This window comes from Pinus tabuliformis, chromosome 3_2 (genome assembly GCF_031772625.1).
Source record: "Pinus tabuliformis cultivar Carrire ecotype Pingquan chromosome 3_2, CPIR1, whole genome shotgun sequence".
NCBI lineage: Eukaryota > Viridiplantae > Streptophyta > Pinopsida > Pinales > Pinaceae > Pinus > Pinus tabuliformis.
Window position 1 is genome coordinate 795,895,203 of NC_142302.1, and position 288,358 is coordinate 796,183,560.

A 288,358-nucleotide genomic window follows, 5' to 3' on the forward strand; every position below is an offset into this window, starting at 1 on the left:
ACTCTTGAAGCTAAGGGATGCAGACATGGCGGCCTTAAGAAAGAAAATCAAGCTCCCAGCTACCATCCATCCACAAACAGACGAGGTTGCCCAGCAAAGGCAGGAAAAGGATGCTACAGACCTAATGATATCCCTGTACAAGGAGCTAGTTCGGACTCAAGACAAGCTAGGAGAATCAGAAGCTGCAAAGGCAGCACTACAAGCAGCATTAAAGCAAAGAGAAGAGGGCCAAACCTCCCAGCCTCCTCCTGTGATAATCAATCTTGAGGAAGCCCCTCCAACAACTACTCCTCCTCCTCAACAGACAGGGCCTACAGCACCATCTACAGCAACAACTACACCAACAACAGAGCAGACTCCTACTCTGGATATGCAGAAGCTGCAGGCTGAGATCCAAGTTCTTGAATCCCAAATGAAAGAGCTTGATGAAGTCAAAAAATCTTTGGCTAAGGTGAATGAAAAATTTGACAAAAGCAAGCAGAATGAGGCAGCAAAGGAAAGAGAGATAAAAGCTCTAAAAAAGAGAATAGCTGAACTAGAAAAAGAGCTTGCACTAGAAAAAGTAACAGCAGAACTAAAAGCAGTCCTCTGGGGTAACATTGGGCGGTCCATCACCAATCAGTGGCAGTATATTGAGACTATGGATGAGCAAATAGTACTCATTACCAAGGCAAACAGGGAAGTACAGAGAGCTAGAGCAAGCTTGGGCCACATGCCAGATGCTGCCAGCAGAATGATCACTATTTTGAATAACAAAACTAGCTCTCAACTAGCTACCATGGGAATTACTAACAGGACTGAAACAATTTCAGTAGCTAAAAGAGTCCTGACACTGAGAAACCTAGTTGGAACGCTGGAGAGGAGAACACAGGATATGCAGACCGAGATCAACAAATTTTTGGACAGATTTGTGGCATTACAAAACAGAGGCCTCCCCAGCATATTAAGCAGTGTAGGAAGGCTGCTTACCCTGGAAAATTACATCAAAAGGGTTGATGCGCATGCTGCAGCACAAATTGCAAAACAGCCCAGTACCTCAGCAGAAACCGGGCCAGCATCAGGGCAGAATTTGTATGATAGGGTGGATAACCTGTTTTTTATTATGAATGAAATTGATCACCTGTTTGATACACCACCAAATTTCTTTAAGTATACAGAAGCAGATGAAACTTTGGGGGCAATCATAAGACACCAATTTCCCACACAGGAAGAATGGAGGAATTTGACACAGGTAATCTTATCAGGCCCGAACCTGTAGGAATAGTTTTTCTCCAGTTTATGAACAGTCATGCACAGACAGAATTTTGGTGGATAAAATCTACAAGAAAGAGACAGATGCTGAGCCAACTCAGCAGGGCTATTTACTCACCACAACAGCAATCACCATCACAAGGTAGCAGACCCAAAATACAGCGCACAAGCCATAAAGTCGGGCTCCCCAGCATTTAATCAAAGTATCTCAACCGACTCAGCAGCTCTCAAAGGCTAAAATATCTTCTGACAGAACATCAAGACGCCTTTATTTTGTATTCAATGCTGTAATAAATTTCTGATAATAATATCTCAAAAGTTGGTGAGAATATTAAGTCTGAGATAACTTAGAACTCAGATATTTTGTAAACAATCGCAAGTATATATTCACCCCTTGCAGAAGCTTAAGGGGTTGTTGTTATTTTCATTTTGGGGACTTCACTTGCTGTAAAATTCTGAGAGCAATAATACAAAGGGTGAATGGAATTTCCGAAGCTTGATGTACCTTGATGCGTTGTGATGAATGGTGAAGGTTGCAGGATTCCAGAGTGTTTCATAAAACAATAAGTCTTTCTTAAATCTCTGTATTACATGTTTTCGAGTCTTTTGTTCTCTTTTATTGTTTAAATGTTTTACACTTAATAGCGAAGAAGAAGAATAGTTCCAGGATTTAATCACTGATTACCCTGAACTCAATCTAAGCTATTATCCATGTTTTCTTCAGATACAGTAGAAGAAGTGTAATTCTTAGTTGCTGCACTTTAAAACTATATCTTTTACAGTGATAGATATTCCCAGGGATTCAAGTTTGCCCCTGAGACATCTATCCATTTCTCATAACTAGTTTGGTGGAAATACTTAAACACTCTGGTGAAAATTCTCAAATGCTTTCACTGCTTGTTTTACCTGTTCCTGTTATAAATCAAAAATTTGTTCTATGAAGTATCCAAATGGCCCTGTAAGTTTTACCAATTCACCTCAAGGTTTCTAGACACCTAGTACTATAGACTCCATTGCCCAATGATCTTTGACTCTTTGAATACTACATCACAAGACCTGAAAGAAATTCTTCAACCAAAACACAAAGAAAACCTGCGCATAATACCTAGCCTAAAACCCTATTATAAACAGATACAAATCATAAAGAGAGAGCCCTCTCTGATCACAGTTTGGCTAGAAGCAGTGATCAAAAGATTGGTTAGTGGTTACCCAGGCCGTATTCCCTTGGGAGTCATAGGGAACAACCTGGGTGATAACACTCCTACCGCAAGATACAGCTACTTGTTTGTTTTACTGTCTTGAAGAGTTAGTTACTCCCTACTCCAAGACATTAGCCTAAGCTATGTTGGTGTATCAGAGCCCAAGAAATAAAAATATTACTAGATAGATTTTACTTTAAGCATTATTTTTATTGGTTTTTGTTTAAGTCAAGAGGTGTGGAGATGAAACTCGTGGTGTGAAGAATTGACTCAAAATCACTAAAAAATGCACTTAAGATGATTAAGCAATCGTTTCCCTTCAATGAACTTCTAGCTAGAAAAGAGTTTGAGAATGCAAATGCTTGTAAACACAAATCTTTCTTAACAAACAAATTAAAAGAAGAGCTTTTTGTCTTTTACAATGCACTCAAAATGAGACAACTAGTTATTTTCACAAAAATTTCCCTTTTCTTTCAAAACACTCAAATACTACAAAAAACTAACTTTTTCCAAAAGAGATTTTTTTAATTTTTTATAAAACACTCAAAACTATGGAACTAACTAATCTTGAGGTCTATAAACTATAAAAAACTATTTGAAGTCAAAGCTTACAAGATGTCTTTTTCAAGGATGTTTTACTTAGCTATAAACAAACTAAGGACTGATTTGTCTAGAATCACAAATCAGTCAAAAAACAACCAATTTTTATTTTCTTTTCTAAAAATGAAATCCCAACTTTTAACACAAGCTCTTTCGAAGTTTCGCAAAGAGAAAACACAAAGTGGATTCCTCAATAAAGGTAGATTTTGCAAATGGTCAGACTCATAAGAAGGCCAATAAAAACCAAGGTGATCTGAGGCTTCTACAGCTTCTAAACTCAGAGCTACTACAATACCAAAATGAAAACCAAGCCTGGCAACCAAAACTTCTAGGAATTTCACCTAAAACCCTAACACCAATGGAATTAACCTAAGAAAAGCTTCTGACAAGTTATATGCAGGTCTGGACAGGGGATAATAACATCTAAACAAAAGCTAAGCTGACTAACAGAGAAAATCTTAGGTTTTCCAAAATTTTGATAGGGTCCGCAGGCCCACAGTTCACACAGGTGCGGTACTACTCTGTGCTGAAAGCAAAAGTGCGGATAGGTCTGCACTGTGTCACAAGCCGAGGGTGCGGTCCTCTCCCAAAGTTATGAAAAACAAAAAATAATTACTAAATCTACCCAATTCCACACACAACAAGCCAAAAATAGAAACAAAAACACAGTTTCTCATGTCAAAGTAAAAACAAGGAAAAAATCAAGTCCCCAGTGGAGTCGCCATTTTGTCACACGGAATGAGTCGATCTTGTGGACAAGATAGACCTTCCTAGAATCTAACAATATCTAGTGACAAGCAAGCCAATCAAAAACTATCTTTCTCTAAATATGCAATTATAAACAAAGGCAAACAAGTGTTTTAGGCCTACCTTGGGTCCAATGCAATTTTGTGGAAGCCTCACTCCTTTGATCCAAATGAGCTCCCTTGTTGCGAATCTGCAAACAAGAAAACAAATTAAATAGCACCTGAAAAGCAAATATCATAAAGCATACTTAACATGATGATCAAGGAATTCATGAAACAAATGACATAAGACAATTTGTTGAGAAAATTGAATCTGATTGTATTAATTGAAATCAAAGAAGAACTTTACAACCTGTGCCTTGATGCTGTACAAGCTCCTCCCAAGGTCCAACAAGAAGTCTCCTCTACTTTGACAAGTTTCACTCTCTTCCCAATGAAGCCAAAAAGGTATGTGATCTCTCCTCTCAAGCTTAACTAGGAAGTCTCAATTCCACCAGCATTTACCCTCAAAAACGTTCAACTTCTAACCTCTCTAGCAACCATCCCAATGCCTTAATTTATAGTGCGATGGAGGGAAGTTACTAGGTCCTCCTTCAAAGGGATAAAGCCCTCCTTCAAAGGGATAGCTCCTCTCATCAAGGGATTAGATCCTTCTCTTTTGGGATGCATGAACCACCTAAGAGTGACCAATCCACGTCAAAATTCCTTCTAGAATCATCTAGAATTAACCCAAAGTGAGTTTTTTAGAATAAACTTGTGCCTTTTTTACTTTCACAGGGGTCCGCACCCACTCCTTTAGGGACAGAGCGGGCAAGTCCGCAGGTATTGTGAACAGGGGGTGCGGGACCACAGGCAATAGTGAGAGAAACTGCGGAACCAAAGCTTTGTTGATTTTCAATGTCTTTCTCTCATTTTCAAAGATTGACTTGAAGAGCTGAGGTCTAAGACTTTCTTAGGAGGACAATACAAGTGATGATAGACCCATACTGACTGCAAATAGTCATGGTGACGATATTTTTGTGTAACACACCTCAAAGGAGGTTTTCACCCAGGGATCTTTTTATTCACTCTGAGGTTTCCTCAATGAGGTTTTCAACCCAAGAGTTGGTATTAGATGCCTCATATAGGTTTTCATCTAGGCCCCTTATTGTTTTTCCTCTTTTTTTTTTCACAATAATAAAAAATATCTTCAAGAATGGTGTGACCTGGAAGCTAAGACACTTCTAATCACATTTAACTTCTTACTAATGGTACTGATGAACTCTTCCCTGGACAGAGGTCTTTTATATGCTTTCAATCCATATCCATTGATAAGCAAGGGAATATATTCCTCATCAATGGTCCTAATTTAAGCAACCCCATTGTCCTGGAACTTTTCTATAAGGTATGGGCCCAACCACCTGGTCATCAATTTTCCTTTGAAGTCCTTTAACTTGGAGTCATACATCATAGCCCAATCCCCTTCTTGAAAAACCTTGTCCTTGATATTTGTTGGTGTCCCAAATTGCCCTATTTTTACCCCATTTCTATAAGCATTAACCTCTATTTTATCTCAACTTAAACCTCTCTTTCCTGCACCAGTCCAAGTTAACTACCTATTCCTACATATGCTTTGTATTTTACATTAAGATTTATTAAAGTGATTTATCAATCATTTTTACACATATTTCATGCCTATTAAGTACCTCTTGTGACTTATGATAATTTCCTAGAAGTAATTGATGAACTTAGTGTTAATTATGAGTTAGTATGATCAGTGTAGGCACATTCCTGCACCACCATGATGATTGGTCCGAGATTTCCATGCACTGAATCCTTCCACGAGGACGTTTTGATCCATAACTCTGAGTTCGCTGATCAACTGAGGATGGATATCGGTGGCGCACTATCAGGGATGTTTTCCAAGGATGGTCTACAACCAGCAAAGTACATGTTCCATTATAACTATTAGCTGATTTTGTAATGTTCATTTGTTAGTCTATTCAACTGAAAGGCTTGAATAAGAAAATGACTATAATTAGTGGAAGATTGCTAAGGCCGAAAGGATGTATAAAATATAGATTATAGGTAGAACTTGTTAGCGATCCTTAGACTGTAATTTCATTTTTTGTGTAAGCTGGTATTTCCCTCAACTCTGGGGCTAGATTCACATTGCTATGTACATTTGCTGATCAAGTAATACAAGGAATCCACCATGTTATTCATGCACTGTGTTTAATTTATCTTTGATTCGCACTTGAGTGTTGAATCTATTCGTTTCTTAAAAGGGAAACGAGATGGTTGGCTAGGGCCCAACCAACCCAACTTGTTTACCCTTATGCTTTCATTATTTGGAATGACTGTGTGGATATTTTCCTTTGCAGTTACGAGGTGTGAGAAAATTTATATTTATTTCTGAAGTTATGATTTAAATCTATTTTGGAGTTAAGTGTGAAATGGATCTATGGCTTGGGAGTTAATTGAGTTATTTATTTTTTGTAATTCCTTTCTCTCATTTATTTACTCACAATCCTTATCTCGATTTGCTTCTGCTTGGATCATGCAGGAAGCCCTTTTCCTGTACCAGTGCATGTGATTTCCCGCACTTCGGTTCAGTAATTTATTTTACAGCAAACATTACATTTCTTTCCCTGATTATCATTTCAGTTATTCTTGCAAGCAAATGGGTTGTTAATTTCAGTAATTGTCTTCAGCATTAAAAGTATATTTCTAAAGGATCTGAGAACAATTGTGTGAATTTATCATAGACACGTTATAATTTCATTTTATGCTTTATGACCAAGGAACAAAAATACTTTAAGTGGATTTTCGACGTTAGATGATACATGTAAGATCATTTAGACTACTGCATTGATTACTTCGAGTTGTTTTCATTTCATGAAGTTTACTTCCTTTGCAAGATTTAATTAATTAAAGCATTTCTTTTCCATATATAATTTATCTCATAATTTCATTTGCAATTGCAATTTTTTTTCATCATGTCATTCAATATTTTCGAAATTAAATTGGAAACTTGGTGAAGGAAACTCTGCCTCAGTGCAAGAGCTGGTCTCTTGTCACAGAAATGGAGTTCGCAAAGCCATAAATCTTCAGCAAGGGAGGTAAAATATATTTTTACACAGAGGCACTATTACAATTTTTTAATGTGCAACCGTCTTCTTTGAGTATTTTCAAACCTCGTTGTTGAATCAACGTGTCCCTGAAGTGTTGGTGAACACGAAGAGATAGAGGAAGCTGAAAATCCGGGAAGCCGAAGGACAAGCTAGCGTAGAGGAAACCAAAAATCCGAGAAGCCAAAGGACCAGCCAGTGCAGAGGAAGCCAAAGCTATGAAGAAGAGGGAAGCCAAAGGACAAACCAGCACAGAGGAAGCTAAAGTGAGCATTGAGGAAGCCAAAGAGCCAACAAAATGCAGAGACCAAGAGTCAGAGGCATCAATAAGACATAAAACAGGAAAAACAAGGAAAGGGTTTTTGTGTACGTATAATCAGAGTGAGAGGAAGCCGAAGTTCTGGCAAAGGTAGAAGAGGCAGGAGAAGCAGGTGAATAGGAGTGAAGCAGAAGCTCAGTAGGCTTGGGAGTAGAGAACTACATCAAAATAGTTTATACTAGGTTAGGGTCGGAGCCTCAAAACTGAAAGGATTAGAATCCTTGGGAGTTGGTGCTCCTAAGTGTAGAACTATTGCTTCGGCAAAACAGAGTTGGTGCTCTAGAGGTTGGAGCCTCACAAAAGTCCAAGTTGGTGCTTGGCAACTGATTGCAACCATTTATATATTATATTTCATTTCACTTTTTGTGTTAATAAAAGCATTTATTCCAACTATCTATTTTTGTATTCCATATATAAATTTTTTCATGATAAAAAGAACAATTAAAAAGAAATATTGATTCACCCCCCCCAGTATTTCCAACAGGATTAAGAATAGGAAAAGTTCATGCCACTTTTGGAATTACCTGTGTTTCGTCTCTAAGTTTACAAAACCCTAGGGTTCACAATTAAGTGTTGAGGAGTTTGCTTAAGTGCAATCCCTACACCCAACAATATTCTTGTCATACCAAACCTTTCTCTGTACTTGAATAATTTTAGTGTGTAGGAGGGATTGCATCCTGAATTCATTCAAACCATTGAACTAGAGAAGCCTCTCTTGTTTTACCTTTCTAACATCCAAATCCAAATATGCTTCCATTATCAAATTTTGTACTCAAACTCAATGGAGAGTAGAGCCTTCTTTCCATAGGCCATGTCATAAGGGGTGAAGCTAGTGGTTGTCTTCCAGGTTGTATTATATGCCCAAGTGGCCTCCACTAGTATATCAACCCAATATTTTATGCTTCTTACCATAATCTTGGTGAGGATGCCTTCCAATGCTTTGTTAGTGACCTCTACTTGCCCATTGACCTAAGGATGATAGGAAATTGACTTCCTGTGTTTTATATTATGTTGCCTCAACAAATTCTCCATCATATGTGATGTGAATTAAGCTCCCTCATCGATGATTAGTTGTCTAGGGCACCCAAACTTGTAAAATAAATTATCCCTTAAAAACTTAGCCACTTTCTTCTTTGTTTCTACCTTGACAACCTTGGTCTCAACCACTTTTGTCAAATAATCAATGCATACAATTATGTACTTTTTCTGCCCTAATAGTGGATCAATGGGCCCAATGAAATCCATGCCCCACTTGTCAAATGTCTCTAGATCCACCTAAGGCTGCAAGGGAATTTAGTCATGGGAGTAGGTTTCCCCATTCTCTAGCACTGATCACATTGACTGGTGTATCTTCTTGCATCATGGTGGAGAGTGGGCCGGTAGTAGCCAACTTGCATTACTTTGAAAGCTGTCCTCTTGGCTACAAAGTGACCTCCCCAATGCCCATCATGATATGCGAGAAGGATGTCAAAGACTTCCTCCTTCTTGACACATCTCCTCAAAATTTTATTTGGGCCTAACTTGAAGAGATTACCCCCAATCCAAGTGAATGGGGTGATCTTCCTTAAAAATTATGCTCTTTCTTGGATAACAAATTTGGAGGGAACTGTGAAGCAACTACGTAGTTGGCTATATTAGAAAACCATGGGGAGAGAACTGAAATAGAAAATAAATTCTCACATGGAAGCTGATCATAAACCATTCCTTCCTCACCTACAAGCAAAGCAAGTCTATACAAAAGATCTTATCTACATTTTCTCTACATGGCTTATCAATGATAGTTAAATCAAAATGTTGTAATAAAATAAACCATCTAATAAGTATAGCATTCACATCAGGTTAGTTCATTAAGTATTTGATGGTAGCATGGTCAGTATGCACAAATTTTTGATAACCAATGATGTAGTGATTCTGGATTTTAGGCATCTGTGGTTCATTTCGTTTGAGTTTTGTCTCAGAGTATCCATAGTAGAAACCATATTTGTCAACATTTCGAATCCCAACAGGGATCCATCATCAGGACACCAGCTAGGATTTCATTTTTGGTCTCAATGTAGTTTAATTTACCTTTGGACAAATTTTTGCTAATGAAGTAAATGGAATAATGTTGGCTTGAGGGGTCTTGACCGAGGTTCAGAGTTAGTTGCAACAACCAACAAAGCCCTAACTGTTGGTCCTTTCGGTAAAAACTCATGTAGCGTAGGTTGTAGTATCACCCGGAGTAGTATTGGGAGACGAACGAACCAAGTTTCTACATCCAGAGGTATATGTGATGGGTTTCTATTACTTCTAGGGCTTTATCCTAACCTTCTTGAACCCTAACCCTTAAAATGTAGAAATCAGAGTAACTTATAGAAAATGGAATCTAATCCTTCACGAAATACTTTAAACATTCATAACATCAAGTAAACTTGTAAATCTATCACTTTCATGCATCAATTAAGTGTTTCTTCATATAAATATAGAAAACAGAGCGAATAATCATAAATTGCCTAAGTAAATATAAAGGCACAGATACATAATTATTGCTCAAAAATAGTCTTTCTTAGATATAATCCTTCTGTTACAGACTTTTTTTCCCTGAGCACACAACTGCAAGGGCCCACACACTTAGCTTACGAACTTACCAAGGTCTCCACACACATAGCAACATGAGCCTTCCCCTTCACATAAGTATAGAAAATAGACTTATCTGCCTTATACTACTTTCCCATACAATGATTTTCAATGACTCATTGACTTCCTATGACTCACTATGAATTCTTTATATAGCTTCTTTAATTAGAATTCCATGGTTCGCAAACCATGGGCAGGTCACAAAACATCCTATCCTATAACAAAATAAGGGACTAAAGCCCCTTTTGAATCTTATGACCTTCGTGCTCCACTTGCTCAAAATGCAGAGACTTTATACGTATAACAAAATTATTTACAAAATTTACCCCTGGAGACGCTATCCCAACACATAAGGAAACTTGTCATATTTCTATCCTAGAGCTGCTCCTATATCTTTTTCAGATGCATCAACATGGATGTGTAAAGGAATAGCCCAATTTAAGCCTCTAACTATGGGTGTAGTAGTCAACTTGTCCTTCAAGATTTCTTGGGCTTGTTGGCAACTTTCTGACTAGAAAATTTCAGAGTCCTTGGTCAGCAGTCCAAACAATGGTGAGGCTAGTTTGTTGAAGTCTTTTATAAATCTCCTACAGTATCCATCTAAGCCCAAGAAACTCCTGACATCCCTCTGCTTTTGAGGAGCAGGGATCCTTTTATGATAGCAATCTTATTTGGGTCCACTTATAGTCCTTCCTGGGATATTGAGTGACCTAGAAGAGTCCTTGCATTCATCAAGAAATCATACTTCTCATGGCTAAGGGATAGGTTCATCTCAATGCACTTATTTAATACTTTACCCAAGTTAGAGATAGCCTCCAGGAAATCACACCCATAGGGTGTGAAATCATCCATATAGATTTCCACATAGTCATGGATTAGATCAAAAAAGATGCTTAGAACTGCCCTTTGAAAAGTGGCAGGGGCATTACATAATCCAAAAGGAGGGACCCTATAAGAAAAGGTACCCAAGGGAAAAGTGAATGTGGTTTTATCTTGGTCCTCTGGGCTGGTCTCGATTTGATTGTAACCACTAAATCCATCTAGGAAAGAGAAGAACTTCTTATTTGCAATACCATCCAAGACTTCATCAATGAAAGGGAGAGGGAAATGGTTTTTTTAGTGGCTTTGTTTAACTCTCAGTAATCCACATAGATCCTCCATTTTCCATTCTTCATTGGGATTAGAAAAAGAGGAGACACCCACTCACTATGAAAATTTCTAAACAGAAATTATATTACTGCAACAACTTATTTATTTTACCTACTTATTATCCAATAAGTTATTTAAAAAATTCCTTTAGTAAATATGAAAATAAATTCTACTGCATATATCACACCATTATACAGAAACAAATACATGCACAAGAATCAAACACATAAACACAGTTATTTTGGGACAATTGTCCCTGGAAAAACCCAATGTGGGAAAACCAGTGCAGTAGAGGAGGATTTTATTAATCTTCAACAACAATCACTTTTACAGAAAAAAAAAATTGCATAAACACTGGGAGAAACACTTGAGGCTTTTCCCCAAGACTTTTTGACACCCTAGAGGACTTCCTTTCCCTATTGCATCAGCCCTGCATCATTCTGCTTGGCTCTGCACTGCTCTGTCCTTCACTGCATCATCCATTGCATCTCCTAGATCTGTGTCTCCCTTTGTGCTATCTCTCAGAGTCCTTGTATCACCTCTTCTATCCTTCCTGACTATTGCTAATCACCTCCTCTTCCTCCACCCTGCAACTCTCCCTCTGAAATTGATTATCCCTCTCTCTGATAAAATCGATTTTCCTTGGGATACTGAGTATTTGCTGGTGTGTCTCCAGATGAACCTCAAGTCTTTTCTTATACTTTTCCTGTTGATGAATCAACGACTGAGATTAAATCCCTAATTAATGCCTAATATTAAAATAGACTTGATCCTCATCTCTTAGAAGCTTCTAATCCTTATCTTTATTAATACCCCTTAATATTTTTATTTTCCTAAGTTTAGACTTAGGAACCCATTAAAGATATTAATTATTCTAATAAATCCTTATCTGAATGGAATTTCCCAAAATGATTTAGGGGTTTTGGAGATATCATGTGCTTTAGCCTCTCCACCAACTTTCATGGCTAGATCACATCCGATGCTACCAAAAATCAACACTCCCTCTTAGCGAGGAATGTACTCTAGTAATGCTCTACCACTGAACATCACATTGATCCTTTCGCACTGGTATCGATGTTGATGATGGGCCTACTACCCTACATCTTTTGCACTACTACTTCCTGTAGTACATCCCATGGCTCTTCCGCTACCATTGTTACATCTATACAATAGCTCCCTCTGCATCCATGTTGTTGCTATCCCTTCCTCCCAACATTGCATTTGCACTGCAACTCTTTCTCAAATGCTGCATCATGCTACCCACAGCACTGTTAACTGCTCAACTTCAACACCTAACACTTATCCATTTATGGTACAGAAATAGATTCTTTACCATCCCCATCTTATCCTTGAGATAAATGAACTTTTATCTTCCAAGGGCCTTGGTAAGGATGTCTGCCACCTGTTCTCCTGTAGGATTGTAGCTCAACTGTATAACTCCTCATTGGACACAATCTCTGACAAAGTGACACCGAATATCAATGTACTTCGACTGATCATGAAATACAGGATTCTAAGAGAGCTTGATGCAACTCTGATTATCACACATGATCCTAGTCACCTCCATCCTTCTTTTGAATAGGTTCACAAGCAATTTTCTAAGCCATATGGCTTCACACAAAGTTGTGCTAGTGGCCATATATCCAGTTTCTGCTGAGCTCAGAGCTATGGATTTATGTTTCCTACTGCACCAGGAGGTCATACCCGATTCAATGTTGAAACAGTACCTAGAGGTACTTTTTCGATCTACTAAAATTACAACCCAATCTACATCAGTAAACCCACTCAGTCTGATATCATTACTTCTGGTGTACAATAGTCAATATTCGATTGTTCCTTGTATATATCTGAGAATATATTTGGCTACTGCCCAATGCACCCTCTTAGGTTCCACCATGAACTAACTGAAGGTGTTGACAACATAATAAATGTTTGGTCTGGTATTGACCAAATACATCAGGGACCCTATGAGCTACTTCTATAAGGTGGTATCAACATCTTTGTCTTCTGATGCATCAATTTTCTTCCAATTGGTGATCATTGGAGTAGCCATAAGCCTACAGTCCTACATCATGAATCTCTTCAAGATTTCTATAGCATGTCTTCCTTTTCCAAGGAAGATCTCACCCTTATTCTGACACACTTTCAACCCCAGGAAATAATGCATATGCCCCAAATCTTTCATGTCGAATTCTGTGGCTAGATTCTTCTTGTAGTCCTCGATGAGCTTGGATGATCTGGTCAAGAAGAGATCATCCACATATAATACTAGGACTAAAGGCTCATTCTCTACAATCATATAGTAGAGAATAGGATTTGCATCATGCTTGACGAACCCCATTTTCTACAAGTAGCCATCAATTCAACCATACCATGCTCTAGGTTCCTTTTTGAGCCCATACAAGGCTTTCTTCAACCTCCATACATGAGATTTCTTCTCATGTGTCTCAAAGCCCTCTGGCTACTTAGTGTACACTTCCTCTTCTATGATCTTGTTCAAGAATTCCATTTTGACATCCATCTAATGAATCTCCCACCCCATCTCTGCTGCAAGAGATATCACGGTTCTAATAGATGTATACCTAGCTACTAGGGTGAAGGTCTCTTCGTATTCTATTCCTTCCTTCTGAGCATGCCCCTTAGCCACAAACTTGGCTTTGAATTTTTCCACACTATCGTTTGCAGCATTTTTGATCTTGTAGATCCACCTCGAACCTATCACTAATATGTCTTGAGGCCTAGGCACTACTTCCTAGACATCATTCACCATTATAGATTGTATTTCTCCACCATCACATCCATCCAAACTTGATGCTGAGTGGCCTCCTGAAAACTGGAAGGATTCCAACCTAAGCTACTAAGATCTATCTGGCTATATTCACTCCCTTTTACTATTCATGGGTGCACCAATGAATTTTTTTGCATCCCGTAGAATCTGTCAGAGTTCTTGTCTCATTCTTCCTCTGGTAGTAGGTGCATCTGTTAGCTCTTCATCTTCCTATGGTTCCTCCTATTCTGAAGGAGAATTTTTGGTACTGGCTTCTGCTGGTTGAATTGGTTTAACCAACAACTCATATTTTGACTAATCCTTAGAAGGTGTTTCTCGAGATTTTTTGAAGGCCCTATCTTCCATGAACTTCAAATCTCACAAAACTACTACCATCCTTCTCCCTGGTAGATAGATTCTATATGCCTTAACATTCTCCCATAAGATATCCTTTCTCTGCAGTTTGATCTAACTTCTTCCTCTTCTCCTTGGGTATATGGAAAAATGCTAAACTCCCAAATATCATGAAATGACTAACTTCAGGTGTCTTCCAGGTGAAGACCTGCTATGGAGTAATCTTACCCAATTCCCTATGAGAAGTTCTATTATGGACATAGACTATCATGCTGCATGCTTCTGCCCACATGAATTTTGGCATATCCTGATCATACATCATAGCCCTAGCTACTTCCACAATAGTCCTGTTCTTCCTTTCTGCTACTCCATCTTGCTCTGGGTTGTAGAGAGCTTTCTAATCTCTTATGATTCCCTCCCTAGCTTAAAAATATATGAAATCCTTGTCGACATACTCTCCACCATTATCTAAGTGCAACACTTTTATTTTCTTTCCTATCAGATTCTTCACTAGAGCCTTGAACTCTTTGAATTGACAAAAAACCTCATCCTTGGTTTTCAGAAAATAGATCCAAGTCTTCCTGGAATGGTCATCGATTAAGGTGACAAAGTATTTGACACCACTAAGAGATTTTTTGGACATCATTCCATAGATATAGACGTGTATCAATCCTAGTACACTCTTGGCCTTATTTTTACTTCTAGGAAATGTTGCTTTGGCATACTTGCCTAGAGCACACCCTTTGCACACATCATCTCATTCTATACTAAGATCTGGAACTCCTATTATAATTTTCTTGAGAATTCTCAAGGCCCCATGGTGCAAATACCCCATCCTTTTGTTCCATAGTTCATTGAAATCCTTGTCTCCATTATTGCCTATCAATGCCATTGGTGATTCTATTTGGAACATGTACAACATGTTACTTATGATTCCGATATGTGCCTTCTTTTTCCAACTCGGGTGTTTGACGTATTCTCTCCTTAATGAAGAAAACATTATAGCCCTTGCTTTGAAGTTGAGATACAAAAATTAAGTTCATCCCTAGTCCTAACACATGCAACACATTGGTAGCTCAGAACCTCTCTCCTATTTCTATTTGAAAAACTATAGTACCCTTCCTTACTAGAGTACACTTTTCCTTATTCCCCATGGTGATCTGAAAATTCCTTATTTCCTCTTGATAATCTAAGAAAAATTCTTGGATTCCTGTCATATGCATGGAGGCTCCACTGTCTATATACCATACCCATGATGATGCAGAGCTTGCTACGCAAGCAACTTCTTCTTCTAATCTGGAAGTCAACATAGAGAGATCGAAATTTCTATCTCTTATGCATTGTTCTAAAAATATGCATGACTCTCTTGATGTGGATGCTTCTACACCATGTTCTTGACCCATAATTGATTTTCCCTTGATGTCTCTAAATATTTCCTTTGGTACCATGTGAAAATTTCTAAACAGAAATTCTATTACTGTAACAATTGATTTATTTTACTTACTTATTACCCAATAAGTTATTTATGAAATTCCTTCAATAAATATTAAAATAAATTCTTCTGCAGATATCACACCATTATACAGAAACAAATACATGCACAAGAATCAAACACATCAACATAGTTATTTTTGGACAATTATCCATGGAAAAACCCAACGCGTGAAAATCGGTGTAGCAGATGAGGGTTTTATTAATATTCAACAACAATCACTTTTATAGAAAAATTTTGCATAGAAACTGGGAGAAAAAACTTGAGACTTTTCTCTAAGACTTTCTGACACCTTGGAGGACTTCCTTTCCCTGTTGTGTCAGCCCTGCATCACTCTACTTGGCTTTGCGCTGCTCTGTCCTTCACTATGTCATCCACTACGTCTCTAAGATCCATGTCTTCCTTTGCATTGTCTCTCAGAGTCCCTATCTCACCACTTCTATCCTTCTTGACTGTTGTTAATCACCCCCTCTTACTCCACACTGCAAATCTCCCTCTGAAATTGATTTTCCTTCTCTGATAAAATCGATTTTCCTTGGGATACTAAGTATCTGTTGGTGTGTGTCCAAATGACCCTCAAGTCTTCTCTTATAATTTTCTATTGATGAATCAATGACCGAGATTAAATCCATAATCAATAGCTAAGATTAAAATAGACTTGATCCTCATTTCTTAGAAGCTTCTCATCCTTATCTTTATTAATACCCATTAATATTTTTATTTTCCTAAGTTTAGACTTAGGAACCCAATAAAAATATTAATTATTTTAATAACTCCTTATCTGGATGGAATTTCCCAAAATGATTCTTGTCTTTTGGAGATCTCATGTGCTCTAGACACTTCATAAAGTTTCATGGCTATAGCACATATGAGGTTACCACAAATCAACACTTAGTACCTAAGATGGGGTAAATGAACCTTGCATCCAAAAATTATACAATTATTCTTTGACTATGTCTTTAAGGGCTAGGTTCATTCTCCTTTAAGGTTGGCACACTAGTCTATAGCCTTCCTTGATGTAGATGTTGTGAGTACACACCAAATAGTGCACTCCCTTCATTTCCTTATAGCTACAAGCAAAAGAATCCAAGTTCTCTCTCAACATGTTGCACAACTTCTCTTCCTGAGAGACGGGGATTGATTTTAAATGTCTTAGATGGAACAAATTCTACCATTTTGATATGAGAAAGACTTGGGTTAGCTAGGCACAAATCAATCCAAGGGTTATCTTCAGATTTCTTCACCAGCTTATCAAGAGTCATGGCGTTGGGGGGTTGGTTTTGGAGGACTTGAGAAATTAGGTCATCTTCATCAGGTTCCCCCCTATGATAATAGTATATATGGTACTTATTGGGTAGGATGTGGTATGGTATACTTCATATTCCTCCTTCTCTTCCAACCATAAGGGTAAGTCATGCTCTAGGGATGGTTGAACAAGAGGGTACAAGAACAACTGTTTGGACAAATGCCCATTATTAATGGTCATGTTCCCAACCCTGCAACTTATGTAAGCATTAGCAGTGGCTAGCCAAGGCCTTCCAAGGATTAGAGGATAACCATTGAATTTGCTCTTGGGTTGGAGAACTAAGCAGCTAGTAGGGTACTCCCAAGAATCAATAAAGACTATCATATCCTCAACAACTCCCTCACGAGCTACTGTGGATTTGTCTGCAAGCTACAATATTGTTGTGGTCTTCTTCAATGATCCTTGGAGATTCAATTTGAGTATGGCCTCCTTAGTTATCACATTGATGGCATCCCTAAGATCAATCAAGGTGTGGGGGGCAATGATTCCATCAACTTGCACATCTACCACACTTCCAGGGTCTATATACTTTGGGAAAATCACTCTTCCTAGCATTAAGTTAGATAGTTGTCCAATTACATTAATGGTAAGGGTGTCTTTCTTTCTCCTCCCAGGACGTTAGAAGCATTTATCCTTGACTAGATTGTTGTAGATGGGGACATCCTTGATGTCTTGGAGGAGTGGGATTTTAAAACACAAGTTTTTCAATTCTCCTAGAAGTTCAGTCTTTTCTAGGGTGTGCTGACTAGGGTGGATCAATCTTTGAGGAAAAGGAAATTGATTAGCTTTAGGAACACTCTCTTGTTTTTCCTCTTCAAGCTCCTCAGGTGGAGATGGAGGTTGGTTATCTGGAAGCAGCCTTCCAGACGTGAGGTTGATTTCTTGAATTTCCATAGCATAGGCAGGGTAGGATGTGTATCCACTATAGAGCTATTGTGCATCTTTGTTGTTCAAGTTAAAATTTCTTCGAGCAAGCATCTGAGGTTTCTTAGGTGGAGTAGTATGAATGGGTTGTGGTTGAGATGGAGGTGCAGGCAGTAAGGCTGGAGATTGGTTGAATGGGGGCCTCCACCTCTATGATGGGGTATTCCACTTAGGATGTGGGGGAGCATATGGCTGAAATGACTGATTGGTAGGATGGGAAGGGTATTGAGGTGCATAATACCAGGGAGAAGGTGTGGACCATGAAGGGTGAGCAAGAGAACACCAAGGTGCAAGCGATGAATTATGATTGGGATTGTAATATGATTAGCATTCCCCTTGCATGCCCTGATGGTATGGTCGAGGTCCTTGAGGCTTCTTTTGGTTGATATAATAGAGTTGTTTAGACCCACCTTCAGTTCCTTGATATACAACTTTCAATCTAGGCAGAGAAGGACACATATATGTGGAGTGGTTTTGATCACAAACTAAGCAGACCTATACAACATTCAATGGACATTCATTTTTAGGGTGCCTTCTGGTGCATCTATGACAAAATGAAACTAAGCCTCTCTCTGCTTCCTCCTAATTCCTCTTGATCTGCATGGCATCCATTTGCAGAGAAAGGATATGCAACATTTCACTTTTAAAGTCTTCCAACATGTTTCCAATTTCACTCTTGATAGATGTGTTGGACGAAGAGGAATTGGCCAAATATTTACTGGCCCTACTTTTATTTTTGGCAGCCTTAGAATGATTTTTGAAAACTATCTTGATATCATCATAAGATAGTTGATATATGTCCCATCTAGACAACATGTTTAGGGTTTCTGGTATATCTTCCCTGATCCCTCTAAGAAGGACTAACTTGAGTGATTTAGGATCAAGGGTGCATCTAGCCCTTTTATAAATATGTTGCAATCTTTCCTCATAATACTCCAAGGATTCATCATGTCCCAAGGTCATTATGAAGATTTTCACTTTGGTGTCCTTGGACTGATAATAGTTTGTATACTTGTCATTGAAGGATTTATGCATTCGAGCCCAGGTAGTGATGTTGTCCTTAAGTGAACCCATGAACCAGCACAAGATTGCATCCTTAAGGGTGGATGGGAACAACTTAACCTTATGGTCATCAGAGGTATAATCATAAGTTCTGTAGATGAAAACAAAGCTAAAAAAAAGGCATCTGGATCTTCTGAGGTTAAGCCATGGAAGTGAGGAAGGGAAGAGGGGCCTATGTTTTTCATCCTAACATCTCGGGAAACTAACCCTCATTTCTATTTTCAACCTTATTTCTGTGTGTGGAATGGTTTATTCATCTTCCCCAATAGGCTATTCAAATGTCTCTAGTTGCTCACCTAATGGGTCCTCTAACTCCCCTGCAGCCAGAGAGGGAAGCTGATAGCCACCAAAGAAGAGTGAAGGTTGACTGTCTGATGGTGTGGGGGTATTTGGAAAAAATTTCCCTAAATTGTCTCTACTCCTACAAGGTATGAAATATCTTTTTTCATTTTATGTGTTTTTCATAATTAATTGAAAAATAGAAAGGAAAGTAGAATAACATCGACCTACTGAATGAAATTTAGAAAGAAAAGAAGAAATTATATCTACCTAGACACCTCCCCGGCAATGGCACCAAAACGTGATGAGCCTCAATATCGCAGCAAGGATGCTGCAACTCCTAGGGCTACCAAATTTACTTTATCAACTCAGGGTTTCGTACAAACTTGGAGATGATAGTGCTATATACAAAACAGATGCAACATTCTACTCATTTCACTTCTCGACTGGGGTGCTAGACCACTAGGGTTCCAGAGAAGTCTTATATTGACTAGAAGGAGTCTTACTACTAACAATGAATGCAAAGCTAGTTCTTATGTAAGAAAGTAAATCCTTTCCTATTTAGGAAGTGGAATTTGTTGAATGGTAAATGCTATGAAATGCCATAAATCATCTAGCTAGGAAATAACACAAATTACTTGTAGAAAAGAAGTATGCTAACCTTGCAATTTATGTTATATCTATTATGAATGCTTGAAATGGAAAGTTGTTTTATCATCCTAGGACTCATATACATGAACTAACTCTCTCAGTTTACATTTGTAGAAAATTTATCTTTTAATTGCTAAATTCATAAATGTAAATGTTATGCTATTTTATCTGATCTTGTAGAGGGAAAAGGAATGGGAAGGTTGGTCTAAGTGGCATTGATGGGCATGGAATCCAAGATCAGGGCATAACCTACTCTTATAATACCATCTTTGGTAAAAAGGGGTCAAACATGCTACTACAGTAGATCCTGTAGCTGCTACGGGAAACTGCTACAGGATGTCCTGGTTTTCTATAGGAAGTTAGCTGAAGGGCTTAGGGGGGAAATAAAAGTGAGATGAGGTGTTGAATAGATGTATGATGGTGATAGAAGGTGTAGGGAAGGTGAACATTACCCAAGACTAAGCCCAACACTCCAATGAGGTTGGATTGGCCTAAGGTGGCTACAAAACAGAGGTTTGCATTATGTGTTGGAATGCCTTGGCAGAAGGAGGAGACCTAGGTGAAGTTTGTTGGATGAGTTCATCCCTTTTGATAAAAGTCCCTGCAAAAAAACCTATTTTTCTTTTCATTTATGCATCACTACATGTCAACATCGAAAAGATTAATTGAATTTGAGAAAGTTGATCTATCTATTTTTAAGGACTAGATCTATGAAATGGAATGCCTTTTAAGCTACAAAAATCTTAAGGAAACAAGATAACACTTGCAGGTTCTTCCAAGAAATCATAAATAGTAATCTGGCTAAGAATGAACCCTAAACTATGTAATGACCAAAAGACAAACTCTGTTTTTGGCGTTGTGAGAGTGGGGCCCTCTAATCATGATCCCATGAAGGAGATGCGATAGAGGCCGCTGTCACAATATTTTCTAAAGTACTTTCCTTCACTGCTACACCATAGATCTACCTCTTCAAACCAATGGAAAATAGCTTAAGAAATAATTAAAATACTTGTTAAGCTAAACAAATAATAAATAACTTCAACAACTAACTATAATTTTAATCTAGGGATACAACTATAAAAAGAGGAACATCTGCTGCTATGGTTGGGCCCTAACCCAAGAGCTTGAACCCTCTAAGTCAACTCGGTGCTGGATCAAGGTAGAATGTTTCATTATCATCAAAATGTCAAACACAACATAATAATAACCGTCACACTGTTTTATCCCAAAATAGCCTCTTGGCTACAAAAAAATTCGAATCCTAATAAGTCCTATGGCTCTCATAGTTATACAAAACAAGAGCTCCCAACAACTCCCTAGAAAATAGGGAGACTTGTATCCCTAACTCGAGAATGAATATATCTTAACTTTCACTGGCTTGGCTGGCTATGGACTTGGCTTGCTTGGTTGTTAGTAACTCTAAGTTGATGAGATATGGTGGAGGAATATTTGAATGATTTTAGGAGTTAAGAAGGGAGACCAATCTCCTAAAATATATCTTTCTTCCCCACTTCAAGTTCCTGCGCTTAAGTCAACCCAAAATTGCTCCAATTCCTATATTTAATACATATTAGGCCACATGACATAGTAACTCACCTTCACCTTTCTCACTAAGAAAAATATAACAAAATATGTAAATAAATGCGAGAAAAGTCAATTTTAATAAGCTTGAGAGTGGCATTGTGATGCATATAGTTTTCCTATTGATGAGCCTCACCATCACCCCGCTACTGAAATATTTTCTCATCCTCTAAGAAACTTATTCTATGTCCATATCTTTAATACCTCTTGTGGCCTCTCTGACATCCTAGGTCTCTTTTCATGGAGTTTCCTCTTGAGGTTAGAACCCTGCATTCTTCTCTATCTCTTCCCACTGCTTTCTTTCGTTTTTTCGCTTCCTACCTTCTAACAGACGCAATAGTAAGGGTGGACTGAGTTTTAGTCCAATCTAATTGATATTCAGTCTCTTCATGGCATTCTTATATGGGGGGTCCTTTCCAATGCATTCTCAACCTCTGAGGGGTGTGGTACTCTATGATTCTTAGATAGTGTGGTGGGTTGCTCCATCTCCTTTGCCATGCTTACTAGTTTTCACTCCCTAACAATCTTAAAGTGTTCTCAAAATGGGATATGGCCTGCTCTTATGTAGCCAGGTATCTTGGTGTAAGTTGGGCATCGTTGGAAATGAAGTTGTGGTTACTAATGATAGCCATGGAATGTATTTGCTCTGCTATGATGTAAAGGGTCTCTCTTTCCTCTTTTTAAGCTATTATCTTGACTTCCTCAACCCTGGCCTTCTCATGACACATCCATGATGCAAGGGCCATCAGCTGTAAGTCTCCCAACTTTGCATTGGGGTCCCACACATTCAAATCTGTCAAGGCAAATTTGTGTAGGTAAAATTCAAATATTTTGGCCTTGTCTTCTAGGGTGCTCTTGTCACATAGTTCTATGAATTGTCTATAGTCTTGGAATGGTATGGTCCCTTGTTTTGCTAATGTCTTAATTTGAAATTGTAGCCATTAATCCTTGAGGTACAGTGCATATGATTTGGATGGCATCCTACACTAAAGTTCCTCCATGGAGAGGCTTGCCATGGTGGCCAATTCGCTCTCTTTTTCTTGCAACTACCTCCTCATCCATGTGTTTTCTACCTGTAATTGAGATCTCATGATGTGTTTTTTGTCTCTCAACTCACTCAACTCCCTTCCCATCTCTAGGAGTTTTTCTTCCATATGGCCCACATCTTCTACTTTATTTGACTTGGAAATTTGCATCCAATGATGTGTTCTTTCCCTTTATTCTTCAAGCTCAAAGAAGAGAGGTATTGCAAATTTCTATGGTATTACTCTGCCTCCCCCAATGAACTTGTAGTAAGAACTCAGATTTGGCTGTGGGATAAGCTCTTGCAAGTCTAGAAAATATCCCTCAAAAGCTTTTGGGGAAGCTAACCCCATTAGGGGAATTTTAAGCTTTTGGAAATAATAAAATATGATTAGATTACATCATCAAAATTTAGAGGGAACAAAAAAAAAACTATGTTTTCAACTTATCTCCCTATGCATTTACTCAAATTTCGAGTGGTAACACTCATTGGATGCGTAATTTGATTCCTCATATAAGGAGTACCCATGTTGCATACTTTTGATGGAACTTGCTACATGAAAAATGAGAAATACATGAAAAACGTGATTGTATTCATGTTTTTTCATGTATTTCTCATTTTTTGTGTAGCAAGTTCCATCAAAAATATGCAACATGGGTACTCCTTGGATGGGGAATTAAATTTTGCATCCAACAAGTACTCCCGCTCAAAATTTAAGCAAAAAATTAGGGAGATAGCTTGAAAATACATGTTTAAAATGTAGTTTTATTATTTTATTATTTTTTAATATTTTTACTTTTTTACCCAAAAATGGTGAATCATCTCCCATGGTTGAAATCATCATCTTGAATCCTATTGGTTCTTATAATATTTATTTTGGTTGTACATTTTTCTTAGGAGGCCCATTTTAGACCTCAAAAGTTCTCTAATGCTCCTGCACCTGTGGTGTTTCTTCCCTTCCTTCTCTCTCCCCTTGCTCTCCTTTATGTAGTTTTGTTTGTGTTTCTTATAGATTTCTGAGTTTCCTGTAGCTTCCTGTAGTTATGTTTCCTATCGGGTGGCAAAAACAAGGTTCGACTCTCTGATGGATTCTTAGTTGGTCCCAGTCTCTTTGATTTTGAAATGAGCAACAAGTGCATGAAAGTTTAGAATTTTATGTTATTTATGGTCGAGCTTTGGAGCATTGTGCTGGCTGGCAGTGGTACGAGATTTCCTCATTAGGACCGTTGGGCCATCGCTAGTGATCATGCACTTCCCCCTCATAATTATCACCCAGTCTCACAAAAATGAATTGACCACCTTTTTAACTAATGCCCATTGATTTGACACTCTAACATGGCATGTTGACTAGGAGTTCACTTTTTGATCATGAGCTGAAGGTGGCCAAGTTAACTAGCCACCTTCATCTTATAAAAAAAAAAAAAATTCAACATTTATACATTTTCATCATATTGTACTCAGGGAAGAGTTGGATGAGTGGCCATACATGTGCCTACCTTTTCTTATCGATTCATTCTTGGTGGATTGGCCTACTATGCTGCTACTAAGGTAAGTGTTCATTTTTTTCATTCTTTTTCATTTCCTCTAGGTTATGCAGCTCACTGCCTGTTGTTCCATGTGTGCGGGTGCTTGGTACATCCTTGCTGTTGTTGTTGTTGTGGAGCTCTAACTGGGAGAAAGAAGGTCTTCAGAGATGCTAGTGCTCCCCTTTGTTCTAGTTGTGAAGGAGAATGTAGGCCCAGGTTGGATGTAGTTATGGCATAGGCTACTGCAGAAGATCCTGTAGCTTCTACAAGAAACCCTAAAACTGCCTTTTTCTTCCTTTTTTAAGTGATTTTTCTCCAAGGGAGGATAGGTAGTTGTGTAGGAGTTAGAGAATGATGATGAAGGCTCAAAGGGAGTGGTGAATGACTAAGGCAAGGGAGGACATGTCCTATAGGCCTCTTTCTTTATTTTTTTTTTTTTTTTTTTCATTTCTTGTGTTTTTTTTTAATGAAAAAGAGATAGGTATGGATATGATGGCTTGGAACATTGATTATGGGTGAGGTATGATGAGGTGTAGGGTCCCAAATCAACCTAGAATAAGAATAAATAGTGATTTTCCTATTAGGACTCCTTTCCTGTTGCATTTTAGGACATCCTGTAGTGCTATAGGATGTTCTTGTAGCAGCTATAAGACATCTTGTAGCAATCTAGAAAATGCTAAAAAACATGATTTTTGATGCCTTAAAAATGGGGACATGGTGGAATGAATGAGAAGAAGTGGATGGAGGCAAAAATGAGATGAATCTTGGCATGCTATCTTTGTATCTCTGAGTATCTTATTGCCTTCAAAAACCTGTAAATCACAAAATTTATTAGTGGGCAGGTTTGATTCCCTGCAATGGAATTTTTTATTTTTTTTCTTCTCTTTTTTCCTTTGTTTTTTTTGAAAGACACATAGAAATCCCCAGAAGAGGTTTTTAGTCTACCTTCCTACCCTAGTTGCCTCAAAGGAGGTTTTCACTCAAGGATATTTTTATTTTTCTTTTTTTCACTCCTGGGCTACCTCAAGGAGGTTTTCAACCCAAGAGTTAGCCTCAAATGCCTCATAGAGGTTTTCATCTATGCCCCTTATTGTTTTTTCTTTTTTCTTTTTTTTTTCACAAAAATAAAAACAGTCTTCAAGAATGGTGTGACCGAGAAGCTGAGACACTTCCAATCAAATTTACCTCCTTACTAATGGTACTAATGAAATCTTCCTTGGAAAAAGGTCTTTTATAGGCTATCAATCTGTATCCATTGACAAGCAAGGGAATACCTTCCTCGTCAATGGTCCTAATTTGAACAACCCCATTGTCATGGAACTTCCCTAATAGATATGGGACCAAACACCTTGTCATCAATTTTACTTTGAAGTCCTTGAACCTGGAGTCATACAACAGAGCCCAATCCCCTTCCTGAAAAACCTTGTCCTTTTCAGTCATAGTGTAGTTTATTTCAGCCATGGACAAATTTTTGCTAGTGAAGTAAATTACATAAGGAAACTTGTCATCTATCTAGCCTAGAGATGCTCATATAGTTTTTTCATATGCATCAACATGGATGTGGAAAGGAAGATCCCAATTTGGGTCTCTATGTATGGGTGTAGTAGTCAACTTGTTCTTGAAGATTTCTAGGGCCTCTTGGCAACTTTTTGACAAACAAAATTTAGAGTCCTTGGTTAGCAATCCAAACAATGGTGAGGCTAATTTACTGAAGTCTTTGATAAATCTTCTATAATTTCCAGCTAAGCCTAAGAAAATCTTGACATCCCTCTGCTTTTAAGGAGTAGGGACCCTTTTTATGATAGCAATTTTTTTTGGGTCCACTTGTAGTCCTTCCTGGGATATTGAGTGACCTAGAACAATCCATGTATTCATCAAGAACTCACACTTCTTAGGATTAAGGGATAGGTTCATTTCAATTCACTTAATTAATACTTTTCGCAAGTTAGAGGGAGCCTCCAGGAAGTCACACCCATAGGGAGTGAAATCATCCATATAGATTTCTACAGAGTCATGGACCAACTCAACAAAGATGCCTAGAATTTCCCTTTTAAAAGTGGTAGGAGCATTACATAATCCAAAAGGAAGGATCCTATAAGAAAAGGTACCCAAGGACAAGTGAATGTGGTTTTATCTTTGTCCTCTGGGATGACATGGATTTGATTGTAACCACTGAATCCATATAGGAAAGAGAATAACTTATTCCCTGCAAGACCATCTAATACTTGAGTAGTGAAAGGGAGAGGGAAAAGGTCTTTTTTAGTGGCTTTGTAAATGAACCCTGCATCCAACAAATTCTATAGTTCTTATTTGACTATGTCTTTGAGGGTTGGGTTCATTCTCCTTTGAGGTTGGTGCACTGGTTTGCAACCTTCCTTGATGTAGATGTGGTGAGTACACACTAAAGGGTGCACTCCCTTCATTTCCTTATAGATCTAGGAAAAAGCATCCAAGTTCTCTCTCATCACGTTGCACAACTTCTCTTCTTGATCAGATGAGAAAGGGGTTGAATTTCGATGTTTTAGATGGACCAAATCCTACCATTTTGATATGAGCAGGACTTGAGTTAGCTAGGCACAAATCAGTCCAAGGGTTATCTTCATATCTTTTCCCCAACTCATCAAGAGGAATGGTGTTGGGGGGCTGGTTCTAGAGGATTTGATCAATTAGGTCATCTTCATCAGTGATCCAGGTGCATCTTCAGACAAGTACCAGTGGAATGGTGAAAGGCTTAAAACTAAAAGTGGAAAAATCTAGATAAAGTTAGCAATGGATCAAAGTGCTCATCATTCTGATTCCAACCATGCAAACAACACTAAAATCAGAGTCCAGATGATGAAGTTAGAACAAGTCAAAGTTTGAGTTTGACTTGTCTAGGTAGCAGAGAGAAGATGACAATGAAAATTTTCAACGAATGAGGGAGCGCCACATGGCAGGTTGCCACTAGGCCCTACATATTTCATATTGACAAAAATGAGGAGCGACTTAAGGAGAATCGCTCTCTGGCGTTTCCAGCTGCGATTGTGATATCACATATCACACGTTGGAGGAGGAACAAAAATGTTAAGAATTAGCCTCGACAAAGACTCGGTTGTGATGCGATATTATCGCATATTGAAATCGCAAAATAGGGACGGTGTTATGAAAGGCTTCAACAGAAAGCGCTAATTTCAATTTCACGATAAGCATTGATTTTGATATTGCGATGGGGGTTGGACTCGAAATGTTATATATTGTGATTTACAAATCTTGGCGGGTCTACCATAAGTAGAGCACTAGAACTGGGTTGATACGCTGATGGGTTCCACGTTGATTACGATTTGCAGGGAGGATATGGATGTGATATTTTGTATGGTGTGTTCTATAAATCCGACGAGTCTATATATTGCAGGATGCTTGTGTCTTAGCTTGCACTATCCACCAATAAGTTGTAAAATCAGAAAAGCATGCCACGAAGACTCATGCGCAGTTGAGATGGGTTTACTTTGCTGGAAAGGGGCTTCACTATTGTGGTAATGTTGTTGTCGTGAATCCTTCTGGCCCAATTCCGTCTGCTAACTTGGGTTATTATGTTAGAAATGCCCCAATTTTGAGGGATGTCACCATGCTTATATATACAACTGTTGGTGTCAGGGAGAGAGTGGATAGGACTGGCCGAATATTTAGAATCTATTGCACACAAGAGACCCTGAACTTGGTAGTAGGGAGGTTCCAAGAAGGTTGTAGAAAGCCCGATTATCCAAATTGGGAGATTGGATAAGTGTTTTTGCACTCATTTTTGCTAGGAGTTTAGCGGTACTATATGTTTCCGAAGCTGGGCTCTCCATTCTCTACCCATATTTTAGTTTGGAGGTATCACGATTGTCATTTCTTTTTGCTTGTACTTTTAATCTCTTTTATGCCACTAATAGAAAGAAGGACTCCTCACTATTGAGTAGGGCTCAGAGACATAGTTTGAATTAGACGAAATCTATAATAAAATCATTATGTCATGGTTTTTGTGTTCTTCTGATTATTTCCACATTGTTTATGTGCTTTTGAGTTCCATGGTTAATTAAATCTGTTATATGTAATTCTGATGCATCTGTAAGTAAAAGATATTGGATCAAGTTCGGTATCAGAGTAGATATTTGTAGATGCAAATTGCATGAGTTTATGCTAACTTGGAATAAGCCACGAAAAGGAGAAGGAGTTCTTAATTCCTTTGATGTTGAAGCAGGACGTGCACAACAAAGAAGAAACATGGCCAATGAAGAAGCTGATTCGGACGAGGAACAAAATTTCTGAAAAGTATTCTATAATATGGTAGGAAAAGTGGACCATCTGTTTGAAGAGTATGAGAAGGAACTTGGGCATGAGAAGAAGGATGCCAATGACCATGGATCAGGAAATCAAGAAGGTGGTGGAGAAGATCCTCTTCCCTCTCCTTCTTCCAGTGACAGTTCCCATCATGCTCAACGAAATTCTAAGAAGACCTCTAAGAAACTATTCTTCAAGTTAGACATAAAGTTCGATCTGCCCATGTACAATGGAGAATGTAGTGCAGAAAAGTTCAATAATTGGATCATACAGATAGAGGTTTACCGTTGAATCCAATAGATGGAAGAAGATGAGGTGAAAGTCCATTTAGCATATCTTCAGTTGAGCGGAACTACTTTTGTTTGGTGGGAGAGAGAGTTACAGAAGGGCAACATGAAGTCATGTAACCTTCTATCCTCTAGGTCTAGTTTCATTTATGCATTAAAGGACCAATTCTACCCTCTGGGTTATAAGAAAAGGTCACTTATGGACTAGAAATATTTAAGGAAAGTAAGGGCCAGAATGTACAAAGCTTCATGGAAGAATTTCAGAAACAAGCATTGAATCTGGGCATCTCATTAGATGCACCCGAAACTATAAATACGTATATATGTGTGCTACATAGTTACATCAGACACTCATTATTACTGGTCAATCCTATTACAATTGATATGGCCAATGTTAAAGCTATTCATCTTGAAAGTTGAGGCAAGAATGATTGAGATTACCAAACCAAGAAGATGCCATTCAACCTCAACTTGGAAAATTCTAGAAGAAACGAAAAGGGAAGGATAAGAAGATTGTCGCAACCAAGAAAGGGGATGGAGAAACACCATCTTGCACTTGTTGCAAGAAAGATGCTCATGATGAGGACAATTTTTGGAAGCTACATCCAGAGTTGAGACCGAAGAGATTCGGCAGAATGGGGAAGCAGAAGACAGTGGAAACAGCGTAGGACCTTGGATCAGATTCCGGTGACGAGAAATTGATCACAACTATGGCTACATGAGGTACTCTTTCTAATAATGATAGTTCTGATTCATTTGCAAGCACTAGTTATTTGAATGAGCCTGTAAGTCGTGATCGAAAGAGAATTTAGTTATTCCATATTAGAGTTGTCATAAAGCATACAAAGGTGGAAACTCTTTTTGATTCAAGTTCCCAAGAAAACTTAATCTTAGAGTCCTTAGTGAAAATGTTGGGCCTTGAAAATAAACCTCATCCGAGTCCATACCTGCTTGGTTGGGTAAGCGATAAATCCAAATTGTAGGTCACCAAGCAATGTAGGGCCATATTTGTAATTGCTTCTAAATTAGTTGATGAGGTAGAGTTAGATGCAGTACCTTTAGATATCTGTGGAATCATCTTGGGAGGCCCATATTTATATGATAGAAAGGCCATTTTCTTTTGGCATGAAAACAAAAACCACCTCACAAAGGATGGGGTAAAGTGCATAGTCAGAGCTCATCATACAAAAGTTAGTGCTAGCCTTGTCAGTGCATGATAGATTAAAAGACTGGTTAATTCCAATAAAGGGTGCATGCTCATGGTAGTGAGGTCAAAAGAAGCCGAGACAGATGACACTTTCAAACGTTGTGATCTTCATCATAAGAAGGAATTATTTGAAATTGTTTTTTACTATGATGAATTAGTTCAAGAAGCGATAGGGTTTCCCCCTCAATAGGAAATCCAAGATGAGATCCGTTTGCAACAGGATGCTCCTTTACCAAATGTTGACATGTACAGAATGGATTCTATCGAGATGGAAGAGATCAAGAAATAGGTACAAGAAATGTTAAATCAGGGAGTCGTTAGACCGATATCTTCTCCTTATGGCTCATCGATTGTGTTGGTGCCCAAGAAATAGGACACATGGAGAATGTGCACAGATTACAGGGAACTAAACAAGATCATGGTGAAGAATCGATACCCTCTCCCTCATATTGATGAATTGTTAGATCAATAGAAAAATGTTTTTTATTTTACAAAGCTAGATTTGCATAGTGGTTATCACTAGGTTAGAGTTGAAGAGCAGGATGTCTAAAAAATCACGTTCAAAACCAAGCAGGGGGTGTTCCAATGGATGGTGGCGCCATTCGGACTGTGCAATGCTCCAACCATGTTTATGTGGGTAATAAATGATTTATTTATGCCTTTTCTTGATCATTTTGTTCTTGTGTATCTGGATGATATTCTTTTGTACAATAGGACATGGGAGGAACAAATGTGTCACATAAAGAAAGCGCTTGATCTTTTGAAGAAGGAGAAACCATGTTTGAAACTGTCAAAGTGTGAGTTTGGGAAGATTGCTCTGATTTATTTAGGCCATATTATTGGCAATGGACAATTAAGGATAGACCACTCTAAAGTGGAGGTGACAATGAATTGGCCCGACCCCATGAATGTTACAGAAGTCTGAATTCTTTTGGGCGTGATGCAATATTGGATAAGGTTCATTGTGAACTTATCTGTTATCACAACCCCCTTGCACGCCTTGACTAATGTGAAGTAGGCCTTTTAGTGGGGAGAAAAACAAAAGAAATCCTCAACACACTGAAAGAGAAGATCAGCATAGCACTAGTGCTAGCCTTACCATACCTTCAACAACCTTTTGAAATTGAAACAGATGCCAACAGATATGCCATGGGCGAAGTATTGATGCAGGAAAGAAAGCATATAGGTTAGGACTCGGAGACTTTCTCCCAGGTTGTTGTGAATTATCCTACATATGGCAGGGCGTTGTATGCCTTGGTCCAGATTATAAAGAAGTGGAAACACTATATGATCGGAAAGGGGACCACCATCCACACGTATCATTAGCCCTTGTAGTATCTTCAGTCATATACCAAGCTTTAGCAATCCCATCACTTCAGATGGATGGGTTTCCTCTAGAAATTTCATTTGGTAATAAGATATAAGAAGGGTGACAACAACAAAGTAGAAAATATGCTTTCTCTCCCTCCTATTTCTGTATATATAGTTTTGCAAAATGTTTCTTTGTCGTTAGAAATTTATGCTAAACATAATGCTAACGATAGTGATTTTAAAGAAATCTATGCAAAACTAACCCATGGATCGCAAGTGGAAAATTATTACTTTCAGGGAAATCTATTGTACCACCTTGGAAAACCATGTATACCTGGTGATGAAAGGGTTCATGTAATCCAAGAGGCGCATACCTCTCTAGTGTTTGGTCATTTTGGAATTGAGAAAAATCTATGTCATTTGCAGAGGTTTTGTTTTTGGCCTCATATGAAAAAAATTATGACTCACTTTGTAAAGGGTTGTGTGTTGTGTTCTACTTCAAGGACCTCTAGTAGAAAAATTGGGCTCTACACACCACTCCTTATTCTGAGTCAACCATGGGAAAGTATGCCCATGGACTTTGTAGGAGGTTTGAATATGTATAGGATAGGTCACGACTATTTGTATGTCGTTTTGGATAGATTTAGTAAAATGTGTATTTTAATGACTTTTAAAAAGTAGGTCACTATTGAGCAGATTGATTTTATTTTCTTTTAGCATGTTTGGGCCCATTTCAGGTTGCCCACATCTATTGTGCCAGATCGAGACTCTCGATTTCTTGGGGAGTTTTGGATAAGCTTGTGGAGAATGATGGACACCAAGATGAAAATAAGTATGACATTTCATCCACATATCGATGGACAGACAGAGGTTTTCAACTACATTGTGTTACACTTGTTGTGAGGCTATTGTGGGAAACATCCCAAGTTGTGGGATAAACAAATACCTTACATGTAGCATGCATACAATCGAGCAACACATTCATCTACATAAAGCTCACTGTTTGACACATGTTTTGGCTATCTACCTAGAGATCCCTTGGACATGGTGTTTGGGAAAGAGGAGGATAGAAATGGATGAGATGATAGGGACAAAGCATAGAAGTTCATTCAACAGATACAGGTGATTCATCAGGTAGTGCAGGAGCAGTCGGAGAAGGGTCAAGCTCATTATAAAGCTCGACATGATAATCAGTAAGTTGACCATCAGTTTCAAGTTGGGGACAATGTATGGCTCCATATCAGCAAATATAGAATGAAGTGAGAAAGGAAGAAATTGAGACCCATTAGATATGGTCCCTTCACTGTATTGGAAATATTGGAGACAATGTTTTTCATCTTGACTTGCCTGCTTATATGCAAATGTAATATGTGGTAAATGTGGAAAACCTGAAGCTTTATGAACCTCCATTGATTATGGATATCGAGGATGTTGCAATGATTCCTATAGTGGATGATTTTGCTCCAGAGTATCTAGATAAGTTTCCCTAAGATATCGTACTTAACAGGAGGACCAAAACCTCAAAATGGGGAGATGTGGAGTACATCCATGTTGTCTTCAAAGGAATGCATCCAAGCAAAGCTAGATTGATTAAGAAGAAAAAAGTGAGGGAGAAATTTCCTCACTTGCCAATTAACTGAAAAGTATTTTGGTGGTCCAAATGCTCTTAGTGGGGAGGATTGATCCAGGTGGATCTTCAGAAAGGTACCAGTGGCATAGTGAAAGGCTCAAAAATTAAAGTGGCAGAATCTGGATAATCTTAGCAACAGATCAAACTTCTCGTCATCTTGATTCCAACGGTGCAAACGAAGATCAAATCCGAGTCCAGATGAGGAAGTTAGAATAAGTCAAAGTTTGAGTTTGACCTGTCTAGGTAACAAGGAGAAGGTGACATGGAAAAGTGTCAGCGAATGAGGAAGTGCCACGTGGAAGGTTTCCATTTGGCCCCACATATCGCATATCAACAAAAAGGAGGAGTGGCTTAAGGACAATCAGCCCCTGCTGTTGTCAGGTGCGATTTCAATATTGCATATCACAGGCTGGAGGTGGAACAAAAAGGTTAAGAATCAGCCCTAGCAAAGACTCGGTTGCGATGCGATATTATCACATATCACAATCGCATAACAGGGATGGTGTTACAAAAGGCCCTGGTGAAAAGCACCGATTGTGATATTACGATGGGGGATCGGACTCGAAATGTTATATATTGTGATTTATAAATCTCGGCAAGTCTGCCATATCACAGAGCACTAGAGCTGGGTTGATATGTCGATGGGTTCCACGCTAATTACGATTTGCGGGGAGGATCCAGACGTGATATTTTGTATGGTGTGTTCTATAAATCCATTGGGTCTGTATATCGCAGGATGCTTGTGTCTTGGGTTAGACTGTCCGCCAATAAGTTGGAAACGCCAAAAAACGTGCCACCAAGACTCATGCATAGTTGAGATGGGTTTTCCTTGTTGGAAAGGGGCTTCACTATTGCGGTAAGGTTGTTTCCATGAATCCTTCTGGCCCAATTCCGCCTACTAACTTGGGTTCTTATGTTAGAATTGCTCCGATTTTGAGGGATGCCGCCATGCTTATATATATGATTGTTTGTGTCGAGATAAAGCGGAAAGGACTAGCTGAATACTCATAATATATTACACACTACAGGACCTAACCATGGTAGCAGGTCAGAACCTTGCCTTTAGCAGTAGGGAGGTTCCGAGAAGGTTACGGAAGGCCCGATTAGCCAAATTGGGAGTTTGGATAGGCATTTTTGCACTATTTTTTGTGAGGAATTCAGTGGTACTGTCTGTTTCTGAGGCTGAGCTCTCCATTCTCTGCCCATCTTTGAAGTTGGAGGTATCAGGTTGTCATTTCTTGTTGCTTATACTTTTTATCTCTCTTATGCAACTAATAGAAAGAAGGCCTCCCCACTATTGAGCAAGGCTTGAAGATGTAGTCTAAATTAGACAAACTCAGTAATCAAATCACTGTGTCATGGTTTTTGTGTTCTTATGATTATTTCCACATAGTTTATGTGCTTTTAAGTTCCATGGTTAATTAACTCTATTATATGTAATTCTGATGCATTTGTAGGTAAACGATCTTGGATCAATCATGTTTTCCCCCCTTTGATAATAGTATCTAGGGTACAAAGTGGCTAGGATGTGGTATGGTATACTTCATCTTGCTCCTCCTCTCCAACCATAAGGGTAAGTCATGCTCTAGGGATGATTGAGAAGGAGGGTACAAGACCAAATGTTTGGAAAAATGCCCATTATTAATGGTCATGTTCCTAGCCCTGCAACTTATGTAAGCATCAATAGTAGCTAGGAATCGCCTTCTAAAGATGAGAGGATAACCATTGAATTTGGTCTAGGGTGTGTTGATAGCACTGGACCCACCAACGTTCAAGGGATCACCCTAGTATGAAGTCCCAAGTAGACCTCACACCATTTGGTGTGGGAGTCCCATCCAATATGATGGTCCAATTGCCATGATCCTAAATGTTTACCTTAGCTCTTGCTTGTCAGCATAGGAGAGTGGTCTTCTTCGTCCTCGAGTAGTGAGGTTCGTGTGCCTCCTGATTGATAGTGTTACTTGTGTCAAGGTTCTTTCACCGAATAAAGAAAGGGTGGGAGTGAGTCCCAAGTTGGATGGTGTTATATGGAATTTGCATCTACGGATAAACAAATTTTCCCTAGGTGGGTGACTACACCTAGAACAACAAAAAGAAAGTAGTTTAACGTTTTCTTATAGAAGATAGATGAGATGGAGGAACATACTTATAGTCTTTCGCTTCCTAGATCTCTTTTGAATCGCTCCTGTCGCTCCCACTTGAACTAAATCCGCTCAAAGGTTACTTGTATCAAGAGAAACAGAAACAAGAAATGATCAATGCATACATGATCTATCTAGCATAAAACAATGGAATCGAAGACATTGAAACACATAATCATCATAGATATGAACAATAATATGAGAAAATGAATAAAATCTTTATTAATGTAGAAGGAAGAGTATCACCCAATACAGTTCGATCCTGTGCCACTCCTCCATCTTCAATCCAACCCTCACCACATCAAAAGCACACCACTCTAGCATCATAACATTGCTTGACATGAACTCAATTCTCAAACCAATAGAATTTCCTTACCAAATTCAGATTCTAGCCCCCTTGATCACTATGATGAGTGCTCAATTTCTAGGAAATGGAGGTGGTTTTGTCATAAATGAGGGTATTGAATGGCATTCCAAAATTGAAGTTAATTTCGATGGAGCAAGGGATGAGAGGATACAAGGTTAATGGATCCTTAGCCTATTTAATTTTGAGCTCATAAGAGGATATAGGAGATGGGATCCTTCTAGAATCATCTAGAATGAAGGAATATTCCCAGAACCCTATGCAAATTTCACTCAATCTCGCCCAACACATGTCAAAGGGGGCCTACGTGCATTGCAGTGTAGGTCACAGTGGGTCTGCCTGATCTGCAATGCAGTTACCCTTGACCAAGGTTTTGATAGTGTCCCAAGGAGGCATTTCAGGCCAGGAAACTTACATAGATGGAAGCATTCAATGAGATGACTTGTCTAGGTCATGTAACAACTAAATTAGGGTTTTATGAGCCCTAATGGTACTGATCTGAATGTCAAGAGTGATGTGCCCAAATAGACCTGTAACAGTTGCCCCCTCAAGCATGAAGTCAAAAATGATAATGTCAAGTGATATGCTTTACGATGTGATAGAGAGGAACTGAAGAGGATTGTGACCTGCATCATTTATAATACATAACATCATGATATTTTGAATTTTTCATGAATTACTGAGTGAAGGCATACCCATACTCAACATATAGACTTTTCATTACATCTACATAGATAGTCATCTATAGATATAGACCCATGATAGGATGACCATCTGTGTAAAGCCATTATATAGATGATTTAGTACTCTTTTGAAATCACAGCCTAAATGCATGAAATTAGATTTTGGGTCTTCTATCTCATCCAAGTGTTCACTCAAGTATCGGTCTAACCATGTGAATATGTGATTAGAAGTCGAACATGGGAAGACACCATCTGATTACCAGCTAATGATGTAAGTCGTTAACAGACGTGAGAGAGATCACCGATAATGATAATGATTCTCAAGGTACTGCAGTACATTCTACATGGTGTGAATAAATGTTTTGATGTCGAACACCATATAAAGTCTTTTAGTCGAAGGCCAGTGATGTTGTTATGGAACTAGCTCACAAAAAGATAGAAAAGAGAGATCAATGCCTTAGAATTCAGTCTCTTCAAGGGGCAACCTCCTTTACATTACACAAATGAAAATTTCTTGGATGATACAAATGAAAAGACCTCCTTTCTATATATAGGAGTCTAAGGGGTCATAACATAATCAGAGCCGACATAACATTAATAATGCAAGGGCACAATAATAACAATAGTGGGCTTCTATGGGGCATAATAGTAACAATATGGGCACTACATGGCTACATCAATATAATAAGTGGGTTGTACTAATAACAATAAGGGGTTACACTAGTAGTATAGGGGCCTAACATGCCCCTCTCCTTCAAAAAGCGTTGTCCTCAACGCTTGAGTAGTTCTTGATGCTTATGTATAAAATTCTTTTCCTCCCATGTGGAATCTTCAGCTGGTAAGTTCTTCCACTTGATGAGATACTCTGAAATTGATCGATTTCGTAGCTATCGGGTTCTTGTTTTTGTGACTGCTCCAAGTTCCAATATGATTTTTCCTTTCTCTTCAATTTCTGGCAATATTGTTTGAATTGGGATCTTTTGCAACTTTTGAATAAGTGACCATACTTCTTCATCCTTCTTCCATTGATCCCTTGCTTGGTTTATCCAATCTAGTTGGATAATAGAAATAGCACAAAATAATGCTTCCACATCCTCATCCTTGAAGAGTCCCCATTCGGTAAGGTTGCCATTTTTTTAGTGCATGTAGTATTGCCAGCATTTCCTTCTCATAAATAGCTTGCTTGAGATGTAGCAGTAAAAATACCCAATCACCTACATCAAAACATTTTTCACTATGATGTTGATCTACCTGTTGTTTCGTTTGATTTTGCACCGAAGTGGCATTATCCTTTAAAATTTGGAGAACTTGTTGTTGACACTCGATGTGATCTTTCACTGCTTGAAACTTTTTCTTCTTGATATGTCCTTCTATCTCCAGAGTTTGAGGAGTGGTAATTTCTTCCAATCCTTTACAAGATATGGTCGGATTCATTTCTTGATGCTCGATGTGATATTTCAGTTCTTGAACATTTTTCTTCTTGATATGTCCTTCTATCTTGATAGTTTGAGGAGTGGTAATTTCGACCAATGAATTACAAGATATGTTTGGATTCATTTCTTCTTTCTCGATGTGATCTTTCACTTATTGCACCTTCTTCTTCTTGATATGTCCTTCTATCTTGAGAGTTTGAGGAGTGGTAATTCTTGCCAATGCTTTACAAGATATGGTTTGGTTCATTTCTTCTTTCTCTGGGGTGGGGTCCTGGCATATATCTTCTTCTTTTGATGTTTCTTGATCCTTTTCTTCCTCCTCTTCATATTCTATGTAGAATAATTTCTTCTCAGCACACTTATGACCTTTAGTGCATTTGCTATCACAATTGTAACAAAGCCCTTTTTCTCTTTTTTCTTACAATTGTTGTGGTGTAACCCTTGTAGGTTGTGGAAGGCTAGGAGAAACAACACTTCCATATTTATAGTTGTGAGGGGTATGCTTCCTGGTTTCCATAATTTTTCTTTCCACTATGTCACAAAGCCCTTTTACTCTTTCCAATTGTTGTGGTGCTGCTCTAAAGAAGGTATTGCTCTTTGTATCCTCGTAATGTGCTATCATTTCCTCTGTGAAAATTGACCACGTAACAAGTTGTTTACGAGAACAAAGCCCTTCATACCATAAAAATTGATCCGGTTCTAAATATGAAGATGCAATACATACCTTTTGTAATAGTGGTACACCATGTAGATCAAAATATTTCTCCATCTAAAGTATCCAATTTATCGGATCCTTGCCATCAAACTTCCTCATGTTGCTTTTTCTTGATTTTAGGAGCTCGATCTTGAAACGAATGTAACTCTATAATTGCAGATATTTAAGTTCTGAAATTGTGACCTGTAGTAGTCCTCTATGTACTCTTTCCAATGCCACCAGTCTGATCCAAATTGGATTCTCCAAGAAAGAGTTATGCACAATCTCCCAAAATGACCTGATTATAGACCTTTCTAGAAGATCAAACTTGTATGAAGTTCCACGTGTCATTGTTTCGACCTTTGGCACTAAAAAACTATATACGTGAATCTATAGTCCGTCCTCTTTCTGTACCTTCTTACAAAATTTCAATCCGATGCTCAGAGAGAAAGTTATGACGATTTTCCTCAAGTCACCTGTTTGGAATTTAATTCAGGAGTCTTCAAAAGACCAACTTCCTTAGATCATATCTCTGTAAATATAGCGCAAAAGGCTCTAAAATTCGGACACGAGGTTCAGTACAATTTCTTCTCAAATGGGTTTTTTTTTAAGCTTCTAAAACATCGCAGAAACAAAGTTATAGCGAAAATGCCATGATGACCTATTTGGAGCAGCGAAATCCTAGAATCCAAAGATCTGATACCAACTGTTATGGAACCAGCTCACAAAAAGATAGAAAAGAGAGATCAATGCCTTATAATTCAACCTCTTGGAAGGGGAAACTTCCTTTGCATTACACAAATGAACAATTCTTGGATGATACAAATTAAAAGACCTTCTTTCTATATATAGGAGTCTAAGGGGTCATAACATAATCAGAGCCAACATAACAATAATAATGTAAGGGCACAATAATAACAATAGTGGGCTTCTATGGGGCACAATGGTAACAATATGAGCACTACATGGGTACATCAATATAATAAGTGGGTTGTACTAATAACAATAAGGGGTTACACTAGTAGTATAGGGGCCTAACAGATGTCAACCTGTCGCCAGAAGTGAGAAACTTGCCATTAATGTATGCAAGCCTCAAGGTACTGGAAGGGTGTTTATAAGTCAACTTCTTGGATAATGTGTTGATGTCGACAAGAAGTGACTCGTCGCAGGAGGACCTTGATGTATCCCACATCAACGACACGAAACAAGTGTAATGATTTTGGAGATGGAATGTGATTGACGACATAAGGTTCAGGAATGGAGGTCACAAAAATGAAGGTTTATTAGTATTGCAAAGGATGAGTTTTATTGAGTGACTTCTCTTGAACATGTCAGCGACACTGCATGAATTGGAAGTGTTGACCCAAAACCAAAGTGATGGATGGTATGATAGAACATAGGTATGATAACCATCAAGCAGATAACCCAACCCAAATAGTCATAGAGATGAAGTGAAAGTGTCATGTTCAAGAGCGACTTGCTACCATAAATTGATTTAGACCTTTTCCCATTTGGCTAGTCATTTTTGACCAATACCTCTTTTTTTTTAACAATATTGAGGAGGATAACATATTATTGTAGTATAATTCCACACTTCGGGTGAATCCATCACTATGTGATGTTTTAATGAGTCTAGCGAAGGTGAAACTCAGTCTTGTCATGATGGACAAGTTTGTCGCTATTTGATATTTTAACGAGTTTAAAGACAATGAGAACTCAGTCCTTTTAATGTTTAGAGAGTTTGAAAATGGACAAAAAGACTACTCCACAAGTTCGTTTTCATAAATTTGTCTCTCAAGTCTGACAAAGTGTAAAATAATACAAGAGAGAACCTATTGACCATGTTCGACCAATGTATTCCTTTTTCTTAAATAATTTATCTCAGTCTAGAAAAGGGTTAAACTTGTACTGAGAAGATGTCATTTCCAATCCATTTACGAGCTGAAAAGGATGAACACTCGATAATCTTTTCATGTTTCAAGAGTATGATAAGAGCTTAAAGAGGACTCCACTTAGAGGAACAAGTGGTGTCTAGGATAAAAACTAGTTCTGGTGATGTTGGAACTTCTCAAAACATGTTGATTTATGTGAAGAGGTTGGCTAATAATACCACTCATTGCAACTATTCCTCAAAAGGGGTAAAAAACCAAGTGAGAGCGTATTATCGGCCAAGCAGATAGTGACAATGGAAGGAGAAACACTAAGGGTCATCTGACGGAAGAGGCTGATAGAAAAGAAATCACGAGGGTTAAAATGGAGATGGGTTCATTTTTACAAAAGCTTGAATGATAGGGAACTATGCTTGGATTCAGTTTCATGCTTACACAAGCTTAAAATGAAAAACTATGCTTGGATTCAGTTTCATGTTTACACAAGCTTGAAACAAAAAATTATGCTCGGATTTAGTTTCATGTTTACAAAAGCTTGAAACGAAAAAATATGCTTGAGATTGGTTTACATGCCCCTATCATGATGACTCGATTCTAGGTGCATGCCCCCCAAGATTCATTGCATTCACCTAAGTAGACTACTCGTGGCTATGAGGTGGATGGAATGAAGGTTCATATACGATATTAAGTGAAAGACTCAACTGGGATTTTACGAGGTCTAATCAAAAACTCAAATTGGAACTTCTCTCTAGGGGACCTTGTTTCATTTTTTAATGAGCTTGACACAATACAAGGAACTCTGCTCAGATTCCTTGTTTCATTTTTTAACAAGCTTGACACAAGACAAGGAACTATGCTTTGGGACCTATTTCATGTTTTAATGAGGTTGACACAGTAAAAGAACTATCCTCATATTCCTTGTTTCATGTTTTAATGAGCTTGACACAAGACAAGGAATTATGCTCATACCCTTTGTTTTGTTTTTTAACAAGGTTGACACAAGACCAGGAACTATCCTCATGCCTTTTGTTTGATTTTTTAACGAGGTTGACAGAAGACTAGGAACTATCCTCATATTCCTTGTTTCATTTTTTAATGAGCTTGACACAAGACAAGGAACTATTCTCATACCCTTTGTTTCATTTTTTAATGAGGTTGACACAAGACCAGGAACTATCCTCATGCCCTTTGTTTCATTTTTTAACGAGGTTGAAACAATACCAAGGACTATCCTCATATTCCTTGTTTCCTTTTTTAATGAGATTGACATAAGACAAGGAACTATGCTCATAGACCTATTTCATTTTTTTAATGAGGTTGACGTAGTGAAAGAACTATCCTCATATTCCGTGTTTCATTTTTTAACGAGCTTGACGCAAGGCAAGGAACTATGCTCATTTTATTTGTTTCATTTTTTAATGAGGTTAACACAAGACCAGGAACTATCCTCATGCCCTTTGTTTCATTTTTTAATGAGGTTGACAAAAGACCAGGAACTATCCTCATATTCCTTGTTCATGACCCATAAGAGGTCATGACTTCCACGAGGTTCTCATCAGATGGGAGAACAATTCTCTACAAGCGATAAATAACAAGGACTCCATTAGAGAGATCTTGTTCCAATGCCCCCAACACATAATGCACAACATCATGGAATCGATTGTCAGATGATGTAGGCATGGAATGGGTTGCCACATAATTGACCCGTGGCGGGGAAGATACCATTGGGACAAAAGGACCATTTAAGGAAGATGGTTGTCTGGAAGCCATATTTGGATCGGGAAATGAAAGGTCATCAACAGTGACAATTATACCTTCATGCGGGAAATACATCACATGAAAGAGTGTCGAAGCAATAACTCCCATGTCATAAACATAGTCACGCCCAAGAAGTAAATTGTAATCTAAAGGGCTTGGGACTACTATCACATTGAGATAAACAATTTTTCCTCCCAAAGTAATAGGCAACTGAGGAAGGACTCCTAATGGTTGATTGGATTCCTAATCAGTAGAGGAAAGGATAGTCATAGATGCACCTTCATCTATAATAGTGCTAGATAAAATCATATTATAAACCTATACTATGATCTGGAAAGGCACATAAGAAGGAAGATGACATCCTGCTAGTCAATTCCAATCAAAGGAAGTGACGAGACCACTTGGATGGGGTACCGTAAGAATGGGTAAAAACCCCCTTGAGTTACGAGAAGGGGAGAGTTCCCTCCAACCTCATTGGAATCTGAATAAATTAAAAGAACCTGAGTGGCATCATACTCACTCTCTACAGGAAAGGTATGATTAACTAAAGGTGAAATTGGGTTAGCTGTTTCCTCATCCTATGATTTTTTAGGTATAGACTCATGGTATTCACATTCAGAGAGAGTGGGTTTGACTAGCGGTTGATTTGGGTAAGTCTCTTCCTCAACTAGTGAAGGATTAAGGGAGAGTCTCCTGTAACCAAATGAAAGTCTTTGCGAAGAAGCTGGATGGTTATACAACACTTTTTGGGCTTCATCCAGATAGGGACAAAGGTGAATGGGGTGATTCCCTTCACATAACCTATAGGGAAACTTAATTGTACCCTTCTTTCCATGAACTATACTACCACTAGTTGATGGTGTGTCACCAGCATGATCTCCAGAAGTTGATGACACATGATGATGTGAATGAGAAGACCATTATTCTAAGATTTGAGGAATACCAAAATATTTTCGAAGAAGATGATATCCCATACAAAGCTTGCAAGAATATCAAAGTTTGTGAGGCTTATCGAATGGTTTCTTAACAGAAGTTGCATTCAAAGTAATGGTTTCTTGGTTGCCCCCCCACTGAATTTTCTTCCTCTTCTTATTCTTCCATTTAATCTTCTTCTTATCCACCTGGTTACTAGTGTCAATACTTTCACCAAGCGAAGAGGAAGAAGGGGAGGAAGAAACAACCGACGAAGAAGGTAAAGGGTCAACTTTAGGTTGATTTTTTCCAGGTGGAGGAGTACTCGATTGCGGAGAAATCAAAACATTTTGAACCAAGGGTGATCTAGGTGGATATTGGTGGCCACCCACTAATTCCACTTGGATCCCCTCTAGTGCTTCTTACAATTTTTTCAGTTTCCTTAATTATAGCACAATTTACTATTTTTAGCAGTTTTTTGGGTCCTAAACTTCCGGAGCCGTTTTGAGGCCCTGAACGACATTTTTTGGGAAATCTACCACCAATGATTTTTTTGATAAAAATCATCATTTTCGTCGTAGTCCTCGGAGAGATCTTTCCAACGGGCTATCGTGCACGTCAAACAGAGATAGTACGACCAATTCGCGACCCCGGGAAGTTGATGTACCAACTTACCCAAAAACGGGGCCCACAATTTGACGTTTCATCTTCTAGGGTTAGGTTTTGGAATGTGAAGGGTTTTCCATTGTTTCTCAACAATAAATAGACCTTCGAGCCTCATTGTAAGACAATTCAGAGGCATGTAGCCACCACATCTCTTCTCAAAGATAAACTACCATCGCCCTAGCTGGTTTATTTCCATTTCTGTTGTAAGCATATTTCAGTATTTTACAGTAATGAATTGAGGTATTATTTCCGCTGCATATCTGTCTTTATGGTTATCTTTGTATTTTATTGCATTCCTGTTTAAATCCAGATCAGTGGTATCAGAGCGGTCTGCTTTTCTTCTCTGTTTTTCTCTGCATGTCCCCAATGAGGTCGGGATATAAGGAGTTAGGGCTTGAACTAGTCGAACCTTTGCAAGACCAACCTCGCAAATCCCGACGGCCTCCCATGGCGGATGAAAAGAAAGACGAGGGGTTAGGAGATCGTATCAAAATCTTGCTCGAAGAAGCCCTCGAGCGACAAAGGAATGCCTGATGGACAACTTTGCCCAAATCCTTCAGCGGCTACCTAGGGGCGACGCATCAGCTTCCAATGGCAACTCTAGAAACGCCACACCATTTAAGGTACAAGTTAATTTTGAAATCCCCATATTCGAGGGTCAGATAGACGCAGATGCCATCGATAAATGGTTAAATGTGCTAGAGGGTTATTTTTCTGTTCATGATTTTTCCAGTCGGGAAAAGATTATTTTCACTCTTCTCAAAGCAGCCCCCCACGTCAAGGATTGGTGGGAAACCTACTGCGAACAGAAGGATGAAAGTACAGGCTCACTAATTTCAGTCGCACCGACTTGGGATTCATTCCGAGATGCCATCAAGGAGCAGTACTACCCTGTCAGAAGCTACGAGGATCAATACATAAAGTGGACCACGCTACGGCAGGGAAGGGACCAAGACGTACCAGAGTTTACCAATATTTTCCATACCCTTCGCACAGAGTTGGGTATCAAGGATACAGAGCAGCATTTGGTACTCAAATACCGTGGCTACCCGCACAAGTACATCCAAGAAGAAATAGAATTCCTGAACATCTCCTCGCTCGGCACGACATACCAATATGCCTTCAAGGTCGAGAAAAAGTTTAAACAGAAGAAGCGAGACTTTGGGTTTGTGAATCTGAAACAAGGGAAAGGTGTCCCCAAACTGCAGAACAAAGGACAAAGCTAAGGCGGGGTGGCCCAAGACAACCCGCCAAAGCTGCAAGCAAAGAATAGCGCCACGAAGACGAAAAAGGACATCGGAAAGTGGTGTGAGTTCCATAAGAGCTCCACTCACAACACAAGTGAGTGTCAGGCCAAGCAGTCACTGGTGGCCGAGCTAAATGTTTTAGAATCAGATGCATGTTCTGACTCTGAGTCAGAACCCGATAAGGGGAATGACAGAGAGAAGCAGATTATCGATGCGGAGCCCAACGCCACTGTTGCCACCATGAAGATCCAGAAGGAGGAACCTGAAGATCCAAAGGAGGAGGAACGTCTCTTCCACTCCTAGATGTGGGTAAAGGGCTCCCCGCTATAGTTCATTGTCGATAGCGGGAGCCAAAAGAACCTCATTTCGGTAGAGGTCGTGAAACAGCTGGGCTTACCGACCACAACACATCCACAACCATACACCATTGGGTGGCTGTACCAAGGACGGGATCTTCGCGTGAGCCAACAATGTTGCCTTCCATACAACATCAAGCCCTTCACGGATGAGGTATTGTGTGACATTGCTCCCCTTGAATTTTGTGATGTGTTATTAGGACAACCATACTTGTGGAAGTGACATGCTATGTATGAGTCAAGGCCCTGTGCTGTTATTGTTACTTTGGGAAATAAGTTGTACAGGATACCAGAGGTAGCACCGCCTACCGCCATCTCTTTGGTTACCGCAAAACAATGCAGTAAGCTCATTTCCAAAATCGGGAAGTTTGTTTTCCTGATGATACGCCCTCAAGAAAATAAGAAGACGGTGGCCACGACCTCCAGACAGGGCTCCTCTGCACGAAAACTACAGATGGACAAGGTCGTGGAGGAGTATGAGGACATCTTCACCTCCCCCGCAAGGGTTCCTCTGCACTGTCAGGTCAAGCACTCCATTGATCTGACCCCAGGTTCGCCGCTGCCCAATGGACCAATCTATCGGCGCTCTGTTCTAGAGAACGATGAAATCAAGAGGCAAATTTAGGAGCTGCTGAAAAAAGGTCACATCCGTCCGAGTTCATCGCCCTGTGGGATCCCGATTGTGCTAGTACAAAAGAAGGATGGGACTTGGAGACTCTGTATTGACTATCGGGCACTGAACAAGATCATTGTCCATAATAGGTACCTAATCCCATGGATTGATGACCTCCTGGACCAACTAAAGGGGGCAAAATATTTCAGCAAGATCGATTTGAAGTCAAGATATCACCAGGTACTAACCGAACCCTCTGATGTGTGAAAGGCTGCCTTCAAAGCCAAGGAGGGTCTTTTCAAATGGTTGGTTATGCCTTTTGGATTAACAAATGCTCCTGCAACCTTCATGAGGCTAATGGATGACATCTTATGGCCATTCACCAACTCATTTGTAGTGGTATACTTGGATGACATCTTGATCTTTATGAAGACTTGGGAAGAGCACCTCCACCACATTCGACAGGTTCTCCAAACACTGCGACAACACAAGTTATGTGCCAATTTGGAGAAATGCACTTTTGGCATGACCCAGGTTCAGTATCTGGGATACATTATTGATGAAAGGGGGGTGCATGTGGATCCATCCAAGATCCAAGTCATTCGGGATTGGCCATCTCCAACCACTCTGACAGAGCTTCGCAGCTTTCTAGGCCTTGCCAACTTCTACCGCAGGTTCGTGTTGGGATTTTCTCACATCACTTGGCCCTTGAGTCAGGTCACCAAGGGAGGAGCGAAAGCAAAAAAAATTTGGTCTGACTCTCAATAGAATTCATTCACAGAGTTGAAAGATCGACTCTGCACAGCACCAGTTCTTGCATTACCAGACTTGCAACAACGATTTGAGGTCAAGACAGATGCCTCTGACTATGCTATTGGGGCAGTCCTTACTCAACACGAGCATCCAGTGGCATATCACATTGAGACACTTTCAGACATAGTCCGGAAGTATCCCACTTATGACAAAGAGATGTATTCCATTGTGCAGGCCTGCCGACAATGGAAGCATTACATTTTTGGGAAGAAAACGGCCATCCACACGGACCACCGACCCCTGCAGTTCATACAAACCCAAGGGAAATTACAGAATGATTGCCATCAAAAGTGGTCCACATACTTGCAATAGTTCCATTTGAATATCAAGTATAAGAAGGGAAACAACAATAATGTTGCAGATTGCCTCAGTAGACCACCGATCATGGCGTTAACCACCGTGCTCAACTCTTGTAGGCACGAGACTTCTGATTGGCCACTACTCTACAAAAGCGACCGGGAATTCGGCCACACATACCAGATTTTCACCTCCAGGATGACCTGTTATGCCACCTGGGTCACCTTTGTGTTCCTTCAAGCGAGCGTGCTAAGATGATCTGGGAAGCACACTACAGTCGGGCCGTTGGGAATTTTGGGGTCGAAAAAACCGTGGCAGTACTGCAGAAATATTTCTATTGGCCGAATCTTCGACAGGATGTCGGGAAATACATCAGATCATGTACTGCTTGCGCCATTGCCAAACCGACCATCAAGAAGCAAGGCCTCTATATCCCACTGCTTACCCCTAGTCGACCTTGGGAATCCATCTCCATGGATTACATGTCAGACCTCGACAGGTTCTCGAAGATGGCCATTATGGCGGCCTACAAGAAGAATATCATAGCAGAATCCACTGCTAAACTCTTCTTTGAATGAGTATGGGTACACTTTGGGATCCCAAAGTCTATCATTTCAGATCGGGACAGCATGTTCCTCAGTACATTTTGGTCTAGCCTCTGGTCGATGCTGGACACCAAACTCACTAAGTCCACAACCTTCCATCCTCAAACTAATGGCCAGACTGAGGCCATCAACAGGATGATCGTACACATTCTGCGCATGTACAACTCAAAGCATCCACGCACATGGGACGAGAGCCTCCCCTATGTTCAACACAGCTACAACCGGGCTCTCCACAGCTCTACTGGCCAAAACCCTTTCCAGGTTGGATTGGGATTCCAGCCACTATGTCCCATCGATGTGGCCATGCCATTTGCAGCTACTCACGCAGATTCTACTCATGTCCAGCCCGAAACAGATAAGGCAAACAACTTCATTGAGCACATCCAACATATTCGCCAGCAGTTCCATGACATTTTGGAGAAATCAAATGCCAAGTACAAGCAGTGACATGATCAACATCGGGTGCCACACCAGTTTCAAGTGGGCGACAAAGTCTGGTTGCATTTGCAAAAGGAATGCCTTACCAGAGCCTATCGAAAACTCAGACCACTCTAATATGGCCCTTACACCATTACCAAGGCTATGGGAGACAATGCATTTGAGCTTAGCATTCCCCCATTCCTTGGCCTGCACCCGGTGTTCAATGTCGACTGCCTTCGACCATACTTTCCACCATTAGTAGACACGTCCGACATGGCAGAACAACTCACACCCACAAAGTGAAATCCAGCTTGCATGGAACAAGTTGCAACTGATCGGGCCATGGACACAGAGATCAAGAACACTCGCCAGCAGAATATCCAATTGTATCGAGTTGTCAAAGCAGGACAACTCCTTCACCAGGGAAAGTGACTCACCAGGGACCAAGTGCAGCAGAAGTTCCCTCATCTCATGGAGGAACTCAACGCAATGGGGACCATTGCTTCATAAGGGGGGAGGAATGATCCAGGTGGATATTGGTGGCCACTCGCTAATTCCACTTGGATCCCCTCTAGTGCTTCTTACATTTTTTTGAGTTTCCTTAATTATAGCACAGTTTACTATTTTTAGCAGTTTTTCGGGTCCTAAACTTCCGGAGCCGTTTTGAGGCCCTAAACGACATTTTTTGGGAAATCTACCGCAGCGACGTTTCTAATAAAAATCGTATTTTTTGTCATAGTCCTCGGATAGATATTTCCAACGGGCTATCATGCACATCAAACGGAGATAGTATGACCAATTCGCGACCCCGGGAAGTTGATGTACCAACTTACCCAAAAACGGGGTCCACAATTTGGCATTTCATCTTCTAGGGTTAGGTTTTGGAATGTGAAGGGTTTTCCATTGTTTCTCAACAATAAATAGGCCTTCGAGCCTCATTGTAAGACAGTTCAGAGGCATGTAGCCACCACATCTCTTCTCAGAGATAAGCTACCATCGCCCTAGCTGGTTTATTTCCATTTCTGTTTGTAAGCATATTTCAGTATTTTACAGTAATGAATTGAGGTATTATTTCCACTGCATATCTGTCTTTATGGTTATCTTTGTATTTTATTGCGTTCCTGTTTAAATCTGGATCAAAGGGGGTTGAAAACAACCATTCTGGCAAGCCAATGGTAAATCCCGAAGGGGATAATGTAGCCATATATGGACCACCACTATTTCCAAATAGAGGAAAATGACTAGGATTCCCATCAAAAGGAATTCCTTGATCGATGGACTCCTGAGTTTTTGCCATATATCTCAAACTAATATCAACTAAGGAGTGATGTGGAGGATGTTATCCACGATCAATTAATTTTATTCTAATCAAAATAACATAACAAAACAAAAGAGGGATAATCAAGGCAAAAGGATTACCAAGTAACTGTGAACTACAATATACTGCCTCAGTAAACCAAGGACTTAACATATGTGCAGGAAATCTCCCCGAATGTTGTGTTCGGTGTATCATAGTGTACAAGGCAGTCAACTCAGTTACCTAAGTATGGATAGAAACCTAATGTAGTCCTCTCATATATACCTGAAAGTACGTGGAGGCCCAATCTGTGTTAGCATTGTCTAATGTGAAACCGCACAGAGAGCATTCGTTTATACTTTTTGTACTATAACACCGCCCTATATACCTAAAGATACGTGGCCGAGCTACCATATACTTATGTACATGGAATGAGGTATCACACTCAGAATGTATTGCAGACAATTAATGACAACTACTATGTTTTACGATGCTAGAACACGTCTCTAACCTAGAACCTCTAAATTTTATGCGTTAAGTTACAATGCTCCATTAGGTTAATTGAGATAACTTTTAAGTTGATATTCTTAAGAAGTTTCCTTTCAAGGTTCACCACATGATGTATGTATGCAATTACCGAATGAAACTATCATGAGAAACATTATTTCATTCAATTAAGAATGAAAACCGTAGCTAGTAAGGGATAGAGCAATCAGATCTTTGAACAAAGAACATAGAGCGCATCTAATGCAACTTTCCCTATACTATTCCTACAAGCACACACAAACCTCTAAATTCATAATGCCAATTTTTCTTTTCATTTCCTTTAATGTTTAGATGAACAAAATAAAACTAAGTGCACATACAATCAATCAATTCTTTTCGCAATAAATAAAGACTTTACGACAATTTCTTTTTCAAAGAAGTGAATACTTTACAACACTTCCTTTTCAAAAAAGACTAATCGATGTAAGCTAACCTTGATAATGATAAAGAAATCATTTAAGAAACACTAAGAAATGAAGGCCTAAGTAGGGCTAGGAGGAGAAATACAACTTGATTTCAAAACCAAAAGAATCATTGATCTTTCAGCAAACAAAAATAGAAGCAACTTTGGAAAAATCAATCCAAAGGTGATTTTTTTAGCCTAAGAGGAATCAACGTAGGCCAGAGTGGGAGACAATGCATTTTGATGCACTGTCTCTAAGGCAGGGGCTGCTATGCAGTGCACTGTGTCAAGACCAACACTGTGCTGGTGCCAGTGAGTCAAATCAAGAGACATTCAAGCACAATTTTTTACTAAAAACACTTCAAAAATACTTAAATAAGATTAATAAAGTCAAGAAAAGTCTACTAGGGTGTAATATGATGAGGGTAAGTGTTATATGGAATTTTCATCTACAGATAAACACATTTTCCCGAGGTGGGTGACTACACCTAAAACAATAGAAAGAAAGTAGTTTAACCTATTCTTATAGAAGATAGATGAGATGGAGGAACTTACTTGTAGTCTTTCGCTTCCTTGATATCTTTTGAATCGCTCCTATTTCTCCCACTTGAAATAAATCCATTCAAAAGGTACATGTATCAAGAGAAACAAAAACAAGAAACAATCAAAGCATACATGATCTATCTACTATAAAGAAATGGAATCAAAGACATTGAAACACATAATCATCACAAATATGAACAATCACATGAGAAAAGGAATAAGCTATTTATTAATATAGAAGGAAGAGCATCACCCAATATAGTTTGATCCTATGCCACTTATCCATCTTCAATCCAACCCTCACCACATCAAAAGCACACTACTCCAGCAGCATAACATTTCTTAACATAAACTCAATTCTCAAACCAACACAATTTCCTTACAAACTTCAGATTCTAGCCCCCTTGATCACTATGATGAGTGCTCAATTTATAGGAAATGGATGAGGTTTTTTCATAAATGAGGGTATTGAATGGGCTTCCAAACTTGGAGTTAGTTTCCATGGAGCAAGGGATGAGAGGTTAGGAGGTTAATGGATCCTTATCCTATCCAATTTCGAGCTCATGGGAGGAGATAAGAGATGGGATCCTTCTAGAATCATCTAGAATGAAGGAATATTTCGAGAATCGTATGAAAATTTCCCTCAATCTCCCCTAGCGCAGGTCAAACAGGGCCTAAGTGCATTGCAGTGCAGGCCACAGTGGTCCTACCTGCTCTGCAATGCAGTTACCCCTGACCAAGGTTGTACTGGTGTCCCAAGGAGGCATTTTAACAATGATTTGGGCCAGGAAACTTTGATAGAATGAAGCATTCAATGTGATGAATTGTCTACAACATGTAACAACTGAATTAGGGTTTTATGAGCCCTAATGGTACTAATTTGAATGTCTGGAGTCATGCCCAAATAGCCCTGTAACATTTAGTTAAGCTATGGTATGTTCTATGCTTAGAGCAGTTTACTTCTTTTTATTATTATTATCCACAAATTAGAAATCACATGTACATTAAGTAAAGTGCATATAGAACATTAAACAATTGACATAAAACAAGCCAAGACAAGAGGCACAAGATGTGGTAGCTAGCTAGGGACAAACCCCAATATGGGGAAACCCTTTGATCAAATCTTCTTTTATCTTCAATAATTCATTAGAGAGAAATAGTACAAAAATCTAATTTTCATTAGCAGTAGAAAACCGTAGATTATCCCTGAACTAGGGCAGACAATATCTTGCAAACCGACCATTAGATTGCCTTGATTCATTCACCAAAATGTATGACCTTCTGAGGAGAGTCAGTTCCACATACAACATAATTCTGAGAGAGATTCTGATGGTCAATGCTATAGTTGCAGCCATAAATTCTGCATCCTTCCTTCCACAAGTGTGAGAGAAGAGTCCCTTTCTGCGTAGTAGGAGAAGAGCCTCTTTTTTGCGCTGGAGAGAGAGAGATGCGATGAGATGTGAGTCACCAGATGAGGAAAATACCTCCTATATTTATATACAAATGTTGATGATGAATAGATGCGTCTGTTGGGCTTCTGAGCCTACATGATTTGCTGGTCAGCTTGATAATTATTCCATAATAAAAATAAATTCATATCTCCATAAATACTTATCAGAATCAGATGATCTTTAGATCAATCCTACACCTCTCGACGAGCGAAATCTAGGAAAGATATTATCAGCCATGAATAAGGTGACCCACATGGAGTTTGGCCCTAGTTGCCAATTTTAACACTCCCTCTCAACTAGGGAGAACTTCATTAGTAATTCATCTTTCTATCGCTACTATCCATCCATTAAATGCACTTCCCTATACAACTTGACCCCTACTCTGCTTTGCTCTATTTTGCCTTGTGTTGATCTACTCTGCTTTGCTTGAATTATGAAGAAGAAGAAGTGATCGAGGATGTATCATACCATCCTCCACTGACTCAAAGTCAATCTTAGAGTGTGTACCACTAGTCCCAAACTAGTCCTCAACTAACCCGAAGTTAGTATCATAGTGGGTACAACTCCTACTACTGGTCCCAAATGAGTACCATTGATCCCAGATCAATGAAGGTCATCCTAGCATAGGGAGTGTGGTAGATATAACGATGCACCCATCAGTAGTACTATGGTCCCTATCCTCATTTCATTTCTCATTGATCAGATGAGAGGTAATTCCCATGAGTCCTAGACTGCATTGGTAAGATGCCTCGATAGGAGAACAAATCATCCTGTCCAGTGGATGCCACATAGAACTAATCATCCTGGCCCACAGGAGAACGAATCATCCTGTTCCACAATCGCCATGGAGAGCACATCATCCATGCATCATAGGAGAACTAATCATCCTGCTACACAATCTTCATGGAGAACACATCACCCAGACCTCACAGGAGAACTAATCATCCCGCTACATAATCATCATGGAGAACACATCATCCATATCTCACAGGAGAACTAATCATTCTGCTACATAATTGTCATGGAGAACACATCATCCAAACCTCACAGGAGAACTAATCATCCTACTACATAACCGTCATGGAGAACACATCATCTAGACCTCATAGGAGAACTAATCATCTTGCTACGTATTCGCCATGGGGTGTCACAAGGAAAGCTTTGATTCTTTTACCCTATACACGTACACCACCAGGGGATGGTAGTCACCATGTGGTCATATTTCACTCTAAGAAGTACCCTGTGCCCCCCCTGAAGCTCTAAAAGCTCCATACATCATACAAGACCCTCATCAGAGGGTTTCTGAACAACAACAAGTGATTCTTAGAAAGTAAAAAATTTGACCTTTCCTAGGGGCTTTGTCAGAATGTCGGCAACCTGTTCATCTATACCGATATGTTGGAGCCTTATAGCTCCCTGTTGCACCATATCTCGAATATAGTGGTACCTGATATTGATATGCTTTGAGCGATCATGAAATACGAGATTCTCTAATAAATGAATCCCACTTTGGTTATCACACAGGATCATGGTGGTATCCAATGTAAATCCAAACAGCTCACTGAAGAGCTTTCATAACCAGTCTGCCTCATAGGTGGCCATAATAGCAGCAATATGCTCTGCCTCGGCGGTGCTCAAAGCCATTGACTTCTACTTCCTGCTCATACAGGATATCGAAGCAGATCCCAAGAAAAAATAGCACCAAGAAGTGCTCTTACGATCCACCACACTACCTGTCCAATCAACATCAGTGTATCCAAGTAGTCTCACATCTCCGGCAATGTATCTTAACCCATATCTGGATGACTGTGAAGCATATATCTGGATGGGAGTTCACTAAGAACATTAATGCTCTGACGAGTTGATGATACTCGGTGGCATTTCGTAAAATAGGTCCAGCAGTGCTACCGTTTAAATTCTTAAAGTCAAGCTCCATCGGGGTAGTAACAAGCTTGCAGTCCACCATACTGAATCTTTCCAATATCTTCACCACATATTTTCCTTGAGATAGGAAAATTTCCCTTGGCTTTTGCCAGACTTCAAGTCCTAGGAAATAGTGCATCAGTCCTAGGCCCTTCATTTCAAATTCAGAGGCCAACTCCCTCTTACATTTGTGAATGGGAGGGTCTGCACCTGTTAGAAAGAGGTCATCCACATACAACACTAGTATGAGAGGTTTGTCATATTCAACATTAAAGTAAAGGTGAGGATCGACTTCACTCCTAGTGAATCCCAGCTTCATCAAGTAGCTATCGATCCTCTCATACCATGCTCAGGGTGCTTGCTTCAGCCAATAGAGAGCCTTATTCAACCTACATACATGATATTTTCAAGCAAAAATCTCAAATCCTTCAGGTTGCTCCACATAGACCTCTTCTTTGATCGAAACATGTAAGAACATAGTCTTGACATCCAATTGATGTAGGTTCCATCCTTGTGAAGCCGCAAGGGATATGATTGAGGGATGGTGGTATATCTGGCAACAGGTGCAAATATCTCGTCATAGTCTATACCTTCCTTCTGGGAGAAGCCATGAGCGACAAAATGAGCCTTATACCTTTCCATACTTTCATCTACTGCATGCTTTATCTTGTAAATCCATTTAGAAGTGACAACTATCTTGTCCTGGGGTCTGGGAACTACTTTCCAAACATCATTCTTCATAATAGACTCATATTATTTGATCCTAGCATCCTTTCATACTTGATTCTTGATGACATCTGAGAATGATGAAGGCTCATTTTGTATGATCGTGCTCATGATGGTCAGGTATCACTTATACCTGTTAGGTTTCTTACTTTCACAGAAGGTTCTTCAAGGTGCAGTGTGTCCTTCCGCATCATTGAGTAGCCCCATAAGCCAAGAGGGCCTCTTCCTAGAAGAGGAAGGCTTAGGTTGATCAATATGATCCATGGGTTCATCCACATCGGGCATTTTTACATCATTTTTTTTCTTTTGGTTCCCTAGTGTCAACTTCTTGAGAGCCCCTTAAGGTAGGAAGATTTGTTCACCTTGCCGAGAGCCATATCTTCGTTACAGGTGACATCATGACTAATCACGACTTCCCTTTGACTGACTACATAGATTATATAGCCCTTAGTATTTTCACCATAGCCCACAAAGATTCCTTTCTTTCCAGGTGCACCCAATTTATTCCTCTTCTCTTTCGGCATATGAAAATATACAAGGCTTTCAAAAATTCTAAAATGAGATACGTTACGTTTCTTACCGATGAACATTTCTTTAGGAGTCTTGGAACCCAATGCTTGATGAGGGCATCGATTTTGTACATATACGACAGTGCTTGCAGCTTCGGCCCATAGAAACTTCAGAAGTCTTTGATCATGGAGCATGGCACAGATAGCTTCCACAATCATTTGGTTCTTCATTTCCGCCACACCACTCTGTTCAAGAGTATATGGTGTAGTAGTCTCCCTCTTAATGCCAACCTCATATATGTCTGAGTGAACCAACTGTAATATATCGAAGGTCTTTCTTTGGCTTGATGGGAATGGTCCCCTTTTGAGCTTTCCTTTGGCACATCCTAGACATACACCTTCTTTCTCTACTTAGAATTCGGGCATCCCTGTCACCATTTGTCTTACATCGGGTAGAGATTTTTTATAATGAAGGTGGGCAAACCTCCGATGCTAAATTTCAGACTGAAGAGATGTGTCACAAGACATGACACCTAGCAGACTTCCACCGACCTGATATAATGAGTCAACTCGAAACCCAAGAGTGAAGGCATCTTTAACATTGTTTTTCCATACACGTACCTTGCCATCGCTGAAGGTCACCTTGTTGTTAGAAAATTATATATTACAGAGCAATGGAACACATAGAATATTTCATAAATATAAACACAGAAAATGCATAAAACTAGAGAGACACAGATATACGTGGTTCACCCAGTTTGGACTACATCCACCCCTAACAGCTAGTCCTGCCTTTTCATTATCCAACAAAATGAAGAGACACAACCTAGATAAAATCCACTGTAATATCCTCTATTTTCTCTCACAATCTCACCTCTTTGTTTCTCGCTCAAAGAATACAGATCTATTACACAACCTCAATACAATGCCCTCATACAAAGAGAGGGGTTGCCTTTTAGGGAAAAAACCCTAAATTAAACATAAGTTCTACCGTTAGATCATCTGCTTAATGAATGGCTCAGATTGACTAGAAATTACTATAATTTTACAAGGCAATTGTACATCTGTTTTTAGCTTCGGGGGTGTTGGCCCCGAAACTCTCGTCAGGGGACTGCTGGCCCCCAAACCCCCCCGCCGGGGGGGATGGGCCCCCCCGAACCCCCGCGGGGGGGACAAGTCCCTCCTGCACCCACCTGTGTGGAGGGGTGTACAAACTTCCTAGGGTATACATCCGGATGAAACAAATATCTCTAAATAATCATGCTCCACACCCAACAATCTCCCACTTGGAGAATGATTGTAGCAACTCCACTACTGCTTCATTTGTTGGACAATGACTCCTCTTTGGACCTGGTTGTTTCTCATCCTCATTTTCATCCTTGAAGACCAACTGAAACTGAGCATATTCTTAGTTTCTCCCTGGTTACAACTTTTGTTAGCATATCTGCAAGATTCTGGCTAGTGTGTATCTTTTCTAGCTTCAACTCTCCATCTTCCAACACTGATCGTATGAAATGGTACTTGAGTTGTATGTGTTTAGTCCTGGAATGAAATGTTGAGTTCTTTGCAAGATAAATGGCACGTTGGTTATCACTGTATAACATGCCCATATCATGCTCCTTACCCAATTCACCCGTAAACCTTTGTAGCCAAATCATTTCTTTACTAGCCTCTGTAGCAACAACATACTTTGCTTATGTTATTGAAAGTGCAACAATACTTTTGATTTTTTGAACCCAACTGACAGTTGTTCCACCTACAGTAAATACATATCCTGTAGTGCTCCTCTTGTTATCTTTGTCACCTACCATATCTGCATCAACATATCCCTATAGAGAAATGTTTGAACCACCAAAGCATAATGCTTGATTTGTGGTACCTTTCAAATATCTGAGAATCCATTTCACTACCATCCAATGTTCCTTTCCTGGATTGTTCATGTACCTGCTTACAACTCCCACTGCATGTGCAATATCAGGCCTTGTGCAGACTGTTTCATACATTAAGCTTCCAACTGCTGATGCATATGGAACTTTAGACATATAATCCATGTCTTCTTGGGTCTTTGGGCACATTTCCTTACTAAGTTTGAAATGGTTAGCAAAAGGTGTACTAACTGGTTTTGCATTGTGCGTATTAAATCTTTTCAACACCTTTTGCATGTACTCATTCCAAGACAATGTTAATTTGTGATTTTTCCTGTCTCTAGTTATTCTCATACCAAGGATTTGTTTTGTAGCTCCCAAATCCTTCATTGCAAATGAATTTTCCAATTTTCTTTTGAGCACATTTATTTCCTGCATGTTAGACCCTACAACAAGCATGCCATCTACATATAATAACAATATAATATAGCTCCCATCATTTTGCTTTTTCAGATAAACACAATGATCAGAGTGACATCTAGTATAACCTTATTTAGACATAAACTTGTCAAATTTTAGATACCATTGCCTTGGAGCCTATTTTAAGCCATACAAACTCTTCTTCAACCTGCACACTAGTTTCTCCTTCCCTTTTACCTCATATCCTTGTGGCTGCTGCATATATATCTCTTCCTCCAAATCCCCATGGAGAAAGGTTGTCTTTACATCTAACTACTCAAGATGCAAATCTTCAACTACTACTAGACTTAAAATAGCTCTGATTGAAGTCATTTTAACAACAGGAGAAAATATTTCATCAAAATCAATACCTTTCTTTTGTGCAAACCCCTTCACCACAAGTTTAGCTTTGTACCTTTGTTTTCCTCCATCTTCTTCCTTCAGTCTGTAAACCCATTTATTCTTCATTGTAGCTTTTCCTCCAGGCAACCTGACTAAGTCCCAAGTCAGGTTGTGCATTAAGGAGTCCATCTCTTCTTCCATGTCTAGCTCCCACTTCTTCCTGCTTTCAATCTACATTGCTTCTTCATAACATTCGAGTTCACCAGAATCAGTCAACAATAAATAATATAATGAAGGAGAGTATTGTTCAGGGGGTATATTTATCCTGGTAGATCTTCTAACACCACTTTCAGGTGTTTGGGGTGCCTGTTGTTGTTGTGGTGGTTGTTGTTGTTGTGGTTGTTGATTATTATTATTTTCAGGCACCTTTACTTTTTCAGTGATCTCATCAAGAACTATGTATTCCTTGTTTTCCTTTTCATGTTTCTTTTCCTGCAACTGATTCTTATACAAGACCTTTTCATTGAATATTACATCTCTATTCCTAATGATTTTGTGATTTTTGTAATCATATAAGCGATAACCAAAATCATTAACACCATATCCAATAAAGGTACATTTCTTTGACTTTGCCTCAAGCTTTGTTCTATTTTCTTTATTAATATGGACAAAGGCCTCACAACCAAAAGGATTTAAAAGGGAGTAGTTTACCCTTTTACCTGTCCATGCTTCCTCTGGAACACCACCATCTAAGGAACTTGAAGGCCCTCTGTTTATTAGATAAACAATAGTATCTACAACATCTGCCTAAAATTGTAAAGGCAATCCTGCATGCAATCTCATGCACCTTGCACGCTCCATGATTGTTCTATTCATCCTTTCTGACACACCATTTTCTTGTGGTGTTCTTGGAACTGTCTCCTCTTTGCGAATTCCATGCTATCAATAGTACCTATCAAACTCTTTGCTGTAATATTCACCTCCATTGTCTGATCTGAGACACTTCAATTTCTTTCCTGTCTCAATATCAACCAAAGCTTTCCATTTCTTGAAAGTATCAAATACATCAGATTTATTCTTAATACAATAAATCTAAGTTTTTCTAGTTGCATCATCAATAAAAGTAACATAATAACGAGAGCCACCGAGAGATGATACTTGAGCAGGTCCCCATACATCTGTATGCACAAGCTCTAATTTTTCGCTCTTCTTTTCTTTCCCAACTCTGAGAAATCTGACTCTCTTCTGTTTTCCATAAATGCAATTCTCGCATAAGTCCAAATCAACATTCTTCAAACCTGGCAACAAATTCCTTGAGTGAATAATCTTCATCCCCTTTTCACTCATGTGTCTGAGCCTATGATGCCATAATGTTGCATTTGCTCCTTTGGAAGTTAAAGCATTAACAGAGTTAGAAATACCATTGCATAAATACAATGTACTAACCTTTTCGCCTTTTGCTATTACTAGGGCTCCTTTGGTGACCTTCCAAGATTTATTTGTGAAAGTTGTCAAACAACCTTCACCACCTAAATGCCCTGTTGAAATCAGATTTTTCTTCAGATCTGGAACATGCCTTACCTCCTTTAGTAGCCATTGGTTTCCATTCTGTTGTTTTACAAGAACCTTACCCATTCCAACAATTTTACAGGGTTTATCATCACCCAAACGGACTTGTCCAAAATCTCCTTGAACATAGTCATGAAAATATTTCTTATCAGGTGTGGCATGGAATGAGGCCCCTCAATCTACCACCCAGGAATCAGTAATATATTTGAAAGAAAGAATCAAAGCATCTTGTAACACCTCACCTATCACATTGGCTTCATGATTGTTTTCTTGATGTGCATCTCCTTCTTTTCCCTTCCAAGATCTACAGTCTTCCTTTAGGTGTCCTTTCTTTATGCATTTCCAGCATACTATCCCCGATCTAGACTTGGATATGCCTTTCCTTGATTTACTGCGATATCTTGAGCTCTTTCCTCTTTCCATTTTTCTTCCCCTAGACTCTGCACTTAAAGCATTACCTAATGTCTCACCCGAGCTTTTTCGTCGCATTTCCTCGCTAAGGATAGCACCAACAACCTCATCAAACTTTAAAGTACTAGATGCAGAAATAGAGTTACTAATGGCCATTACTAAACCATTCCAACTTTCTGGAAATGAGCACAAGAATAACATGGCTCTAACTTCATCATCAAATTTTACCCCTACAGAACTTAACTGACTTGTAACAGTATTAAAATAATTTAAATGGTCTGCAATAGATCCACCTTCTGACATCTTCATATTAAATAACCGTTTCATAAGAAATACCTTGTTTGAGGCCGAGGGTTTTTCATATAGTTTCGCCAACGCCTTAATCAAACCCTTTGTCATTGTTTCCTTCAAAATGTTGAAGGTGACCGATGCTACGAGGCACAACCGTACTATTCCGAGTGCCTTTCTATCGAGAAGGTTCCATTCTTCATCTATCATACCCATCAACATCTTTGTTTTTCCGCCCAATGGTAGGTACATATCTTTCTGATACAGATAATCTTCCATCTGTATCTTCCACAGCGAGAAGTTTTGGCCATTAAATTTCTCGACCCTAAACTTACCATCTTCCACCATTGCTCCCACTCGAACGGGGAACCCTTCTTTCCTGTGAGTTTATCAACCAAATAGACCTTTGGCTCTAATACTAGTTGTTAAAAAATTATATATTGTAGAGCAATGAAACACATAGAATATTGCATAACTATAAACATAGAAAACGCATAAAACCAGAGAGACACAGATATATGTGGTTCACCCAGTTTGGGCTATGTCCACCCCGAACAGCTAGTCCTTCCATTCTATTATCCAACAAAATGAAGAGATACAACCTACACCATATCTACTGTAATATCCTTTGTTTTCTCTCACAGACTCACCTCTTTATTTCTCGATCGGAGAATACACATCTATTACATAGCCTCAATACAATGCCCTCATACAAAGAGAGGGGTTTCCTTCTAAGGAAAAAACCCTAAACTAAACATAAGTTCTATCGTTAGATCATCTGCCTAATGAACGACCCAGATTGACTAGAAATTACTATACTTTTACAAGGAAAATTTACATCTATTTTTAGCTTCAGGGGCGTTGCCCCCGAAACCCCCACCGGGGGACTATTGGCCCTTGGATCCTCCAGCCGGGGGGGATGGGCCCCCTCGAACTCCCGCAGGGGGGACAAGTCCCCCCCACACCCCCCCCCGCATGGAGGGGTGTACAAACTTCTTGGGGTATACATTCGACTGAAATAAAGACCTCTAAATAATCATTCTCCACACCCAACACTTGTACCCTTTTTCTTCCATTGTCGAGATAGAAACCAGGTTCTTTTTTAGGTCAGGTATAGATAATACATCTTGCAAGTGGATTGTATTACCGTGATTCAATTTAAGAGAGACATTGCCTACACCTTTCACAGGATATTTCATATTATCTCCAAAGACAATTTCCAGGTTAGTTTCTTTCTCTATTAGATTATGGAGAACTTCTTTGTAACCAGTGAAGTGCCTTGAGGCACCACTATCAATAAGCCAATTTCCTAGCAAGTTCGGAGGATCAGAGGTAGATAGCGTAGCTGGTAGATAATATTCATCCTATTTATTGTCAATAGTTGTTGATTCATACCTGGAATTTCTAGCCTTCCTGAATGGTTGTCCTCTTCCTTGATTTACAGCACTCTGTTTACCTCTTCTATTAGATTTTCCATTCCTTTGATTGCCATGAGAGGGATTTTGATTGTTGTTCTGGTGAGAGTTCCTTCTATCAGGGCATTCCCTTGCATAGTGACCTGCTTTATCACAAATGTAAAATCATCCTTTTATTCCACCCTTAGGTCCAACATTTCTTTTTGATTTAGTCCCGGAATTATTCCTTTTCTTAGATTGAGAAGAAAAGGCAGCAGGAGGACCTTTAGGCATGGGCATTTCTTGCTCTTCTATCCTTGTTTCTTCTTGAATGAATCTTGCCATTAATTCCTCGAAACCAGGAATTACGTTATTTTTTAGAAGAGTAGTCCTGAACACATACCATTCGGATGGTAATCCTCCAAAGGTTGAGAGTGCCATTTCCCTATCAGTAATAATTTATCCAATAGATAGGAGATCATTCTTGATCTCGGTGATTCTTAAGAAATATTCTTGCATTCTCTCATCTTTTCCCTTCTTAATTTCCTTCATCTTATTTCTAAGAAACAAAACTTGATTTGCATCATTAACTTTAAATAAACACACCAGTCTATCGTAGATTTCCTTGGAGGTGTTCAGATCAGAGATGTAGGCCACCAAACTCTTGTCGATAGAGTCTCGGATGATCTTCTTTGTTTTGACTTCTCCGGATTTCCATTTGTTCCTAGCAGTAGCGGGTGAATTTGATGGAGGCTCAACAATATTGCTTCTCACATGGTCCATCACTCCCTGACCTTCTAAAGTTAGATCGAGAGACATCTTCCATCCGTGATAGTTAGACTTCTCACGGAGCTTGTCTTTGGTGGGGAAGAGTGTTAAGGACCCCATAGTTCTTTTATGATAGCCTTGCCAATCTTCTCTTCGGTGATTGCTCTTGCTCTTGCTCGGGCTTTGTCTTCACCTTAGCTCTGATACCATGCTAAGTTATGGTATGTTCTATACTTAGAGCAGTTTACTTCTTTTTATTATTATTATCCATAGATTAGCAATCACATGTACATTAAGTAAAGTGTAGATAGAACATTAAACGATCGACAAAAAACAAGCCAAGGCAAGAGACAAAAGACGTGGTGGCTAGCTAGGGACAAACCCGAATATGGGGAAACCCTTTGATAAAATCTTCTTTTATCTTCAATAATTCAGTAGAGAGAAATAGTACAAAAATCTTATTTGCATTAGTAGCAGCAAACCCTAGATCAGCCCTAAACTAGGGCAGACAATATCTTGCAAACCGGCCATCAGATTGCCTTGATTCATTCAAAAAAATGTACAGCCTTCTGAGGAGAGTCAATTCCACCTACAACATAGTTCTGAGAGAGAGTCTGATGGTAAACATTGGTCAAATTTCCAATCTATAGTTGCAGCCCTAAATTCTTTGTCCTTCCTTCGACATGTGTGAGAGAAGAGTCCCTTTTTGCGCAGTAGGAGAAGAGCCTCTTTTCTACGCAGGAGAGAGAGAGAGATGTGAGTCACCAAATGAGGAAAATACCTCCTATATTTATATACAAATGTTGATGATGAATAGATGCATCTATTGGGATTCTGAGCCTACATGAGTTGCTGGTCAGCTTGGTAATTATTCCATAATCAAAATAAATTCATATCTCCATACATACTTATCGGAATCAAATGATCTTTAGATCAATACCACACCTCTCGACGAGAGGAATCTAGGAAAAATATTATCAACCATGAATAAGGTGACCTGCTTGGAGTTTGGCCCTAGTTGCCAATTTTAACATAGTTTCCCCCTAAAGCATGAAGTCGAAAATGATAATGTCGAGTGATTTGCTTTATGATGTGACAGAGAGGGACTAAAGAGTATGGTGACCTGCATCGATTACAATACATTACATCATGATATTTTTAATTTTTCATGATTTGCCAAGGGAAGGCATACCCATACTTAGCATATAAACTTTTCATTAGATGTACAAAGATAGTCGTCTAAGGATATATACCCATGATAGGATGACCATCTATGTAAAGCCATCATACAGATGATTTAGTACTCTCCTAAAATTGCAGCTTGGATGGATGAAACTAGATCTGAGGTCTTCTATCTCATCCAATGGTTCACTCAAGTACGAGTCTAACCATGTGAATATGTGATCTGAAGTTGAACATGGGAAGACATCATCTGGTTACCACCCGATAATGTAAGTTGCTAATAGATGCGAGAGAGATCACCGATAATGATAATGATTCTCAAGGTACTGCAGTACATTCTACATGGTGTGAATAAATGTTTTGATGTCAAACATCATACAAAGTCTTTTGATTGAAGGCCAGTGGTGTCGACCTGTTGCTAGAAGTGAGAAACTTTCCATTGATGTATGCAAGCATCAAGCTACTAGTTAGGTGTTTCTAAGTCAGCTTCTTGGATAATGTGCTGATGTCAACAAGAAGCGACTCATCGCAGGAGGGCCTTTATGTATCCCCCATCAATGACAAGAAATGAGTGTAATGATTTTGAAGACAGAATTTGACTAATGACACAAGGTTCAAGAATGGTGGTCATGAAAATGAAGATTTATGAGTATTTCAAAGGATGAGTTTTACTGAGTGACTTCTCTTGAACATGTTGGCGACAATGAATTAATTGGTAGCATTGACCCAAAACCAAGGTGATGGATGGTATGATAGACCATAGGTATGAAAACCATCGAATAGATAACCCAACTCAAATAGTAAAAGAGATGAAGTGAAAGTATCATGTTCAAGAGTGACTTGCTACCATAAAGTGATTTACCCCTTTTCCCATTTTCCCCAGGAATTGCTGACCAATACCTCTTTATTTTTTAACAATCTTGAGGAGGATAACATATGATTGTAGTATAATTCCACCCTTCGAGTGAATCCATCGCTATGTGATATTTTAACGAACCTAGCGAAGGTGAAACTTAGTGTTGTCATGATGGACAAGTTTGTCACTATTTGTTGTTTTAACGAGTTTAACAACAATGAGAACTCAGTCCTTTTCATGTTTAGAGAGTTTGGAAAGGACAAAAAGGAAACTCCACAAGTTCTTTTTCATAAATTTGTATCTTAAGTCCAAAAAAGCATAAAACAATACAAGAGAGAACCTATTGGCCATGTTCGATCAACGTATTTCTTTTTTGTAAGTAATCTATCTCAGTTCGGAAAAGGGTTAAACTTATACTAAGTAGATATCATTTCCAATCCATTTACGAGCTGAAAAGGACAAGCGCTTGGCAATCATTTCATGTTTTGAGAGTTTGAAAAGAGCTTAAATAGGACTCCACTTAGAGGAACGAGTGGTGTCTAGGAAAGCAACTAGTTCCGGTGATGTTGGAACTTCTCAAAACATGTTGATTTACGTGAAGAGGCTGGCTAATAAGACCACTCATTGCAACTATTCCTCAAAAAGCGTAAAACAACCAAGTGAAAGTGTATGATCAACCAAGCAGATAGTGACGATGGAAGGAGAATAAACAAGACTCATATGATGGAAGAGGCTAATAGAATAGAAATCACGAGGGTTAAAATGGATATGGGTTCATTTTTACTCAAGATTGAACCATAGGGAACTATGCTTAGATTCAGTTTCATGTTTACACAAGCTTGGAACAAAAAACTAAGCTTGGATTCAGTTTCATTTTTACACAAGCTTGAAATGAAAAACTATGGTTGGGATTGGTTTACATGCCCCCAGCATGATGACTCGATTCTAGGTGCATGCCCCCCAAGCTTCATTACATTCACCTAAGTAGACTGCTCGTGGCTATCATGTGGATGGAATGAAGGTTCATTTACGAGATCAAGTGAAAGACTCGACTGGGATTTTACGAGATCTAATAAAAGACTTGAATTGGAACTTTGCTCCAGGGGAACTTGTTTCAGTTTTTAATGAGCTTGACACAAGACTTGGGACTCTGCTCAAATTCCTTGTTTCATTTTTTAACGAGCTTGACACAAGACAAGGAACTATGCTCTAGGACCTATTTCATTTTTCTTTAATGAGGTTGACACAATAAAAGAATTTTCCTCATATTCCTTGTTTCATTTTTTAATGAGCTTGACACAAGACAAGGAACTATGCTTTGGGACCTGTTTCATTTTTTTATTTTTTTTGTAATGAGGTTGACATAGTAAAAGAATTATCCTCATATTCCTTGTTTCATTTTTTAACGATCTTGACACAAGAGAAGGAACTATGCTCATATTCCTTGATCATGATCCATAAGAGGTCATGACTTCCAAGAGGTTTTCATCTGATGGGAGAACAATGTTCTAGAAGGGATGCATAGCAAGGAATCCATGAGACAGATCTAGTTCCAATGCCCCAAATACATAATGCACAACATCACAAAATTTATCGTCAGTTGATGTAGGCATGGAACGGGTTACCAAATAATTGACCCGTGGCAGGGAAGATACCATTGGAACAAAAGGACCATTTAGGGAAGATGGTTGACTGGAAGATATATTTGAACCAAGAAATGAACGCTGGTCAATGGTGACAATTATGCCTTCATGCGGGAAACACATCACTCGAAAGAGTGTTGAAACAATAGCTCCCATGTCATAAACATAGTTGCGCCCAAGAAGTAAATTGTAATCTGAAGGGCTTGGGACTACCATCAAGTTGATATAAACAATTTTTCCTCCCAAAGTAATAGGAAATTGAGGAAGGATCCCTAATGGTTGACTCGTTCCTCTATTAAAAGTCAACAGATTCTGGATAACAAGCACAAGTGGCAAGGAATCGAGCGCTTGCCAGGCAATGGGGGAAATGATACTCACTAATGCACGTTCATCTATAATAGTGCCAGGTACGACCATATTACAAACCTGTACTATGATCTGGAAAGGCACATAAGAAGGAAGACGACATCTTGCTAGTCGATTCCAATCAAAGGAACTGACCATACTACTTCGAGGGGGTATCATAAGAATGGGAGAATTAACCCCTTGAGTTACGAGAACGAGAGGATTTTCCTCTTGTCTTGATGGAACAAGAGAGTTGCCTCCAAGCTCATTGGAATCTGAAGAAACAAAAAGAACCTGAGTGGTATCATACTCACTCTCTATGGAAAATGTATGATTAACTGAAGGTGAAATCAGGTCAACTATTTTCTTGACTATGATTGGTCAGGTATAGATTCATGGGATTCACATTCAAAGAGAGTGGGTTTTACCAACAGTTGATTTATTTCAGTCACTTCATCAACTGGTGAAGGATTAAGGGAGAGTCTCCTGTAACCAGATGGAAGTTGTTGCAAAGAAGCAAGAATGTTATCCAACACTTTTTGGGCTTCATCCAGATAGGGGCAAAGGTGAATGGGGTGATCTGCTTCACATAACCTACAAGGAAACTTAACTTTACCCTTCTTTCCATGAACTTTACTACCACTATTTGATGGTGTGTCACCAGCATGATCTCCAGAAGTTGATGACACAAGATGATGTGAATGAGAAGACCATTCTTCTAAGATCTGAGGAATACCAAAACAATTTCAAAGAAGATGGTCTCCTGTACAAAGTTTTCAAGGATATCAAAGTTTGTGAGGCTTATCAGACGATTTCTCATCAGAAGTTGCATTCGAAGCAATGGTTGCTTGGTTGCCCCCTGCTGAATTTTCTTCTTCTTCTTCTTCTCCTTCTTCTTCTTCTTCCCTTTCTTCTTCTTCTTATCCACCTAGTTACTAGTGTCAATACTTTCACCTGGCGAAGAGGAAGAAGGGGAGGAATAAAAAACTGAGGAAGAAGGTAAGGGGTCAACTTTAGGATCAGCTAGAGGTAGATTTTGTCTAGGTGGAGGAGTACTCAATTACGGAGCAATCACGATATTTTGGACCAAGGAGGTTGAAAACAACCATATTAGCAAGCCAATGGTAAATCTCAAAAAGGATAATGTAGCCATATATGGAGCACCAGTACTTTCAAAAGGAGGAAAAGGAATAGGATTCCCATCAAAAGGAATTCCTTGATCGGTGGGTTTTGGAGTTGTTGACATATGTCTCAACCTAAGATCAACTAAGGAGTGACATGGAGGATGTTATCCATGGTCAATTAATTTATTTTAATCAAAATAACATAAGAAAACAAATGAGGTATAATCTAGGCAAAAGGATTACCAAGCAATTGTGAATTGTAATATACAACCTCAGTAAACTAAGGACTTAACATATGTGCAGGAAATCTCCCTGAATGTTGTGTTTGGTGTATCATAGTGTACAAGGTAGCCAAATCAGTTACCTATGGATGGATAGCAACTTAATGTAGTCCTCCCATATATATCTGAAAATACATGGAGGCCCAATCCATGCTAGTGCTATCTAATGCGAAACCGCACAGTGAGAAAATTCCTTTATACTTTTCGTACTATAACACTGCCCTATATACCTGAAGGTACATGGAAAAGCTATGATATACTTACCTACATGGAATGAGGTATCGCACTTGGAATGTATCAGAGACAATTAACAACAACTGCTATGTTTAACGATGTCGAAACACGTCTCTAGCCTAGACCTCTAAATGTTATGGGTTAAGTTACAATGGTACATTAGGTTAATTCAGATAAATTTTAAGTTGATCTTCTTAAGAATTTTCCTTTCAAGGTTCACCACATGATGTATGTTTGCAATTCCTAGAATGCAACTAACATGAGAAACATTATTTCATTCAATTAACAATTAAAACCTTAACTACAAGGGATAGAGCAATCAGAATGTTTAATCAAAGAGAAAAGATCACATCTAATGCAATTTCCCTATATTATTGCTACAAGCACACACAAACCTATAATTTCATAATGCAAGTTTTTCTTTTGAATTCCATTAATGTTTAGATGAACAAAAGGAAACTGAATGGACATACAATCAATCAATACTTTTAGCAAGAATGAACACTTTACGACAATTTCTTTTTGAAAGAAATGAAGACTTTACGACACTTCCATTTCAAAAAATATTAATCAACTATAATCTAACTTTGAAAATAAATTGATCATGATAAAGAAATAATTTAAGAATCCATAAACAATCAGGGCCAAAGTAGGCCTAGGAGGAGAAATAAATCTTGATTTTAGAACCAGAAGAATCATTAATCTTTCAGCAAGCAAAAACATAAGCAACTTTGGATAATCAAGCCAAAGGTGACTCTTTTAGCCTAAGAGGAATTAGAGTAGGCCAGAGTAGGAGATAGTGGGTTGCAATGCAATATCTGTAAGGTAGGGGCTGCTTTGTAGTGCACTGTGTCAAGACCATCACTGTACTAGTGCCAGAGAGTCAAATCGAGAGACATTCAAGCACAATATTTTACTAAAAACACTTCAAAAATACTGAAATAAGATCAATAAAGTCAAGAAAAGTCTACTAGGGTGTAATATGATGAGGGTATGCCACCAATAATGATAGTTGTTCCCCAGTATGGTCACCAATTTGTTATATGGAATTTTCATCTATGAATAAACACATTTTCCCTAGGTGGGTGGCTACACCTAGAACAACAGAAGGAAAATAGCTTAACCTTTTCTTATAGAAGATAGATGATATGGAGGAAATTTTAGTTTTTCACCTCCTTGATCTCTTTCGAATCACTCTCGTCACTCCCACTTGAACTAAATCCACTCAAAAGGTACTTGTATCAAGAGAAATAAAAACAAGAAATGATCAAAGCATACATGATCTATCTACTATAAAACAATGGAATCGAAGACATTGAAATACAATTTAATCACAGATATGAAAAATGATATGAGAAAAGGAGTAAGCTCTTTATTGATGTAGAAGGAAGAGTATCGCCCAAGACAATTCTATCCTATGCCACTTCTCCAGCTTCAGTCCAACCCTTGCCACATCAAAAGAACACTACTCTAGCAACATAAAATTTCTTAACATAAACTCAATTCTCAAACCAACGGAATTTCCTTACAAACTTAAGATTCTAGCCACCTTGATCATTATGATGAGTGCTTTTATAGGAAATGAACGAGGTTTTGTCATAAATGAGGGTATTGAATGGCCTTCCAAACTTGGAGTTAGTTTCCATGGAGGAAGGGATGAGAGAATAGGAGGTTAATGGATCCTTAGCCTATCCAATTTTGAGCTCATAGGAGGAGATAAGAGATGGGATCCTTCTAGAATCATTTAGAATGAAGGAATATTCCCAAAACCCTATGCAAATTTCTCTCAATCTCGCCTAACGTAGGTTAAATGGGACCTAAGTGCATTTCCTTGTAGGCCACAGTCGGCCTACCTGATTTGCAGTGCAGTTACCCCTAACCAAGGCTATGTTGGTGTCCCAAGGAGGCATTTTAACAAGGCTTCAGACCAAGAAATTTCATAGAAGGAAGCATTCAATGTGATGACTTGTCTAGGGCATGTAACAAATGAATTAGGGTTTGATGAGCCCTAATGTTACTGATTCGAATGTCGCGAGTGAAATGCCCAAATAGACCTGTAACAATAAGCCACCATGAATGACAATCGTTCCCCAGTATGGTCGCCAATTTGTTATATGGAATTTCCATTTATGAATAAACACATTTTCCCCAGGTGGGTGACTACACCTAGAACAATAGAAAGAAAGTAGTTTAACCTTTTCTTATAGAAGATAAATGAGATGGAGGAACTTACCTATAGTCTTACGCTTCATATATCTCTTTTGAATCGCTCCTGTCGCTCCCACTTGAACTAAATCCACTCAAAATTTACTTCTATCAAGAGAAACAGAAACAAGAAACGATCAATGCATACATGATCTATCTACCATAAAATAATGGAATCGAAGACATTGAAACACCAAATCATCAAAAATATGAACAATAATATGAGATAAGGAATAAACTATTTATTAATGCAGAAGGAAGAGTATCACCCAATACAGTTAGATCCTGTGCCACTCCTCCAACTTCATTCCAACCCTTTCCACATAAAAAGCACACCACTGCAGTAGCATAACATTACTTGACATGAACTCAATTCTCAAACCAACAGAATTTCCTTACCGACTTCAGATTCTAGCCCCATGATCACTATGATGAGTGCTCAATTTATGGGAAATGGAGGTGGTTTTGTCATAAATGAGGGTATTGAATGGCCTTCCAAAATTGGAGTTATTTTCCATACATCAAGGGATGAGAGGATAGGTGGTTAATGGGTCCTTAGCCTATCTAATTTCGAGATCATAGGAGGATATAAGAGATGGGATCCTTCTAGAATCATCTAGAATGAAGGAATATTCTAGGAACCCTATGCAAATTTTGCTCAATCTTGCCCAATGCAGGTCAAAGAGGGCCTAAGTGCACTCCAGTGCAGGCCACAGTTGGCTTGCCTACTCTGTAGTGTAGTTTCCCTTGACCAAGGCTGCGCTGGTGTCCCGAGGAGGCATTTCAGGAAGGCTTCAGGCTAGGAAACTTTCATAGATGGAAGCATTCAATGAGACAACTTGTCTAGGGAATTTGATAGCTGAATTAGGGTGTGATGAGCCCTAATGGTATTGATGTGAATGCCCAGAGTGATGTTCCCAAATATACTTGTAGCAGTAAGCCACCAAGAATGACAATTGTTCCCCAGTATGGTCACCAATTTGTTATATGGAATTTGCATCTACGGATAAACACATTTTCCCTAGGTGGGTGACTACACCTAGAACAATAGAAATAAAGTAGTTTAACCTTTTCTCATAGAAGATAGACGAGATGGAAGGAACTTACAGTCTTTCGCTTCCTATATCTCTTTTGAATCGCTCCTGTCGCTCCCACTTGAACTAAATCTGCTCAAAAGTTACATGTATCAAGAGAAACAAAAATAAGAAACAATCAAGGCATACATGATCTATCTACCATAAAACAATGGAATCAAAGACATTGAAACACATAATTATCACAGATATGAATAATAATATGAGAAAAGGAATAAATTGTTTATTAATGTAGAAGGAAGAGTATCACCCAATATAGTTCGATCCTGTGCCACTCCTCCAGCTTTATTCCAACCCTCTCCACATCAAAAGCACACCACTCCAGTAGCATAACATTGCTTGACATGAACTCAATTCTCAAACCAATAGAATTTCCTTACCAACTTTATATTCGAGCTCCCTGATCATTATGATGAGTGCTCTTTATAGGAAATGGAGGTGGTGTTGTCATAAATTAGGGTATTGAATGACCCTCCAAACTTGGAGTTAGTTTCCATGGAGCAAGGATGATAGGATAGGAGGTTAATGGATGCTTAGCCTATCCAATTTCGACCTCATAGGAGGAGATAAGAGATGGGATCATCCTAGAATCATCTAGAATGAAGGAATACTCCCAGAACCCTATCCAAATTTTGCTCAATCTCACCCAACACATGTCAAAGAGGGTCTAATTGTAGGCCACAGTGGGCCAGCCTTCTCTGCAATGTAGTTACCCCTGACCAAGGCTACGTTGGTGTCCCAAGGAGGCATTTCACGAAGGCTTCAGGCCAAGAAACTTTCATAGATGGAATAATTCAATGAAATGACTTGTCTAGGGTATGTAACAACTGAATTAGGGTTTGATGAGCCCTAATGGTACTGATTTGAATGTCAGGAGTGATGTGCCCATATAGACCTGTAACAGATGGGAGGAAACAAAAATCTGTTAGGAACACACAACACTACAGGATGTGCACAACTTCTGGAGGAGGAATCCATAGGGATGCAGAAGTCACAACACACAAGGTAAGATAGCATGTACAACACTCAGTGGGCAACCCATGTGAGTGTAATGATCATTATAGAAAGTTCACATGAAAAGTTATGTTTGATGTCTGGGGGGTAACTAGCATGGGAAAGAGAATGTTAACAACTTATACAACAAATTTTCATTAAAAATAGTTACAACACACATCGATACACCATAGATCACTAACCCCGTGGGCGGGGCATTGGAGCTACTACTTACTCCTCAAAGAAAAGATTACAAACTCTCAAGGCTATGTGGGAGGAGCTAAGGTGAAAATTCCTTTGCATGTAAAAATGAGGGGGTTTTTATAGCCAAGAACACATATTTCATTAAAATTGGAAAAATTATATTTCAAGGACATCACTAGAATTGAGATTTTTGGTTAATTTTAAATTCTAGATCCATTATTTAATTCCAAATTTAATGAAATATGTGTTCAAGGGTGAAACTAACCCTTGTGACTATTCGACTTCCCTCATGACTGTTTGACTTCCTTGACCTTTCAACTTTACACGACTCTTCATATGAAAAGTGGGTCTCTTGGACTTCCACGTTACATTACATTTATCAACAATGTGGCTCATAGTAGTGATGTGGATGATATGACTCATGACAAGAATCGACATGAGAGTACTGGTACATTCGCACTATTTCTAGTGTGCATATCAAGTTTTAGTGTTGTTGGGTGATGGATGTCCTCATGGTGTGTCACAACTTCACTTCTGAATGGTAAGGTGCATGGATTCTTCAATGGTCATTGGGTTTGCTTGATGTTGCATTCGCATGTTTCTCCTAGCTTGTATGTTTGTAGGATTGACAGGTTCATCCATTCGCAAAGAGTGTATGTTCGTCTATCCGTCCATCCATGAACACATATTCACATGTTCGTTTGTCCATATGTTTGTAAACTCATCTTCTCATGTTCATTCATCCATCCGTCCGTGAACATATCTTTGCATGATTTTCCATTTGCGAAGACATGTCTTTGCATGCATCATTTGTTTATTCATTTGTGAACATGTCCTCTTGCATGTACTCGCCGTGTTCATCCCATCCGTTGTCACGCCATGTTTGTTTGTGTACCTATGTTTGGAGTCACTCATGATGAGACGACATCAAATCCATAAACATCCTAGTCTACCATGACGGATGATCATTTTAGATGCAGGTGACCAAGAGAGAAGACAAGGGTATGAAACTGCGTGAGGCAAGTTTTGAGCTACGATGGAGGCTCTAGGCACTACTGGTGAAAAATAAAAAAAGTCACCTGGAGATGGTAACAGGAAATCTAGCTTGACAGTGACTATCTACGAGATCTGGCTTGGCTGGAGGACAAATCTACACAAATTTTGGGAGGAGAAGTCCCGACTGCAGGAAGATTGGGTAGACAAAATATGCGCAATTTCTGGAGGGATTGGGTAGCAGGATCTTAGAAGAAAAATTGTGCAGTTCTTGGGGGGAGCTCGTAGTGGGTTGTGGGAGCTTGGTAGAAATAGATGTACAATTCCTAAAGGGAGATGGTAGCGAGTTGCTGGGAGCTAGTGGTGGAAAAAACTACACCGATTCTAGGAGGTTGACCTGATAACTACCTTTGAACAATTTCTTAGCGGAGCAGACTATTGGGTAGTAGAGGGAATACTCATGAAATCTGTGTTGTTTTCTGGGTGAGTAGTCGGTCGACTGACTGGTGGCCTAGCTGGGAAAACTGTGCAACTTTCTAAGGGAGACAAGGACAGGCATCGGGTATATGTCCAACCTATCTACACAATTTTATCAGTCAGCAAAGTATACATAGTCTGCAGCATCTATGCAATTTTTGAGGGGAGTCAGTCCTAGGGTGACTATTAGGTCAAACTCTCTAGTTGACCAGCAATAGGGTTGATTGATCAGCTTGCGGGCAGCGCAACTTGAAATTGATTTCTAGGTGCTTCTATGGTGTTCTAGGTGGCAGTCGATCAAGTCAATGGCAGGGTGAAGGTTCGACTATTAGATGGTGATATCATCGTCAGAACTTCAACAAAACAACTAAATGTGTGAGTGAGTGAAAAGGTCCATACACGAAATTGTAAACACACACTTACATGACTTGATGATGAGACGACTCAAACCATCGAGACACACATGCTCAACATGACCGACCAACGACACAAGTAGACAAGCGTGATACTTGTGATTGATCATTGGATGATTGCAACGACGTTTGCATGACAGTGTATACTGTTAGAGCCTAGATTTACCTTAGGCTGAAAAGGTAAGATTCTAGGTCCACGTCAAACCACACTCAGCCTCATAGCTAGCCCTACGAGGACAGGAGAGGGCTCTCTCCAGGTCAATCTCAGTGAAAGATAATTGATGGGGCTTGAGATAACTGATTTAACCACTTATCTTAGGCTAGGTATGAAGTGCCAAGTTTTGATTTGAGTTTTTGGGGGTTTTGTTGGAAAAAAGGGACAGGCAAATTTTGGGTCAGGGGATGAGGCTAGATTTTTGCAGAGTTCAGGTAGGGGAATATAGGCAGTAGTTTTGATGCTTTGGATTGAATGAATGGGTTGATCAGACTAGTGAGGAGCCAAGGAGGGCAAGAAGGTCTCAAGAGTCCTCCTCAAACAGATGAAAACATGAAGAATTAAACAAAATATCCACGCAGAGCATAGCAATCCAATGAGTTCTACCTTAATCACTCATTTTTTTAATTGCAGAAGACAAGAGAAGGGAAATGATAGACATAAACATCAGTGAACTTACAAATACATATAGAAACACACCATCACCACATAGAGCCACATGGATCCCAACAAGTGTTGAAAAACCCTGGTCCTTCCTTTGCCAAAATTGTAGAAATGAAATATACAATAGAGTGCCAAGCAATCCCAAGTGTCCAACCTTCTACCAAAATCCAACCCCTACACTATGAAATTCATAAAATATATACATTTTCTTATCCTTGTACTAAGGGATTGAGCTCAACCATTTTCTTCAAAATATAATTAGTTACATTAAACTTGGGCTGAATTTCTGAAAATAGGTGCTAGAGATGAACTCGTGTCTCCCAAAAAATAACACCTGTTACAAAAATGAAAGAGGTTTTTGTATATAAGGTCGTGCGGAAGAAAAACCTCTCTCAAATTTTGGAAATTCGTTTCCAGTAGCTCACAATCTGTTCCACAAAATCATCCCTAAAACAGAAAATCATTACTCTATGAAAATGGGTTGTGATGATCTAGTCACATATCCCAATCCATGACACCTGTGAATAAATTGAAAGATTTTTTTGTTATATTGCTCGTTCTTAACAAAAATCTCCTTGTGTTTTGCAAAATTACTTTCCATCTGTTGTAAAATGGCCCCACACTAAAATGACTAAAACAGTAAAAAATATAAAAATTTTGCTTTGTTTTACTGTAGACTCCAAATATCATTGTATATCTCCCACATAGTAGCACACCTGTGCATAAACTGAAGGAGATTTTTTTTATATAATATGCTATGAATAAAAACCTCTTTCACTTTTGAAAAATTCCTTACCATTATTTCAAAAACTTATTTTGTACTAAACTTTTCATTGTGTGCAGCAACTGACCTCAAAACATGCATAACCAAGAATCACTCATTCATTTCTTCTAATCCAGGAACCGGTTATGGGAGTGTGATATACCATTGGAAATAAAATTTTCGAGCTTCTTTTGATGGACACACTTTTGAAATGTTTTGTGCTGAACATCATGTGCAAAACATCTAACAAAACCAGACATAGTAAGAGCTCATGTTGATCCCTGGTAACAGGCTGCGAAGACTGGAACTAACATACATGACTCTGTGTGTGATCATGCCAGATGTTTACATAGTGAACACAACATGTACACATGAAGCGGAGACCTTTCGTACAACCAAAAAATGGTCACAAGAGAGACATTATTACCGACATGCAAAAGATTCCTGTTGAATGGTTAAGCAAGGTAGGTACAAAGACTCACACGAGCTCACAGGGTGAACCTGAGTGCATGCAAACATCAAGTAAAACTCTTAAAGGAGGCTCTGAAATTGGACGTGGGCCAAAATTTTGGAGGGCTTTGCAGCTGCTACAACAATTTGGATAACTAAGAAGTCAGCAGGGTATTCCTAGAATCAATAAATACCATCACATCGTCAACAAATCCCTCAGGAGCTACTGTGGATCTGTTTGCAAGCTGGAATACTATTGCGGTCTTCCTCAATGATTCTTGGAGAGTCAGTTTCAGCATGGTCTCCTTAGTTATTAAATTTATGGTAGCCCCAATATCAATCAATGTGTTGGGGACAATGATGCCATCAATGTGCACATCTACCACAAGACTACTAGGGTCTAGATACTTTGGGAAAATCACTCTCCCCAACATTAAGTTAGATAACTATCCAATGAAATTAAGGGTAGGGGTGTATTTCTTTCTCCTCCCAAGATGTTTGAAGCATTTATCCTTGATTAGCTTGTTGTAGATGGGGACATCCTTTATGGCTTGGAGGAGTGGGATTTTAACACACAAGTTTTTTAATTCTCCTAGAAGTTTACTCTCTTCTCGGGTGCATTGACTAGAATGGATCAACATTTGAGAAAAAGGACTTGATTGGATTTAGGAACACTCTATTCATTTCCCTCTTTAATATCCTTAGGTGGAGATGGAGGTTGGTTATCTGGAAGCACTCTTCCAGACGTGAGGTTGATTTCTTGAATTTCCACAAGATATTCAAGGTAGGATGTCTCTCCACTATAGACCTATTGTGCTTGTTTGTTGTTCAGGTTCAAAATTGGTTGAGGAGGCATCTGAGGTTGCTTAGGTGGAGAAGGATGAAGGATTTGTGGTTTAGATGGGGGTGGAGGCAGTAAGGCTAGAGATTGGTTGAATGGGGGCTTCCACACCTGTGATGTGGTATTCCACTGAGGATGTGGGGGAGAATATGGCTGAAATGACTAATTGGCGGGTTGGGAAGGGTATTGAGGTGCATAAGACCAAGTAGAAGGTGTGGATCATGAAGGGTGAGCATGTGAAAAACAAGGGGAAGGGATGCATTCTGATTGGGATTGTAATATGAATAGGACGCCTTGTACATGCGCTACTGGTATGGTCAAGGTCCTTGAGGCCTCCTTTGGTTGATATAACAGAGTTTTTCAGCGCCACCTTCAGTTCCTTAATATACAACTTTCAATCTAGGCAGAGAAGGGTACTTATCTATGGAGTGGTTTTCCGCATAGAATGATCAAACCTCTATAACATAAAATAGACATTCATTTCCAGGGTGCCTTCTGGTGCATCTAGGAAAAAGACAACTAAGGCTCTCTCATCATCCTCCTTCTTCATCTTGATATTATATGGTGTCCATTTGTAGAGAAAGCGTATTCAACATTTCACTTTTAAAGTCTTCCAACATGTTTACAATTTCACTCTTCATAGATGTGTTGAGGAAGAGGAACTCACCAAAGATTGACTGGCCCTAACCTTCTTCCTGGCAACCCTAGAATGATTTTTGAAAACTATCTTGATATCATCATAATGTAGCTGATAGATGTCCCCTACAGACACCATGTTTATGGTTTCTAGGATATCTTCCCTAATCCCTCTAAGAAGGACTAACTTGAGTGATTTAGGATCAAGGGTGCATTTGGCCCTTTTATAACTGAGTTGGAATCTTTCCTCATAATCCTCCAAGGATTCATCATGTCCCAAAGTCATTCTGAATATTTCTTCCTTTGCGTCCTTGGACCTACATAGTCCTTATACTTGTCATTGAAGGATTGCTGCATTTGAACCTAGTTAGTGATGTTGTCCCTGGGTAAACCCATGAACTAGTGCAAGGCTACATCCTTAAGGGTGGATGGGAACAACTTCAACTTCTAATAATTAGAGGTATAATCATAAGTTTTGTAAATGAAAAAAAACTCAAACAAAAAGGTATCAGGGTCTTCTGAGGTTAATCCATGGATAAGAGGAAGGGCAGAGAGGCTTATGTTTTTAATCCTAGCATCTCCATTAGTCTCTCTAATGGGAAAAGAACCCTCATTTTTTTTTTCAACCTAATTTCTATGTGTGGTGTTATCACAAAATCGTGTACTAAGGGCTGCTACTTAGCAAGATCTCATGCAACTATTTCAAACCAGGCTTTAGACTAAGGCTTAGCCTCCTTAGTCAGAGAGGGCTCTCTCACAGATTTTTGATATGAATTAATAACAAGAAAAGATGGCTAACTCTTCAAACAGTACATGAAAATAAGCTGGTTGGAACAACAAAATAACACTTCTTCCATTGGGCTCATGGAGTCTAACACCTCTGCAGTAAACTATTAACTACTCAATCATGGAAGCCAAGGCATATAATGTTTAAATACTCAGAACATTTCTCAAAAAGAACCTCAACTCATAAACATACACAGGAAGTCTGAGCACTAGGTGAATTCAGAGTGATTGCATGTCTATTGAGATGTAAACAGAAAGGATAAAGACAAAACCATATATATTCTGAGCCTTTGAACACACGATGAATCTTGGGAAGAAAAATTAATCTTTCTATTACTGTCAAAAGTCTTTTACATTAGCCAATATAAAAACTCTGTTTTTTTCATAAATCTCCAACCCTACTTACATCAGAGTTCTTTCTATATATAGGAAAACCAAACTAAAACTACCTCGAGTCTCCTCCTCCAGCATGAGGGGAGCTCGATGATCCATCATTAACTAACCTTATCTATTTTTAAACAAACTTATTAAATACATAAGGTATTGTGTTGTAAATACATAGAGTCCTAATCACATTGAAATTCTAACTCTATCTCCTCGTATGCATGATGCCTTTCTTGAGCTTTGACACCTGTACATTTTCTGTTGTGGCCGAGATATGTTGAAGGAGCATTCACTGAACGAGCTGGCCTTGGATACTAGCTGTGTAGATGGCTCATTAATTAGTAAAGAGGAGTGCCCTGTTTTCATGGTCCCTGTCTTCCATTATTCTTTACTACTTAAAGACCCCGCTCCAAGCTCTTTAATTCCTCAATAACAACGCATAACACCATATGTCTCATGATCTGGATGCCTTATGGACTGAACAGGTGTACAAACCCAAAATTTTGGTAACCCTACCAGAACCCTAGTATTTCGGTCATAAAGTACCTTTAAGAAAACTTTAGCAAAAAGCAAAATATTTCACCTTTTCTCCAAAACTTACACCTGTCACTGTTTGAATTGCTATGATAGCCTTGTATGATCTCCCTCCTGTCCTCGAGGAATTCCTTTCAAAATTCGCTGACCTCATCATCAAATTCATTGTTTTTTTTTATAAAACAACATCTACAGCAGTTTCGTAGCGCGCGCTACGAAACTGCTGTTTTTATCAAAACAGAACATATTTATCTTGAAGCGCTTTCTGCTGAAACTCATGATTTCTTCAGATATTTTGTACAGGTGTTAGGGACCTAAATAGTTTCAAAATGATGGAGCTTTAAACCAAAATTTATCAAAACTTGAAAGGCACCTTTCCTTTTAAATCAGTGAGCTAGTTTACCTAGCTTCTTCTTCAAACTGCTAACCTCTTTCTTCAAAGCCTTATTTTCTGATCTCAGGCTCATGTTCAGCTTTCTTATGAGTTTTGCTTGCTTAAGTGCTGGTACCGTCCACGAAAATACATCAGACCCCGAGTCAGCTTGACCCACTAGGCTTGCGCTGCCTTTTAATACATCCCTTCTATAATTAGCATATCTCACTGCACGTTCTCTAGAAACATTCTTTATCTGGGCCACTTCTTCCTAAGTTGTTCCTGCCTGGTTCTTGATAGCTATGACATTTCCTCCTTGGCTAATAATAACCTTTTTACTCTTGTCTTTACGCCTGGCTGCATGCACTGTTTTAGTCAAAACTTCAAGAAACTCTGTACTGGGCATTTTTACAGCTGCCTCCTCTTTATGCACTTTCTCGGCCTCTTTCATTTGTCTTCTTGTAATTGGCCTCCGTGGCTTGAACACATATTCTTCACTAGGCTCCTCAAACCGTAACCTTTTAGAAGCCTTTGATTTCTTCATGCTCTCTGGTGAGGATTGGGTTAAGTCAATGTGCATTGGCTACACTGGCTGGTCCTGTTCAAACTCTATTGGCTCAATCTGCATTGGATGATCTTGTTCAAGCTCAATTGCATCAAGTAAATCAGTTAAACTAGCTTTTGACATAAGAATTTCTTCAACAGCAATTGACTTACCATTCTCCTTGCTTAACTGACCTCTGGTTTTTACTCTTGATGCCCTTTCAACTTCACTTGGTCCAGGTGTATCCTTCTTCTGTTTGACCTTCTCTTTTGATGATGATTGAGGTGTCTCCTTGACTACCAAGGGCTTCACATGTTTCTTCAACTTGGTTTTGGACTTCTTCTGATCTTTCACCTCCTTACTAAGCTCAGCAAGAGTAGGTTCCTCAATTGTTTCTTCTCTTTCCCTAACAGGCAATGGAGTGAGGCCTGTCTTGCTCTGAAAGCCAGCCATAAAAATAAAAGAGCTCCAATCTTTACCAATCTTCTGCAAACCATCTAACACTAACAGCTTTACCAAACCATGGTGAAACAGTGATGTTTCACAGTAATCTTTTTTTAGTTGAATTTTATCACACATTTTACTAAGGCTTCTGAACAAGTAGAAGGGGATATCTATTGATGCTTTGCCTGTGAAATGTAACAAAATTTTAAAATGATAGGAATAAACTTTGTTATACCTCCCTTCGCATGTTAAATATTTTTGGATGCATGTAGGGAGCAGTGAAAAATGTTCCTTCACGTAACTCCTTGGCACAGCCTTGGTAAGATCCTCATTTACATAAGGCTCCTTCAAGAATTCCTTACAGGGGCTCATATCGAATTTGAAATTTTTAAACCATTCATGTCCCCCTCTAGGAATCTCGGTCACATTAGAAATGGCTTCTGGAGATATAGGGAATTCTAGCATTGACACCTTAGAGTTTAAACCAGTAAAATTCAATGCAAAAGCTTTTGTTACCTCTGCATGCCCTCCCTGCAACTTCTCACAAAACCTCCAGCAACCAGCATTTTTAAAATCTCTTGCTACACCTTCATCCTTTAACGTAAGATCAATCCCCTCCGGTTCTGTTCTTTGGCACCTACCAAATCGATGCTCCCTCTTTTCCATTTTACTTTAAAAACTTTCGGACAGAGAACTAACAGCAGCTTCAACTCAAAAGACAACTTCGAACTTTGGAATGCAGGCTCGCTTGTAATCAGGTTCTTTTAAATGAAAACTCGAGCTCCTTTTCGCTTCAATAGTCTTGTCATACAAGCAAGTCAGTTTACGCACTAATAACAAATATCATGACATTACCATACATCATAAAATCACTTTGAATGATGTTTATGCGCGTGGTTCTGAACCTCATGGCGGAATGATGACCCATAATGACCTGGAGAGGACATCAACTGACAATATATGGACGAACCTAATGACTCATCCCCCCAGACTTGACATTTCAAGAAAACGCGCTGCAAAATCCCCGAATCCCCGATTTCGTAGCGCAGACAGTTATAAATTAACGAAATGCGCTATGAAATGGCTTATTATTGACACACTACGAAAAGGCAGAAACATCATTGCGCTTCCAAATTGGCCAATCAGACTGCGCTGTGAAACTGCGCAAAGGACCAATGACGCAAACAAGACAAGACATGCCTAAAACAATTATGATGGAGGATGATAAACGGTTTTTGAAAATGATTCACATCAATACCTTTTTAAAACATGATCCCTAAGTAACACACATAGGAACATAACCACTAGACAACTCTTTTTTGAATATGAAATTTTTTAGACATCATTACATACATTGACTGCAATTCTAAGTGATAACAGTGGCTCCACTTGGGATAGTGTGCTCCTGTAGTACACTAAGAACTCGTAGAACCAGTGCCTTTGTCCATTTTATTACACTCCCACACGGCTGACAAGCATCCCCTTCAAACTTTGTGGGCCTTCACCTCGGGCTAAAGTTTTCTTGTTCAGCTTGTCATTTATTTTTAACAGAAAACATTCATAAAACGGTTATATACAATGCTCATGAGATACTTGGTAGACTTTTACTGATTGTAATGCTTTAAGAACCTGCCATTAACAGGTCCTCCAGCATATGATGATCCATCAACTTCTTGCAGAATATAGGTGTTATTCCCATGGAAAGCAGAAATCAGATATGGTCCCTTCCATAAATTCTCAAATTTGCCATGCTTACCTTTTTCTTCAATTCTAGCTTCCCACTTCAAGACTTTGTCATTAATCTGAAATGTAATATCTTTAATCTTCTTGTCAAAAGCTCTCTTGACCCGATTCTGATTCTGTTGATGGCCTTCAAACACTTCATTCCTTTTCTCTTGCAAAGCTATCAACTGATTAATCCTTCGCTGTATGGCATTTGGTTCCTCTTCTAGTCCTTGAATTAGCTTCATAACTGGTACCCCAAGAGATGTTGGGAAAATAGCCTCTGCTCCATACACAAGCTCATAAGGTGATGTTCCAATAGATCTTTTTGTGCAAATGCGATCAGCCCACAAGGCATACTTCAGCTTTAAGTGCCAAGCCTTTTTGTTTTCTTGCAGCAGTTTTTTGATAATCCTCACAAGACTTTTGTTTGAACTTTCAGCTAGACCATTACCCTGTGGATAATAAGCTGTGGAGTGACCAAGGGAAATATGGTATTGATAACAAAAATTTATCAGCCTTTTAGACTTAAAAGCCTGGGCATTATCTGTGATAATCTTGATTGGACAACCAAACCTTGATAAAATGTTATTTTCTAGAAAAGATATTATCACTGAATCATTAGCTTGCCTGGTAGGTATTGCCTCTATCCACTTTGTAAAATAATCAGTGGCTGTGAGTATCCACCGATGTTGTCCTGATGAAGGGGGATGTATCTCACCTATAAAATCTAACCCCCACTGTTGAAAGGGTGCTTCTACATAGATAGGAACCAATGGCATAGGCATAAGCTTTCTTTTGCCCTCAAACATCTGACATTCATGGCAGGCTGCTATTTTCTTGTAAATGTCTTTGAACATAGTGGGCCAAAAATATCCAGCTCTCAAAATTTTATTTGCAGTGGCCTTCCAATAATGATGGCCTCCACAATCTCCCTTATGAAATTCATCAATCACCCTATCAGCCTCTTCTTCAATCAGACAATTTAATAGAATCCCTCCAACATCCTTCCAAAATAAATTCTGCTCATACACAAAGTATCTAAGGGATTTCAGCTTGGTGAACCGAGCTTTAGACTTGGAAAGGTTATCAGGGGCTCTATTGTGCTGTAAAACAAATGCCACATCCCTATACCATTCTGATGTCAAAAATTTTTCATTGATTTGAACCAACTCTTCTTCTTCTTCAAAAATTTCTGATATTTCTGCGTTAAAATTGATATCACTGCTGTCCAGATTTGAATGAGTTAACAATTTTGCCAAACCTTGACCCTTCACCAACTTGGTGGGCCTAATTTCAATGTCATATTCTAACAACTTGGCTATCCATTTTCCTCTTTTTCCATCCGGGTCTGCTTGTGTAAGGATGTCTTTAATAACAACACTTGGCACATATGCAACAATATGAGAATGCAACACATAAATTCTAAAATCCTTGATTGCCTTTACCAATGCATATTCCTGCTTCTCTAAAATATTGTACTTCAATTCAGCATTAGCCAATGTCTTACTAAAAAAGGAAATAGGATGTTCAATACCTTGACTTCCTTTCTGCAATAAAACTCCAGCAATTGTATCCTCAGAAGCAAATGTGAAGATTAGAAATTCCTTGGTGAAATCAGGGCTGATGAGGACTGGTGCTTGAGTAAGTGCTTTCTTAATTTCTTCAAATGACTTCCTTGCCTCAGCTGTCCACTTAAAGTCTGCTCCTTTCTTTAGCATTTTTGTGATATGTTTTACCACCTCAGCAAAGTTAGGGATGAACCTTCTAACAAAATTAACTTTACCAAGGAAAGATTGAACCTCTTTCTTGTTCCTTGGCAAATCTAACTTTTGAATAGCACTGACTCTATTAGGATCAATCCTAATTCCTTCTTCAGAAATAATATGCCCAAGCAATTTACCAGAAGTCAAAGCAAAGATACTTTTGGTTGGGTTTAAAGAAATACCAAACCTCCTACACTTCAGTAGTATCCTTTCAAGGTGCTTTAAATGATCTTCCTCCCTCTTTGAAAAGACTGTGATATCATCAAGATATACCACCACTGATTTATCTTTTTCCTCTGCAAAAGCAATGTCCATAGCCCTCTGGAAAGTCGCCCCTGCATTCATGAGGCCAAAAGGCATCTTTGCATACATAAATGTGCCCCATGGTGTAGTGAAAGCTGTCTTCTCCTGATCATCTGGATGAACAAGGATCTGATTGTACCCTGAGAAGCCATCTAGCATTGACATTCTTTGAGAGCCAACAATATTCTACAAAATAAGATCCATTTTAGGAAGAGGATAATTGTCTTTCAGTGAAGCCTTGTTCAAATTCCTGAAGTCTATGCAAATCCTTATCTTTCCATTCTTTTTCCTAACTGGTACCAAGTTAGCAAGCCAATTTGAAAATCTGATTGGAACAATAATCTTTGCATCAAAAAGCTTCTTCACTTCCTTTTCAATTAATGGCATTAGAAGAGGATTAATTCTTCTTAATTTTTGCTTAAAAGGCTTCTCATTTTGCTTAATTGGGATAGTATGCTGTATGATTGAAGAATCATACTGCTTCAAATCAGCATAGCTCCATGCAAAAACATCAATAAACTTCTTCATCAGTTCAACATATTTGACTTTTATATCAGCTGATAAAAACTTTGAAATTTTGACTAATTTAGGCACCACTGAGTCACCTAAATTGCAGCTCTCTATTTCTTCTTCATTGGCTTGCAACCTTGGTGCTTTAAACACATCATTCTGATCAAATAGTTTCTCAAGTGGAATAAGACCTTTAGGAATTAGATTATTTTGCAGCTGCAATACCTCAGTCTTTTCTTTTGTCTCCACTAACATGTTCTGCTGATCAATTTGACTATGTTCAAATTCTCCTTTCAACTCTAGGAAACTTCTTACCTGCTGATCATCTTCAAATACTTGCCAATGTAAGATATTATCTGGGATGACTGGCCTATGGCGAACCTTCACTTCATAGCTATCAGAAGAATGCTTAGGGATAACAAAAAGACTAGCTGCAACAGCAAGGGAATCTGCAATTGAATTTTGATCTCTGGTTTTTATACTGAAAGTATATGACTGAAACTTTTCCAATAATTCCAACACCAAGTTTCTATAAGCTCTCATCCTTGCATCCTTTGTTTGATAAGCACCTTGAACTTGCTTTATGATTAATTCAGAATCTCCATAAACAGCAATGTTTTTTGCCTTCAACTCTATCAAGGTTTCTAGGCCTAATACCAGAGACTCATACTCCGCCATATTATTGGTACAATCAAAATTCAGTTTATATGATAGAAACTTACTTTCTTCAATTGGACTCATGATCCAAATCCCAGCTCCTGCACCTTCTTTTCCTGCTGCTCCATCAAAGTATAAAGACCAGCAACCAGTGATGTCTTCTTCATTACTTTGCTGCACCTCCTGACACTGATTTTCAGCATGTTCTTCTTGTGGTTCCTTTCCAACTGTTTCATTGAAGAGAATGGCTGATCCAAGGCCTGTATCACAAGAATAAATAGGGAAATTCTGTGGTTTGTCCTTGCTGCTCACCATATATGCCATCCTTGTCTCACGATATAACCTTCTTTGTTCACCAAACACTGGAATAGTAGCATAAGTCAGATCCATTTGCATGGTACCCTTTATTTTTGCTGCCCATGACCTTGAAAGTAACATCCCAAATTTAGGTGGAACATCTGCAACAACAATGTCCATGACAGTAGTTTTTGCTGGGATTTGTGTGAGTGCCACAACCACATCCTTTATCAGCCCAATACAATGAACCCTCTTTGAATCAAAAGAAAATAAGTCCTTGTATGGTCTAGTTACTTCTAATCCTAACCTTTCCATAATGACTTTAGGCGTGAGATTATGGGATGCCCCTGAATCCAGCATGGCATTATGTAGAGTCATCTCATGTATATTGATGCTTATATAAAAAGGAGGAAACTCATCATTTTGCTCATCTTCAAGTCTTGGACCTAAATAAATAATAGGATTATCCTCTTGCACATTCAAAATATCAGCCCCTCCTGGTGGAGAATTAAGCATTTCCACAATCTTACTTCTATACTTGTCTACTTTCAAGATTTCATTAAATGGGACTGATATTTTAATTTTAGCAATCTCATTTTCTATATTAAACACAGAAGTAGACCTTTCAATTTCCTTAGGAGGAGCAGGGGTTTGATTATCCTTTTTCTCAAGAGAAGAATCACTTTTTCCATCAGCTTGTTTTGGCTTTTCCTTTTTATCTTCCACTGCTTTTGAAACATTTTTCTTGGGCTGAGCCTTATTTGCTGTAATAGGGACATCTCTGTTTCTGAGGTTGTATTTCTTTTGGATTTCAAATATGGCATGTTGATAACCCTTTAAGAAATCTGAGGGTTCCTCCTCGGCTTTTAGTTGGCTGGACTCATCATGTTCCTCCTTTGTTAGAAAGATCTCTGCATCTTCTTCACCAAGACAATGAATAGATTCCTCAGGTTCTTCTCCCTCATCCACCATGTTTTGTTGAAAAGGAGGTCTCACAGGAGGATCAACTTGCTGATTTCTATTTTCCCTTGGCCTTTGCTGATTTTGAGGCCTTCTAAACTGAGGATTCCTGAACCGAGGTTCTTGTTGTGCTTGGGGAGCAGCAGTATTCCCAAGTGCTAATTGATCCATCAATTTCTCCATAGTCTTCATCATAGTTTCAAATTTATCTTCTTGAGCAGAGGTAGAAGGCCTCTCCTCTTCCTTTATCTTAGCCTTAGCCATCTTGGACTTTTTAGCAGCAAGTATATTCACCTCTACTTTGATAGCATCATTTTGAATTTCAGCCAAATTAGCAGACTCTCTTTCTCTGAGTAAAAGAGAGAAATCTAAATCAAAAGACTCAGCATATCTTAACTGTGCCAAGGCTCCAGGAGGTTTCAAATGTGCTGGGATGGAATTATAAATTTTATTAAACCTCTTAGAAAAGTTTTGAACAGTCTCATCTAGAGCTCTTCTTAAATTCTTATATTCAGTGAGGGCCTGAACAGGATTAGTTCTATTTCCCCATTTCCTCAGAAAACTATCTTCAAACTCAGCCCAACTATGAATGCTACCAGCTCCCAAGGCTTTAAACCATTTTTGGACCTCTCCAATAAAATTTTGAGCAAATAGTCTTAATTTTACATCTTCATCATCCATCTCTTCTCTGTCAGCAAAGTCATTGAATCTATCCACATGTTCTTCAGTTGTAATGTCTTCATCTCCTCCCCATGTTGGAATCCTGGCAACATATTTGCTAGGGAGATCATGCAAAACAGCAGGGAGAGCTAGAGGGGCATACCTAGCAGGTACAGCCATAATGAATGGAGGAATAGTGACAATAGGTACTGTATGACCAGAAGGACCAGAACTAGTATGAGATGTTGTCTAAGGGCTATTTGGACTAGAAGAGGCAGAAGACAAAGTATGAGTACGGAAAGGACTATTGGTGCTTTGTAAACCACTGACAAAAGAACTCCAATTTGGGAGAGGTAAACCAGTTTTTGAGTTAAGCAGAATTTCAAAAGGGTCAAGCTCCTTGAGCTGTTTCAAGTCCTCTTCCTCTAATAACAATTCAGAAGTAACAATTTCCCAAAACTCCTCTTTATCTTTTTGTGATACTAGAGATGAAGTATCAATACCTCTCTTTTGTAGATCCAAATGATACCAACCAATTCTTCTTCATTCTCAGACCTTAATAAAACCTCTTCAACTTTATCATCAACAAGTTTATCCTCAGGACTTCTAGAAAACTCAGGAAATAAAGATTTTGAAATGCTTGAAGTACCTGGTATATCAGAAAATCTTTGTTTACTCCTTGAGATGATATTAGGATTCTCCACAGGACTAGGTGGGTTTGGATCAGGATTGCTCCTTGTATATCTTCCTCTCGAAGCCACCTTTAAACTTTAAGAAACAATGGAGTCACCAAGGTAGAATGCAGCCTCGAAAATCACTTTGAACTCCTGCTACCTTCAAAAATTCAATCTTCAAACTTCGGGAATGAGTAATCATCAGGCTCCCGACAGACGCACCAAAATGTTATCACAAAATCGTGTACTAAGGGCTGCTACTTAGCAAGATCTCATGCAACTATTTCAAACCAGGCTTTAGACTAAGGCTTAGCCTCCTTAGTCAGAGAGGGCTCTCTCACAGATTTTTGATATGAATTAATAACAAGAAAAGATGGCTAACTCTTCAAACAGTACATGAAAATAAGCTGGTTGGAACAACAAAATAACACTTCTTCCATTGGGCTCATGGAGTCTAACACCTCTGCAGTAAACTATTAACTACTCAATCATGGAAGCCAAGGCATATAATGTTTAAATACTCAGAACATTTCTCAAAAAGAACCTCAACTCATAAACATACACAGGAAGTCTGAGCACTAGGTGAATTCAGAGTGATTGCATGTCTATTGAGATGTAAATAGAAAGGATAAAGACAAAACCATATATATTCTGAGCCTTTGAACACACGATGAATCTTGGGAAGAAAAAGTAATCTTTCTATTACTGTCAAAAGTCTTTTACATTAGCCAATATAAAAACTCTGTTTTTTTCATAAATCTCCAACCCTACTTACATCAGAGTTCTTTCTATATATAGGAAAACCAAACTAAAACTACCTCGAGTCTCCTCCTCCAGCATGAGGGGAGCTCGATGATCCATCATTAACTAACCTTATCTATTTTTAAACAAACTTATTAAATACATAAGGTATTGTGCTGTAAATACATAGAGTCCTAATCACATTGAAATTCTAACTCTATCTCCTCGTATGCATGATGCCTTTCTTGAGCTTTGACACCTGTACATTTTCTGTTGTGGCCGAGATATGTTGAAGGAGCATTCACTGAACGAGCTGGCCTTGGATACTAGTTGTGTAGATGGCTCATTAATTAGTAAAGAGGAGTGCCCTGTTTTCATGGTCCCTGTCTTCCATTATTCTTTACTACTTAAAGACCCCGCTCCAAGCTCTTTAATTCCTCAATAACAACGCATAACACCATATGTCTCATGATCTGGATGCCTTGTGGACTGAACAGGTGTACAAACCCAAAATTCTGGTAACCCTACCAGAACCCTAGTATTTCGGTCATAAAGTACCTTTAAGAAAACTTTAGCAAAAAGCAAAATATTTCACCTTTTCTCCAAAACTTACACCTGTCACTGTTTGAATTGCTATGATAGCCTTGTATGATCTCCCTCCTGTCCTCGAGGCATTCCTTTCAAAATTCGCTGACCTCATCATCAAATTCATTGTTTTTTTTTATAAAACAGCATCTACAGCAGTTTCGTAGAGCGCGCTACGAAACTGCTGTTTTTATCAAAACAGAACATATTTATCTTGAAGCGCTTTCTGCTTAAACTCATGATTTCTTCAGACATTTTGTACAGGTGTTAGGGACCTAAATAGTTTCAAAATGATGGAGCTTTAAACCAAAATTTATCAAAACTTGAAAAGCACCTTTCCTTTTAAATCAGTGAGCTAGTTTACCTAGCTTCTTCTTCAAACTGCTAACCTCTTTCTTCAAAGCCTTATTTTCTGATCTCAGGCTCATGTTCAGCTTTCTTATGAGTTTTGCTTGCTTAAGTGCTGGTACCGTCCACGAAAATACATCAGACCCCGAGTCAGCTTGACCCACTAGGCTTGTGCTGCCTTTTAATATAGCCCTTCTATAATTAGCATATCTCACTGCACATTCTCTAGAAACATTCTTTATCTGGGCCACTTCTTCCTGAGTTGTTCCTGCCTGGTTCTTGATAGTTATGACATTTCCTCCTTGGCTAATAATAACCTTTTTACTCTTGTCTTTACGCCTGGCTGCATGCACTGGTTTAGTCAAAACTTCAAGAAACTCTGTACTGGGCATTTTTACAGCTGCCTCCTCTTTATGCACTTTCTCGGCCTCTTTCATTTGTCTTCTTGTAATTGGCCTCCGTGGCTTGAACACATATTCTTCACTAGGCTCCTCAAACCGTAACCTTTTAGAAGCCTTTGATTTCTTCATGCTCTCTGGTGAGGATTGGGTTAAGTCAATGTGCATTGGCTACACTGGCTGGTCCTGTTCAAACTCTATTGGCTCAATCTGCACTGGCTGATCTTGTTCAAGCTCAATTGCATCAAGTAAATTAGTTAAACTAGCTTTTGACATAAGACTTTCTTCAACAGCAATTGACTTACCTTTCTCCTTGCTTAACTGACCTCTGGTTTTTACTCTTGATGCCCTTTCAACTTCACTTGGTCCAGGTGTATCCTTCTTCTGTTTGACCTTCTCTTTTGATGATGATTGAGGTGTCTCCTTGACTACCAAGGGCTTCACTGGTTTCTTCAACTTGGTTTTGGACTTCTTCTGATCTTTCACCTCCTTACTAAGCTCAGCAAGAGTAGGTTCCTCAATTGTTTCTTCTCTTTCCCTAACAAGCAATGGAGTGAGGCCTGTCTTGCTCTGAAAGCCAGCCATAAAATTAAAAGAGCTCCAATCTTTACCAATCTTCTGCAAACCATCTAACACTAACAGCTTTACCAAACCATGGTGAAACAGTGATGTTTCACAGTCATCTTTTTTTAGTTGAATTTTATCACACATTTTACTAAGCCTTCTGAACAAGTAGAAGGGGATATCTATTGATGCTTTGCCTGTGAAATGTAACAAAAGTTTAAAATGATAGGAATAAACTTTGTTATACCTCCCTTCGCATGTTAAATATTTTTGGATGCATGTAAGGAGCAGTGCAAAATGTTCCTTCACGTAACTCCTTGGCACAGCCTTGGTAAGATCCTCATTTACATAAGGCTCCTTCAAGAATTCCTTACAGGGGCTCATATCGAATTTGAAATTTTTAAACCATTCATGTCCCCCTCTAGGAATCTCGGTCACATTAGAAATGGCTTCTGGAGATACAGGGAATTCTAGCATTGACACCTTAGAGTTTAAACCAATAAAATTCAATGCAAAAGCTTTTGTTACCTCTGCATGCCCTCCCTGCAACTTCTCACAAAACCTCCAGCAACCAGCATTTTTAAAAGCTCTTGCTACACCTTCATCCTTTAACGTAAGATCAATCCCCTCCGGTTCTGTTCTTTGGCACCTACCGGATCGATGCTCCCTCTTTTCCATTTTACTTTAAAAACTTTCGGACAGAGAACTAACAACAGCTTCAACTCAAAAGACAACTTCGAACTTTGGAATGCAGGCTCGCTTGTAATCAGGTTCTTTTAAATGAAAACTCGAGCTCCTTTGCGCTTCAATAGTCTTGTCATACAAGCAAGTCAGTTTACGCACTAATAACAAATATCATGACATTACCATACATCATAAAATCACTTTGAATGATGTTTATGTGCGTGGTTCTAAACCTCATGGCGGAATGATGACCCATAATGACCTGGAGAGGACATCAACTGACAATATATGGAAGGACCTAATGACTCATCCCCCCAGACCTGACATTTCAAGAAAACGCGCTGCAAAATCCCCGAATCCCCGATTTCGTAGCGTAGACAGTTATAAATTAACGAAATGCGCTACAAAATGGCTGATTATTGACACGCTACGTAAAGGCGGAAACATCATTGCGCTGCCAAATTGGCCAATCAGACTGCGCTGCGAAACTGCGCAAAGGACCAATGATGCAAACAAGACAAGACATGCCTAAAACAATTATGATGGAGGATGATAAACGGTTTTTGAAAATGATTCACATCAATACCTTTTTAAAACATGATCCCTAAGTAACACACATAGGAACATAACCACTAGACAACTCTTTTTTGAATATGAAATTTTTTGGACATCATTACATACATTGACTGCAATTCTAAGTGATAACATGTGGAATGGTTTTTTCTTCTTCTTCCCCAATATGCCCTTCAAAGGTCTCTAATTTCTCACCTAATGAGTCCTCTAACTCCCTTATAGTTAGAGAGGGAAGCTAAAAACCACCGATGAAGAGTGAAGGTTGACTGTTTGATGGTGTGGGGGTATTTGGGAAAAAATTCCCCTAAATTGTCTCTACTTCGACGAGGCATGAAAGACTTTTTTCCTTTTATGCGTTTTTCAGAATTAATTGAAAACATAAAGGAAAACATAATAGCATTGATCTACTGCATCCAATTTAGAAAGAAAAGCAGAAATTACATCTACCTAGACACCTCCTTGACAACGACACCAAAAATTGATGACCCTTAGTATTTCAACAAGTATGCTAGAAATCCTAGGGCTACCAACTTTACTTTATCAACCCAGGGTTTCATACAAACTTGGAGGTGACAGTGCTATATACATAGTAGATGCAATGTTTTACTCAAGTCACTTCTCAACTAGGGTACTAGACCATTAGGGTTCCAGACTAGTCTTCTATTGACTAGAAGGAGTTTGACTACTGACAGTGAATGTAAAGCTAGTTCTAATGTAGGAAATTAAATGCTTGCCTATTTATGAAATGAAAGTTACTTAATGGTAAATACTATGAAATGCCATAAATCATCTAGCTAGGAAATAACACAAATTACTTGCAGAAAAGAACTATGCTAACCTTCTAAATTATCCTCTAGATATTATGACTGCCTGAAATGGAAATTTGTTCTATCACTCTAGGAATCATACATACATGCACTAACTATCTCTGTTTACAGTTGCAAAAAAAGAATCTTTTAATTGCAAAATTTAGAAATGTAAATGCTATGCTATTTTTTCTGATCTTTTAGAGGGAAAACGTATTTGAAGGTTGGTCTAAGTTTCATTGATGGGCATGGAATCCAAGATGAGGGCCTAACATGCTCTTATACTATCATCTTTGGTCACTGTTACATGATGTCCTGATCTACTATAGGATTCCCTGGCTTGTGATAGGAAGTTAGCTTAAGGGATTAGGGAGGGAAGAAAGGTTAGATGAGTTGATGGAGAGATGTATGATGGTGATAGAAGATGCAGGGAAGGTGAAAATTACCCAAGACTAAGCCCAACACTCCAAGGAGGTTGTATTAGCCTAAGGTGGCTTGCTAACAATGGCTGCAAAACAAAGGTTCACACTATGGGCTAGTATGTTGTGGCAGAAGGTGGAGAGGACCTAGGTGAATCTGGTTGGATGAATTCCTCCCTGCAGATCAACAATCCGTACAAAAAAACTTGTTTTTCTTCTCATTTATGCATCACTACATGTCAACAAGGAAAATATGAATTGAATTTCAAAAAGATTATCTATCTATTTTATGGATTAGATATATGAAATGGAATTCCTTTTAAGCTACAAAAATCTAAAGGAAACAAGATAGCAACTGTAGGTGCTTCCAAGAAATCATAAACAATGATCTAGCTAAGAATGGACCCTAAGCTATGGAATGACCAAAAGACAAACTCTGCTTTTAGGGATGTGAGAGTGGGGTCCTCTAATCATGATCCTATGAGGGAGATGAGATAGAGGCCATTGTCATAAGATTTTTTGAAGTACTTTCCTTCACTAATGCACCATTTATCTACCTCTTCAAACCAATGGAAACTAGGTTAAGAAATAAATCAAATACTTGTTAAGCTAAAAAAAAAAAGACATAAATAAATTCAACAACTAACTATCATTTTAATCTAAGAATACAGACACAAAAATAGGAACTTCTGCTACTAGGGTTGGGCCCTAACCCAATATCTTTAGCCCTTTGAGTCAACTTAGTGCTGGATCAAGGTAAATTTATCATTATCATCAAAATGTCAAATACAACATAATAATAATAGTCATAATGTTTTAGCTCAAAATGGCCTCTTGTCTACAACAAAACATTGAATCCTAATGAGTCCCTTGGCTCTCTTATTTATACAAAATTGGAGCTCCCAATAGATCCCTAGAAGTTAGGGATACTTGTCTCCCTAACTCGAGAATGAATCTTTGTTAATTGTCACTAGCTTGGTTTCCAATGGAATAGACTTGCTTGGCTGCTAGTAACTTCGAGATGATGAGATATGGTAGAGGAATACTCAAATGATTTAAGGAGTTAATGACATATACCAATCTCCTAAAATATCTCTTGCTTTCGCACTTCGAGTTCCTGCACTTAAGTCAACCCAAAACTGCTCCAATTCCTGCATTTAATACATATTAGTCCACATGACATAGTAACTCACCTTCACCCTTCTCACTAAGAAAAATATAATAAAATATGTAAATAAATGTGAGAAAAGTCAATGTTGATAAGTTGGAGAGTGTAATTGTGAGCCATATAGTTTACCTATTGATGAGCCTCATGAACTCTCTTTTATAAAACAAAAACAAAGGTTCTTTCCCACTTTTTCCCACCATTATCGAAAAGTACCTCTTTATTTTTTACATGCTTGAGGAGGATAACATATGCTTGTCTTGTCATCCTTTAGATGAATCCTTTGAATTATTTTTAACAAACCCAAAGAAGGAGCAATTCAATATCATCATGCTTACCACGCCCTGCACTGTTTAAGTTTTGCAAGTCTAGTGAAGGGATAGTTCGATGTTGTTTTCATTGTTTAAAGAATTGTTTGAAAAGACACAAAAATAAAAATTGTTCAACTCTTTCAACGTAAAATTTTAACGATCCTGAAGAAGTAAAGCTCAATGTTTTTTAGTTTTAGGGAGTGAGGAGAAAAACATAAGTAAACTCCACATTGTCCTTTTCCATAAATTTAGTCCCTCAGGCCTGAAAAAGGGTAAAACAATATAGGAGAGAACTTTTTTGACCATGATTATTCAACATATACCTTTTTTGGAAATAGTCTAGTTTAACTCGTAAAAGGGGTAAAATTATACTTAATATACAATTGTTCATTTAGTTTTACGAGTTAAAAAATTCAAGTACTCATTGATCTTTTCATTTTTAAGGAGTCTAAAAAGGGCGTAAAGAGAACTCCTTGATTTCACTTTTTTGTAAGTTTTATCATGCCAAGATCTGGGCTAAAGACTGCAGTCAGAGACCTGAAACAATTAATCAAATGTTACAATGCAATATATAATCATCGTTGAGGTAGGCATTCCCATACTTCAAGTATAAATGTCTTTAAGAATAGTATGGAAATACAAATGAAGATACATGTCAATAAAAGACATAGTATGGATGCAAACATCAATGGATCTATGTTTACAATCATGAATATTTAATAACTCCACGCAACCTAAATGGATGAAACTAGATCCAGGGTCTTGATCTCCATCTCTTGATCCATAGTACTAATCTAACCATGCGATTGAAAGTCTCGTAGTCAAACATGGTAGAAACCACTTGATTACTAGTCATTGATGTGAACCATTAAAAGGCGTGAGAGAAACCACCAAGAACGAAAATGGATCTCAAGGTACTTCTAGTCCAATCTATGAAGTGTGAATCGATGTGCTGATGTCGAACATTCATAGATTCATTTGATTATAGGTCAATAATGAGAACTTGTCGTCGAAGGCAAGAAACCTACCATTAAGGCATGCAAGCTCTAAGATACTGAAAGTTTCTATATTAAATTCCGAGATAATTAGCTAAATTTGATAAGACGGGACCCGTTGTAGGAGGGCCTACGAAAAAAAAAACTCATGTCAATTTTCGAAGAACAATAGTTTAGAGTAATCCAGGATGAATTAGGAATGGTTGATGCAATTGAAGGTTATGACTGGGAAAACAATTTGTCTGAGTTCCAACTTCTCTTGAACATATTAGAGACACTACATGATGATTTAGCAACATTTGACTCAAAATAAAACACAAACCAACTGAATACTTTTAATGAAAGATGGTCAACTAAGAGGAAAATGGATTTCCCAACCCAGACACAAAAGTGACAGAGTGTCATGTTCAAGAGCAACATACAGTCTTTTATAAAACAAAAACAAAGGTTATTTCCCACTTTTCCCCCACCATTATTGCAAAGTACCTCTTTATTTTTTACATGTTTGAGGAGGATCACATATGCATTTCTTGTAACCTCATCCTTTGGATTAGTCCTTTGAATTATTTTTAACGAACCCTAATAAGGAGTGTTTCAGTATCATCATGCTTAACGCATCCTGCACTGTTTAAGTCTTACAATTCTAGTGAAGGGATAGCTTGATGTTGTTTTCATTGTTTAAAGAGTTTGAAAAGACACAAAAAGAAAGTTCATTCAACTCTTCAACATAAAACGATCCTAGAGAAGTAAAACTCAGTGGTTTTCGTTTTTAAGGAGTTAGGAGAAAAACATAAATAAACTCCATGGTGAACTTTTTCGTAAATTTAGTCTCTCAGGCCCGAAAAAGGGTAAAATAATGTAGGAGAGAACTCTATTGACAATGATTAGTCAACATATACCTTTTTTAAGAAAGAGTCTAGTTTAGTCGGTAAAAGGGGTAAACTTATACTAAATAGATGGTAGTTCATTTAGTTTTACGATCTCAAACAATAAGTACTCGATGATCTTTTCATTTCTAAGGAGTTTGAAAAGGGCGTAAATAGAAATCCTTGGTTTCACTTTTTGGTAACCTTTAACAAGTTCGAAAATGTGAAAAAAATATACTCAATGCCAAAATGCTTTTTTTTTTTGTAAATAACCTTTGATCTCCACACTTGAACTCAAAAATCACATCATCATTCAAAACATAGTGAAAAACATCTTAAGTTAAGATTTTAAAGGCTAATAGGAAAAAAATAATATTTTAATAAGCCTAAAAATTTATAAAAACACAAAAATGTAAAAACTTTTTACCATTTGTGTTTTTTACCCTTTGAGAGTGATACAACTCATTTTTCACCAAGAACATTAAAGGCAGATTCTGGGAAAACCGTTGGAGGAAATCATGAGACATATTCTCCAGGTAAATCACCTCTCTGAGATATTTATTTTGATAGTTCTCATGTAGAATTTCACTGTGTATTTTCATAGGTCTCATTTATAATTTCATGTGTGTATTTCCTAAGGCTAGAATTGCACACATACGCACTATTTTGTTCATTCGGTCGTGCGGAGTCCCAAGGGTACACAAATTTTAATAGAAAACACCCAAATTTCTTCAAATTTTTTACCATGATCTTTTCTAATGGTCTTCTATGTTTGTTTACAATGTTTTAAGTTGAATAAATGGAGTGGAAAGAACATGAGCATGAAGAACAAGACATAGCTGCTTTAAACCATCCAGGGACCATACATGCATTGAAAAACTATGGCATGTACAAATTTTTTGCTATCTTGGGCATGAAGGCCCTACTAGACTTGCTAGAGTGGATGGTGAGAAAGTGGAGTGTTCAAGAAGAATTCTTCATAATTGGAGATCATAGGCTTTGTATTGATGATGATGAAATTGACACCTTATCTCAGCTTCCATGCCACAGGGTGAAAATTTCTCTATATGGGCATAAGCGAGGTGGCAAAACAAATGCTACCTATCTAAGACAACATTGGACTTAAGGAGATTCTCTCAAACATGTGAGAATTGACATAAAAAACATAGCGACGCTTCCTTTCAAAGATATTGGGTCCACCATTGCAAGACTATGCAGTAGTGCAACTCTTCATTTTCTCATAAAGGCTCAAGTTCAAACTGCCATGGAGTGTTTGCAACCTACTATATTCAACTGGAGCGAGGTTGTAGTTTCCCATATGAAAGGGAAACTAAGTAGAGTTAAAACATGCAAAATCAAAAACTCTAGGTATGGTTCCTTTTTCATTTCATTTTCTCTAGAGTGGATTCCTATTCTCACTCCACATGTAGCTATTGATATAGGAGGACCTTGTGACCCTCACACGCTGAAATGGCTCACACTGATGGCACACCATGGAGGGGTCGAAGAACTAATGATTTGATATACTCCAGATTTTTTCGGGTGGTTGGAAAATCAAATCATCATGATTGAATATTTTCCATATGTAGGCTTGGATTACATAGGTAATCCAGATATGCCACTGCTAGCTGGGATGTAGTGGGGCAATCTAGCTAAAAACTTCAAACTTTGGTTGTTTTTCAATTTTTTAGCTTTCTTTTTTTTTTTGGTGTCCAAATATAATCATCTGAAATGATCATGCTCAAGTGGCCTCAATGAGACCAGCAGGGTTACGGAGATATGATAGACGTGAAGAGCAGCTAGTAGCTCCCAAAGTAACGAACCCAAACGGAATAGAGGAATTGACTAAGCTAGAGCACAACCTTGAGAGATTGACCTTGGACATCTTAGATGTCGGGATAGATGACTTTCCTCTCCGCTATTAGAGGCACATTGTGGGGGTTTTCGAACCTATTAGCCGCTTGGTACGACGAGTAGCTCGCACTGTTGTATGCTACCTGTTAGAGTCGGTCCTTACAGCCCTCCGTCAGAGATCTTTTCACTTTTTCATATCATTCTTAGGTGTCTCGCTCATTCCACTTCGTTGCATTTCGCCAGGGGCATGCCATTGACTGGCGAGGGGGTCTGGTTGTCTTGTGTTTCGTCATGCTTGTCCCTGCAGGGTTAGTAAAAATTTCTCAAAAATCACCGAAGTACATGATCATTGCATTCATCGTCATAAATGATTAGTTTCGTTAAAAAAGAGTCTTTAGTCCTAGAGTCTAGGGTTTTCAGTCCTTTGCATACATGTAATAAAAGCCCGCAGGCCATGAGGTTGGTTTCAAAATATTCTCATTTTATATTTTTTCTCAGAAAGCATTTGAAAACATTTTTAGTCCAAAACTCTATTTTGGAACTAGAAATTGTCAAACTTCATTTTTTGTAATAATTGTATTTTTTTCATCACAAGAAGTTTCAGAGCAAGCCACTGATATTTTCCGAAGCCAAATGCCAGATCCCTGCAAAAACAACCAAATGTCATCAGTCCAAGATTTAGAAATATAATAAAAAGCCAAAGAACAAATATTATATTAAGTGATCAAAATGGCAAAGTGCCAAACATTAGAAAAGTGGGTCATGAAGTAAATTTCAAATCAAATTTGATTTTATGAGATTTGCAACTCATATAAAGCATTGGAGATAATTCATTTTCACCAATTCTCAAAGCAGAGGTCAAAGTGCAGATTACAAGGGCGAAAAATCGGTTTCAGAACTGTGGAACGGAGTTGGAGCTGTGCGCTACCCATACAGGAGGCGCGCTACCCATATAAGGGGCGCTACGCACTTGGCCTCCCCTGCCTTTGCAAAATAACACAGGCGCTACGCGTATGGTGTGCGCTACGCCTTGGGTAGGTGCACTACGCATACAGTCACAGCGCCAACAAATTTCTGCTATTGCGTCTGGATCCATGCTAAATCGACTTCAGCAGCTTGCAAGTAGGTTTTTAATGGCTGCTCAGTAAATTTTGAAAATGATTGTGGTGAGTTTAAAGTGGGGAATTAATGTGTTGGGTGTAGAGAGGTGAAACCCTATGCTCATGGCAGATTCATTCCTTAGGGTTTTAAAAACATATTGGTGACTTTGTGAATATTTTCCCAACTTGTATGGTTGATATAGGTACCTACACATCTATTTTCAAAGTGTCACTGCCCTCACGCTTTCAGTTTATCATTTTACCATTGCTGGCATTGCCGCTGTATTACCACTGTAATTTCCATTGTTCATTATGGTCATTATCATGTTGTTTTCCCATTCTCCATTGATAAAATACAGTGCCATACTCATTTTCCCCTTTGAAAATTTTTAGCCAGCATTACAAAGGCTGCACATTACACTTTTTGCTCATTTGTCAAAATTTCCTTGTGATCAAAGCAGTGACTGTTTTATGCCAATCTACTTAAATAGAGCTATTATCAATGTGGCTTGTTTCCTATGATGCTTTGGTACATATTTAATATGTTTGGGTTTTGAGCATATATTGAACTTTTGATTTCACCACACCTATATCAACATACATATTGCAGACATCTTGTTTTTAAATCCATGTCAAACACAGATTCAGTTTATGAGCAGGAGTATGACAGTGATTCCACAATAGAGGGTAATGTGCCACAGAGGTCTCACAGAGGTGGCAAAGGTGGTAGGCATCTCAGGGAAGAGCCTACTTCTTTGGTTCAATTACATGCTTGCCCGCTTGCAATGGATTCTTTTCACTATCAGTCATGCTACCACTATTGTGAGTTAATTTCACAAATCCAGCATCATCGTGAACTAGCTCGTTTGCTTGTTCTACATTTACATGACGGCCGTGTAAACCTCGCCGGAGTAGATTTCATTTTGTCACTAGAAACTATTGCACAGGCCACTGGGATACCAAATATTGGAGAAAAATGGAATAAATGACAGAAGTTAGAGAAATCCTACTATGAGCCGTACATCAAACCTGGGTATATGAGGCACCTGAGCAGGGTTTTTCCTTTCAAATTCCTGAATGATGAGTTTGCAGCTTTGATGAAACTCATCATTCGATATTTCAGTTGTGAGGGCAAATTCTCGCGTCTTTATGCGTACCATGTCCGTTTTTTGATGCATTTCACAAGGGTACGTATGATGAACATTCCATACTTCATGTATCGCAACATAGAGATGATGGTGATTTTTGTATAGAATAAGACCCCAGCACAACAACATAGAAGTATTTATCATTACGCGCTGATCAAGATCGTAGTGGTTCATCAGTTGGAACAGCAGGGCATTACCTGGGAGGATTTTATTTCTCGTGAATTTTTCACAGTGCCACAGCCACCTCCAGAGATAGTTCATGATGAGGGAGAGCCTTCACATCAGCTTGACATTCCCGAGACCGAGCATATCAATGCTCCAGTGTATGTGACATATCAGCGAGGCCACAGGGCCTTATTTGTAGCTACACGATGAGTACCATCTCCACATGGCGTGGAAGGGGTCTCGCCTTCTTCTTCAGTACAGGTATAGGTATAGGTTCAGGACAGAGGCAATAGGTCAATACATGAGGAGGGCCATTCAGGAGGTCATGATATTGATGTTACATTTAGTGATGTGGATATGAGATGTCCTAGCTCGAAACTGAAAGAGATCATCCAAGAGCAGGAGGTTGAGATTGACAGCCTGAATGAGAAGCTGCTAAAGGCAGAATGTCTGATCAAATATTTGGAGCAGCGCAATAAGCAGCTAGAGGACCAGCACACACTTATAGAGTTGCGACAAATCCGTGAAGACCGAAAGTTGGCCCGAAAAAGACCTGGCGATTTGACACCTTTTGAGAGGAAATTTTGGCTTGAGAAAGTTAATTGACATCTAGAGGAGTTGTTGGCGAAGGCTAATAGAGACAAATACATGCTCCGTCACATGAAACATCACTATTGGGCTCGCATGCATGTAGGAAAAGCAAAAATGAAGATTTTGAAAGGGAGGTTGAGCAGAGCACTAAAATGGCGAAAGAGGCTGGATCCACTTTGATTTTTGGCCGAGGCTTTGCTGGCTGGGCATGATACATGATGGAGGGTCTTTGCACCGAATTTGAGCAAATTCGGGGAAATTTTTGTCATTTTGAAATTTTTTTGGTCCCCAAATAGATTTTTCAGCTATACGAGTAGCGCGTCGATGCGCTCGCTTTTGATTGGGACACTTTCTGGAGGGAAAATTTATATTTTTGGGTTTTTCATCGTAAGTTATGCATGCTCAAGTATTTCTGAAGAATTTCATCAAGTTCTGGATGATCAAAAGGCCCAAAAACACCATTAAAACCACCTTGCTGCCACCATTTGGCACCAGCAGGAAGTACTTCTGGGAGAATGAAATTTTGAAGGGGAAAATGAGCTCCAAATTGGGAAATTCCACTTGGGTTGGATAGCAGACATCCAGGGCTTTCCAACCAGCTATTTTGAGCTTGATTTCGATGTCGGGAAGTGCCCCAAAAATAGGCTGAAAGGCACGCTTCGCATAGAGATCAAGGCGCTAGGCATAGAGGTTTTTGGTCAAATTTTCATCCTCCAGCTCACGAATTCGGCCAATTTTCACCAGTTTCACCTCTTGATGTGATTTTTGACCTAGCTTGATATAATTTGATGTACATGATGTAAACTTGTCACTTATTTACCATATTCTAGATGATTCATTCATAAAATAGCAAAACTTTAATGTAATGAATCAGTTTCCTTCTTTTTAGAGGTAGGTTATTTTGGTCACCTAGATTCTTGCTCCATGTTTAGAATTTTTTCAAACTGCTCCTAGAAGGAGGAGCTCGACCCCTAGAGGTTAGGGAATGGGTTGGCTTGGTCTATATATGTAAATTTTCAGTTAGTAGCAAGGGTTGGACTCTTGGGAAGATTTTGGCACACTATTATACATATTTTTCATATTTTGGCTAAGGAAAGATCAGAGGTTTTGCAGTACCTATTGGGATTCTTGTGGCTTTCAGTTCTTGATGGTGTTATCTCTCAGTTTATTGTAATTTTATTCATGTTTAATGTATGCCATTCCCTTCTTATGCTTCTGAAACTAAATGAATGAGTAAATGAGGTTGAATCCATTGTTTACAGTGCTCTGCCTTTAAATTTGTTTAGTTTTACATGTTTTCACCAGTTTGGAGAGGATCCATGTTCTCCCTTGCCCTCTTCAGCTCCTTGTCATTCTAATCCATCCATAAACTTGATCAAAGGCATCAAGACTACTGCCTTCCTCGCCCCAACTTGAATTCTGCAAAGATCTGGCCTTATCCCCAGACCCAAAATTGTTTCTTCCCGTTTCTCCAACAAAAAACCCAAAAAATCTAAATCAAACTTTCCAATCTCTTTACTAGCCTAAAATCCATATTAATTTTGAGTCATCTCAGCCCTTTTGAAGACCTTTTGCCGAGATAGACCCGGAGAGAGCCCTCTCCTGTCCTCCTAGGGCTAGCTACGAGGCTGAGCTTGGTTTGATGTTGCCTTGAGTTTTGCCTTCCTCAGCCTGAGGCAGATTCGAGTGCTAACATAGTGGCGACCGTAGTGGGGAAAGAAAATTGTTTGTTGGTTGATGTGTTTGTTTCATGAGTCTTAGACAGAGTCTGAAGTCATGCCAGGTAGCTTTCGAAACTCTTTTGCCATGCATAAGTGGAAGTAGATAAACGCTGCTTCAGTCGATCTCCGGTGAGCTTGTGAATGTAGCACTTGATTTTCAGTTTACCCCAGTATACTTATTCATTCTAGACCTTGGATGATTGAGTCTAGAAGTTGATAGGCTGAAAAAATTGTTTGTGTCCCTTTGATTGTTCGAAACAATTCCACACTGGCTTCCAGAAGATACACGAGATCAAATCCTGATCTAGATCCACCTCCAGTATATGAGAACCCAAATCTAATTGCGAGAATACACCGACGAGGAAGTCCCATAATTCCTTTGTTTAAGTCTCACTCTTTTCCTGCAATTTTTAAGTATATTGAAGAACTTGATTTTGACGAGAAGTTTGAATTGTCGCTGTTTAAAACCAAATCCGAAAGTGCACTTGATTCTCTAGTTCCAAATCCTGACTTTTCTGCAGCTCTTGAAGTTGAAAGAAACAATAAATTAATTGAAAATTGTATCTTGAGGAACCTTCAGAGAAACATTCAGGCTGCAAATCTTGCTGATTTCCTAGAAGCTACATCTACAAATATTGGATCTTATATCATAGATTTCACCTCCAAAATTCCCACCGAACCGCCTTTCATTCCCACTATTCCCATGCAACCCATCATCACATATCAAAAGTCTACATTAAATTCTCCTTCTTCATCCCACATTGCTACTCCTCCGCATACACCTTCTCATACTTCAGTTACATTCACCCCTCAAACAACCCCCAGACCAAATCCATCAAAAGCAATGGCTGCTCGTTTCGCACCTCTTGCTTTACCTCAACAATTGCATGATATGCCCACGGATTATCAGAGTAAGATTCCCATATTTGATGGCACTCGTCAAAGTGTGCCCGCTCAGCAACACATAGAGAGAATGGCAGATTTTTTTGATTTAAATGAGATTGATGAAGAGGATGTAACTATGTGATTGTTTGTGCAAACAATCGGAGGAGAGGTAAGAAAATGGTTCAGAGGCTTGGGAGCTAGAAGTATAACTACATTGGCTGAGCTTCACAGACAGTTTCTAGATCGTTGGGAAATTAGAAAAGATCCACTTCAAATCAAAGGCCGAGTATAACAATATCAAATGCAATCCTAGTGAGTCTGTCCAAGACTACATTATCAGATTTAATACAGTTTATAATGCTATTCTGGATGATCTAAGACCATGTAGAAAATCAACTCTTCTTAAATTCTCGGATGGTTCTGATCCGGAGATGGCTTATTCATTACAGGACAGAGATCCACCTACCTTGGAGGATATGAAAAATATTGTTGTTAGTGTTGAAGCAAATTTGAATGATAAAAGAGCCAGGATGAAAGCTGAAAAGAGAGTGACCATAAAGGAAGAAGCTTCTACATCAGATCAGATACTTCGCAAGGTAGAGAGGATGTTCAAAAAGCTCACTCTTGACAAGCCATAACTGCAGATCCGAAATCCTAATTTCCGTGGTCAGTAGTAGCCACAATTCAGAATTAAGCAGCGTGAACAAAGAACACAAGATCCAGTAGTTCAACAGCAGGTAAAGACTCCTCTTCAGCAAAATTTTGTTAGTCATGAATCTGATGATGATGGTGATACTGTAGGGGAGGAAAATCATTTCTTTACTCCTGATGATCTGCCTATCTACATCACGGAAGATGAAGAATATGTTGAAAGTTCCACCATGCACAGAGATGAGGATTTTATTCTAGCAAACGATGCAGCACTTGAGGAAGAATCAGAGGAGTACCAAAGAGGATACATGAATGCTTTTTCCTCCCAACAGAAGAAAAACTCATTAAGAAATCGAGATGTGCCCATCAACCCCATTCAGAAGAAGAAGGAGATTTCAACAAAAAATGATTCACCTGTACCACAGAAGAAAGGAAAAGAGACAATTGATCCCGCAGCTAGTAAATCATCATCAGCAGACAAGGTAAATCAGCCGCCAAACACAATGAGGGATAAAGCTAAAAAAAGATAAGTTCCGATCAAAGTGGTTGAAAGAGTTTCAAAATTTAGTTTGGAAAATGAAATTTCAAAACTGAAAGTATCTATTCCTTTGACTGAAATCATGAAGAACAGCAGCTGCCGAGGTCAAGTCTCCAAAATTCTGAATTTTGATCCAATGTTTGACACGGTAAATATTGATCATGATAAGCCAGAATTGATTTTTGAGCCTGCTTTAGGTGGTGAATCTCCTAACAGTGATGTTCCTCCCTTTTATATCAGTTTGAGGTTGCATGAATATGTATTACACAATGCTATGTTCGACTCAGGTGCTTCACACAATTTGATGCCAAAGGCGATCATGGAAAAGTTGGGATTAGATATTACAAGAAAATACCATGATTTGTATTCATTTGATTCCAGTCGTGTAAAGTGTATCGGACTGATCAAGGATTTGGTGGTAAGCTTAGATCAAATTCCGGTGAAGAATGTCTTGATGGATGTGGTTGTGGCGGACATTCCTCCACGTTTTGGTATGCTCCTTTCAAGATCTTGGGGAGCAAACTTGAAAGGTACACTACAGTTAGATTTTTCATATGCTACAATTCCAGTCTTCGGTCAAATGAGAAAGCTATATCGAGGGTAGAAGATGAAATACATGATAACAAGCAAGGAGAAACCAATCAATCATCCTGTAAACTATGTACATACCGCCTTGGAGTCGTTTGTTTTGTTTGCTGATAGTTTTAATGATATAGATAGTCAATTAGTTCAGGTAGAAGATATACCAGAAATCACCGAGAATTTTAGAGAAGTTCTGCAGAAAGAAAGAAGCGAAAAGCAAGCTACTATGGAGCAATCAGCTGAAAATAATGGGCAACAAACAGGAAAAACAGAGCTGACACAATTTCAGCACTTGGAGGAGGATGAAGATGGTCTTCGGACCATGGATTTTGATGGCGCAGTAGGTAGTGATGGTGCTGGAATTGGTGTGTGGATTCGTAGTCCATTTTCCGCTCCAGATAAGGTTCCAAGCAATGTGAGAGTATGTTCCTACAAACTATCATTTGACTGTTCTAATAACAAAGCAGAATATGAGGCTCTAATTGTTGGCCTTAAGATTCTTAGAAAGCTGAAAGCAAAAAAGAATTGTAGTATATGGTGATTCAGAGTTGGTGATAAAGCAGGTGAAGGGCGAGTTTCAAGCCAAGTGTCCTCGCATGAGGGCATACCGTAATGTAGTTTTAGATATTTTGAAACTATTTTCTGATCATACCTTGACGTGTGTGCCTCGCATACAAAATGATGTTGCTGATGGAATTGCTAAGGCGGCAAGCAATTTAAAAATTCCAATGAATTCCAGCAACAAATTCGAGATTCATGTGAAACACCGCCCCACCGTTCCAGATAATCAGTGATGTTGGCAAGTCTTTCAGGATGATGAGGAGATTAATGATTTTCTGTAGAATAAGGGTAAGTTTAAAGACACCTCCGTAGATACAAAACATGATGATGGTAATGTTGATATACAAGTAAATCAAATGGAAGTGTTGCAACTTAAAGATAACATTATTCCTAAGGGATTGATTCCTTTGGAGGAACTGTTTGACCAAGACGATGTAGCCCGCAAACCGACATTGAGACCGACTGAAAAAGGTGTTGAAGAGGTAAATATTGGGACAGCTGAGAATCCCAAGATGGTAAAGCTATCAAAGTCATTGTCACCAAATGTAAAGGAAGAGTATGTCAGATTGTTGTCTTCATTTTCTAATTCTTTTGCATTGGATTACTCAGATCTGAAAACATATGATACTAATATCATTCAACATATTATCCCTACTAAACCAAATCAGAAGCCTTTCTATCAAAAGTTGAGGAGAATCAATCCTAAGCTGCTACCATCGATAGAAAAAGAGGTGAGCAGGTTGTATAAGTCAGGAATCATTGTGCCTATCAGAGTTTCCGATTGGATATCAAATTTGGTGCCCGTAAGAAAGAAAACAGGTGAGATCCGTTGATGTATTGACTTCAGAAATTTGAATAAGGTGTCCTTAAAAGACAATTATCCGCTGCCAAAAATGGACCATATATTGTAGCAAGTAGTTGGAGCATCAACGATGTCACTACTCGACGGCTATTCAGGATATAATCAAATTTTAGTGCATGAAGATGATCGTGACAAGACTGCGTTCACCACTCCATGGGGAATGCTTCATTATGCAAAGATGTCGTTTGGTTTGAAAAATGCAGGTGCCACTTTTCAGCGTGAAATGGACATGGCTTTCGCCAACGAGAAAGATGTATTTTTGGTTGTTTACCTTGATGATTTGACTGTGTTTTCAAATTCTGATGAGGAACATTTATATCATTTGAAAATTGTTTTCCAAAAGTGCAGCAAATATGGCATTTCGCTGAATCCAAAAAAGAGCCTTTTCGCCATGGATGAAGGCAAGCTCCTTGGCCACATCATATCGAAAGATGGCATTCGTGTGGACCCTGCATGTGTTGAGGCCATCCAGCAGATTGAACAACCCCGGAACAAGAAATAAATACAGTCATTTAATGGTAAACTGAATTTTCTGCATCGTTTCATTCCAAATCTTGCCGAGCATCTTAGAGAAATCATGAACATGCTGAAAATGGACAGTCAGTTAAAGTGGGTAGAAGAGGCGGTGAAATCATTCAATTTGGTAAAGTTAGCTCTTTCTTCAGCCCCTACTTTAATTAGCCCGGACTACACACAAGACTTCATTTTGTTTTCATTTCCTTCTAAGCACACTTTGGCAGTTGTATTAATGCAAAAAAGGGATGGAGTTGAGAAGCCCATTGCTTTTTCAGTCATATTATAAGGGACGGAGAATTGAAATACAAAATTATTGAGAAACAAGCACTTGCGCTTGTTAAGGCCTTGAAAGATTTCCGTGTGTATATACTGCATTCCCACATTATAACATATGTTCCTAACGCAGGAGTTAAAGATGTTTTGGTACAGGCAGATCCAGAAGGAAGGCGGGGTAAGTGGATTGTTGCATTGTTAGAGTATGATGTGGAGATTAAACCAACCAAGCTGATCAAAGGACAAGGACTAGCCAAGTTAATGGCTAAAACAAACCTGCATGCTCTAGATATAAATTTGATTGTTGCTATGTCTGATGAAGATGAGGATAGTACGTTAGATTAGGTATATGATATTTTTGTTTCCTCCCCTTGGTATGCTGACATTATATACGTACTTTAGAATTTGTCTCCACCTCCTGGGATGCCTAGAAATAAGAGTAGAACATTGAAATTGAAAGCTGAAATTTTTTTTATACTGAATTCTGCATTGTATTGGAAAGATCCTGGTGGAATATTATTGAATTGTTTGGTAGAGGAGGAAGCCAAAAAAGTTGTGGAAGATTTTCATAGAGATGACTGCGGGGGCCATCTGTTTTGGAAAACCAAAGCGAATAAGATTCTAAGGGCAGGTTTTTATTGGCCTTCGCTGTTTTCATATGTGTATAAGGCTGTTAAGAATTGTCACGAATGCCAAATTTTCGAAGGGAAGAAAAAACTACAGCCTTTGCCTCTCAAACCAATTGAAGTTAGTGCACCATTCTAGCAGTGGGGCTTGGATTTCATTGGGGAAATCCATTCGGCATCGTCAAGACAGAATAGATGGATATTGACAGCTACGAACTACTTCACAAAATGGATCGAAGCGATTCCCACGCGACAGGCCACGGATGCGGTAATTATCTCTTTTCTTGAAAACAATATTCTGTCACGTTTTGGGTGTCTTAGTAAGCTAATCACAGATAATGCAGCAGCATTCAAGTGAAAGAGAATGGTTGAATTTTGCTATAAGTACAATATCAACTTGGAACATTTGACCGCCTACCATCTGCAAGGAAATGGCTTGGCGGAATATTCAAATAAGTCCTTGGTAAATATCATTAAGAAATTGCTGGAAATCAATAAAAAGAGCTGGCGCAAGAAATTAGTGAATGCACTGTGGGCTGATAGGGTAAGTCAGAAAAAGTATATTGGCATGTCTCCTTTCGAGTTGGTGTACGAGACAGACACGGTTTTTCCTACTTCGCTTGCTATCCCAGTAGTCAAATTGCTTCAGGAAGTTGGTATTGAGGAAGATCCCATGCAGAGGAGGATTAATCAGATGATTCATTTACAGCAGACATGGGAGGAGGTATTTCAAAATACTTTCAAGTTGCAGGAGCGCATAAAGAAGATTTATGATAGGAAGGAAAAAGCATATAAGTTTCAGCTGGATGAGGTAGTTTTGAAGTGGGATGCCCGGAATGAAGATAAAGGAAAGCACGACAAATTTGAAAATTTATGGAAGGGTCCTTATAATATTGCAGCATATCGTGGTCAAAATTCTTTTCTTCTCAAGGAAATGAATGGAGATGATTGTCCTGGAGGGCCGATCAATGGTCGCCTGCTAAAGCGATACCACTTCTGAGTATTTTCTGCTCATTTCATCATCATTGTATATATCGTTTTACTTTTGTTCTATTGCATGTGTGTACTGATCTCTCATTTTCAGTCTGGGGCCCGCAACGAAGGCTATAATTCTGGAGATGAAGGTTAGTTGGTTTGAAGTTTGTCAAGTCAGTTTTATTAGTCCTTTCAGTTTTAAAATCGAGTCAGTTTGGTCAGAGTTGTATTCGGTTTTCAGTCAAATCTGCAGTCAATAAATGTGTCAAAGTTTTGTGTTAACTGTTGAAATAATGATTCCATCGCCCAATGGATGAAGGCATTGGTCTGCTCTCCCAGAGATCTGCCGTTCTTGGCATCTCCAAGGAGCCACCATCCCATTGGAGTCAATGTTAGAGTCGGTCCTTACAGCCCTCTGTTAGAGATCTTTTCGCTTTTGCATATCATTCTTAGGTGTCTCGCTCGTTCCAGTTCATTGCATTTCCCTAGGGGCATGCCATTGACTGATGAGGGGGTCTGGTTTTCTTGTGTTTCCTCATGCTTGTCCCTGCAGGGTTAGTCAAAATTTCTCAAAAATCACCGAAGTACATGATCATTGCATTCATCGTCATAAATGATTAGTTTCGTTAAAAAAGAGTCTTTAGTCCTAGAGTCTAGGGTTTTCAGTTCTTTGCATACATGTAATAAAAGCCCGCAGGCCATGAGGTTGGTTTCAAAAGATTCTCATTTCATATTTTTTCTCAGAAAGCATTTGAAAACATTTTTAGTCCAAAACTCCGTTTTGGAACTAGAAATTGTCAAACTTCATTTTTTGTAATAAGTGTATTTGTTTCATCACAAGAAGTTTCAGAGCAAGCCTCTGATCTTTTCCGAAGCCAAATGTTGGATCCCTGCAAAAACAACCAAATGTCATCAGTCCAAGATTCAGAAATATAAAAAAAATCCAAAGAACAAATATTATATTAAGTGATCAAAATGCCAAAGTGCCAAACATTAGAAAAGTGGGGCATGAAGTAAATTTAAAATCAAATTCGATTTTATGAGATATTTTGAAACTCATATAAAGCATTGGAGACAATTCATTTTCATCAATTCTCAAAGCAGAAGTCAAAGTGCAGATTACAAGGGCGAAAAATCGGTTTTCAGAACTGTGGAACGGAGTTGGAGCTGCGCGCTACCCATGCCCATTTCGGAAAAATAATCTACGCAAGGATAATGTACCCATGCCCCTCGATCAAGTGAGGGTTACATGTAAGGAAATAGATGCCCCATTTAGTGAAAGGACCAACAACAATGATTGGGTGAAGAGGAGTTGGGTGCACATGCATTTTTCGATTGTAGATCTGACAATTATGGAATTTCTAGATGGAAATTATACAATATGTAAACATAGAAGGCCGGAAATAACTGGCATGCAGGATCTTTTGAGTAGTAGAAAACCTTGACATATGACCACCACATGCTCCAGAATCAACACCACAATGATCAAGTGTATCACCAACAATATTGTATTGCCGAGATTGGTACCAGATACGATGAGGACTAGTTCGACTGAATTTTGGCCGAAATGTTTGGTTCTAAAGATAAATGATGGTATCTCCATATGATGGATCTGAAGTATTGATAAGAAAGATATAATCGTCCAGAAGAGAATCCTCTGCCATGGTTTCTGTCTCAGTACAAGGAAAGTCACACAATAATTTAGCAAATACCAATGATTTTTTAGATTCAGATTTCACGATTTTCAAATCAAATTCTTGTGGGATAACTATCCATTTGGAATAATTCCCCCTAGAAATTGTCTATTAAGAATATAAACTGTTGGTTAGGTAAATCCCCTCTTCGGATAGAGGCAATCCCACTAGCCTAAAACAGAACTAGCCATAATCAAACCACGCTGCCACACAAGTTCCTAGTTATGCATTAAAGGTGAATTAAGAATACCAACCTGGAATCCAATGCTATGGTTGAAGCAGAGTTGATATTCCCGCTCCCTCGCTCCAGAAGATCATAAACGGACACCTGCACATGCAAAGGAAGAGACAGATACCAACATAAAATCTACCAAGGCACAACTATATTTCAGTCAGAAAGGAAATAAATCAACACATCACCATAATAGACAATGAGATTGGAACTATAATAGCAGTCGCTCATTAATTAATAATAAACAGGAAAAGTTACAACCAAGGTTCTGACGTTGAACCTCTCCTGGCTGGGCGAGCAACTATATGTGTCTTGCAATGTATCTCCTCTCCGGCAGCATAACCTCTCTATGCTTCATTATCACTCATGATAACCACAACTAGCATTCCTCCAAGAACTCAAGAACTCAACATCTAGCACTCCATGACTAGCTTGTCAAATGCATAAGGACAAGCTTATATAGATGAAGAAGGGAGGAGGATACGATGAAACGGGACACCTATTGTGGATTAACATTATCCCCAAAAGCCATTAAAGATGGAGATAGGATAGAACTCGACATAAGACTGATTTTTATCCTCAAAAAGCTCCATGTAATGAAGGAAACAACAGTCGGGCGTGCGTTAAGGCAAAAAGCATGACCAAACTTGGTTGGCGCGACTGTCGCTCTAAGACAGGGTGCCAGTGGTCGCACCCTCTTTTGAGGATCTCCATGATTGGCGCGGGTAAGATACTGTGGACCTGCGCCAATGGAAAAAGAGCACTTTTCAGGGATAATCTGTAGAAGGTGTCTTCAGGGAACATGAAGTACATACTCAGGGGAACATAATGCAAGTGTTTTTAGACTTTGTCACTTCTTATAACTCCCGGGATGAGTCCTCCAAAGTACGACAAGAGGAGTAACAGGGATGGTGACAAATTACTGTGTAACAGATGCCCCCTAAAGCATGAGGTCCGAGAGGTGGAGAGGGGCGAAATGCTTTACAAGAACACACAAGAACACATATAGAGAGCTGTCGCCGAGGATCTGTTTTAAGAGACATGACTGATAGTTCAATTACATTATGTATGTGGTATGGTCGCAGCCATCCATAAGAGATTACATAAATAATCTATATCCATAGTATGGACGCAGCCATCTGGTTAGGATCAATGAATTGACTCAGGTATGGTCGCAACCATCTAGTGAATGAGTCAAGTATCAAGAATCACGCCTGGATTACAACAGACACAATCCAGGGTCTTGCGCTCCATCTCGACCCGAACAAGAGTACAAGTTCAAGCATGTGAATATATGAGCTGAAGTCGAACATGCATGAACATCGTCTGATTACCAGTCAATAGTGGAAACTGTTAACAGACGCGAGAGGTACCACCAATAATGACAATGGTCCTCAAGGTACTATAGGTACAATCTACGGTGTGTGAATTAATGATATGAAGTTGAACACCCGCAGAATCATTCGATCGGAGGCCAATGATGAAAACCTCACGTCGAACACGAAGAACCTGCCACTGAGGCATGCAGGCTCCAAGGCACCGGAAAGGAGTCTCTAGATCAACTTCCTGGATAATGAGTTGAAGTCAACAGGAAGTGACCTTGATCGAAGGTGGGCCATAATGTTTCCCACATCATCGACACGAGACAGAGAGATAATGTTGTGAATCAAGATTGTGCGAACTATCAGAGGGAGGTTCTTTGCAGAGGTCAACTTCTCTTGAACATATCGGCGGCACATTAATGGAATCGGCAGTATTTGACATCAATGTATCAAAGGTCATGATGACAAGGCAATGAGTGGATGAGAGGTCAAATAAGGTACCCAAGTCCATGGAAGCAAGTGAAAGATATGAGATGAGATATCCCTACCCTGGACACGAAAGCAGAAAAGTGCCATGTTCAAGAGCGACATACTGCCGTACGGTAGTAATTATGGTTCAAAAATTTTCTTTTCCCCCCGCCATTTCTGGCGAGTACCCCAGTTATTTTTAACAAGCTTGATGGGGATAGCATATGCTTGTGTTGTGACAAAATCCGATGTCATTAAGTTTTAACGAGTCTGACAAAGGAAGAACTCGGCATCTTTTCATGTTTAGAGAGTTTGAAAAGACAGCAGAAAAGGAAACTCCAGGGATGTCCTTTTTCGTAAAGTTGTGTCTCTCCGGCCCAAAAAAGTATAAAATAATACCCGAAAGAACCGCCCGATCATTATGATCGAGGAGTACTTTTCATAATTAGTGATTTCGACCTGAAAAAGTAAAAAAGCGGTCAAAACCACGTCGTTTTGTAACCATTAACGAGTTTGAAACGACAAAAACCCGGTAATCTTTTTATGTTTTAATGGTCGACAAAAAGAACTTAAAACGGCCGCCCCTTATTAACATTTAACGAGTCAAGAGCAGCGACTCAGCAATATTTTCCTCTTTAAATGGTCAGAAAAGAGCTGAAAGCAGACCTCCATTTTTATTTTCTTTAACGAGTCAAAAAGGAAAAATACTCGACAATCTTTTCATATTTTACGAGTCAGAAAAGAGCGTAAAGGCGACTCGTCCTGAAGGAACGAGTGGTATAAAGGGTAGCGACTAGTTCCGGTAATGATGGAACTTGCTTGAAACATGTAAAGGTTAAGAGGCTGGCTAATAAAACCACTCATCGTTGCAGTTCCTCAGGAAAGGATAAACAACCAGGTGAAAGCATATGATCGGCCAAAGAGATGGTGGCGATGGAATGAAACAACCAAGGCTCATCTAGCAAAATTTAGTAGATAAAAGGCAATCACGGGATGTAAATCAGGTATGGGTTTATTTTTACACAAGCTTGAACCATGGAGAACTTTGCTTGTTAAATTATTGCATGCCCCCAGCATGATAATGCAAAATCGAGGTACATGCCCCCCAAGCTTCATGGCATTCACGGAGTGGATGGAATGAAGGTTTTTGAAGGAAAGACTCGATTTTGAAGGAGGATGCATGCCCCCCCGGGCCTCAGTCACGCGCCCGGGTCAGCTGCCGTCATCAGAATGACAGAGTGGATGTTGGGGCATTTCCTGTAGAAATAAGACCATTTAGGAATGGTAGATGACTATATGTGAAGTGTGAACCGGGGAATGAAAGTTGGTCTACGACTTTGATCGTCCTTCCTTCATGCGGAAAACACATCACTCTGAAGAGTGAGGACACAATTGCACGTATGCGATAAATATAGTCTCGTCCAAGGAGTAAATTGTAATCTAACGGACCTTGGACTACCATGACACCCATTTGAACAGTCTTCCCTTCTAATGTGATAGGTACATTGGGAAGAATTCCTAAAGGTCGAGTTGTTTCTCGATGGAAACCTGTAAGGTTTCTTATCTCAGGCAGAAGCAGTGGGGAACCAAGTGCTTCCCAAGCTGTTGAAGAAAGGATACTCACAGGAGATCCCTCATCAATAATTGTACCGGCCATAACCATGCGGTAGACTTGGACTATAATTCGAAATGGTATGGAGGCTGGTAACCGAGGATTGACTAGTTGATCCCAATTGAAAGAAACAACTAGGTTTCTTGGAGGTGGGACTGGATAGACAGCCGGATATGATTCGGATGGACTTTCTTCCTGGTGCGAAGGAATGAGAGGGATGCTCACTTGATCATTAGAGTCTATGTTGATGAATAGAATTTGGACGGTGGGATCTTCATTCTTTGCAGTGATAACATCATCTGAGGAGGTAACTTCGGAAGGCAAAACCAGGTCACTTGTAAGCTGGACCTTTTGACTTTCGTCTAGTTTGGATTCAGATGTAAGATCATCTAAGGATGGAACTTCTGTAGGCAAAACTGGGTCACTTGTAAGCTGGACCTTTTGAAAGACCGGGTCAACTGTAATCTGGAACTTTGGACTTTCGTTTGGTTTGGACTCAGGTGGTTCATCTTTGATGATAGAGTGGTGCGTGGATGATGAATGTAAATCAACACTCGTTCCGACCAAGGACTGGTCTGGAACTGGCGGAGCATAGGTAGGTTCAGGAAGAGAAGGCTGGACCAAAGAGGAATCATGCTTGATCACTTGGTTAGCGGAGAGATGATCTGCAGTTGCAAAAAGACGCTGATATCCAGCGGGTAGCTGGGGTAAGGGAGCTGACAGACTTTCCAAAAGACGGGAGGCTTCATCCATAAGTGGACAAAGGTGAAGGAGATGATTACCTTCACAAAGTCGACAAGGGAAACGAACCTTCCCTTTTCTCTTACCAACTGATAAGGTATCGTCGATCTGCGACGACAAGGGGTGAGTCGGGTCACGGGACCATATATCTAGGATCCTGGGAATACTAGGACAATCAGAAAGAAAATGGTCCTCCTTGCATAATCGACAAGGAGACTTAGCCTTCCACGGAGGAGCAGAAGGTGGTTCCACTTCAGATATTTTCGTGGTAGATGCAACCTTTCCCTTAGGAGACTTCTTCTTTTTGGTCTTCTTCTTCTTCTTCTTAGCCACCTGGTTACTGAAATCCAAGGTGTCACCAGGCGAAGTAGAAGATGAGGACGCAGCAATGGGTGAAGAAGGGAAGGGGTCCACCTTAGAATCAACATGGTGTTGTTCGGGTGGAGGTGGTGGTGGCGGAACAGGAGTTATCACACTCGAGACCACCGAGTTTGAAAAGACAATGTTGCGATATACTGAACACCGACATTTCCAACAGAAGGAAATGGACGAGGGTTCCCATCAGGAGGAACACCTTGGCCGGTCGGCGCCGGGAAGGCTGCCATTGAATGAGAAATAATCCTACTCAAGATAACGCAAACAAAATCTAATTGGGTAGATGTTATCGTGGCCAATAAATTTTAATACACTGAACTTAACCTTTTCATTTTTTAAGAGTCGAGAAAAGGATAAAAGATGACTCTAGTCTCCTTCAAATATTTAATGAGCATGAAGTGACAAGACGCTCACAGGCACCTTTTCTTTTAGGGAGTCCGAAAAGGATCAAAAGTGACTACTCTGGAGACTCTAGGTAAAAGGTTTACCAAACAATCCGTAAAATTGCTTATACACCTTGGCAATTAGATGAAAACCAAGGACTTCCCGTACTGCAGTCAATCTTCCTGAATGCTGTGTTCAGTGCATTACGGCTTGTAAGGTGGCAAACTCGGCTTCCTATGGATAAAGGATAATAGCCTAGTGGGGTCTCCCGTATATACGCGACGGTACGTGGGAGCTCAGTCCATATTGGCACCTATCGTTTCACCGTGGAGGAATCACCCAACAATTCGACCATAAACTACCAAGTTTAAAGACGCCAGAACATGTCTCTAACCTAGACCTCTAGAGTATTTGCGTTATGTTCCAATGCGTTGTTATGTTCATTGAGTTTATTTTAAAGTTTATCTTCGATTATGTTTCAGTTTTTTGGTCCTACCGTATGCGATATCTCAAAAACTTCTTAAATGCAAACTATATGCCAAAATTATATCATTTGATTCGATGAATTCTATCTATAGGAGGGTTGAGATCTTTACACAAATGAAATGATCACTCAACAAACAACAAAGATCCTAATGCAGCTAATAACAAGAAATGAAATTTTTTCTTTTTTTTTTTAATAGCGACAAATAACAACAAATGCTAACTAATAGAATGCAAAAGATATTTTGTTTTTCTTTCCTTTAAGATGGCATGATGCATTTAAACAAATCGTAAGAGATATGCACAATCCAAGTTCACTCAATGAAATAGAACCAATTCTAAAACACCAAAATGAACTATGCAAGCAAGGAAAAACACAAAGACTTTCAATGAAGTCAAGTAAAATCCAAAGAGGCTAGAAGTGAATCACTCAGAGTATAGAAGATGAAGCTTTAACAAATCACTGGATAGTTGCAGAACACAACCAACAAGTTGACTGGATAATCAAGAGATCGAAACTTCCCACAGAAGGCCAGACATGCAAAGTCACTAGATGTTCTAGGGTTGAGACGAAAATCAATAGAAATAAGCAAACAACTGAAGGATAAAGGCTAAGACCAGTCAAACAGAGGTTCAACACACTTCCAGAGGCTGTCAGAGATATAAAAAGAGACTGAAAGAGCTTTCCACCCACACCCAGGCAAAATTTACAGGGCTGGCGCGACTGTCAGCCTGCAACTGGCGCTACCACAGGATTGGCGCGAGTTGCTTTTGAGCAACATGCGCCAACTGGCGTGAATGTCAGGGTAATAACCGCGCCAATTAAGCTTGCCGGCTAGAAAAATAAATAATACGACCTCAGGTCGGGTTGACAGTGCTCAGATGGGTCAAACAGTAAAGAATAAACTCAAAAATGACCTAGGAAGCTCATTCACTCAAGCAAGCAGAAGAAAATGAACATGCAAGACAAACTTCAAATAGCTTCTCCCTAGCGGAGTCACCAAATTGTTGGTTAGGTAAATCCCCTCTGCAGACAGAGGTGATCCCACTAGCCTAAAATAGAACTAGCCACAATCAAACCACGCTGCCACGCAAGTTCCTAGTTATGCATTAAAGGTGAATTAAGAAGACCAACCTGGAATCCAACGCTATGGTTGAAGCAGAGTTGATATTCCCGCTCCCTCGTTCCAGCAGATCATAAACGAACACCTGCACATGCAAAGGAAGAGACAGATACCAACATAAAATCTACCAAGGCACAACTATATTTCAGTCAGAAAGGAAATAAATCAACACATCACCATAATAGACAATGAGATTGGAACTATAATAGCAGTCGCTCATTAATTAATAATAAACAGGAAAAGTTACAACCAAGGTTCTGACGTTGAACCTCTCCTGGCTGGGCGAGCAACTATATGTGTCTTGCAATGTATCTCCTCTCCGGCAGCATAACCTCTCTATGCTTCATTATCACTCATGATAACCACAACTAGCATTCCTCCAAGAACTCAAGAACTCAACATCTAGCACTCCATGACTAGCTTGTCAAATGCATAAGGACAAGCTTATATAGATGAAGAAGGGAGGAGGATACGATGAACCGGGACACCTATTGTGGATTAACATTATCCCCAAAAGCCATTAAGATGGAGATAGGATAGAACTCGACATAAGACTAATTTTTTATCCTCAAAAAGCTCCATGTAATGAAGGAAACAACAGTCGGGCGTGCGTTAAGGCAAAAAGCATGACCAAACTTGGTTGGCGCGACTGTTGCTCTAAGACAGGGCGCCAGTGGTCGCGCCCTCTTTTGAGGATCTCCATGATTGGCGCGGGTAAGATACTGTGGACCTGCGCCAATGGAAAAAGAGCACTTTTCAGGGATAATCTGTAGAAGGTGTATTCAGGGAACATGAAGTACATACTCAGGGGAACATAATGCAAGTGTTTTTAGACTTTGTCACTTCTTATAACTCCCGGGATGAGTCCTCCAAAGTACGACAAGAGGAGTAACAGGGATGGTGACAAATTACTGTGTAACATAAACCATGGCATTTCAATCGGAAATCACAGTAGTTTTTCACAATAGAATGTAGTGACGAAATCATTTGAAAACTTGAACAACTACCAAGGCCAATTTCTCCACATGTGCATATTTTGCTTCAATTTTGCATATTTTTTCTTAAGTAATATATGACATGCTCTTCATTCAATTCATCTTCCTGAACTAAAACCATGCCAATAGCATCATCAGATGCAGCTATGTATAAAAGTATTATCAATGATAATTGAGAGGATGCAACAACGGTGTATGGGTTAATGAATATTTAAGTGCATCAAAGGATTTTTGAGCCACTTCATCCCAAGTGAATGAATTTCCATTTTTCAATAGTTGAGTAAAACCCTTAGTTAACTTGGCGTAGTTTTAGATGAATCGATGTAAAAAGTTTTCTTTCCTTTTCAAAATTTAGAGTTGGCAAAGATTGGAAGGAGGAAAATTCAAAATAGTCTCAACCTTGAGCGGATTGACATGAATGCATTCCTTTGAAACGAGAAATCCTAGAAATTGGCCAGATTACACACAAAAAAAAAACTTGTGTGGATTTAAGAGTATATTGTAGTGATGCGATATGATAAATATAGCTCTCAAATTCTTTGGATGGTGTTCATGTCTCAGTGAATGAGCTGTATAGTCATCCAAATAAGGTTGCACAATATGCTTGATATCATGAAATGTGTAAGAAATAGCTCGTTGGAAAGTTGCACTGACATTCTTCAAAGAAAACGGGGGTTTTCAATAGATAAAAGTCTCCCATGGACATATGAATGCGATTTTATGTTGATTAATAGGGAGTATGTTGATTTGGTTGTAGCCAGAAAATCCATCCATAAATGAAAACATTTCATTTTCAGGAAAATCATCAATGCTTTGATTGATAAAGGGGGTAGGATAGTTTTCCTTTATAAAAGACTTATTTTTATCCTTGTAATTGACAAATACTCTAATAGTTCCCTACTTCTTGTTAACATGTACAATATTAGACACCCAATCAGTTAAGGGAACCGGGTAGATGAAACCTACTTTGAGCAGTTTCTCGACCTCAACTTTAATCACAACAACCTTTCATGGATGCACTAGACGCAATTGTTGTCTGTTAGGTTTTACTTTTGGGTAATTCTCGATCTCATACAAAAGCAATGTTGAGGTTAATTCTTGACATTTCCTCATAGGACCAAGCAAAAATGTCGTAAATTATTAAAACAGGGCTTTATATGTTTGAATTTATTCAAACAAGCACGAAGTGCCTACGTGAATATTCTCAATAATTCCTATTTTGACTGAGATGTCAATGGAAATTTTTGTATATATATTTCCCAAATGTCTTTCGGATTCATCTTGAAAAAATGAAATGGGCCATTTCGGACTATCTACAATCTCAGGCGAAAACATAGTTGAAAAATCATTCTCGATTTTATCAAGGTCAGGTAGAAAAGATTAACAATGGTGATGATTTTTGCATGAAATTTTATCCAAATTCATGACCTCCATAATACTTTTGTCAGTTGGAAACGTATAGTAGAAAGGATTAGGAAGTGAAATTGGTTCTAACCAAGGTAAAGGAGAATAATCATCATTGATCATATCCACTCGATCAATCTCAGAAGATGATGGGTCAAAAAATGATTGAACTACCTGATAAGCCAATTCAAGTGGGATCAAAGGAATCTCATTGCCATAAGAGGTCAATTCAGACTCTGAAGGAATTATCCATGGATCAGATGATTCCATAGTGATTGATGTAATCATGTTAGCCTTGAAAAATTGGAAGGAAAGTTAGGTGGAGGGAGTGAAAAGGTCTCCATCAATGATGTCTTTGAGAGAACCAACACCAATATCCTCATAAAGAGTATTCATTTTTCTGACAAAAGGTATGCTACCCATAGAGTTAGGGTTTTAACTATAGTAAGAAAACTGGTCTCCTTTGACATTTTTTCCTTTGTGAGGAAATTGTATCATTCAGAAAGGCGATGAGACCACTACTGACATAGCGTAGGTCCAATTTCGACCAAGAAAGAGGTTGTAATTGGGCTGAGCATCAGCAACTTCAAATTCAATTATGATCATTTTAATCTCTGATTTTATGGGCAGGTCATTTAGGATTCCATAAGGACAAAAACATCTTCCATTAAAGGATTTTAGAGTGGTAGGTGACTGATTGATGGTTGGAGAACCTAAATATTTCCAACAAGAAATTGATATAATACACATAGAATCTCCTTCTTCAACAATAGTGTGAAACACTCATTTCGTTTTGACAAAACCTGGAATTTTGAATGACAGTTGATGTGGGAGTCTAGGTATATGACTCTCAATATAGAATATAATTAGATTAGAGTCCCCTGAATCAATAACTCCAATGGCCGAAAATAATAGCTTCCGTTGTGCTCGACATGTTTGTAACACTTCAAGAGCTAACATTGAGGAAGGATACATAGCTAGGTATTCAACAATGTTGTAATTTTGTGCAGCTCTATCATGTGGATTGGAAGATGATTTCCAAATCACACCCTTAGGAGGTGGTCGAACCATCATGTGAGGATTTGGTTTTGCGATCTACAATGGTTCAGAAGGAGGAGGAGGAATTGAACTCGAAGCTTGACCAAATGAAATAGTCTCATTCCCATTTCCCACAAGACCATTCGATCCGTAATATTTTAATCTCATCGCTACCATAACTTACTGTGAAGACATCATCATGATATCTTGTGATGTGGAAGAAGAATATGTATTATGAGAAACCATTTTGCTGTCTTAAGAAGGAAATGGATCCTTCAAAACAATAAGTGTTGGAGAACCTTTAATGAATTTGTAAACCTCTACCCGATGTGGGAATTCCCTTTTATAATGATCCTCATTGCAACTAAGGCAAGGATAGAGAGGTTTTCATTTCTTGTCATGAGGATCAATTTTAGTGGGTTTCTCTTTCAAAGAATAATTTTGTTTCAATTTACATTTCCCCTTATTTTTACCTCTAGACGATTGACTCTTGTCGGTAGAAGATTCTAGGACATTAATTTTGGAAATAACTTCCAAAGAAAGGATTTCATTGGGTGAATCTTATATGGCCAAAGTATGACTACTTTTAGAATTTTTATTTTTCCCGTTAGATTCTTGGCTAGCATAACCCATTATACCATCAACGGCATTAGATCCTATTTGACCATTTGTTGGGCACGGTAAATTATGGATTTTCACGTACAAGGTGCCAGATTGAGTATAGACTAAGTCTAAATATTGGGCATGAACAATTACCTTCTCTTTAGTCGTGATACCTCCCTTAGCAACATCTTGGGTAATAACGAGAAGTAATGACTTTGTAAACCATTCAGCTAAAATATGATATGGAATAAAAGCTTTGGCTAACTGATGTCTATGTCTCCATTCATGTAAATGATCATAAATGTGAGTCGATTTTGATTGTTTTAAGGAAGTCAATAGTTCGGTACCAGTATCATAATGAATCGGTAGATGGAAATTGGTTAAAAATGTTTTTGCTAGAGAGTTAAGGTTATGGAAAGAAGTGTGAGGTAGCTCAATGTACCATTTGGCTACCAAACCAGTTGGAAAAGGTGAAGTTGGATAGAATCACCGATTAAAGAATTCGATGCACACTAGAGATGATATGGGATCATATGATTGGATGTGTCTTCTCCTAATTTTCTTCAAATTTTGGTATGTCACTTGATAATTTGGTGAGAATCATCGATTAAAGAATTTCATGTGCACTAAAGATGATATGTCATCACATGATTGGATGGGTCTTATCCTAATTTGCCTTCAAATTTGGGTATGTCACTCGGTAATTTGGTGAGAATCATCGACCAAAAAGGATAATAATAAATAGGATTGTTTATTACTTGAGATAAATTAGGTAAATATAGGGTTGCAATGACTGGTAATTGTTGGTTAGGGTCTTGGTACAGAGTTTGATAACCTTGCAGGTTAAGTCCAACCCCTGGAGAAGGATACTTGGGATATCCTGGAATAGCTTGTGTAGTTGGAACTGGAATTCCACCTGGGTAACATGTTATGAAGCCAGCTCATAAAAGGACAGAAAAAATACATCAATGCCTTAGAAATAAGCCTCTTCAAGGGGGAAAACTCCTTTATATTACACAAATGAACAATTCTTAGATGATACAAATGACAAGACCTCCTTTCTATATATAGGAGACTAAGGGGTCATAATATAATCAAACCCGACATAACAATAATAATGTAAGGGCACAATAATAACAATAATGGGCTTCTATGGGGCACGATAATAATAATATGGGGACTACATGGGCACACACATATAATAAGGGGGTTGTACTAATAACAATAAGGGGTTACACTAGTAGTATAGGGACCTAACATGCCCCTCTCCTTCAAAAAGTGTTGTCCTCAACGCTTGAGTAGTTCTTGATGCTTCTGTATAAAATTATTGTCCTCGCATGTGGAATCTTTAGCGGGTAAGTTCATCCACTTGATGAGATACTCTGAAATTGATCTATTTCGTAGCTGTCGATTTCTTAGTTCTATGATTGCTTCAAGTTCCAATATGAATTTTCCTTCCTTGTCAAGTTCTCGCAACATTGTTTGAACTAGGATCTTTTGCAACTTTTGAATGAGTTCCCACTCCTTTGGGAATATGGATATCTGTAAGGCCTAATGTTTGGAGGAAAAATTCCTTGAATCAAATGAATAGCATGGTCATGATCACGAATAGGTGGGAGGCCTTTGGGAGTCTCAAATACCTTGGAATGATTGTCCAAAACATTTTGAAGATCTGGAGAAATACATGATTTCGATGTGGGATCCTCTAGTGAATATAATTGTGACAGTACGCCTTGTTGTTCTTTATTTAGAAGCTTTTTCATGTCGTTAGAGTTGATTACCTTTCTAGGTTTCCCTTCGATACCCCTCAATTCAACTTCCTTTCCTTACCAAAAAAATTTCAAGAAAAGTTCTTGAAAATTAAAAGCTATCGTACCCAAAGATTGTAGCCATTGGACTCCTAGTAAAACATTAGCACCACCCATTGGAATGGAAAGTGTTACACAGTAATTTGTCACTGTCCCTATTACCCCTTCTCCCGCACATTGGAGGACTTATTCCGGGACCTGTGAGAAGTGAAATAACCTGAAAACACTTGCATTGTATCCCCTTGAGTATGTACTTCATATGCCCTGAAGACACCTTCTACAAAATACCCATAAAAATAGCCCTTTTCCATTGGCGTGGTTCCACTGTGTATCACTCGTGCCAATGAGGGAAATCCTCCAAAGAGGGCACGCCAGCTGGCGCTATGTCTCAGAGTTACACTCGTGCCAGCCCAGTTGGGTAAAGTTTTTAACAAACAAACTTACGAAGGTTCTTCCTAACCCATTCCTGAATAGATTCCATCTTGAGTTAGTTCAGTTGGGCTTCAAATCTCCATGGAAGGGAAGTAGTTCTCCACCCCTCATGGAAGCTTCTTAGTGATAAAGCCAATCCCATGAATCTTGTGGATGGACCTAACTCCTTCTCCTCTATCTATAAAAGCTTGTCCTTTTGCCTATGACAAGTTAGTCTCCAAGTTCCAAATTCTAAGTCTCAAAGTCTGAGAATTTCTAAGCTCATGCTACAAGAAGCCTTCTTCATTCCCATGAAGCTAAATCTAAAGTGAGGAGATTCTTGTCCAAGCAACCAAGGAGAGAGAGTCTTGTTCCCCATTCCCAATAAGCTTTGCAAGGCATGTGTTTCTGATCACCCAGCCAAAGGAGGATTTGACGTCAGAACTATGGTTGTATTCTTCTTTGTTTATCAATAATAGATGACTATCATTATGGTTCCACTCTTATTGTCTTTGTAATGATGATTGAGTTATATCCTTTCTGACTGATATATAGTTGCATCTATTGGATTTTATGCTTGTGTTTGTGTCGTTCTTTGCATGTGCAGGTGTCCATTCATGAGGATCGTGGGGATTGTGACTAGCTGGAGCAAAGGAACGGGAGCGACGACTCTTCTACAAGTACTAGCGTTGGAATCCAGGTAGGCCCTCATCATCGGTCTTTGATTTGCAATTAGGAACCTGTGTGTTAGCGTTGTTTGATTGTTGCTAGACCCCATTTGGGCTAGTAGGGATCGCCTCTGTCCGCAGAGGGGATTTACCTCCACAACAATTTGGCGACTCAACTGGGGAGTTGGCTTTTTTCCTTGTTGTTTGTTTTGTCTTGTTGTTTGATTTGTAAACTTTAGACGGAGCCTGAAGTATGGCCAGATAGCCTTCAAAACGCTATTTCTCCGCATTAGCAAAGTAGATCAACGCCACTTCAGTCCATCTCCGGTTTGGTTTACGAACTGAACGGCTTTGAACTTGCCTTGTTTCTTGGTTGTTTCTTGGTTTCTCCTGCTTGATTAGCTTTCTGGGTTGAGTCCCTGTGTTGCTTCTTACCCCTTGGTGTACCTGGGTATTGTTGACTTATCTTTGGCTCGTTTGTTTTTTATTTTTCCATAGCAAACTCGGTTGGCGCTCTTTTATAGCGTTACAGTCGCACCTGTTGGCGCCAGTTGCACATTGACAACCCACGCCAATCACTTAAAGGTGTTATTTTCAGCCTGACAGTCACGCCAGGCCTGGGAACTTTTGAAGTTTGCTTGTTTCTGACCCTGCTGAGCTTGCTTTTGTTCTAGGTACCTTTTTTCGACTACTTGAGTCTGTTGGAGTCTTGTTTGACTGGTTTTGAGTATCTTTTTTGAGAAATTCTTAATTTGATTTCCTTTGGTCATTACTTGGAGATTTGTCCCAGTCTTTTCACAATTGTGTATGAGTGTTAATCGCCTTTGAGTGTTTTTATTTTTTGATCTTTGGAACTCTCACCCAATTTTCTTGATTTGCACTTGATTAGTTCTTGGATTACATTAGAATCATCTTGTGTTTGAGAATTCTCTTGCATAGATCATACTTGCATAATTAGAATTCTCATTTTCAGAATACTTTTCAAGTGAATTGTGCATAGATTACCTTTACCCTTTGGATGTTTGCCATTTTCTATTGATTTCACATTTCTAGCCCTAGGGCATCTAGTGGCTTTGTGTGTCGAGCCTTCCTTAGGAGTTTTGGTCTTCTATTAGTCCAATCAACTTTCTAATTGCTCCCTTGCACTCTCTTAGTGGTTGTTAATCATTTTGTTGCGTTATTTGGGTGACTTGCTTTGTCTTCACTTGAATTCCGCTTCGTCTCACTTCGAGCCTAGATTACACAGCTCATTGGTGTCTTTGGGATCTTTCTTGTTCTTTGGAGTTTTCATTTGTGATTTAGGGATCTGAATGTGCTTGTATTGAGTAGAATTTGTTTGTTATCATTTCTCAAAGTTTGTTTAGTGCATTTTTCCATCAACATAAAAGAAAAAATCTCTTTTGATTTGTATTAGTTAATGGGAATTAGAACTTTTCATTTTGATTAGTGATTAGTGATATTAAAGAAAAGTTTGTTAATTTCCATTAGCTGCATTAGGGAAGTTCTTTGTTGTTTTGTGATCATTTCGTTTGCGTGAAAGCTCTCAAACCCTCTCGTAACTAGCATTCATTGAATGAAATGACATATTTTGGCATATAGTTTGCATTTAGGGAATTTTGAGAGATTACATACAATAGGGTCTGAAAACTGAAACATAATCCAAGATCAGCTTTAAAATGAACTGAATGGGTCTAACAATGCATTGGAACATAACGCACACATTTAAAGGTCTAGGCTAGAGACGTGCTCTGGCGTCGTTAAACCTAGTCACTTTTGTTTCACTCAAGGTTGGGTGATTCCTCCTTCCGTGACTCAATAGTGGTCTAGCACGGATTTGAGCTCCCACATACTGTCGAGTATATGGGGAGACCCCACTAGGTTATCATCCTTTATCCATAGGAAGTCGTTTCTGCCGCCTTACAAGCCGTAACGCACCGAACACAGCATTCAGGAAGATTGACTGTCGTACGGAAAGTCCTTGGTTTTCATACTGCCAAGGTGTATATGCAGTTTTATGGATTTTTTAGGTAAACCCTTTTGCCTAGCTCTCCAGAGTAGTCACTTTCATTCCTTTTTGGACTCCCTAAAAGAAAAGGTCCATCTGAGCACTTGTCACTTCAGGCTCATTAAACATTCGAAGGCGACTAGTCATCTTTTGTCCTTTTTTCAACTCTTTAAAGATGAAAAGGTCAAGTTATGTCCTTGTGTCTTAAAATTTATTCGACTACGTTCACATCTACCCTATTAGATCTTGTTTGCATTAGTTTGATTAGGGTTCTTTCTCGTTTGTGATGGAAACTTTTTCAGAGTTTACCAACCCAGGCATCCCCTCTGATGGGAATTCTAGTCATTTCCCTCCTTTTGGAAATGTTGTTGCTCCTTACATGGCAATGTTGTCCCTCCCCGGGTTAACTGTTGGGTTGCCTGTTTGGTTGTTCTCAACCTCTCTGGTCCCTACCGTCTCAACTGTTGGTCAATCAGTTCTTCCACCCGAACAACATCATGTTGATTCTAAGGTGGACCTCTTCCCTTCTTCGCCTGTTTCTACGTCCTCATCTTCTACTTCGCCTGGTGAAATTCTGGATTCAAGTAACTAGGTGGCTAAGAAGAAGAAGAAGAAGATGAAGAAGAAGAAGTCTCCTAAGTGAGAGGCTAAAAGTACAACTCAAGTCGAGCCACCTTTTTCTCCTCCGCGGAAGGTTAAATTTCCTTGTAGATTGCGCAAGGATGACCACCTTCTTCGTGATTGTCCTGGCATTCCCAGGATCCTTGAAGTATGGTCTCACAATCTGGCTCATCCCTTATCATCCTCTGAAGTTCATGGTGATGCCACCCTATCAACTAACAACATTCAGAAGAAAGGGAAGATTCGAATCCCCTGTAGACTATGTGAGGGAAATCATCCCCTTCACCTTTGTCCGCTCATGAATAAAGCTTCCACTGTTTTGGAAAGTCTTACAGCTTCTTCATCCAAACTTCCTGTTGGTTATTATAAGCTCTCTTTTGACCCCCTCCCTGTGGACAATGAGATTGACTTAGATTCTTCTCTTGTTTGTCCTCCTCCCTCCGAACCTAGTTGTGCCAAGCCTGCTCTAGAGCAACCATTGGTCGGACAGAGTATCGACTTGGTTTCAATGCCTGTTGATTACTCTATTCCGGAGGAGCATCATGATTCTACTGCTCATGTTCTTCTCATCTCGTCAGATTCTCCTAAGTCCGAGAAGGACCCTCCTATCCTCATTGATCAAGGGGGTCCTCCTTCGGCTCCTTGTCACACGGAATTGGTCAAGGGTGCGGACACGGCTGACCTTCCTAGAAGTCTAAGACATTCTAATGACAAACAAGAGAAAATGGAGTGATCTTTCTCTAAATACACCTTTTACAACATGAAAACTACAAGTGTTTAGGCTTACCTTATTCCAAAACGCTATTGTTGAAGTCCGTCCTTGGCGATCCGGATGAGCTCCTCCTTCATGTCAATTCCTGCAACCACAAACAATCAAACAATTACCAAGCACTTGTATTTCATATAATAAAACATATATTCAACATGCAGACCAAGGAACACATGAAATAACTCATTAACACAAGCTATTGAGAAAAATAAACCAGTTTGTATTAATAACGAAACAAAGAAACTCTTACAACCTGGCCTTGGTGTTGTGCAAGTTCCTCCCGGGGTCCATCAAGGGTTTTCCTCTACTTTGACAAAGCTCACCCACCTCCAAGTAGAATCAAGTAAAGACAATCTCTCCTCACAAAGGTTCTAATGGAAGACCTAAATCCTGCAGCATTTACCCAAAGAAAATGTATAGCTCCAACCTCTCCTCCCTCTGGCTCAATGTCTTTATTTATAGTGCTGTAAAGAGGTTATTCAGGTCCACTATCAATGGGATCATCCCCCTCTATGGGTGGGATAGCTCCCTTATTGATGGGATAAGTTCCCTCTTAATAGAGATACATGAACCAACTGGAGGCGCATCCATTTCATCAAACCGACCTCTAGAATGTTCTAGAAGTAACCACAAGTAACTTTTTTAAGATGAAACTCGCGCATTTTGCCTTTTACAGAAGGACGCACCTGTCCCTTAACATACAGAGCGTCCATGGACGCAGTTTTTGTGAACATGGTCAGCGTCCCCGCAGGTAAGGCTAGAGAGAACCTGCGACCCCAGAGATAAACATAGTTTTTACAAGACTTTCTCTCTTCTTTGAGTTTGAGATGGATAACAGAGGCATGAGACTTGCCTAAAAGAGGTAGCATGACTGTTGATTTGAGTCATACTAACTGTAAGTAGTCAAGGTGACATTTTTTAGTGTAACAGATTGCCCCCTAAAGTGCGAAGCCTGGAATAGATTAGGGTTTTGTAATTCTAGGAAGGGTGAAGCGCTTTATCATTTCAAGGATTGTCTTGTGGATGACCTGGTTGGAACCTGCAATTTTCAACACAAAATACATGTATAAGATTATATCATCACTGAGGTAGGCATTCCCATACTCAGATTCAAAACTTTAACTAATGGACTAACTATTCTGATACAGGAATGATCTTGCAGTACATCATTTTTATAGACTTTTGTAGACACAGTATGGACGCAGCCATCTGTTTATGATTAGTCTACATAGATAATGAATACAAAACTCCTCGCAGCCTGGATGGTAAAAACTAGATCCAGGGTCTTCACTTCTACTTCCCGAATTGGTACGATTCTAAGCATGTGATTAAATGATTTGATGTCGAACATGTTAGAAACCACTTGATTACCAGTCGATGATGTGAACTGTTAACAAGCGTGAGAGAGACCACCAGTAATGTCAATGGTTCTCAAAGTACCAAGCACAACCCGTGAAATGTGAATAGATGTTTTGATGTCGAACACTTCACGGAATCCTTTGATCGAAAGTCAATGATGTAAACTGTCGTCAAAGGCGAGAAACCTGCCATTGATGCATGCAGACTTCAAGGTACTGTCGATTCCTAAGTCATCTTTCTAGATAATGTGTCGATGTCGATAGAAAGCGACTCGTTGCAGGCAAGCCTGCAACACGAAATCATTGTTCAAGTTGAAGAAATGTTGCTGTAAGGACTGACTCAGGGATGGTCAAATGGATGACAAGTATTTTGCAGATGAAAGTTTTACTTGCAGACCTCTTGAACACATAACGACACGACAGATGGCTTGGTGACGAATAACTCAAAGTTAATCCCTGGAACCCGGTTAAAGACTTTCAAAGTGATTTGGTCAACTGTGAGGTAAAAGATTTCCCAACCCAGGTGAATGAAAAGTGTCGTGTTCAAGAGTGGTAATAAAGTTTCTTTTGAAATAAAGGTAACAAATAGGCTCATTCTTCTCTCTTTTCCCCCACCATTTCTGGCAAGTACCTCTTTATTTTTAACAAGCTTGAGGAGGATAACATATGCTTGATTATAAGCTCATCCTTCGGACGAGTCCAACCTAGTTTAAATTCGAACCCTAGGAAGGAGTGGTTCGTTCCTGTTTGTAATTGAACAGGTCCTTTACTGTAAAAGTTTTAACGAGCCCAGTATAGGAACAACTCGGCGTTTTTCAATTTTAGAGAGTCTGAAAAAACTTAAGGAAACTCCACGTTGAACTTTTTCGTAAATTTGTGTCCCTCAAGCCCGAAAAAGTATAAAATAATACCTGGGGGAACCGCTTGATCTTGCGACCAAGGAGTACTTTCATGATAGTGTCGTTGACCTGAAAAGTAAAAAGCGATCAAGGACACGTCGTTTTATTTCCTTATCGAGTTTGAAACGACAAAAACCCGGCAATCTTTTCTTGATTTTACGGCCAGAAAAGAGCTAAAAGCGGACCGTCTTTTAATTCCGTTTTAACGAGTGAAAAAGAAACACTCGGCGATCTTTTCATGTTTTAGGAGTCAGAAAAGGGCTTAAAAGATGACTCTGATATTTTGTTTGTGAAAAATGACAGTCCTGTACAAAAGCAACACATTACTCATACCTGTTTAAAAATAGGCGAAAATACGTCGAAAAACATCTTTTCATGGTAAAAAATGAACTAATTCACCCAAAAAACCTATAAAAAGACCTTTTACCATGTCATTTTTACCGTTTGACTTTGGAGGTTGAAAAAGGAGCTTTTGACAAGAAACTTCCCGTGGTCGCTGCGGAAAATCTGACCGTCGGAATCGAACGCCGTTTCATCCAGGTATTTTACACATCCTACTCTGCATTTCTATCCATTTAGAATTAATTTTTAGGTCTTAATTTCATTTTTTGGGGGGGTTTTGGTTTTGGAATGCACCTCTCGGCGGACGCAGGTGCCCTTCGGGTGACCTGCGTCCCCCGACTTTTTCTCATACGGGAAAACGGTCGGGGGACGCAGCCCGCCTTCAGGCCAGCTGCGTCCGGACGCCCTCTGCTACAAAGCTGGGGTGCGTCTTCCGAGAAGTGCGCATTCCAAAACCCCAACTCCCCCAAAAAGCTACCAAAAAACCTCAAATCAATTTCTAATTGTCTTTTTTGATATGCAGGGCATTAATCATGTTAGACTGGAGAGAGAGAGAGCATGTAGAGGAAGATGAAGCTGCAATAAATCACCAACCTTCTCTGGATGCCCTAAGAGCATGCGGGTTATACAAATATTGGACCATACCGGGCATGAGGGGCCAGGTAAGATTCTTGGAATGGCTGGTTGAGCGATGGAACATTCAAGAACAATGCTTTTACATAGGAGGGCACCAGCTCGAGATAGAGCCCTTGGATGTATACTTTCTCACTGGCTTGCCAAACAGAGGCGAGCAACTCAATCTTGCGGGGACTAGGCCGGGTGGCCAATCCCTTGATAGTCTCCGCGAGGATTGGTGCACACGTGGGGCTCACCATTCAAAAGGCATAGAGATAAAACACATCACTCTGCCTGAACTCAAAGTCATTGCGTTCACGGTCACCAGAATTTGCGGCGCGGCCGCTTTGCACATTGCTTCCGGATCCCAAATGCGGATGGCAATTGACTGTTACCAAGGCACCATTTTCAACTGGTGTGAAGCTGTGTCGGCTCATATGAAGAGCCAACTGACCAAGGCAAAGAACGGACGACTAAAGACTTTTGGATATGGGCCTATAGTCGTGAGCTTTGCCTTGGAGAGAGTTCCAATGCTGATCCCTCAGCAACTCACTGTTGATATCTTGGGTCCTCGGGAGCCAAAGCTGATTCGATGGGTTGCGGTGATGGCCCGGCATCCTGACGAGGGTGCGACAGTGGTTCGATTCTCAGATAGTTACTTTGACTGGTTAGAGGGCCAGCTTTTTGTGATACAGGACTTTCCGTATGCCGGAATGGATTTCAGAGGTGATCCGGACATGGTTCTTCCACAGGGAGAACAATGGGACGACAGAGGTACTTTTATTTTCACAAGTTTCCTAATTATGTATTTTTTGTATTTTTTATATATATCGTCTCAAAACTAATAGTAAAACTTTTTCAAAATGCAAATGTTGGTCCACAGCGTCCAGCCAACCTCCGGCCTTATGATAGACTACATCTAGCTGCACCGGTACCGGCCCCACAGGACGCGGCTGCAGACGTACTAGCTGAGTTGGAGCATGATCTAGAGCGTCTCACGGTAGACATACCTGAGACTACTATGGACGACATTCCTATCAGGCTTCAGCGTTTTGTAGTCGCGGTCCCTGGACCGTTTAGGAGATTTTTGCGTAAGGTAGCCCGCGCAGTGGTGTCGTACAGAGAGCACCACCAGTGATTGACTAGTCACTTTTGTAGTCACATGTGACATTTTTGACTTTTTGTACTATCATTTTGCCGATCATAAGGTGTTTTCAACCTATGATCGAAGACGATGTATATATTTTTTGACACACTTCTATCTATATATATCACTATTACCGGCTTATCTTGTTTAACATGTATGATGAAATGTTTTTAAATTTACTTGCATGATTATTATAAATGTCTGTCCAACACTCGAGAAGCAATTGCATCTGCTAATGTATTCAGGGACCTTGGAATATGTTGATATTCAATGTAATCAAATTCACGTTCCAAGAGACGCACTCTCAAAAACAACCTTAATAACACAGGATTTCTAATGGCATAAACTCTATTAAGCTGTAATACAACAAGTTCAGAATCTAACCTCACTATCAAACGTCGAATTCCAAATGAAATAGATTCGGATAATAATTCAACCACTGCACTGTATTCTGCAATGTTATTCGTTGTTTGACCGAGGCTTACCCCATGCATAGAAACTAACTCGTCAGAGGGCGAATAGATAACCCAAGCTGCGGAAGAGATATTCCGTGTACTACGACAAGCACCATCAGCAAATCCAATGTATGTTTGGAGAGGCGTCGACATCTACAATATCAAGAGTAAAACCAAGATAAGCCAGAATAATGACGAAAAACCACACTCGCTAAGCTAAGCACACTGACTAAACTAACACACTTGCTAGCTAGAAAGGAAATCTAACCTATCTAAAAATTTCTCCATACCCATCATTTTAAGCATAATACCTCTTTAGGTAAAGTCCATTTCTGGGTTTACCCAAAGAGTCCCCATCAAAATCAACTAACTCATAAGCCCCTTTTGCTAGCTTTCGCTTTACAATGTAGGGCCCATGCCACATGGGAACGAATTTTCCGGCACCTAGCTTATCGTTAGCTTGATCATATAATAGTACTAGGTCTCCTTCCGAAAAACTTCGAGGGGTTACATTTTTATCGTACTGAGCTTTCATTCGTTTCGCGTGAGTCTCGATAGCTAAAGTAGCGTCACGTCGAGTCTCATCTAATTTAGCTAAGTATAATAACCGTTTCTCCTCTTTGGAAGTAGCTGGAAGTAATTCGACAGCCATTTGAAGTGATGGGATTTCGCATTCAATAGGTAACACAGCTTCTAAGCCATAAACTAGCTGGAAAGGGGTGAAACCTGTTGAATTTTTCACTGAAGTTCGATATGCCCATAGCGCCGAAAATAACATGTTATGCCAATTCGTTCGATGGATACCAATGATCCGTCGAATCATGATGACTAGAACTTTGTTGATTGACTCAACCAAACCGTTGGCTTGCGGATAATAAGGAGTAGAGCTATCGTGGCGCAAACCAAGCTGGCTTGTAAGCTCAGTCATCATGACGTTTCGAAAATGGCTCCCATGGTCAGTAATGATTGCTTGTGGGACACCAAACCTAGTTATGATATGATTGAATACGAAAACTGCAGCTGTCTTGCCGCTTGCGTCGAATGTAGGCATCGCCTCGGCCCATTTTGTAAAATAATCAACCGCGAGGATGATATACGCATGCCCCCCGGCCGAGTGAGGGTTACAAGTAATAAAGTCAATACCCCATTTGGCGAATGGACCAGCGGCAATTATAGGGTGGAGAGGAGCAGGTGGAGCGCGCATCTTTCGATCAAACACTTGACAGTTGTGGCATTTTCTGACGGCAAGGATACAATCTTTAAACATAGACGGCCAGAAATAGCCAGCGCGCAACACCTTCTGAGCTGTGGCATACCCAGACATATGACCGCCACATGCTCCAGAGTGACAATCATTCAAAACTCTCTCAGCCTCTTCGTGAGTTAAACAACGTCGAAAAACTAAGTCTGCCCCCCGGCGATAAAGTGTATCTCCAATAATTCTGTATTGCTGGGATCGAAACCGAATTTTTCGACGGTCTTCCTTGGAAGCTTCAGGCCGAAAAGTTTGGGTTTGGAGATAGATGATTATATCCCCATACCACGGATCTAAAGTGCTAATAAGAAACAAGGATTCGTCCGCAATGGACTCTTCTGCCACAGTCTCTGTGTCAGCACTCGGGAAATCACACATCAATTCCGCAAAAACTAAAGATTTCTTAGACTTGGACTTCTCGAACTCCAAGTCGAACTCTTGCAGGATGACAATCCATTTAGAGTACTTGCCCCCTAGCAGTTGTTTTGTCAAAATATAAATCATAGGGTTGCAATCCGAAATAACTGTAGTTTTGCGGAGAAGAATGTAATGACGAAAACGCTGGACAGCTTGAACGGCTGCCAGGGCCAATTTCTCCACATGCGAATATTTTAACTCAGTGGGATTTAAGGTTCTACTAAGATAATATATCACATGCTCTGCTTTGAATTCATCTTCTTGAACTAACACCATTCCAATGGTGGAATGCGAAGCTGCGAGGTATAAGAAGTAGTCCTGGTTGTAGTTGGGAGGATGCAATAACGGTGCATGGGTCAACGCGTGTTTTAATGCATCAAAAGATTGTTGGGCAATCTCGTCCCAAAAGAATTGTGCGTTCTGTTTCAACAACCGTGTAAAACCTTTAGTGACCTCGGCGTAGTTTGGGATGAATCGGCGTAAAAAGTTCGCTTTCCCTTGCAAACTTTGGAGTTGGCGCAAACTCGAAGGAGGAGGCAATTTGATGATAGCCTCGACTTTCGAGGGATCGACGCGAATGCCGGCTTTTGAAACAACAAATCCCAGCAATCGACCTGTTTCTATACAGAAAACACACTTGTGGGGATTCAACCGAATTCGATAATGCCTACACCTCATAAAGATTGCTCGTAAATGGACAAGGTGATCAGCTCGATGTAAAGAATGAGCAGGCAAATCATCGAGATAGGGTTGCACAATGTGCTTGATGTCATGAAATGCATAAGACATCGCCCGTTGAAAAGTAGCGTCGGCATTCTTAAGCCCAAAAGGTAATTTGCAATAAGCAAATGTCCCCCATGGACAAATGAATGCCGTTTTTGGTTGATCGGCAGGTAGAATATTGATTTGATTATAGCCTGAGAAACCATCCATGAAGGAAAACATCTCACTTCCGGCACAATCATCAATAATTTGATCGATATAAGGCGTAGGATAGTTGTCTTTTGGACAAGCTCGATTGATATCCCTATAGTCGATACAGATTCTTATTGTTCCTTGTTTTTTATTGACGGGAACAATATTCGATACCCAATCCGTTAACGGGATCGGATAAATGAAACCTGCTTTCAACAGCTTTTCGACTTCTGCTTTAATTGCAGCCGCTTTTGAGGGTGAATCTGACGCAACCGTTGCCGAATGGGTTTAGCATCCGGGTAGGTTTTGATTTCATGAACAACAATGGCAGGATCGATTCCTGGCATTTCCTCGTAAGACCAGGCAAACACGTCGCGGAATTCTTGGAATAGGGCCTTGTAAGTTTGGATTTCTTCTTCAGTACATGCGGCACCTATATGAATGTTCTCCTCGATTCCGGGCTTCACTGATATATCAATGGGAATAGTACGAGAAATATTCCCTAAATTCAACTCTGAATCAGAATGTTTCGTTGGATCCTGAGCGTCTTTGACATATTCAGCGGTAAAGATAGATGAAAAATCATTTTCAAATGCATCGCCCTTAGGTAAAAACGAAGATCTGTGATGGAGATCTTCCCATGGTAGATCATCTACACTTAGGATTTCGCGAAGTTGTTCGTCAGATGACACGTCTTCGGGAAACGTTATCCGTTCTAAGGGTGAGGTGAAAAGTGACTCTTCACTGACCACATTCATTTGGTCGGTTTCGGTTGAATGAAAATCGGTAAAAGACATAAGAGCTTCATAAGCAATCTCATATGGACTCAACGACATAACATCACCGAACGAATCTAGCTCAGAGTCAGATGGAACATACCAAGGATCATCATAAATAATGTTTTCTGACGTGATCATATGAATCGTTGCAAACGAAGGGTCTACGTTGAGTGGAGGGAGAGGAAAAGTTCCCAGTAAACCGGAATCCTTAACTAAACCTACACCAATGTCCCTATAAGGGATTGTCGTTTTACCAACATGTTGAATACTCTCTGAAGAGGCTGGGTCGGATGAAAAGTATGTCAGCTGATCAATAGTCACGATCTTACCGTTATGTGGAAACTTAATGACTCTGAAGACCGATGAAACGACCGCTGTCATAGCATATGACCAACTTCGACCCAAAAGAAGGTTGTAGTCTAGGGGGGCATCAACCACTTCCACATCCAGACTAACGGTTTTACCTTCGACCCCTATAGGCAATTCTTGTAGAATACCAAACGGACGGAACCCACGGCCATCAAAGGCCTTAAGGATGGTGGGGGATTGGTTCAATGAAGGAGAACCAAGCGATCTCCAACATTGAATCGACATAATACACGTAGAAGCTCCCTCATCAATCACAGTCCGATGAATAGGCCTGTTTTTGACTATCACTGGGATTTGGAAAGCCATTTGATGGGGGAGACGTGGTGTACTATTTTCTAGATCAAAGATCATTAGGTTCGGGTCCTGAACATCGACAGCTCCGATAGCCGACAAAAGCAATTTTCGTTGCGCTGGACATGATTGCAGCACTTCGAGTGCCGACATTGCTGAAGGTGAAACAGCTAAGTCCTCAACAATGTTGTAATTCTGGGCTGCTCTCGCATGTGGATTGAAAGCAGACCTTCGAAGTACACCCTTGGCGGGCGGCTTAATCACTAAGTCTGGGTTAGGTTTTTCGATCTGTAGTGGATCGGAACCAGGAGTTGAGGTTGATGGGTTAGAGTGAGAAGATTCTGCTTCCTTACCATCAACAGGAGCCTTACTACCATAATCTTGCGATCGAGTCGCAATCCTGACATGAGACATCATCAAAATGGGTTCTTCACTGGCATTCGAAGAAGAACCTATCATCTTATTCTCCTGCTCTGGAAATGGATTTTTTAACACAGCAGGAGTGGGAGAACCTTTGACTATTTTCACTACCTCGGCCCGATGAGGGCAGTCTCTCGTAAAATGATCTTCTTCACAAATGAGACAAGGATATCGAGGTTTGCGCTTTTCGTCATTGGTTTCCGACTTTTCCGTTTTCTCCTTTGGAGCCTTGTCTGCTTTGGCCTTCTTCTTTCCTTTCTTCTTTCCACCGTTTTTTGGTTTGGCCGTAGATGACTCTACGGCGTGAATGTCGGCGGTGAGTTCAGGAGAAGACTCTCCTGTCGGAGAATCAGGCAAAGTGATAATTGGAGTAGTTGAAACCTTGGAAGACTTCTTCTTTCTCTTCGTAGTCACGATACCAATCATACCATCAGCGGCATGAGATCCCGAAGGAGCAGCAGCGATTTGGTTTGACTTTGGAAGATCCGGAATTTTCTCGTGTAACGTACCCGACTGAGTGTAAACTAAGTCAAGGTATTGTGCCTGAGCAATGACTTGCTCCTCAGTAACTACTCCGGCCTTAGCTACATCTTCAGTAATTCTTGGTAATAATGATTTGACAAACCATTCAGCTAAGATTTGGTCTGGGATAAAAACTTTCACTAATCTCCTTCGACGTCTCCACTCATGAATGTGATCAGAAATGTACGTGGATGTCGATTGTTTTAGCGAAGTTAATAATTCTGTACCGTTATCATATCTGACTGGTAACTGAAAATGAGTTAAGAATGAGGTAGCTAACTGGCTAAAGTTGTAAAAAGAGGCCCGTGGTAACTCAATGTACCACTTGGCCGCGAGACCAATGAGTGTACGCTGGAAAAGACGTAAGCGGATGGAATCATCTGAGATGGAATTTGAAGCACACCAGAGGTGGTAAGTCATCACGTGATTAGACGGATCCTCTCCAGACTTACCTTCGAACTTGGGTATATCGCTGGGCAACTTATTTGGCATTGGCGGCCAGAACTGAAGATATTGAATTGGATCGTTCGTTAGGCGCGTCAAGTCAGGTAAATCTAAAGTCGCAATAAACGGTAACTGCCGGTTAGGATCTCTAAAACTCTGAGTCACAATACCAGCCCCAGGAGGAGGATATCCAGGATAACTAGGAACAGGAGTTGCATTTGGGATATTATATCCTCCTGGAAAACCAGGATTAACCGGACCGTACTGGGGTTGCTGAGGTTGTTGATAAGTGTACCCAGGATACGGTTGATACTGGTAAACCGGTTGTTGGGCAGCTTGCCCAGGTTGATACTGTCCCTGGTACGGAGGTTGAACAAATTGAGGTTGAGTAGTAACAACCGTACTTGTACCAGGTTGGCCTACAGGCATCTGGACTGTGGTTTGAACCGTAGGTCCAGACAACGGTACAGATGTCTGAGGAGTGGTTACAGGGACAGTAGAAACCGGAGCTGCCGATACTCCAGAAGTAAGCATGGTAGATGTAGCGGTAGTTGCTGCAGCCGTGTGAGGTGGAGTACCAGGTGCAATTGGCGGCTGAGTAACTACGGAAGTTACAGGGGTCTGAACACTTGACTGGACAGGTTGCGGTTGCTGGGGTGGACCAGGAACTACAGGTTGTCCTGCTTGAGGTACCGACTGTATACTTGGTTGCGACATCTGTTGACCCTGTGACGGATCCCACGTTAACATTCCAGGGTATTGACTCGTAACAGGTTGAGGATACTGAGATCCATAGCCGTATTGAGGATAGGGTTGATAATTGTAAGGTGCAGTCCCATATGATTGCCCTTGAGGTGGTTGATAACCTTGACCAGGGTATTGACCCGTAGGTTGATAACCTTGAGGTAAATACGAGTACTGGGGTTGACCTTGACCTTGAGGTTGGTATCCTTGAGGTTGCCATCCTTGCGGTTGATATTGATACTGAGGTTGACTTTGGGGTACATATTGAGGCTGGGGTTGACCTTGAGGTATGTATTGCCCCATAGGAGCGTACTGACCTTGAGGTTGCCCTCCAGACACGAATGAAGTACCTTGAGGTTGCCCCCCAGGCATTAACGAAGGTTGCCCCCCAGGCGGTAATTGGCCACCTTGAGGTTGGTTAATGGGAGTTGAACCTGACATCATATAAACATCACCTATACTCAATGGTACATTACCACTGTTTCCAACTAATAACCCATGATCAATGGGTTGAGGAGATGCTCCCGCAAAGGTACCAGAAAGTGATTGATACCCAGTAGGAACAGAAGGACCGCCATGTAAAAATGATTCAGGACTTTGCGTAAACACAGATGACTGACCAGACATATTTACAGGAGTATGAATTCCTCTAGGTGAAAAAGGAGTACGAGGTGTAGAAAAACCTACTGAGTTGTCTAAAAAATTGGTTAATGCAAGGTACCAAGATTCACTTCTAGGAGGACTGTAAAAGATGGATTCACGCTCCCTTAGATCAAGGGTAATTAGATCTTCAGAATCAGAAACGCCTATTTCTTCCTCTGGAACAAGTTCTTCTATAGCAATTAATCCAACAGGAAGATTTTCGATGATAATTCTTTCTATTCTTGGTGAATCAGGAACACTAGGAGTTGGAGTAACAGGTTTGGAAATTTCAGGTTCTTCGCCTGTTTCACTGGCAGATGAAAAACTACCAGGAAGCTCGGAAACTGTAACAGCTTCGGGATTGTAACCTGTTTCTAAACTTTGGTAATCTGGATGGACTACCAAGGAAGATTCTCCTTCTTCAGGTGAACCTACTCTACTGCCACTAGGAGGAGTTACAAGGACCTTTAAACCTTCTAAATTACTGGGGTCGTCTCGAGGAGGTGAACCCCTAAGTTCACGGGATCTTCTCAACAATTCGGCCACAGAAACAACTTCAGGAGACTGGCCCGCAATTCGACGGGACCGTCTCGGTAATTCCGCCACAATTAATGATTTTTAACTACAACACAGGAAAACAAAGTAAAAAATTTCAAATCAAACCACCTAAAGTCTTCTAAAGAACCAAACAAATTTGAAGCACACGCCTAAAGAATCTAGAGCGTCAAAGCACACACAAACAGTATCTTCCGGACCAAAAGCGCTAGTTGGTGATTAGGCCCAACCTCGCAGGATTCAGTACAGAAATGGCGGGTGGAACAGTTACGCCGACAACCTGCTTAATGAATAGACTGGACCAAGTTCCTCCACTTTAACCGTCTCGAAGTGAAGCGAACCCCCCAGAAAATCCAAGTGAGTATAGCCGACGTCTGCTCCAGGTACAGTGGGACCTTCCCTCCACCGTCACCTTGGGTAGAATCCTAGATATTATGGCCACTAAGGTTACCAATCACAACAATTACACCTGGGGGAACAGTCTAAACTCCGACAGCACGCAAGGGCAGAGTAACAAGCCCAATCCCCTTACCGGCTCCTTGACAGTAATCCAAGGTTTACCGATAAGTGACCCCTGGCTCCTCGACAATGGTTAATCCGAGGTTTACCGTTTGTCATACGTACTGTCTGGCGTCGTTCCCAACGAGGGAGGAATGATCCCCTCACTGGTTCGGACACGAGCTCGTGCTTCTCCTTTAAGAGGAGCTTTCCCAGAATGTAACTGAAACAATTGGATTTGTTCTACTCAAGATAGACTATCTATTTGGTTTTGTAGTCTTGGAGAGTTAAGTACTCACCTACTCCAAGACCCTAGCCTAAGCTATGTTGGTGCTTTAGAGCCCTAGAAAATAAAAATTACTAGATTGATTTTAATTTAAGCGTTACTTTTAAGGTTGTTTCTTAAGTCAAAAGGTGATGGAAGTGAAACCAGTGGTGTGTTGACTCGACTCGAATCCACTACAAAATGCACCTAGGATGATTTACCCACTACTTTTCTTTTTCGATGAATTGTTTTAACTAAAAAGTTGAGAGAATGCAATCTTTATAAAAGCAACTTCTTAATTGAAGACAATCAAAGAAACAATTCGTTTTTCTTTTCCAAGCGTAAAAACATAACCTCTCTTTACATGCACGAAAAAACTCTTTTCTTCTTTCAAAAACAAAAAGCTACTTGAAACAAGACTTTTTAAGAAGATGTTTTTGTATTTTTCTTTTAATAAAGCAAATAAATCTAATATAACCAAAAATCAATCTTAATGACTATTAAAATCTATGAAAATCCACTCATAAGCAAACTAAAGGCAAATTTATTCTAAGCAAGTTTAACGAGGCCAAAACTAACAATGATTATTCTAAGGTGTTTTACTTGATCACAATCAAATCAAGGACTAGCTTATTGCAGAACCAAAAACTAGCCAAAACAAAACTCTAATCTTTTTGTTCTTTTTGTAAAATGGAAATCAATACTTTATAAACAAGCAATTCGAAATTTGACTCAAAACAACTTAAATGGCAAGCTGCTCACACAAGGAGACTTTACGACAGGCCCGACTTCTAAGAAGGTTGACTAACCAGAGAGATCTAAGGCTGGACAACTTTCTACTATCAAAGTCACTACAAAACCTATCCAAAAATCAAACCCTAGGTCTAAACTTCGTTGAAATCCACTAAAACACTCAAAGCTCACAAAACAAGTTCAGGTGAAAATTTTTGACAGGGTACTAGAGGATCTGGGCAGAAAACACTAAGGAAAATCAAAATCTAAAAGCAATTTAAAGCGAAAATGGAATTTTCTTGAATTTTACAGGAAGACGCAGGCCACCCGTTGTCACAGGTGCGGGCCCGCTCTGTGCAAACGGCAACAGCGCGTCCAAAGACGCACTGTGCAGTACTCAGAGGGTGCGTCCTTCTGAAAAAATGAAGAAAAACCAAATCTAACTAAATCTAAAGCTAAGCCACCCAAATACTAATTCTCACAATCAAAAACCAGAAAATAAAAATGATTTTCTCAAAGCAAAGTTCACATAAAGGAAAAGACTCTCTCATTAATGGATTCCCCAGTGCAGTCGCCAATTTGTCACACGGAATTGGTCAAGGGTGCGGACACGGCTGACCTTCCTAGAAGTCTAAGACATTCTAATGACAAACAAGACAAAATTGAGTGATCTTTCTCTAAATACACCTTTTACAACATGAAAACTACAAGTGTTTAGGCTTACCTTATTCCAAAACGTTGTTGTTGAAGTCCGTCCTTGGCGATCCGGATGAGCTCCTCCTTCATGTCAATTCCTGCAACCACAAACAATCAAACAATTACCAAGCACTTGTATTTCATATAATAAAACATATATTCAACATGCAGACCAAGGAACACATGAAATAACTCATTAACACAAGCTATTGAGAAAAATAAACCAGTTTGTATTAATAACGAAACAAAGAAACTCTTACAACCTGGCCTTGGTGTTGTGCAAGTTCCTCCCAGGGTCCATCAAGGGTTTTCCTCTACTTTGACAAAGCTCACCCACCTCCAAGTAGAATCAAGTAAAGACAATCTCTCCTCACAAAGGTTCTAATGGAAGACCTAAATCCTGCAGCATTTACCCAAAGAAAATGTATAGCTCCAACCTCTCCTCCCTCTGGCTCAATGTCTTTATTTATAGTGTTGTAAAGAGGTTATTCAGGTCCACTATCAATGGGATCATCCCCCTCTATGGGTGGGATAGCTCCCTTATTGATGGGATAAGTTCCCTCTTAATAGAGATACATGAACCAACTGGAGGCGCATCCATTTCATCAAACCGACCTCTAGAATGTTCTAGAAGTAACCACAAGTAACTTTTTTAAGATGAAACTCACGCATTTTGCCTTTTACAGAAGGACGCACCTGTCCCTTAACATACAGAGCGTCCATGGACGCAGCTTTTGTGAACATGGTCAGCGTCCCCGCAGGTAAGGCTAGAGAGAACCTGCGACCCCAGAGATAAACATAGTTTTTACAAGACTTTCTCTCTTCTTTGAGTTTGAGATGGATAACAGAGGCATGAGACTTGCCTAAAAGGGGTAGCATGACTGTTGATTTGAGTCATACTAACTGTAAGTAGTCAAGGTGACATTTTTTAGTGTAACACTCCTGTAGCGCAGGGGGGCAATCATACGATTCCCCCACCAAGTAGTTCGGTCATTTCCTTCGACTGGAGTCATTTGACTACATTCCGTCTTCCATCCCATGTGCCTTTCCAAATTACAGTACATGCCTATGATAAGGATGTACCTGGCACTGTCTTGGATGAGGGTGCGTCAGTTAGTCTCATGCCTTTCACTACCTGGCAAGCTTTGGTCTCCCCACAGCTTGTGCCAGTTGCACAGAATCTGTTGGCATTTAACAGAGGAACCAGTCAACCGTTAGGGATCCTCCTGAAGTTTCCTGTTACTTTGGGAGGCAAAACCGTCTATATAGACGTACTAGTTACCCAAGGTGCTCCATATTTCAGTCTTCTCCTTGGCCGTGACTATGTTTATGCCATGGGTGCCCTTGTCTCTTCACTTTTCCATGTGGTTTGTTTTCCACACGATGGAAGAATTGTCACTATAGATCAATTATCGTTCTTTAGTCCCCCGGTGCCTCCTACGTAGTGGTCATCCCTTCCTGGTTTTTATCCACCAATTGTATCTGCCCCACCGCAGGTCAACTACGTGGCTAATTATCCCGTGCCTGTATCCCATGATGATGCCGTTGTGCATAGTGTCCTAGGGGCATTGGGTCCTGACTTCCAAGATGTTGCCCTTCCACTGGGAGTGCCACTCTTGGAAGCAGCGACTTCCTGTTCATTATGATGAAGTCCGTTCGGAGCATAGTTCGTGTTCCTATGTCAAGCTCCTTAAAAAATGAAACTAGGTCCGTTCGGAGCATAGTTCGTGTTCCTATGTCAAGATCCTTAAAAAATGAAACTGAGTTCATTCGGAGCATAGTTCGCTTTCCTATGTCAAGCTCCTTAAAAAATGAAACTGGGTCTAGTCGAGCATTCTTCCTGATCTTGTGTCAAGATCGTTCAAAAAATGAAACAAGGGTTATGAGGATAGTTCTTTTACTGTGTCAACCTCATTAAAAAATGAAACAACTCCCTTTCCAAATCGAGTCTCTTGATTAAGATCTCATAAAATACAGGTCGAGTCTTTCCAAGATCTCGAAAGTGAACCTTCATTCCATCCACCTCGTTGAATGCAATGAAGCTTAGGGGGCATGTACCTCGATTTGCGTTATGATGCTGGGTGCATGCGAACTTATAACAAGCATAGTTTTTCATTTCAAGCTTGTGTAAACATGAAACTGAATCCAAGCAGAGTTCCCCATGGTTCAAGCTTGTGTAAAAATGAACCCATATCTAATTCACATCTTGTGATTGCCACTTTATCCGCTAAATTCTGTTAGATGAGCCTTGGTTGTTTCATTCCATTGCTACCATCTCTTTTGCCGATCATATGCTCTCACTTGGTTGTTTTTCCTTTCCTGAGGAACCACAACGATGAGTGGTTTTATTAGCTAGCCTCTTTACCATTACATGTTTTGAGCAGTTCCACCATTGCCAGAACTAGTTGCTACCCTTTATACCACTCGTTCCTCTAGGATGAGTCACCTTTAAGCTCTTTTCTGACTCATAAAATATGAAAAGATTGCCGAGTATTTTCCATTTTTGACTCGTTAAAGAGAATAGAAATGGAAGTCTACTTTCAACTCTTTTCCAACCGTTTAAAGACGAAAAGGTTGTCGAGTTTTTCCTCTTGACTCGTTAAACGTAAATGAGAGGCGGTCGTCTTTAAAACATTTTATGACCATGTAAATACGAAAAGATCGTCGAACCCTTGTCGTTTCAGGTTCGTTAACAGTTACAAAGCAACATGGTTTCGATCACTTTTTTACTTTTTCAGATCGAAATCACTACTCATGAAAAGTACTCCTCGATCATAATGGTGGAGCGGTTCTTTCGAGCATTGTTTTATACTTTTTCGGGCTCCAGAGACACAACTTTACGAAAAAGGACACCCCTGGAGTTTCCTTTTCTGCTGTCTTTTCAAACTCTCTAAACATGAAAAGACGTCGAGTTCTTCCTTTGTCAAACTCGTTAAAACTTAATGGCATTGGATTCCATCGAAATGACACTCACAAGCATATGCTATCCTCGTCAATCTTGTTGATAAAAATAACTGTGGTACTCGCCAGCCATGGTGGGGAAATGGAACCACAATCATTGTCATGTCGGCAGTATGTCGCTCTTGAACATGGCACTTGTCTACATTCGTGTCTGGGTGGGGACATCTCATATTATTTCTACACTTGCCTCCATGGGTTTGGGTTATCCTGTTTGACCTCTCATCTACTCATTACCTCCTCACCGTGACCCTTGATCATTTGATGTCAAATACTGCCAAGTCCACTGTCGTGCCGCCAATATGTTCAAGAGACGTTGACCTCTGCAGAATACTCAACCTCCCTCTGATACCTCACACAAAACATCTTATCCTTCTCTGTCTCGTGACGATGATGTGGGAAACATTATGTCCCACCTTCGATCAAGGTCACTTCCTGTCAACTTCAGCTCATTATCCAGGAAGTTGACCTAGAGTCTCCCTTCAAGTGCCTTGGAGCCTGCATGCCTCAATGGCAGGTTCTTCGCGTTCGATGCGAGGTTTTCATCATTGGCCTCCGATCGAATGATTCTACGGGTGTTCGACACCGGCTCACTTATTCACATGCTATAGATTGTACCTATAGTGCCTTGAGGATCATTTTCATTATTGGTGGTACCTCTCGCGTAAGTTAATAGCTTTCATCATTGACTGGTAATCAGACGATGTTCTTGCATGTTCGAGTTCGACTCCCATATTCGCATGCTTGAACTTGTACTTTGTTCGGGTCGAGATGGAGCGCAAGACCCTGGATTTTGTTTGTTGAGATCCAGGTTGCGATTTTGTGGATTATTATGATCATTACATGAACCATTCATTGGATGGTTGCGACCATGCCTGAGTCTACTTATCGATCCTTATTGGATGGTTGCGCCCATACCTTGGATCCAGATTTTTATGTACTCTGCTATGGATGGCTGCACCCATACCACATACATCATGTACTTGAGATATCAGTTGTACTTCTTCATGCAGGTTCTCCGGCGGTAGTGTTTTCAGTTGGCCATGTTGTTGTAAATCTTTTCACCCCTCTCTCTCTCTCGGGCTTCATGCTTTAGGGGGCATCTGTTACACAGTAATTTGTCACCGTCCCTCTTACCCCTTCTCCTGCACATTGGAGGACTTATTCTGGGACCTGTGAGAAGTGACATAACCTAAAAACACTTGCATTGTATCCCCTTGAGTATGTACTTCATATGCCCTGAAGACACCTTCTACAAAATACCCATAAAATAACCCTTTTTCCATTGGTGCGCTTCCACTGTGTATCACTTGCGCCAATGAGGGAAATCCTCCAAAGAGGGCGCGCCAGCTGGTGCTATGTCTTAGAGTCACACTCGCGCCAGCCCAGTTGGGTAAAGTTTTTAACAAACAAACTTACAAAGGTTCTTCCTAACCCATTCATGAACTGATTCCATCTTGAGTTAGTTCAGTTGGGCATCGAATCTCCATGGAAGGGAAGTAGTTCTCCACCCCTCATGGAAGCTTCTTAGTGATAAAGCTAATCCCATGAATCTTGTGGATGGCCCTAACTCCTTCTCCTCTATCTATAAATGCTTGTCCTTTTGCCTTTGACAAGTTAGTCTCCAAGTTCCAAATTCTAAGTCTCAAAGTCTGAGAATTGCTAAGCTCATGCTACAAGAAGCCTTCTTCATTCCCATGAAGCTAAATCTAAAGTGAGGAGATCCTTGTCCAAGTAACCAAGGAGAGAGAGGCTTGTTCCCCATTCGCAATAAGCTTTGCAAGGCATGTGTTGCTGATCACCCAGCCAAAGGAGGATTTGACGTCAGAACTATGGTTGTATTCTTCTTTATTTATCAATAATAGACGACTATCATTATGGTTCCACTCTTATTGTCTTTGTAATGATGATTGAGTTATATCCTTTCTGACTCATATATAGTTGCATCTATTTGATTTTATGCTTTTGTTTGTGTCGTTCTTTGCATGTGTAGGTGTTCGTTCACGAGGATCGTGGGGATTGTGACCAGCCGGAGCAAAGGAACGGGAGCGACGACTCTTCTACAAGTACTAGCGTTGGAATCCAGGTAGGCCCTCATCATCGGTCTTTGATTTGCAATTAGGAACCTGTGTGTTAGCATTGTTTGATTGTTGCTAGACCCCATTTGGGCTAGTAGGGATCGCCTCTATCCGCAGAGGGTATTTACCTCCACAACGGAAAGCATTGATCAATTCAATACATATTCTCCCATGGATAGCTTGATATTATGGCACTTTCCAGAGTAATTTATGGTTCCTCCACTTGCAACCATCACTTAACACTTTGGTGCTAGATATAGGAAGCAATTCAATTCCTTGGCTATCTTATAATGAATAAAATTATGTGTACTACCCGAATCAATCAACAATATTACCTTTTTCTTCTTGATATGTCCTTCTATCTTTATAGTTTGAGGAGTGGTAATTCCAACCAATGCATCACAAGATATGGTCGGATTCATTTCTTCTTTCTCTAGCATTGGTTCTTGGTGAATATCCTTTTCTTTTGTTGTTTCTTGATACTTTTCTTCTTGATATTTCACTTCTTGAACCTTCTTCTTCTTGATATGTCTTTCTATCCTGAGAGTTTGAGGAGTGGTAATTCCTACCATTGCAATACAAGATATGGTTGGATTCATTTCTTATTTCTTTGGGGTTGGTTCCTGGTGTATATCCTCTTCTTTTGATGTTTCTTGATGCTTTTCTTCCTCCTCTTCATAATCTATGTAAAATAATTTCTTCTCGGCACACTTATGACCTTTAGTGTATTTGTTATCACAATTGTAACAAAGCCCTTTTTCTCTTTTTTCTTCCAATTGTTGTGGTGCCAACCTTAAAGGTTGTGGAAGGCTAGGAGAAACAAAACTTCCATATTTATAATTGTGAGGGGTAGACTTCCTTATTTCCATAATTTTTCTTTCCACTTTTCTTGCCAACTTGAATGCCCTCTCCAATGGATGAGGTTCCCAAAGACAAACCTCATGTTGAATGTTATCCTTCAAAGTCCCTATGGAGACATCAATAGTTTACTTCTTTGGATATCATTTTCCCTTATATTCAATTTTTGAAAGTCTTCAATGGGCTCTCCCATTGAACACATTTGTTTTAGATTTATCAATTGGCTAAAGAAGGTGTTTCTCTTTGTATCCTCATAATGTGCTAACATTTCCTCTGTGAAAATTGAGCACGTAACAAGTGGTTTACGAGAACAAAGCCCTTTATACCATAAAAATTGATCCGGTTCTAAATATGAAGATGCAATACATACCTCTTTTAATAGTTGCACCTCATGTAGATCAAAATATTGCTCCATCTGTAGTATCTAATTTACCGGATCCTTGCCATCAAACTTCCTCATATCGTGTTTTCTTGATTTTAGGAGCTTGATCTTGAAACAACTATAACTCTGTAATTTCAGCTCTTCCAATTTTCAAATTGTGACCCATAGTAGCCCTTTGTGTCCTCTTTCCAATGCCACCAGTCTGATCAAAATTGTATTCTCCAAGAAAGAGTTATGCACAATCTCTCAAGATGACCTGATTTTGTACCATTTTAGAAGAGAGAACTATAATGAAGTGTCATGTGTCACTCTTTTGACCTATGAATCTAAAAAATATACACAAAAACTTGCAGTCCATCCTCTTTCTGTAACTTCTTATGAAATTAAAATCTGATTCCCAGAGAGACAATTACGATGGTTTTCCCAAGGTGACATGTTTGGAATGTAATTTAGGGGTTTGCGAAAACCCTAACTTCCTTAGACTATATCTCTGAAACTATAGCGAGACAGGATCTAAAATTTAGAGCCGAGGTTCAGACTAACTTGTTCTCAAATGGGTTTTTGTGTTAGCTTCTAAAACTTCTTATAGAAAGAGTTATAGTGAAAATCCCATGATGACCTTTTTTAGTTGAAATTCTGGAGCTTGCAAAAATCCTCAGATCATATCTCCGAAAATATGGCGATATAGGCTCTAAAATTCAGTGTGAGTTCATCTCAAATGGGTTTTTGTTTTAGTTTCTGAAACATCGCAGAAAAAAAAAAAAAAAAAAAAAAAAAAAAAAAGTTATAGTGAAAATTCCACGATGGCCTGTTTGGTGTAGCGAAACCCTATAATCGAAAGATCTAATACCAAATGTTATGAAACTAGCTCACAAAAAGGTAGAAAAGATATATCAACACCTTAGAAATAAGCCTCTTCAAGGGGGAAACCTCCTTTACATTACAAAAATGAACAATTCTTAGATGATACAAATGACAAGACCTCCTTTCTATACATAGGAGTATAAGGTGTCATAATATAATCAGAGCCGACATAACAATAATAATGTAAGGCCACAATAATAACAATAGTGGAATTCTATGGGGCACAATAATAACAATATGGGGACTACATGGGCACAAAAATATAATAAGGGGGTTGTACTAATAGCAATAAGGGGTTACATTAGTAGTATAGGGACCTAACAAACCATGGTGAATAATACAAGGTTGAGGTTGAATAGGGACTTGATAAGTATGACCAAGGTATGGTTGACTTTGGAAAGGTTGAGATTGACCCATTTGACCTAAGTAATACTTCCCCTATATAGGTTGAGCTTGTAAAGGTTGACCTTGAACAAATTGACTTTGAACATGTTGACTTTGGATAAATTGACCTTAAAAAGGTTGGTTTTGGAAAGTTTGACCTTGGAAAGGTGGAATTTGAAAAACTTGTCCTTGAAAAGGTGGAACTTGATAAGCTTGACCTTGGAAAGGTAACTGCATTGTTCCTATACCATATTTCTAGATAAGAATCTGTGGTGTATACTAAATTATAGGACCAGTTTGATAAGAAGAAACCTGAGGGATTGCATGTGTAGTTTGAGGAACAAAGAATTGATGGGTAACTTGAACGGTCATTTGTGATACTCATGTATAGGTGTCTGAGGTGAAATTGAGACTGCCTATGAAATAAGTGTCTAAAAAGGTGTTTGAGGTGCACTCTGAACAATTTGTTGTATGGGTTGCTGAGCAGGTTGTTGGATTGGTTGTTGAAGAAGTGTTTGAGAAAATCCCTGAATAGGCTGTTGGATAGGTACAACAATATTCAGAATATACATTTAAGGAATAAGTTATCTAGTAGGCTAGACAGGTTGATAAACAGAGACTTGTGGAGCAACTGTACCAAATTGTTGAGCAAAAAGAAGGATTTTAAATAGTGTTCGTCCCAGGATAAGGAGTACTGATCAAAGTATCAGCTACAACTGGTTGACTAGAACTGAGATGAGGTATATGATCATAATTTCTAGTAAACAGTTGACCTCCAACCATAGGATAAGATATTACAACAGGTTGTCCTCCAGGTGGAGGATAGGGTGGTTTCCCCCCAGGTGGGTAATAGAAACTAGTTGGGGTTACTTGAGGGTTACCTAAGTTAGCAAAAACCATGTGAATATATTGGTATGAAATAGTAGGCGCTTCAGGCATGGATGTCATGTTCTGAACAGTAGATGTAGATAAACCATATGACCAAGTAGAAGGTTGAGGAGAAGCAGTATCTCCTTAAAAAGTCACAATAAGTGACTAGTATCCAGGAGGAATTTATTGATAACCATGCAAAAGTGATTATGAGGAGCTGGTAAACATAAATGAATCAGTAGGTTGGCACCCAAGATGAATTTATGACATGGTTCTTCTCGATGAATAAAAGGGATTGCGATGAGGTGGAAAACTAGGACCTAAAAAGTTCAAAGGAGTAGAATACCGAGGATTAGGTCAGAAAGGATCAAAAGGAACTCTTGGAAAAAATCTTGGATCAAAAGGTTCACAAGTGGTAACTAGAGTATGGGTTGAATCTTCCTCCTCATTTCTAGTAATGTCTTCAATGCTAATCAATCCAGTCATAATTATCAACTTCGTTCAAGGTGGAGGTGGAGCAGGAGTAGGATTTAAAACAACCGAAGGTGATTCAAGTTGAGAAATCTCAGATTCAGGTTCTTCTATGTTTGGTTCAGTTAGTTCGGTGTCTGAAACTTTACCAGTATTAGATTCAGTTTGAACTACTTCAATAATTTATAGGCCAGAATGAACTAAGCCTAATTCTACTTCTTGTGTTGGATTCACTTCGGTTTCTACTATCTCAAAATTTAAAAATGTAGATGTTTCAGTTTATTTTTAGGTTTTATATTGTGTTAATTTTGACCTTTCATTTTTTATCTTTTCCAATTAACTAGGTGTATATTAAAGGGGTTTACCCTACATTCTACGCGACTACCTTGGTGAACCAACCAGGATGAAATTTTTATCACGAATAAAACAATATTCACAATACAATCCTAAGTCCTCTAAAAAATAAAAGAAAACAATTAACACACACTAAAAATTATCAGGATTCAAACCATAAAAACAAGCTTTTCACATTGGACTCACTATCTGGTGATGAAATCCAATGTTGTAGAGATCAATGTGAAAAAGACCTATAGATAGAGTAGGTGGAACTAGTTATGCTGACAACCTACTTAATGTACATGATATCATGCAAGTAAACTTCACTTTTTCCATCTCGAATGAAGAATACCCTCCAAAAATTTCCAGGTGAGTCTAGCCAAAGTCTATTCCAGGTACAATAGAGACTTCCCCTCTGCCATCAACTCAAGTAAAATCCCTAAGATTATAGTTTCTAAGGTTACCACGAAAAATAATTTAACCTGGGGGGACAATCACAGATCAGACATACACAAAAGGGAAGGGTAACAAAGATCAATCCCCTTGAAAGTTAATCAACATGGTTAATCTGAGGTTTACTTCCAAGTGAATTCCAAGTACCTTTCACCACCATTTTTAGTACGTGTAAATCACTCTATCATAGCCAATGAAGTGGGGTCAATCACTTCACCAGGCCCAATATGATCTCGTGCTTGAATCCTTTCTAAGGGGAGCTTCCCATAAAATAATTGTAGTAAATGGATTTTTTCTCCCTATCACAAAATGATAACGTTTGTTTTCAGCTTTGGAAAGTTAACTCACTTTCCTATTCCAAATCCATACAACCTGATCTACTATAGGTGGAAAAGAGCCCTAAAAAAATAAAAAAATAAAAACTAGATTGATTTTATTAGCGTTTATTTTAAGACCTGTTATTTACTCAAAGGTAATGGACGTGAAACTTGATGGAAAAGTAAATTGAAGAAAATCTTAATGCAATCGAAAATGAAAATGTTATATTTCCATTTCAATGAATTTCTATCTGAATCAAGGAAAGAGTCTTTCATTTTTTTCAACAGAAATGTAAAAAAAAAAAAACCGAATCCCACTATAACCCTTTTCCTATAATGCAGATATCCAATTTCAAATTACCCAAATATTGAAATAACTTCAAGATTTTCACTTTTCCCAATAACACAAAAAATCATGAAATTTTTCTTTAAACATAGAATCACTTGGAAATTCGCAAAATGCAGGAAGAAAAAATGACCACTAAAATGATTTTTTCTCTAACTAGATGCGATGAATTCACTTGCAGAAAAGAGTACAATTCATAAACACTTCAACAACAGAAGGAAAAATGACTTTTCATTTTGAGATTGTGTTGTGAACACCAACAACCCCCCTCCTTCTTTAGTATTAGCAATAACGCTAAAGAAGTGGGGACCCTTAGTAATAAAAAACCCAAAAAGATTTTTGTAAAATTTTTGTATTTATACTCCTAAAAAATGCATCGCACGAAGAAGAGTCAAGCATTCCTTTATGAGCACCTTAAAACAACTGTGAAGAAGCGGTGCGAAATTCATCACATCGCATACATTGAGAAGCGCCCATAAATGACTAATCTTAAGAAAATCTCCGATGGCCGATATGCGATATCGCATATCGCAACGTCGCATAAGCAGCACATGAATAACTTGACAAATTGCTGCAATATCTGCGATCTGCAATGCCGCAATATTGCGATAACTATGATCTGCGATCTGCGAGTCGCAAAAATCACCCATCGCAAATTTTCCTCAGCCCAACACCCAAGGAAAATTGTTCCTAAACCAAAAATTGAGCGCACGGCTTAAAGAAAATTAATGAATGTACGTCAAGGTATTCATGAAGGACAGTTTTGTGTTCTTCAAAGAGTCAGTTCATTGTGGGCGTCATGATTTTACACATTCGTGGAACTTGAAGCTTTCATGTCAAAAATTTTTATCATTACTTTTTCCTTTGCGTGAACTACAGGAAACATCTAAGGAAAAAGGGGAAAGCGCCAATGCTCGGAGAACAGGGAAGAGATGCTCTCATACACGGATGCTGCATACAACAGAAACGAAGATTTCAGAGTGTTACTAAACAGATACTGATATCAATAGGCGATTCGACACTCAAGGTCAAGAAACTCACAAGCAGCATGTTTACAAAATTTCGAAGCTCATGCCCGGTAAAGGAAAAAGCGCTAAAGGCGGAAAATGCACCAGAAAGGCCCGGATCAAAGAACGGAGACAGTTTTTGATGCATCGCTAAGGAAATTGTTCAGAAAGCAAAGTCCCTAACTTGCTTAGTCATCCACGAGTTCGGAAGCCTAGATAGCAAAAGCAGAGGCAGCTAAAGGAATCTGGGTTGTTACCAAGCATACATGTAGTAAATTCGCTCAACCAGAAGATAATTCTCAAAAATATCTTCCAGCTTACTAAAAAGAGGTGCCAGCACTTGTCATTTCTATTTTCATAGCTCAAACAAAAGCAGAATACGACCAGCCGACTCTTCCCAGGAAAATGTTGCATACTCACAGCACCAAGGAGCAAATGCAGAAATAGTTAGAAATTAGATTCAATTTTTAGAAATAAGTTTACTTAGTTAAAGGGCGGTCATTTTGAACCATATCCGAAATTTATGTAATTAGGTTGTTTAGTTAGCAGTATTTAAACCCTTCTCATGCATTTAGAGAAGGGTCCGGAAATTTGTCAAAAACTTGTCCTCAGAACATGCACTTCTGCACCCTCAGAGGAGGTTTTGATGAATGAATGGATCAAGGTTTATTATTTTTTGCATTTGATGTCTGCTACTGATGTTGCACTTCTGTACTCTTAGTAGATATCAGAACAAGGAGAGATAAATCATTATTACTTGAAGCTTATGAGTAGGACCAGTCATAAATGGTACTTTTATCTCTTGGCCATTTATGCTTATATTCTTGAAGTGATATACAGTTTTTAGTTGTTTATATGTTATTGCATGAATGTGTGAGTTACCATTTGGAACTTTTGTACGGTGGAGTCATTTAGTTATGTTTGATATATGAATAACTTATTATGTGATATGTTGTTCACAACTGTTTTGCCTAACTTTGTATGCAAAGTGGTTCATCTTAATTGATTTCTATTCTTATGATAGCTGAATGATCTTTATTACCAGTTATTGTTTGAAATCTCTTTAGATTGCATAATAGAAGAAATACACCCCGAGTTAGCGTAGATCAGATGTGCTATTTTCATTAGATTACAATAGCATAGAATTAGATTAAAGTAGCTTAGATCAGAACTCTTAGATCAGCATAATCCAACTCTGCACACACACACCCTTAGATTTGGAAACTGGTCCCATTATCCCCATTCGGACCCGCTATACCAAACGGATAAGGAGCTACCAACCAAGGTCCGGACCGGGTGGGTATCCCCCTTGTTGTCGACCCGATTTTCGGGGCTTCAACATATTTGGCGCTAGAAGGAGGGCCTGAACTATGAATGGCACTTAAATCAAAATCTAAATACCATTCTGAGAGTAAATCGCCCTTATCAACTCCCCCGACTTCTCCAGTATATTTAAATCCAAAGTCGGAAGTCGCTCGAGCATCAATCGTTGCTGCACACCTTGATATTTCAGACCGATTTACCATTAAACCTCCTGAAGTCGAACCTTTGATTCACAAACTTCAGGGATTTTCCATTTCTCCTCAGAGGTATGATAAATCTCAAAGCAGTGTGACTTCACAGTACAATCCTGCTTATCCCCTAACCAGATTGAAAAGTGAAAAATTTGGCATCCAGCCGACTGAGTTGCCTCTTCCCACCAGGAAAAGAACGAGGAAATCACCACAAGAGTCTGACAGTGAGATTCTTTCGTCTAGATCACCCATTTCAGCTACCTCACTGCGAAGTCAACCACCCAAACCTCCATTCCAAACCATCATTCATCTGTCTACCACAATCCCTCTTCAATCATCCACGATCATAGTATCCTCATCTTCCCAACCGCAGAGATTATCTCCTGCACTTTTCTCTACTAGCAGCTCAACGATGGCCCAATTTCCATGGAACAACCCTGGGGCAGTCTTGATGCCTGCACCCTTGAGCCCAATACCAGCCCATCCTGAGAAATGGCTGCCTAAATTCAATCCAGAAGTAGGCATGCTAGTAGAAGAACACATAAACAATTTCATGTTTTCTATCAATCTCAACGGAGTCACTAATGAAGATGTTGATGTTCGGCCTTTCCCCTGCACACTACAAGGAACAACCGGGTCATGGTATTTTTCATTACCTTCCGGGTCTATCACAAGTTGGGATATCTTCCACAATCAATTCCTTATCAAGTTTGGTGATGACAAATCAAAAGCAACATTAATCAATGACCTATCCAATCTCAAGACCCAAGCTAAAGAACCTATCAAAGATTTCGATTTACGGTTCAATAAAATTCTTAACAAAATTCCTACTGCTTCCTAACCCAGTGAAGAAGTATGATGTGAATGGTATATTACTTCTTTACCATCAAACATAGAAATTTTCGTGGATAGAGAAAATAAAACAACTTTAGTTGAAAACATGATAGAGGCGATAGCAGTAGAGAAACGCGTAATAGCCCTGGAAAAGAGATCTGTGATAGAGGAAAGAAAGTCTAAAAAGGTCACCTTCAAGGAAGACCCCAAGAAGAAACAAACAAAAGACCCTTTCGATTTGGAAGGATTGCAGAAAGTATTAAAGACCATGTCTAAACAAGTAGCAGAAACTTCTTTAAAAAAGCCCTACAGAACTTTTAAAAGAAGTCCTTCAGCGGATACAAAACCACCCAATGCCATCTCCAATGCTAAAACTGAGGAAGAGGAAGAAGAAGAAAGTTCCACTGAAGGGAAAACCGATGACGAAGAAGTTGTGGAATTATAAGGAACGTGGGATTTCATCCTCCCACAAGAAGAGGATCAAGAAATATTTCCGGTTAGCACACGAAGCAAAAATCAGCTTGATCCTCCCCAAACTACCCCCAAGCAGAAGGGCACAAGCCCTACAACAAAAGATAAAGTCGCAACGAAGAAAGCAACAACTAAAGTGACTCAGTCTAGCCCAGTCCGAGCAGATCAAACAACTCCATCAAAAACACTGATAGTGTCGGATGAAATGGAGTACAATATTGTTGATGACATGAAAAATATTAGGGCTAATATTACCCTTTATGAATTGAGCAAATTGAAGCATCAACAAAAGATAATGATGAAAGAATTACATGTTGTGCCTATTGTACCTTTGCCTGCCGATGTACTCTCTCAAGCTTCCTATAACATGGGAAGACCTCCAACTAATGCGATCAATAAGATTGATCCAAATGATATCGCCTTAATTGGAGGAAGATCAAGATCTCACACTCCCCCATTTCTTCTCACTTACGAGATTTTCAACGAAAATGTGCACAATTGTTTGATAGATTACGGTGCTTCTTCGAATATTTTACCCAGATCAATATGTGCTAAGCTAAATGTTCAACCACAAAAATCCGTAGTGCATATAGTTCAGCTTAATCGATCTCAAGTCGAAGTGATTGGTGAAATTAATCAAGTAACCATAAGATTGTCGTCTAACCCGAAGGTATGTCAGGTTATTGACATTCTAGTGGCCGATATCCCAGAATTCTATGGATTAATTCTTATCAGGGATTGGTCCGAGAAACTCCATGGATACTTTGCAATCGACTGGTCGCACATGTAGTTACCCTATAACGGTAAACCGAATCAGATAAAAGTTGAACGAGAATTACACCAGAAGTACATAGTAACGGAATTAGAGGGAGAAAATGAAGCAGTATCATATAACAACAGTATCATAGGCAATTATTTGGTAGATTCTTTTCTCGGTAATTTCAATGCTCACCCATCACCTTACTTAGAAAATTCAGTTTTGTCCCAAGTCGAAATTTTTTCCCAAACTGATAGTTCAAAGTGTGTTAATTTTGTAGATGAACCTATAAATACATCTTTGTTTTGGAAATTATTTTTCGATGGCTCTAAATCTAACAAAGGAGCAGGAGCAGGATGCATTCTGATTAGTCCAGAAGGAAACAAGACCATGCTTACATGCAGACTCGAATTCAATTGCACAAACAACATACCAGAATATGAGGCCTTGGTGCAAGGCCTATACAAAGCAATCAGGTTAAACGTCAAGTATCTTCAGGTCTTTGGAGACTCTGAGATTATCGTCAAATAGGTACATAACACTATACATTGCCTATCAGGTCATTTAAAACACTATCAATCTTTAGTACAAGATCTGACTAAGCATTTCATAGCATTTAATATCTCTTCAATCCCGAGACTCCAAAATGCAAGCACAGACCTTTTAGCTAACGTAGCCTCTAGGCTTATTCCCTCCAAAGATTTTAGTCCAGATAGATTCTCAATAGAATTAATCTTTAGACCTTCCATCCCTGACAACATTACAAATTGGAGAGTATTCAATGATGATCCTGATATTGTAAATTTCCTCACTTCTGAAGGATCCTACTCCAATCAGATAATTGACAAAGACCATCACGATCGACAAACACAACAAAATAGCACTGATAATGCTATACCTAAATCGGTGGTTAAGTTAGAAGACTTGTACGATTTGAAAAATTGGTTCAAAAGGTCTACCAATTCAAAGCTCTACAGTTCAACACTGAACTACAAATTAGTAAACCTAGGAACCGATGATAAACCACAAAACATTAATCTAGGCATAGGCCTGGCCCCTGAAGAAAAACTAGTGTATATTCGTCTTTTGAGACAATATAAAAATGTTTTTTCCTGGAATTACGATGATCTGAAGACATACGACACTTCTATCATTCACCACACTATTCCTATGATTAACAAAAAAAAACCTGTCCAACAGAAACTGAGAAAGATCCACCCCAATTTAGAAAATCAGATAAAGACTGAGCTAAATAAGTTGTTAAAATCCAGAATAATTTTCCCCGTCAGACATTCCAAATGGGTCTCCAATATGGTACCCGTTAGAAAGAAAAACGGAGATATTAGAATCTGTATCGATTTTCGGAATCTTAACAAAGCCTGTCAAAAAGACAATTTTCCTCTTCCACCTATGGAATAGATATTATAGGCAGTAGCAGGTTTAGAACTAATGTCTTTCTTGGACGAATTTTCAGGATATAATCAAGTGATGGTGCATCCCAATGATCAGTTGAAAACCACATTCAGAACTAAATGGGGCACATACGCATATCGGAAGATGCCATTTGGTTTAATTAATGCAGGCGCTACATTTCAAAGAGCCATGGACATCGCATTTAAGGGTTTATTCAACAAATCTGTAGTGATTTATTTGGATGATATAACAGTGTATTCCAAGAAGCGAAGCGACCATCTTAGAGATTTAAAGCAAATTTTTCAAAGATGTTTAAGGTATGGGATTTCACTTAACCCGAAGAAATCTTTTTTCGCATTAAGCGAAGGAAAACTTCTAGGATTCATAGTGTCAAAGTCTAGTATTCACATTGATCCTAACAAAATCAAAGAAATCTCAGAAATATCCCTACCTCATAATAAAAAAGCCATGCAATCTTTCCTTGGTCAAATCAATTTTGTAAAAAGATTTGTCCCTGATTTTTCACGAATTGGATCTCCTTCGCAAACCATGATTAAAAAGAATTCAACTTTCAAATGGGGTCAAGATGAACATGAAGCATTCAACCTGATCAAACAAGCTATTATTAATGCTCCATCTTTAGCAACCCTGAATTTTTCAGAATCTTTTGTTTTATACACATTTGCCTCAGAAAAATCATATGCTGCGATTCTAACCCAAGCAAATCAAGAAAAAACAGAAGCTCCAATTGTGTTTTTTAGCTCGAATCTACAAGGTGCTGAACTCAATTATTCAGACGTAGAGAAACAAGCCTATGCCATTTTCAAAGCGGTTAAATATTTCAGACCTTTCTTACTCAAAACCCATATTAAGATCATAGTACCGTTTCCAGCGGTAAGAAATCTTCTAGTACAGAAGGATATGGGCGAGAAAAGAGTGAATTGGATCACTGCTTTACAAGAATATGATCTTGAGATCAAACCAGCAAACATTGTAAGAGGTCAATGCTTCTGCAGGATGTTAGCTGGAGCATCGCAAATCCCTGAAATGTCATTCGAAGAGGTACAAATGTATGAGGTAAGCCTGAACGATGCAGAATCATTGTATGCTGATATCTTTTATTATCTTAAGAACGGGTATGCTCCATCACACCTGGATCACACTAAGAAAAGAGCTCTGAGATTGAAAGCTAAACAATATCAGCTCATAAATGATATTCTCTTTAGAAAGAATTATGATTTTGTTCTTCTTAGATGTCTTGAAAAAACTGAAGCCGAAAAAGTTTTGCAGGAACTCCACGATGGACCAGCAGGCGGACACTATGCTGGAGATGCTACTGCACATAAAATTTTACGTGCAGGATATTACTGGCCTACGCTGTTCAAAGATTCACACAGTTACGTGAGGAAATGTCAAGTCTGCCAAACTACTATTGGAAAACAAAAAAAGTCGTCCATGCCACTACAACCGGTAAACATCAAGCAACCATTCAGCCAGTGGGGCTTGGACATAATAGGTGAGATCGTTCCTCACTCTTCTAAGAAGCATAGGTACATCCTCACGGCAACAGATTAGTTTACTAAATGGGTAGAGGCAGTTCGTCTCAAGACAGCTAATTCTGAAAATATTATCGAATTCATAGATCAATTTATAATCACTAGGTTTGGATTGCCAATGGCTTTAATATTTGATAATGCATCATACTTTTCTGGAAATACAATGACTGAGTTCGCACTTAAAAGGAGATTCAAACTAAAATATTCGGCCAATTACTATCCGCAAGGTAATGGGTTAGCTGAGTCAACAAATAAAAACCTAATTAGGATTATGAAAAGAACAGTTGACCAGAACCAAAAGAATTGGCATAAAGATTTGATAAACGCTTTATGGGCAGATAGAATAACAAAAAAAGCTTTGATCGGCACTTCCCCCTTTAATTTAGTTTATGGGAAAGAAGCGGTTCTTCCAACTCACTTAGTCATTCCCTCTTTGTCTTTAATACAGTACATTGATGAAGTACCTACTTCCTCCATACAGCTAAGACGAATGGAAATAATCAAATTAGAAGAATAGTGAGAACAAGCTAAAAGAACCCATGCTCATCATCAAGCGCTAATAAAATCCTCTTTTGATTCAAACAAAATGACCAAAAAAAAATTTCAGATGGGAGATTTAGTTTTAAAATGGGATAAAGCTCATGAAGAAAAGGGAAAACATACAAAATTTCAAAAGATGTGGCTTGGTCCTTTTCAGATTGTTGAAGTCATAGGTCCATCAACATTTGTCTTACAGGATCTAGCAGGTAGAAGGGATTCTTTGCTTGTGAATGGTCAAGTCCTTAAAATATATTTTCCATAGAAGATTATTCTTCTATTTTGTAGAATAGTTTCGTTTTTCTTTTTTTTCTTTCTTTCATAATAAAACCGGCTGTTAATGATTACTATCGGTATTCGCAAAAAAGGCACCAATTCTCTTTCAGATTTTGAGCTTTTCGCTTGTATAAATAGAATTTTTTTTGAAAATCTGATCTTTATTATTGACAGACATAGTTAAAACTTTAGCCTAGATATGATATTATTTTCGACTTCAAAAAAAAAAAATTGATGAAAGCAACCTTTAGCGAAGGAATTGTTTTATATCAGCACAATGAAAGGTATCAATAACAAAATAAACATTCTCTATGAAACTGCTATTTGCAAACTCTATTGTTGTCATCCAGAGTTTTCGTAAGGAAAACAATGATATCCTCCTTCTTAAAGAAAATCGTAGCATTCAGAGAGACAATCCAAGAAACACTATATCTCAAAGAATAAGAGGTCTCATCATGAGCTGGCTTATCGTGATCATAGATATTATAAACTTTGCTAACTTTGCCAAACACTGTCCATCAAAACAGGGCAATGACTTAAGATTATTGAAATCAAAAGACAAGGGGTCTCATCACGATCCAGCTTGTTCAACAAAAGTATAAATCAAGTGAATGACTGTGTCATAATTTGGCTACCAAACCAAGACATTGTTCTTTAAGAATAAAAAAGGAAAAAGTGTCAAAATGGATTTTTCTTTAAGGGTTGTAGGTAACCTTAAACAGGATAAAGGATCATTGCTGGGTAACAGGTAACCCTGTTGAGGCTATGGACGCCTCCTGGCAGCAGAGGCTCTACCTACGGCAAACGAGCATATTTTAAGGCTAGCACACAGAGAAAACTTTATTTTTCTTTACATGACCAAGTAATGGCTGATGTAGATACAAGGACAAGACTGAGGAAGCAAACAATTAGAAAAGAAAGAAGTTGAAACAAAATATCATTGATAGAATAAGGCATAATATACTCTGTCTGTCCATAACAAAGTTTAGATTTATGAAAATTTTTCTGTTTTGGAAGTTTAAAGAATTTAATAGAAAAGCAGAGATAACTGGTTCTTCCAAGTGAATCGCCATTGTTGTGACCACCAATAACCCTCCTCCTTCTTTAGTATTAGCAATAACGCTAAAGAAGTGGGGACCCTTAGTAATAAAAAACCCAAAAAGATTTTTGTAAAATTTTTGTATTTATACTCCTAAAAAATGCATCGCACGAAGAAGAGTCAAGCATTCCTTTATGAGCACCTTAAAACAACTGTGAAGAAGCGGCGCAAAATTCATCACATCGCATACATTGAGAAGCACCCATAAATGACTAATCTTAAGAAAATATCCGATGGCCGATATGCGATATTGCATATCGCAACGTCGCATAAGCAGCACACAAAAAACTTGACGAATTGCTGCGATATATGTGATCTGCAATGCCGCAATACTGCGATAACTACGATCTGCGATCTACGATCAATGCGATCTGTGATCAATGCGATCTGTAATCAGTGCGATCTGCGATCTATGCGATCTGCGAGTCACAGAAATCACCCATCGCAAATTTTCCTCAACCCAGCACCCAAGGAATATTGTTCCTAAACCAAAAATTGAGCGCACAGCTTAAAGAAAATTAATGAATGTACGTCAAGGTATTCATGAAGGACAATTTTGTGTTTTTCAAAGAGTCAGTTCATTGTGGGTCTCATGATTTTACACATTCATAGAACTTGAAGCTTTCATGTCAAAATTTATTATCATTACTTTTTCCTTTGCGTGAACTACAGGAAACATCTAAGGAAAAAGGGGAAAGCGCCAATGCTCGGAGAACAGGGAAGAGATTCTCTCATACACGGATGCCACATACAACAGAAACGCAGATTTCAGAGTGTTACTAAACAAATACTGATATCAATAGGCGATTCGACACTCAAGGTCAAGAAACTCACAAAAGCAGCATGTTTACAAAATTATGAAGCTCATGCCCGATAAAGGAAAAAGCGCTAAAGGTGGAAAACGCACCAGAAAGGCCCAGATCAAAGAACGGAGACAGTTGTTGATGCATCGCTAAGAAATTGTTCAGAAAGAAAAGTCCCTAACTTGCTTAGTCATCCACGAGTCCGGAAGCCTAGATAGCAAAAGCAGAGGCAACTAAGAGGAATCTGGGTTGTTACCAAGCATACATGCAGTAAATTCGCTCAACTAGAAGATAATTCTCAAAAATATCTTCCGGTTTACTAAAAAGAGGTGCCAGTGCTTGTCATTTCTATATTCATAGCTCAAACAAAAGCAGAAGACGACCAACCGACTCTTCCCAGGCAAATGTTGCATACTCACAGCACTAAGGAGCAAATGCAGAAATAGTTAGAAATTAGATTCAATTTTTAGAAATAAGTTTACTTAGTTAAAGGGCGTTCATTTTGAACCGTATCCGAAATTTATGTAATTAAGTTGTTTAGTTAGCAGTATTTAAAATCCTTCTCATGCATTTAGAGAAGGGTCCGGAAATTTGTCAAAAACTTGTCCTCAGAACGTGCACTTCTACACCCTCAGAGGAGGTTTTGATGAATGAATGGATCAAGGTTTATTAGTTTTTGCATTTGATGTCTGCTACTGATGTTGCACTTTTGTACTCTTAGTAGATATCAGAACAAGGAGAGATAAATCATTATTACTTGAAGCTTATGAGTAGGACCAGTCATAAATGGTACTTTTATCTCTTGGCCATTTCTGCTTATATTCTTGAAGTGATATACAGTTTTTAGTTGTTTATATGTTATTGGATGAATGTGTGAGTTACCATTTGGCACTTTTGTATGGTGGAGTCATTTATTTATGTTTGATATATGAATAACTTATTATGCGATATGCTGTTCACAACTGTTTTGCCTAACTTTTTATGCAAAGTGGTTCATCTTAATTGATTTCTATTCTTATGATAGCTGAATGATCTTTATTACTAGTTATTATTTGAAATCTCTTTAGATCGCATAATAGAAGAAATACACCCCGGGTTAGCGTAGATTAGATGTGATGTTTTCATTAGATTACAATAGCATAGAATTAGATTAAAGTAGCTTAGATCAGAACTCTTAGATCAACATAATCCAACTCTGCACACACACACCCTTAGATTGGGAAACTGGTCCCATTATCCCCAGTCGGACCCGCTATACCAAACGGATAAGGAGCTGCCAACCAAGGTCCGGACCGGGTGGGTATCCCCCTTGTTGTCGACCCGATTTTCGGGGCTTCAACAGATTGGAATTAGAAGTATTTTTCATAAACACTACCAAATCTTGTAAATCGTTTCTTTTCACACACAAAACAATATTTCGCATTAGAGAAAACTAAACTCAAGACTTGATCTGAACGAATGAAGAAAGGCAGTCAACAAGGAAAGACAAAATGATCTCTCTTTTGATAGATCAATCATTCACCAAATGAGACTTTACCCTAATTTGCAAAAAAAAGATAATCACAAGAAAATATTTTCACATCACTCAGCCAAACTGGAAAACACTCAAAGAAGGTACAAACAAGTGTAACTAATAGGAGAAACAAAAAAATCTAGACTCAGTGAGGATTAAAATATAATTTTCAAAAATTCTAGATATGTGTGCAGGTCATAGAGAAAACTAGTTTGCATACGCTATATTGAAAAAAGACACGTGTGGTATATTCCTGGAGCCTAACTGCAAAGAGAGATCAATCATTCACCAGATGAGACTTTACCCTAATTTGCAAAAACAAGATAATCACAAGCAAATATTTTCACATCACTCAGCCAGACTGGAAAACACTCAAAGAAGGTACAAACAAGTGTAACTAATAGGAGAAACAAAAAAATCTAGACTCAGTGAGGATTAAAATAAAATTTTCAAAAATTCTAGATATGTGTGCAGGTCATAGAGAAAACTAGTTTGCATACGCTATATTGAAAAAAGACAAGTGTGCTATATTCCTAGAGCCTAATTGTGTAGAATGAGAAATTTTGGAAAAAAAAAAACAACTCAAATCAAATCCAAAAACCAAATTCTTAAGATTTCCACACACTCAAAGAGAGATTCTATAGAAGGTTCAAAAAGGTTAAAGAAGGAAAACAATGGAGAGTGAGATGATTCCCCAGTGGAGTTACCAATTTTTTATGTGCACTTATCCCTCTTGCGGAAAAGAGCGATCTCCCTAGACATCAGAGAAATCTAGTAACAAACAACCAGGAATCACTACCTTTCTCTAGACTATGATTGAATGAAACAAATAGTATGATGGAAGCCACTTATAATTTCAATTGAAATGCTTGATGAAGTCTTATTGAGAGATTTCAACCATCTTCTTCTCCTTGGTGCTTTAGAGATCTTCGCATTGCTTCCCATAGCTTCTCTGATTTGTCGAGAAGGAGATCTTTGTAGACATAAACATACACAAGATCAAAGCATCCAACATATAACATAAGAGATAAATGAACTAATTAACTTAATCGTATAACGAAATGGATCAATATGCAATCACAATCTATGTAGGTTATCAAGAAATCCTACAAACTGTATCAACATAGACATAATTGAGAAAGAACTGTAGGTTTTAACCCTGTACAGAAATTACCTACATACAAATTCTAAAACACAGAAAATAAACAATTCGAGAGCATAACACATAAAACACATATACACAAAGATTTTCCCCTAGATCCCAAAACCGGGACTACTAGCTTGATTTGTCATTATGTTCATTTCAATGTTATAATACATATTTATACATGCTGAAGCATCCAATACCATGGACCAAAAACCATCGTGTCCCAAACCATGGACCGAAAACCATCCCCTCCAAAACCATGTACGTAAATCATGCACAAAACCATAGGTAGGTCCACCCAACCTAATATAGGGTCCAAAAAACAAAATTTTCCGGGGCACTGCCCCAGACCCCATAGAGTGGGGTCACCTACACCCCTCAAACCCCTGCTACATAATCAACAGAATGAAGGGGCGAAACTGCCCCTTGGTTAACTACATGGAAATAATAAAACACAACCCCACATTCTCCCACTTGTTGTTTTCTTTCCACAAGGGGACCACAAGAGATCTTAGTCATTTATCCAGCCCTGCAACACCCATTCCTTCTCTACACCAAGAGAAATTCTTAGAGCTCACATATTTTGTGAATGTATCTGCAGTATTCTTCAAAGTGTCCACCTTTACTAGCAACACCTTTTTGTCTTTTATCATATCCCTCACAAAGTGATACTGAAAATCAATGTGCTTTTTATTTGAATGGTAAGCAGGGTTCTTTGCCAAGAAAATTGCACTTTGGCTATCACAGTCTATCCTTATAGCTCCCTTTACTAACCCTATACCTGAACACAATCTCTGCAACCAAACTACTTCCTTGCTTGCATGAGTGGCTGCCATGTATTCTGCCTCTGTAGTTGATAGTGCCACTATAGATTGTTTCTTACTCATCCAACCGACTGCACCTCCAAATAGGTAAAACACATACCCACTTGTATATCTTCTTTGATTCATATCTCCAGCCCAGTCTGTCAAGAAAGCCACAAATATCCAACGCTCTGTCCAATCCTAGTCTTCCTTTGTAGCACAAACCATAATCACTAGTGCCATGCAAATACCTGAAAACCAGCTTCACTTTTGGCCAGTGCTCCTTCCCTAGTTTTGACATAAACCTGCTCAATACTCCCACTCCATGTGCAATGTCTAGTCTAGTGCATACCATCACATAAATCAGGCTATTGACTGCACTTGCATATGGAACACGGGACATGTCCTCTTCCTCTTCTTGTGTCTTGGGACACTATTCAGCAAATAACTTACACCTACAGGAATAGGAACCTTCATCGGTTTACTATCCTGCATAATAAACCTCTATAGTATTGTCTCGACATACTTCCTCTGGTTTAACCAGAGCTTCCTCTTTTCCCAGTCTCTTTTAATTTCCATGCCCAAAATATAGTTTGCAGCACCAAGATCTTTCATGTCGAATTTGGAGGAAAATTGGGTCTTCAAATCTTGGATAATTTCTTTGTCATTTCCAACCAGAAACATATCATCCACATACAAGACCAGATAAATAACATGGTCACCAATTAATTTAAAATACACACAGTGATCTACTTTGCTTCTGGTGAAGCCAAGTCCCTATATAAATGTATCAAATTTCAGATACCACTTCCTTGGTGATTGTTTTAATCCATACTAAGACTTCTTTGACTTGCATATCAGTTCTTTCTTACCCTTCACCGCAAAACCTTCAGGTTGCTTCATGTGGATATCCTCGTCTAGATCCCCGTGAAGAAATTCTATCTTCACATCCATCTATTCTACCTCAAAATCAAAAGCAGCAACAACAGATAAAAGTAATCTATTAGAAGTTACCTTGGAGACATGAGAAAAAATATCACCAAAATCAATTTTTGGTACCTGGGAATAACCTTTTGCTACCAACCGAGATTTGTATTTCTCCACCTCTCCTTCTGCATTTTTCTTCTTCTTGAACACCCATTTTCTACCAATGGGTTTCCTTGCAGCCGGCAACTCCACCAGATCCCAAACCTCATTTTTGTGCAAAGATGCCATTTCATCAACCATGGCCTCTTTATAGAGTTTTCCATCATTTGAATCTATTTCTTCCTTCATAGTTCTGGGATCATCATCAGTAATAGATAAAGCAAAATTTGAATAGAAATCAAATGGACTATACCTTTCTAGCTTCCTTCTTTCTCGAACCGATCTTCTCACACCTGGAGTTTTTGGCTCTTCAGGAATCTCTATTGTAGAGTATGATTCTTCCTCCTTAAGCTCAAACTCTATTTTCTCAGGTTTCTTTGGTTGGACTTCATGTTTAATAACATCTTTCACCTCTCTGAACACCACATCTCAGTTGTACACAACCTTCCTTGTTACTAGGTTCCAAAGCTTATAACCCTTTAAACCATCCTTATACCCAATAAAGATACACTTTTTAGATTTACTATCCAACTTGGTTCTTTTCTCCTTTGGAACATGTACATATGAATCACATCCAAATACCCTCAGATGTAAAAGAGAGGGTTTCTTACTAGTCCATATCTCTTGTGGAGTCTTATCCTCCAACGATGATGAAGGTGATCTGCTGACCAGGTAACATGTTGTCTCCACTGCCTTTGCCTAGAATTCCTATCCTAACCTGACACCATTGAGTATGATTCTTTCCCTTTCCATCAATGCCATGTTCATTCTTTCTGCAACTCCATTTTGCTTAGGTGTGTATGGAGTAGTATTCTGCCATGCTATACCACACTTCTTACAGAATTCTTCAAATTCCTTGCTGCAAAACTCTCCACCATTATCTGTCCTCAACACCTTTATCTTCTTCTCTATCTGGTTTTCCACCAGAGCCTTAAAGTATTTAAACCTGTCAAAGCCTTCAGATTTCTTCTTAAGGAAATATATCCATGTATTCCTTGAGAAGTCATCTATAAACGATACATAGTACACAGACTTACCCAGTGATGGAACCTTCACAGGTCCAAACACATCACTGTGCACAAGCTCTAATATCTGTTTCACCCTTTTACCACCAGAGGGGAAACTCACCCGATTCTGTTTCCCATATACACAATTTTCATAGAAATCAAAATCCAGAGAGCTATTATTCATACCTTCTACCATACCTTTACCATGAAGTATTCGAAGGTCCTTCTCTCCAATATGTCTAAACCTTTGATGCCAAAACATGGTCTTCTCTCCAAAGACCACTAGATTTTCTACTCCACTCTCAGGAACCACAAAACTATTGCACCCATAAACAATAGTGCTACCTTGCAGCTTGTACATAGTTCCAATTCAAAATCTCTGCATCAATATCAGTGACTCCTGAACCATCTTGCAGGTATCCTTCTTGAACACTATTTTTACACCTGCATCATCCAACTTTCTTACGGAAATCAAATTTATGGCCAATGTAGGAATATGCAGAACACCCAGAAGTGTTCTAACCCTTCCATCTTGCAACTTCAACTTTACTTTTCCACGACCAATGATTGTAGCCTCTGAATAAGGAGAATCATCAGATCCCTTTCCTTTGTCAAGAGCTTTATGTTTACAATCCATTTTGTAGTGCCCTTCCTTTCCGCATTTCCAACACACCACCTTTATAGGTTTTCCTGGAGATTTAGATCTCCCTCTAGATTTAGATCTCCCACTTGATGAATTATTTTTGTTTCTATTCTAGGACTCTCCTTGTACAGACAAGGCATCACCATTCTAGCTCTCCATATTTTTACATCTCATCTCCTCTATCAGCAAGGATGATACTATTGCATCAAATTGCAAGACAGTTGCATTGCTACCTGTTTCAATAACCAGAATATCCCACAAATTTGGTAGAGAACAAAACAAACTGATCCACTTATCTTCATCTGAAATTTTAATATCAACAGACAGTAACTGACTTACCACAGTATTAAATCTGTTCATATTCTCTGTCACCAAGTCTCCATCATTCATCCTCAGGTTATATAGTTTTTTCCGTAGGAACAGTTTATTCACCAGAGACTTGGATTGGTAGAAAGTCCCTAACTTGTCCCACAAAGCCTTAGCCATAGCTTCCCTTGATATGTTCAACAATACTGAATCTGAGACACACAATCGTATTGTGCTCTTTTCCTTCCGATCCAACTTCTTCCATTATTCATCGGACACTATCATTGGTTTAGTACCCGAATCTACTGTGATCCACTGATCTTTATCCACCAACAGATCCTCCATCTTGAGTTTCCACAACTCAAAGCTCTGACCATTAAATTTCTCGATCTCTATCTTTCCACTGCTCGCCATCTTCTTTCACCACCAGAATCGATCTCGTAGATCACCCATCGAATAGGGTCTACCACAGGCCTGAGCGAAACCTCTCAGCAACAAAGGTGTTGCCTTGAAGCCAAAACAACTCTGATACCAAATGTAGGTTTTAACCTCGTACAAAAATTACTTGCATACGAATTCTAAAATACAGAAAATAAACAATGCAAGAGAATAAAAGATAAAACACATATACAAAAAGATTTTCCTATGGATCCCAAAACCACGACTACTGGCTTGATTTTTCATTATGTTCTTTTCAATTTTACAATACATATTTATACAGGCTGAAGCATCCAATACCATGGACCGAAAACCATCACGTCCAAAACCATGGACTGAAAACCATCGCGTCCAAAACCATGTACGAAAATCATGCACAAAACCATAGGTAGGTCCACCCAACCTAATATGGGGTCCAAAAAACAAAATTTTCGGGGGTGCTACCCAAGACCCCATAGAGTGGGGTATCTTGCACCCCTCAAACCCCCGCTACGTAATCAATGCAATGAAGGGGGGGCTCCACCCCCCGGTTAACTACATGGAAAGAATATAACACAACCTAACAAGAACAATTCCTCTTGTATTAATAAAAATGGAGAATGAACTTACAACCTTGAATCCCCGATGTTGCAAATCCCCTCCCACAATCTTGAACCCTATCCTTCAATGAATAAACTTTCAACCTTATTCTAGGAGCATAAGCCTACATCCAACAATCCTCCTTAATCCGCAGGCCCATCATAGCTTTATATGCCAAGAGTGGGAAGTTTGGGATCCATTCTCCAAGGGATGAGATCTAATAATGGTGGGATAGGGGTTCCACAAAGAGAGGGAGTTTCTCCATCATGGGAGGGATTAGGGTTGAATAGGCACCCATTCAAATCTTGTTATTTGGGATAGATACAACTAACAATGCTTCTAGACAATAATTTTTATTTTTACATTCATTAAGTCATGTGCACAGGTCACAGTGTAAGACAGAGCGTAGTTATAAGTAGTTTCTAATGGACTTCTCTATGTATGCACAAATATTGACTAGGAAACTATGTAGGAAGCCAAAAATATGGTTTTGAACCATGGGATCTAGTAATTTCACTTTCTTTGGGATAGTTTGGATTCTAACATTGTAGGGGAATGCTTTGGAACACATTTATGGATAGCGAAAGATGTAAACCAATGGTCATTTTCCTAATGCGACAAAATGATGTGTAACACATGGATAGTCCTTCCTAGAATGAGTTTGCACCTCCTCCCTACTTTGTAGTAATTAAAAACCATTCTTCTCTCCGCTCCCCTTGTGAATTGACATTTAGTCCTATCTTGGAGTTTAATTGATCTTAAATGGACATTATTTTGCATGTGAGACTTTTTGTATAGTAGTAACTAATTTATATCTCCACTTACTCCTGTTTCACTCCATTTTAGGATACTTTGTTAATTTTGGGTCTCCCATCTAATTTTGACTTTTCCAACTAGGGAAAGTGTTTTTGAGTTATATTGGGTGTATCCATAGGGAAACCTGATCTAATTTGAATTGGTTGGCCTCCTAAATACTCCATATATTGTATTCATGTTCATTAGTAACATATCATTAGATTTTATGACTAATTTGAATTGTCTCCTTGGTTCACTAGTCAGTTTCTCAACATTTTTATTTTCTCTTCTCTCTTCTTTTACAATTAATTAGTTTAGTATTTTTTTACACTTAAATAATACGAGTATGCTTAAAATCCAACACAAATATCCTCCTCACATGTTAGATATTTCAATGATTCGAGGAGACAACACCAATGACATTTCCTCTACGAATATATTGTTCACTTGTAATTTTAGGTATTATGACTCAATTATTCACTATGACAGGGTTGTCAGATACTAGTAATTTTGTATTTCTATTTTCTTACTATATTGACTAGGTAATAAGTAATACTGGTGAAACACCATTCTATCTCTTTGAAGCCTGATGCAAGGGATCCAGTGTACCCATACGTTATTTTTTTTTATAGTGATTTCCTCGACACTAATAATAAAGTATATGAGCTTAGAAATTTCATTGAGTTTATCTTGCTGTGATGACTCATAGAAATCTTGCATGGGAGTATACAAAGGGGGGTCAAAGAGAATTGGTATGGAACATTACTGAGGTGGAACATATTTGGGTTAGGCCAATGAAAATGAAAGGAAAAATGTAATGGCCTGTGTAAATGATTGGTTAGGGTTGGGAGTGCATGGGCAATAACAATATTGAGTTGAAGGAATAATATAGGAAATAGAGCTTAAATGCATGGAACCATGTCACTTATAAGGAATTCCAATATTCTTGGTATATATATATATATATATATATATATATATATATATATATATATATATATATATATATATATATATATATATATATATATATATATATATATATAAAGGAATGGGTGTATTTCTATTAAATAATATGGATTCCGTTTAGAACCATTACATTTAGAAGCAACAATAGTTCTGCATCCCTCCAAACATGCTCTAACTAGAGACAATGAGATTTCAAAGTTTTCTTCTCCATATTTTCTACATCATTTTACTTATACATTTTCCAAAAAACCCCATCAATATTTACATACTTGAATATCATTAAAAAAAACTACTGCTATATACTAACTAGTTAGTTTCTTCTGACTCATGTTATCTGATTTCTTCCATATCTGTCGCATCTGTTCCCCCTACCATCTTGCTTCCTTAGGTTCATGATACCTAGCCTCTTGCTATAACTCCAATTTTACAATAAAATCTAGAGGGGGGGATCCCTACTCACTGTGATCTATTTCATTGTAACCTCCATCCCCGATGTAAAAAACATCCTTCAAAACTGACACAACAACAATCTCCACCTTCTCTTATGAATTATTCACCTTTTGGTCCAAATTCACTATCTTCAACATAATGAACTTTGTTTCAGCCTGAACATTCTCCACATATTTTATCAATCCTTCCATATGACCCAAAACAAGTGTAAAGTGAGATTGAGCTTCACATACAGTTCTCCCTCTAATCCACGAAATCATTTCCTCCACTTCATTCCTAAAATCACCAAAAGAATTCTCAGAAGAGTCTCCAATGCCATTGCTAGATGGATAAGCCATTTTTTTGGTACAATGAGGATGCGTGACAATCCACAATGCATGTTCCCTCCATAACCATCTTCTTGTAGCCAAAATCATTTCCATATTGATAGCACATGATGTCCCCTCATTTTTAATGCACTTTGGCAATGCACTCCCTGCAACGAAATTAATTTTCATTGCTTATTGTTCCTAAATGAATTCTCACATGATCAACCCGAGGTGATCATCCTTGATCTTAGATAACACAATTTCCTCACTACATATCTTCCTTAAATATCAGTTTACAAACACTTAGTCGTCCTTAATTCTATCTTGATTCTTCATAATTATCCATTTGACGATTGACAGATCCAGCTTATCGCTGGGACTCCCCCCGCATAAAAAGTGTTCCAAGGAATAAATTAGGAAACTAATCATCCTTTTAGACACTTCACCTTTCTCCATATTCTTCCAAAAATTCAGGGTTTTCCATTTATGGGATGTGACATGTAGAAGATGCATCCTCGTCCTCCCTAAGTTCACCTTGTTCTAGGATGATGACTTGATTATCTTGTTCATTTGTCAACATATTTTTTTCCCTCTTGATAAGATAAAATTATATGTTTTAAAACTTTTCCAACATTAAATATATTATTTCCATAGTTGGATTTGGGACAGGGTCCTTGTTTTGAGACCATTTAGCACATTTTTGAATGGTAATAATGGAATCTCCAAAGGCTGGTAATTGCATTATTCCTTCAACTACTTCCAACCTCAACCTTTTCCATAATCCATATTCTCTCGGATGATTATCTATGTCTACTCCCAAAGCCCAGACGAAACATTTTCCAACTTTTCCATCGAGGCGAAAAATAACCCCTCCCACTACAACCTCCCCCGGATTCCCTTTCACCACTCCATCAAAAAAGAGATGAAACTAACCCAACGTTTTCCTCCACTTCTTGAAATGATCTCCAGACATGTGAATGAGAAATGAAATCTTCTTTTATCCTTTGGCTGAGCATCCCTTAGAATCTATTTATTTTTTGACATTGATCCATTCCCTCTCTTCCTTTCATTGAAACTGCGTCAAATAATAGTTGGGAGGATTTCCACGCTGTATATGAGGTGTAAGTTCCCTTCCTTTGAAAACAACATGATTTCTAGCCAACCAGAGTTCCCAACAAATTTTTTTCAGGGTAGCATTCCAACTCCTAGAAATAATTGAAGGTGAACCATAGTTCCACGTGAATGAGAGCACCATTTTTCAAACATTTCCGACCAATTTTCTAGAATTAATTGGATTTGGATTATAATATGTAAGGTCATTCTCCATACTTATAGGGTGAAGAAGTAGTGAAGAAAAACATGGGATATGTCCTCCTCTGCATTTCTACTGAGTACACACCGAGATAGACCTTGAATACGCCTTTTCCTCAGATTCTCTATTGTTAAATTTTTTCCATCAACCAATTCCCAACAGAAGGTGTTTATTTTTAGAAGGCCATCTTTATTCCATAGTCTTCCCAAAATGCTTGAGTCTTATGGATGTGGAAGCTACTTCACTAATATTTACCTTTATTTCACCATATAATACCTCCATTTACCTCCCTTCTAAATTCTCTGATCCAATTTGTCAGTAATGATCGACACATACCCTTTAAGGCCCTTGATAGCCTTATCCCAATATGGAGCCAACTAAATGGGATAATTTGTGAAAGACCATCCCACCTAGTGCCCATTATCATCCATAACTAAAATATCTACTAATCTTCTTATCCGTTGCACCTCCATCCACCTAGTCAGGTCCCTCATCTCAAGGGAGTCATGAAATATCTCACTGGGAATTATTCCATCTTTCCAAATTCTAATACGACATCCATTCCCCACTTTCCACCCCAAATTTTCCAACACCACCGAGGCTGAGGATTTACAGAGCTTCCATATTTTAGTTCTTGTCCCTTCCCATATTTCTTCCTTCGGCCTTAACAATAACCTCTTATGGAAGTATTTCCTTAGAAAGGTCTATTTCCACCATTCCTTAGAGTGTATCAATAACCTCCAGACCAATTTGGCTCCAAGAGCCAAATTAAGGTATGTTGGGTCTTTATTCCTAATCCTCCCCATTTTTTGGAAGTCTCACTATGTTTCAATTTACTAGGGGATACTGTTTCTCATTATCCTTTAACCCTTGCCACAAAAACAATTCTTATCATGTGGCTGATACTATGCATTATGCTTTTGGGATCTAGAAGGATAGAGCCAATGTATATGGGATTTTGGAAGCTAGAAGGCTAAAGCCAATATATATGGGGAGTGTAGATAAAATAGATTTGATGAGTATTATTTTTCCTGCTACATTTAACCACCTTGCACCACATGAGAGAATTGTTTTTTGAATTTTTTGGAGGATCAATTCCCAATCTTCTCCAAGGGGTGGTCACAAGGATATTGGAAGACCAAGGTAAGGGAAGGCTCTCCAGTTTTATCCATAGGAAATCCTAGAATATGGGGAATTTCATTTAGAGTACTTTCAAAATTGGTCAACCCCAATATTAAGATTTTATTCTTGTTCACCATACCCCCAACAAATTTCAAATAGAAATTAAAAACCTTTTTAAAATGAGAAGAAATGATCTTGGATGCCCCCCTAAGGAGGAGAGTGTCATCTACAAATTTCAAGTGATTAATTTCTTTAGCATTCATGGAAATTACGAGTCCTAGTATATGTACTTCTCCCTAGTCGCTTTGAGTCTTCTGCTAAGACTTTCAACCATGATATTATAAAGGAGAGGGGATAGGGGACATTCCTACTTCAATCCCTAGGAGTCCATGAAAAATGGGATCGGACACTTGGTGAGCTCCATTATTGTAGCAATAATGCTGCAACTCCTAGGGCTTCCTTCTTTACTTTTATCACTCAGTAGTTTGTAACAAACTTGGAAGCGATAGTGTTGTATGCACAAGTACTAGATCTTACTGTAGGCTGTCACTTGATCAGCTAGCGCAAGTTTGCTGGGAACTTAAGACAACTTCTATGAGTTCTCAGAATAAGCTTTAACTGTGATGAAAGGAAACTAAATCTAGAGGGGCTATTCTACTTGTAGAAAGAGAATGAAAATTGAAATGAAACGCAAACCCTAGTTTACCCACTAACCCTACTTTTGCAAGAAGAGAGATAGAAACTACTGAAATGGGTGAAATTGACTACTGGAAAGGTAAACTGCATTTATTCAAGCTACTTCTGAAGAGAAATGAGAAGAAATCATCTTTTTGTACTTTTGAGTGTTCTTATGTGGAATTATTATGCTTTTGATTTGACTGGTTGTGACTGTGCAGAGGTTTGGTGGAAAAGGAAGATGGAGTTGGCTTTTTAAGAAGATGAGGAAGATGTGGAGAGGTCCTAAGAAACCCCTAGTACCCTTTTGAAGACTTTCATTGCGATCAGACTTCGAAAAATCACTCACAGGAAATTCTATAGGAGGTTGCAGGGGATCTACAGGAGGTTCTATAGGAGGATCTACAAGAGGAGGCCGAAAGTGGTTTTTGGAGGTTTGAAGGTGAAAAAAATGATGGGAAAGGGGAAATGAAGGCTAGATGAAGGTGTTGAGAGGTCTAGAAATTGTCAAGGAATATCAGGGACGAAGGAGATGGTTGGAATTGTTCAAATGGTAAGAAAGCAGCTTTATGAAAAAATGCAGAAATTAGGGCAGAATGGCGAAAGGTTGTGAGTGAGTTGAGAATTCTATGAGAAATGGGCTAGTGTTGGCTATTTTATGGAGGGATGGTGAGCTCAGATGTCCTACAAGAGATCTACACACTTACTTATCAAAACTAACCAAAGAGAGAACTAAACAAACAAAGTTTTGTCTAGCTTAACCTAATTTCTGACCTAAAACCAAAAAATGTTGAACAATACCTTATGAATAGAAAAGAATGTGAGAGAAATTTCGTAAAAGGACATGAAATGATCTAAGCAATTGAATCTGAACCAATATCAACTTTTCCAGATCAAAGTATCACACTAGCAATTGCATGAAAGAGAAAACATTGTGTTTTTGGTGGCAGCAGTAGTGCCTTGACCTCAAATCGTAGTCCCAAGAAGGAGAAAGGAGATCAAGACCTATTGTTCACCTTTTTGGATCCTTTTCTCTCACCGTAGAAACTTACTTACGCAACTTGAAACAAAAACCACTATTCTAACCATCAAAAGCAACCTAATCTAATGAAGTAAAATGAGTATATGCAACAGAAATTAACTCATGAATGGAAACAAAAACATATAAGTACACAAAGGAGGTGCTGGGAAGCTTGGGTTGGGCCCTAACCCAAGAGCTTCAACCCTCTGAAAAAGATCATTGTTGGCTCAAAACCTGGTTCATCTTCATTATCAAAAATAGCAGTTACATCACATAAATTGTTCTCAAAAAGAGCTCAAAAATGAGCTGAGCACAATGTTGCACAAAAGTGCAAAAATATAATAAGAACTGGCTAACCTATTAAGGATCGAAGCCTTCTTATTTATACAAATGGGGACTCCCAACAATCCTCCTAAAATTAAGTAACTCGACTTCCTAGAACTGAAGATAACAACAATCCTACTTGACTTGCTCGGTTGCCCCTTGGAATCATCAATGTGGGCCTTTGTACTCCAAGATGCTGATGGAGGATTCAAGGAAAGGGGTCATTAATGAAGGAGATACCCCTCCTACAAGTCCTCTTCCCTATTTCTCTTGAGTTTTAACTACCATGTGCTCATAAATTCCATGTCTTTGTCCAAAATTGTCCAAAAAATCTACAATAAACACTCATTAGACTACATGGCAAAGTGACTAACCCAATTCACTTTATTAGCATAAATATATTCAAAAAAATGAAAAAAACTAATGAGAACGGTGGATTAAATTGAAATAATAGGCAGAATGAGCCCATATAGTTACTCATTTATGGGGCTCATCATCTCCCCCTGCTGAATGGGTTGCTCATCCTCTGAGAAACTAATCTAGCTCTTCATATTTAATAGCTCTGACATATTCCCTAACATCCCAAGCCTCTGATGTGATGCCTTCCCCTCTATCATGGAAACCTGCTTTCCTATCCACTTCCTCCCATTGTTTCTATTCTTCCTCCTCCTTAACTCTTTCCAACAATCCTAACAGCAGTGGAGGAATGAATTTAAGACCAATCCAGTTGGCTTTCAAGTTATGCATTGAGTGTTTATATAGGGGCACTCTCCTCATGGCCTCCCTCATTTTGTATGGGGAGTGATACTCCATGATCCTTAATCTATGTGGCAATGTATTCCATATTCTCATGCAGGCGTGAAGGCAGTCATCGCCAAACAATCTCTCCATATCTTCAAAATGAGGAATAGCTTGTGCTTTCTTGTTAACATAATCAAGGACAAATTGAAGATTGGCTGCAAGGTGTTGGTGGGCATAGATGAGAGCCAAGGGTTTTGCTATTTCTGCCCTTATCATTAGGGGCTCATTTAGTTCTTTTTCCATTATTTTTGAATTTCCACTACTCTCTTTTCTTCATGGCTCATCCAAGAAGCCATAGCCATTAGTTGTAAGTCTCCCAATGTAGCATTTGGATCCCATAACTTCATGTCAGGAAGTGTCATGTTGTGTAGGTAAAATTATGCTAGCTTTTCTTTATCCTCAGTTGAACTATGATCACATAAATGCATAAACTGGCCATAATCTTGAAATGGTATTGTGCCTCTCTGGGCCAATGTCTTAATCTGGAATTGGAGCCACTGATCTTTGAGGTATAGTGCATAGGATTTAGTTGGTTGTCTGCACTACAATGCCTCCATTTCCCAGCTAGCCATGCAAGCTAACTGGGCTTCCTTTTCCTACAGCTGCCTTTTCAAATTCAGCACTTCAGTTGCTGCCTGAGATTCTCTTTCTTGCTGCTGTTTCATTAGTGTCTCACTATCTGTTTGTGCTTCTTCTTCTTCTTGTTATTTATCTTCTGCCTCACTATTCGCCTAGGCTCCCTCTTTTTGTTTTTGTCCTTATAAGATTGATAGCTTATTTCCTCCTTGATGTTCCCTTTCTTGTAGTTGTTTTTTCAATAGTTCATTTTCTTCCTGTAGTTGAGCTCTTCTGATGCTCTCTATGTGCCTTACCATGCTCAATTCTCTGCTCATCCCTCTCAACTTGTTTTCCATGTGCTCTATATCATTGACTCCTTTAGATTTTGCAATCTGCATCCAGGTGTGGGTCCTGACTCTTTCCTTTTCTAGTTCGAATAAAAGAGGCACTGCAAATTTTTGTGGGATGATCTTCCCACCCTCCAGAAGATTGTAATAGGAGCCTAAGTTAGGCTGAGGTCCAGGCTCTGGTATTTCTTTTGCCTTACCGTCCTCTTGGGGCTATTCCTCTGCCTTCCTTTCCAGTTTTTTAGTTTCTTTGAGCTTGGCCAGTGTCTCTTGTAGAGAGCTTTGTGCCTCTTGTGGGACTACTTTAGAGTCCATTAATTTGATCTTTTCCTTCCAGGTGGAGGTCTTAGGACTCCTGCTCTCGTAAGTGATGGAGATTTTGGATGGAGATTCTTCCTTTGTCACAGTAGGTGCATCCTCAATGATAATGGGTTCTTTCGATGGTGGATAGGGCTTTCCCACCTTGATTCTGGTGCTCCTCCGTGCTTTGAAATACATCGATGTCTGTCGTTTTTTTCCCTTTTTCTTTGCTAGAGTGCTCAGTGCAGAAAGAACAGCTGCCACTTCCTTTGATAGTGTTTCAAGGGACACTTCTTCCTACTGTTTTTCTTCTTCATCCTCTGCAGGTTTTCCTGTGTCTGCTGTTTCTGTTTTAATTTCTGCTGTCTCTGGGGGTGTTTTCTCCTTTTCTTGCTGAGTTTCTACCTTTCCTGTGGCATTATTTTTCTAAGCTGTCTTGGTCTTCTTCTTCTCAGATTTTGTCCTCTTCCTCTTCTCTATTGTTGATGTTGTTTCCTTCTTTGCCTTAGGTTCAACTGTGGTTGTGTCATGTTTCTCTTCTTCTCTCTGTTTTTCTTCTTTTTCTTTTTCTACTTGAATATTTTGTGCTTCCTCATGGATTTCCTTTTTAAGTTCCTCTTTCTGCTCCTCCTCTTCACTGCCGAATGGACTAAGGTCATCTGTGAGATTTTTTATGTCATCTTTCCTAGTCATATTCCTTAAAATTTCCCAGGCTATAGGGATGTTGTATGTGTGGAAGGCATCCTCTACCAACAACTTAATGAGCCCATGGTGAGTCATTTGGTCTGGAACCCCTGCATTCAATTTGGTGCCACACTCTATCAAAGACTGGAGGAGAAAACATGGGAGGCTGAGTTTTCTAGATGCAGGTAGGTCCATTCCATATCTTAATTCATGCAATAATCTGAAGTGATAACCATAGACTATACTGCATCTTCCTTCACAGGAGATATATTTCATGATCTGGTAGTTGACCTCACCCCATGGATGAGGTATACTTGTCTTTCTGATCCTATTCTTATCCTCTACAACATGTTCATCAGGCTAGAAAAATGTCTTTTTAGGAAATTGTCCTAATGGTTTTTCTTCTTTGCTCTAGGGGAGCCCAAGTGGAAGTCTTGTGATTCTGCTAATAATTTCTAGTGTAAGATCTATGGTCAGACCCCTGAAACTGACTGTAGCATGGGTTTTTGAATTGGGTCTTAAGGACATTAAAAATTCCTCTGTCACTTCCTCATCATACCCATGAATTCTCTCAAAGAAAGGCATCCAGTTTTCCCTGGTAAAGAGGGCTACCACTTCTAGGTGTCCATGAAATTTGTTGGAGTTCAAAGGCTCCTTTCTCATAAAACCTTCTATCGTGGTGTTTAGTGACTATTGGAAATTCTCATATGAGTAGGAAGGTAGAAAATTTTCAAGACCAAAAACAGAGGAATAACCGAGGTTTGTCTTTCTAGAACCAGAGAGGTAATTTTTCGTGTTCTTATTTTTTCACAACATCAATTTGCAATTTTTCCCTGCCTTTAAACCCTGTTCTCAACCTGAATTTACTTCTCAGGCTTCTAGAGGAAATCAATATTTTGACAGAACAAAGAGTATATAAAACAATGCTTTTCTTTCTCACAAAGTAAACAGACTTCCCAATGTAAATTGGTTTTTTCACATGCTTGATTTTCTATGGTTGCATCCCTTTTTTTACAAGAGAATACAGGGAAGAAAAGGACAAAATTTTAGTGCAGAGAGTAAAATAGAGAGACTGTATATAATTTAGAAAAACACAGGCAGACTTTTGCATTCACTTTCCCTTCCTTTTTCAACTCGGTACTTTGCTTCAAATTCCACCACCTTGTGTAGATATATCACATGCAGATTGGGTTTCTGAGCCTACCTCTTTTTGAGCTTGAATTTGGAAAAAAAATTCAAATTTTCCCTCTATAGAGCTGCTCTCTAGCCTTCCTGTAGAAAGGCTCCTGCAGATGGTGTTTTCGCTCTTGTAGAATGCGATAATTCTCTTGTAGAGCCCGATAAGTGGGAGGGTTTTTGAAAACTAGCAGAGAACGATTGGTTTGATGTTCTGAAGGTGGTAGGTGAGTTGCTATAGTAGAGAACTCGTTGATGCAAATCAAAACAAAATGTGGTGGAGGCTTCTACAGCATTGTACTTAAGTTGATGGCGTGATCTGCGGTGACGAGGTGAGGTGGCAGGAAGGGTATGCTATCCCCATCCGAACCATTGGTCCTACTCTAGTGCCATTATGGTATTTCATGTCACCTTCCCACCATCACTTCCATCATTCTTGTTATATGCTGCCACCACTACTGGTTCTGAGTTTTTCTTCCCGAGTTGACAGACCACACGTGCTGACTGCATCTTCTGAACTGCTATTTGAATTGGACGAGGCTTGTTTGAACTCAATTGAGGGTGGTTTGAACTGAACAATGGTGGCCAATTAGTTGGCCATTGATTTTATTTAATTGCGACCATCTCAATGGTTCGTGCAGTTCCTAGATAATATTCATGCAACAGAGGAACATGTTTAGCCACTTACCTATTATTTGCTACCATGCTCTGCATGCTCAGAATTTGGCACTTTTTTTATTGCTATTGTTGCTGGTGCTCATGGCCTCTGAACTGGTGGCTTATGTTGGTGATTTTTTATTAGGCACTGCTCCTTGCACATTGCATACATCTTGGCTGCACTGACCCTACCTCTGGAGCTTGTTTTTTTAAAGGGATTAGCTGTTACAGGAATCCTGCAGGATTTCCTATAGCTGCTTCTCCCTCTAAAATTCTGGTTGATGCTTGAGCAGGGAATGAAGAGACAGCTAAAGAAGGTTCTAAAGGAAAGGAATAACAGCTGGAATACATTATATAAGAAACAAGTGAAGAATGTTGTTGTTTTAATCATCATCAATTTTTATTTTTTGTTTAAAAAACAAAAGAAACAAAATTTCTGTGTTTTCTATGCAGGGAAGGAAAAGCGAGTGGAAATGTGGGTGTGCAGGGATGGAATGGAGAATTAGGAGGATGAGTGGTGGCAGGGAGGTCCACAGGCCTTCTGACCAAATTTCTAGCCCTCGTATTTTTCTCTGGATTTGATTTTGAGCTCTCTGTAGTTTCTAAAGGAGCCTCCTGTAGAACGCACAGAGTTCCCTGTAGGATGCAAAATTTTCAGAACAAATGAGACCAAGGCTTGGGAAAAGACAATGGCGATGGAGAAATGAGCTATCAAGGGTGTATGCATCTTGGTCATGTCTTTTTTTCTTGTGTGACCCTCCTGCAATCTGCGATGCATTCAAAAGAAATTAGTTTTTCTGTTTTCTTTTTCATCCTTTTCTTTTTTTCTCTTTTTTTTTGTGATACAGCTGGGGCACCTCCAAGAGGTTTTCACCCTCACTACCTACCCTGGGTGCCTCCAAGAGGTTTTCACCTAGGGATCTTTTATTCTTTATTCTGTTTTTTCTCTCCTTTTTTTTATGAGATAGCTGGGGTGCCTCCAGGAGGTTTTCACCTTCACTGCCTACCCTAGGCGCCTCCAAGAGGTTTTCACCCAAGGATATTTTATTCTTTTTTCTAATTTTTTCTCTTTTTTCTCTTTTTTTTTGTTTTTTTTTGTTTTTTTTTTTTGTTTTAGCTCAGGGTGTGGGTGGAGTGGAGGTAGAAACCTGCTCCATTACCAACACTGTTTTACTCAGATTCTCAATGAATTCCTTCTTGGAAAGGGGCTTCCTGTAGATTTTCAACCTATGCCCATTGATGAGCATGGGGATGGCTTCTTCATTGATGGTCTAGATTAGGACTGAACCATTTTCATTGCATTTTTCTACTGTGTATGGTCCCAGTCATCTTGTTCTCAGTTTGCCCTGGAAATCTTTATGTCTTTAACCATATAGCAGCGCCCAATCTCCTTCCTAGAATTATTTTTCTTTGAGGTGTCTGTCATGCCATATTTTTCTTTGAAGTTGGACTACCTCTGAGTGGAGAAGGGTTTGCAATCTTTGCTCATCCAATCCTTTTATCTGAAGTAACCTTTCCTTTTGTACATGGCTAAGATCTAGGTCTAGCTGAGCTACCATCCTTAATGTGTTATACTCAAATTCTATTGACAGCAGAGCCTTCTTCCCATAGACCAGCTCATAGGGTATGAACCCTGTGGTCATTTTCCACATGGTGTTATAGGTCTAGGTGGCCTCAACCAATCGATCTGCCCAATAGTTTTTGCTACTGCTCACTGCCTTAGTCAAAATCCCTTCCAAAGCTCTGTTAGTGACTTCCACCTATCCATTTGCTTGCAGATGATAAGGGGTGAAAGTTCTGTGCTTAATCTTGTGATGTGTGAGAAGGTCTTCAATAATATTGGAGGTAAACTAACTCCCTTGATCTGTGACTAATTCTCTTGGATAGCCAAACTTGTAGAAGATATTTTCCCTCAAACACTCAGCTACTTTTTCTTCTGTTGTTGCCTTGATTGCCTTTATTTCTGCTCATTTTGTCAGATAATCAGTGCACACAATGATGTAAGATTTTTGCTTTGAAGGAGGGTTGATAGGACCCGCAAAATACACGCCCCACTTCTCAAATGGCTCGAAAGTCACTTGAGGTTGTAGAGGCATCTCATCCCTTGGAGTAGGTTTCCCCATCCTTTGACATAGGTCACATGATTCTGACATCTTGACGAAGAGTGGGTCAATAGTAACTTGCTTGCAGAATTTTGAAGGCAGTCCATTTTGCTACAAAATGGCCCCCACAGGGCCCGTCGTGATAGGTTAGGAGAATTTCAGAAACTTCCTCCTCCCTAACACATCTCCTCAAAATCTGATCTGGGCCAATTTAAAAATATTTCCCACATTCCAGGTGAATGGAGCACTTTTCCTCACGATTTTTCTCTTCTCTTTTGAGGACAAGTGTGGCAGAAACTGTTCGGAAACCAAGTAATTTGCTATATCAGTGAACCATGGAGAGAGTACTGAAATAGAAAATAGGTCTTCAGCTAGCATTTGATCATCCACCATTCCTTCTTCACCTGCAGGCATATCTAATCTAGACAGAAAATTAGCAACAACATTTTCCTTACCAGACTTATCAACAATGGTCAAATCAAATTGCTACAATAAAAGTAATCATCTAATAATACAAGCATTTACATCTGATTTATTCATCAAATACCTAATTGCAACATGATCGGTGTGTGTGAATGTTTGATAGCCAGTGATGTAGTGTCTGAACTTATTTAGGGAATGGAATACAGCTAGGAGCTCCTTTTCGGTTAAAGTGTACTTTAATTCTGCCTTGGACAAATTTTTACTTACAAAATATATGGCATAAGGCAGCTTCTCATCAACTTGCCCTAAGGCTACTCCTATAGCTTTGTTCGAGGCATCTGTGTGAATGTGGAAAGGTAGGGCCCAGTTTGGACCTCTCAAAATTGAGCAGTTACCAGTTTACTTTTCAAGGTATCCAGAGCCTTTTGACAGCTGTCAATCCATATGAACTCAACACCTCTTCTCAAAATACCAAAAATTGGAGAGGCTAGCTTACTAAAATCCTTAATAAATCTTCTATAATACCTTGCTAAGCCTAGGAAACTCCGAACATCTCTTACAATTTGAGGAGGTGGGACCCTTTGGATGATAGTAATCTTATTGGGATCCACCTGTAATCCTTGTTGAGAAATTGTATGACCTATCATGGTCCCTTCAGTCATCAGGAATTCAAAATTTTCATCACTTAGGGACAGGTTCATTTCAATACACTTGGCTAAAAAATTTCCCAGGTTAGTCAAAGCTTCTTGGAAGTTAGAACCATAAGGGGTAAAGTCATCCATATAGATTTCCACTAAATCATGAACTAGTTCAGCAAATATGCTCAGTACTGCTTTCTGGAAAGTGGTGGACCATTGCACAATCCAAAAGGAAGGACCCGATATGTAAAATTACCTCAAGGACAAGTGAAAGTGGTCTTATCTTGGTCTTCCAGGCTGATTTGGATTTGGTTGTACCTGCTAAACCCATCTAGGAAGGAGAAGAACTACTTCCCTGCCAAGCCATCTAACACTTGATCTATGAAAGGCAAAGGGAAATGGTCCTTCTTGGTGGCCTTGTTTAGCTCTCGATAATCTACACAGATTCTCCACTTCCCATTTTTCTTTGGCACTAGCACCAAAGGAGAGACCCATTCACTGTTAGAGATGGAGTAGATGAATCTTGCATCCAACAACTTTTGCAGTTCTTCTTTGACAATGTCCTTAAGGGCTAGATTCATCCTCCTTTGAGGCTGCCTGACTGGCTTACAATATTCTTTAATGTAAATGTGATGAGTACAGACTGAAGGGTGGACTCCCTTCATCTCCTTATAGCTCCAAGCAAAACCATCCAAGTGGTTTTTCAATAAGCTACACAGTTGTTTCTCCTAAGAGGTGGATAGGGATGAGTTGATCCTCAAGGTTCTTTCTAGGTTGAATTCCACGTTCTTGACTCGGAGAGAGGTCGGGTAGCCACACAGAGATCAGCTAAAGGATTGTCTTGGGTTTCTTCCACTAACTCTTCTAATGGAAAGACATTGGGGGGTGGATTCTGAATCAATTTTTCAATAAGGTCATCCTCGATTTTTGGGCCCCTGAGGGTAGCCTCTATTGTACACAATGGTGCGGAATAGACTTCATCCTCATCTTCCTCCTCCAACCAGAGAGGTAAATCATATTCTAATAGAGGATGGGCAGGAAGATATAGGACTAGTTGTTTCGACATATGCCCGTTCTTGATTGTCATGTTCCCAACTCGACAACTGATGTAGGCATCTGCAGTAGCCAACCAAGGTCTTCCCAAGATGAGAGGATACCCAGTGAGCTTTTCCTTTGGCTAGAGAACAAGGAAATCAACAGGGTACTCCCAAGAATCAATAGAGACCATTACATTTTCCATAATCCCCTCAGGGGTCGCGGTGGAGTGGTCTGCTAACTGCAGGACTGTTGTGGTATTTCTCAGGGAACCCTGAAGGTTGAGCTTGAGCATAGTGTCCCTAGTCATCACATTAATGGCAGCCCCTAGATCAATCAGGGTATGGGGGATTACATTGCCATTGATGTGGACATTAACTACAAGACTCCAGGGTCTAGATATTTTGGACAAATTACCTACCCCAACATCAGGTCAGACAGTTGTCCTATGACATTGATAGTTGGAGCATCTCTCTTGCGCCTGCCTGGGTGTCTGAAGTACTCCTCCTTGATCATCATGTTGTATATAGGCACATCCTTTATGGCTTAGAGAAGTGGTATCTTTACACATAACTATTTTAATTATCCCAGAAGTTCAGTTTCTTCCAGGGTCGGTTGTGTGGTTCCAGTTAGTCTCTTAGGAAAGGGTGGAATGACTTTTGGTTCACTTTCCTGCTTTTCTCCCTCATCCTCCTTAGGAGGAGGTTGGATATTTGGGAGAACCTTCCTAGATCGTAGGTTAATCTCTTGAATCTCCACAGCATAGGTCGGGCATGATGTTTCTCCAGTATATACCTGTTGGACCTGTCTATTATTAGGGTTCGGTTCAGTTGAGCAGGTATTTGGGGTTTTCTTGCTAGAGTAGGAGGTAATGGTTGTGGTTGAGTAGGTGGTGTAGGCAAAAGAGTAGGAGGAGAGTTGTACTGGGGCCTCCACCCCTGATGAGGTGCATTCCACTAAGGTTGTGGCTAAGCATAAGAGTGAAACAAATGAGCAACTAGTGGAGCCTGGTATTGAGGAGGATACGTCCAAGGAGGGGGTGTGGACTAGGAAGGATGACTAGGGGGACCCCAAGAAGGCATGGAAGTGGTTTGGTTGGGGTTGTAATAAGTCTGGGATGTCCCTTGCATTCCTTGCCAGTAAGGTCTGGGTCCATGTGGCCTCCTTTGGTTCATGAAATAGAGTGGTCCAGTGGCTCTCTCGGCCCCTTGATATGCAGCTTTAATTTTGGGCAAGGAAGGGCACTAATTCGTAGAATGGTCTTCTTCATAGACTAAACACACTTCTATAGAGTGCAATGGACATTCGTTCCTAGGATGCTTTCTAGTGCACCTGGGACAAAAGATGGCCAAAACCCTCTCGGCTTCCTCTTGTTTCCTTTTGATATGCAATGTATCCATTTGCATGGTAAGAGTCTACCTCATCTCGCTCTTGAAAGCTTCCAGCCGATTCTCAAGTTAGTTTCTAAGGGATGAACTAGATGAGGATGTACTGGCTAAAGGTTGAATTCCCCTACCTCTCTTTCTAGCTGACATATAATGGTTTCTAAACACAGTATTTATGTCATCATAAGGTAGTTGATAGATGTCTCCCCCAATGAGAAAATGCAGGGTATCTAGAAGGTCTTCAAGGACTCCTCTGAGCAGACCAAATTTAGAGATTTGGGGTCAAGTGTGCACCTGGCCTTTTTATAACTGAGTTGAAACCTCTCTTCATAGTCTTCTAAAGATTCATCACTTCCCATAGTCATTCAAAAGATTTTTTCCTTGGTATCCTTTAACCTATATTAGTCTCAGTATTTGTTGTTAAAGGCTTGCTGCATCTGAGCCCAAGTTGTGATACTGTTTCCAGGTAACCCCATGAACCAACGCAATGCTACATCCTTGAGGGTAGAAGGAAATAGTTTCAAATTTTTCTCGTCCTCTGCATAGTCATAGGTTCGACAGAGAACAACAAATTCAAACAAGAAGGTATCAGGATCTTCGGTAGTCAGTCCACGGAAGTGATGTAAGGTTGAAGGACTTATGTTTTTCATTTTTGTGTCCCCATTAGTCTCTCGAATAAGAAAGGTACCTTCTATTCTTTCCCTATTTCCTTTAACATTTTTGTTTTCAGCCATGGTCTCAGGAGGAATGGTTTCTTGCTCTTCTTCTGTTATAGGATCTTCACATGTCTCTAGAGGTTCACCTATAGGTTCTTCTAGATTACTGCCACCAAAGAAGAGATAAGGATGACTTAGCGATGTGGTGGGGGTGTTGGGTAGGAATTTTCCTGAATTGTCTCTGTTCCTACGAGGCATGTAAGGAAATCTCTTTTTGGGTGATTTTTGTTTTCTTTTGCTTTTACTTGCAAAACTGAAATGGATTGAACAACAAATTATAGCTAAATGAAATGAATCTCGCTGAAATTAAAATTGTAGAATTCAAATGAAAGCAGGAGACGACTAATCTACTTTGCTAAAATGGAAATTGCAGAATTGAAATGAAAGAAGGAAATGCCTAATCTATGCTTGCTGAAATGAAATTGTAGAATTGAAATGAGAGCAGGAAATGCCTAATCTATGCTTGCTGAAATGAAATTGCAAAAATGAAATAAAAGCAAGAAATTCCTAATCTAATTTTGTAGAATTGAAATTGAAGAATGGAAATGAAACAACTACTGTACTTTTGTTGAAATAAACTACATAGCAGAATGTTGCAGTAGAAAATTGAAGAAAGCAGTAATCACAAAATACTCTGACGCTTCCTTGGCAACGGCGCCAAAAAGAGTGGTGAGCTCCAGTATTGTAGCAATAATGATGCAACTACTGGGGCTTCCTTCTTTACTTTTATCAACTAGGTAGTTCATAACAAACTTGGAAGCAACAGTGCTGTATGCACAAGTACTAGCTCTACTGCAGGCTGTCATTTGATAGGTTGGCGCAAGTTCGCTAGGAGCTTAAACCAACTTCTATGAGTTCTCAGAAGAAGATTTAACTGTGATGAAAGGAAACTAACTCTACAGGGGCTGTTCTACTTGCATAAAGAGAATGAAAAATGAAATGAAACGCAAACCCTATCAAACCCTAGCAAACCCTACTTTTGCAAGAAAAGAGATGGAAACTACTGAAATGGGTGCCATTGACTACTGGAAAGGTAAATTGCATTTATTCAAGCTACTTCTGAAGAGAAATGAAAAGAAATCATCTTTATGTACTTTTGAGTGTTTTAAAGTGGAATTATTATGCTTGTGATTTGACTGGTTGTGACTGTGTAGAGGTTTGGTGGCAAGGGAAGATGGAGTTGGCTTTTTTAGAAGGTGAGGAAGGTGTGGAGAGGTCCTAAGAAACCCATAGTACCCTTCTGAAGACTTCCATTGCGATTAGACTTCGAAAAATCACTCACAGGAAATTCTACACGAGGTTGCAGGGGATCTACAGGAGGTTCTATAGGAGGATCTACAAGAGGAGGTTGAAAGTGGTTTTTGGAGGTTTGAAGGTGAAAAAAATGATGGAAAAGGGGAAATGAAAGCTGAATGAAGGTGTTGAGAGGTCTAGATCTTGTCAAGGAAGATCAAGAACGAAGGAGATGGTTGGATTTGTTCAAATGGAAAGAAAGCAGCTTTATAAAAAAACATAGAAATTAGGGCAGATTGACGAAAGGTTGTGAGTGAGCTAAGCATTCTATGAGAAATGGGCTAGTGATAATTGTTTTATGGAGGGATGGTGAGCTGAGATGTCCTGCAAGAGATATGCATGCTTACTTATCAAAACTGACCAAAAAGAGAACTAAAAAAACAGAGTTTTGTCTAGCTTAACCTAATTTCTGACTTAAAACCATAAAATGCTGAACAATACTTTATGAACAGAAAAGCATGCGAGAGAACTATGGTGAAAGGACATGAAATGATCTAAGCAATTGAATCTGAACCAATACCAACTTTTCCAAATCAAAGTATCACGCTAGTAGTTGCATGAAAGAGCAAAAATTGTGTTTTCAGTGGCAGCAGTAGTGCCTTGACCTCAAATGATAGTCCCAAGAAGGGAGAAAGGAGATCAAGACCTATTGTTGGCTTTTTTGGATCCTTTTCTATCACTACAGCAACTTAAGCAACTTGACACAAAAACAACTATTCTAACCATCAAAAGCAATCTAATCTAATGAAGTAAAATGAGTATATGCAACAGAAATTAACTCATGAATGGAAACGAAAACATATAAGTACAAAAAGGAGGCATTAGGTAGCTTGGGTTGGGCCCTAACCCAAGAGCTTCAACCCTATGAAAAATATCAGTGCGGGCTCAAAACCTGGTTCATCTTCATTATCAAAAATAGCAGTTACATCACATAAATTGTTCTAAAAAAGAGCTCAAAAATGAGTTGAGCACAATGCTGCACAAAAGTGCGAAACTATACTAATAACTGGCTAACCTATTCAAGCTCTAAGCCTTCTTATTTATACAAATGGGGACTCCCAACAGTCCTCCTAAAATTAAGGAACTCAGCTCCCTAGAATTGAAGATAACAACAGTCCTACTTGACTTGCTCGGCTGCCCCTTGGAATCATCAATGTGGGCCTTTGTACTTCGAGCTGCTGATGGAGGATTCAAGGAAAGGGGTCATTAATGAAGGAGAAACCCCTCCTACAAGTTCTCTTCTCTGTTTCCCTCGAGTTTTAGTTGCCATGTGCTCATAAATTCCTTGTCTTTGTCCAAAATTGTCCAAAAAATATGTAATAAACACTCATTAGACTACATGGCAAAGTGAGTAACCCAATTCACTGTATTAGCATAAATATATTCAAAAAAATGCAACAAACTAATGAGAATGGTGGATTAAATTTAAATAATAAGCAGAATGAGCCCATATAGTTACCCATTTCTAGGGCTCATCAACGCCCATTGATTAGGGTGTAGATCTATGGACTATCAATACAAGCCTTTATCCAAAGAATAAATTCTTGACTAAGCCCAAGATAGATAAAATAGAGAAAAGAAAGGAGTGATTTACCCAGCCAAATTTGTTTTCCATATCCAACTTGATGACCATTCCTTGATGTCTTGCTTCCTTATTATAATGAAATGCTTCTTGTACGAGGATGATATTTTCCAATATATTCCTCTATTGCATAAATCCACCTTGGTTCTCCGAGATAAAATAAGAAGTGAGAGGTTTTAATCTATTGGCAATAAATTTAGTCAAAATTTTGTAGGATGCATTACAGAGGGAGATGGGATGGAATCTAGAAAAAGCACAAGATTAGAGTCTTTTGGAGTTAGGGTCAGGAAAGCTGAATTTGTACCTCCCAATTTTTTCTTCTTGCGTGCATAATTTAAAATTTTTAGGAGGTCAACTTTAATTAAGGACCAAAAGGCATGGTAAAAGAAAATAGGGTATCCATCTAGCCCAAAATCCTTTTCCGAGTTGAGGGATTTGATTACCATCAAGACCTCTTCCTCCACAATTGGCTTCATCAGGTTTAGATTTACAGACTGGGAGTTAACTGATGGAATATAACTTAGGAATTCATTTGCCTATTCCATAGGAACCCACTCTTCAGTATATAAATTTTTGAAATGTTGGTAAGATTCTTTCTTAATTTCTTCAAAATATGTAATTTTTGATTTTCCTTATGGAACAATTTATTTTACCCTATTCCTTACCTCCCTTGCTTTCACCTGCTTGTGAAAGAAGGTAGTGTTCAAATCCCCATATTTTAGAGAGAGGCTCCTAGATTTAAGCTGTCATACTATTTCCTCATGTCTGTTAGCAGAAAATATATCCTTCATCAGTTCTCTTTCCTTTTGCAGGTGCTAATATTCTATCTACACATGTTGTATCAATTTATATTGATTTTCTAGGTGATCTATAAGATCTTTATTCCCCCTAGGGGCCGAAATGATTCCTTCGACCATTTCCTAAGATATTTCTTAACGTTGTGGAGCTTAGTTTCCCATATGTAAGATAGGGAACCCTGGAACGATATTTTCCATGCCTCATTAATAAGGTCTTGCGCTCCTTCTTCTTGAACCCAGGATGCATTGAAACAAAAGGGAATTGGAATTTAAAGGTTTATCTAACCTCTTTCTTGGTAATATGTTTCTAGAAATTTGTCATAGGGAAAAAATATAGTATTATCCCTTTGATGAGTGTTAAATTCACAAAGGTCATTGGTATACACACCCTTCAATATTTAGTAGTAAAATTTAGATATCAATTCAATTAAGAGGGTGTTAAACATCTAACTGTGAAAATACTTATTATTTCAGTGTATTTAATCATATTAGCAATACGAGTTATATCCGATCTCATATTAATGTAATATGTTCATATCAAGTTCTAAAACTATGTGGACACATTAATTTTTATGTTGAAAATTGACAACTCACACGAAGTGAAGGACTTATTATCCTTGTTGAAATCATTAATTTTTTTTTATCGAAACTCAAATAATAAGAGGAATAATGGTGGATCCACTCAGTTATATTTAAAAATAACACCTCATAGTTCAACAAATCAAATACAAAGTCATGATGAGTGTAAACTCAAGGAAACTCAAAACTCAATTTATATGACATTCGTGATGAAAAAATGGCCTTGGAAAGTTTCATAGTGCTTCATTCTAAGTGGGATAGAAGAATAATGCATGAATATAAATAGTTAAAAAACAAAGGGATTGATGTGGAAATTAGGTTAGCTAGTTCTATGATATTAATAGAGAATGTGCTTAATTGTACATGGGAAAATGTTGGGTGAAATATTCATTCAACTCGAAAAAAGGATCATATATAGGCACCTTTGAGTAAATAGATGAGTTGTGATTTTTTAGATGGATCTAATATGATTTAAGGTAGAAGTATTGTTTTAGACCGTATGATTTAAATATTTTTTCAACTAGTATAGAACATTCTCTTATCATATTGAACGAGTGCACTTAGAAGTGTTTCCCATTGTCACTATAACAACCAACTTCTCTCACTTCTATCTAATTCTTTTCCATCTCAAGGGGACCTCCCGTAGACAAAAATTAATGAGAATTTGATTCCTTAAATGTGCAATATCATTCATGAAAATAAAAAAACAAAATATAAGGTTAAGTGGTCAAACCTATCATGACGAATGCTTAATGTTTGGGTTATGAAGGAAAAATTAGTTTAAATAGGGTTTTGAGAAGACATAGAGAAACTATAACACGCCCCCTTACCGTCCATTGTCATACCAAGGTAGAAAGATGATAGTTACTATGTTGACCCGATACAAGGTACAATTATAGAAATGGGGTATAAATTTTTGACCTTTTCCAACTTACTCAAAAATTAAAATGAATGACAGTGTTGTGTTTTTATCATCGAGACCTTTCCAATGATATAAAATTTGACTCAATCTGAATCCCAGATCAAAAGATATGAGCCCTCAAAGTTTCATTAATGTACTTTGACACCTCACCAGTCTTACCATGTGGCACCTACATGGTCCCCACATTGTTCCCACATGGGCATCCTTGTCATTTCTCCCATGACAGTTGCTGACACAATCATGATTAGTGTCACATTATACCTTTTTCATGGCTTGTGAAAGATATATATATATATATATATATATATATATATATATATATATATATATATATATATATATATAAGGCATGCAGGCCTCAATGTGCCGACATTACCTTATGAACAAAATCATGGTAGTTTCTTTTCTAGTGCTTAGTCAAAACTTTTGGTGAAGAAATTCCATGGTTACATGGAACCTTCCTTTTCATATTGCCATGCCAATATGTTGTGGATCACTTTCACATCAATTACACGAGGTCTTACCCCTTTGTGGACCCCTCCTCCTACGTGTTATATAGCCTTCCCTCACAACCACAATCTTGGGCTTCACTATTGCCACATCACCCTGAGAATAAAATCATAGTGGTATTGCATGAAGTGTCACAATACATCACTGTGGTAGAGGCGTTAGGTTGACATCATGGTTTCTAATTGTTGGGGTGACATCACCTGGTCCCATTAGATCTCCAACCCTTGTCCACTTGCTTTTTTCATGCTATAAGGGAGTTTTGGGGTATTCTCTTATTTGCATCACGAATGAATGGGCACACAAGCCACATCATCCTAGGGATTTAATCCCACAATTTCCTCCTTGAGTTTGCTTTGAAAGCTTTGGGGAAAACCACCCTTGGTCATTCAACTATGCAAACTCTAAAGGGAGAATAATGGCTCTGAAAAAACATAACTCTCATCTTTGGTCATGGCGCTTAACCACATGAGCATACAAGGTTTTAGACCTATTCCTCCAACCTTATTGTTTTCAACTCATGTGCATTTGACAAAATAAAATAATATATATATATATATATATATATATATATATATGTATGTATGTATGTATGTATGTATGTATGTATGTATGTATGTATGTATGTATGTATGTATGTATGTATGTATGTATTGTTGTAGGGAAGAGTATCCGACTCGGATGACCCTATCCCACTCTAAGGGTGATAGTTCCTTAGCAACAACTGTGAAACAAACTACTTAAGGTTTACTTCTTTATGAAAGCAAAAGAGAATGGAGAAATGCACTGACCGTTGCCTTGCGCTTAATGTCGAATCCAAACTCTTCTCTTTGGCCGCTTGCTCCTAGCTCCTTGTTCTTTTGCTTGCCCAGCTACAATGAGATCCTGCAAAATAACAAAGAAGGAAACTACAAGAGGCATGCAATCATAACTGGTTCATGGATTAGTGTAAACCAAACATGCAATCATCACAATATATTATTGAAACAAGAGCACATAGAAGAACCTCAATAGTTTTTATTAATGAAGAAGTAAAGGTTCTGAGAGTATTACAACCATTGAAGGCTCCAACCCAGCAACACCTCCCAGCAGAAAGAATTGCTCCTCTTCACCTCTCTCAAACAATCACCCAATAGCTCAATAGTGAAACCAACAGCATATCATTACTTTGCACAAAATTCTAGCCTCCTGAGCTCACAGGAGAGAGCTCAATGTATAGATGAATTGAGAAAGGATGAGTCAGCTTGCAACTGATGTGTAGCTGCCTTGTGTCCTCTCTCTCTTCAGTTAATCTTTAGTTGATCTTCAGTTCTTGAGTCCACTTGGTGAACTTTGCTTCCACTTGGAGAAACAGAGCCTCTGACTCATCACAAGGTGAAATCCCTGATCCAAGTGTCATTTTTGGAAGATTCCAAAGCAATGACTCATTGTGCCACTTGTCCCATCTCGCTCAGCGCAGGTGGCCTTTGTTCCACTTGCTTTGCAACGCAGGTACACCATGGAGCAACTGAGTTTCAGTGCAGAAACCTAGTGGAGCACCTGCTTTGATTTCAGGATTGCTTGTTTTTGAGTGTTTTGAGGTGGAGAACTGATCTGAGAGCTGTTGGTTTGCTGACCTTGTTCCTCTAGGGGTAGGAACATCATGTTTAGGGAACTTTGGATCCCTTGGATTATTGACAATTCATGCTTGTTGCTGTAAGGCACAAAATTGTCTATAACAGATGCCCCCTAAAGTATGAGGTCGTTTATCGGGTGAAATGCTTTATTGAGAGGATCCGAAGTTCATTCAATCTGCTGAGAAGTGTCATGTAATAAGATACAATACAATACATTATTTTTTTCATATATTTTCATGATCTAGCTGAGGCGGGCATTCTCGTGCTCAGCTTTATAAATACATTTTGGTACATAGAACAGACGATCGTCTGATTGTAGACTGATAATTCTCTGCTGAAATTATCATCCTTTGAGAAGGATGATCATCTGCTGTAATGATGTACATATCAAATGTCTTTATGTCCTGAATATATATCACAGCCCGGATGGATGAAACTAGATCCGGGGTCTTCAATCTCTTCCGATCTTCACTCGATGTACAAGTCGATCCATGTGAGAATTTCTTGAAGTCGAACATGGAAAGACATCGCTTGATTACCGGTCAATGATGTAAACCGTTAACAAGCGCGAGAGGAATCACCGATAAGGATGATGACCCTCAAGGTACGGCAGTACAAACTACATGGTGGGAATAAAGGACTTGGCGTCGACCACCATGCAAAATCTTCTGGTTGAAGGTCATTGATGTATACCTGTCGCCGGAAGTGAGAAACTTGCCATTGAGGCGTGCAAGCTTCAAAGTACTGAAGGGGGTGTTCCTAGATCAACTCCTTGGATAATGAGCTGATGTCGACAAGGAGCGATCCGTCAAAGGAGGGCCTTAATGAATCCCACATCAGTGACACGGAACGGAGCTAGTGATTGTGATGAGGTGAAAACAAACTGTGATGTATGATTCAGGGTGGCGGTCATGAAGTGGATGAAGGATAATGTATGGCAGTGGGTGGAACACGGTTGACTCTTTACAGAACCACATCTCTTGAACATATAACGACACTGATGTGATGGATTGGTAGCATTACCCCAATTGTGGATGGTGTGGCGAGGACCATGGTGATGAGACCGGTGAATGAAACAACCCAACCCGATGTGATACGGAGGACAAAGTGTCATGTTCAAGAGCGACTTGCTACCATTAATGCTGTGAGGTTCTCCCAATTTTTCCCCAGTCATTGTTGACCAGTACCTCTTTATTTTTGTCAAGCTTGAGGAGGATAACATATGCTTGTTCTATAACCTGCCCTTCGGGCAAGCCCATCGCTATGTTTTAGCGAGCCTAGCGATAGGGAAACTCGTTCTCGTCTAAAGACAAGTTTGTCGCTATTTAATCATTTTAACGAGTCTAACGACAAAGAAAACTCGGTCCTTTTCATTTTTAGAGAGTCTGAAAAAGTACGAAAAGTTAACTCCAAAATTCCTTTTTCGTCTTCTAATCCCTTAAGTCTGAAAAAGTATAAAACAATACAGAAGGGATGAATTTTCGATTTCTTTAACGAGCCGAACAAAACAAGCGCTCAATCTTTTTGTGTAATTAATCCCTCAGGTCCAAAAAGATTAAAATCTAGAGGAGGGATAGCTCTTCCGGTCCTTTTAACGAGCTGGAAGGCCAAAACTCGACAAACTTTTCATATTTTACGAGTCATTGAAAAGAGCTCAAAGAAGACTCGTCTTTTGAGGAACGAGTGATGAACAGGGATAGCAGCAGATTCCAGGTACAGGATGGAATTCTCCAATCACGGCAGTGTCACAAGGGTGGCTAAGTGAAATCACTCTTCGCAGCTGTTCCTCAAAATGGGTAAATAAACACATGGAGGTGAACGATTGGCCAAATGAATAGATGGAGGTGAGACTGCAAGAACACGACCAAGGGCTTTAACATGGCTTTCAAAGGTTACATTCTTCAAGGTTATTTACCGGTTCATTTTTTCTGGATGAGCTTGAACTGTAGGGAAAGATTGCTCACAATTTATGTTTATTTTTTAACGAGCATGAACTCTACACAAAAACTGCTCGATTCTTGCGTTTATTTTTTAACGAGCATGAACATTGCTAAAACTGCTCGATTTATACCAGTCTTAATACAAGGAATTCTTTAGGTGAGGTAATCTTATTTAAGGAGCGATACCTCACTAATTACTCCAATTTGGCAGGTTTTAACTTTTTCCCTTCACCCTTTCTTTATGCAAGCTAGAAACGGCTAATCCTACGAGTTTAACGGGTTAGACCTACAGGTTTAAAGGGAGGACCTAAAAATTTAAAAAATAAATAGTCGTCCCGTGCTTGCATTCCAAAAGGTTTGCATGCCCCCAGGTATAAAGTATAATTTCGAGATTCTGTCCTCTTACTTATTATCCGAAAAATGGTTTTGTTTGCTGCCGCAAACTAAACTCTCTTTTCGGCGATGTCTATCATTAGGTTGCTAAGGATGGTGACTACTTGTTGCAGCAATTTCCTCTCTTTCTTTGAAGACTGCCCCTGCTCTCTTTCAAAACATATTGTTTTAATGGGTGAGGCTTGAAATTCAAAGATGGTGCCTTCTTGCTGCCACAAATAGATCCCCTCCTTAGGAGAGCCTACTTTTTTAGACAAAGGGAGCGATTCTTCTGCTTCACATAACTTTGACAAAAGAATTTTATCCTAGAACAACCCTCTCTTCCTTTTTCGGACGGGGTACGGACTAGTCCATTCTTCTGCGGAAATTAACTTTATACCCAAGGTTTTCTCTGCCCAAGGCAGGCTAGGGTGCATGCCCCCTGGGTCCCAGTTCTTTCTTTCCGAATTACTCGCATTCATCGGGAAGTAGAACCGGGGGCAGTGGCATTCCTTGAGTGAATAGACCGTTAAGGGATGGTATTTGACTATTTGCGATGCGTGATCCTGGAAATGAAAGTTGGTCTACGAGCTTGACCATCCTTCCTTCGTGCGGAAAACAGATGACTCTAAAGAGCGAGGACACTATTGCCTCCATGCAATATATATAGTCTCGTCCAAGGAGTAAGTTATAAACTAAGGGTCCCTGGACGACCATGATGTTCATATGAACTGTTTTCCCTTTCAATGTAATTGGAACATTGGGGAGAATCCCTAACGGGTGACTGGTTCCTTTATCAAAACCTGATAGATTTCTCATCTCAGGTAAAAGCGCCGGGCAACCCAGTGCTTTCCAAGCAATAGAGGAAAGGATACTCACAGATGCCCCTTCATCAATGATAGTTCCAACCATCACCATTCTGTAGATTTGGACTATGATTCTGAATGGGATACTGGCTGGTAACCGGGGTCTGCCTAGTTGATTCCAATCAAAGGATACAACTAGGTTGCTTGGTGGTGGGACCGAATATACGGTCGGATACGACCCTGAGGATGTTCCTTCCTGCGATAAAGGAATGGGCGCGTTTCCCTGATGCTCATCAGAGTCTGTGTTGATGAAGAGAATATGGACGGTGTCATCCTTATCCTCTTCAGTGAGGGTGTCATTTGAAGATGGGTCTTCAATGACGGAGTCATTGGATGATGAAACCTCTGAAGGAAGAACCGGGTCAACTGCCGTTTCGACCTTTAGACTTTCGTCTGGTCTGGATTCAGTAGGTTCATTCTCAATGACCGACAGTTCAGCTGACCACTTGAGCGGGTCAGCTGGATTTTCAACTACCGAGGGATTAGGCGCGAGTTTTTGGTATCCAGGAGGAAGTCGTAACGGTGAAACCGGACGATCTTCTAAAACTCTCTTTGCCTCATCTAAGAATGGACATCGGTGGATGGCATGATTGCCTTCACACAACATACAGGGTGATCTTGGTCTCCCTCTTCGTCCTTCACTCTCGCTAGTTGACGGACTGCAATCAACATGACTACCAAAGGTTGATGCTACCGGATTGTGCAACCTTGGGGACAAGTCCCTCAGTATCTGGGGAATACAAGGACAATCACGATGGAAGTGGGTCCCTTTGCAAATGACACATGGCGATTTAGGCCCGGTCGGTGCAGTGTGTGGGTTTTTGTCAGCTGTCTTTTGCTTGCCCCCAGTCGCCTTCGCCATAGGCCCCTTCTGCTTCTTTTCTCTTTTCTTCTTTTCCTTCTTCTCCATGGGAGGCTGACTTTTGCCGGCTCTACCTTGTGAAGATGAAGGATCAGAGGAAGAATTGTAAGAAGTGGAAGGCTGGTGGGTAGCTCTAGACTGTTCTGATTGTTGATTCGACTGCTCAGGATTAGTGGCGATCTGGACTACATTAGTTGAAAAGAGCCATACAGGTAGGCCGATTGTCAATCCTGGAAGTGACAATGTGGCCATATGAGGCGCACCAACATCTCCCCAAGAGGAGAAGGGATTTGGGCTTCCACCAAGGTTACTTCCTTGGTTGGTGGGCTCCATACTTTTCAACTGAAAGATCAACGTGGGAATAACAGGTGATTATGTTCCGCTTAAAATAAATTTTATTAACGACGCTTTTAGACACAAACTTGCTTTTTCATATTTTAAGAGTCGAGAAAAAGCTAAAGATGACTCTAGTCGCCTTCGATGTTTTAACGAGCCCAAAGTGACAAATGCTCGGATGGACTTTTTCAGTTATAGAGTTTGAAAAAGGCCAAAAGAAACTTCTCTGGAGTTCTAGGCAGAGGGTGTGCCAAACTTTTCGCGAAACCACAGAATACATTTTACGGTACGGGTGGTCGATCTTCGTGAATGCTGTGTTCACTGCATCGCGATCAGTAGGGCGGCCGACACGGCTTCCTATGGATAAAGGATAATTGCCTATAGGGGTCTCCCAATATATACGCGATGGTACGTGGGAGCACAAGTCCGTATTAGTGCCACCGACTCTCAGGAGGAATCACCCACCTTCGTAGAGATCGACAGTCACTATGTTTAACGACGCCGGAACACGTCTCTACCTAGACCTCTATGTGTTTGTGTTATGTTACAAAGCGTTGTTATGTAAATTGGATTTATTTTAATGTTGATCTTGCTTAACAGTTTGCCTTTAAGGATCACCACGAGATGTATACAACAAATTCCTGAATGCAGTCTAAGATGAGAAGCAAACTTTTCAATCTTTCAACTTTGAAAACCTTAACTACTGAGGGAAAAGAAAGGCAAATCTTTTCACACAGATCATAGAGCACACACTAAATGCAATATGCAAAATGCACAATGCATGTATTTTCTTTTCCCTTTCTTAATGTGGATGGGTTACAAAAAGAAAGTGGTTATATAACTTTGATTTCGATTTAGAGCGAAAACAAACAAGTTTGTCCAAAATCAAAAGACACCTTAAGATTCACTTGCTTAATCACTGGAAATACATGAAATCAAACCATACTGACGAAAGTAAAATGACTAATCAGCTATGGACAGCAAACAAGCTAACTCTTTAGACCAGCAAAATGCCTAACACAGGTTCAGATCTAAGAGGCCAAAAGCAAGACTAGTTTACTCTTCGTTATGGGAAATTGTAAATGATTAAGAAATACAAAAGAACAAGTACAATTTCGTTATATAACAGAGGCAGAATGATGGCAAGTAATATTGGTTTCAGAACAGGCACAAGACTGACACTTAGCAGCAAAATCTAAGTGAAAACAGGCAAGAGAAAAGGAGGAAACCCCAAATGCACTAGGCAAATTTGGGCCAACGCAGGTGCTGCACAGCCAAACTGGCTCTCAGCGCAGGTAGCCCCTTCGGGACCTGCGTTGCAAAGCAGGTAGCCTGTGTACTACCTGCTTTGGAAAACGAGAATTGCGTTTTCACAGTTTCCGGGTCATAATTTTCTCAAAAATGCACGGTTTTTGCTCAAATCAGAAACAATCAGTCAAGCACACTCAAAGGGATGATTAGGAAGGTGCAAAGCTATCACTAAGAGCTTACAAGGATCCTTGTAGATCAGCTTTTCAAATCATGAACTTGCTCAGAAATGAGCCAGAGTAGCTGCCCTCTACTTCGCTTTTGATATAGTCAAAAGCTTTTCGATTTGGTACTCTTTTGTTCAGGAAATGAAAAGCAAAATACTACAAACACAATCAAGCGGATACGATCCCCAGTGGAGTCGCCAGTTTTTTGTAGGGAAAAGTATCCGACTCGGATGACCCTATCCCACTCTAAGGGTGATAGTTCCTTAGCAACAACTGTGAAACAAACTACTTAAGGTTTACTTCTTTATGAAAGCAAAAGAGAATGGAGAAATGCACTGACCGTTGCCTTGCGCTTAATGTCGAATCCAAACTCTTCTCTTTGGCCGCTTGCTCCTAGCTCCTTTTTCTTTTGCTTGCCCAGCTACAATGAGATCCTGCAAAATAACAAAGAAGGAAACTACAAGAGGCATGCAATCATAACTGGTTCATGGATTAGTGTAAACCAAACATGCAATCATCACAATATATTATTGAAACAAGAGCACATAGAAGAACCTCAATAGCTTTTATTAATGAAGAAGTAAAGGTTCTGAGAGTATTACAACCATTGAAGGCTCCAACCCAGCAACACCTCCCAGCAGAAAGAATTGCTCCTCTTCACCTCTCTCAAACAATCACCCAATAGCTCAATAGTGAAACCAACAGCATATCATTACTTTGCACAAAATTCCAGCCTCCTGAGCTCATAGGAGAGAGCTCAATGTATAGATGAATTGAGAAAGGATGAGTCAACTTGCAACTGATGTGTAGCTGCCTTGTGTCCTCTCTCTCTTCAGTTAATCTTTAGTTGATCTTCAGTTCTTGAGTCCACTTGGTGAACTTTGCTTCCACTTGGAGAAACAGAGCCTCTGACTCATCACAAGGCGAAATCCCTGATCCAAGTGTCATTTTTGGAAGATTCCAAAGCAATGACTCATTGTGCCACTTGTCCCATCTCGCTCAGCGCAGGTGGCCTTTGTTCCACTTGCTTTGCAACGCAGGTACACCATGGAGCAACTGAGTTTCAGCGCAGAAACCTAGTGGAGCACCTGCTTTGATTTCAGGATTGCTTGTTTTTGAGTGTTTTCAGGTGGAGAACTGATCTGAGAGCTGTTGGTTTGCTGACCTTGTTCCTCTAGGGGTAGGAACATCATGTTTAGGGAACTTTGGATCCCTTGGATTATTGACAATTCATGCTTGTTGTTGTAAGGCACAAAATTGTCTATAACATGTATGTATGTATGTATGTATGTATGTATGTATGTATAACATAACCTTTTCCTGGGGCTGCCAAATCCAAAACATATGTGAATATGTGCACGGCTCTATCGAGATATCTCTTCTAAGCTTTAGACACACTTGCCCCGACCTTCAATAATTGTGCAAAAAAATTATGCTTTAGCATCTATGTGTGCATGTCCCTTGAGATATCCCTTTTGATATTTACCACTACCTCGACCCATCTCAACTTTTGTCTTGAAAAAATAAATTTATAGGTTTACATGAAAGAAAAAGGACAAAGTTATTCTTCTTAAGCTTACAATTTTATAAAATAAGGCCAGACAACCAATTATTTTTAACATACGCATTCAATTTCCTTTTAACAAAGATTTTCTTTCTTTCCATGCAACGATATTTAGACTAATCTACAAGCTCAGAATAAACACAAGAACAAACCCATTCCTTAGGAAAATAATCAAGGAATCAACCTCTCCTTTTAACACAGGAGATTGGTATCCCTTGCTATGGATCTCAAATTATTAACGTATCAAACACATACTTGATATCCACATTCAATATAGATAAAATTTTCAGGAATTTACTTACAAATGCATGACATAATTTCATATAAAGCTATAGGACATTCAAAGCATTTCAGCTAATAGTTTCATGTACCATGTAATTGTCCTCGTGAAAATTCCATGTAATAAAAGTTAAAAATAATGACCACAATTGATGGGACACTTATTCCAAGCTGAATGTTGGGCAAGACATTCTAAGGGGTGTTAATTTGTTTTATTATTACTAAGGAAATTGGAAAAAGCAATGGCTAAGGCTTTGGAAAGGAAAAATGACATTTTCAGCACAATTATTTATGAAAATAATGGAAATTAGGAGAAAAGGGAGGTTAAAGGTAATATGTTGCATGTGAGGAGGAAAATGAAGGAAAATAATGGAAAATAAAGAAAATAGAGGCCTCATTCATAAAAAGGCTTATGAGGATAAGTTGGAAACCTTTTGTCAGTTGAGTTTTGGAGCTCCCTCATTATTCTCTCTTTCTCTCTCTCACTCTTGGACACTTAGAGTTTTCTTGGAGCACTTGGGCATTGGATTAAGAAAGGAAACGAAGGAAAAAGGAAGCAAAGATAAAGCAAGGAAAATCAGGATCAAGTAGCTACAAAATTATTTTTTGTAGGTATTGATTTGCATTTATGATTTCCTTGCTAGATTTGGCATGCATGGTATTGCATGTGGTTCTTTTGGTATTATGGCATGAGTTTTTGTTAGGCCCCTATACTACTAGTTTAACCCCTTATTGTTATTAGTACAACCCACTTATTATATTGATGTACCCATGTAGTGCCCATATTGTTACTATTGTGCCACATAGAAGCCCACTATTGTTACTGTTGTGCCCTACAATATTATTGTTATGTAGGCTTTGATTGTATTGGGACCACTTAGACTCCTATATATAGAAAGTAGGTATTTTCATTTGTATCATCCAAGAATTGTTCATTTATGTAATGTAAAGGAGGTTTCCCCCTCAAAGAGGCTGAATTCTAAGGCGTTGATCTATCTTTTCTATCTTTTCTTGAGCTGGTTTCATAACATTTGGTATCAGAGCTTTGGATTCTAGGGTTTCGCTGCTCCAAATAGGTCATTGTGGCATTTTCGCTATAACATTTTTTCTGTGACGTTTCAGAAGTCACAAAAAAAACCCATTTGAGAAGAAGTTGCGCTAAATCTTGGGTCCGAATTTCAAAGCTTTTCGCGTGATATTTGCGGAGAGATGATCTGAGAAGTTGGTCTTTTTGCAGACTCCTGAATTACATTCAAAACAGGTGACCTGGGGAAAATCGTCATAACTTTCTATCTGAGGATCGGATTGAAATCTCGTAAGAAGTTACAGAAAGAGGACGGACTGCAGTTTTTTTTGTGTGGGTTTCAAATTCAAAGGTTGAAACAATGACGCGTGGCACATCGTACAAGTTCGCTCTACTGAACCAGTCTAAAAGCAAGTCACTGTGGGAGATTGCACATAACTCTTCCTTGAAGAATCCAATTTGGCTCAAACTTGTGGCATTGGAAAGAGGACGCAAAAGGCTACTACAGGTAGAAATTTCAGAACTTAAAGATCCGAAAGAACAGAGTTACAGCAGTTTCAAGGTCGAGCTCCTAAAATCAAGAAAAAGCAAGATGAGGAAGTTTGATGGCAAGGATCCGGTAAATTGGATACTTCAGATGGAGCAATATTTTGATCTACATGGTGTACAACTGTTACAAAAGGTATGTATTGCATCCTCATATTTAGAAGTAGATCAATTTTTATGGTACAAAGGGCTTTGTTCTCGTAAACAACTTGTTACATGGTCAATTTTCACGGAGGAAATGATAGCACATTATGAGGATACAAAGACCAACACCTTCTTTAGAGAAACACCACAACAATTGGAAAGAGTAAAAGGGTTTTGTGACATAGTGGAAAGCAAAATTATGGAAACCAGGAAGCATACCCCTCACAACTATAAAGATGGAATTGTTGTTTTTCCCAGCCTTCCACAACCTACAAGGGTTACACCACAACAATTGGAAGAAAAAAGAGAAAAAGGGCTTTGTTACAATTGTGATGGCAAATGCACTAAAGGTCATAGGTGTGCTGAGAAGAAATTATTTTACATAGAATATGAAGAGGAGGAAGAAAAGGATCAAGAAACATCAAAAGAAGAGGATATACGTCAGGACACCACACCAGAGAAAGAAGAAATGAATCAGACCATATCTTGTAAAGCATTGGCAAGAATTACCACTCCTCAAACTCTCAAGATAGAAGGACATATCAAGAAGAAAAAGGTGAAAGAAGTGAAAGATCACATCGAGAAAGAAGAAATGAATCCAACCATATCTTGTAATTCAATGGATGAAATTACCACTCCTCAAACTATCAAGATAGAAGGACACATCAAGAAGAAAAATGTTCAAGAAGTGAAAGATCACATCGAGCATCAAGAAATGAATCCAACCATATCTTGTAAAGGACTAGAAGAAATTACCACTCCTCAAAAGATAGAAGGACATATCAAGAAGAAAAAGGTTCAAGCAGAGAAATATCATATCAAGCATCAACAACAAGTTCTTCAACTTTTAAAGGATAACGCCACTTCGGCGCAACATCAAATGAAACAACAGGTAGATCAATATCATAGTGGAAAATGTTTTGATGTAGGCGATTGGGTATTTTTACGGCTACATCTAAAGCAAGCTATTTATGAGAAGGAAATGTTGGCAATACTACATGCACTTAAAAAATGGCGACCTTACCGAATGGGAAGACTCTTCAAGGATGGGGATGTGGAAGCATTATTTTGTGCTATTTCTATTATCCATCCAAATTGGATAAACAAAGCAAGGGATGAATGGAAGAAGGACGAATAAGTATGGCCATTTATTCAAAAGTTGCAAAAGATCCCAATTCAAACAATATTGCCAGAAATTGAAGAATAAGGAAAAATCATATTGGAACTTGGAGCAGTCATAGAAACAAGAACCCAATAGCTACGAAATCGATCAATTTCAGAGTATCTCATCAAGTGGAAGAACTTAACCACTGAAGATTCCACATGGAAGGACAAGAATCTTATACAAAAGCATCAAGAACTACTCAAGCGTTGAGGACAACGCTTTTTGAAGGAGAGGGGCATGTTAGGCCCCTATACTACTAGTGTAACCCCTTATTGTTATTAGTACAACCCACTTATTATATTGATGTACCCATGTAGTGCCTATATTGTTACTATTGTGCCACATAGAAGCCCACTATTGTTACTGTTGTGCCCTACAATATTATTGTTATGTAGGCTTTGATTGTATTGGGACCACTTAGACTCCTATATATAGAAAGTAGGTATTTTCATTTGTATCATCCAAGAATTGTTCATTTATGTAATGTAAAGGAGGTTACCCCCTCGAAGAGGCTGAATTCTAAGGCGTGTATTTATCTTTTCTATCTTTTCTTGAGCTGGTTTCATAACAGTTTTTCTAGGTATGACAATGATTTCAACCTAGCCTTGCTATTTCCTGATAGCCTTGATGAGATGGGATCTCATACTTCGATTGCGATGGATTCAAAATTGAGTGGGGTGGATCTCCGAAATGAAAAAAAAAATGGCCTAGTGGTCCCTGAACTAGACTGTGGATCATGGTAAAGCCACTGACCTAGTAACCTCTGATCCAGCCTGTTGGTTCCAATAAAGCCAACATTGTGTGCCTCAGTGGGCCTAAGAATGCTTGCTAGTGAATGGCAGGATATACGGTAAATCCAAAAGGTGGATTTCTCTTTGTTGGGTCTTGTTCCCAGGATGGGATGTATGGTAAAGCTTGGAGAGTGGGTCTCGGTGTAGGGCCTAGTGATCCTTGGATTAGACTATGGATTATAGTAAATCCTAAGAGAATAGGAGACACTCAAATTACTCATGGTGTAGGTGGAGGACCCTAGTAGAATCCATGCTTGTTTGGTTCTTTTCGGTTGGTTATGAGTCCCAAATTCATGCTTGGAATATGGAACGGGGGTGATTGACTAAAGAGAGATTTTTCTTAGCCAATCTATGATCGGGTGGAATATGGTAGTCCCATCCCTGGTTGGTTTGTACATTCATTAACGGGAAATTCATTACCTTGGTTTTTCATGTGTAAATGTACTGGTTTATATTTGGATTCTATCGCTGATGCATAAATGGTATTTCTGTTGTTACTATGATGGTTATGCATATGTTTTATGACAACAACTATGTATGGATCTCATCATTTTTTTACTTGTAAATGAATGGAAAATGTATCTATGACCTAGTATATGATAATTCAATAAATGACATGAGGGAACAATGGTTCTTAGCGATTCTAAGATAAGTACAAGATCTGTATGCTTAAGTATGTTGTTTACACATGTAGATTACATGTTTGTGATATGTTTGGCGAAATTCCTATCATGGATAGTAGGGGTCTAATTAACGGGTTGTCCAACTAATATATTTTGAATCATTGTTTCCCTATAATGTTACTTCTTCAAAGATGTCATTCCATTATGGGCAGTGACCTGGTCTCTAGGCCTGAAAAAGTGGCTCAAATCCTAGGGACACTGGCACAAAATTGGACAAAATGGTCCCTCGAGGTTGTTTTGTAGGCATGTGAGAGCATCGAAAGGTCCATAGACATTTGCATGCCCATATCATGAGATTCTCCAGAGGTCAAATGATCAAAAAAATCAGTGGGACCTAGGGGAAAGATGTCTGAAGTGTTGGCATGGTTCTCAGGGGTCCTATAGCTGATGTGGAGTCTCTGTATGTTGTGTTTTCATCAATTCCATTTTCTTAAGGTCACATAGGAGGTTGAATCCAATCATAGTAGCCTCCCATCACATGTTTACCCTAGTTGGACGATTATTTGGGTAAATGTGGGAGGAGAGTGTTACATACCAACATTCCTACAATGATGTAATAATTTTCAGAGATATGCATTATATTTCATAAGAAATCTTTAATTTCAAAACTATAAACTAAATACACACAATTACAATAAATCCAATGGCCAAAATGAATGTGGGACTTTGATTTTCGATCCAAACTTAGACTAACTACAACTAGATTTACTCACCCCCATAGCCAGATCCATGATTTAAGGGGAATTTCTATAGTAGTTTTAGATGATTTAGCAGGAAACCATATTTAGTCCAGAAAGGATAGGAAATGCATATTTCCTTAGGTGGTTTATCAACTCACTAAGCACAACAAATTTTAGAATAATGAGTGGTTTATTAGTTGTTTCAAGCACTCTAAGAGTTGTTTATAAGCTCTCTCTCAGCAATCACCCTTCTGCATATGGTTTATCAACCCTAACTAGCACCTTGGATGGTTTACCATCTAATCAAGTAAAATAGAGTTCAAAAAATGGGTATTTTATCAACTATGTCAACCACTCTAAGAGTTGTTTAAAATCCCAAAATAAGCACCTTGGGTGGTTTATCAATTCTCTCTTAGCAAGCACCCTTCTGCATGTGGTTTGTTGACCATAACTAGCACCCATTCCTATTTCCTCTGAACTCTCTTTCACTCCTCCTGGTCACAATTTTCTCCTTCAAGGAATCTCATTCCCTCAGATCATATCTCTTTCAACCATTAATCATTAGCTTCACCAAGAAGAGGTCTAACCCCCTCATTGTTGTGCATTTTCCTTCTATTATTTCCTCAGAGTGCCTCTTCATATTCCTCTTGGACTCTTCCTCTTTTTTTTATTTATTTAATAATTACATCATAAAATTAATTAATGGTGTCATCCAACCCCACATGGGTACATCTTTCCTCTTCCCTCTTAGATCATGGATCTGTGGTCCCACACTTGAGGCCATTACCAAAAAAATATACTCATTTATAATTTCAGAGTATTATTACATTAATAAAAAATAGGGGAGAATGTACTATGGGTGTCCCAAACCCTAACCCCTTACAGGGGACAATGTCATTAGTGCTTTTATTACCACAAAAAACAAACAAAACTAAGATTTACATACAACTCATACATATCCTTATTCAACAACAAAAGATGGGTAGTGAACCTTGTAACAACCTCTAGTTGATTTTATATGTAAATAAAAAAATACCAAGGTCATGGGACATGTATTTGAACACGAATATTGGGCCAAACATACCAATGGGTACCACTAGTGATTCATTAATGGCTATGGAAATTGGAAAAGGCATTGACAAAGGAAAAATGGTAATAATTGGCATTTTATTTATGAAAATAAAGGAAAATAAGAGAAAAGTGAGATGAAAGGTCACAAATTTTCATGAGAGGGAAATTGAAGGAAAATGAAGAAAATAGAGGTCTCAATGATAAAAATTCTTATGAGGATCAATTCAAAACCTTTTTTAGTTGCGATTTTTTTGGTTGAGGTTTTTGTTAGCAGAGATTTTTATCAATTCAATTTTGGAGTTCTCTTTTGTTCTCTCATTCCCTTGCACTCTTGTACACTTAGATCATTCGTGGAGCATGCTTGGAGAACTCTAGTATTCACTTGGATTTGGAGAAATAAGGCAAAGAAAAGTATGAAAGCGCAAGGGAACAAGTGGATCAACAAATACAACCAAATTTATTTGTAGGTAACAGGTTGCATGTGTGATTTCCTTGTTGATTTATGGATGCATGGTATATGCATGTGATTTTTGGGTTATGTGCTTTCATTATCATGGAGATTTTCTTGGATTAACTATGCTATTACCCTTTCCTTACAATTTCCTAGATAGCCATGGTGTTGTGGGTTTTTCCACTTGATTGTTTTTTGATTGGTGCTCATAATTCCATATGGTTGGGGGTTGGAACAAATGCTCTAGAAGCCTTGAAATAAATTGGGTTGAGTTACTAATCCTGGGGCCTAGGTTGGGACAAATTCTCTTGATCCCTTGGTGGGTTGGACAAATGCTCTAGAGCCTTGGAAGGTTGTGGGTTCAGTTACTAGTTCCAGGAGCCCTGAACAAGATAAGTAGAGACTAATCTAGTTGGTTTCAGTGATGTCCAAATGTGGAGGTGGAAACACTGTAGTTTAGGGTTGAGGTGGCTTGAAATCTGGAAGCCTTTGTTTTATTTATTTTTTGTTTTTTCCATGAGATCCCACATTCATGCTTGGAATATGGCGTGAGTGTGATTGGATGAAATATATATTTGGTTCAGCCCAAGATATGATCAGGTGGTACGTGGAAGTCCTTGACTTGGTTTTTATTTTCATATCTTAATGATGAGCACCAGTATTGCAGAAAGGATGCTGCAACTCCCGGGCTACCAACTTTACTTTATAAACCCGGGGTTGGTACAAACTTGGAGGTGACAGTACTGTAGACATAAGTAAAAGTGATGGTTCTACCTTTTGTCACTATTCAGTTGGCGAGAGACCACTAGGGTTTCAAGCCAGACTTCTATGGAGTTAGAAGAAGCTTGATTTATTGATGGAAGAAAGGTAAATCTACTCTAAGATAGAGCTACTCTACTATAATAATGGAGAAGGTCGAAATTTAATGCTAAATCACACCAATTCCTAATTAACTACTAAGAAACTATGCTTTGTAGAAATGCTAAATCAACATGAACCAAATTCTACTATCTAAGTTATAGAAGTAAGAACCATCAGACATCACTAATGTGCAAGTAAAGAAACTGAACTAAATATGTTTTTGCCTTTTTGTCTTTTTATGCAAAATCAAGTATGCAAACTAATTTCTTTTGTTGATGTGGCAGGTGAATTAAGGATGTTTAAGGATGGATGGAAGGGTTATGAGATGGTTGGATGGTGTGGGGGACCCTTGGGAGACTTTTGGTGACTTTCTAGAGGTTTTTCCTCAATTCAGCCTCAAAACAGGCCTTTTAAGGAAAACCTACACGATGTACTAGAAACCTACAGGATACAGCCAACAGAAAAATGTTAGGTGTTGGAGGTGATGGAATGCCTATGAAACGTGTTTGATGGGTGGAATGGAGTGGGATAAGGTCTAGGATCACTCATAAGTCAACATCAAAGAAAGTAGATGGATGGATTTGCTCAATGTGCTTGGAAGAATTTATATGAAAAAATGATGAAAACTAGTGAAGGTGATGGTGAAAACAAGGGATGGCTAAGGTGGATGGAGTAGAAGGTGGCTACTAGCTATGAAGTCTTAGTCCCCTCCTGAAGCACCTGCTCTACATAAAACATGTATATCTTCCAAAAATCTATGTAAACAAGAAACATTCTCATAAATTAGAAAAGAAGAATTAATGAACTAACTTCCTGCATTATGAATGAGGAAAGTTGCTGAAAGGAATGAAAGCATGGATGAGATCTACTAAAAAAATGAACACAAAAAATATGACAATGGAATCCTACCTTTCTAAACTAACCAAATACTAATTTAAAGACTACAAACTCCACAACTCATAAAATAACTAGAAATCAATGTTTATGGGGCTGCTTAAGGGTCCCTTCCTCAAGTCATGATCCTAGAGGGAGGATATGAGTCCGAGACACCTAATAAAAACCATATGGTTCTTGTTTTATCCCTACTAGCCTGCTATTGAAGTAAGACAAAAATGGAAGCAAACTAATAAACAACCATTCTAATCTACACTAGTAATCGAAATGCATCTAAAATAAAATTAACAATGAAGCTATGAAACTACACTAAACATACATATACAAGAAATAGGAGCCTTGGATGCTAGGGTTGGGACCTAACCCAAGATCTTCAGCCTTCTGAGTTAACTTAGTGCTGGCTCAAAACAAAACTCATTCTTATTACCAAATCATCAAATTACATCAATAGAACTTTCACAAGTCTGGAGCTCAAAAATATCTTAGAGTTTTACAATAAAAATCTGAATCCTAATGAGGTTCTAGGCCTCTCCACTTATACAACTAAAGCTTCCAATGACTTCCTTAAAATCGGGGAGTCTCAGCTCCCAAACTCGAGATAAACTAGCTCTTTGTCTCTCACTTACTCGACTGCCTTCTAATCCTCATGGCTTGGTTGCACTCCGAGCTAGTGTGATGGATGGAGGAATATTCGAATGGGGGATAAGTAAATGAGGAGGATTTCCTCCTACAATCCCTCTCCCTTGTCCCATTCGAGTTTTAATCTTAGTATTTGCAAAAATTCCTTGATTTTCTCCTCAATCCTGCATTCAATGCATATTAGTCCACTAGGCATAATATCCTAATCTAACTCATCTCATAAACAAAATATAATAAAAAACATGTAATAAGTTGTGAGAAAATTTGGTTTGACTAAGCTAGGAGGTGAATTAAGGCCCAATAATTACCCAAATATGAGGCTCATCATCACGCCACTATTGAAAGTGTTGCTCATCCTCTGAGAAACTCAATCAATATCCATATCCTTCATAGCTCTAGTGGCCTTCCTGACATCCCATGCCTCTACTGTGGTTTTCTCTTCTTGTTCATAGAGGTCTGATTTCCTTTCTTCCTCCTCCCACTACCTCCTTTCTTCTTCTTCCTTCCTTCCTTCTAGCATTCCTAAGAGTAGTGGTGGACTCTGCTGATGAGCTCAGGAGTGAGTTCTATGGAGAGGCCTCTTACCAAAATAGTGGCATGGATTCTGATGAGTGGCATGAGGGAGAGAGAAAAATCTCGGGCCACCTCATCATCATACACTAGGAATTTTTCGAAAAACCCCATCCAATTAGGCCTGGTGAAGATTTATAGTACCTGATGGTGTTGTTGGATTTTCACAGTGTTTGTGGGATCCCTCTTATTAAACCCTTTTTTCATATTGGTTGGTGAGGTTTTGAGGAGATGAGATGATTGATACAATGAAGAATTAAGAGATTGAGATGACTGTGTTGACAATTATCTTACACAACAACCAAATTTACTTCAAACTAGAGGATTTTTTGATCAATTTACTTGGAAAGAGGAATGTAATTATAGAGCCTACCTCTTGATAATGTTTGATGTGGTCAACCCCTCTGATTTCCCCTCTAGAACTCCTCTTGTCCTATCCTGCATACTATCTCTGTGTACCTTGTAGAAATTCGTGTGCAATAAAGCAATGGATTTTTGTTTTCGGTAGGTCGCCTGGGTATGAGAGTAGACTCTGAGAGCGAGCTTCGAGGAATTGAATTCATGAATGCATGGGGACAATGATTATTTCCTCTTATGGTCATTCGGGGTGAGGTGGTGTGCTAGCAGCAGAGATACGTTTCCATTTTTGAACTGTTGATCCCCACTACCACCTCATCACTCCCCACTCCTCGTAATCAGCTCCCACCTTATGCATCTTTAGCTTTAACTAATTTTGTCCTTTTCCTTCTCTTTTTTTGAGTTGACTGCTACCACGTGTGAGAGAACATCCTGTTTTGTCTTTGTTGACTAAGCAAAGGTGGCCAAGTTAATTCACCACCTTTTCACTTATAAACCAACTTCCTTGTAACCTTTACAATTTTTTGACTACATGATGCATATGAGAGAGCTAGCAAAATACTTAACTGTGGTGCCAATACCTTGCTATAGTTCTTGAAGACTAGAGGTTCTTGCTGTGTGTATTGGTTGCATGCTATTCTTCTTCCCTTCTTGTTGCTCTTTGATGATTCTTTTGTTTGTGCAAGTACATGTTGTTGAATATGGTGGTGGTGCTACTACTTTGATGCTCCCTCTGCCCTTGGATCATCATGATGGAGGCTTGTTGTTATTATGATTTGTATTCTGTGGGATACATTGCTACAAGATTTCCTACAGGATGTCCTGTAGTTGCTTCTCCCTTAGAACTCTTAATCATAGATGTTACACAGTAATTTGTCACTGTCTCCCTGTCAGTCACCATACTGTGTCAGGAGTTCACAATAATCAAGTTCATGCCTTTTGAACTGGCCAAAACCCACTTTTCCCAAATTTTTCATCATCAGCGCGTCTGTTTCTAAAATACCCGTGCTGACTGGCGCTTCATAACAAACCGCGTGCGCTGCCAGCGCGGAAGCACACGGCTTTTCCGCTCTGATCGAATTTCATGACCAACGCAGCCTATGTTTGTATCAACCCGCACTGACCACAGCTTGACCGTTATTGCCTTGCGATGTCAGCGCGCCAGACCAGTTATGCACCCGCGTTGATCTAGTTTGGGCGAATTTGTTCGAACAGCCAGCCTTCCAGATAACTACAGGCTTGGTTGTTGGCCTTGTGAGTGTCGCCTCCCTTCTATGGCATGTCTGTTAGACCCTTTGAAACTACTTCCCTTGAAGATAAGCTCATCCTTCCACCATTCAAGGAGACTCCTTCTCCTATATAAACCTCTACCATTACCATGAGTAGCTAGTTTGGAATAGCTTGGATTGTGTGGAGCTTATAGTGCTCAGATTGCTGCTACTATAGGTAGTTGGTGTGATAAGTGTGGAAGTGCTTCATAGCTTAGGGAAGGTTGTGTTGTGTTGCTTGTGTGAGAGAGAGAGTTTCTTGTCTTGGGAGATTCATTCCCAAAGGTGAATGCTTAAGAGACTTGCTGACTGGACCCTCCTGAGAAGGATATCGACGTCAGAACACTTGGTTGTACTCTTCTCTGTTATTGATTAATAATAGATGACTACTATTATTGTTCCATTCTCATTTGTCTCTGCAATGGTTAATGTGAATTACATCCTTTTTGACTGATGTATAGTTGCTTTTATTAGATTTCATGCTTGTGTTTGTCTTCTCTTCGTGTGTGCAGGTATCTATTCACGGAGATCGCGAAGGATCGTGACCAGCCAGGGTGAAGGAGCGAAGGTGGCATCTCTTCATCAAACAAGAGCGCTGGAATCCAAGTAGGTGTTCTTTACCTACCTTTTAATTGCAATTATGAACTTGCATAGTAGCATTGACTGGTTGTTGCTAGACCCATTCTGGGCTAGTAGGGATCGCCTCTATCCGTAGAGGGGATTTGCATCTCCAACAATTTGGCGACTCCGCTGGGGAGTACAGCCTTTTTGTCTCTTGTGTCCATTTTTGTGTTTGAATTTGATTGTTCTCTCTTTTCGAGATTGGAGTTTGGTTCTCTGCTTTTTAGACTTCCTGGTTCAGTCTGGGAGTTGTATAAATTTTTAAAGAGTTATGGCCTTGTTTTGGGAGTCTTTGGCTTGATTTTGCCTCTTTTTCACCCTCAGCGCGGTTTATATCAAAACAGTTGCGCAGACAGCGCATAGTTGTTTCTCTAAACCTGTTGTCATTGCGCTTGTACGTATAACAATCGCGACGGTTCTGAAATCAAACCAGCGCGCTTAATCCGTGTCCTTCCGCGCTGACAGCGCCAAGTTGCTACGTGTGACCTAGTTTCAGTGCACAGTTGTTGAGCGCTACCCGCGCTGATCTTGTAAAATTGAAATTGTTTCAGTTTTGCCTCCTGAGCCTGTTGGTTTGGTTATCTCTAGCTCTTTCTACTTGGTTTGTGGCTTGATATTCATTGTTTGAACTGTTGCACACTTGCTTGCAAAGCCTTGTCGAACGAATTTCATTTTTGTGACCTGTGACCTAGTGCCATCGCCCAGTTTCCACTGGACCGACCTTGTTTTGTTCACTTGTTCGCAAAAGTTCGTCGCTGCTTGCCTTTGCTACGGCGTAAACCTTCCTTTTTTCTTTCTTTGCTCGGTTGTTTAGGTGGTTGTCCTCGAACCAGTCCTTCGGTTGTTTCGGTCACTCCTCGCCACCCAGACATAGATTACAATTGCTTGGGTTCAGCCAGCTCTTTTCACGCTTGTTGTGTGTTCCATTGAGTGATTTTTGTGTTCTTTACTCGGTATTGTTGTCTCTCAAAATTCATTGTAAGTGCATTATGTCATTGAAAAGGAAAATCAAACTAAAATCTTTTGCATTCAATAGTTAATCAAAGAAAGAGCATTTTGTTAGTTTGCATTCTCAAAAGAAAAGTCTCATTTCTTTGTCATTAGCTGCATTAGATTGTTTGATTGTTTGAGTTCGTTTTGTTTGATTGAAAGCTCTTAAACCTCTCATAGTTAGAATTCATCGAACGAAAAGGTATTCTTTGGCATATAGCTTGCATCTAGGTAATTGTGAGAGATCACACGATAGGGCCTGAAATCGAAACTTAAATTCAAGATCGACCATAAAATGAACTGAATTAACCTAAAAACGCATTGGAACTAAACGCAAACATCTAGAGGTCTAGGTTAGAGATGTGTTCCGGCGTCTTTAAACATAGTCACTATTGTTTCACATTACGGTTGGGTGATTCCTCCTTCTGTGACTCGATAGTGGTCTAACATGGATTGTTCTCCCACGTACCATCACGTATATAGGGAGACCCCACTAGGCTTTTATCCTTGATCCATAGGAAGCAGAGTCTGCCGCCTTGTGAACCGTAACGCACCAAACACAGCATTCGGGAAGATTGACTGCAGTACGAAAAGTCCTTGGCTCTCATACGATTGCTAAGGTGTATAAGCAGTTTTACGGATCGCTTGGTAAACCCTTTACCTAGAGTCTCCAGAGCAGTCACTTTTGATCCTTTTCGGACTCCCTAAAAGAAAAGGTGCCTGTGAGCGTCTTGTCACTTCGTGCTCATTAAATATTCGAAGGAGACTGGAGTCATCTTTTCGTCCTTTTCTCGACTCTTGAAACATGAAAAGGTCAAGTTTGGTTCCTGTGTCTTAAAATTTATTCGGCCACGATAACATTACCTGGTTAGATCTTGTGTGCATTAGCTTGAGTAGGGTCTTTATCGTTAGTTTCCTTTAGGTTTTCTAAGGGGTCTTGTCATCCTGGCTGACCCGTCAACTCCCGGTCCGAGTGATCAAGGTTCTCCATCTTCTGTTGCTCCTGAGACACCAGTTGTAAGCGGTACTCTTCCTGTTGTCCCGAGTATCCAGCCTATCAACGTATGTGCCCCGGGCGACGAAGATTGCATAGAAGATTGGAATCCTATCTGGGAGCCTGACAGCGATCATACCCCTCGTACTCCTCACGGTATTTCATCTCCGATGTCCACTTCCCACATGGATGAGACATCTCCCAGCGCAGGTGAGACACCCGTGGTGTCGGACATTGAAACTCCGATCCCAGCTACTTCTCCACTCCCTCCACGATATCAGTCAGTGAGGGATAGGATAGCTGCTAGAACTACTTCTACGACTATATGGGATCCTAGTCTTATTGCCACCACGGGGCCCTTTATTTGGTGACCTCTTAATATGCCTGTTACCTCAGTTTGTAATACACCCGTTACCTCAGTTCCTACCAATCCAACCGTTTGTGTAGCACACTCGACTCCGGTCGTTAGTGCCGTGTCGGCGTCTTCGTCTGTGAACGTTGGTGCTGGTCCTTCTCGCAGTCAGGGCCAGCCAGAGGTTTCATCCGGAGTCGTTGATCCTGCACAGAGTGCTCAACCCTCTTCTGGTGTTGTCCCAGGAGCAGGGTCGTATGATGCCCATGGGAAACCTATTACGGACCCCGATTACCAAGGTCTGCTCTTCTATTATGATGCTAACGGTCAGTATCTCGAGCTCGTTCAATCCCTACCTCGTCAACCTTACGTCGAAGTCTCGACACCTCTCGACGTTACTTATGACCCCGTTACTCATATACTTCGTGGACATGAGATCATCCCTAGGCAGCCTCAAGGACCGCCAAATCAAGGCCAACCACCTTATGTGCAAACCCCTCAAGGGCAACCGCTTTATGGCCCGCCTTACCCAGGACAATCTGGGGGCCCGCAAGGACAAACCTACCCAGGACAACCCTCGGCCGTTGGTGGTCCATAATTTTCCTATCAGAGTCAACCTTTTGGTTACCCAGGGAAACCTAGTACCCAGCAAGGTTACCCAACTAGACAACCAGGGCAGCCTTACATCCAACAAGGCCAACTTGGTTTCTAGCAGGGGTACCCATCTGGACATGCTGGGCAAGTTTACACCCCTCAAGGTCAACCAGCAGTCCAGCAGGGGTATCCTCTTGGGCAGGGGGGGCAACCCTACTTACAGCAGGGCCAACCTACTGCCCAGTCTGGTCATCTTTCTGGGCAAGGAGGGCAACCCTACGTTCAACAGGGTCAACCCACTGCTCAATCCATGCATCCTTCTGGGCAAGGGGGACAACCTGCTATACAGCAAGGCCAACCCACTGCTCAGCCTTTGCGCCCAGGGGGGCAGCCTGCTATACAGAAAGGCCAACCCTCTGCTCAGCCTATGCATCCTGGGGGGCAGACGGGCCAACCTTCTATACAGCAAGGCCAACCCGCTGTCCGCCCTGGTCATCCATCTGGACAAGCTGGCCAACCTCAGGGTCAACCAGCCATCCAACCAGCTCAGCCATTTGTTCCGCAAGGACAACCCTTGGTGGTTCACGGACAACCTGGCGCCCAGCAAGTCCGTCCTTCTGGGCAGGCAGGTCCATCCCAAGCCCAACCAAGTCAACCTTCGGGCCAGATGATCCAAGCCCAACCGGTTCAAGGACATTATTCTGGGCCTCAAACTCAAATGGGTTATCAAATGCAAGGTGGGCCACAGCCTCAACCTTCTTACTAGATGCAGCCTCCTTATCAGGCTCAGTATGGGGCCCAACAAACATATGGCTACCAGAAACCCCAGGGGCAAACTCAGTTTGCTCCTTATCAAAATTATCAACAACCACAGGTCACTCCTTACCAAAATTATCAGTATGCTGCACCTGTAGGGAAAGTTTCTAATACGTGGGGAGCTGGGGGGCAGACAAAGGGACAACTGTCCGCATATGGCCAGAATCCGTACGGACAGAACTCTTATGGGCAAGGTCCCTATGCACCAGGTCCTTTTGGGCCGGGTCCATCTGGACAGAGCCCATGGGGGCAACCACCACCTGGTTGGAACCCTAATACTGCCTCGAATCCGCAGCCACAAATATCCTTTAACCCTCAGTTACCATTCTTAGCGACGTTGGAACTTCCTGATGTGTCTAAGTTAACAAATGATCCTATTTTGCATAACCCATATTGGCCACCAGTTCCAACCAAAATACCAGATGATTGTCCAAAATTTGATGGCAACGCTGGTGAAGATCCTCAGGCCCATGTAATGACCTATCACCTTTGGTGTTCATCGAACTCATGGCTTGATGACTCTATCCGGCTCCGCCTCTTTCAGAGAACTCTCACTGGTTCAACCGCTAAGTGGTACATCGAACTAAATCGCGGCATGTTTCAAGATTTCAACTCGTTGGCTATGGCCTTCTTGACTCATTTTCAGTTGCCCATTCGGTACGAGACTGGGACACATCTCCTCACGTCTCTCAAACATGATACGGCTACACACATCTCTGATCATATACATGAATGGCGAAGGCGTCATCGCTTGATCAAATTTTGGATTCCTGATCAACTCCTGACCGATTGGTTCACGACTTCCTTTGTCCCTAAGATCACAAAAGACATCGCAATGGGAGCGTGTGTAACTGAAGAGCAAGCAATTGCCCGAGCTCAGTACCTCGACTTAGTGTATTCTCAGTCGGGTACTTTATATGAGTATTTGCCAGATGCCCCGAGGCCTGGACAGTCCAAGACTCCGCCGAAACCCTCTGTTGATGGAGTCATTGGCTCTGTGAATTCGTCATCAAAGAAATCGGCCGCGAACCCTGGAAAGCAGAAACAGAACGCTTCTAACAAAAATGCTTCTCAGGGCCAATCAATTTCTGGGAGTACCTCCAAGGTAAACGTCGTTCTGTCCACCGCGGCGGATAAATCCTCAAAAGGGAAAAAGAAAGGGAAAGCTAAGGATAAATATGGACAGCCCAAGCAGGATCCCCCTAAGCCTCCCTCCGAGGAAGGAGCTAAGCGAAAGCCTAAGTATCCTTGTCTCATCTGCGATGAGGATCACTACACTAAGGACTGCCCGAGGCGGTCCGAAGTTAGTCGACTTTTGAAAGGTGCTCCTGGGCCTCCTGCTGTGCTTAAAGAGCCTTTCCCTTCCCAATAGACTCAAATGGTGGCAGATCCGTCTCAATCCTCTTCCTTGTTCGGTTCTCAAGTGTTCATGGCTGGAACGATTCCCATCCATGTGTCAACTCGAGCGAAAGATTATCCATCTCAAGCTGGGAAAGAGCCGGAGGTTCCCTCCAGCGCTCCTCCGTCCAGTTCTGGTCCCCTTCACATCGAACGGCCCATCACTGAGACGATCCCCCGACCCCCTCCCAAAGGTGTACTCAGGAAGTCATCTTATAATCCCAATGCTCATGCTGCTCAGCACTATAGCATTGTCGAGGACTTAGCTCAGGCTCCCTCTGCTATGTCCGCGTTAGAAGTCCTCCAGAGCTGCCCCTCCCAGAGGAAGTCCTTGCTGTCAGCTATTGGTGGCATCGACCCGGCAGATTCGGATTTAATTTCTTTTGATCTCGAGGGTTTCGCTCAGAGACTGCCTCACCAAGTGGCTTTCCTTATACAAGTCATCATCAATGGAAAAACGATCCATCGTACAGTTATTGATGAGGGTGCCTCAACCTACATCATGTCTGTTGCTTGCTGGAAGGCTATTGGTTCTCCTGCTTTGAGCCAGTCTCCTACGACCCTGGAAGCCTTCGATGGAAGAGAATCTTGTCCATATGGTATCCTCCAAAGGTTTCCCATCTCTTTAGAAGGGAAGATCGTAGAGGTGGAGGTCGAAGTTGTTGACACTAATCTCACTTACAACCTCCTCCTTGGACGAAGCTGGACTTACGCCATGCAAGCCATGGCTTCCTCCTTGTTCCGCGTCGTTTGTTTCCCTCATCAGGGGAAGATCGTCACGGTGGACCAGCTGTCCTTTTTTGCTTCTTCTTCCGAAGGTAATGTGCCATTCGTGGAGCATACCTCCAAGTCATTAGTGAGTGTGGGTGTCGGACCGTTCAAAGATCCCGCTTTAATGGGAGTCTTTCCCCTCCCACCTCCGAACCTCGTCCCTGTCAACATGATTTCAGTACGTTCTGATCCATGGGTTCTTCCTCCCTTGAATCAGGAAGACTCTTGGGGTGATATGATGCCGTTGAGTCTTGCCAAGCTCAACTACATCGAGATTGTCGCTGCATCGGTCCCCCCTCCTGAACCTGATTTTCTAAGCAGTGTTCCCGATTCATATGATCATTTCCCTTGGTTGGGTGATGAGGCCACTTCGGATCCATTGAAGGAAATATTTCCCTCCGATGAGGCCATCATAGAGACTATGTCTCCCGAAGAGCTCCCTTGGTTAGATCACCACCATCGCTCTTCGTTCCTCCCTCCACCTTCGGAAATGGTCGCATGTCTCGAGCGGTTTGCTTCATGTGTCCCATCCCCACCCCTCCAGACGCCTGTTCGGCTATATCAAGTGTCTTCAGAGGGAAATATGGGCAACATCACGCAAACCCAGCCTATCGACATCTCTGTCAAACCAGGGATTGTCGAGAATATTTTTATAGGAGTCACGTGCACTCCTGAGGAAGTTCATCTCTATACTGCCTTATTTCGCGAATTCTGTGATGTCTTCGCATGGTCCTACGAGGAAATGCCCGGCATCGACCCTAGTATCGTGGTGCACGAAATACCTACTTATCTGGATGCTAAGCCTGTTCGTCAGCGCTTACGTCCAGTGCACCCTCGAAAGGCTGCAGCCATCAAGGCCGAAGTCGAAAAGCTTCTAAGAGCTGGTTTCATCTATGCCATTCCCCTCACGGAGTGGGTATCCAATATAGTTCCTGTGAATAAAAAGCAGGGTACTATCTGGGTCTGTGTTGACTACCGCGATATCAACCGCGCCTGTCTAAAAGATAACTTTCCCACGCCTTTCATTGATCAGCTTATTGATGACTGCGCAGGAAGTGAGATTTATTCGTTTATGGACGGCTTCTCTGGCTATAACCAGATCAACATAGCCCCTGCAGACCAGCATAAGACATCTTTCATTTGTCCTTGGGGTACCTTCGCCTATAAGAAGCTTCCTTTCGGTCTCAAAAATGTCGGTGCCACTTTCCAGCGTGCGATGTCGTATGCTTTTCATGATATTCGACACATCGTGCAGCCTTACCTGGATGACCTTCCGGCTCATTCAGCTAAGCGTCGGGACCATCCATCTCATCTACGCGAAATTTTTCTCCGCTGTCGACACTACCGTATTCGACTCAATCCGCATAAGTTTGTCTTTTGCGTAGAATCTAGCCGACTGCTCGGGTTCATCGTCTCCCAAGAAGGCATCCGTCTGGATCCCCATAAAGTCAAGGCCATCTTGAATCTTCCTCCCCCTGCCTCTTTGCAGCAATTGCAGAGCTTGCAGGGAAAAGCTAATTTTCTTAGACGATTCATTCCGAATTATGCCGAGGTGGCTAAGGGTTTCAAACGATTATTAAAGCGAGACACCCCCTTTCGTTGGGATGCCATCACCCAGGAATCTTTTGAGCGCCTTAAAGACCTTCTTGTCTCAGCTCCGCTCTTAAGACCTCCGAACTATCACCGTGATTACACTCTCTATCTAGTTGCCGCTGACACCACCATCGGCATGGTTCTAGTGCAGGATGATGATGCCGACACCGAGCAAGTTATCTATTATCTTAGTCACAACCTTTTGGATACGGAAACTCGCTACGCATATGTCGAGAAGTTGGCATTGGCCGCTGTCTGCGCCGTTCAACGATTCTGGCATTATATCCTGTTGCGCACAACGACCGTGATCTCTGACTGCAACCCCATGACCTACATCTTGTCGCGTCAACTGCTGGGGGGCAAATACTCGAAGTGGATTATGATCCTCCAAGAGTTCGACTTGGAGTTTACTGCGGCCAAGTCGAAGAAATCTCTGGTCTTTGCTGAACTGCTCTGTTCCTTGCCATCTCATTCTGCACCATCTCGTTCGGAGGAGCATATCCCGGATGAAACATTGTTTCTCATCAGTACCCTCGACCCGTGGTACGGGGACATTATAGTATATTTGCAGACATCTTCTTTCCATCCCAATGTGTCGAAAGATGCTCGATGGCGAATTCGTCACCAATCTCAACCCTACCGCATTTTGGGCGATACCCTGTACCGCCCCGGCATTGATTCAGTTCTCTGCCGATGTCTGACTCTCGAGGAAGCTGAGCGGGTGTTGAATGACTGCCACTCTGGTGCTTGTGGCGGCCACATGTCCGGATATGCTACCGCCCAGAAAATTCTTCGTGCTGGTTACTTCTGGCCTTCCATCTTTAAAGATTGCATTCTTGCCGTTCACGCATGCCATGAATGCCAGGTATACCACCGGAAAATGCGTGCACCTCCTGCACCACTACACCCTGTTGTTACCGTCGGTCCATTTGCCAAATGGGGCATCGATTATACATCCTGTAACCCTCGTTCGGCAGGGGGGCATGGGTATATCATCGTTGCCGTGGATTATTTCACCAAGTGGGCCGAAGCGATGCCTACATTGAACGAAGACAGTTACACAACGGCGCAGTTTTTGTTTAATCATGTCATTACTCGTTTCGGAGTCCCTCAGGCTATCGTCACGGATCACGGAAAACATTTCCGTAATCACATGATGACGGAACTAACGACCCAACTAGGCTTGCGTCAAGATAGTTCGACACCGTACTATCCACAATCCAACGGTCAAGTCGAGGCTGTGAACAAAGTTTTGATCACTATGCTTCAACGTACCGTCAATACACACAAGTCTAATTGGCATCTGATGTTGTTCCCTGCCTTGTGGGCCTACCGGACTTCTGTGAAGGATGCCACCGGTTTCACACCGTTTCAGTTGGTTTATGGACTGGAGGCCACCCTTCCCGTTGAGTGTGAGATTCCTTCGTTGAAATTAGCTGTCGAGTTGCTTCCCAACACCACTCCAGTGGAGGAACGGCTTCTTTACCTAGAACGGTTAGACGAGACCCGTCGTTTAGCTTCTCTGGCTATCGAAGCGCAAAAGAAGAGAGTCAAGGCTCACTTCGATCAGAATATTCAGCCTCGTTCCTTCGTTGAGGGAGATCTAGTACTGCTCTATGATCAAGCTAAAGATAAGCTGGGGGCAGGAAAACTCGAATCCATGTGGCTAGGTCCCTATATCGTAAAGAGAGTTTTACAGAAGGGCGCATATGAGTTGATTGATTACGAAGGAAATCCTCTTGACAAGCCCTGCAACGGGCTTTATTTGAAGAAATATTATGCATGATTTCGTGCACTCAGTTTGTACATACGCGTGTTTAGTGTGTTTTGTGTGCATGATTTCACGTTTTTCTTTGGTGTGAAGGTGTGTTTGCCTCTTATTGTGTTTTCTCCCTCTTGTGCAGATGTCTAGTGCACCTTATGTTGGTTTCGTTGATGGTGCCTGCCGTAGCATGTGCAATTTGTCTTCTACGGCGTGGGCAATCTATGATCCTCATGGAGAGTTGTTGAACCTTCAAGGAGTCTGCCTCGGTCGCACCACTAATAATGTTGCCGAATACAGTGCCGTAATTGAGTTACTAGCCGAAGCAGTTGATCTCGGCATTCGTGCAATGATGGTAAACCTAGACTCCCAGCTTGTCATCCATCAACTCAACAGGCGATATTCCGTCAGAGACCAACGCATTCTAAGGTTGTATCTACGTGTCAGATTGTTAGAAAGGAATTTTGACTATATCACATATCAACATATTCTGAGACAGTTAAACATGTTGACTGATGCATTGGCAAATCGTGTGTTAGATAGGCATTTGCGGAACAGATAAACATTATACAAGAAAACGTAGAAAGCATAATAAGACCATAGAGTAAAGCATGTGTAAATAAAATATTTTTCCAAGCATAGTTTGCATACGTGTCGTGTGTGCTTTTAAGCTTGCATTTAAAAAATTAAAATACATGGGTCGTGTGTTATGCAATTCATACATGAGATTACATTTGTACTGAACATTTGCATAGCATAAACAAAACATCATCACATGTAGCAAGATCCATCCAAAAAATCGGTATGTATATATATATATATCGTGTGGCGCACTAAGGCACTCAAAAATAAATGTATATGTCAAAAATAGAGTCACTGTCCTCAATACATCCGAGACATATGTCTCTCAAAACATCAGTGGAAGTAAACCTAGGCAACTACTGTGTTGGGTTATGCTCTCTGTAGCAAACAGCTGCTCGTGCCACCCGCCTCAAAAGGCGGTGCATCCTGGGTGCCACCCCCACTGTGTGGATCTGATGCTCTATGAGGACCTCCTCGACCCCCTGGTAATCCGGTACCCCCTCCAGCAAACCCTCGAGGTTGCGTGCTATAGTCTCTGTTGTGTCAACTCTTGGAGGAACTAAGGCCAGGGCTCCAGCTCCTTGCCCCTCTCTCCGTGCTGTTGGGGCTAGGCCAATGGGTCTCACAGGTTCCACATCGGCACACCGTGACATCTATCAAGACATGTACATGAGAAATCAAAAACATTAAAAAATATTAAAATGAGACCAAGTGACATACCACCATCATCCCAATGCTCTCCTGTGGGTAGTGGCATGTCAGGGTCGTTGCGGAAGTCCATACCCGCATACGGCCAGTCCTCGACGAAGATGACCTGCCGGTCCAGCCACTCTCGAAAATACACCCCCCAGGCCACTGGGCGGCCACCACCTCCACGTGGCATGACGCGGGCCCATCGGCTGGCCCTTGTCTCCCGAGGACCTCTAGGTGGATCCACAGCCATCGTCTGTAGCTGCAAGGCCGGCACCCGCTCCAGAATGAGCGGCAGAAGAAGCGACCCGTATGCAAACTGCTTCGTCTCCCCACGACGACAGTTGCTCAGTTGCCTCTTCATGCTCATCGTCACAGCTGTCGCCTAGTTGAAAATGGTGGGCTGAAGGCACTCCAGAGCTAGTAATAGCTGGTTCTTCGAGGCCTCATGATTGGCCAAAAAACCCGCTGCCCGTGTCACTAAGAAGAGTATAGTGCTCAGAGGCATGTCTCGCATTGTCGGGGTACCAACCTTCCCGCTCCGTGTTTTGGCGGCTCCTGGGCATACTCGAGCCATCAACTAGTCCAGAGTCTCACCGCTGGGTCGCTGCCCCTCCAGGATGGGCATCTGGCCCCGGCGTGACAAACCAGTCAAAAAGTAGATGTCCGAAGCGTCAAACTCGATATCCTGGTCGCGGATGGTGAATTTCCCATCTACTGGGTTCCAAGCTCTGATTAGGAACTCCAGCAAGTCAGGTTGCGCCCTTAGGCGTGGAGTCAGGAAGAACTTCAGTAACCCGCATGCCCGCATCACATTCTGGCATTTGGCAAGTGCATATGCAGCTATATCCTCGTCATCGTGGGCTCTCTCTTGCCAAACAAAAGCCATTTTTCCCTGCAAGACCATGAAAAAACATTAGAGTGCTAATTGTGGAAATTTGGATGTTCATTTTATTAAAAATAAAATTTTTCCGCGCCAACGCGACTGTTTTTAAAACAGTCGCGCTGAAAATGGCGCCTCTGTGTTTTTTCCTAGGGTCAGCGCGGAAGAACACATGTTTTCCGCGCTGACCCAAAAGGTGGTACGTGTAAATATAAATCGATCAGCGTGGACCCGAGCGGGAAATCCGCGCTGACCGAGAGCGCACCAACGCTCAAAGAATTTGCCCAAACGGCCAAATTCCACCATGGAATTGCTATAAAAAAAGCTCAAAATGCAACGCAGGGAGAGGAGAACCTACCTGGAAGAAGCTGCCGGATGAATGGTGTCTGCACGGGCTGGAAATCGCTCCGTCAACCTTGCAGCTCTTCAACATTCTTCACGACCCAAAATGGTAACAATGGTAAAAAATGACTTTTACCCCCCTATTTATGGTAAAAAATTCATAATTGACTATATTTTCTTATCCACATGGGTTTTTGTCACCTTTTTACCATGGATTTAGCACTAGTGTCACTGTATTATGCCTTTATGCATGTTTTAATATGTTTTTTACACATATCGAACGGATTTATGCAGGTGGTGTTCTTGTGCAGGTTCAGTTAACCGGCGTGGTCATAACAGTTCTTCGTGCACTTGGTCCCAAAAAATGTCGTCTTTGAGCTCTTTAAAGACATGAATCAAGAAAAGATGGCCGAGCCTCCTTTCAGCTCGTTAAAAGGAATGAGAGGCAGTCGTTTTAAGCTCTTTTTCGACCGTTGAACTTAAAAATATTGTCGGGTGTTTGTCGTTTCACGCTCGTTATTGGCTCTAAAACGACTTGCTTCCGACCGCTTTTTTACTTTTTTGGGTCGAAGGCACTATTTGCGAAAATTAATCCTCGATCGTAATGGTCAGGCAGTTCTTTCGAGCATTGTTTTATACTTTTTCGGGCTTGAGAGACACAACTTTACGAAAAAGGACCCCCCTGGAGTCTCCTTTTCCGCTGTCTTTTCCGACTATCTAAACAGGAAAAGACACCGAGTTTTTCCTTTGTCAGGCTCGTTAAACACTTGATGACATCGGGCATTGTCAAAATGACACCCTCCAAGCATATGCTACCCCCGTCAAGCTTGTCATCCAAAAATAATCGGGGTACCTGCTAGAGATGGTGGGGAAAATGGAACTGTAATAATTGTCGTGTCGGCAGTATGTCGCTCTTGAACATGGCACTGGTCTGCATTCATGTCGGGTGGGAATCTCTCATTTTGTTTCACAATTGACCTCCGTGGGGATGGGTTATCCTATTTGACCTCTCATTTGCTCATTGCCTCGTCATCATACCCTCTTCTCATTTGATGTCAAATACTGCCACATCCACTGTCGTGCCGCCGATATGTTCAAGAGAAGTTGACCTCTACAACAAGTGCAACCTTATCTGCTATCTCACACAAATCATTTTACCTCTGTCTCGTGTCGATGATGTGGGAAACATCATGGCCCACCTTCGATCAAGGTCACTTCCTGTCGACTTCAACTCATTATCCAGGAAGGCGACTTCGAGACTCCCTTCAGGTGCCTTGGAGCCTGCATGCCTCAATGGCGGGTTCTTCGTGTTCGACGAGAGGTTTTCATCATTGGCCTCTGATCGAACGATTCTGTGGGTGTTCGACACCAGCTCATTAATTGACACGCCGCGGATTGTGCCTATAGTACCTTGAGGACCATCGTCATTATTGGTGGTACCTCTCACGTCTGTTAATAGTTTTCATCATTGACTGGTAATCAGACGATGTTCATGCATGTTTGACTTCAGCTCATGTATTCACATGCTTGGACTTGTACTTTGTTCGGGTCGGGACGGAGCGCAAGACCCTGGATCTCTGTCTGTTATGGTCCAGGTTGCGATTTTGTGGATGATCATTACATGACTCATTGATGGATGGCTGCGCCCATACCTAAGTCTTCATGGATGGCTGCGACCATACCTTGTCATTATTCTGGTCTCTTTAGCTGGGTGGCTGCGTCCATTCCACAGACCTTTCGCATGTCTTTCGGATGGCTGCGCCCATGCCTAGACTGCATGTACTTGATTATCAGGGATACTCGGTCCTTCTTGGTGGTGTTCCAGTTCGGCGAGCTTTGTAAAGAATTTCACCCTCCCACTCTCTCAGTCTTCATGCTTTAGGGGGCATCTGTTACACAGTAATTTGTCACTGTCTCCTTGTCAGTCACAATACTGTGTCAGGAGTTCACAATAATCAAGTTCATGCCTTCTGAACTCTCCAAAACCCACTTTTTCCAAAGTTTTCATCATCAGCGCGTCTGTTTCTAAAATACCCGCGCTGACTGGCGCTTCATAACAAACCGCGTGCGCTGCCAGCACGGAAGCACACGGCTTTTCCACGCTGATCGAATTTCATGACCAGCACAGCCTATGTTTGTATCAACCCACGCTGACCACATCTTGATCGTTATTGCCTTGCGACGTCAGCGCGCCAGACCAGTTATGCACCCGCGTTGATCCAGTTTGGGCGAATTTGTTCCAACAGCCAGCCTTCCAGATAACTACAGGCTTGGTTGTTGGCCTTGTGAGTGTCGCCTCCCTTCTATGGCATGTCTGTTCGACCCTTTGAAACTACTTCCCTTGAAGATAATCCCATCCTTTCACCATTCAAGGAGACTCCTTCTCCTATATAAACCTCTACCATTACCATGAGCAGCTAGTTTGGAATAGCTTGGATTGTGTGGAGCTTATAGTGCTCAGATTGCTGCTACTATAGGTAGTTGGTTTGATAAGTGTGGAAGTGCTTGATAGCTTAGGGAAGTTTGTGTTGTGTTGCTTGTGTGAGAGAGAGAGTTTCTTGTCTTGGGAGATTCATTCCCAAAGGTGAATGCTTAAGAGACTTGCTGACTGGACCCTCCTGAGAAGGATATCGACGTCAGAACACTTGGTTGTACTCTTCTCTGTTATTGATTAATAATAGATGACTACTATTATTGTTCCATTCTCATTTGTCTCTGCAATGGTTAATGTGAATTACATCCTTTCTGACTGATGTATAGTTGCTTTTATTAGATTTCACGCTTGTGTTTGTCTTCTCTTCGTGTGTGCAGGTATCTATTCGCGGAGATCGCGGAGGATCGTGACCAGCCAGGGCGAAGGAGCGAAGGTGGCATCTCTTCATCAAACAACAGTGCTGGAATCCAAGTAGGTGTTCTTTACCTACCTTTTAATTGCAATTAGGAACTTGCATAGTAGCATTGACTGATTGTTGCTAGACCCATTCTGGGCTAGTAGGGATCGCCTCTATCTGTAGAGGGGATTTGCCTCTCCAACAATAGACTTTTCTGGGGTTGTGAGGATGGTGATATGGATGGAGAGAAAGACTAAGAGTGTGGAGAACAATGAATACTCAGGTGATGCTCTTTATTCCTCCCTGTTTCCCTTCTTTTTGAAGACTGAAATTTGTTTTTGAAACTAATTTTGTTTTCAAGGGTGAATGCAGGGGTGATGGAATCATGGTGAGGAAGGTATGGTGATGGAATGATGATGAAGGGAGTGATATTTCCTTGACATAATAGGTCATTTTTTCTTTCGGGTCGCTTCCTATAGGATTTCTAGGTCATTGTGATTCCTACAGGATCATCCTATAGGTTTTCAGGGGATCCTATAGAAAACACAATTCGCTTGTAAATTGAAGGAAAGGAGTGGAAAAAATGAGAGAAATGGTAGAGTGATGAATGAAAATGAGTGAAAAAATAAAATGTGAGTGAAATAGGTCTCTTGGTGATCCACCTTTGCTTCTTGATCATCCTTCTTGTTGACCTGAAAAAATAGAAATTTTCGCGATTTTTCTGTTCTTTTTTTTTTTTTGAAAAAAATTAGGCTGCCTCTAAGAGGTTTTCATCCTAGCTGTTTGTGTTGGGAACCTTAGGAGAGGTTTTCACCAATGGATCTTTTTATTCTCTTTTTTTATTCTTCTTTTTTTATTGGCACTATTGGGCCACCCCAAGAGGATTTCAACTTGATAGTGGGACTCAATGGTGAGCACCAGTATTGCAACAATAATGTTGCAACTCATGGGATTCCTACTTTACTTTTATCAACTCGGTAGTTCGTAACAAACTTGGAAGCGACAGTGTTATATGCACAAGTAATAGTTCTTACTGCAGGTTGTCACTTGGTTAGCCGGTGCAAGATCACCAGGAGCTCAAGCCAACTTCTATGGATTCTAGAAGAAGCTCTATATATGATGAAAGGAAATAGAGAGATTACTCTACTGATGTTATTCTACTTGCAGAAAGGAAGACTGAAATGTAAAGCAAACCAAGGAAATCCTAGTTAACCACTAATCCTACTCTTGTAGAAAGAACAATGAAAATCATGAAAGTAATGCTATTACATACTTAAGGAAGCAAACAACATCTAACTAAGCTATTTCTGGAAGCAAATGAGCAAAAAGCATCTTTTTGTATTTTTATGTGAATTTGTCATGCATGTAATTTATTTGTTTGAGAATGTGGCAGCGAATAGGTGGCGATGGAGGGAAGCTTCAGGATGTGAGAGGATGTAGGATGGGGTGGATGGGTCTTAGGGGGTCTCAAGCAGCCTTCTGGAGGCTTTTCCAAAACTCGACCTTCAAAAGAAAGCCTATATGAAAATCTATAGGTGGACACAGGAAATCTAAAGGAGGAAAACAACGTTCTACAGGAGGCCAATATGAGGAGGCCGAGAGTAGTTTTCACTATTTTGAAGGTGGGAGAGTGTTATAGACAATTTTGTGCCTTGCAGCATCAGGCATGAATTGTCAATAATCCAAGGGATCCAAAGTCCCTAAACATGATGTTCCTACCCCTAGAGGAACAAGGTCAGCGAACCAACAGCTCTCAGATCAGTTCTCCACCTGAAAACACTCAAAAACAAGCAATCCTGAAATCAAAGCAGGTGCTCCACTAGGCTTCTGCGCTGAAACTCATCTCCTCCATGGTGTACCTACGTTGCAAAGCAATTGGAACAAAGGCCACCTCCGCTGAGCGAGATGGGACAAGTGGCACACTGAGTCATTGCTCTGGAATCTTCCAAAAATGACACTTGGATCAGGGATTTCGCCTTGTGATGAGTCAGAGGCTCTGTTTCTCCAAGTGGAAGCAAGGTTCTCCAAGTGGACTCAAGAACTGAAGATCAACTGAAGAGAGAGAGGACACAAGACAGCTACACATCAGTTGCAAGCTGACTCATCCTTTCTCAATTCATCTATATATTGAGCTCTCTCCTATGAGCTCAAGGCTGGAATTTTGTGCAAAGTAATGATATGTTGTTGGTTTCACTATAGAGCTATTGGGTGATTGCTTGAAGGAGGTGAAGAGGAGAAATTCTTTCTGCTGGGAGGTGTTGCTGGATTGGGGCCTTCAATGGTTGTAACCTTCTCAGAACTTTACTTCTTCATTAATAAAAGCTATTGAGGTTCTTCTATATGCACTTGTTTCAATAATGTATTGTGATAATTGTATATTTGATTTATGCTAATCCGTGAATCAGTTATGATTGCATGCTTCTTGTAGTTTCCTTCTTTGTTATTTTGCAGGATCTCATTGTAGCTGGGCCAACAAAAGAGCAAGGAGCTGGAAGCAAGCAGCAAAAGAGAAGAGTTTGGATTCGACATTAAGCGCAAGGCAACGGTTAGTGCATTTCCTCATTCTCTCTTGCTTTCGTAAAGAAGCAAACCTTAAGTAGTTTTCTTTACAATTGTTGCTGAGGTACTATCACCCTTAGAGTGGGATAGGGTCATCCGAATCAGATACTTTTCCCTACAACAAACTGGCGACTCCACTGGGGATCGTATCTGTTTGATTGTTTGTAGTATTTTTCTATTCATTTCCTGAACAAAAGAGTACCAAATCGAAAAGCTTTTGACTATATCAAAAGCGAAGTAGAGGGCAGCTACTCTAGCTCATTTCTGAGCATGTTCATGATTTGAAGAGCTGATCTACAAGGATCCTTGTAAGCTCTTAGTGATAGCTTTTCACCTTCCTTGTCATCCCTTTGTGTGTGCTTGACTGATTGCTTCTGATTTGAGCAAAAACTGTGCATTTTTGAGAAAACTGTGACCCGGAAACTGTGAAAACGTAACTTTCGTTTTCCAAAGCAGGTAGTACACAGGCTACCTTCTTTGCAACGCAGGTCCCGAAGGGGCTACTTGCGCTGAGAGCCAGACTGGCTGAGCAGCACCTGCATTGGCCCAATTTTGCCTTGTGTAGTTGGGGTTTCCTCCCTTTTTCTTGCCTGTTTTCACTATAGTTTTTGCAGCAAGTTGTCTTTCTTGTACCTATTCTGAAACCAAACTTACTTGCCATCATTCTGCCTCTGTTATATAACGAAATTGTACTTGTTCTTTTGTATTTCTTACTTCATTTACAATTTCCCATAACGAAGAGTAAACTAGTCTTGCTTTGGCCTCTTAGATCTGAACCTGTGTTAGGCATTTTGCTGGTCTAAAGAGTTAGCTTGTTTGCTGTCCATAGCTGATTAGTCTTTTTACTTTCGTCATTATGGTTTGATTTCATGTATTTCCAGTGATTAAACAAGTAAATCTTAAGGTGTCTTTTGATTTTGGACAAACTTGTTTGTTTTCGCTTTAAATCGAAATCAAATTTATATAACAACTTTCTTTTTGTAATACATCAACATTAAGAAAGGGAAAAGAAAATACATGCATTGTGCATTTTGCATTTGACTGTTTGCATGCTGATTTAGGAAAAATTGCATTAGTGTGTGCTCTATGATCTGTGTGAAAAGATTTGCCTTTCTTTTCCCTCAGTAGTTAAGATTTTCAAAGTTGAAAGATTGAAAAGTTTGCTTCTCATCTTAGACTGCATTCAGGAATTTGTTACATACATCTCGTGGTGATCCTTAAAGGCAAACTGCTAAACAAGATCAACATTAAAATAAATCCAATTTACATAACAACGCTTTGTAACATAACGCAAACACATAGAGGTCTAGGTAGAGACGTGTTCCGGCGTCGTTAAACATAGTGACTGTCGATCTCTACGAAGGTGGGTGATTCCTCCTGAGAGTCGGTGGCACTAATACGGACTTGTGCTCCCACGTACCGTCGCGTATATATTGGGAGACCCCTATAGGAAAAAAGCCTTTATCCATAGGAAGCCGTGTCGGCCGCCCTACTGATCGTGATGCAGTGAACACAGCATTCACGAAGATCGACCACCCGTACCGTAAAACGTATTCTGTGGTTTCGCGAAAAGTTTGGCACACCCTCTGCCTAGAACTCCAGAGAAGTTTCTTTTGGCCTTTTTCAAACTCTATAACTGAAAAAGTCCATCCGAGCATTTGTCACTTCGGGCTCGTTAAAACATCGAAGGAGACTAGAGTCATCTTTAGCTTTTTCTCGACTCTTAAAACATGAAAAAGCAAAGTTGTGTCTAAAGGCGTCATTAATAAAATTTATTTTAATCGGAACATAATCACCTGTTATTCCCACGTTGATCTTTCAGTTGAAAAGTATGGAGCCCACCAACCAAGGAAGTCACCTTGGCGGAAGTCCCAATCCCTTCTCCTCTTGAGGAGATGTTGGTGCGCCTCATATGGCCACATTGTCACTTCCAGGATTGACAATTGGCCTACCTGTATGGCTCTTTTCAACTAATGTAGTTCAAATCACCACTAATCCTGAGCAGTCGAATCAACATTCAGACCAGTCTAGAGCTACCCACCAGCCTTCCACTTCTTACAATTCTTCCTCTGATCCTTCATCTTCGCAAGGTAGAGCCGGCAAAAGTCAGCCTCCCATGGGGAAGAAGGAAAAGAAGAAGAGAGAAACGAAGCAGAAGGGGCCTATGGCGAAGGCGACTGGGGGCAAGCAAAAGACATCTGACAAAAATCCACACACTGCACCGACCGGGCCTAAATCGCCATGTGTCATTTGCAAAGGGACCCACTTCCATCGTGATTGTCCTTGTATTCCCCGGATACTAAGGGACTGGTCCCCCAGGTTGCACAATCCGGTAGCATCAACCTCTGGTAGTCATGTTGATTGCAGTCCATCAACTAGCGAGAGTGAAGGACGGAAAGGGAGACCAAGATCACCCTGTATGTTGTGTGAAGGCGATCATGCCATCCACAGATGTCCATTCTTAGATGAGGCGAAGAGAGTTCTGGAAGATCGTCCGGTATCACCGTTACAACTTCCTCCTGGATACCAAAAACTCGTGCCTAATCCCTCAATAGTTGAAAATCCAGCTGGCCCGCTCAAGTGGTCAGCTGAAGTTTCAGTCATTGAGAATGAACCTGCTGAATCCAGACCAGACGAAAGTCTAAAGGTCGAAACGGCAGTTGACCCGGTTCTTCCTTCAGAGGTTTCATCCTCAAATGACACCGTCGTTGAAGATTCATCTTCAAATGACACCCTCACTGAAGAGGATAAGGATGACACCGTCCATATTCTTTTCATCAACACAGACTCTGATGAGCATCAGGACAATGCGCCCATTCCTTTATCGCAGGAAGGAACATCGTCAGGGTCATATCCGGCCGTGTATTCGGTCCCACCACCAAGCAACCTAGTTGTATCCTTTGATTGGAATCAACTAGGCAGACCCCGGTTACCAGCCAGTATCCCATTCAGAATCATCGTCCAAATTTACAGAATGGTGATGGCTGGAACTATCAATGATGAAGGGGCATCTGTGAGTATCCTTTCCTCTATTGCTTGGAAAGCACTGGGTTCCCCGGCGCTTTTACCTGAGATGAGAAATCTATCAGGTTTTGATAAAGGAACCAGTCACCCGTTAGGGATTCTCCCCAATGTTCCCATTACATTAAAAGGGAAAACAGTTCATATGAACGTCATGGTCGTCCAGGGACCCTTGGTGTATAACTTACTCCTTGGACGAGACTATATATATTGCATGGAGGCGATAGTGTCCTCACTCTTTAGAGTTATGTGTTTTCCGCACGAAGGAAGAATGGTCAAGCTCGTAGACCAACTTTCATTTCCAGGATCACGCATCGCAAATAGTCAAATACCATCCCTTAACAGTTTATTCACCCAAGGAATGCCTCCACCCCCAGTTCTACTTCCCGATGAATGCGAGTGATTCAGAAGAAAGAACTGGGACCCAGGGGGCATGCACCCTGGCCTGCCTTGGGCAGAGAAAACCTTGGGTATAAAGTTAATTTCCGTAGAAGAATGGGACTAGTCCGTACCCCGTCCGAAGGAAGGAAGAGAGGGTTGTTCTAGGATAAAATTCTTTTGTCAAAGTTATGTGAGCGAAATAATCGGCTCCCTTTGTCTAAAAAATAGGCTCTCCTGAGGAAGGAGATCCATTTGTGGCGGCAAGTAGCCACCATCTTTGAAGGCAAGCCTCACCCATTAAAACATATGTTTTGAAGGATAAGTAGGGGCAGCCTCCAAAGAAAGAGATGAAATTGCTGCAACAAGTAGTCACCATCCTTAGCAACCTAGTAATAGACATCGCTGGAAAAAGAGTTTAGTTTGCAGCAGCGAACAGAACCATTTTTCGGATAATAAGTAAGAGGAAGAACCTAGAAATTATACTTTATACCTGGGGGCATGCGAACCTTTTGGAGTGCAAGCACGGGACGAATATTTATTTTTTAAATTTTTAGGTCCTCCCTTTAAACCTGTAGGTCTAACCCGTTAAACTCGTAGGATTAGCCGTTTCCAGCTTGCATAAAGAAAGGATGTGGGGCAAAAGTTAAAACTTGCCAAATTGGAGTAACTAGTGAGGTATAGCTCCTTAAATATGACTACCTCACCTGAGGCGTTCCTTGTATTAAGACTGGTATAATTGAGCAAGGTTTGATCGCTTTCAAGCTCGTTAAAAAATGAAGCCATCACCGAGCAGTTTTAGTACATAGTTCATGCTCGTTAAAAAATAAACATAAGTTGTGAGCAAGCTTCCCCCTAGAGTTCAAGCTCATCCAGAAAAAATGAACCGGTAAATAACCTTGAGAAATGTAACCTTTGACAGCCATATTAAAGCCCTTGGTCGTGTTCTTGCAGTCTCACCTCCATCCGTTCATTTGGCCAATCGTTCATCTCCATATGTTTGTTTACCCATTTTGAGGAACAGCTGCGAAGGGTGATTTCACTTAGCCATCCTTGTGACATTGCCGTGATTGGAAAATTCCAACCTGTACCTGGAATCTGCTGCTATCCCTGTTTATCACTCGTTCCTCAAAAGACGAGTCTTCTTTGAGCTCTTTTCACTGACTCGTAAAATATGAAAAGTTTGCCGAGTTTTGGCCTTCCAGCTCGTTAAAGCGACCGGAAAGCTATCCCTCCTCTAGATTTTAATCTTTTTGGACCTGAGGGGTTATTGCACAAAAAGATCGAGCGCTTGTTTTGTTCAGCTCGTTAAAGCAATTGAAAATTCATCCCTTCTGTATTGTTTTATACTTTTTCGGACTTAAGGGATTAGATGACGAAAAAGGAATTCTGGAGTTGACTTTATGTACCTTTTCAGACTCTCTAAAAATGAAAAGGACCGAGTTATCCTTGTCGTTAGACTCGTTAAATTCATTAAATAGCGACAAACTTGTCTTTAGACGAGAACGAGTTTCCCTATCGCTAGGCTCGTTAAAACATAGCGATGGGCTTGCCCGAAGGGCAGGTTATAGAACAAGCATATGTTATCCTCCTCAAGCTTGATAAAAATAAAGAGGTACTGGTCAGCAATGACTGGGGAAAAATTGGGAGAACCTCACAGCTTTAATGGTAGCAAGTCGCTCTTGAACATGACACTTTGTCCTCCGTATCACATCGGGTTGGGTTGTTTCATTCACCGGTCTCATCACTATGGTCCTCGCCACACCATCCACATTTGGGGTAATGCTACCAATCCATCACATCAGTGTCATTATATGTTCAAGAGATGTTGTTCTGCAAAGAGTCAACCGTGTCCCATCCACTGCCATACATTGTCCTTCATCCATTTCATGACTGCCACCCTGAATCATACATCACAGTTTGTTTTCACCTCATCACAATCACTAGCTCCGTTCCGTGTCACTGATGTGGGATTCATTAAGGCCCTCCTTTGACGGATCACTCCTTGTCGACATTAGCTCATTATCCAAGGAGTTGATCTAGGAACAACCCCTTCAGTACTTTGAAGCTTGCATGCCTCAATGGCAAGTTTCTCACTTCCGGCGACAGGTATACATCAATGACCTTCGACCAGAAGATTTTGCATGGTGGTCGACGCCAAGTCCTTTATTCCCACCATGTGAATTGTACTGCCATACCTTGAGGGTCATCATCCTTATCGGTGATTCCTCTCGCGCTTGTTAACGATTTACATCATTGACCGGTAATCAAGCGATGTCTTTCCATGTTCAACTTCAAGAAATTCTCACATGGATCGACTTGTACATCGAGTGAAGATCGGAAGAGGTTGAAGACCCTGGATCTAGTTTCATCCATCCGGGCTGCGATATATATTCAGGATATAAAGACATTTGATATGTACATCATTGTAGCAAATGATCATCCTTCTCAAAGGATGATAATTTCAGCAGAGAATTATCAGTCTATCATCAGACGATCGTCTATGCTATGTACCAAAATGAATTTATAAAGCTGAGCATGGGAATGCCCGCCTCAGCTAGATCATGAAAAAGTATGAAAAATAATGTATTGTATTGTATCTTATTACAGGACACTTCTCAGCAGATTGAATGAACTTCGGATCCTCCTAATAAAGCATTTCACCTGATAAACGACCTCATACTTTAGGGGGCATCTGTTATAGACAATTTTGTGCCTTGCAGCATCAGGCATGAATTGTCAATAATCCAAGGGATCCAAAGTCCCTAACCATGATGTTCCTACCCCTAGAGGAACAAGGTCAGCGAACCAACAGCTCTCAGATCAGTTCTCCACCTGAAAACACTCAAAAACAAGCAATCCTGAAATCAAAGCAGGTGCTCCACTAGGCTTCTGCGCTGAAACTCAACTCCTCCATGGTGTACCTGCGTTGCAAAGCAAGTGGAACAATGGCCACCTGCGCTGAGCGAGATGGGACAAGTGGCACACTGAGTCATTGCTCTGGAATCTTCCAAAAATGACACTTGGATCAGGGATTTCGCCTTGTGATGAGTCAGAGGCTCTGTTTCTCCAAGTGGAAGCAAGGTTCTCCAAGTGGACTCAAGAACTGAAGATCAACTGAAGAGAGAGAGGAAACAAGGCAGCTACACATCAGTTGCAAGCTGACTCATCCTTTCTCAATTCATCTATATATTGAGCTCTCTCCTATGAGCTCAAGGCTGGAATTTTGTGCAAAGTAATGATATGCTGTTGGTTTCACTATAGAGCTATTGGGTGATTGCTTGAAGGAGGTGAAGAGGAGAAATTCTTTCTGCTGGGAGGTGTTGCTGGATTGGGGCCTTCAATGGTTGTAACCTTCTCAGAACTTTACTTCTTCATTAATAAAAGCTATTGAGGTTCTTCTATATGCACTTGTTTCAATAATGTATTGTGATAATTGTATATTTGATTTATGCTAATCCGTGAATCAATTATGATTGCATGCTTCTTGTAGTTTCCTTCTTTGTTATTTTGCAGGATCTCATTGTAGTTGGGCCAGCAAAAGAGCAAGGAGCTGGAAGCAAGCAGCAAAAGAGAAGAGTTTGGATTCGACATTAAGCGCAAGGCAACGGTTAGTGCATTTCCTCATTCTCTCTTGCTTTCGTAAAGAAGCAAACCTTAAGTAGTTTTCTTTACAGTTGTTGCTGAGGTACTATCACCCTTAGAGTGGGATAGGGTCATCCGAATCGGATACTTTTCCCTACAACAGAGAGTAGGTGGAGAAGGTAGATGAAGGTTGGAATGAAGTGTTAGGGCACCTAAGGTCTACCAAGAATCATTAGGAGAGAGAAAGATGATTGGATTTTCTCAAGGAAAGAGAGGAAAGTCTAAGGAAAATGCAGGAAACTAAGGCAGAATTGAGGGGAGTCTTGGGTGACCTGTAGGCCATGGATCAAATGGAGGGTGGAATGGTTGATAGGTTGGAACACTACTAGAAAAGATCTGCTGCATAAACAACTCACAGTCAACCAATGAGATCAAGCAAGCAAGGAAATAAGTGCATCTAAAAAAAATAAAGTTTTTGCATCAAAATAAACTATGATATATGAAAGGAAATGTTGATAACCATTACATGAATGAAAAGCATGAAATAAGATTGTTGCAAATAAGGAAATGAGCATGATGAATAAGTTCTGAGGCAAAGAAAACTAGACTATGAACCAACTATAAAGCTGCAAACACTAGAAGTCCTATGAAGGAGGAAAATTTGTGTTTTTGGGGCAACAAGAGGGTATTTGCCTCAAATCATTTTCCCAAAGGGAGGAACACAGGTGAAGGCATTGTTTCTAGCCTTTTGGATCTTTTCTTTATCACTGCTTAACCTGTTATAGAGAACACAAATGGAAACAAACTACTGAATCATCAAAAGCAACATATTCTTAACCATAAAAGAAATGCATCTAACAGCAACCTAATCTACAAACTAAAATGAAACATACAAATACAAGTAAAGAGGAACTTAGATTCTTGGATTAGGCCCTAACCCAAGAGCTTCATCCCTTTGAGGTAACTCAGTGCTAACTCAAAAAGGATTCCATCTTTATTCTCAAAACCAATAACAAGATTACATGAACTGTTAAGGTAATACGCTCGAAGTTGAGCAGAGTTTACATAAGCAATTCTGCAGCAAAAGTTCAACAAAAAATTGACCAACTCCATAGTGAGGTCCTAGGCCTCTCTACTTATAAAAATGAAGTTCCCAACAACTTCCTCAAAATCAGGGAGTCTTGGCTCCCAAAACTCGAGATAAACATCAGTTATCCTCCACTTTGCTCGGCTGCCTGCTAATGCATGACTTGGCTGCTTGTACTCCGAGCTGAATGAAGGGAAAATCGAAGTGAGGAGTAATAAATGAGGGGAATTCCCTCCTATAAGTCCTCTCCTTTGTCCACTTCGATTTATTGTTGCCATTTGTCCACTGGATCATTGACTTTCGCCACAAAAATCATCAATAATCTTCATTAAACACATGTTAGGCCTCATGGCATCATAAATAACTCAAATCACTCTATAAGCATAAATATAATAAGAAAATCATGCAATAAGCTAAGAGAATGGTTGATTTTACTAGGTTAGGAGGTAAAATGAGCCCATGTAGTTACCCATTTATGAGGCTCATCATCACCCCCTACTGAAAGTGTTTCTCATCCTCTAAGCAACTTAGTCCATCTCCTCATATTTGATGGCCCTGGTGGCCTCCCTAGCATCCCATGCTTCTGATGTGGTGTCCTCCTCTTTGTCATAGAATCCTACCTTTCTGTTTACCTCTTCCCACTGTTTTTGCTCTTCTTCTTCTTTTCTGCCTTCTAGCATTCTTAACAGCAGTGGGGGACTCAATTTGAGGCCAATCCAATTGACCTGTAGCCTCTGCATGGAGCGCTTATACATTGGCACTCTCCTTAATGCCTCTTTCATCCTCATTGGGGAATGATACTCCTTGATCTGCAAATTGTGTGGTAAGGTATTCCATCCCCTTGGTGGGCTCCAGTATTGCAGCAATAATGCTACAACTCCTCGGATTCCCTTCTTTACTTTTATCAACCCGGTAGTTCGTAACAAACTTGGAAGCGACGGTGTTGTATGCACAAGTACTAGCTCTTGCCGCAGCTGTCACTTGTTCAGCTGGCACAAGTCCGCTAGGGGTTTAATCCAACTTCTATGAGCTCTTAGAAGAAGCATTTCAACTAATGGATGGAAGCTAACTCAAAGGAAGCTGATCTACTTGCAGAAGGAAACTGAAAGCCAAAAAGTAACATAAACCCTAGCAAACCCTAATTCTACCAGCTAGTCCTACTGATGCAGAGGAGAGAATGCAAACTATTAAAATAGATGCCATCACTTCTATGAAGGTAAAATGCACATGTCTAGGCTACCTCTATCTGAAGGAAACATCTTTTTGTTTTTTCAAATAAGTTATCAGAATTATCATGCAAGTGTTTTAACTGGCTTTTTACTGTGCAGGGTTGGATCAAGGAAGATAAATGCTTGGAAAAGGTTGGGAAGGTACAAAGAGGGTCTATGGAGTCCCTAACACCCTTCCGGAGAGTTTCACAAAGTTTGGCTATCCAGCAACCTCATTTGTGAGGTTCTACAGGAAGTCTGCAGGGGTTCTATAGGATGTTTCAGGGATTTCTACAGGATGTTCAAAAATTTCTACAGGATGTTTTAAATTGGATTTTTGAGGATGGGTGAGTGAGATAAGATACATGAATGGATAGGGAGGTAGGGTAGGGGCCTGAAATGACCCAGGGACTGATGGATGGAGTGATGAGAGGGTGTGGAAAGCTGACTTGACTTAAAGAAGGCTAAGACAATGGAAGAGCAAGAAGGTAGGGTTACGTGGGCAGAAGAACAATTGTGAGATGAGGAACCTAAATAGGAGATGGAGCAGCTGGCCTGGACGAAGCTTAGGTGGATGAGAGAGTGATGGAGATGCCCTGCACGGTGTACACTTAACCGAATCAACTGAGTCCTACACACAATCGAAATCTTAGCTAATCTATCCTAACTGTCAACGAAACAAATGAACAGCAGCTTTATTTTAAAGAGAACCATGTACATCACTTAAGAAAAGAAACGTCTCAAAAGGTCTGAATGCATGACTAACTTCTACAAATGAAGACATTACACCAAAGATTGCATGGTCAAGAAAACTAGTGTTTTTGCTGGGCAGCACTGTTTCTGCAATTCCAGCCCCTGATCTAATAAGGGAGAGGTGAAATTAAGAGTGTGGAAAGCCCCTTTTCCAAGAGCTTTATTGATTAGTATCCTACCAACCTATTCTACACATCTGAAGCAATTCTATTCCTCAACAGTGACCTATTTAACCAACACAACTAAATCTTTCTCAACAGAACCACGTTTCAAATGCATAAAAGGAAAATCACAATGCATAAAGAAAAGATAACAATAAAAAGGAGGCCCTAGGCTCTCAGGTTGGGCCCAACCCCAAGAGCTATGGCTCCTATAGAAAACTCAGAGCTGATATTAAATCTGACTGCTTCTCATTATCAGAAAATAATCATAAGTCAAGAGTTACGCCAAGAATGGCTACAAGAGAACAAAATGGAGCTAGCAGCACTGTAGTGCAAAGTATGCAAGAGTTTGAAAAAGTCCCTCACGAAGGCTGAGACCTTAAATTTTATACACCACGAGGCCATATTTGGCCTCCTAAATCTATGGGACTTGGCTGCCCAAGCTGTGAGTAAACAAATCCTTCCAAAAATCTGTTTGGCTGCCTTCTAGATCCGGTTTTGGTGGCCATTGGAGCTCAGAGTTGGGGATGAAGATCCTGAGGGAGGCTACTTAATGCCATAGAAAACCCCCCTATGAATCCTCAACCCAAGCTTGGCTGTCTCCTAGCCCATGACTGCTCGGTTTTTGCTCCAACATGTGTAAAAAAACCTGAAATGAGCACGCGTTAGCCACCTAGGAAGAGTGCCTACCGTTATTCGTACAAATGACATAAACATACTAAAAAATAATGCATAAATTATGAAAAATGAAGGATTGAACAAGGATAATTAGGCCAAATGAGCCCAAAATGTTACCAAATTTGGGGCTCATCATCACCCCCTGCTAAACTGATTGCTCATCCCTGAGCAACTAGTCCAGCTCCTCATCTTTCATTGCTTTAATCGCCACTCTCACATCCCAGGCTTCTGAAGTATTATCCTCCTCACTGTCATGGAACCCAGCCTTCTTTTCCACCTCTTCCCACTGCTTATGCTCTTCTTTTTCTGTGCTTCCTTCTGTCAATCCCAAAAGCAAAGGTGGGCTTAGCTTGAGGCCGATCCAGCTGGCCTGGAGGTTCTGCATGGACTTCTTGTAGAGAGGCACCCGTGCCAGGGCCTCCCTCATTCTAGTTGGAGTGTGATATTCCCTGATTTTGAGGTTGTGGGACAATGTGTTCCACCTACGGGTGCAAGCATGAACACAATTGTCCCCTAATAATCGCTCCATATCCTCGAAGTGTGTTATAGCCTAAGCCTGCTGATCCATGTATTTTAATAAAGCATGAGAGTTGGTTTCTAGGTGCTGGTGGGTTGATATCAATGCGGTGGGGTCCCCTGGCTCTACTCTAATCAGCAGTGGTTCATGTAACTCTAGGTTCATAACATCTTTGACCTCTGTCGCTCTCTTTTCTTCGTGGTTTAACCATGAGGTTAGTGCCATCAGCTGCATATCTCCCACGACTATGTTGGTGTCCCATGAAGTTACATTTGGAAGGGCCAAATTATGGATGTAGAACTCTGATAGCTTGGCCTTGTCCTCTATTGAGCTATTGTTGCATAAATCTGTGAACTACTGGGGGTTTTGGATTTGGGAGATACCCCTCTGTGCCAGTGCATTAATTTGGAATTGCAGCCACTGGTCCCATAGGTATAGGCCATAAGATTTGGTCGGCTGCCTACATTACAGAGCATCCATAGCCCAACTGGCCATGCAGGCCAGTTGTGCCTCTTTTTCTTGCACCTGCTATTTGAGAGCTTGGATCTCTATGTTTGCTTGAAATTCTTTCCTATAGTAGCTGGTTTAGTTCCTCAAGATCAGCTTGCATTCCTTCTTTGCCTTGAGGTTCTGCTGTAGTGTCCTCTGATGCTGTGCCCCTTTCTTTCCTCTGTCCTTGTAGCTGCAGTTTGAGCTTCTCATTCTCTTCTTGTAGAAATACTCCCTGGCAGTTTCCCACATTTTTTGCCATAGCCAATTCTCTTCTTGCCTCCTTGAGTTGTTCTTCCAAGGGGCCTATATCTGCTACTCCTTTAGACTTAGCTATTCTCATCCATGTGTGGTTCCTCACTCTTTCTTCCTCCAGTGCAAAGAAAAGTGGCACTATGAATTTCTGTGGAATGATTTTCCCGACCTCCAAAAAGTTATAATAAGAGCTCAAGCTAGGCTAGGGGCTAGATTTCATAATGTGCTCTACCTCTTCTTCCCTTTGTGGTGATTTGGCTGCCTCCCCCTCCATTCTTTCGGTCTCCTTGAGCCTGGCCAATGTTTCCTGTAGAACGGCTTCAGAATCCTGTAGAGGGGTTTTTGAAGCTAACCTTTCCATTCTCTCCCTCCAGGTAGTTGTCTTCAGGCTCCCCCATTCATAAGTGACTGATACTTTGGAGGGGGACTTCTCCTTTGGCGAGGTAGGGGTGTCTTCAATGGTAATTGGGTCTTTGGATGGAGGTTGGGGCCTGCCGGTTTCAATTCTTACTCCTCCTTTCTTTGAAATACAGAGGAGTCTCCCTATTTCATTTTTCCTTTGGCTTGGGAGAGGTACTTAGGGTGGCCATCACAGCTACTACCTCCCTAGAAAGAATTTCGGCCATTTTCTCCTTCTGTTTTCCTTTCTCAGGACTTCCTGTAGAAAGCCCTGTAGTGGCTGATTTCTGGCTTCCTGTAGAAGCCATTTTTAACCTTCCTGTAGAAACAGACAACACCGTTTTAGCCTGCTTGGCTGAGGGTGCTTTTCCTTTTAACTTTGCTGAGGCTGCCTTAGAGGTGCCCTCACTGACGTGGACTTTTTCAGTCCTTTCCACCCTGCTCTGTAGTCTTTTCTCCGTAGGTGTTGGTGTTGTTTTGTCACCCTCTGTTTTGGCAGCTTGGATTTTCTCTTATTTTCCCTTCTATTCTTTATTTAGTGTTTTGGCCAAGGTTTCTTGGCCTTTACCTTTCTTCTCTGCTTGAGTGTGTTCCTTCTCCTCGCTACTGGAGGAGGTGAGCTCCTCAGCCAAAATTCGGATGTCATCATCCTTAGTCAAATTTCAAAAAGTTTCCCAGGAGAGAGGGACGGTGTACATGTGGAGTGCATCTTCCATGAGGAGCTTAATGAGCCCATGATGGGCTATCTGGTCTGGCGTTCCCTCTCTCAGTTTGGTGGCACACTCAGTCATGGATTGCAGGAGGAAGTAAGGAATGCTCAACTTTTTCTCTAAGGGTAGGTCCATTTGGTGCCTGAGTTCTGTGAGCAACCAGAAATGATATCCATACATGATGCTAAATCGCCCTTCGCACGTAATATACTTCATAATTTGGAGGCTGACCTCACTCTAGAATGGATGTAGGCTGGTTCTTCGAACTCCATTCTTGTCCTCTGAGAATTGTTCCTCTGGTAAGAAGAACTCCTTCTTAGCTTTCTGGCCCAATTTTCTCTCCTCCTTATCCCAGGGTACCCCCATCGGTAGATCAGTTACTCTGCTAATGAACTGTGGGGTGAGTCTGAGGGTCAATCCTCTGAAGTTGACAACGGCCAATGTCTTTGACTTTGGCTTCAAGGATCGCATGAATTCTTCTGCAACCTCGTCATCGTGACCTTGAAGCTTGTCACAGAATGACATCCATTATGCATGAGAAAACAGGTCCACCACCTCAGGGGTTTCTCGTAACTTCTTTGAGTCTGTAGGCTCTTTTCTAATGAACCCTCCCAGCATGGTAAAAACTTGCTTTGTTGTCCTGAGCTTGCCTGCTCATATATAGAAGTAGATCTTCGGGATTTTCTTAGACAGAACGCAGAGCTATGTCTCTGTTATGCACACAGATTATAAAATTCACAACTTTCTATGAGTGAGCCTTAACAGTGGCTCAATTATAAATCAAATCCTGGATAAAATCCCACATACATACTACGATGACAATTCTCATGCAGTGATAAGAAAACACTTGTAAATTCATGCACAGACTTTAATTCACGGTTTGCTACCACTTCAACACGTCGACTTCACCACCTTTCGAACCAATTGCATGGGAGAACTATGTTCAGGCTTACCTCATTCCAGAATTGCCACCTTCGATGTGAACAGTCTGAATTCCTCCATAATGTTGGGCTTCCTGTAGCGCAGCTTCCTATAGAAGTCGTGCACAGATTCTGGGGAGTGCTTCAGTGGTTTTGGACCTTCTGTGCAGCAACAGGACATTGGAACAGGCCGAGAACTCGAGTTAACAGCCTTCAGAGAATTTAGGATGCGTACTCGGCTACAAAACGGTTGAGAATTAATGACTGCAGTGCGCCATAATTGATTCAGCCGGTGTATTTGAATTTCTGGGGATTCGTGGCGTGGGGGTGAGCTGTCCCCGTCGGCCCGTTGGCCGACGTCACCTGCTCTCATTCCGCTGCATGTATGCCTGACCGCCGAATCCTTCCCTGTATATCTACCACCGCCATTCCTGTTAGATTTCCGCTTCTCTCCGACTGGACGCTTCCCATTTGTCCATTTCCTGTCTTGTCGACATAACCAAAGCCTTTCGGATTTGACGAGGCCGTCGGACTGGTTGTGGTGGCCAGTTGAATGGCTACCCAACTTGTTCAATCCATTCATTTCCATAGTTACGCACATTTTAGAGTATAGCTTATGTAATTTGACGAAACAGGGTGAGGCACTTACCTGTGCGGCCGTGGACATGATTTTTGTCATGCTTCAGGACGAGGGATGATGGATCCACTTGTTGCTGCTTCGTGCACAGGCATGGGAGCTCCTCATCATTGAGTGCTGTTGGTTGGGAGACCGATTTCCTGGCTGTGGATGGTGCATGCGCCAGCTTCATGAGTTGCAGGTTCCTTCATGGTGTGTTCTTTAGCCGGATCAATTGCTATAGGATTCCTGTAGGACATCCTGTAGCTGTTTCTCCTCCTAGGGTGCATGCCGAAATAGTGGAGTCATGTTCACAGGTGCAGGGTACTTAGATTGCCTTGACAGGTAAAGTGTTGAGCCTCTGCATGCTTTATTTCCCACTTAAAAGTAATTTTCTGAGAGTCCAACATTCTGGTACGACTGTGCAGGTATTTCAATCATATGGCAGCAATGGTGGTGAAAGGAGGTGACAGCAATGGGGAATGGAGAAAAAAAAATTGTTTGCATGCCTCCTCATCGGACTTCGAGCTTCAAATTCTTCTACATAGTCGGTCCTGGCCCGTCCAAAGTTTCTACAGGATGTTTCCTGTAGAAATACAAAACTTCCTGTAGAAAGTCCTGTAGCTTCCTGTAGAAGGCTAAATTATGACCAGATTGCGCCCAAACCTTGGAAGAGATGAGTGTTTATGGAGGGAGTGCTGGTGAGATTGCCTGGTAGCATGGTAGGGACCCTTGTCCTTAAGTTGAGAGGCCTCCTTTTTGCATGGAATACCTACAACCTGCATGAATTTCCAAAGATTAAGCCTGTTTTTTTGTTTCTGCCTCCTTTTTTCTTTTCTTTTTTCTCTTCTTCTTTTTCTCTTTTTTTTTTTTTTTCCTTTTTAAGAGACAGCAGGGGTGCCTCAATGAGGTTTTCACCCCTACTATCTGCCTTGGGTGCCTCAGAGAGGTTTTCACCCAAGGGTCTTTTTATTCCAATTCTTTTTCAGAGAGATAGCAGGGGCGCCTCAATGAGGTTTTCACCCCTACCATTTGCCTTGGGTGCCTCAGAAAGGTTTTCACCCAAGGATCCTTATTATATATATATATATATATATATATATATATATATATATATATATATATATATATATATATATATATATATATATATATTATGATGCTCAGGGTATGCCCAAAACAGAGGCAGAACCCTTCTCTATGACCAACACTGATTTTTCCACAGTTTTGATGAACTCTTGCCTCGAAAGAGGTTTCCTGTAGATCTTTAGTCGATGCCCATTGAAGAGCATGGGGATGGCTTTCTCATCAATGGTCCGAATAAGATAGAACCATTTTCATTACACTTCTCCACTGCATATGGTCCTAGCCATCTTGTCCTCAGCTTCCCCTTGAAGTCCTTATGTCTGGAATCATACAGCAGCGCCCAATCTCCCGGCTGGAATTGTTTGTCATTGAGGTGCCGGTCATGCCATATTTTCCTCTGAAGTTGAACCACTTCTGAGTGGATAAGGGCCTGCATTCGGTGTTTATCTAGCCCATTCAGCTGCAGTAACCTTTCTTGTTGGGCATGGCTGAGATCTAGGTCCAGCTGAGCTGCCATCCTCAATGTGTTGTACTCGAACTCAATTGACAGCAAATCTCTCTTCCCATAGACCAGCTCATAAGGTGTGAAGCCAGTTGTGGTCTTCCAAGTGGTGTTGTAAGCCCAAGTGGCTTCCACCAGGCGATCTGCCCAATCCTTTCTGCTGCTGCTCACCACCTTAGTCAAAATCCCTTCTAACACTCTATTGGTGACATCCACCTGCCCATTTTCTTGAGGATGATCGGGGGTGGAAGTCCTATGCTTGATCTTGTGATGATCGAGCAAGTCTTAAATTAAGTTGGAGGTGAACTGGCTTCCTTGATCGATGATTATCTCTCTTGGGTAGCAAAATTTGTAGAAGATGTTTTCTCTTAAAAACTTAGCCACCTTTTCTTCTATCGCTGCTTTGATTTCCTTGGTTTCCACCCACTTTGTCAGATAGTCTGTGCACACAATGATGTAAGACCTTTGCCTTGAAGGAGGATTGATAGGACCCAAAAAATTCATACCCCACTTCTCAAATGGTTGAGGTTGGAGAGGCATTTCGTCCCTTGGAGTTGGCTTCCCCATCCTTTGGCATCAGTCACATTGGCTGATATATCTCTTGACATCTTGATGAAGCGTGGGCCAATAGTAGCCTGCCTGTAGAATTTTGAAGGCAGTCCTCTTGGCTGCAAAATTTCCTCCACAAGGCCCATCATGATAGGTTAGGACGATGTCAAAGACTTCCTCCTTCCTTACACAATGCCTTAAGATCTGATCGGGGCCAAGTTTGAACAGGTTTCCCTCGATCCAAGTGAATGAGGCACTTTTCCTCACAATTCTGCTTTTCTCTTTTGAAGATAGATGCGGAGGGAACTATGCTGAGACCAGATAGTTTGCTATATCAGCAAACCATGGAGAGAGTACTGAGATAGCAAACAGATGTTCATCTGGCATCTGGTCATCCACTGTTCCATCTTCACCTACAGGTAAATCCAATCTAGACAAGAAGTCAGGAACAACATTTTCTTTACCTGGTTTGTCAACTATAGTCAAATCAAATTGCTGCAACAAAAGTAACCATCTAATAATATGAGCATTCACATCTGGTTTATTCATTAAATATCTAACTGCAGCATGATCAGTATGTACAAATGTTTGATAGGCAATGATGTAGTGTCGGAACTTGTTCAGGGCATGGACCATGGCCAAGAACTCTTTCTCAGTTACAGTATAATTCATTTCTGCCTTGGATAAGTTTTTGCTGAAAAAGTATATGGCATATGGGAGTTTTTGGTCCATCTGTCCTAAGGCTGCCCCTATGGCTTTGTTCAAGGCATCAGTGTGGAAGTGGAAAGGTAGGGCCCAGTTTGGACCTCTCAATATCGGGGCAGACACCAACTTATCCTTTAATTCATTCAGAGCCCTTTGATAGTCTTCCGTCCATTTGAACTCAACATCTTTTGGTAAGAGGCCAAACAGTGGCGAGGCTAGCTTACTGAAGTCTTTAATAAATCTTCTATAATATCCTGCTAAGCCTAAGAAACTCTAAACATCTCTTACCTTTTGAGGAGGTGGAACCTTTTTGATGAGAGAAATTTTATTAGGATCCACCTACAATCCTTGGCAAGAAATGGTATGTCCTAGCACGGTCCCTTCAGTCATCAAGAATTCACATTTTTCAGGACTAAGGGACAGGTTCATCTCAATGCACTTGGTTAGAACTTTTCCCAGATTGGACAATGCTTCCTGGAAGTTGGACCCATAAGGAGTGAAGTCATCCATATATATTTCCACCGAATCATGGACCAGCTCAGAAAAGATGTTCAATATTTCTCTTTGGAAAGTGGCAGGAGCGTTTCATAGCCCAAAGGGAAGGACTCAGTAAGCAAAGGTACCCCAAGGACAAGTGAAGGTGTTCTTATCTTGGTCTTCTGGGCTGATTTGGATCTGGTTATACCCACTGAACCCATCTAGGAAAGAGAAAAACTTCTTTCCCGCTAGTCCATCCAACACTTGATCTATGAAAGGTAGAGGGAAGTGGTCTTTCTTGGTGGCTTTGATCAGTTCTCGGTAGTCCACACAGATTCTCCACTTTCCATTTTTCTTGGGTACCAACACCAGAGGGGACACCCACTCTCTATTCGAGATGGGGTAGATGAATCCTACATCCAACAATTTTTGCGATTCTTCTTTGAAAATGTCCTTAAGGGCTGGATTCATTCTCCTCTGAGGTTGCCTGACCGGTTTACAATCTTCTTTAATGTAGATGTGATGGGTATAGACCGAAGGATGGACTCCTTTCATCTCCTTATAGCTCCAAGCAAAAGCATCTAGATGACTGGCCAGCAGACTATACAGCTCCTTTTCCTGGGAAGGAGATAGGGAGGAGCTGATCTTTAAAGTTCTCTTGGGGCCAAACTCCACATTTTTAACTCTGGGAGAGATTGGATCAGTCACACAAAGGTCCACTAAGGTGTTGGCTTGAGTATCCTCCACCAATTTCTCTAAGGACAATGCACTGGGAGGTAGATTCTGAATCAAGGTCTCAATCAAATCATCCGTGGTTTGAGGACCTCCCCTGGTGGTTTCTAAGGTGCACAAGGGTGTAGAGTACACCTCATCCTCTTCTCCTTCTTGCAACCAAAGTGGTAATTCATGCTCTAATAGAGGTTGGGCAGGAGGGTATAGGACTAGCTGCTTGGACATAGGACCATTTTTTATGGTCATGTTTCCTGCTCGGCAGCTTATGTAAGCATCCGCAGTAGCTAACCAAGGTCTTCCCAAAATAAGGGGTTATCCAGTAAGATTTTCCTTTGGTTAAAGAACCAAGAAGTCCGTAGGATACTCCCAAGAGTCAACAGAGACCAAGACATCCTCCACAATCCCTTCGGGAGTCACGGTGGAGCGATCTACCAACTGCAGGACCGTCAAGGTCTTCCTTAAGGAACCCTGAAGGTTGAGTTTGAGCATGGTATCCCTGGTCATCACATTAATCGTAGCCCCTAAATCAATCAAAGTGTGGGGTATGATGGTGCCATTGATGTGGACATCAACTACAGGACTCCCAGGATCCAAATACTTTGGACAGATTACTTGCCCCAACATAAGATCAGACAGTTGTCCTATCATATTGATGGTTGAGGCATCTCTTTTTTGCTTGCCTGGGTGCCTAAAACACTTTTCCTTAACCAATTTGTTGTATATTGGTACATCTTTCACGGCTTGGAGAAGTGGTATTCTCACACACAACTGTTTGAGTTCTCCCAGAAGCTCATTCTCCTCAGGGTTGGGTTGTGTGGTTATTGTTAGTCTCTAAGGAAAGGGTGGAGTGGCCTTGGGTTCACTTTCCTGTTTATCTTCCTCATCCTCTGGGGGAGGAGGTTGGCGATCCGGAAGAGTCTTCCCGGATCGTAGGTTGATCTCTTGGATCTCCACAACATAGGTAGGGCATGTTGTTTCCCCAGTATATACCTGCTGGGCCTATCGGTTGTTGGGATTCAGATTCGGTTGAGCAGGCATTTGGGGTTGTCTTGGAGGAGCAGGAGGTAATGGTTGTGGTTGAGCTGGTGGTGGAGGCAAAATGGCGGGAGGAGTGTTGTACTGGGGCCTCCACCCCGGTTGAGGTGCATTCCACTGAGGTTGTGGTGGGACATGTGAGTGAAACGAATGAGTAGTGGGTTGAGTATGGTATTGAGGTGGGTAAGACCATGGAGGAGGCATAGACCAGGAAGGATGAGCAGGGGGACCCCAAGAAGGCATAGGAGCAGATTGGTTGGGGCTATAATAAGCTTGGGATGTCCCTTGCATCCCCTGTTGGTAAGTTCTAGGTCCATGCGGCCTCCTTTGGTTGAGGAAGTAGAGAGGTTCAGTGGGTGCCTCAGTTCCTTGGTATATGGCCTTAAACCTAGGTAAGATTGGACATTGGTTTGTGGGGTGGTCCTCCTCACAAACGAAACATACCTCTACCGAGTGTAATGGACATTCGTTCTTAGGGTGCTTCCTTGTACACCTAGGACAGAAGATGGCCAAAGCCCTCTCAGCTTCCTCTTTCTTTTGCTGGATTCGGAATGTATCAAGTTGCATGGAAATGGTCTGTCTCACCTCACTTTTGAGGTCCTCCAGCAGATTAACAAACTCATGCTTGGAGAAAGTAGTACTAGCTGAAAGGGGGTTTCCCCTGACTCTTTTCCAGGATGCCCTAGAGTGGTTTCTAAACATAGTATTTATATCCTCATAAGGTAGTTGGTAAATATCTCCTCCAGCTAGCATGTGAAGGGTATCTAGAAGGTCTTTAGGGACTCCTTGGAGTAGGACCAACTTGAGAGATTCAGGGTCAAGTGTGCACCTGGCACATTTATAGCTAAGTTGGAACCTTTCCTCATAATCTTCTAAAGACTCATCATTTCCCATGGTCATCTGAAAGATTTCTCCCTTGGCTTCCTTGGACCTATAGTAGTCCCGGTATTTGGTATTGAAAGCTTGCTGCATCTGAGCCCAAGTGGTGATACTATTTCCAGGTAAGCCCATGAACCAGCATAGTGCTGCATCCTTGAGGGTAGAGAAAAAGAGTTTCAATTTTTTCTCATCTTCTGTATAGTCATAGGTTCGACAAAGGACAACAAACTCAAACAGGAAGGTATCAGGGTCTTCAGTAGTCAATCGATGGAAGTGAGGTAAAGCGGAGGGGCTTACGTTTTTCATTTTCATGTCTCCATTGGTCTCTCGGATGGGAAAGGCACCTTCTATTCTCTCATCTTCTCTTCTACCATTTCGGTTTTCGGCCATGGCTTCAGGTGGAGTGTTCTCTAACTCTTCTTCTGTTATAGGATCTTCGTATCTCTCAAGAGGCTCACCTATAGGTTCTTCTGGATCACGGTCACCAATGAAGAGAGAAGGGTGACTCAGTGAAGTGGTGTGGGTGTTGGGTAAGAATTTGCCAGATTTATCTCTGTTCCTACGAGGCATGAAATGGAAAGGCTTTTGATTGCTTTTTGCTTTGTTTCTGGCACCTGCAAAACTGAAAATAGAATGAACTACAACTAGTTATCTTGCTGAAATGAAAATGCGGAATTGAAATGAAAGCAGGAAAGGACTAAGCTATGTTGCTCCAATGAAATTGCAGGAATGAAATGCTAGTCTGCGCTTGCAGAATTGAAATGCTAATCTACGCTTGTAGAATTTGAAATTACAAAATTGAAATGCTACTCTATGCTTGTAGAATTGAAATGCTAAGCTACGCTTGCAGAATTGAAATTGCAGAAATGAAATTGTAGAATGGAAATGAAATAAACTATTTAGCAGAAGGCGAGGGTAGGAAAATAGAAGAAAAGAAACAATCACCAACACTCTGACGCTTCCCCGGCAACGGCGCCAGAAAGATGGTGGGCTCCAGTATTGCAGCAATAATGCTGCAACTCTTGGGACTCCCTTCTTTACTTTTATCAACCCGGTAGTTCGTAACAAACTTGGAAGCGACAATGCTGTATGCACAAGTACTAGCTCTTGCTGCAGCTGTCACTTGGTCAGCCGGCACAAGTCCGCTAGGGGCTTAAGCCAACTTCTATGAGCTTTTAGAAGAAGCTTTTTAACTGATGGATGGAAGCTAACTCAAAGGAAGCTGATCTACTTGTAGAAGGAAACTAAAATCCAAAAAGTAACATAAACCCTAGCAAACCCTAATTCTACCAGCTAGTCCTACTGATGCAGAGGAGAGAATGCAAACTATTAAAAGAGATGCCATTACTTCTATGAAGGTAAAATGCACATGTCTAGGCTACCTCTATTTGAAGGAAACATCTTTTTGTATTTTCAAACAAGTTACCAGAATTATCATGCATGTGTTTTAACTGGCTTTTTACTGTCCAGGGGTGGATCAAGGAAGATAAATGCTTGGAAAAGGTTGGTAAGGTTCAGAGAGGGTCTAAGGAGTCCCTAACACCCTTATGGAGAGTTTCACAAAGTTTGGCTATCCAGCAAACTCATTTGTGAGCTTCTACAGGAAGTCTGCAGGGGTTCTATAGGATGTTTCAGGGATTTCTACAGGATGTTCAAAAATTTCTACAGGATGTTTTAAAATTGGATTTTGGAGGATGGGTGAGTGAGATAAGATGCATGAATGGATAGGGAGGTAGGGTAGGGGCCTGAAATGACCCAGGGACTGATGGATGGAGTGATGAGAGGGTGTGGAAAGCTGACTTGACTTAAACAAGGCTAAGACAATGGAAGAGCAAGAAGGTATGGTTACGTGGGAAAAAGAACAGTTGTGAGACAAGGAACTTAACTAGGAGATGGAGCAGCTGGCCTGGACGAAGCTTAGGTGGGTGAGAGAGTGATGGAGATGCCCTGCACGGTGTACACTTAACCGAATCAACCAAGTCCTGCACACAATTGAAATCTTAGCTAATCTATCCTAACTGTCAACGAAACAAATGAACAGCAGCTTTATTTATAAAGAGAACCATGTACAGCACTTAAGCAAAGAAACATCTCAAAAGGTCTGAACACATGACTAACTTCTACAAATGAAGACATTACACCAAAGATTGCATGGTCAAGCAAACTAGTGTTTTTGTTGGGCAGCACTGTTTCTGCAATTCCAGCCCCTGATCCAATAAGGGAGAGGTGAAACTGAGAGTGTGGACAACCCCTTTTCCTGGAGCTTTATCGATTATTATCCTACCAACCTATTCTACACATCTGAAGCAATTCTATTCCCCAACAGTGACCTATTTAACCAACACAACTAAATCTTGCTCAACAGAACCACGTTTCAAATGCATAAAAGGAAAATCACAATGCATAAAGAAAAGATAACAATACAAAGAAGGAGGCCCTAGGCTCTCAGGTTGGGCCCAGCCCCGAGAGCTATGGCTCCTATAGAAAAATCATAGCTGATATTAAATCTGACTGCTTCTCATTATCAAAAAATAATCATAAGTCAAGAGTTACGCCAACAATGGCTACAACAGAACAAAATGGAGCTAGCAGCACTGTAGTGCAAAGTATGCAAGAGTTTCAAAAGTCCCTCACGAAGGCTGAGACCTTAACATTTATACACCACGAGGCCCTAGCTGACCTCCTAAATCTATGGGACTTGGCTGCCCAAACTGTGAGTGAACAGCTCCTTCCAAAAATCTGTTTGGTTGCCTTCTAGATCCAGTTTTGGTGGCCTTTGGAGCTCAGAGTTGGGGGTGAAGATCCCGAGGCTATTTAATGCCATAGAAAACCCCCCTACGAATCCTCAACCCAAGCTTGGCTGTCTCCTAGCCCATGACTGCTCAATTTTTCTCCAACATGTGTCAAAAAACCTGAAATGAGCACGTGTTAGCCACCTAGGAAGAGTGCCTACCCTTATTCGTACAAATGACATAAACATACTAAAAAATAATGCGTAAGTTATGAAAAATGAAGGATTGAACAAGGATAATTAGGCCAAATGATCCCAAAATGTTACCAAATTTGGGGCTCATCACCCCTCATACAAGCATGCACACATTCATCCCCAAGTAATCTTTCCATATCCTCAAAATGTGCAATGGCTTGTGCTTGATCAATGTTGTATCTAGGGGCAATTTGAGGATTACATAAAAGCAGGTTATGTGTGCTTATGAAAGCCATGGGATATGATGGCTCAACTCTGATCATTAAGGGCTTATTCTACTCCTTTATCATCAACTTTCTTATTTATGCTTCCCTTAACTCTTCATGGTTCATCCATGAGGCCATGGCCATTAGTTGCAGGTCCCCTAGCCTAGCATTCGGGTCCCGCACATTCATATCTATGAGGCGATGTTATGCAGATAGAATTCTACCATCTTTGCCTTATCTTTTGATGTGCTTTGGTCACATAGGTCCATAAACTGCTTGCAATATTGGAAAGGCATTGTGCCTCTTTGTGCCAAAGTCTTGATATAAAATTGCATCCATTGGTCCTTGAGATACAGGCCACAGGATTTTGATGGTGTCCTACATTGAAATGCCTCCATGGACCAGCTGGCCATGCATGCCAGCTGGGTCTCTTTCTCTTGCCGCTATCTTCTTAGCAATTCATTTTCAGTTTCCAAGTGACTTCTTGTGATTGCTTCTCTGTGTCTGACAACACTTAACTCTCTGCCAATTTCTATGAGTTTGTCCTCCATGTGGCCAATATCCTCAACTCCCTTGGATTTGGCTATTTGCATGCACCTATGGGTCCTTATTCTTTCTTTCTGCAACTTAAAGAATAGTGGAATTGCAATTTTTTGTGGAATGATTCTCCCCCCCACCCCTCAAGAAGATTGTAGTAAGAGCCAAGATTAGGTTGGGGGTCAGGTTCTTGTGCCTCTGTTGCTTCCTCCTTCCCCTGTGGCTATATTTCTACCCTTTGTTCAATTCTTTCGGTCTCCTATAGTTTTGACAGGGTCTCCTGTAGAATAGTTTGTGCCTCCTGTAGAACTGTTTTTGACTCTTGTAGTTCTACTTTTCCTTTCCATGTGGGAGATCTAGGACTCCTCCTTTCGTAAGTAATAGGTGCCTTGGAAGGGGATTCTTTTCCTTGGGCAGAGGGTGAATCTTCAATAACAATAGGCACTTTAGAAGAAGGTTGGGGTTTCCCTGTTTTGATCCTTGCGCTCTTCCTAGCCCTGAAATACATTAAGGTTTGCCTCTTCCTCTTTGTTTTGGATTAATTAGGGTGTTGAGGGTAGTGAGAGTAGCTTTTGCCTCTCTTTCTAGGGTTTCAGGAGACACTTCTATCTTTCCTGCCCCTTTTTCTCCTCCTTCTGTCTTTTTCCATGTCTCTGTTTGTTCTGTTTCTCCTTGCTCTGTTTTGGTTTCTTTCTTCTTCCCTTCTTGTTCCTCTAAATTAGCAATTTCTTCTCTTTCTCCCCCTTGCCGCTCTTACTCCTCACTACCAGTGGGGATAATATCATAGGTCAGGGCCTTGACATCATCTTTAGCAGTCATGTTTCAGAAAATTTCCCATGCTATAGGGATTGTAAATGTATGGAGGGCTTCTTCCACTAAAATTTTGATTAACCCATGGTGAACTAGCTGGTCTAGATTTCCTACTTTTTCTTTAGTATTGGTGTCAATGAGGGACTGCAGGAGGAAGTAAGATATGCTGAGCTTCTGAGGGGCTGGAGTGTCCATGCCATACCTTAATTCATGCATGATTCTAAAGTGATAACCATAGACAATGTTATACCTCCCCTCATGGGAAATATACTTGATTATTTGATAGCTAACTTCATCCCAAGGGTATGGTATGCTAGCATTTTTTTAGCCATTCTTATCTTCTACAGGGGTTTCATTATTTTGGAAGAAGTTTTTCTTGGCAGCTTGGCCAATTGGTTTTTCATCCTTGCTCCAAGCAAACCCAAGAGGAAGGGTAGAGACCCTACTGATGAATTTAGGGGTTATCTCCATGCAAAGGCCTCTAAAAGTGATAGTGGCATTTTTTCTGGAGTGAGGGACCAAAGAATGGGCAAATTCCTGAGCAATTTCCTTGTCAAACCCTCATAATTTCTCAAAAAAGTTCATCCAATTGGCTCTTGTGAATATGTCCACTACTTGGGGGTGTGCATGGAGCCTGGAGGAGTTGGATGGCTCCTTCCTCATAAAACCTCTTGTCATTTTGTCTATGATTCCTTGGAAAACCAACTATGGAAATGGGGAGAACAATTTTTTTTAAGAAAAATAGAGAGACAAAGACTGTGTTTTTTTAAGAAATAAGCAACAAATCTTTTATGAAATTCCTCCACCCAACAGTTCTATTTTCTCCTCAAAAACTAAACCACTATTAACATATTTTTATATTCAATGGAGGTATGCCAAGAACCTACCTTTACAGCCTAAGAATCGTGCTAAAAACCATGTTTTCCTCTCCAAAACAACTTACTGGGCCTCCTGTAGAACACTGCCAGCCCTCTTGTAGGATTCCTATAGGTTCTCCTGTAGAACCTGTAAGTGCTCCTATAGAAAGTCGAGAGCAGGGATATTGGAGAGATCAGTAGAGAACGATGGGTATGAGGCTTATAGGGGCATGAAAAGGTAGCAGGAGTGGAGTTTCGAGGAGAGAATGAAGGAGAAAGGTGGTGAGAGTGCTTCGACGAGGAGTACTTATGTCTTTTTATGGATATTCCGGAGATGGAGGGTGAGATGGCCAAGTGTACGTTGGCCCCATTCAGACTCTTGGTCCCCACTTTCCTTGTTATCATTTCCCTTTCCTTGTAATCACCCTCATGATTGCATCGGAGTTCCTACTACCTCCACTACTTGTCCTTGACTTCTCTCTTGAGTTTGACTAAGCACACGTGTGGTCACATCTTTTGATGAGTGAAGCCAACTGGGTGAAGGTGACAAAGTTAACTAGCCACCTCAACTCCAACTAGACTCAACCATCTCATTGTTGTTGCATGCTCTGTAACTATACCAATGCAAACAGAGGAGCGGGTTAGTCACTTACCTGGGATCTAAATGCGTTTACTGTGAGGTGCTATGGCCTTTCCTTCTACTACATGCCTTTATTTATTTTGATGCATGCTTGTCTGCTTACTGAGATATGGTTGTGCTATGTGCAGGTTCCTTTTTGGTTCGATCTGATCTTCAAGTGTCTAATTCAACCTTCATATTTGCACCCTCATGCTGCTAATGCTAGATTTTAATGGGATCAGTTGCTACAGGAATTCCTACAAGAGCTCCTGTAGCTGCTTCTCCCTTTGAAATTTTTAAATTTTTCTGTGCTTGGAGCTATGAGGATGATGTTAGAAATGCAGATAGAGATGGAGAGGTAATGGTTAGGCTTCAGGTGAGGTGAATGGTGTTGTTCTTTTCTCTTAATTTTTTTTTTTTTTATTCTAAAAAAGCTATTTTTTCCTGTGTTTTTTCTAGGCAAGGAGAAGAATGGTGCTTGGGATATGATGCAAGTCTAGAAATGATGGAAGAGAGGTTTGAAGACTGCAGGAGGATTTATAAATCATTTATGAAGCTTCCCTGCTCCTCGAACTACTTTTAAAATCCATTATTGGCTCTCTGTAATTTCTACAGGAGCCTCCTGTAGAAAACATAGGGCCTCCTGTAGAAAACACAATTTTCAAAAAATAAGCATTGTGAGGTGAAAAGAATGTCAAGAATGATGGAGAAAGGTGAGGGAATGTATGATAGGTGCTGGTATTAGTTTCAGAGCTCCCTTGGCACCTTCTCTTGCTTCCTATAGCCCTCCTGCAAACCTGAAATACAACTGGAAATTCATTTTTCTTTTTCTTCTTCTCTTTTTTTTTTTTGAAAACAACGAGGGTTCCTCATGGAGGTTTTCACCCTAGTTGCCTACCATGGGTGCCTCCAACGGAGGTTTTCACCTAGGGATCTTATTTTCTTTCTTCTCTTTTTTGACACCAACGGGCCACCTCAGGAGAGGTTTTCAACCCAATGATGGGACTCAAGTGCCTCATGGAAGTTTTCACTTTAGTCCTTATTATTTTTTATTTTTTATTTTTTCTTTAGTGAGTGGGTGAAGTGGAGGCTAAGACATGCTCCGCCACCATCACTGACTTATTCAATCCTTCAATGAGCTCTCGCTTGGAGAGAGGTTTCTTGTAGATTTTCAACCAGTTTCCATTAGAAAGCATGGGGATGGCTTCATCGTCAATGGTTTTGATCAAAACTGAACCATTTTCGTTGCATTTATCCATAGTGTAGGGTCCTCGCCATCTTGTCCTCAGCTTTCCTTTGAAATTATTATATCTTGAATCATAGAGTAGTGCCCAATATCCCTCTTGAAATTGCTTCTCTTTGATGTTTTTGTCATGCCATATCTTTCTCTAAAGCTAAACTACCTCTATATGGAGAAGGGCCTCCATTCTCTGTTCATCCAATCCATTGAGCTGGAGTAATCTTTCTTTCTGTGAATGGCTAAGGTCTAGGTCGCACTGAGCTGCCATCCTTTGGTTATTGAATTCAAATTCTTTTGAGAGTAAAGCCTTCTTCACATAGACCAGCTCGTAGGGTGTGAACCCTGTAGTGGCCTTCCATGTTGTGTTGTCGACCCAAGTGGCCTCAAATAATTTGTCCGCCCAGTCTTTTTTGCTACCGCTCACTACCTTTGTCAGAATCCCTTCCAATGCTCTGTTAGTGACCTCCACCTACCCATTGGCTTGTGGATGGTAAGGGGTGGAAGCCTTGTGCTTTTTTCTATGATGTGTGAGCACGTCTTCAATTAGATTAGAAGTGAACTGGCTGCCTTGATCTGTGACCAAATCTCTTGGATACCTGAACTTTTAGAATATGTTCCCTCTCAAAAATTCAGCTATTTTTTCCTCTATTGCTGCTTTAATTACTTTTGTCTCCACCCACTTTTTCAGGTAATGGGTGCAAACAATGATGTATTGCTTCTGTTTTGAAGGAGGGCTGATAGGTCCCACAAAGTCCATGCCCCACTTCTCAAATGGCTCAAAGGTCACTTGAGGCTGCATGGGAATTTCATCCTTTGGAGTGGGTTTCCCCATCCTTTGACACCGATCACACTGGCTGACATATCTCCTGACATCCTAATAAAGAGTGGGCCAATAGTAGCATGCTTGCAGTATCTTGAAGGCAGTTCTTTTTGCTGCAAAATGACCTCCACAAGGCCCATCATGACAAGTCAGGAGGATGTCAAAAGCTTCCTCCTCCCTGACACATCTCCTCAAGATCTGATTTGGGCTAAGCTTGAAGAGATTGCCCCCAATCCAGGTGAAAGGGGCACTTTTCCTTACTATTTTTCTCTTCTCCTTTGAGGATAAGTGTGGTGGGAACTGTGTTGAAACCAAGTAGTTTGCTATATTAGCAAACCATGGAGAGAGTACTGAGACAACAAAAATGTGTTTATCTGGAATTTGATCATCCACCATTCCTTCTTCACCTGCAGACAAATTTATTCTAGACAAAAAGTCAGCAACAACATTTTCTTTACCAGGCTTATCAACAATGGTCAAATCAAACTACTGCAGCAACAATCCAATAATGCGAGCATTCACATCTAGTTTTTTCATTCAATATCTAATTGTAGCATGATCAGTGTGCACAAAGGTTTGATAGCTTGTGATATAATGCCTGAATTTGTTTAAGGAAGGTATGACAGCTAGGAGTTCTTTCTCGGTTACCATATAGTTCAACTTTGCCTTTGACAATTTTTTGCTTATAAAGTATATGGCATAAGGTAACTTTTCATCGACTTGTCCCAAGGTTTCTCCTATTGCTTTTTTCAAGGAATATATGTGAATGTGGAAAGGTAGGGCCCAGTTTGGGCCTCGCAAAATTGGGGCAGTCACAAGTTTGCTTTTCAAGTTATCCAGGGCTTCTTGATAGTTTTTTGACCATATGAATTTGACATCTTTACCCAAAATACCAAACAACAGAGAGGCTAGCTTGTTGAAATATTTAATGAATCTTCAGTAATGCCCATCTAAGCCTAGGAAACTTTTGACATCTCTCACCTTTTGAGGAGGTGGGACCCTTTCGATGATGGCAATTTTGTTGGGGTCCACCTACAATCCTTGTTGAGATATTGCATGACCTAGCACGATCCCTTCAGCCATAAAAAATTCACATTTTTCCAAACTGAGTGATAGGTTCATCTCGATACAATTGTCTAGAAATTTTCCTAGGTTAGATAAAGCTTCCTGATAATCAGAGCCATAAGGAGTAAAGTCATCCATGTATATCTCTACTGCATCATGAAATAATTCGGAGAATATACTCAGTACTTCTCTTTGGAAAGTGGTTGGAGCATTACACAAACAAAAAGGAAGGACCCAGTATGAAAAGGTACCCCAAGAACAAGTGAAAGTGGTCTTATCTTGGTCTTCCAGGTTTATTTGAATCTGATTTTACCCGCTAAACCCATCTAAGAAAGAGAAAAACTTCTTCCCTACCAGGCCATCTAACACTTGATCTGTGAAAGGTAAAGGGAAATGGTCCTTTTTAGTGGCTTTGTTCAATTCTCAATAGTCGAAACAGATTCTCTATTTACCATTTTTCTTTGGCATTAGTACCAAAGGAGAGACCCATTCACTGTCAGAGATGGGATAGATGAACCCTGCATCAAGCAATTTCTACAGTTCTTCCTTAACAATATCTTTAAGTGCTGGGTTCATCCTCCTTTGAGGTTTCCTTACTAGCTTGGCCCCTTCTTTGATGTATATATGATGAGTACAAATTGAAGGGTGCACTCCCTTCATCTCCTTATAACTCCAGGCGAAGGCATCTAAGTGCTTTCTCATCAGGCTACACAGTTCCTTCTCCTGGGAAGTGGATAGGGATGGATTGATTTTCAAGATTCTTTATGGACCGAACTCTATATTCTTAAGACGGAGAGAAGTGGAGTCAACTACATAGAGATCAGTTGAGGGGTTATTTTGGGTTTCTCTTACTATGTCCTCTAAAGGCGATACACTGGGAGGTGGATTTTGAATCAGATTTTTAATTATATCATCCTCATCTTGTTGTTTTCCTCCCATGGTAGTTTCTAATGTACAAAGAAATGCATAATAAACTTCATCCTCATCTTCCTCCTCCAAAAAAAGAGGTAGATCATGTTCTAATGCAGGTTGGGCAGGAGGATATAGGATTAACTGCTTGAACATATGCCCATTCTTTATGGTCATATTCCCAGCTCGACAGCTAATGTAGGCATCGATGGTAGCCAACCAGGGTCTTCCCAGATTGAGACAATACCCAGTGAGCTTTGCCTTGGGCTAGAGAACTAAGAAATCAGTAGGGTACTCCCAAGAATCAATGGAGACTATCACATCTTCCACAATCCCCTCAGGCGTCACAGTGGAGTAGTCTACTAACTGTAGCACGGTTGTGGTCTTCCTCAAGGAGCCCTGAAGGTTGAGTTTGAGCATTGTGTCCTTTGTCATCACATTAATGGAAGCTACCAGATGAATCAAAGTATGTGGAATCATGGTGCCATTGATGTGGACGTCAACTACTGGCCTTCCAGGGTCTAGATATTTTGGACAAATTACCTGCCCCAACATCAGGTCAGACAGTTTCCCTATGACATTGATGGTTGGTGCATCTCTCTTGCACTTTCCTAGATACCTAAAGCACTTCTCTTTAATCAACCTATTGTAGATAGGCACATCCTTTATGGCTTGGAGAAGTGGTATCTTTACACATAGATGTTTCAATTCCCCCAAGAGTTCAGTTTCTTCTGGGGTAGGTTGGACTGTCATGGATAGTCTCTCAAGTAAGGGTGGAATTGCTTTCGGTTCACTTTCCTAATTATCTTCCTCAACCTCCCTTGGTGGAGGTTGACTATCTGGGATAACTTTCCCAAATCGTAGGTTGATCTCCTGAATCTCCACAGCATAAGTTGGGCATGATGGTTCCCCACTATACACTTGCTGAGCATGTCTTTTGTTAAGGTTTGGATATGGCTAGGTAGGCATTTGGGGTTACTTTGGAGGAGTAGGAGGTAATGGTTGTGGTTGGGCAGGTGGTGGAGGAAAAAGAGCGGGGAGAGAGTTGTGTTGGGGCCTCCACCCTTGATGAGGTGCATTCCATTGAGGTGATGGCCGAGCATAGGATTGAAATGAATGGTTGGCTAGTTGGGCATGATATCGAGATGTGAAGGACCAAGGAGGAGGCATGGACTAGGAAGGATGAGCAGGGGGTCCCCAAGAAGGTATGGAAGTGACTTTCTTGGGGTGGTAGTATGCCTGAGATGTCCCTTGCATCTCCTGTTAGTATGGTTTAAGTCAATGTGGCCTTCTTTATTTTATGTAATAGAGTTATTTAGTGACTCTCTAAACCCCTTGATATATAGCTTTAAGTCTGGGCAAGGAAGAGCACTTATCTGTAGAATGAATTTCTTCACAGACTGAACAAACCTCTATATAGTCAATGGGAATTCGTTCCTAGGATGCCTCCTGGTGCATCTAGGGAAAAAGATGGCCAAATCCCTCTCTGCTTCCTCCTATTTCATTTTGATATGCAAGGTATCCATTTGCATGGCAAGAGTCTACAACATCTCAGTCTTGAAGTCTTCCAACATGTTTCCAATTTATCCTTTGATGGATGAGTTAGAGGAAGAGGTACTGGCTATGGGTTGACTCCCCCTACCTTTCTTTCTGGCTGCTCTAGAATGGTTTCTAAAAATGGTATTTATGTCTTCATATGATAGTTGGTAGATGTTTCCCCTGGCCAGTAGATGGATGGCGTCTAAAAGATCTTCTTGAATTCACCTGAGTAGAACCATCTTCAGAGACTCAGGGTCAAGTGTACACCCGATCTATTTGTAACTGAGTTGGAACCTCTCCTCATAGTCTTCCACGGACTCATCACTTCCTTTAGTCATTCAGAAAATTTCGTTTTTAGTATCTTTTGACCTATAATAGTCTCAATACTTGTTGTTAAAGGCTTTCTACATTTGAGCCCAAGTTGTGTTACTATTGCCAAGTAATCCCATGAACCAGCGCAATGCTGCATCCTTGAGAGTAGAAGGGAACAATTTCAACTTTTTCTCATCTTCTGCATAGTCATAGGTTTGACTAATAACAACAAACTCAAACAAGAAGGTGTCAGGATCTTCTGTAGTTAGACCATGGAAATGAGGTAGGGCTGAAGGGCTTATATTCTTCATTTTGGTGTCCCCATTGGTCTCCCAAATGGGAAAGGTACCCTCTATTCTTTCTCCATTCCCCCTAGCATTTCTGTGTTCAGCCATTGGCTCCAAAGGAATATTTTCTTCTTCTTCTTCCCCTATATGTTCTTCAAATATGTCAGGCTGTTCACTTAAGGGTTATTCTTGATCACAGCCACCGAAGAAGAGAGAAGGTTGGTTGTGTGAAGTAGTGGGGGTGTTAGGCAAAAATTTACCTGAATTATCTCTATTCCTACGAGGCATGAAAGGAAATATTTTTTCTTGGTTTTTGTTTCTTTTTCCCCACATTGATAGTACTTGCAGAACTGAAATTGATTGAACAAACAAATTGCAACTAACTAAAATGAACTTGCTGAAATGAAATTGCAGAATTGAAGAGGAAAACGAAAGAAATGCAGAACTGAAAGCAAGGAAATGACTAATCTACTTTTGTTGAAATAAACTATTAGCATAATGTTGCAATAGAAAATAGAAGAAAGCAGTAATCATAGAATACTATGATGCTTCCCTAGAAATGGCGCCAAAAAGTGGTGAGCACTAGTATTGCAGCAATAATGTTGCAACTGTTGGGCTTCCTACTTTACTTTTATCAACCTGGTAGTTCGTAACAAATTTGGAAGCGACAATGTTGTATGCATAAGTACTAGTTCTTACTGCAAGTTGTCACTTGGTCAACCGGCGTAAGATCACTAGGAGCTCAAGCCAACTTCTATGGATTCTAGAAGAAGCTCTATATGTGATGAAGGAAACAGAGAGATTACTCTACTGATGCTATTCTACTTGCAGAAAGGAAGACTGAAACGTAAAGAAAACCAAGGAAATCCTAGTTAACCACTAATCCTACTCTTGTAGAAAGCACTATGAAAATCATGAAAGGAATGCCATTACATACTTAAGGAAGAAAGAAAAATTGAACTAAGCTATTTCTGGAAGCAAATGAGCAAAAAGCATCTTTTGGATTTTTATGTATTTTTATGTGAATTTGTCATGCATGTAATTTATTTGTTTGTGAATCTGGCAGTGAATAGGTGGCAATGGAGGGAAATTTTAGGATGTGAGAGGATGTGGGATGGTTTGGATGGGTCCTAGGAGGTCTCAGGCGGACTTTTGGAGGATTTTCCCAAACTCGTACTTCAAAAAACCCTACAAGAAAATCTACAGGAGGACATAGAATATCGACAAGACGAAAAACAACGTTCTACAAGAGGCCTACAGGAGGAGGACGAGAGCAGTTTTCACTGTTTTGAAGGTGGGAGAGTAGGTGGAGAAGGTAGATGAAGGTTGGAATGAAGTGTTAGCACACTAGCATCTACCAAGAATCATTAGGAGAGACTAATATGATTGGATTTGCTCAAGGAGAGAGGGGAAAGTCTATGGAAAATGCAGGAAACTAAGGCAGAATTGAGGGGAGACTTGGGCGACCTGTAGGGCATGGATCAGATGGAGGGTGGAATGGATGATAGGTTGGACTACGTTTAGAAAATATCTGCTACATAAACAACTGACAGTCAACCAATGAGATCAAGCAAGCAAGGAAATAAGTGCATCTAAAAAAATAGAGTTTTTGCATCAAAATAAACTATGATCTATGAAAGGAAATGCTGATAAACATTGCATGAAAGAAAAGCATGAAAGAAGACTGTTGCAAATAAGGAAATGAGCATAATGAAGAAGTTCTGAAGCAAAGAAAACTAGACTATGAACCAACTATAAAGCTGCAAACACTAGAAGTCCTATGAAGGAGGAAAATTTTTGTTTTTGGGGTAGCAGGAGGGTCTTTGCCTCAAATCATTGTCCCAAAGGGAGGAAGACAGGCCAAGGTGCTATTGCTAGCCTTTTGGATCTTTTATTTATCACTAGTTAACCTGCTATAGAGAACACAAATGGAAACAAACTACTTAATAATCGAAAGCAACATATTCTTAACCATAAAAGAAATGCATCTAACAACAACCTAATCTACAAACTGAAATAAAACATACAAATATAAGTAAGAGGAGCTTGGATGCTTGGATTGGGCCCTAACCCAAGAGCTTTAGCCCTTTGAGGTAACTCAGTGCTAACTCAAAAAGGATTCCATATTTATTCTCAAAACCAATAACAAGATTACACGAACTATTAAGATAATAAGCTCGAAGTTGAGCAGAGTTTACATATGCAATGTTGCAGCAAAAGTTCAAATTTTCTTTTACCAACTCTCTAGTGAGGCCCTAGGCCTCTCTACTTATATAAATGAGTCTTCCAACAACTTCCTCAAAGTCAAGGAGGCTTGGCTCCCAAATAAACATCAGTTATCCTCCACTTTGCTCGGTTTCCTGCTAAAGCATGGTTTGGTTTCTTGTACTTCAAGCTGAATGAAGGGAATTCGAAGTGAGGAGTAATAAATGAGGGGGATTCCCTCCTATAAGTCCTCTCCTTTTTCCACTTCAAGTTATTGCTGCCATTTTTCCACTGGATCCTTGACTTTGACCACAAAAATCATCAATAATCTGCATTAAACACATATTAGACCTCATGGCATCATAAGTAACTCAACTCACTCTATATGCATAAATATAATTAGAAAATCATGCAATAAGCTAAGAGAATGGTTGATTTGACTAGGTTATGAGGTAAAATGAGCCCATATAATTACCCATTTATGAGGCTCATCACTCAGGTGCCTCATAGAGGTTTTTGCCTGAGCCCTTATTTTCTCTTTTTTTCTTTTTTTTCTCTTAGTGATTTGGTGAGGCAAGAGCTAAAACTTGTTCCATTATCATAACTGTTTTATTGATATAATCAATAAACTCTTTTCTTGAGAAAGGTATCTTGTAGATTATCAATCGGTGTCCATTAGCAAGTAAAGGGATGGCCTCTTCATCTATAGTTATAATCTGCACTAAACCATTATCATGGCATATTTCTACAACATAAGGTCCTAGCCATCTTGTCCTTAACTTTCCCTTGAAGTCTTTATACCTAGAACCATATAAAAAATCCCAATCACCTTCTTGGAATTATTTTTCCTTGATGTTCTTATCATGCTAGATTTTCCTCTGTACTTGAATTACCTCTGTATGTAGGAGGGCCTAAATTCTGAACACATCCAAACCATTCAATTGGAACAATATCTCTTTTTGTGCATTACTGAGATCTAGATGTAGTTGGGCTACCATCCTTAATGTGTTATACTCAAATTCAATGGATAACAAATCCTTTTTCCCATAGACCAGCTCATAGGGTGTGAATCCAGTGGTGGTCTTCCATGTGGTATTATAGGCCCAGGTGGCCTCACCTAGTCTATCTTCCCAATCCTTCCTACTGTGGCTTACCACGTTGGTCAAGATGCCCTCTAGTGCTCTGTTTGTCACCTACACTTGCCTATTAGCTTGTGGATGATAGGGAGTGGAGCTTCTATGCTTGATCTTGTGTTGGCCTTGGTTTTAGTGCTGGTTGTCTTACTGATAAAATAGATAACATAAGGCAAATTTTCATCTAACTGACCTAGGGTTGCTCCTATGGATTTGTTTGAGGCATCAACATGAATATGAAAGGGGAGGGCCCAATTTGGGCCTCGGATAGTTAGTGCAGTGGTTAACTTGTCTTTTAGGATGTCTAAGGCCTCTTGACAACTTTTTGACCATATAAACGTAGATTCCTTGGCCAATAAACCAAATAAGGGAGAGGGCAACTTGTTGAAGTCCTTTATGAACCTTCAGTAGTATCCAATTGATCCTAGGAAAATTTTGACATCTCTTTGCTTTTGTGGAGGTGGGATGCTTTGGATGATAGCTATTTTGTTTGGGTCCACCTACAGTCCTTGTTGAGATATTGAATGACCTAGCATGGTCCCTGTAGTCATCAAGAATTCACATTTTTCGGGACTGAGAGACATGTTCATTTAAATGCATTTGTGTAGTACTTTGCCTAGGTTGGACAAAGCTTCTTCAAAATCACAGCCATAAGGTGTAAAATCATCCATATAAATTTCCACCACATCATGGACTAATTTGGCGAAAATACTCATGACTGCTCTCTAGGAAGTGGCAAGAGCATTGCATAGGCAAAAAGGAAGGACCCTATAGGAAAAGTTACCCCAAGGACAAGTGAAGGTGGTTTTATCCTAGTTTTTCGGGTTGACCTAGATTTGGTTGTACCCACTGAATTCATCTAGGAAAGAGAAAAACCATTTCGCTGCCAGGCCATCTAGCACTTGGTCAGTGAAGGGTAGAGTGAAATGGTCCTTCTTTATGGATTTGTTCAACTCCCTGTAATCAACACAAATTCTCCACTTACCATTTTTCTTTGGAACTAACACCAAAGGAGAGACCCACTCACTGTCAGAGATAGGGTAAATGAATCCTGCATCTAGCATTTTTTGCAATTCTTCTTTGACTATATCTTTAAGAGTTGGATTCATCCTCCTTTGGGGTTCCCAGACCTTCTTGCAACCTTCTTTGATGTATATGTGGTGAGTACACACTGAGGGGTGTAATCCCTTCATTTCTTTGTAACTCCAAGTGAAGGCTTCTAGATTTTCCCTTAGCATGTTGCATAACTTCTCTTCTTGGAGTGCAGAAAGAGATGGATTGATTTTCAAGGTTCTCTCAGGGCCGAATTCTATGGTTTTGACACAAAGTGGGTTGGAATCAGCCAAGCATAATTAAATTGGATGATTGTTCTAGGCTTCCTTTACTACATCTTCTAAGGGCAATGAACTAGGAGTTGGACTTTGGAGTAGGTGTTCAATCAAATCATCCCATCCAGTTCTCCTCCTCCCAAGATTGTTTCTAAAGTATAAATTTAGGTGGAATAAACTTCATCTTCTTCCTCCTCCTCCAACCATAAAGGTAAATCATTATATAGAGATGGATGAGAAGGAGGGTATAGGACTAACTACTTGGACATATGCCCATTTTTTATGTTCATATTCCCAACTTTGTAGCTAATGTAAGCATCGGTAGTGGCCAACCATTGTCTCCTAAGGATGAGAGGGTAACCAATAAGCCTAGCCTTAGGCTGGAGAACTAGGAAATCTATAGGGTACACCCAAGAGTCAATGGAGACCATCACATCCTCCACAATCCCCTCAGGGTTACTGTGGAGCAGTCTACAAGTTGCAGGACTGTTGCGGTCTTCCTCAATGAACCTTGGAGGTTGAGCTTGAGCATGGTGTCCTTGGTCATCACATTAATGGCAGCCCCAAGATCGATTAAAGTGTGTGGGACAATGCTGCCATTGATGTGCACATCTACTACAGGGCTTCCAGGGTCCAAATATTTTGGACAAATTACTTGCCCCAACATTAAGTCGGACAATTGTACAATGACATTAATGGTAGGGGCATCCCTTATTTGCCTCCTTGGATGCTTGAAGAACTTCTCCTTAATCAAATTATTGTAAATAGGAACATCTTTTATTGCTTGGAGAAGTAGAATCTTTATGCACAGATTTTTCAATTCTCCCAGAGGTTCAGTCTCTTCTGGGGTAGGCTAGAGTGGTTAGGTTAATCTCTCAGGAAATGGTGGAGTCACTTTAAGACTTCATTCCTCTTTTTCTTCCTCGACCTGCCTAGGTGGAGGTGGAGGTTGGTTATCCAAGAGAACTCTCCCAGATCTCAGGTTAATCTCCTGGATTTCCACAACATAATCTAGATATGATGTCTCTCCACTATATACTTGTTGAACCTGCCTATTGTTCGGGTTCAGATTTGGCTGGGCAGGCATTTGGGGTTGCTTGGATGGAGCAGATGTGGTTGGGCAGGTGGTGGAGGCAACAAATCTGGAGCATTGTTGTATTGAGGCCTCCACCCCTAGGGCAATGTAGTCCACTGAGGTTGTGGTAGAGCATAAGGTTGAAATGATTGGCTAGCTGGCTAGGAATGATACTGAGATGCAAAGGACCAAGGGGGGGTGTAGACCGGGAAGGATGAGAAAGGGTCCCCAAGAAGGTATGGTTGCGGTTTGGTTGGGGTTGTAATATGCATTGGATAACCCTTACATGCGTTGCTGGTATGGTCTAGGCCCATGAGGTCTCCTTTGGTTTATGTAGTAGAGCTACTCAACAACCCCTTCAGCTCCTTGATATACAGCTTTGAATCTAGGCAAAGAAGGGAACTTGTCTGTGGAGTGGTTTCTTCACAAACTAAGCAAATTTCAATAGAATCCAATGGACAGGCATTCCTAGGATGCCCCCTGGTGCATCTAAGACAAAAAATGGCCAAGGCTCTCTCTACTTCCTCCTGCTTTCTCCTAATGTGCATAATGTCCATTTGCAAGGCAAGGGTTTGCAGCATCTCACTTTTGAAGTCTTCTAGCATGTTTCCAATTTCACCCTTGATGGATGAGTTGGAAGAGGATGCACTGACCATAGGTTGACTACCTCTACTCTTCTTCCTAGCTGCCCTAGAATGGTTTCTAAAGACAGTCTTGATATCCTCATAGGGTAATTGGTAGATATCTCCTCCTACTAACAAGTGTATGGTATCCATAAGATATTCCCTTACCCCCCTACGCCAGACTAGCTTCAGTGACTCAGGGTCAAGTGTGCACCTGGACCTTTTATAACTAAGCTTGAATCTTTCTTCATAATCCCCTAGGGATTCATCATTTCCTATGGTCATCCTGAAAATTTCCTCTTTAGTATCCTTTGACTGGCAGTAGTACTGATATTTTTTATTAAAGGCATGTTGCATTTGAGCCCAAGTTGTGATGTTATCCTCAAGTAAACCCATGAATGCAATGTTGCATCCTTGAGGGTAGATGGAAATAGTTTTAATTTCTTCTCATCATCGGTATAGTCACAGGTTTGGTAGATAACAAGAAACTCAAATAGGAAAGTGTCAGGTTCCTTTGTGGTTAGGCCATGGAAATGAGGTAGGGCAGAGGGGCTTATATTTTTCATCTTAGTGTCCCCATTGGTTTCCGTGATGGGGAAAGCACCCTCAACTCTCTCTCTATTCCCTCTGTCATTTCTATTTTCAGCCATTAGTTTAGTAGGAATGGGTTCTTATTCTTCTTCTTCCCCTGTACGTTCTTCAAATATGTCAGGTTGCTCACCTAAGGGTGTTACACTAAAAATGTCACCATGGCTATTTACAGTTGGTATGGCTCTATCAACAATCATACTACCCTCTTGAGCAAGTCTTATGCCTCTGCTATTCATGTCAAACTCCAAGAAAGAGAGAAAGTCTTTATAAATATGTTTATCTCTGGGTATGCAGGTTCTCTCAAACCTTTCCTGCGGGTACGCACCTATTGTTCATAAGGTCTGCGTCCAAGGAAGCTCTGTATCTAAAGGGGCAGGTGCGTCCCTCTGAAAAGGTTAAAATGCGCAAGTTTTATCTTCAAAAACTTACTTGTGGTCATTTCTAGAGCATTCTAGAAGGTTGTTTGATGTGTATTGAGCGCCTCCAGATGGTTCATGCACTCCTATCAAAGAGGAACTTATCCCATCAATAAGGGAGTGATCCCATCCAAAGAGGGGACTATCCCATTGATGGTGGACCTGATTAACTTCCTCTTGAGCACTATAAAAAGAGGCATTGGGCCAGAAGGAGGGAGGTTGAAAGCTATAGATTTCTAAGGGTAAATGCTGCAGGAATTAGGACTCCCATTTAGAAGCTTGTGAGGAGAGATTGTCATCTTTACTTGTTCCATTTGGAAGTGGGTGAGCTTTGTCAAAGTAGAGGAAGACTCTTGTGGACCCTGGAAGGAGCTTGCAAAGGGTGCTCAAGTTCATAGCCATCGAAGAAGAGGGAAGGTTAGCTATTTGATGTAGCGGGGGTATTTGGAAAAAAATCCTCTAAGTTGTACCTATTCCTACGAGGCATGAAAGGAAATGTTTTTGGTTTGCTTTTGTGTTTTTTTTTTCAAACTTTGAAAGTACTTTACAAAATTCAAATTGCTAATTGAATGAAAAACTACTGACTAAATGAAAAAATCTACTTTCTAAATTGAAATCTTGCTTGAAAAATGGAAAGGAGAGCAGAAAATCCAAAATGGAAAAAAAGGAAACAACTAAATTACTTTTGGAGAAATAAACTAATGGCAAAATATTGAAGACAAGAAATAGAAGAAAAGAAAGCAGTAATAAAATTTTACTTAGACACCTCCATAGCAATGGCACCAAAAAGTGATGAGTGCCAATATTGCAGCAAGGATGCTGCAACTCTCGAGCTACTAGCTTTACTTTATCAACCTGGGGTTCTTACAAACTTGGAGGTGACAGTGCTGTATACATAAGTAAAAGTGATGGTTCTGCCTATTGTCACTGTTCATCTAGCGAGAGACCATTGGGGATTCAAGCTAGACTTATATGGAGTTAGCATAAGCTTGATTTCTTGATGGAAGAGAGGTAAATCTACTCTAAGAGAGAGCTACTCTACTGTAATGATGGAGAAGGTCGAAATTTAATGCTAAATCACACCATTTCCTAATTAACTAATAAGAAAATATGCTTTGCCAAAATGCTAAATCAGCATGAACCAAATGCTGCGATCTAAGTTATAGAATTAAGAAGCATCAAACATCACTAATGTGCAAGTAAAGAAACTGAACTAAATTTGCCTTTTCCTTTTTGTCTTTTTATGCAAAATCAAGTATGCAAACTAATTTCTTCTATTGATGTGGCAGGTCAATTAAGGATGTTTGAGGATGGATGGAAGGGTTATGAGATGGTTGGATGCTGTGGGGGAACCTTGGGAGGATTTTGGTGACTTCCTAGAGGTTTTCCCTCAATTCGTCCTCAAAGCAAGCCTTTTCAGGAAAACCTACAAAATGTACTAAAAACCTACAAGATTCCCTGTAAACCTATAGGATACAACCGAGAGCAAAATGTGAGGTGTTGGAGGTGATGGAAGGCCTAGGAAATGTGTTTTATGGGTGGAATGGAGTGGGAGAAGGTCTAGGATCACTCAGAATTCAACATCAAAGATAATAGATGGCTGGATTCGCTCAATGTTCTTGGAAGAATTTCTGTGAAAAATGATGAAAACTAGTGAAGGTGATGGTGAAAACAAGGGATGGCTAAGGTGGATGGAGTGGAAGGTGGCTTCTGGCTATGAAGTCTTAGTCTCCTCCTGAAGCACCTTCTCTGCATAAAACATGTATATCTTCCAAAAAGCTATGTAAACAAGAAACATTCTCATAAACTAGAAAAGTCGAATTAATGAACTAACTGCCTACATTATGCATGAGGAAAGTTGCTGAAAGGAATAAAATCATGGATGATATCTACTGAAAAAATGAAGATGAAAAAGATGACAATGGAATCCTACCTTGAAAAACTAACCAAATACTAATTTAAAGACTACAAACTCCAAAGCTCATAAAAGAACTAGAAATCTATGTTTTTGGGGCTGCTTAAGAGTTCCTTCCTCAAGTCATGATCCCAGAGGGAGGAAGTGAGGTTGAGACACTTGCTGACAACATTATGGTGCTCATTTTATCCCTACTAAGCTGCTACTAAATTAAGACACAAATGGAAGCAAACTAATAAACAACCATTCTAATCTACACTACTTGTAATGGAAATGCATCTAAAAGAAAATTAACATGAAGCTATGAAACTACACTAAACATACATATACAAGAAAGAGGAGCCTTTCGTTCTAGGGTTGGACCCTAACCCAAGAGCTTCATTCCTATGAGTTAACTCAGTGCTGGCTCAAAACAAAACTCATTCTTATTACCAAAACAACAAATTACATCAATAGAACTTTCACAAGTCTGGAGCTCGAAAATAGCTTAGAGTTTTACAATAAAAGTCTGAATCCTAATGAGGCTCTAGGTCTCTCTACTTATAAAATTGAAGTCCCCAACGAATTCCTTATAATTAAGGAGGCTCAACTCCCAAACTCAAGATAAACTAGCTCTTTATCTCTCACTTGCTCGACTACCTTCTAATCCTCATGGCTTGGCTGCTTGCACTTCGAGCTGGTGTGATGGATGGAGGAATATTCAAATGGGGGATAAGTAAATGAGGAGGATTTACCTCCTACAATCCTTCTCCCTTGTCCCATTCAATTTTTAACCTTAGTATTTGAAAAAAATTCCTTGATTTTCTCCTTCAATCCTACATTCAATGCATATTAGTCCACTAGGCATAATATCCAACTCTAACTCATCTCATAAAGAAAATATAATAAAAAACATGTAATAAGTTGTGAGAAAAGTTGGTTTGACTAAGCTAGGAGGTGAATTAAGGCCCATATAATTACCCAGTGATGAGGCTGATCACTTAATATGACACATTTCCTTATTGTTATATATTAGTATTTGTAGTGATTATGTTGGTGATATTATGGCCGAGTTTCCATGGTTTCTATGCTAGTTATTTTCTAGTTATGTGTTGGTTATGTGATGCATAATACTTATGTCTCTTGACATGTTTTAATGAATGTATGAATGGTTGATGAATGCATGGACTAAAAAATGTTATTGCAACTATTATGAGAGGGAATTAGACCTTCTTGGTGATTCTTAGATAAGTTTTAGACTCCTATGATCTGATATGCATTCATGACCTATAGCTTACTTGTTTGCCATATGTTTGACGAAATGAATGTCATGGTTAGGCTTGGTTAGGTCAATATCTTGTTCAAATTTTGTATGTTTAGTATCATCCTTATGTCATTTATTATTCTAAGAATTCTCAAGTAGTTCTGGGTAGGGGTCTAGAGGTTGGCCTGAAATTATTTCTTAGATCTTGGGACCACAGGCATTGAACTATGAAATTTAGGTCACAACCACATGGAGCAAGGGTTGTTAGTGCGGTTGGAGGCCTCCAATTTCATGCAGGAAGTGTCAAGGTTGGGAGTCTAGATCACTAAAAAGCATCCCTAACTCAGGGTTTGGTCACCTTGGGTAGTTCTCTCACCCTTGAGTGTTCCTGTAGCCCAGAGGGATGTCGTGAGTTGTTAGTTATGGTCAGTTGTAGGCCCCACTTATTTAACTAAATCTTGGAGGCTAGGTCATGTCATAATAACTCTTGATCTCATGTTTACTTTGGCAGGTCAGTGAAATTGGGTAAATGTGGGAAGGGGTGGTTACAAGTTGGTATTAGAGTTTGTTTCCATTTTCTTTTGGTGATATATGATACCATAGTGTGGTATCAGAGCTCCCAGGTTCAACACTTGAACTAGATGGGCATAATGTGTTTTTCATGTAGGCATGTGAGTTTCCTATGTGTTTCCATGCATGCATTTTGAAGGTCATTGTTGTGGTCTTGTGTCATCATGATGTTGGTATGGTGTTGGTATGCTGAGATGAATGATATGTTGATTTCATTATATCTATATATGTGTGTGTGTGTGTATATCTGGACTGATTTGTGCAGATGAGATAGCCTCCCTTGAGCTTCACTGTGGTATGTTGATCATGTTTATATTTTTTTATCTGACATGGTATGTTTGCAGAAGAAGAAGATCAAGATGACTAGTAGAATGGTGGACTGCAGTTCACATGATTCTCCCTATATATAAAATGGACAACATGGAAATGAGTACTCCCCTAATATAGAAAATACATTGAGGAGTCTAAAAGCATAATTAATATTTGCAAATCAAATAATGACAACATCATTCAGTCACAGGAAAGACTTTCGAGGGCACATGAGAAGCAAGTGGAAGTTAATGCAGTCATCCTTCAAAATCTATCTGATTTGTAGATATAGGGACAAATTAGTATCACTCATGGATATGAGGAAGTGACTAATGGCTCATATGGTAGTAGGTCTCAATCAGGATACAAGTTTGACAAGGATGACACCATCATAGATGGTAGGTTATTGGATACATATGACAAGAAGGGTAATGGCCATGGGTTCTATTATAGTTCTGGTTCAGAGAGACATCATCATCATCACCCCACCATTGTTATAGGAGGAGTGAGAAGTATTATTATCCAGAGGAGTTTAAGAAAGCCAAGCCTCCAACATTTGATGGAGAAATGAAGAAGTCACAAGATGCAGAAGATTGGTTTCTTGGGATGAATAGGTTTTTTAGATTACATGATTATTCAGAAAATATGAAAGGCAGGATAACCACTTTTAGTCTTAAAGGAAAAACATACCTTTGGTGGGAAGATGTGAAGAATATTAGAGGAATTCAAGAAGAGGAGTTGACTTGGAGTGGAGTTCGAGAGAATTTTTATGGAGAAGTACCTATCTAAAATATACTATGATGATAGGGCAAAGGAGTTCAATGGGTTGGAGATGGGTTCTATGACTGATGAAGAGTATGCTAGCATATTCTTGTATTTTCTAAGATATGTGCCTTATCTTAAGGAGGAGAAAGAAAATATTTAAAGATTCATTAATGGGTTGTTGATATCATTAAAAGACAAAATTGAGTTTGATTATCCTAGATTGTTGGAGGAAGGCATAAGAAAGTTGAAGCACTATTATGAGAAATTGAAGCACAAGACGAAGTATAAGAAATAATGGAAAGGTAATGAAAATAATAAAGGAAAGTGGGATAAAAAGATAGGAAAACCTCAGGATACAATTGAGAAGGAGAACGTAGTGCCACTAAATAATTTTAATGTAGTTGATAGAGGACATGGATTTCAGTTTGAGGAGAAGAACACGGGTGATGACAAGAAGCCTTTGCAGCATTGGACTTGTGGGAAGGATCATCGCAGGAGAGATTGTCCACAACATCAAGGTGGAATACCATGGATTTATAGTGATCAGGAGGCAAAAACCACTGGGATGTTGGACAAAGTATTCCTCATATTTATGCAACACTAGATAATAGGTTGGTTGATCATCAAAAATCTATTATCGATATGGAAGGTAAGTTTTGTGATCAAGTTGTTTCTATTTTGATTGACTCTGGATATAATTATAGTTATATCAGTCATGACCTATTGGATAAGTGTTGCTTGCATAAATAAGAGCATGCAAAGTCTTGGTTGGTGCAGTTGACTACAGGTACCAAGAAAATATTTCATCGTTGGGTAAGATCTTGTGCATTTGATCTAAACAATATGTCCACATCAGCACATCTAAATGTGCCTTCGTTAGGATGATACATTATGCTTTTGGGTATGGATTAGTTGCACATTCAAAGGAATAAAGTGGATTTCTATCACAAGACTATTGAGTGCTTGGATGATGACAAATATAAGAGAATATTGCATGGTAAGAACAATCCTACATTAGTGAGAATGCTTACTGTTAGAAAATTATATATTACAGAGCAATGGAACACATAGAATATTGCATAAATATAAACAAAGAAAACGCATAAAACCAGAGAGACACAGATATACATGGTTCACCCAGTTTTTGCTATGTCCACCTCGAACAGCCAGTCCTTCCTTTCTATTATCCAGCAAAATTAAGAGACACAACCTACAGTAGATCCACTGTAATATCCTCTATTTTCTCTCACAGTCTCACCTCTCTGTTTCTCGCTCGGAGAATACAAATATATTACACATCCTCAATAAATTCCCTCATACAAAGAGAGGGGTTTCCTTCTAAGGCAAAAAACCCTAAACTAAACATAAGTTCTACTGTGAGATCATCTGCCTAATGAACAACCCAGATTGACTAGAAATTACTATACTTTTACAAGGCAATTACTATACTTTATCTGAACCCTCGTGGGGGGGACAAGTCCCCCCCGCACCTCCCCACGTGGAGGGGTGTACAAACTTCTTGGGGTATACATCCGACTGAAACAAAGACCTCTAAATAATCATGCTCCACACCCAATAGTTACAACTATTTAGTAAAAGCATAGTAGTAGGAAAGGATGTGTATTGTTTGGATTTCACATTTCTAATGACAAGGGGAAGGATGTTGAGGATAATGAAGCCTTAAAGAGGTATCGAGTTTTACAACTTCTTTGGATGTATTTCCCATACAGATATTAGGGTTACCACATCATAGGGAAGTGGAATTTTCTATTGAGTTGATGTCGGGAGTATCACCAACATCAAAGGAACTGTACATGATGAGCACTCCAAAATTAGTTGAATTGAAGTTGCAGCTAAATGAAATGCTTGATAAGGGATACATTAGGCCAAGTGTGTTTCCTTGGGGTGAACCAATATTGGTTATGAAGTACAAGGATGGTACTCTCAGGTTGTGTATTGGTTACAGGTAGTTGAATAAGGTGATGATTAAGAATAGGAACCCTTTGCCATGAATTGATGACTTGTTTGATCATATGAAGGGAGAAATAATGTTCTTGAAGATAGATTTGAGATGAGGATATCATCAGGTATGAATCAAGGAAGAGGACATCTATAAGACTGCTTTCCAAACTAGGTATGGGAATTATGAGTTTGTAGTAGTTCCTTTTGGTTTGACTAATGTTGTAGTTACTTCAGTGTGTTTGATAAATAATGTGTTGTATCCTTATCTAGACAAGTTTGTGATAGTATTCATGTTGTTATTATGATGCTTCTGTTGTACTTGATGGCAACCCACTTGTAGTATAACAAGTATATGGCAACTAGACGAATCTACAGGACATATCAGAGGTGATAGAATGATGGAAGAGAATAATGGTCAAAGGTTTGATGCAGGGTTATTGTTAGTGTGTGTTATCCTTGATATTTGATGAATTAAATAATTGATAAAACTATAATCAAGATGTGACAGAATGCATGGTAGTTGTGTTTACAGATATGACAAAATGTAGGGCAGTTCAGAGAAATTAGTTCAGAAGTGATGTATGATTGAAAATCATATTATAACAGGTCAATTCAGGGTAATGGTATAGAAGAATAGGATGTTGGAACAAAGGACTATAGGTTAGAATTAGGAAGTTGAACAAAAAGGATTTTTTCAGGTATGTTAATTTGTATATGCGGATTCACTATAAAAAAAGAGTGTATACACACAGGTTCACTGTACAAAAAGAGCGTATACGTATGCACGCACTTTCATAAGAGGAAAATCACGTATGGGATGAAAAAATAAAGAAATTAAGGTGAGAGAATACCAAGGGTTAATAACATGGTATTAGCCCACAATATTGAGCCGAGCAATGATTATTTGATCCCGTCTGAGAATACCATAGGTTCTAAGTGTTGTTTTGGTACAAGGTATTGAGAAAGGATAAAACTATATAAGGATGAGAATAGAGCACAAGTAATGAATATCATATGAAGTGTTAGATCAAAAGAAAATATGCATGTTATGGGTTTCTGATGCCTTTCTTGTTCTGGACTAAGTGTGCACCTAAGTGTTTGATGCTGGATGAGATCTAATGATGGATCAAGATCATAATGACTTATCATTATGTGATATAATAATGGATAGGATAGATCTGAGTGCTAACAAATTTTTTTTCCTTTAAATGCTATGCTATGGGTATATCCAAAGTATGGAATAGCTGTGAAGTTATAAGTTTTTATTTGCAGATATATACTCTATTTCACCTTGGTGAAGGTGAATATACACGCTGGTTTGACTCTTCCAAGTAGCGTATGCAAAAGAAAAGCTTGTTGTTAAGAGATGACTGATCTATCTAATCAGTGTTGTCAATTTACTTTTTTTTGTTGAAAAGTGTGCAACAAGAAATGCTTGTTGAGAATGCAACAATATGATGGAGCTTAGTGAAAAGAGTCGCCTTCACTAAGTGGGCCCGCAGGAAAATTATGGCGCAAGTTCTACTTTTGATCACAGTGTGAGTGATCAAAGTCTATTTTTAGACTGGCTGTCAAAAATAGAAAAGTCAAATATTATTGTCTCATAATAATATTTGGACTATAAACTTGATCTTATTCTCTTGGAGCACTTCAGGATGAGCTACGGATGTGGTACATGTAGATCCCAGAGGGAAATACGTGGTTACCTATGGGATGACTAATATTTTCATGCAGGACTTCAGTTAGAACTCAAGTGAGTTGAGTTTAGTGGACTCGAGGTGCAGTTGATGGAGATATGTTCAGTTTAACTTTGTTAAACTAGTTGTATTTAGTCTAACTGATCAATAGAATAGAGATGAGTTGGGTGAATTAGTTATTAATTAATTCACAAGTTATTAACTCATAATGAAATTATAGAATACATCAGTTAACTCAGTTGCATGTCAGTGCATGTTCAGTTCAGCAGGGACAGGTGTTAGAGGATCAGATTGCTATCAGTTCTGACTATAGTTGTGCATGATGATTTGCACAATCATAGGGATTGAGTATGCCAATGAATTGGCTAATATCAAGAATTGTAGTCTGTGCTCACGTCCAATAGAGTGTGAGTGATTATTTGCAGGTCAAATACGAGTTTGGTAAGCCATTCTCATCAGTTCTTGAGCAGGTATTGAGCTGGAGAGGCAGGCAAGCAGTGGAATAGATTTGGAGATCACATATGAGCTGTATTGTGTGTAACAGGTGGAGCTGGTACTGGATTGCTTGTGATAAGCATTGTACTGTGTAATGTTACATGATTCAATCAATATAATATACAGATAGTGTGGGGTTTTTAGCGAGATGCTTTCCCCAGGATACATACTGTGTTAATGAGTTTGATTGATGCTTCTATGTGTGCCTGTGAATGTTTCTGCTTCTATAAATTGATGATCATCATAGAGGAGGTTATGTATTATGCATGTTCCGCTTATAAGTGTATAATCAGGATAATCTCTATGAATATGTGTCATATTATTCAAAATTTCTACATGGTATCAGAGCTGCTTGATTTGTAGAAGAGATTTTTACAGGATATCAAGCGAGGATTGATCATCGGATCTATTATTCAGAAAGTGTTTAAATTTTATTTCTTCAGGCAGAGTCTGTAATCGGGCCAAGTAGCCTCTGGATTCATTCTTCTTTTGGAAGGTGAGATATCCGGTGAATGCCCATACAGTCGATCTCTGTACAAGAAATACTTTGTTCTCACGAATTCTAGATCAGAAGTGGTTGATTTTTGAGCTGGTGGAATTCGAATTTAATTCCAAAGCAAGAGATAAAACTCAGAAAAATTCAGTGTGAGAATGGAGATAGTATGCCCCAGTATTTCATGAAGTTAACCCAATGCCGGGATGAGCTGCGAAGTGTGGGGGTGACTGTTGGATGAGGATGGTGAGTCTAGCACTCCTTGACCTTCCTAAGAGTTGGCATAGCTACCAGGACTCGGTGAATGGAAGGGAGAAACTGCCAGGATGGAAGAGACTTTGGTTGGATATTGTGCAGGAGGAGATTAGACAGAGCACCAGAGATGGTTCTTCATCCATGCAGGATGAGGAGAACTGTGCCTTAGAGAGTAAGGCGAAGAAGGGGAAGGGGAAGGTTTCTCTTTCCGAATCCAGTTCTTCCAATGATGGGAAGAAGGTTGACAAGTCGAAGGTGAGATGCTTTCATTGTCATGAGATTGGTTCACGAGTCAAGAACCTGTATGCTCTTGAGGTTCAAGATGTATGCAAAGCTTTGAGCAGCGAGGCAATTGATGAAGACTTGGTGGTTGAGAGGGAGCGTATACTACCTCTCAACATGTAGAGCCAGAAGAAGTCTCAGACGGTTGTGGAGAAACCACAATAAGGGAAGCTGAGAGGAGATCGAGTAGAGACATCTACTCATCCAAAGACCTCCAGTAGGGGAAAACTTCAAGCCAGGTGGGCTGAGGGATCGCATGCAGCCATACCTCCAGGTAGGAGGTGGGGTGATGTGGATTGATCATCCCGAGGAGGAGGGGCAGGATCCTTGATGTACCCAACCTCTTGGATGAGACCTTGCTATGGGAGCCCCCAATGTGTAGTAGCAGGAACTGACTAATTGGGTAGAGACAGATGTGGATGGAGTGGCAGAGAGAGCGACAATGCAGGGAATCCCAGAACAACGCATAGCTAGCAGGCTGTAGCAATGCAAGAGGCACAAGTGTTTTGCACAGTGTTAGGTGGCACAACGAGGTGTGCAATGGTGCGAGATGCATGGAGATGTTGCAGTAGCGCAGATGTCAGAGAGGGAGCACTTGTCAGCAGCAGGTAGAGCTTCAGCATCAGAGGGTGTTTCTATCCCAACAGGGAGGTCAGTTGGGAGGTGCAGTGCAAATGCAATGCTGGGAGATAGAACCAGCAGCAACACGGATGCAGTCAGAGATCAAAGTGACAGAGGCTAGAGCAGTCAGATACTGAAGAGCACAGAGATGCAGAGTCTTTAGTCGACAGAGGCAATAACAGTCAGAGACTTTGATGACAGAGCAAGTGGACCGGCCAGATGTGTTGCGTGGAGAACAAGAGTTACAGGATCAGGTTTGAGAGGAAGCCTTTCTTGTTGAGAGGGAGTGTTGAAAAGTGTGCAACAATAAATTCTTGTTGAGAATGCAACAAGATGATGGAGCTTAGTGAAAAGAGTCGCCTTCACTAAGTGGGCCCGTAGGCAAATTATGGTGCAAGTTCTATATTTTATCACAGTGTGGATGATCACAGTGTGGGTGATCACAGTGTGAGTGATAAAAGTCTATTTTTAGACTGGCTATCAAAAATAGAAAAGTCAAATATTATTGTCTCATAATAATATCTGGACTATAAACTTGATCTTATTCTCTTGGAGCACTTCAGGATGAGCTACGGATGTGGTACATGCAAATCCCAAAGGGAAATACATGGTTACCTATGGGATGACTAATATTTGCATGCAAGACTTCAGTTAGAACTCAAGTGAGTTGAGTTTAGTGGACTGGAGGTGCAGTTGATGGAGTTGTGTTCAGTTTAACTTTGTTAAACTAGTTGTATTTAGTCTAACTGATCAATAGACTAGAGATGAGTTGGGTGAATTAGTTATTAATTAATTCAAAAGTTATTAACTCATAACGCAACTATAGAATACATCAGTTAACTCAGTTGCATGTCAGTGCATGTTCAGTTCAGCAGGGACAGGTGTTAGAGGATCAGATTGCTATCAGTTGTGACTATAGTTGTGCATGATGATTTGCACAATCAGAGGGATTGAGTATGCCAATGAATTGGCCAATATCAAGAATTGTAGCTTGTGCTCACGTCCAACAGAGTGTGAGTGATTATTTGCAGGTCAAATACGAGTTTGGTAAGCCATTCTCATTAGTTCTTGAGCAGGTATTGAGCTGGAGAGGCAGGCAAGCAGTGGAATAGATTTGGAGGTCAGATCTAAGCTGTATTGTGTGTAACAGGTGGAGCTGGTACTAGATTGCTTGTGATAAGCATTGTACTTTGTAATGTTACATGATTCAATCAATATAATATACAGATAGTGTGGGGTTTTTAGCGAGATGCTTTCCCCGGGATACATACTGTGTTAATGAGTTTGATTGATGCTTCTATGTGTGCCTGTGAATGTTTCTGCTTCTGTAAATTGATGATCAATGTAGAGGAGGTTATGTATTATGCATGTTCCGCTTATAAGTGTATAATTAGGATAATATCTGTGAATATGTGTCATATTATTCAAAATTTCTACATTTTTCAATGATGTCTTCATTAAATTTGAAAGTAAAATTGATTATATAGGGATATTGAGTCCTGTTGATTGTTTGATTGAGTAATAAGGGTGATCCTTGCTAGTATCTATTTAAAGCTATATGACATGACAATAGATCTTTAGAATGTCATTGATTGGTACAGTTTATGGTTCAAAAGTTTATGATTTAGTATCTTTAGAGGTATACGTAGGTTGGGTTAAAGGAAGTAGCATATACATGCAGGTTGGTTTCATTGAAGTGGCGTATACATTCTGACATATGAATTTTGAGGTTGTAGTTGGTTCTGGTTGTTGATGTAGTGTTTTGGGTTTAGATCTATGTAATGGTTACAGCAATCTATCTATTCTAGTTTATTGGTTGAATTTTGATTAAGGTTTGAATGAATAGTTGATTCAATTGTGTTAGAGGTTCAGCGATTGATTGATTCAATTATGTTTGGTTCAGAGATTGATGATCAGGCTTCAATTATATTAGAGATTGATGATTAGGTTTCAATGATTGGTCGATGTAGATGTATTTCAGTGGTGATTGATTTTCATGATTTTCAGTGGTGATTGATTTACTAATGGGTCCAGTGTGAAAATTTCATGAAACGTGGCCTTCATATTGTATTGATGTGTACCAGGAGTATCTAGTCTGAAAATTTATGAAATGTGGTCCATGGAGGATACTGGGGATTGGAGCCTTCAACAAGGAAGTCAAAGCTTCCTGCCAGTAGTGGCTGGTGACTAGATAAGGGGGTTGGAGCCCCCTTCCAATAGCAGCTGGAGAACAATTGAAGGTTGGAGCCTTCTGTAGGTCGATGCCTACGTACTAGTAAACATATCAACTAGTACAAGAGCTAGGGGGTTGTAGCTCCATTCTAGTAGCAGCTAGAGAGTGAGTGAAGGTTGGAGCCTTCTGTAGGTTGGCACCGACATACTGGTAAACATATCGCCAAGTACGAGAGCTAGGGAGTTGTAGCTCCCTTCCAGTAGAAGTTGGAGAACAAGGTAAGGTTGTAGCCTTTTGCAGGTGGGTGCTTGCATACTGGTATGAGTTTGCACTAGTACAATATTGTAAACATATTATTATTTATATTAAAATAAGACAGAGACAACAACAATAGGTGGTTTTTCTCCCGCATTGGGTTTCCACCTTAAATCTTGGTGTTCATGTGTGTTGCTTGTGTGTGATGGTTTATTATGTTATTACTCCACATGATTATTATTTAATGTTTAATAAAGTACTGATGCACTAATTAAATATCAACATATGATTAATTAAATGAATCATAAGTTCACTGTATATATGATGGTTACCTTAAGAAGAGTTGTGTGCACATGCAAGTTCCCTTCACTAAGGTAGCATATATATATCTGATTGTGAAATGGAAAAATTGATTGATTTGTAAATACTGATTCGCTCCCCCTCTCAGTGTTATTCCCAACAATTGGTATCAGAGCAGGTCCTTTAGCATAAGCTTGATTGCTTGGAGGAGATCTGTAGATCAATGGGAAAGAAGAGAAAGAAGAAGACATCTCAAAGGAACTGTGACATTGGGAGAGATGATTGGCCATTATGTGGAAGAAACACTTCAGATTCAGAATCACCTTAGAATGAATATGAACAAGAAAAATAGTTATCAGGTACGAACTTGTTGTCCTCTAGTGATACATTTCTTTGTTCATTTGAAGATAATGAATGTGACAACGAAACAACTATATTTTCTCTTATGGGTGAAAGAGAAAGAAATAAAATAGAGGCATAATTTAAAAATCTCACAGACATAATTAGAGATAAAAAAGATCTAATTGACAACAGGGAATGTGCCTAAAAAGAAGAATTTACCAGATAAAAATCTCAGTTGGAAGAAGGAAACAAAGTAAGGAAGAAGTACAAGGAAAAGGAAGATCAATGTCAAAGGTTGTAGGATGAAGTGATATTGTTATTAATTGAAGTAAATGGAAAGGATACAACAATTAAGAAACTTAAAGATAGATCTAGTTACTATGAAAGTATTGAAGCTGAGGTCATACCTTTAAAAGAATATCTTGAAAATTCAAATAAGTAGAAGGAAGAACTACCTCAAGTAGATGATGAACAAGAAAATGAGATTCTTAAATTAAGACAACAAGTGGAAGAAGGAAGAAAAGTTTAAGAAATCATGAAGAAGAAGTATCTTGAAAAGGAGGAGCAATATCAGGTTGAGGTAAATATCCTAAAAGGTAAATTAGAATAAAAGGATAAACTTTTACTATTTCAAGATACGTACTAAGATTTTGGATGATATTCTTAGTAGTCAAAAGTCTCCTGCCTTCAAATATGGTCTTGGTTTTCATGAAACTATTAAAGGTGAATCTAGCTCACAAACAGAAGCAAGGAAATCTAGTACGAAATGTGAAATTCTCAACCAAGAGATAAGAGCTCAACCCCATCAACAACCAAGGAAAAAAGGTCTTCAAAGAAAATCATTTACTCCTAACTATGGAAGTGTTAATCGATTATTTCCTCTCATGAATAATTTTGAATGTTTTATATGTCATAATTTTGGACATGTTGCAGCAAGATGCAGAAGTATAATGGTTCAAGCTAACAATTGTCACATAGAAATATCTGATGAGCACCAGTATTGCAGCAAGAATGCTGCAACTCCTGGGGCTACCAAATTTACTTTATCAACCTGGGGTTCATACAAACATGGAGGTGACAGTGTTGTATACACAAGTAGATGTGATGGATTCACTCTTTGTCACTGCTGAGCTGACAATAGACCACTATGGTTTCTCAAACCAGCCTTCTATTGACAGAAGGAGTTTGATTACCAATGAAGAAAAGGGAACTTTGCACTAAATGGGAGAATTGAAATATTATCTACTGTAGTAAGGAAAGACTAAAATCAATGCTTTAAATACACCACTAGTATAACTAATTGCTAGGAAATATTGCTTCAGAAGAATTCCAAGCTAACATGTATGTAATCCTAACTGTCCTAGGCACATAATCTGAAATAACCAAACATTCTACTGTTGTGCATATGAATGAACACAATAACTATTTTTTCCTTTTTGTCCTTTTTTGTGAAAATGTGAATGCTAAATCTTCTTGGTGATGTGGCAGGTGGGTTAGAGATGGTGATGGAAGGTTAGATGACTTGGGAGGAAAGTAGGGGTCTTCTCCTATCTTCCTGGATCCTTTTTTCAGAAATTGGCCTCAAACAAACCACTGTAATAAGGGAAAAATTTAGGGGCTAATATTCGCCCATGGGCTAATTTTCTATACTTTTTCCAAAAAAAAGATTCACTAAATTCCATTTTTTCGTAAAAATGATTCACCCAAATTTTATAGAATGAAATTATTTTACCTTAAAAATCACCAAAAAATTATATATAGACTATATAAAAATATTATAAATTTGAATAATTTTACAAAAATATCTCCAAACATTTTATAGATTTCATATTGTGGACTAGTGGGATTCGCCAAGGTTTCTAAA